This window comes from Coregonus lavaretus (assembly GCF_964263955.1).
Source record: "Coregonus lavaretus genome assembly, chromosome: 24".
Lineage (NCBI taxonomy): Eukaryota > Metazoa > Chordata > Actinopteri > Salmoniformes > Salmonidae > Coregonus > Coregonus lavaretus.
Window position 1 is genome coordinate 15,926,450 of NC_140011.1, and position 248,754 is coordinate 16,175,203.

Below are 248,754 nucleotides of genomic sequence, written 5' to 3' on the forward strand. Positions count from 1 at the left end.
GTGGTGGTAAATAGCCGGCTACGGAAAATATAAATGAAAACTCTCTTGGTAGATAGTGTGGTCTACAGCTTATCATGAGGTACTCTACCTCAGGCGAGCAATACCACGAGACTACCTTAATATTAGGCATCGCGCACCAGCTGTTATTGACAAATAGACACACATCCCCACCCCTCGTCTTACCGGACGTAGCTGTTCTGTCTTGCCGATGCACAGAAAACCCAGCCAACTGTATATTATCTGTGTCGTCATTCAGCCACGACTTGGTGAAACATAAGATATTACAGTTTTTAATGTCCTGTTGGTAGGATAGTCTCGAACGGAGCTCATCCTGTTTATACTCCAGTGATTGCACATTGGCCAATATAATGGATGGTAGAGGCGGGATACACACTCGCCAACTAATTCTCACAAGTCACCCTAATCTCTGCCTCCTGTATTTCCTTCTTTCCTGACGGGGATTTGGGCCTTGTCTGGGAGCAACATTATATCCTTCGCGTCAGACTCATTAAACAAAAAATATTTGTCCAGTTCAAGGTGAGTAATCGCTGTTCTGATATCCAGAAGCTCTTTTCGGTCATAAGAGACGGTAGCATCAACATTATGTACAAAATAAGTTACAAACAATGCCTACTAACTTGTCAACAAGTTAACAAATGATATGTTGGAGTCACGTCTCCAACTCAACTAAAAATTAAAGTTAAGAATGGGATTAAACCAGTGGCTCAAATAGAACTATCCAATCAGTAGATACAGTACATATCTTTTAAATGTTGATTTTGGTTTGCCCTGTCAACAAAACACAATTCAATATTGCTTTTGTAATACAGTAAATAGCCTAAAGTTAAGGCTATCTTACAAATAATGTAACATTCAATCTTAAAATGAGTAACACATCCAAGGCCACATTGAGGTTACTGTAACTATACATTTCTTGAACTGTGCTTTTAAATGGTTGAAAGCACAGTGATAGATATTTTGTTTTTTTCCACTGTAATTTGGTTGCGCTTTTAGATGGTTGAAAGCATAGTGATAACACATTGGAAATTCAACAAACTTTTGGATGTATTTTTGAGTGGGTTGTAATCTCATTGATCAATGTCTCAACCAAATACTACTCAAATATCCACGTTGAAATGACATGAAGTGCCCAGTGGGAAGACTCTGGATTTAACTTCTAAGACTTTGGGTAGGGGGTCTACTAAGCTAACATATGGAATTGTTTTAAGATGGTCATACCATGGATCATTTTGAAATGTATATCAATAAAATATATTGAATTTGGCCTTCACTACTATAGCCCATAGAAACGCACTGAATAACACATTCCTAAATGGCAAAAAAGTCAGTAAAAAAAAAAGAATAATATGGAATAAGGTTTTGAAGTGTCTTGTCCTATATCTAGGAGATATACAGTGCATTCGGAAAGTATTCAGACCCCTTGACTTTTTCCACATTTTGTTACGTTACAGCCGTATTCTAAAATTGATTAAATTGTTTTTTTTTCACTCTCATCAATCTACACACAATACCCCACAATGACAAAGCAAAAACAGGTTTATAAATGTTTTACATAAGTATTCAGACCCTCTACTCAGTACTTTGTTGAAGCACCTTTGGCAGCGATTACATCCTCAGGTCTTCTTGGGTATGACGCTACAAGCTTGGCACACCTGTATTTGGAGAGTTTCTCCCATTCCTTTCTACAGATCCTCTCAAGCTCTGTCAGGTTGGATGGTGAGCCGCGCGGCACAACTATTTTCAGGTCTCGCCAGAGATGTTCGATTGGGTTCAAGTCTGGGCTCAGGCTGGGCCACTCAAGGACATTCAGAGACTTGTCCCGAAGCCACTCCTGTGTTGTCTTGGCTGAATGCTTAGGGTCATTGTCCTGTTGGAAGGTCAACCTTCGCCCCAGTCTGAAGTCCTGAGTGCTCTGGAGCAATTTTTCATCAAGGATCATTGCTCCGTTCATATTTCCCTCAATTCTGACTAGTCTCCCAGTCCCTGCCACTGAAAAACATCCCCACAGCATGATGCTGCCACCACCATGCTTCACCGTAGGGATGGTGCCAGGTTTCCTCCAGCCTTGACGCTTGGCATTCAGGCCAAAGAGTTCAATCTTGGTATCATCAGACCAGAGAATCTTGTTTCTCATGGTCTGACAGTCCTTTAGGTGCCTTTTTGCAAACTCCAAGCGGGCTGTCATGTGCATTTTACTGAGTAGTTGCTTCCGTATGGCCACTCTACTATAAAGACCTGATGGTTGTCCTTCTGGAAGGTTATCCAATCTCCACAGAGGAAGTCTGGAGTTCTGTCAGAGTGACCATCGGGTTCTTGGTGACCTCCCTGACCAAGGCCCTTCTCCCCCGATTGCTCAGTTTGGCCGGGCGGCCAGCTCTACGAAGAGTCTTGGTGGTTCCAAACTTCTTCCATTTAAGAACGATAGAGGCCAATGTGTTCTTGGGGACCTTCAATGCTGTAGACATTTTTTGGTACCCTTCCCCAGATCCGTGCCTCGACACAATCCTGTCTCGGAGCTCTACGGACAACTCCTTCGACCTCATGGCTTGGTTTTTGCTCTGACATGCACTGTCAACTGTGGGACCTTATATGGACAGGTGTGTGCCTTTCCAAATCATGTCCAGTCAATTGAATTTACCACAGGTGGACTCCAATCAAGTTGTAGAAACATCTCAAGGATGATCAATGGAAACAGGATGCACCTGAGCTCAATGTAGAGTCTCATAGCAAAGGGTCTGAATACCTATGTAAGGTGTTTCTGTTTTTAATTTTTAATACATTTGCTAAAAAATCTAAAAACCTGTTTTCACTTTGTCATTATGGGGTATTGTGTGTAAATTGATGAGGATTATTTATTTATTTATTCCATTTTGCTGTAAGTTAACAATGTGGAAAAAAGTCATTTTCAGAATGCACTGTAAGAAAGCTCAGGAAATTGTATGTTTTTTACACATATTTAACCCCTTATTTTTGTTGGCACAAAACTACCTCCATACTTCCATTCATCTGTATGGGTTACCTTCAGACGAGTGACACTTGTGGTAGTAACGCAATCGTGTTCGAGAGTCTCATCTTTCCATAGAATGGTGATATTAGTTGACAGGCCAAACTGTTCGGATGCTACAGACGTTTTCATGAGAAGAAACTGATTTTCGGGATGTCTGCTGGTCTGACGAACAGCACTGTAGCTCTTCCACTTTCCACCGGAGATGCGGAATGGCGACATAGGCAGATGCGGTAGATTGAGATGCAGCCTATGCAACAAAAAAAAAACGGAAGGATTTTGATTGGGATTTTGTTGAGAAGAACGCATTTCACTACCTCACCAACCTGACGTATGCCGATCTTAGTGGTAATAAACTAGTTGTTGCCAATACGAATCCATTCAACTCACTGAATAATGTCCTGCTCAATTTGGCCATGAATCAGATAGAAATGGTTGACGTACTCTGTCAAAGGAGAAAATAGCTAAATTCACCTGAATGACAACCCTTAGGCATGCAACTGTTCCAACATTGAATTAATTGGTTGGATTCAGAGCAATACCAATAAATGTATTAACATAGATAGGACAACATGTGTTGGTTCAAAGGAAAGGTTGTCAGATGTGCATTTGCTGGCATGTTAGCATTTGGACATGTTATGTCAATGGCAATTTTAACAATTGCATTTGTCATAGTAAAGAAAACTAAGAAAGAAATACAGAGGATATTAAATGTTTTAAAGGGTAACACTTTATTTGGATATAGTCCCCTGCAGATGGTATAGATGTTCAACTAGCTATCAACAAACTGTTCAGCTAAGAAAAATGCAAGACAATGATGGAAGACTGAACACAGCGGTTTAAAAAAACGTAATATTCAATATCTATAAGTTAGACTAAATATTAGCACTTCACATATTGGTGGGTATTAACCTTCAATCTGGATAACAACACAAATCAAATCATAAGGCTAGAGAAATGTATCTACAAATATTACGAAAACAAGCAACACCCAAACATGACGGAGAGTAAACAAGGAGAACCAATCTCCAAAAGAAAACGCGACTCCTTGACGGACACAGATTATTTATGCTTTTCACCACCGGGAATGGTAAGGGTGGAAACCTATCTGTTAAAATCGATAAATGACAAACTGGGCATTCTTAAATTAGTCAGTAAAGATATAAAGGAGTTGAAGGCCTCGAGATGAGTGACGAAAAAGCTGCGACAATGGAGAAAGAAACAAACAAGCTAAAAGGGACAGTCAATAAGATTGAAACTGACGTTAATGAACTGAAAAAGGATAACATCTTTCTGAGAGAAGCCTTACTTACATTTACATTTTAGTCATTTAGCAGATGCTCTTATCCAGAGCGACTTACAGTTAGTGAGTGCATACATTTTTTCATACTGGCCCCCCGTGGGAATCGAACCCACAACCCTGGCGTTGCAAACGCCATGCTCTACCAACTGAGCTACACAGGGCCCTGTACTTGACATACAGAGTATATCTATGAGAGAAAATCTGAAAGTGTGGTGAAGGAATTCTTTCTTACAGAGCTTCAGATCCCACGCGAAGCTGTCGACAAAATCCAAGTCAAACGTGTACACCATTTCGGACAGAGATATGAGCGCCTAATCATTGCCAAATGTGCTTTCTTTAAAGATAAAATAATGGTTAAAAGCCTGGGTAAAAGACATACTGGCACGAAAATAGGCATGAATGATCAGTTCCCGAAGGAAATTGCAGAATGGCGCAAAGTTATGTACCCAATTTTCAAGGAGAATAGGTTAAAAAGGAAACGTGTAGCTCTCGTTGTCGATAAACTGTATATTGATAACCAAATGTTCCGAGACGACAAAGACTACACCATGGCTATTCTAAATATTACAAAGTTCCCATAGAGGAGTCGAATAATGGAACACCTAATACCAGCCACGGTAGGAATTGTAATAACAATTTTTTTTATAGAAAAGCAATACAATACAACAATTGTTAAAGAAATAAACTACGACTACACTATACCATTCTAGATAGCGAATGTTGGAAAATAATAAGGATTAGTATTTTATAAATTGATAAGATCATATTAGAAGAAAGGATAATTTGCTAAATAATACATCTTCAAATATAAGGAACTGGAACACAAAAGTACTCAATCAACATGGTAGAGATAAAAACACAGCAAACTGAGGACATAGAAGGCACAGTATGTGGGTATGTGCGGATGTATTGTGATGGAACGTGGGGTGAGTGTTTTTGTGTTTGGAAAAGTATGGAGTTAAGTGAGTGAAAAAGGAAAACAGTTGCAAATCCCATAGCCCATGTCTGTTTGTGAGCAGGGGTTGTGAGAGAGAGCTTTCAATTTTGTGCAGATATGGGATATACATTTTAAAATAAATTATAAATATAGTTTATTTATTGTCCTATCATGATGGAATGGTCCCCAACCCTATATCCTAGACACCCACCTGAGCGACCCATACACTAAGGAGAAGTCCTTATCTGTTTTATGGGCCTACTGTAAGAAAGATGAATGTGGTCAGAGATCTACTAAAACAGCACCCCCCCCTCCCCCCCTCAAGATTCTGAGCCTGCCTGGCAGGATTGGTCCTTCAAAGCCAAAGCCCCCTGATGGGAGAGCATAATATACAAGGACATTCTCAAAGCTGCTAATGAGAATCTTGACGACCTTGTACCTAGCCGGTGGGGATTCCGGTGGGATGCCCACACCCAGGTAGTCGCAGTGCTGGCAACACTAGCTGCAGTAACCCATGTGGAGGGGGTCAAACTCGGACAATCAGAAAGGGGGCATATTATTGTGGCCCTGGTGGCACAAAACAATCAAAGGTCTGACTGTAGAGAGATGCTTGGGAAAATGGTCACAACGGGGGACCAGCATGTGTGTGTTTCAGGGGAAGGGGATGTATCTGATCTCCATCACCTAGGACTTGACAATGGTTAATCAAATTTTTGCTTAATTTTGCATGCCTTCTCAAACAGCTGCAACTGTATGTGCATTCGTAAATCAAGTCATTTCTTGAGTTGGGCTCAGGGATGCAACAACTGTTGAGCATCTGAGTTTATGGTTGTTTTTGGGGGAAGTGTGTGTGTGTGTGTGTGTGTGTGTGTGTGTGTGTGTGTGTGTGTGTGTGTGTGTGTGTGTATGTATCCCACATCTGTTGCTAGGGAGTAATGATATTAGGGACAATATAGGATCAATCACAATAATTGTTTGCTAAAATAATAATTGCTTGCAGAAAATGTAATTTTTGTAATGGCAATCCTAGTTAGAGGTAACAATTCTTTGCATGAACTGCCTACATTATTACGAATATTATTTGTTAATTATGGAAATTAAGATACGCAGGATTTTTAAAAATATATATACAGTACCAGTCAGAAGTTTTGACACACCTACTCATTCAAGGGTTTTTCTTTATTTTTACTATTTTCTACATTGTAGAATAATAGTGAAGACATCAAAACAATGAAATAACACATATGGAATCATGTAGTAACCAAAAAAGTGTTAAACAAATCAAAATATATTTTAAATTTGAGATTCTTCAAAGTAGCCACCCTTTGCCTTGATGACAGCTTTGCACACTCTTGACATTCTCTAAACCAGCATCATGAGGTAGTCACCTGGAATGCATTTCAATTAACAGGTGTGCCTTCTTAAAAGTTAATTTGTGGAATTTCTTTCCTTCTTAATGCGTTTGAGCCAATCAGTTGTGTTGTGACAAGGTAGGGGGGGTATACAGAAGATAGCCCTATTTGGTAAAAGACCAAGTCCATATTATGGCAAGAACAGCTCAAATAAGCAAAGAGAAACGACATTCCATCATTACTGACATGAAGGTCAGTCAATCCGGAACCTACCCACAACCTCTCCGATCATTTTCATGATGTCCATCCGGTTTGCTTCTATACAGTGGGGAGAACAAGTATTTGATAGAGACGGAATCTAAAACAAAAATCCAGAAAATCACATTGTATGATTTTTAAGTAATTCATTTTCATTTTATTGCATGACATAAGTATTTGATACATCAGAAAAGCAGAACTTAATATTTGGTACAGAAACCTGTTTGCAATTACAGAGATCATACGTTTCCTGTAGGTCTTGACCAGGTTTGCACACACTGCAGCAGGGATTTTGGCCCACTCCTCCATACAGACCTTCTCCAGATCCTTCAGGTTTCGGGGCTGTCGCTGGGCATTTCGGACTTTCAGCTCCCTCCAAAGATTTTCTATTGGGTTCAGGTCTGGAGACTGGCTAGGCCACTCCAGGACCTTGAGATGCTTCTTACGGAGCCACTCCTTAGTTGCCCTGGCTGTGTGTTTCAGGTCATTGTCATGCTGGAAGACCCAGCCACGACCCATCTTCAATGCTCTTACTGAGGGAAGGAGGTTGTTGGCTAAGATCTCGTGATACATGGCCCCATCCATCCTCCCCTCAATACGGTGCAGTCGTCCTGTCCCCTTTGCAGAAAAGCATCCCCAAAGAATGATGTTTCCACCTCCATGCTTCACGGTTGGTTGGGATGGTGTTCTTGGGGTTGTACTCATCCTTCTTCTTCCTCCAAACACGGCGAGTGGAGTTTAGACCAAAAAGCTCTATTTTTGTCTCATCAGACCACATGACCTTCTCCCATTCCTCCTCTGGATCATCCAGATGGTCATTGGCAAACTTCAGATGGGCCTGGACATGCGCTGGCTTGAGCAGGGGACCTTGCGTGCGCTGCAGGATTTTAATCCATGACGGCGTAGTGTGTTACTAATGGTTTTCTTTGAGACTGTGGTCCCAGCTCTCTTCAGGTCATTGACCAGGTCCTGCTGTGTAGTTCTGGGCTGATCCCTCACCTTCCTCATGATCATTGATGCCCCACGAGGTGAGATCTTGCATGGAGCCCCAGACCAAGGGTGATTGACCGTCATCTTGAACTTCTTCCATTTTCTAATAATTGCACCAACAGTTGTTGCCTTCTCACCAAGCTGCTTGCCTATTGTCCTGTAGCCCATCCCAGCCTTGTGCAGGTCTACAATTGTATCCCTGATGTCCTTACACAGCTCTCTGGTCTTGGCCATTGTGGAGAGGTTGGAGTCTGTTTGATTCAGTGTGTGGACAGGTGTCTTTTATACAGGTAACGAGTTCAAACAGGTGCAGTTAATATAGGTAATGAGTGGAGAACAGGAGGGCTTCTTAAAGAAAAACTAACAGGTCTGTGAGAGCCGGAATTCTTACTGGTTGGTAGGTGATCAAATACTTATGTCATGCAATAAAATGCAAATTAATTACTTAAAAATCGTACAATGTGATTTTCTGGATTTTTGTTTTAGTGTACATATGATAAAAATTACAGACCACTACATATTTTGTAAGTAGGAAAACCTGCAAAATCTGCAGTGTATCAAATACTTCTTCTCCCCACTGTATGCCATATCTTTCTAACTGTGCTCTTTTACAAAAGCTCTCAACCTATAACCTATATACTTATTATGGACACAGTATGCTTTACATTAGTTATTTTGTTGTTATTAGTTGTTGTTAGTTGTTATTAGTCCCATCCTTCAACTCCATCCATCTATCGCTTAACACCATCCATATTGGATTTCTATTTGCCATATATTTTTCAACTGTACTGTGATGTTTTACAAAAGTTCTGAACCCTTCTATTGTGATTGTTTCTACAGATTGTTAATTGAAAATAAAGATAGATTGTATCCCCCATATAAATAACATTCTATTGGTAGCAAGAATTTCATATAATCATTTAAATTGAAAAATCTGGCGTCGTTTTGCGCATCAGTTCATAAACACTATGCCATGGAATCGGTACGTCAAAAATCTCTTCCCAACTATTTTGCAATCTATATGGGACGGCTGTCAATCCTTTAGTCCTTAAATGAAACTGGTATACTTTTTAAAGGGAAAAAGGCCATTCTTGAACATTGGGTGAGACAATCTTACTAATTTGCTAGAGAACCAGTTCGGATTTAAGTATAACTTTTGTATGACTGAAGCTTTTAGTGATAGGTCATTCTCTTTGGCACCAAAAGTTTAAAAAGTGTTGATAGGGGACAGAATGCGATCGAACCATCACATAATTGGCATATATATTACTCTTACAGAATTTACATGTGGGTGAGGATATTGGAAATTGTATCAAAGCCTATTGGATGATAACTTGTTTTTAACTAGGACAGAAGAATTTACAACTTACTTTTTCCGACATAACATAGGTACAGCAGATCCCCTTATTGTATGGGACACTTATAAATGTGCCTTTAGAGGCCATGCAATTCAGTACTCATCTCCCAAAAAAAATATCCATATTAACAAAGGAAATGGAAGGACTAACAGTACAGATAGATAGCAATAAAAACTGTACCATAGATGCTCAGAATAACAAAATAACAAAAAGAAATGGAGGAACTTAGTCAAGAAAGATCAAGTGTAATATATTATAAAAATAAAGTGAACTGGATGGAATATGGGGAAAAATTCACCAAATTATTTTTTAATCTTCAACATAGAAATGCTACCAATTTTTTTTTACTGAAACTTGTTACAAATGACGGAGTCACCCATGATTCACAAAACAATATTTCGAAAGAGGAAGTAAAGTACTTTAAGCATATGTTTTCTTTTCACTCTCCTCCATCTCCACTAACCGAAGCTAATTGTATGAATTTTTTTTCTATTAATACATAAAATTAACAGCTGTACAGAAAGACTCATGTGAAGACCAAATTACAGAGGAGGAACTTGTTGATGCAATTAAAGCCTTTAAGTCCGGGAAAACTCCAGGGCTGGATGGCATACCAGTGGAGGTATACCAAACCTTTTTTGATATTTACATTTACATTTTAGTCATTTAGCAGACGCTCTTATCCAGAGCGACTTACAGTTAGTGAATACATATTTTTTTTTTATACTGGCCCCCGTGGGAATCGAACCCACAACCCTGGCGTTGCAAACGCCATGCTCTGTCAACTGAGCTACATCCCTGCCGGCCATTCCCTCCCCTACCCTGGACGACGCTGGGCCAATTGTGCGCCGCCCATGAGTCTCCCGGTCGCGGCCGGCTGCGACAGAGCCTGGATTCGAACCAGGATCTCTAGTGGCACAGTTAGCACTGCGATGCAGGGCCTTAGACCACTGCGCCACTCAGGAGACGAGAGAGAGATATACTCAGAGGACCGTTATTAGCATGTTTTAACCACTCCTATATAAATGGTACATTATCAGACACTCAACAAGAAGGTCTGATTTCATTATTACTGAAACAGGATCCAAGTGGTAAATATAAAGATCCAGTCCATTCAAAAAATTGGAGGCCTCTTACATTTCAGTGTTGTGATGCAAAACTTCAAGCAAAATGCATAGTGCATAGAATTAAAAAGGTATTTTCTGATATTATTCATCCTAATCAGACAGGTTTTTAACATGGATGAAACATTGGAGATAATGTAAATACTGGAAGCAATAGAACACTATGGAAAATCTGGAAAACCAGGCCTGGTACTCATAGCTGACTTTGAAAAGGCTTTTCATAAAGTACGACTGGAGTTTATATATAAATGCCTGGAATATTTCGATTTTGGAGAATCTCTTGTAAAATGGGTTAAAGTTAGGTATAGTAACCTTAGGTGTAAAATAGTAAATAATGGCTACTTCTCTGAAAGTTTTAAACTGTCAAGAAGAGTAAAACAAGGTTGTCCACTATTGACATATGAAATGTTAGCTGTTAAAATCAGATCCAACAATAATATCAAGGGGTTAGGAATCCAGGGCTTAAAAACAAAGCTGTCATTGTACGCTGATGATTCATGTTCTCTTTTAAATCCACAATTTGGATCCCTCCACAGCCTCATAGAGGATCTAGATACTTTTTCTAACCTCTCTGGATAACCACCAAATTAGGATAAGTGTACTATATTATGTATTGGATAACAGAAAAATACATATTTTACATTACCGTGTAGTTTACCAATAAAATGGTCTGACAGTGATGTGGACATACTCTGTATACATACCCCGAAAGAAAGAAATGATCTCACTCCAATAAATGTTAATAGAAAGTTAGCAAAAATAGATAAGATCTTGCTACCATGGAAAGGAAAATACCTGTCTATTTGTGGAAAACCACTCTGATTAAGTCTTTGGTCATATCCCAGTTTACCTATTTGCTTGTGGTCTTGCCTACACCTAGTGACCTGTTTTTTATATTATTATATGAGCAAAAAAGATTCCATTTTATTTGGAATGGCAAGCCAGACAAAATCAAAAGGGCCTATTTATATGATGAATATGTGACACGTACTGAGTATATGAAGAGGCAGGACGCAGACGCAGGAATTAACAAAGTCAAGGTTTACTTAACAATAAACAAGAGAAATAACAAAGATAGAGTAAACGACACGAAGCTTAACAATCACACACAACATCATCCAGAACAGTCCAGGGCTAAATAGGGGTGGTGATGAGATGATGAGGTGCAGGTGCGCTGGAGGTGATTAGGGTGCGTTGGATTTCCATTCCGGTGTTGCCGAGGTGGTGCGCTCAGACCGGTGGCTCAGTAGACCGGCAAATCAGAGCACCGGAGGGGAGCAACGGGAGGGGACGTGACAGAATAAGAATTCGGAGGGCAAAAATGATTAAATATTAAAGCATTAGACCTCTCACTAAAGGCGTCAGTCACACAAAAGTTATTCTTAAATCCGAACTGGTTCTCTAGCAAATTAGTAAGAATGTCTCACCCCAATGGCCTTTTTCCCTTTATTCAGATTATAACCTCTCACTTTCTGTTATTTGAAAATTAAAGCATCTCCAAAATATCGCTATTTTTAAAACAACCCATAGAAAGTTGGTTGCAGTTTCAGTTTAATCCACCCGAAAAGACAGAACAAATAATACAACAAAATTGTGGTTAAACTCAAATATATAAATGGATAAAAAAAACATTTTCCAAAAAAATAAAGTATACTCTTTGTAAATTATATAATAAATAGGACTGGTGGAGTTGTCACACATGCAGCTAACACAAATATATGGAAATGTCTGCTGTACCCAAAATTACAACCATCTAATTGCAGCATTACCGCAAAAATGGAAGAGGCAAGTGGAAAGGGGAAAAAGTAAGGAACTTGTCTGTCGGCCCTGCATTAAAGACCAACATTTGTTAAATAAAATTGTGATAAACACAAAAATATACCAGTTGGCCATACAGATTGCAAAATAGTTGGGAAGAGATTTTCGATGAACCGATTCCATGGCACGTGGTTTATGAACTGATACGGGAAACGACGCCGGTTTCAAAACGTATAATTGTTCAATTTAAATTATTATACAAAATTCTTGCAACCAATAGAATGTTATATATATGTGGGATACAACCTTCCCAGCTCTTCAGATTATGCTGCGAAGAGACAGAGTCATTAGATCATATATTTTGGTACTGCCCATATGTAGCTTGTTTTTGGTCACAGGTCCAGGTATGGCTGAAGAATTGCAACATTGGTTGAGAAAGGACAGGACTAAAAACAAACAAAATATAACTATTGTAAAATAGATTGTGTCCGTAAAATGTATATAGTATGTATAAGCTGGAAGTAGAAGCCTAAGTGTTATTGTTCATTAGTGTATTCCAATTAGGGGAGGGTTAGAGGAAAATAATAAAGGAAAAATATATTTAAAAAGATATGCATATATGTATGTATGTACAGTTGAAGTTGGAAGTTTACATACACTAAGTTTGGAGTCATTAAAACTCGTTTTTCAACCACTCCACAAATGTCTTGTTAAGAAACTATAGTTTTGGCAAGTCGGTTAGGACATCTACTTTGTGCATGACACAAGTAATTTTTCAAACAATTTGTTACAGACAGATTATTTCACTTATAATTCACTGTATCACAATTCCAGTGGGTCAGAAGTTTACATACACTAAGTTGACTGTGCCTTTAAACAGCTTGGAAAATTCCAAAAAATGATGTCATGGCTTTAGAAGCTTCTGATAAGCTAATTGACATCATTTGAGTCAATTGAAGGTGTACCTGTGGATGTATTTCAAGGCCTACCTTCAAACTCAGTGCCTCTGCTTGACATCATGGGAAAATCTAAAGAAATCAGCCAAGACCTCAGAAAAAAAATGGTAGACCTCCACAAGTCTGGTTCATCCTTGGGAGCAATTTCCAAACACCTGAAGGTACCACATTCATCTGTACAAACAATAGTACGCAAGTATAAACACCATGGGACCATGCAGCCGTCATACCGCTCAGGAAGGAGACGCGTTCTGTCTCCTAGAGATGAACGTACTTTGGTGAGAAAAGTGCAAATCAATCCCAGAACAACAGCAAATGAACTTGTGAAGATGCTGGAGGAAACAGGTACAAAAGTATCTATATCCACAGTAAAACGATGGCATAATCATGCTGTGGGGTGCTTTGCTGCAGGAGGGACTGGTGCACTTCACAAAATAGATGGCATTATGAGGAAGAAAAATTATGTGGAAATATTGAAGCAACATCTCAAGACATCAGTCAGGAAGTTAAATCTTGGTTGCAAATGGGTCTTCCAAATGGACAATGACCCCAAGCCTACTTCCAAAGTTGTGGCAAAATGGCTTAAGGACAACAAAGTCAAGGTATTGGAGTGGCCATCACAAATCCCTGACCTCAATCCTATAGAAAATTTGTGGGCAGAACTGAAAAAGCATGTGCGAGCTAGGAGGCCTACAAACCTGACTCAGTTACACCAGCTCTGTCAGGAGGAATGGGCCAAAATTCACCCAACTTATTGTGGGAAGCTTGTGGAAGGCTACCCGAACCGTTTGACCCAAGTTAAAAAATTTAAAGGCAATGCTACCAAATACTAATTGAGTGTATGTAAACTTCTGACCCACTGGGAATGTGATGAAATAAATAAAAGCTGAAATAAAAAATTCACTCTACTATTATTCTGACATTTCACATTCTTAAAATAAAGTGGTGATCCTAACTGACCTAAGACAGGGAATTTTTACTAGGATTAAATGTCAGGAATTGTGAAAAACTGAGTTTAAATGGATTTGTCTAAGGTGTATGTAAACTTCCGACTTCAACTGTATGTATGTATATACAGTGGGGAGAACAAGTATTTGATACACTGCCGATTTTGCAGGTTTTCCTACTTACAAAGCATGTAGAGGTCTGTAATTTTTACCATAGGTACACTTCAACTGTGAGAGACGGAATCTAAAACAAAAATCCAGAAAATCACATTGTATGATTTTTAAGTAATGAAGTTGCATTTTATTGCATGACATAAGTATTTGATCACCTACCAACCTGATAGGATGTTTTTATGGTATAATGATGTCATGTCATAGTGTTGAGGACAGAGGAAGAGTTAAGAGATGAGTGGTTTGGGGCCATGAAGTCTACATTCCATTATGTCAAGGTAGATTAGTGATGTTTAGGATAGCATGAGTGATGTTTAGGATACTGACTTGGGGTAAAAATTGATGAACATCAAAGACAGGGAGTGCCCATGGAGACTTGCCAGATGTATGTGAAAGGAATGAGAACCAAAGGCTATATAAGATAGAGAGTCTTCTTTGTCTAGTTAGTTCAACTGATGAAGGGCAAAACCATGTCTGTTTATTAGATGAACCCACGAGCTCGTGATTCAATAAATACTTGGTATGAAATCTCCACAGAATGTCTAAGTAAATTCTTGCATCCTTGATTCTTTGATACCTGAGAAACTCATCATAACACAACCAGTAAGAATTCCGGCTCTCACAGACCTGTTAGTTTTTCTTTAAGAAGCCCTCCTGTTCTCCACTCATTACCTGTATTAACTGCACCTGTTTGAACTCGTTACCTGTATAAAAGACACCTGTCCACACACTCCACTTGCCGTGTTTGGAGGAAGAAGAAGGATGAGTACAACCCCAAGAACACCATCCCAACCGTGAAGCATGGAGGTGGAAACATCATTATTTGGGGATGCTTTTCAGCAAAGGGGACAGGACGACTGCACCGTATTGAGGGGAGGATGGATGGGGCCATGTATCGCGAGATCTTGGCCAACAACCTCCTTCCCTCAGTAAGAGCATTGAAGATGGGTCGTGGCTGGGTCTTCCAGCATGACAACGACCCGAAACACACAGCCAGGGCAACTAAGGAGTGGCTCCGTAAGAAGCATCTCAAGGTCCTGGAGTGGCCTAGCCAGTCTCCAGACCTGAACCCAATAGAAAATCTTTGGAGGGAGCTGAAAGTCCGTATTGCCCAGCAACAGCCCCGAAACCTGAAGGATCTGGAGAAGGTCTGTATGGAGGAGTGGGCCAAAATCCCTGCTGCAGTGTGTGCAAACCTGGTCAAGACCTACAGGAAACGTATGATCTCTGTAATTGCAAACAAAGGTTTCTGTACCAAATATTAAGTTCTGCTTTTCTGATGTATCAAATACTTATGTCATGCAATAAAATTCAAATTAATTACTTAAAAATCATACAATGTGATTTTCTGGATTTTTGTTTTAGATTCCGTCTCTCACAGTTGAAGTGTACCTGTGATAAGAATTACAGACCTCTACATGATTTGTAAGTAGGAAAACCTGCAAAATCGGCAGTGTATCAGAGGGGGAAAAAAGTATTTAGTCAGCCACCAATTGTGCAAGTTCTCCCACTTAAAAAGATTAGAGAGGCCTGTAATCTTCATCATAGGTACACGTCAACTATGACAGACAAATAGAGATTTTTTTTCTCCAGAAAATCACATTGTAGGATTTTTAATGAATTTATTTGCAAATTATGGTGGAAAATAAGTATTTGGTCACCTACAAACAAGCATGATTTCTGGCTCTCACAGACCTGTAACTTCTTCTTTAAGAGGCTCCTCTGTCCTCCACTCGTTACCTGTATTAATGGCACCTGTTTGAACTTGTTATCAGTATAAAAGACACCTGTCCACAACCTCAAACAGTCACACTCCAAACTCCACTATGGCCAAGACCAAAGAGCTGTCAAAGGACACCAGAAACAAAATTGTAGACCTGCACCAGGCTGGGAAGACTGAATCTGCAATAGGTAAGCAGCTTGGTTTGAAGAAATCAACTGTGGGAGCAATTATTAGGAAATGGAAGACATACAAGACCACTGATAATCTCCTTCGATCTGGGGCTCCACGCAAGATCTCACCCCGTGGGGTCAAAATGATCACAAGAACGGTGAGCAAAAATCCCAGAACCACACGGGGGGACCTAGTGAATGACCTGCAGAGAGCTGGGACCAAAGTAACAAAGCCTACCATCAGTAACAGACTACGCCGCCAGGGACTCAAATCCTGCAGTGCCAGACGTGTCCCCCTGCTTAAGCCAGTACATGTCCAGGCCCGTCTGAAGTTTGCTAGAGTGCATTTGGATGATCCAGAAGAGGATTGGGAGAATGTCATATGGTCAGATGAAACCAAAATAGAACTTTTTGGTAAAAACTCAACTCGTCGTGTTTGGAGGACAAAGAATGCTGAGTTGCATCCAAAGAACACCATATCTACTGTGAAGCATGGGGGTGGAAGCATCATGCTTTGGGGCTGTTTTTTCTGCAAAGGGACCAGGACGACTGATCCGTGTAAAGGAAAGAATGAATGGGGCCATGTATCGTGAGATTTTGAGTGAAAACCTTCCATCAACAAGGGCATTGAAGATGAAACGTGGCTGGGTCTTTCAGCATGACAATGATCCCAAACACACCGCCCGGGCAACGAAGGAGTGGCTTCGTAAGAAGCATTTCAAGGTCCTGGAGTGGCCTAGCCAGTCTCCAGATCTCAACCCCATAGAAAATCTTTGGAGGGAGTTGAAAGTCCGTGTTGCCCAGCGACAGCCCCAAAACATCACTGCTCTAGAGGAGATCTGCATGGAGGAATGGGCCAAAATACCAGCAACAGTGTGTGAAAACCTTGTGAAGACTTACAGAAAACGTTTGACCTGTGTCATTGCCAACAAAGGGTATATAACAAACTATTGACAAACTTTTGTTATTTACCAAATACTTATTTTCCACCATAATTAGCAAATCAATTAATAAAAAATCCTACAATGTGATTTTCTGGATTTTTTTTCCTCATTTTGTCTGTCATAGTTGAAATTACAGGCCTCTCTCATCTTTTTAAGTGGGAGAACTTGCACAATTGGTGGCTGACTAAATACTTTTTTCCCCCACTGTATATATATATATATACACACACACTACCATTCAAAATTTTGGGGTCACTTAGAAATGTCCTTGTTTTTGAAAGAAAAGCAATTTTCTTGTCCATTAAAATAACATCAAATTGATCAGAAATACAGTGTAGACATTGTTAATGTTGTAAATGGCTATTGTAGCTGGAAACGGCACATTTTTTATGGAATATCTACATAGGCGTACAGAGGCCCATTATCAGCAACCATCAGTCCTGTGTTCCAATGGCACGTTGTGTTTGCTAATCCAAGTTTATCATTTTAAAAGGCTAATTGATCATTAGAAAACCTGTTTGCAATTATGTTAGCACAGCTGAAAACTGTTGTGCTGATTAAAGCAGCAATAAAACTGGCCTTCTTGAGACTAGTTGAGTATCTGGAGCATCAGCAATTGTGGGTTCGATTACAGGCTCAAAATGGCCATAAACAAATATCTTTCTTCTGAAACTCGTCAGTCTATTCTTGTTCGGAGAAATGAAGGCTATTCCATGCGTGAAATTGCTAAGAAACATAAGATCTCGTACAACGCTGTGTACTACTCCCTTCACAGAACAGCGCAAACTGGCTCTAACCAGAATAGAAAGAGGAGTGGGAGACCCCGGTGCACAACTGAGCAAGAGGACAAATACATACTAGTTTGAGAAACAGACGCCTCACATGTCCTCAACTGGCAGCTTCATTAAGCGTCAACAGTGAAGAGGCGACTCCGGGATGCTGACCTTCTAGGCAGAGTTGCAAAGAAAAAGCCATATCTCAGACTGGCCAATAAAAAGAAAAGATGGGCAAAAGAACACAGACACTGGACAGAGGAAGATTGGAAAAAAGTGTTATGGACAGACGAATCGAAATTTGAAGTGTTCGGATCACAAAGAAGAACATTTGTGAGACGCAGACCAAATGAAAAGATGCTGGAGGAGTGCTTGATGCCATCTGTCAAGCATGGTGGAGGCAATGTGATGGTCTGGGGGTGCTTTGGTGGTGGATCTTGAAGAAGGAAGGCTATCACTCCATTTTGCAACGCCATGCCATACCCTGTGGACGGCGCTTGATTGGAGCCAATTTCCTCCTACAACAGGACAATGACCCAAAGCACAGCTCCAAAGTATGCAATAACTATTTAGGGAAGCAGTCAGCTGGTATTCTGTCTATAATGGAGTGGCCAGCACAGTAACCGGATCTCAATCCTATTGAGATGTTGTGGGAGCAGCTTGACCGTATGGTATGGAAGAAGTGCCCATCAAGCCAATCCAACTTGTGGGAGGTGCTTCAGGAAACAAATTGACAACTAGAATGCCTAGAAGGTCTGCAAGGCTGTAATTGCTGCAAATGGAGGATTCTTTGACGAAAGCAAAGTTTGAAGGACACAATTATTATTTATATTAAAAATCATTATTTCTAACCTTGTCAATGACTACATTTCCTATGCATTTTTATTCAAACTTTTCTAAGTGACCCCAAACTTTGGAACGGTAGTGTATATATATATATATATATATATTTATATGGGGGATTGGAAATTATGCAGACATTACATTGATGGAAGGTACAATCTGCAATATTAAAGCTGATCTACCCCCTAAGAAGTATAAACAAAACTATATTTTTAAAAAAACTGTTCAGCTAACTATCCACTAACCCTAGCCCAACCCTAAATTTAACTTAAAACAAAAGCAAGCGGTTGCATATCAACAGTTGCAGATGACAGTTTGAGCATTTATAGACCATCTTAAGGGGACTATCCAAGTAAGTGGGTCAGAACTAAGCTTAGTTCATTGACTAACACAATCAGGGTAGTTCTACCATATACATTACAACGGAACTTTCCAAGGATAAAAAGACCAGGCATGCCTTTTTAGTGTATCGCTACTTAATCTTAATATCACAATGATACAAATAATAATGCATATTCAGATTGTTCATGATCATTTCATTAAATCAATAATGAAAAGAAACAGACTTTTATCATGCCTTTTTATTTTCAGTGTTATGCAACTTTAGAAGTATAAATATCTGTTTTAATATACATCTATGACATCCATAGAGATTTCCTTGGGCGAAATACAAAAACTCAAACATCTTTATTGTACAGATCCTAAAAGACAAACCATAGTAATCAAGTTAATCTAATACTAGTTTCACACATATAAAGGAAAAAAGGAAACTCCAAAAACAAGCAGGACAATGTGGGACCCGACGGATGTTGAAACAGAGACATATTGACCACCACACAGACAGTCTTTAACAACACAACTGGGTGGCTGGGTAGGTGATGAAGTCACAGACACTACCAACACAAACATATTTCCTGTGACGTAGCACATACATTTGGCAAATCATTAACACAATATACAAAATATACATCCATGTAGTATTTGTAAACAAACACTGAATGTGCTATTTTTAAAGGATTTAAACATCAATCATCAGAAAAAAAGCATGGGGACAAATAGACGCTCCATCATTCACAGAAAGTGTTTTTCGATTAATTTCCGTCTGTATCCACCCACTGAGCACAGATATCAGTTCAACGTCTTGTTTTGATTTATATTTGGTTGAGTTGTCATCTAACGTGAAAAAAAAAAAAATATGTCACCATGTCATTGGATTTCGGTTAAAAGTTAGGTGAAAAAAATATGAAATTCCCATACATTGATGACTTTTTTCAAATCCAATCAGTTTTCCATGTTGATTCAATGTCATCACATTGAATCTTTTTGGTTGAAATGACGTGAAAACAATGTTGATTCAACCAGCTTTTGCACAGTGGGAAGAGCCTGTTTGATAGGGAACAACATTGTCATCTCAATCATTCTTTCCCAATTCTCCAACAACTACTGCAACTAGAAGGGGACAGGTGTCTAATATTATTATTTTCCCTCCCCAAACGTTTGACAATACATTTACAATAACTAAATGAGAATAGTAAAACTTCAGATTCTTATTTAAAAAATCTATTCTATCAATCTCATTTGTTATTTGTCTACAATGTGCATTCTTGGGTACAGATGACCATTTATGTAAATACATAGTGTCCTGTTTAGATAGTGTTTTTGTTTGCCTCCCTAAGATACAGTAGATTGTTTATTGTTATGACATAGCCTACATTATAGAGTAAATATTGTACAGCATATTTAGAAATCTACTTTGTGTTGGATATTTACGGTATGCAATCAAAAGCCCTGGCAGCTAAACTACAGGACATCCTGTCAGTGTAAAAGAAGTCCACTGTTTTTTGATACACAAAGCCAGTATAATCACCAACTGTCTAGAATAATGACTTATGTATATGAACTAAGATTTGTTTAATGGTGCATTTTGTTCTTACAAAATCTGTAATTTCAACCCTACTGTTAGCTAGACATTTAACTGGATATAGTTTTCATCTGGCTGATCTGGTACATAAATCAGGAGATTAATGAAAATGACAGAAACAATACAAGGCTAGAACACAACTTCAGAACTTTAACTGAAATCTAATCTCTTGCAACCCTGACATTCCCAATATTTTCTAGACGTTTACTTGAATTTTAGCCCTTTTTAATTTACCATACCCAAAAATGCATTTCACATTGTATGAACGTCTAGCCGCACAAATATAAACAAAACTGGAAAACAACACCGAATAGATGCAGACTACTCCTTAAAAACGGACTTTCAGAAATCTCTTCCTAGTGGCAAACATACTTAGAATTGTTGGTTCATTCCATCAACTCCATGGAGCTTGCATTCTACACTGTCATAATAACATACATATTTTCTCAGTGAAATATTCAAATTTATTGGGCTCAGTGAAATATTCCAGTTTATTACAATTCTACATACATCATTATGGCAATATCGAGATTGAACGCATTCTTGGGAACCACTTTCCACTCACAGTTTTTTTATTTATTTTTATTTTCAACACTACATGTTTGAGGAAAAGCACAATTGCCCATTTATGCTTTATTTCTTTTCAAGTAAAATTCAGAACATATCAGAAGTGTTAAAACTACTATGTTAGAGAGAGGATGTCTTTTGGATAGGTATAGATAGACATTACGTTAGCTTATTCTAGACCATAGAATTATCAAGCAGAACATGATTCTGAAATGACATATCACTGAGTATACAAACATGACATTGCAAAATATATACATATAAAAAACAAACACTTATATTTACTTAAACCCATGTACCCAATTTTTACAGTTAGTTTTGTCATAATTATTTACAAGATATTGCATAAAAATCAAAGGTTAATAAATGTAGAGATGTATGTGAAAGGAATGTGAATTACAACATAACCTGCTAAGAACAGCAAGTGTTTTTTATTCCCCTTAACCCTAAGGCCCCTTCAACTAAATATGATTCCAGAACCGTAAGATGATTCCATATTAAATAGTTATAGGTGAGAAGAACAGAACATAGTGCGTTTCTTCTGTGCACCGCTACCGAAAACCAAAAAAGCACACTTCCCCTCTAGGTAATAAAAATAAAGGAAAAGCGACATAAGATAAAGTATCTAAACAAACTTTTGGTGATATTTGACTTCTGTATGACGAGTGCCAGTGAATGATCTGCATCAATGTCACACCTCTTAAATGGTTGATTCGATGATGTGCCATGACTACTGTGTTTTCAACTCACACAGCTCTTTGAGTGGGAGTGAAATGGACATAGTTCAGTCTACACGCATCGAAAGTCTGTTACCTTCAATGTCAGGTGCTCTAAACCCAGAACTCTAAACCCAGTGCAATTCAATTCAACCTTGGAAAAGGCTACTCCATACTGCCCCCTGACATGTTGATTGCACATTGCACTCTGCTGTCGATTAAAAATAAAAACTCCAAACAATCTCAGGATACAAATTACACTTTTTTTACACACAGCAGAGAACCACAAATGAGCAGCAAATCAGTCCAAAAACGTTAGACATTTATGGTATCGACCAAGCATTTGCATTCACCACCACATACACTCAGAATAACACACACAAATCTCTCTCACGCAATATAAACACTGAAGTAACAGCTTCCCCGGTTCTCAAAAAAATAAGGCATGACGACACTACTAACAAAAACAAAAATGTCTTATTTCAGATATATCGCAAAAGCAAAGGTGGCTGCCGTCATATTTTTTTAATCCCGCATTAACTTTCTGTTTGCGGGGCCACGTGGCAACTCCTTGGTTTGCTTGTGTCGAGCCGAGTCTTTGTCTGAACCTGTGCCATCTTTTCCTGCAGCAGCCACTCTTGAAGTCTCTCTCTTGGTGTTTTTCTGTGCAGACGCTACCTCTTGAGCAGATTCCCCTTTCTTCTTGTCAGCCTGTTCTTTTCGGCTGGTGGCTACCTGTTTGTCAGAGTTAGTGACCCTGGGTTCAGCTGTGCTGTGTTTGGCCTGGGGGGTGCTGTTGCTGGGGGTGGTGGCTGCTGGCCCTGTGGCATCCACCCCACCCAGGCCCCTATGAGAGTCCAACCTAAGGCCTTCTGACCTGGGGGCCTCTACCCTCGGCTTCCCCTGGTCCTCCCTGGAGGTCTGGACCACAGCCTCCTGTCCAGTACTGCCGCTGGCCCTGCTTGAGAGAGCTCCACCGTTGGGTAGGTGTGCTTCTCTTCTCACTGCTGGGGCTAGCAGCACTGGTACAGGGGTGGACTGGGAGGGAGCACTGGCCCAGGTCGGAGGCTCTTTCTGGCTTTGTCGGGTTGCAGCAAAGACAGGTGCTGGCTCTTTCATGACAGGGGTTGCGGTTGGGGCAAGGGTTTTGTGAGGGGGTGATTTCTGTTTTGAGTCTATGATTTGTCTGACAACTGTTGAAGTAGTGATTTCCTTTTGTTTTGAGTTGATTGAGGTTGAGATATAGGTTTTCTGAGGGGGTGATTTCTGTTTTGAGTCCAGGTTATCTTTGATGAATTGGGCTGGGGTTGGGGCAAAGGTGTGGGGTTCTGGTTCTTTCTGTTTCTTTTTTGGGTCAGCAGAGGTTTGTCTGACAACTGGAGTTGGGGCAGGAGTTTGTGACAAAGATTCCTTTAGTTTGGAGTCTGAACTTTCTTTGACATGGCTTTGGACTGAGGTTTTGTGTAGGGGTTCTTTCTGCTTTGAGTCTGGGATTTCTTTGACCATTGAGACTGGGGTTTTCTGAGATGACTCTCGCAGTTTTGAATCCAGGCTTACTTTGACGACTGGGGCTGTGGCAGGAGTTTTCGCTTCATACCTCCCCCTCTCCTCCTCTGTCTTCCCAACAGTTTGTGAAGCAAGTGGTGAGTCAGATCTTGGCTTAGTTTTGGGATTGAAAATCATTTGTTTTGTTGAAGCGGGACTTGGTGGTGACTGTTTCACTGTCCGCACAGGACTTGTCTCTTTGATATTTACATCAACAGTTTGCTTTTTAGAGACTGGTATTTCTGCCTCAAGAGCCCCTTTGACCCAAGCCTTCTCAGCAGATCGATTTGTTAAAGATGACTGCTCTCGCTCTCCAGTCTTTGCATTGCTACCCTTCATCTTTGGTGAAGTGGGATCTTCTCTACTTTGCTTTGCTACACTACTAATCGCTACATGACTGCTAATGGTACAAGCATATTTTCTTTGATCACACGTCTGTGTTGCTTCTGTTTTAGCAGTTGCATTGTCCAAAATGTATTTAGACAAGCCACATTTTACATCCACTTTAGGACTTGTCTCTCTGACTTCGGTCATTTTATCTCTTCCTGCGTTTGCAGTTTTGAGCTCCTCAACAGCAGCGGCAGGTTCATTGGCATTGTTTGGAACTGGCCTGTTGCTTTGAACCTTGTCCGGATTTTGGGTTTTCTCCGTGCTGTGCCGTCTTTGAGACGCTTGACCACTGGTTAGGTTCATACCTCCAAGACTAGAGATTGGCGCAAGGATGGACGTTTGTGTTGTGGTCTCTGTCGAGGGACTGCTGTATACCATCTGCTGCTTTGACAGGTATGGAGTCTGCTCTAAAATATATTGTACAAATGTAGTGATACTACCTGTATTCTCAGCTGGTCCTTGTTTCTCAATGCTCTGCAGGTAACTAGGCCCTGTCTGACAATCTGAACTTTGCCTCACTGGTACAGCTACATTAGAGGCAGTTGTTTGAACCTCCACCTTTGAGGCAGGTACAGATGCTGTAGTCTTTTTGGGACTCCCTAGCTTTGCGGCGATAACTGTATTGGATGTCTTGGAGATGTCCATGTTGATTTGCTGTGCGGGAGCTGAGGTCTCTTGAGGTGGCTCCACCTCCTCCTCCTGGTCTTCATTGCTGACCTCCCGTATGGAGGGCGTCTTCCCACAGTGGGAGAAGTGGGCGCTGTGGCGGGATGTCCTATGATCGTGAGCTATCATACTGGACCTGCTCTCTTGTTTCCCACCAAAGTCAGAGACCTCTGCCTTGGAGGGAGCCGTTGGGGGTTCACTGTGACTAGGTCTGTTGTGTGGCTTCTCACCTCTGCTACTGCATTTAAGCCCAGTGTTGGAAATACTAGCCTCTTCTTTGGCGGGAACTGGACTGCTGAGGACCACAACAGCTCCAGGGCTTAGTATACTGGTGGGGGGGCTCTTCTGCTTGTCAGAGGGTTTGAGCAAGGGAATCAACACCTGCCGCTCAACTGGGCTTTGCAGCCACGTGGGCATCCCTATTGAGCCGCCATCACTGTCGGCCATCTTGGAGAGGCAGGTGTCTGTTTTAGACACCCTTGGCCCGGAGAGCAGGCCAATGTCCAGGGTGCCCTCCAGGGGTTTGAGGGAGGAGACCAGACGCCCCTCCAGCTTGTACTCCGAGGAGGTCTTCCTGAGGGAGCCTTCATTGGAGGAGATGAGCTGGAGTTTCTCCACAGCGCTTCCCTCCCCCCTCCCAGAGAACATCTTTGGGTTCAGGCCCTCAGGGCTGGAGTGGACGCTGCCCATGGTACCTTTGATGTGGTCTAGAGCCAGCGCTGAGTCCAGCTGGAGACTCTTGGACCGGATGGAGCCAAAATGGAGGCTTTCATGAATGCCGGGAGAGAGTCGACACATGCCATCTTCTCGCTCCTCGAACGACTGCCTCTTCCGGGCAAATTCCATGTTGGGGGCCTTGAAGTCAAGCCTGTCTGGCTTACCGCCATCTTTGCTCTGCCTGGACAGCTGCCACTCAGCCTTCTGGGGGCTCCAGTCAGGATGGACAGAGCACAGAGGCGAGTCAGCGCTATTGCCCCCTAGTGGTTCGGGGGTGCCCTCACAGGCACGCGTGTTCAGCTTCTTATACAGGACATCTTTTAGGGTGGAGCCGGCAGCTTTGCCTTCCAGTGAGACTGTCTCTGAGCCTTGGCTTCTGCCCTGGCTTCTTCCTCCTTCTGCACCAGATGCATCAGACTCCTGTAGAGCGTCCTGCTTCTGCAGGGATTCTCGCCTCTCTGACCAGTCCTGTTTCTTTATCACCCCCTTGGCTTTCAGTTTCTCCTTGTCCAGCTCCTCCATAGACTCCTGCCGACCCATCTTGCGACCAGCGGGTCTCTTGAGGCAGCCCTGCTCAGCCGGCCGGACCCGGGTGATGGCCGGAGGCTCGCAGGGCGTCTCCTCCACACTCTGCAGGGTGTGGTGGTCCATGTCTCCAGGCCGCACCTCCTCTCCCAGGGCCTCTTCCTGGGTCACCTCCAGGCTGTGCTTCCTGGAACACAGGTGCTTCTTGTCGCCCGTGTAGGAGGGTGACAGCTTCTCCTCTGACTGCACCCGCTGGAGGAGCGGAGAGCGGGGCGGTTCCGCGCTCTTGGGCCGTACCATGTGGCGGACAATGGTGGGGGGTGAGTGCATCTTGACTGGGAAGGCCTGGGTGGTCTTGGAGATCCCCATGGACCCATGGCTGAGTAAAGGAGAGGGTGAGCCAGGCGGGGAGGTGGGCTGGGGGGTCGGGGATGGGGTGCGGGCCAGCGGGGAGAGGGGAATGCTGCCGGCGGATTTGCGACGGCCCTGTCGGAGCCTCTGGCCAGTCAGTTTGGGGCCCAGGCCGTGGAGGGTGCAGGGACGGATGTGGCCGGAGCCTGCGGGGGAGTTTGGAGCGCTGGAGCTCGGGGAGCTACTCTGAGAGGAGTTGCCACCTGGAAACACAGAGGGAAGGACGTTATTCAACTAGTAATATTTTATAGTGGTAAATATTGTACATTGATCTTAATTTAAGAAACATTGATTGTTTTACTGATAAACACTGATCAATTCTAAAATGTATTTTATTGTGTACATTTAATTTATTCCATAAAATTTGAATGATTGACAGTCTATTTCACCTGACTGGTTGAAGTCAGGGGTGGGTCGGAAGGCTGCGGTGGGGGAGCGGGGGGACAGGCTGTGGGTAGGGGACCCTGGGAGACTCTCCCCAGAGGACAGGGAGCGGTTGAGAGAGGAGAAACTACGGCTGGTCTGCAGCAGAGGGGAGGGCTGCATGGCAAAACGCCTGAACACAGACCGCCGCCTGGAGAGAGAGAGGAGAGAAGGCAAGGTCAGTCTACCAGTATGAGGCCCAGACACTCACTATATTATATTTGTGGTCTAGACTCTGGAGAGTCTAATCTAAGAAAACAATCCTTAAAATTGTGTTATAACTATATGCATTCTGGCAAAGAGCAGAAATATAGAAGAGAGAAGACACCAAATCAGTCCACCACTATAGGGCCAAGAAAGAATGTTCCATAGATAATGTAAATTTTGTTCAAGGTAGAAAATAGATAATGTGTAGTGTTGTTGTGACATCTATGATCATTGTTCTTAAATGGTGGTATTACAATGTATATGTTCTTGAGTAACCAATAAAACCATTCAGTCAATCAAAAATGAAAGCCACAGTGAGATCTTTGTAATGAAAAACTTGACTGACAGTAGTGATGAGTTACCATTGTCTAGTAGTGACAGAGGGAGTTTTAGCACTGTTGTAAGGAGCCACAGCTACACCCTGTGGTTATTCTGTATATGACAAAACCTGAACACTTGCTGTACAAGTTTACTCGTGACCTCTACAGAGCACACTGTACAGAGACCTAGATCTAGTTAATTAGTTCATATTTAATAATGAAATGGTTTCTCATATAGAAAACAACAAAACCAAACATGAAATTCTTGCCTTTCTTGTGTCTTCTCCTTCTTGGGCTTCTTGGTGCGTCGGATCATCTTGCTCCTGCAGTTGTTCCTCCTGGCAGGCCCTGTTTTGATGGAGGTGTTCTCAAATGGAGTGGTGGAGATTGCCACCTTACTTCCACTCTGGAAAGGAAGCAGATACACAGATACATAAGATAAACTGGCCCAAAATGAATTAGCTCCATTGTGAGAGTATTACGTTAGAAACAGGGTTGGAAATAAAAATAGTGGGCTGGACTACTGTAAATTAAATTACTGGTAGATAAACAGTGAGATATGAACTCCATCATGAGAATATCAAGTTACAAACTAGAAATACCCTTAACATATACCTTATGCTTATACGATTACGTCATTACCCTTTGTGGACAATTGTTACTAGCAGTTACAGTATATCTGATGAAAGCTTTATAGCCAATGGTTCTCTGACCTTGAGCAGCAGTTCCACCACCTCGGTGTGGACCAGGCCGTGGACCGGCTCGCCATTCACATGAGTGATGAGGTCACCAGCTTTCAGCCCAGCCTTGTGGGCCGGACCCAGTTCCTCCACATTCTAAACAACACACAGAAACACACTGTTAGCTACTGTATCTATCATCACTCAATAATGAGACCTTATTGCAGTACAAAAACAAAACATTGTTTCTCAGGTTTAATTGAATCCAGCCACTAGATGTATTATTCAATAACGTAGATGAAAGTGACCATCAACAGAAATGTACTTTATTACCGGTACTTCATTAGCTATTTGACTGTGTTTGTTCTTACCAAGACCGTGTGGTAGACAGTGTAGACATCACGGTCGCAGGCGTACACCGGGATAGCCCGCATCGTAAAGCCAAACTTCTTCCCCGAGCTGTGGATGATGATTGGCTGCCGAGGGCAGATGACGCAGAGGGAGGAGTCTCGGCTGGGGGAAGAGTCACGAGAGGAGGGGTCCGAGGAGAGGGAGTAGGGGGATATGGGGCTGGCCAGAGGGGACACCCCGAAGATATCTGGAACAATAAGACGGAAAAATAAATATCAGTATTTTAAATGATTTAAAACGGCTGTAAATATCACAAAGCAGGCGTGCGTTTAAGGTATCTGCAAGAATGAGAAAGACATTTCTAATGATATCTGTAACCATATGAGAGGCACATTAATGAAGGACATTTTACTACGGGAAATAATGTGGTCATTGAGATACAATCAAGGGACTAATCTGGGAATCTGCCAGATAGTGTTAAAGCAAAATAAGTGCTGCCATATACGTTTTTGAATAGCACACCATCCATTTTTATCCTAATTTTGTAGAGTGAATTCTCTAATTCTTCAAACCAAAATAGGTTCATTTAAAGGTGAAAACACAGACACACACATACAAAGACCGCTACTATCATTTCTATTGACCTGTCTTCCTGTAGCTCTCCCCTCAGTAGCCAGCTGTTCCTATAAAGCCTGGGAGCCAGGAATCACTGTGAGACCTAAGGGATTTACCCACCTCCCAGCAGTGGAGAGGCCTCTCTCTCAGCTCACCACCCCAGTTAGAGGCTCCTCTTCTGGGCTACTGCGCTCACAGCCACTTCATAAACTGGAGCCTCATCCCAGCAGGAGCCGTGCCAATTTCACACAGATCTTTCATCTCGGCATCTTTAATGTCTTTCACACTCCTCTCTTGAAATCCATCGCTCTAATTCTAATTCTGTTCTAGCTCTTACTTCTCATCCTGTCCTCCTCTAAATCGAAATGCTAGAGATCACAGGGGTAGTGTGTGTGTGTGTATCCTCTCACCTCCAGGGATCATGAGGGAGAGGGCACTTGCTGAGACAGACTTGGGGACTTTGGCAACACCACCATGCTTATCCCCATGTCCATCAGGCTGCAGGACGCCATGCTTCCCTCCCAGGTCCATGGGAGTCTTGGAGGAGGAGTCAGGGCTGTCTACGCCCTCACCCCTGGAAGGAAGCAGGTCCAGGTGCTCCGAGAAACTACCTACTGACCAAAGAAGAACAGGTACAATTATGTCAGAAATGTTCCATATATCTTTTGTTACAGTCAAGCACATTAAAAACATTGAACACAGTGCCATGTGATACCCATATCATTACTTTTTTGCTCTTGAATATCAGTTGAACCACAGTCTTAAACACCCAACATGATGCCTATATCTAGCATTATCCCTATATCTTCTATCAGCTCTAACCAGTGCTCCAGGCCCAGGCCTCCATACCAGAGAGAGTAGCCCCGCTGTGGGTGCTCCCGGGGGTGGTTGCGTCAACCTCGTCCTCTCCGATGGAGAAGGCCACCTTGCTGGGGTCCCCCAGGACCATGGACTCCTCAACTCTGTCCTCTGCCTCGGCCGAGATAGCGAACTTGGGGAGAAGGCGGGGGGGGCGAAGGCCCATGCTAGTGCTCTCTGTGTCCGAGGATCGGGACAGGGAGTGCCTGGGGGGAGAAAATGGAATTGGGTAAATATCAACCACCCTCAGAAAAAGAACATTAAAAACATACTAGCTTACTGTATTATAATTATTGTACTGACGAATTGGGTTAATATAAGACGGTTATGCATTGCCATCTTTGTCTTAAGGTATTCTGAGACCCTTGCAAGTGTAATGGTGGGGGAACTGAATTAATAGTGTACCAAAGATGTGTGAAAACAATAGATGGTCATTAACCAGAGTTTTAGTGTAACAGAAGGGATGTTGTGGAACGTACATTTCAGTGAACTCTGGGGTCCAGCTCAGAGAGTCTACAGTCAGAGGGCTCTCATTCTTCTTCTCCTCCGTCTCACCCTTCTCCTCCAGCTGGCCACGGGACAGGTCCAAGCTGCTGTACACCTACACACCACACAGATAGACAGAGAGACAGACACAGACAAACTGTTAGATACCTGAACACCATGCAGGGACAGACAGGCAGACAGAGACGTTACAGACTGTCCTCATAGAGGACAAGACTACTGTACACCTAAACACATCACTATCATCAATATATCCATTCATAGTATGATTAGGTAAAAGTTGGGACAGACCTTGATACTATAGAAAACAGGCAGTGATTCCAAAATAGTGGCAGCAGCCACTGGTTAGCCACTGGTTAGACTACAAAACTGGTGGGTAACAAAAACTCATAAGGGTCGTGGTGGATCACAGAAAAAACCCATTCTCCCGCCTTCGAAGGCACATTGTTTTCAGAGGCAGAGCATACTGCAATGCAGCACAACAATGCACATGTGTTTGCATTGTCTTCTACGTTCTCCCAAAATAGATATGATTTGCAGCAGAACATTACATGCTGTAGGGGGTTGAGGGAAAGATGCATAGCATGTTTTATGGACCAAACAAAGCAGTCTGTTCCATATGAAATCTTACATGTTGAGTTAATTGAATTGAATTAAAGTATCTGACAGGTAACACATTCAACATTCAGTTGATGCTTTCTATTTCCTGTTCAGTCATATGGTCTATCGCATTAGATGTTCTTTTATTTATTTCTTGAAGGTGGATTTACTTTTTGCCTGAGAAATATGGATTGGTAAAGAGTTCCATTCAGCTATGGCTCTATATAAAACTGTAGATTTTAGGCGAATTTACCTGTCTGTTTTGGTGGTTATGCGTGTTGCTAGTATGTACTAACTGGTCTGAAAAAATCAGAAGACTGGATAGTAATTTGTTTTCAACGTGAAGCCATGAGAGATTCTGATGCATTTGGATAATATTCATACAGATAGAGCAATGAAGAGCTAATCTGGCAGCCCTGATTAGCTCTTAATTGATCCACAATTGGCTTTCTATCATAAGGAGTGATATGGAAGTGTGTAAGCAGTAATGCCTTGAGTGAAGGCTTTGTAACTTATCTAGAGAGTGAGAGAGACCGCAAAATAGAGTGAGAGAAAGAGAGAGAAATATACAGAGAGAGAAAAAGAAAAAAAGAGAAAGAAAGAACACACCTTGGAGAATCTGTGAGAGCAGGAGGAGAACTGTTGTAGCTCCACGTTGAAGTCTTCATCATTCGTATCCTCCTCTTCCTCCGTCTCCAGGTGATGGTACCTATCTGATCGAGCTGTGGGGAAAAAACATTAATTACTATCCTACCTAACTTTCACTTTCGAAGTAGCTGTATTCTATAGTATAGATTACTGTACATTTTAAGAGCAGGAAGTAGACTAGACTCACTGTCGAAGTAGCTGGTGTCGTCCTCTGACTCCAGCTGAGGGATGAACTCAGCCTTCTGTCTGAGCAGACTGTCCCAGTCCAGAGTGTGGAAGAACTGGTGGTGCTTCACCTCATAAGCACCGCCTAAGGATGAATGGACATACACATTATGAACAGACACATACAGTGAGGGAAAAAAGTATTTGATCCCCTGCTGATTTTGTACGTTTGCCCACTGACAAAGAAATGATCAGTCTATAATTTTAATGGTAGGTTTATTTGAACAGTGAGAGACAGAATAACAACAAAAAAATCCAGAAAAACGCATGTAAAAAATGTTATACATTTATTTGCATTTTAATGAGGGAAATAAGTATTTGACCCCCTCTCAATATCAAGGAATTGTCCGTAAAGCTCCGAGACAGGATTGTGTCGAGGCACAGATCTGGGGAAGGGTACCAAAACATTTCTGCAGCATTGAAGGTCCCCAAAAACATTCTTAAAATGGAAGAAGTTTGGAACCACCAAGACTCTTCCTAGAGCTGGCCGCCTGGCCAAACTGAGCAATCGGGGGAGAAGGGCCTTGGTCAGGGAGGTCACCAAGAACCCGATGGTCACTCTGACAGCACTACAGAGTTCCTCTGTGGAGATGGGAGAACCTTGCAGAAGGACAACCATCTCTGCAGCACTCCACCAATCAGGCCTTTAAGGAGCGGCCAGACAGAAGCCACTCCTCAGTAAAAGGCACATGACAGCATGCTTGGAGTTTGCCAAAAGGCACCTAAAGACTCTCAGACCATGAAAAACAATTTTCTCTGGTCTGACGAAAACAAGATTGAACGCTTTGGCCTGAATGCCAAGCGTCATGTCTGGAGGAAACCTGGCACCATCCCTACGGTGAAGCATGGTGGTGGCAGCGTCATGCTGTGGGGATGTTTTTCAGTGGCAGGGAAAGGGAAACTAGTCAGGATCGAGGGAAAGATGAACGGAGCAATGTACAGAGAGATCCTAGATGAAAACCTGCTCAGGACCTCAGACTGAGGCGAAGGTTCACTTTCCAACAGGACAACAAACCTAAGCACATAGCCAAGATAATGCAGGAGTGGCTTCGGGACAAGTCTCTGAATGTCCTTGAGTGGCCCAGCCAGAGCCAGGACTTGAATCCGATCGAACATCTCTGGAGAGACCTGAAAATAGCTGTGCAGCAAAGCTCCCCATCCAACCTGACAGAGCTTGAGAGGTTTGCAGAGAAGAATGGGATAAACTCCCCAAATATCATTTTCATATTCATTTTAGTCATTTAGCAGACACTCTTATCCAGAGCGAATTACAGTAGTGAGTGCATACATTTCATAAATTTCTTTCTACGTTCTGGCCCCCCGTGGGAATCGAATCCACAACCCTGGCGTTGCAAGCGCCATGCTCTACCAACTGAGCCACACGGGACCAGGTGTGCCACGCTTGTAGCGTCATATCCAAGAAGACTTGAGGCTGTAATCGCTGCCAAAGGTGCTTCAACAAAGTACTGAGTAAAGGATCCGAATACTTATGTAAATGTTATATTTCATCCCCCCCCCCCCCCATAAATGTCTAAAAACCTGTTTTTGCTTTGTCATTATGGGGTATTGTGTGTAGATTGATGAGGGATGTTTAAAAAAAATCAATTTTAGAATAAGGTTGTAACGTAACAAAATGTGGAAAAAAGTCAAGGAGTCTGAATACTTTCCAAATGCACTGTACACACACGCATACACATGCAGACTCACAGAGATGGACACAGATATCTTGCACACATAGGCCTACTGCAAGCACCCGCATACAAAAACACACACACATCCACTTCGTCCAAGACAAAGGTTGACATTGGACAGCAGTGCCACTGCCCCCACACAAAAGGAAGAAGTGCAGACGCTAACGTTTGATCCTCTCTTTTTCATTGGCCAGCACCCAAAAGTGATATCACCGGCCATTAATTATGCCTTGCAATTTCCTGGCGGTGACCTTTGAGGAAGAGATGGAGGGCCGCCGCTGAATGGTTTGACCCCAACCGGTGGATTGGCTCTGATGAATACAGTCGTGCATAACCTGCTATGCAGGAGACAAAGGCTACATCCCAAATGGCACACTATTCCCTATATGGTGCACTACTTTTGACCAGAGCCCTATGGGATATATAGCAAATATGGTGCCATTTGAGACGCGCTGGGGAGCCCGTGGCTTCATCTCAGGTCAGGGACAATGTTTATGATTCGCAGACGCTGAAGATGAGTGACCTTGCCCGGGTCGACATTTGAGGCGGCCCGGGAGGAATTATTGTAATTGAGGAAAGGAAAAGGTGAGGCAGTGGGGTTTTGTGATAAACTGTTCCGCCCATTTGTTTGATCCCATTTGTCCCACCTTGTACCTTTAAATAATGGGCTGCGCTGAGAAGGCACCCAGAGAGTTATGACAATAACCCCTGTCTGTACCTGGACTGTTTTAACTGAGGGGAGAGAATGCTCCCTGGTAACACCTTCAACCTCTAATAATAGAAAACGTTTCCTTTCATGTGCCGAGTTTCAACAAACTAAACGTAGCCCACATAAATCCAATCTTTTGCCTGATTCACATAAATATGGGGCCGACCCGAACCGTACTTTGCTGGCTCTAATTTTTATTTTCACATTGACCTTTCCAGCACTTTTCCATCAACTATGGTGGATGTGAAACCAGACCAGCCCAGTACAGCTTGGCTTGGTTTGGTAGTGTGAAAAAGGTATTTGTATGTGGCATGTGTTGTGCACAACTTGTGCCTACCTGTGCCCATCCTCTCCAGAGGGTTCTGTCTGAGTAACAGGGTGATCAGTTCCTGGGAGTCGGCAGGGGGAGCGTCCTCTCCTTCCGGCCAGGTGATCTCATCTTGGAACCAACAACACACTCAGTTAGTACTTAGCAATATCCCATAGACAACACATACAGAGCTAGCTAGAAGTTAGCAACGATATCCCATACACAAAGCAAACAATTGACTAGCCGTTAGCAATATCCCATAGACAACACATATGGAGTTAGCTAGAAGTTATTAACAACATAATATGTATTATCCAGGTCTGAAAAAACAGAATCATTACAGTCCCTTTAGAAAGTATTCATACCCTTCAACTTATTCAAAGTGTTGCAGCCTGAATTCCAAATTGATTAAATAGATAATATTTCTCGCCCATCACACACCCCATAATTACTAAGTGATTTAATTTTTTAAAACATTTTTTAAAAATGTTTATTGAAAATGAAATACAGAAATATCTAAATGTATTCACACCCCTGAGTCAATATTTTGTAGAAGCACCTTTGGCAGCGATTACAGCTTTAAGTCGTCTTGGGTATGACTTTTCACATCTGGATTTGGGGATTTTCTCCCATTCTTCCTTCCTTCCTTGCAAATTTTCTCAAGCTCTGTTAAGTTAGATGGGGAGCGGTGGTGAACAGCAATCTTCAAGTCTTTCCCTGACCAAGGTTCTTCTTGCCCAGTTGCTCAGTTTGGTCGGATGCCAGCTCTAGGCAGAGTCTGGGTAGTTCCATATCTTTTCCATTTCCCAATGATGGAGACCACTGTGCTCTTGGAAACTTTCAACACTCCAGAAATTGTTTTATACTCTTCCCCAGATATACAGTACCAGTCATACGTTTGGACCTACCTACTCATTCAAGGGTTTTTCTTTATAGAGTTATTTCATAGTTTTGATGTCTTCACTATTATTCTACAATGTAGAAAATAGTACAAAATAAAGAAAAACCCTGGAATGAGTAGGTGTGTCCAAACTTTTGACTGGTACAGTATGACTCATCACAATTATACTTTGGAGATCTACGGCCAGTTCCTTGGACTTTATGGTATAGTTTCTGCTCTGACATGCACTGTCAACTGTGGGACCTTATATAGACAGGTGTGTTTCTTTCTAAATCACATCCAAACAATTGAATTGGCCACAGGTGGACTCCAATCAAGTTGTAGTGACATCTCAAGGATGATCAAAGGAAATGTGACTTTCTTTCTGAAGGCACTGTATGTGATGAAAAAATATCTGTGTCTTCATGTTTTGTGTGTGTATCTCCATGTGTCTGTGTGTTCATGTCTGTTTGACAAGTGTAGACTGTTCGCAAAAGTTGAAAAATAGCAGCATACGCCCACCAGTATAGACTGCGCCATGCCACGGATGTCTCTTTGGTGCCATGTCGCCCCCATTTTAATCAAATTTGGGATTGAGGCATGAATATGCATGGTGGCCCTCAGGCCTGAGCAGCGTGGCATTCAGCTCAGTGTTCAGAGCCCTTTAATTAACACTGGGTCCCTCTGGCCTGCCATGATGGAGAGCACACCAAATCTGTCATGGCACCACATTCATTAACATAGGATAGAGGGAACACCGAGGTCCTCCGTAAGCTATCATAAATCATAAAGTTATCAAAACTTGAAAAAATGTATGTCTCATGTCAAGCTGAATCCACACCCCCACACCATCTGTTCTGTGCATTACATGCCTCAATCCAAAATGAATCGGAAAGATTGGCACCATCTAATTCCATACTGAATAGTTAGATATTACCATTAAGGCCTGCAGATTTGTCTCCTACTTAGTCATGCATTGATGTCAATGTTAAGTGCAAATTCAACTTAATTGGAAGTTAGGATTCGCCCCATATGTCAAATCAAAAAGAGAGAAGTGAGTTAGACTGACCGCTGATGACCTGCCCGAACAGTTCTTCTGGTGTGTCTCCAAAGAAGGGTACGCAGCCGACCAGGAACTCATAGAGGATGATGCCCATAGCCCACCAGTCCACTGGCTTCCCATAGCCCTGTCTCAGGATCACCTCTGGAGCAATGTACTCTGGGGTCCCACACACCTGCACACACAGACAGAAGAAAACAGGTATAGACGCATCATACTAGTAGTATGTTTTGGCGAAAGGTTGAGGCTAGACATAGTCACATAGGAAAGATAATAACCTGAAAGCTGTTGGTATCCACAGTCTGAACACTTCGAACCTTGTTCAGACTGGATACCATAGTTGTCATGTTCTCTCTACTTTCTTGTTTTAATTACCAAAAGAAACAAATTAGCAAGAAAGATTGGCTTATACTGTAGGTAGAATGTCAATCTCCACTCACTGTACCTGTTTATCAGAGAACTCTCGGGCGTCCTTCTCTATGTGTCCCTCATACAGGTTAGTGGTCATGTTCATCAGGCCCACCTTGGACAGCCCAAAGTCTGTCAACTTGATGTGGCCCATGGAGGTCACCAGCAGACTGGGGAAGGGAGAGAACGAGAGAGAACCACAACATAGATGCCAATGGCAGAAGATAGCGTCCTGCATTGGTGGAGCTCGGAGCTCAAGAAATGTACTGTACCCTGTAATTACATCTGCAACCCTGTACATGTGACTGTACAACTCTCTAATCTAACCTACAAAATCTCGCTCAATTGGTACAATAATATAAATCACCCAAGTGACTGACTATTTTAAAAAGGTTAAGATCATCAGTCAAAATACACCAAATTCTTCCATGCTCAGGTCACTAACTCGCATAGCTAAAATAGTAATTTAAAGGCACTGGAAAGAGGAGCAGTCAACCTTTTTAGCAGAATGGCTCAAACTGTCAATGAACACTATCAAATTTGAAACAATTATTTCAAAAGTAAAAGAAAAGCTAAAGGAACATGAAAACAAATGGGCCAAGTTTGAAGTTGTCTTGGAGTGAATGAAAATGGGGGGAAATGTTATTTATAATATGTCATTAATACTAATCATTGGTATTGATACAAAATTATTTATACAAAATCAATAATATGTACATTTATACAAGTAATGTACATAATGAGAAATTACTGGCAATTCTCTTATGACTAACTTTACCATTTCATAATATTAATTACCTATTTATTTATTGTTCTTGAAATTTCGTTGCAGCCCTCCCATATACGCAACATTTATATTTGAATGTCTTGTTAGGATGAAATTGTGAAGTATAGTATAGAAAGTCAAAATAGGAGGAATAGGAGGAGAGTGAACAATGTTGTAATGTGTTTACATGTGGTGTTTTAGTTTGTTGTTGCTTGGTTAGTGTGGTATGTTGTAAAGAAATTATTAATTTTAAAAAAGAAAAAGAAAAGAAAAATGTAAATATCATCAGTCAGCACTAACAGATCTGAGACCAGGCTATATCTATCTACCTTCTCAGTGACATTAGCTGACTTTAATATAGAGATATTAGAGACTGACTTGTCTGGTTTGAGGTCCCTGTGGACGATGCCATAGTTGTGAAGGTACTCCAGAGCCAGGACAGTCTCAGCAAAGTACATCCTGGCCATGTCCACAGGCAGGGGGCCCATGTTCTTCAGCAGGTTGGCACAGTCACCTCCTAATGGCACACATAGACAGATAATTGGTTTATTGAGTTAATTCCGACATTGAAATATACTACAATGAAATAGATTCAACATATGTTTAATTATTAATGATTAATCCCAACCCCAAAAGTGCATTTGATAAATAATAGGGATGGATGTTAACATTAACCAGTATTTCTAGAGCAGTTTATCCCCCCTGGTGTCAGCTTTCTGTCTACCACAGTTTTGGGTCCGTAAAAAAAAAAAGAAAAGAAGAAGAAATGGCTACATACCTTCCACATACTCCATGACCATGCAGAGGTGTCGTCGCGTCTGGAAGGAGCAGTACATGGAGACCACAAAGGGGTTCTCAGCGAAGGTCAGGATGTCTCTCTCCACGAAGGCCTGCTGGATCTGGTTCCTCAGCATCAGGTTCTGTTTGTTGATCTTCTTCATGGCGAAACGCTGCTTGGTCTCCTTGTGGCGCACCAGATACACAGCCCTGTCAGAGAGAGATGGAGAGAGAGGAAACAATATGTCAGACACGTGGCAAAGGCTGAGTTAAATCAACCATACATTGCTCTGTCAGACAGAGAATGACACGGTTATTCATATACGTTGAAAAGATGGATTGAAATCACACATTCATAGTTCTGTAGGAGAGGGAACACATTATATGTATATACTTATTTGTGGTTTAGGAACAGAACATGACAGGGCCATGAATTGAAGATTGAAAATATGAGTAAATAAAGGTCCTTTGACTAAATCCAAATCACATATCCCATTCAAATCCTAAATGACAGCTGAAACAGATTTGGGTTCCATCATAACAATCCTGAATTATACCAGAGAAGATTCTCTCACCCGTAGGCTCCGTTGCTGATGAGTTTGGTCATCTCAAAGTCCATCTCGCAGGGCTTTCGTCGGGCTCGTAGGGCCGCGCTCAGACTCTGGGACTGGGAGGACGAGAGTAGAGAAACTTTATTCTACTGAAATACATCAAACCTGTGATTAAAAACTTGAATAAAATATACTGAATACTCACAGAGTCATCTGTCTCTGGCGTTTCAGCTATCCCACTGTCATAACTGGTCATCTGAGCAATTTCTGTAGGAGAGAGAAAGAACATTTCAGCATTTCATTCGACTTTGCAATTTCAGCATTTTCACCTTCAGACACCAAACAGTGACCTTTACATCCAGATGTCTTATATATACCCCAACATTTAGTCAAAGCCTATAGGGAGTTGACTTTACTTTTTATTAACACACTTTCTTTTTTGGCAGTTAAGAGTAGTCTGTTGACTTTGTCCACCTAATAAGCTGAGTCTGAGAAATCCTAAATGAGAGGAAATGAGGTGGAAACCAGAAGTGGCAGCAACACAAACACATGTCGGACATCCATTAAGAAAACCACAACTCCAGAACACTCAAGTGTGTGTGTGTGCGTTCGTGTTTTGTGTGTGCGTCTTGCATGTGTACCCACGTATGTACATGCACGTGTGGGTGCACCCCTTCCCATCAGCGATGTATGAACAACAGGAGGTAGCGAATCAGGAGGGGGTCGTTCAGTCGTCCCAACAGAGACCCTAAACCCATTTCCAATGCCACTTAACATCTGTCCCTGCCTAGAAGGCTGCTTCCAGCACTCCAGGATACTGGGTAAGAAAAATACACAGGATAGGCCCAGGGGAAATGAGTGGAGAGACATTGGCAAATGAGGACAGAGGTTAGTGAGCCAGTCTGTGCGTAGAACTGTTTCAGCTCTATAGGGAGACCATTCGTTTCTAATTAGTCAGAATGAACGTTGGGGTTTAAATTGAGAGAGTCATTAGGATGGCAGTCTGTTCGGTACAGGACACATGTTACTCTACATTACCTTTGTCTTAGACCTTCTCCATTGTTGTTCAATATTAGCCTTGCTAAAAATACTTACTGTAATGCTGATGCAATATTTTAGTCATTGGGGATACTGAAATGGTAGCTAGTACTTCTAGGGCGGCAGGTAGCTTAGTGGTTAAGAGCGTTGTGCCAGTAACCGAAAGGTCGCTGGTTCTAATCCCCGAACCGACTAGGTGAAAAATCTGTCGATGTGCCCTTGAGCAAGGCACTTAACCCTAATTGCTCCTGTAAGTCGCTCTGGATAAGAGCGTCTGCTAAATGACTAATTATTTATATTTATTATCTAGTACTAGTTCTTCTGTAGTAGTAATACTGTAGTAATACAAGTCATATTCTTTGAAAACTAAAAATGGATACAATTTTATGCTCCAGCAGTGCTTCCAAAACATTGAGACCACAATATCCACAACATAATTAAGATCTTTAATTTATCGTAGTATTTTCTCTCAGTACATTACAGAGGGAGTTTTACGAGGATTCCTCTCCTCCACTAAAACGGGATCAAACTGTAGGCTGTAGTGTTCTGATGAAGCTGGTTGGAGTTAAGTAGATTATGTGTCACGATCATATTCTTATCATATAATTATACTTATCATATTTTCATCAGGTCATCAATGTAGCGGTAACTTCGAGAACACAAAGCATGACAAGTGATTGTATGAACAATTCAATGGCTGCGTTACGATTCTCTACCTTTCTCCAGAAGTTGGCACTCGTTCAATCCCCCTCATACATTTAAAAGCATTGGATTGGTGCAAGCATGGCTGGAGGGAGTTTCCACCATATTCCTCAATCCATGAGGGGAAGTGCACACTTCGGGAGAAGGGTGAAGAACTTGAATGTACATCTTGATTACTTCCTTCATCAATGCAGCCCACCACTGGAATGAGTTCACAGCCCTTGCAGCTTTCATCAGTAAGCACTCTTTTAATTCTGAACGTGTGATGTTTGACCTGCACCTCCACTCATGTTGGTTTAGGCCAGGGCTCTCCAACCCTGTTCCTGGAGAGCTACCCTCCTGTAGGTTTTCACTCCAACCCAAGTAGTAATTAACCTGATTCAGCTTATCAACCATCTAATTATTAATCAGGTGCGCTAGATTAGCGTTGGAGTGAAAACCTACAGGACGGTAGCGCTCCAGGAACAGGGTTGGAGAGCCCTGGCTTAGGCACTGTCAACCTACCCCGTAAAAGGTCAAAAGTCAAACATGACGTACCTTCCAGTGGGTCCCGTGTGAGGCCCAGCTGGCTGATGATGTAGCGGGGGATGTCAGTCTTGATGCCCTGGCCTTCTTTGGCGTGACCCTCGGCAGCCTCCAACAGATGGTAGAACTCCTCTGGATCAAACTCCTGAGTAGAGGACAACACAAGGACACAGGTTTAACTACATCACTTCTGGAACTGGTGCTGTTGGCTTTTCTCTGGGTTGATGGTGATGTTATTGTGACAATGAGGACTAGCAGGAGCAAGATGAGGATGGGATTGCATCTATATAGCTTGTCACCACCAGAAAGAACTCATACTTAGTATTAGGGCTCAGAGTTTTGCCTAGTCACACCACATGGTCAGGAAGAAACCCTGTCCCTAGTAGGCATATCATTTATGTAATATGCGCCAGTGAGTGAAGTCATGGCCATGTGCTTGGTATCTAGCTAGCGACAATTAGGCGAGACATACCAGGCATTCCAGGAGGCGCGCCGGCCTGGCGATGACAATGAGGATCTTCTTTACCAGCTCTTTGATGAAGTTCACCTCCTGGCTCTCCGACCGGGATGTGGACTATAGATAAAGAGAACAGAACACACTCGCTCAACATTTCACACGGACCTGTGAGCTGCTCAGTGCTCGGGACTGTAAGCACCATTAAGGTATGAGGAGAGAGGACGTTGAGAAATACAGAACATCTATAAACAGGTTAGTATTAGTTAGATTAGTAATAGTGCTTCGAAAATGACTTTCAATACCAGAGAGGTAAGGGAGCACAGTAAAACAAATTATTTTGGTGAAAGAATTTGTTTGATTTTATCAAAGTCCTATGCAGTAATGTGTACCAACATTGTAATTACACTGTACTTATTAATAATAATATGCCATTTAGCAGACGCTTTTATCCAAAGCGACTTACAGTCATGTGTGCATACATTTTTAGGTACGGGGATCGAACCCACTACCCTGGCGTTACAAGCGCCATGCTCTACCAATTGAGCTACAGAGGACTTATGTAAAAGGTTGATGCCTTTTAAAGTGGGTCCGGAAGATGCTAAAGTTAACCAGTGATATCCCCCAATGCTAGCAGGTGGCACTATACTCTACACGACCCTTTATTGCTTCCTTTCCTCATCTCCTTTCCTTCATTATTCCGGATTTTGTATTCTAGAGTAGAGGACACAAGGAAAGGAAACCACTTTGCATTACATGTATTATTATTACACTATTGAGATGCACCCAAAGTGTCACCCACCTCCTGGAAGAGCCTCTCCAGCTTGTCGGTGAGCTCACAGAAGTAGCGTGAGGTGATATGGCCCAGGCGGCTCTTCTCCAGGCAGTCGCGGACCAGCTCGATGATCTGGTGGTGGGCGAACCCCAGCACACCGTCCGCCAGCGGCAACACGCTCTCCGGGGAGCAGGTCCGGATGATCTCCTGGATCCTCTCCTCCATCTGGGCTGTGGCCTGGAGAGACACAGAGGGGTGGAAAGGGTTAGAAGTAGAGAATGTGTAGAGAGAGGGTAAAAAGGTTCAAAGGTAGAAAGAAAACTAGTGTCAAAAGTGGTCAGGAGAGGGTAAGAATGCAAGAAGTGGGTGAAAAAGACCAACTCCTACTGACAGGTGTGTCACTGTGTGAACAATAAATCTTATGTACAGATGTACTCTCTTAATTTGACCAGTTTTATCGCAGCAAAAATAATCCTGGACCAATTGGGATTTGAACATTTAGTTCATTTACACTGTTCCGCCGATGTAATGTTGCTTGATCGGTGGTTAGGCTATTAGCTGGCTAAAATTACACGAAAAGTGCAATACTGTTAATATAACCATGTGTTGGAGCGGGTTTTTAGTGTATTTATCTATCTAAATCCTGGGGCGCAGGAAAATTCTCAGCGACAACAGCGTGATCAAATTAAGACATTAGCAAATTACCATTGTTAAAGCTAGAATCCTTAGATGCTACATCCATTTTTGGACTTATAAATTAATGACATATACCCATTGATTCTTGAATAATTTAATTTATGCCTCATGAGCTTAGTTCAACTGTCGTACCCCATTAGAACCCCAAATATAAGCTTGTTTCTCTCCAATGTTTGTAAACAAGGTAAATGTAAACAAACACTGTATAGCCTCAAAACATGGTTAAAACTATGCATTTGATATTATGGATACTCAGTCCTTGCATCCATAGCTCTGTCTATGAATTTGAGAGTGGTTAGATTTCTTCAGCCCCATCCCTTAGCTTTTTAGCGAAACTGGGGCGGGGAGTTCAATTTGTTATTGTTTCAACTAAGGATTCTAGCTTTAAAGCAATAAGACATTTTGATCTAATTCAGTTGGCTCCTCACCTTAGGAAAGCGTTCCTTGTAGACATGGTTCATCATAATAATCTCATGATCACAACAGGAAGGGGATCTTCCAGGGCTGCAAACACATATAAATACAAAGGTATGATCAGTAATTATATTACAACACATATCTTACAGCACAAATACATTTATATATTATGAATCAAATCTCATTTGAAAACTATTCACATAAAAGTATATAAAAGGAGCATACTTTTCAGCGACCGTTATCCCCAGCATCTATAAAGATGTGTGACCTTGCCGGGCCTTCGTACTTACCTGAGACTGCGCGAGCGGGGTCGCATGGGCGCGGTCCCCCTCCGTCGGTCATCCCCGGCGATGCTCTCGGTGCAGAAGTGCTTGGAGAGGAAGTGCAGCTCGTCCGGCGTGGGCTGGAAGGGCAGTTGGTGAAGCTTCTCCTGTGATGAACAGGACGACTGGAAATGAAATGAATATACATTGAACGAGAAAATAAAAAAATAAAAAGAAGAACGAGAGGCTTTGATTGATGTTGTTGCACGAGAGAATGACAGTTACCAGGAGAGTGTGTGTTTTTTCTGACTGTTGTTTTTAATTTGATTGGGGAAATGTTCATTACAGTAGCTATTCCCTTTTACAGTGTCTTGAAAACAAAGGACTGAAACTTATGGGTGCCAAAATGGTTGTGACGGTACATGAAAGCTAACAAATTATTGTGAACTTTTCCTTTTCTTCTCACCACATTGTTCTGAAATAAAATCCAAAAACGGAATCAACTTCAAGTAAGCTGCAAAGACCCTTAGCAAACAGATGTGTAAACACAGCCTGGACAAACATGGTTGCCAGTCAATCCTTCTCTATCGTAAATCCTCCAAAAGTATTCCTCACAAGCCACAAGTATTTATCAACTCTAATTGATCGTCCTCATAAAACATGGCCGTAAACAAACAGCCCATTACTTTGTGTGTGGAGGCGTGCTTACTTGGCTTGTGTACTTTGTCATGGGGCCTGTGTGTGTGTGTGTGTGTGTGTGTGTGTGTGTGTGTGTGGTCAGTCCTGCGTGTGAGTGTGACGCATGGGTGTCAGAGTTGACAATTTCCTGCCTGTGTGATTTGACTTTGTCAGTAAACAGATCAGAGGTGTGTGTGTGTATGTGCGTGTGTGTTTCTGTTTGTGTGTGCAAGAGTGCGTGTATGTGGGTGGCCTGGCTGTTGGCTTTGTGTCAGGGCCATGTTTCCTCCAAAACAAATCTGCTGGCCCTAAACACATTGCTGGTGGTATGAGTCAGCCTGTTCACTATGGCACCCCTCATCTATCTGACTTCCAATAGCCTACAGTACAGCACCGGTCACAGGAGAACAGACTAGAGGCAGTCTATCAAATTATCATTTCACATTGAAACATCTTTATTCAAATTAATTCTTACCTTTCCAGTGATTTGGTATCTGTATTTTTTGGGGGTGGGATTGAAACGGTTTTCCATCGGTATAGTGTATGTGAAGGGGTTTAGGTTTAACAACCTTTTTGGCATTGCTTTTTTAAAATCTAGCTAACACAATATATTTTGTTTTCATGTAATAACTGAGTTCATTCTTAAGTGTTTGTAGCAAAGTGAGTGGTAAGGTATGGTACGTACAGAGACAGTGGAGCTTGGTGTATTGGTGCCATAGCCAGAGGAGGGCAGAGATGCCAAAGACCAGCGTCGTCCATCAGTCCTGCTCAAACACACAGAGATAGAAGAGACAGACGTCACCATTAACTCAGAACCCATCCCTAAACCCATCCATTACTAATCAGTAATGAGAACTGTAGTTATTAACAATATATTACAATACCTATGAATGATATTCAAAACAAGAGTACTCAAAGATCCAGGATTGTACATAACAGATAACTGCCCTTATTTGATTGAGCTTATTATTAAAATGTACAAAGTAAAATCTGCAAAGGCCTAAACATCAACGGTTCTGGATTACCTTTTTTCTCTATGTGCAGTATTGATCAGTGGTATGTTATATGCGACCTTCACTTTCTGACAGACTAGGTAGAAAATATTCAGCTTTTCAATAGCCTACTGCAGCAGTGTCCTTGACCTCTGCTACCTGCCACCAACAACTAGTAATGAACTGTATTCTGTTGCACTAACCAATAACACTGAACATCAAATACAAATTCTCAAAGGAATAATACATGAGATTAGATGTAGGGACAGACAGAAACAAGTCAAAAGGGATTTTTCATGATTCAGGTATACTGGCTAGGTACAGCGCATTCGGAAAGTATTCAGACCCCTTGACTTTTTCCACATTTTCCTATTTTCCTACAGCCTTATTCTAAAAAGGATTAAATTGTGTTTTTTCCCCCTCATCAATCTATACACAATACCCCATAATGACAAAGCAAAAACTGGTTTTTAGACATTTTTGCAAATTTATAAAAAATAGAAAATGGAAATATGACATTTACATAAGTATTCATACCCTTTAATCAGTACTTTGTTGAAGCACCTTTGGCAGCGATTACAACCTCGAGTCTTCTTGGGTATGATGCTTGGGACACCTATATTTGGGGAGTTTCTCCCATTCTTCTCTGCAGACCCTCTCAAGCTCTGTCAGGTTGGATGGGAAGCGTTGCTGCACAGCTATCTTCAGGTTTCTCCAGAGATGTTAGTCCGGGCTCTGGCTGGGCCACTCAATGACATTCAGAGACTTGTTCCGAAGCCACTCCTGCGTTGTCATGGCTGTGTGCTTAGGGTCATTGTCCTGTTGGAAAGTGAACCTTTACCCCAGTCTGAGGTCCTGAGCGCTCTGGAGCAGGTTTTCATCAAGGATCTCTCTGTACTTTGCTCCGTCCATCTTTCCCTCGATCCTGACTAGTATCCCAGTCCCTGCCACTGAAAAACATTCCCACAGCATGATGCTGCCACCACCATGCTTCACCGTAGGGATGGTGCCAGGTTTCCTCCAGACGTGACACTTGGCATTCAGGCCAAAGAGTTCAATCTTGATTTCATCAGACCAGAGAATCTTGTTTCTCATGGTCAGAGTCCTTTAGGTGTATTTTGGCAAACTCCAAGCGGGCTGTCATGTGCCTTTTACTGAGAAGTGGCTTCCGTCTGGCCACTCTACCATAAAGGCCTGATTGGTGGAGTTCTGCAGAGATGGTTGTCCTTCTGGAAGTATCCCCCATCTCCACAGAGGAACTCGTGTTCTTAGTCACCTCCCTGACCAAGGCCCTTCTCCCCTGATTGCTCAGTTTGGCCAGGCGGCCAGCTCTAGGAAGAGTCTTGGTGGTTCCAAACTTCTTCCATTTAAGAATGATGGAGGCCACTGTGTTCTTGGGGACCTTCAATGCTGCAGAAATGTTTTGGTACCCTTCCCCAGATCTGTGCCTCGACACAATCCTGTCTCGGAGCTCTATGGACAATTCCTTCGACCTCGTGGCTTGGTTTTTGCTCTGACATGCAATGTCAACTGTGGGACCTTATATAGACCGGTGTGTGCCTTTCCAAATCATGTCCAATCAATTGAATTTACCACAGGTGGACTCCAATCAAGTTGTAGAAACATCTCAAGGATGATCAATGGAAACAAAATGCACCTGAGCTCAATTTCGAGTCTCATAATGCATTTGCAAACATTTCTAAAAACCTGTTCTCGCTTTGTCATTATGGAGTATTGTGTGTAGATTGATGAGAAAAAACAATTTATTCAATTTTAGAATAAGCCTGTAACGTAACAAAATGTGTAAAAATGGAAGGGGTCTGAATACTTTCCAAATGCACTGTAACAATGACTTTGTGTATTCATACACATTGCACGAACAGACACGTGTTACAATGACGTTGTGTTTTCATAGACATGATAACATGAAGTAGACGTAAGAAGAGGTATGCAGTAAAAATGGTGCTGGAATGGTTCGTTTTACGGGCTCCTGACCAATTTTTCTATTTTGTGTGTGTTTTTTGCCCTGATCTTAACTTTTTTGGTACATAATGTTTCCCCCATCATTTCCTATGACCGAAAAGAGCTTCTGGACATCAGAACAGCGATCACTAACCTCGATATAGATGAAGATTTATACTTCAACGAGTCGGCGGCGCAGGACCTACTACTCACCCCGAACCAGGCCTAATCCCGAGACTCGGAAGAGAAAGCGCAAGCGAGGCCGATGTGAGGGCACCCTGACGAAACTACGTCGGCGAGTAGATAAACCGCCTCCACCCTCCGTTCTATTGGCGAGTGTACAATCACTGGAGAACAAACTGGACGGGCTCCGTTCGAGACTATCCTATCAACGGGATCTGAAGAACTGTAATATCCTACGTTTCTCCGAGTCGTGCCTGAACAAGGACATGGATAATTTACATCTAGCTGTTTTTTCTATGCATCAGCAGGACAGAACGGCAGCTTTGGGTAAGCTCAAAGGGGTAGGTGTGTGTCTCTTTGTTAACAACAGCTGGTGCGCGATCGCTAATATTAAGGAAGTCTCAAGGTTCTGCTCGCCTGAGTTAGAATACCTCATGATAAGCTGTAGACCATACTATTTACCAAGAGAGGTTGTCTATATTTTTTGTAGGTATCCATTTACACCACAAACCAATGCTGACACTAAGACTGAACTTAACGAGCTGTACAGGGCCATAAGCAAACAAGAAAATGCTCATCCATCAGTCGCCGGCTTCATTAAAAGTGTATCAACGACGTTGCCCCCACAGTGACCGTATGTACATATCCCAACCAAAAGCCATGGTTTACAGGCAACATCCGCACTGAGCTACAGACTAGAGCTGCCGCTTTCAAAGAGCGGGACACTAATTCGGACGCTTATAAGAAATCCCGCTACGTCCTCAGCCCAGCCATCAAACGGGCAAAGCGTCAATACAGGACTACGATCTAATCTTACTACGCTGGCTCTGACGCTGCTCGGATGTGGCAGGGCTTGCAAACTATCACGGATTACAAAAGGAAACCCAGCCGCGAGCTGCCCAGTGACATGAGCCTACCAGACGAGCTCAATGCCTTCTATGCTCGCTTCGAGGCAAGCAACACTGAACTAAGCATTAGAGCACCAGCTGTTCTGGACAACTGTGTGATCACGCTCTCCGTAGCCGATGTGAGTAAGACCTTTAAACAGGTTAACATTCACAAGGCCGCATGCGCTGACCAGCTGGTAAGTGTCTTCACTGACATTTTCAACCTCTCCCTGACCCAGTCTGTAATACCTACATGTTTTAAGCAGACCATCATAGTCCCTGTGCCCAAGAGCAAGGTAATCTGTCTAAATGACTATCGCCCCCCGAAGCACTCAAATCTGTAGCCATGAAATGCTTTTAAAAGGCTGGTCATGGCTCACATCAACACCATCATCCCAGACACCCTGGACCCACTCCAATTCGTATACCGCCCCAACAGATCCACAGAAGATGCAATCTCTATTGCACTCCACACTGCCCTCTCCCACCTGGACAAGACAAACACGTGAGAATGCTGTTTATTGACTACAGCTCAGTGTTCAACACCCTAGTGCCCTCCAAGCTCATCACTGAGCTAAGGACCCTGGGACTGAACACCTCCCTCTGAAACTGGATCCTGGACTTCCTGACGGGCTGACCCCAGGTGGTGAGGGTAGGCAACAACACATTCACCATGCTGACCCTCAACACGGGGGCCCCTCAGGGGTGCATGCTTAGTCCCAGCTGATTGTGGACTACAGGAAACGGAGGGCCGAGCACGCCACCATTCACATGTCTGGAACCAACAGGACCCTGAAGAGCTTCAACCCCAAGCCATGAGCTGCTAAATAGTTTGTTAAATAGTTAACCAAATAGCTACCCAGACTATCTGCATTGACCCTTTTTGCACTAACTTTGTTTGACTCATCACATATGCTGCTGCTACTGTTTATTATCTATCCTGTTGCCTAGTCACTATTCCTAGTTATATGTACATCTATACCTAAATTACCTCGTATCCGCACACATCGACTCGGTACTGGTACCCCATGTATATAGCCAAGTTATCGTTACTCATTGTGTATTTATTATTACTTTTATTATTAGGTGTTATTACTTTTCTATTATTTCTCTATTTTCTTTCTCTCTATTGTTGGGAAGGGCAAACGGAGGACTAATATGACGTTACATGCCTGGTCTGTGGCAAAGACTGTGAATCATAACAATAAAGAAACATTATTAAATTAAATTGTGTTGAGTGAGGGTAGAACAGAACATTTTTCAGGCTATTTGGGAAAGACTGAACCCTTGAACCTGCATGTGATTTCTATCTCTGTATAGAGAGCCTGTCAGAACACAGTGAGATCCTGCCTTCGCTTCTCAAAATGTCTGCTTCAGACAATTTGATTTTGTTAAAAAAACTAAAAACAAAAACGTTTCTATCAAGATTCGTATTTCCTTTGTATCCCACATTTCTTATGCAATCTGTCAGATAATTACCAAGATAAAGCAAAATTACAACTGTGAGTTCAAGTATGAATTACTTTCTGGAAATTCTTAAACAAAACAATAAAGCCTGCCCATAAGTATTTTATTGCTGCTGGCATGCTAGTTGAGCGGAGGTACTGATAAAAAGCTAAATTGCATTTACTTTTACTGGCAATACTCCCATGTGAAAGAATATGTATTTCCTTATTACCTTCGTGCAAAGGAGAAGTGGGCTGAGGCACTAGGAGAGAAGTTTCTGGGGCTGTCTTGAGGACTCGTTCCTGTTGTTCAGAGAAAGAGCAGAGAAACAAGGGAAGATTAGAAGTAAAAAAAGAAAACATTTCATAAACCTGAGATAAAAGCATTTGAAATTCATGAAGTTAATAATAATAAGCCTACAGCGTAGAATCAAACCTACACCAAATTAGGAGTTTATCTAACCACTGTGTCACAATTCATTGATACGAAAAACCAAAGAAAGTGTATTAAAGCAGCATAGATAAATTACATTTCTTCTTCAATTTACTCTAAGCTATTGTACTTTATACTGCATTTTAGATTTTATTGTGTTTCCTTGTCTCTTTTAGCTGATGGAGCATAATCTAGTAAAACTGAAAGTCTCTCAAATGGGACTGATCTGCTTGAAGCAGTAATTACATCATATTAATAATCTTCTTCCATATTGGCTTTGATTCATCAGGAGACACAAACGAGAAATGCCACACAGAAAAAAAATTACAATTATTAATAAATAAATTATACATTATTATAAATAAATAAATAAATAAATAAAAATTACAATAAAAAGTTCACGTGCACTTGTCCCAACCAATGAATAATTCAAATTTTACCCCTCAGGTATCAGTCAAAACAAAAAGAGGTGTGAAATCACCAGTCTTTCAAAAAGGTCTTTGTAGACAGAGGAATATCTCAACAGACAAAGACAATTTATTTAAATAGCAGCTGGTTCTCAAGCGTTGTAAAGGCAGAACACACAAACTAGCTGAATATCAAACATCTGAAAGCTATAAGGCAGCAGCGTACAGTACTTTCAGCTCAAGGAGCTAGGGGAAGAATGTTGGACTTCTGATAGACAGTGATTTGCTTTACAAATGTGCTAGTTGTAAGGCACCACAAATGCATGACAGGTACTGTACTCTAGAAATACATGAAAGGTACACTACCTGCCTGGCACTAGCATGCTGATTAAAACAAATTATAAAAAAATGTATGGATTGAATGTGGAATACAGACCTGTGGGCTACATGTGTACAGGGACAATATAAGCTACTGTAAGAGTAGCCTATAGGCTAATACCATGTTCTAAATAGCAATGTAAACATAATGACGCTATACAAACAAAGACAGTCTGGGTGAAGACATCTGGCTATAAAATACACATTTCCTACCATCCATAAGGTGTTAGTTATATTCGGGGTCTTGGGGTTTCATTGCAGACCTTAATGTCCCATAGTGGAGCCTGAAGCATCCTCTACCAGGGCGGCTCTCCAAATGATCCCTCTATCCCTCCAACCCACCATCCATATGGACAGCATGCACTTATTACCCACAGCCGTACAGTTGTGGCTACTGCCTCAGGCTATTCAATACATCAAACTGCAGGGTTTACCCCAACGACAGCAATTAGGCCTTGTGTTCACTCACCGATAAGGTTAAGAACCAACCCTCGGTCCAACTTTAATTAGACATAATTAACTCTGTAGCCGAAGGGGGGAGTAAACAGTTAATTAACTAGGGGCAAAGATATCACCCCCTGTGACGAGTCTGACGATAGCGAAAGGGCTTTGCGGTACTGGGGTAACAATGGTGGTACTGGGGAACAGAGAGAGGCTAGTTAGATGGTGATGAATGTCACCTGTTTAATTGTTGTGTAATTTAATCACAGCAGATGAGTGTTGATAACTACTCACCAGAATGGGATAGAATACACCTGGGGAAAAGGAACACTTAACCCAATCCAGATGGAGGTCAAGTCCATTCTTTGAGATGAATCATGTTTAATCAAATTCTAATAGCAATGTAGACACAGGATAATACAGATGAATTTGATGTGTTTAGAGAAAATATACTGGGATTGCTTTGTTAAAACAGTAGCAGTAGTAATAGAGTATGCTGAGCAGACTTAATCTAAACCAAATACTGTTTTGAATTAATGTGAAAAGCATTCACTAATGATCCAGAATTCTTAATAGGAAAATAATAACCTTAGCTATTTTACTGAAGAAAAGAGCAGTGAACAATATGTAAAAGTTAAATGGGTACTATAGGCATACACTCAAGCTTTGCTTTCACCCTAATGCCAAAACAACTGTGACAACCACTGCAACTAACACCACAAACACCTACTGTAGTCCTAACATGAGAACTGGAAACAATGCTCTTACCAAATGTACACAACCAGTCAAAAGTTTAGACACACCTACTCATTCAAGGGTTTTTGTTTGTTTTTACTATTTTCTACATTGTAGAATAGCGAAGACATCAAAACTATGAAATAACACATATGGAATCATGTAGTAACCAAAAAAGTAGCCACCCTTTGCCTTGATGACAGCTTTGCACACTCTTGGCATTCTCTCAACCAGGTTCATGAGGTGGTCACATGGAAAGCATTTCAATGAACAGCTGTGCCTTCTTAAAAGTTAATTTGTGGAATTTCTTTCCTTCTTAATGCGTTTGAGCCAATCAGTTGTGTTGTGACAAGGTAGGGGGGGGTTTACAGAAGATAGCCCTATTTGGTAAAAGACCAAGTCCATATTATGGCAAGAACAGCTCAAATAAGCAAAGAGAAATGACAGTCCATCATTACTTTAAGACATGAAGGTCAGTCAATACGGAAAATGTCAAGAACTTTGAAAGTTTCTTCAATTGCAATCGCAAAAACCATCAAGCACTATGATGAAACTGCCTCTCATGAGGATCGCCACAGGAATGGAAGACCAAGAGTTACCTCTGCTGCAGAGGTTCATTAGAGTTACCAACCTCAGAAATTGCAGCCCAAATAAATGCTTCACAGAGTTCAAGTCACAGACACATCTCAACATCAACTTTTCAGAGGGGACTGTGTGAATCAGGCCTTCATGGTCGAATTGCTGCAAAGAAATCCCTACTAAAGGACACCAATAAGAAGAAGAGACCTGCTTGGGCCAAGAAACATGAGCAATGGACATTTTTTGTTCCAACCGCCGTGTCTTTGTGAGACGTGGTGTGGGTGAACGGATGATCTCTGCATGTGTAGTTCCCACTGTAAAGCATGGAGGTGGTGTTATGGTGTGGGGATGCTTTGCTGGTGACACTGTCTGTGATTTATTTAGAATTCAAGGCACACTTAACCAGCATGGCTACCACAGCATACTGCAGCGATACGCCATCCCATCTGGTTTGGGCTTAGTGGGACTATCATTTGTTTTTCAACAGGACAATGACCCAACACACCTCCAGGCTGTGAAAGGGTTATTTGACCAAGAAGGAGAGTGATCAGATGACCTGGCCTCCACAATCCCCCGACCTCAACCCAATTGAGATGGTTTGGGATGAGTCGGACGGCAGAGTGAAGGAAAAGCAGCCAACAAGTGCTCAGCATATGTGGGAACTCCTTCAAGATTGTTGGAAAAACATTCCAGGTGAAGCTGGTTGAGAGAATGCCAAGAGTGTGCAAAGCTGTCATCAAGGCAAAGGGTGGCTATTTGAAGAATCTCAAATATAAAATATATTTTGATTTGTAAAAAAAAAAAAAAATGTTTACTACATGATTCCATGTGTTATTTCATAGTTTTGATGTCTTCACTATTATTCTACAATGTAGAATATAGTAAAAATAAAGAAAAACCCTTGAATGAGTAGGTGTGTCCAAACTTTTGACTGGTACTGTACATGTACCTGCAATACGTCTGTGCCAGCCAGTGAAGTCCTCCCATAGTTCAGCACTGTCATTACGCCACTATTTCTCACAGTTCATCTTAAGGACTGAGCTCTCTAGCAAGGCAAGAAAGTCTGACTACGCAAACAGAGGGCCGTTATCAGTGTTTGGCCTGTCAGGAAATAAAAAACCCAGGCCGGAATAGATGAAGTCCACCCTCCCCTCTCCTCCCTGTGCTCCTGTGCATTTCCTTCCTGAGGCCCGCCACTTCATGATCCATTACAATCACTGCTGGTTCCAATGCCAGCGCTCCGATAGCACAGAGCGCTCACCCTTTTTAACCATGGCATCATAGACTTGTCTTAGGCTGTACCACGAAAAGCCTATCCTTTACTCTGCCTGCTTTTGCCTTTTGTCTTATGTGCAACCCAAGAGGGGGTACTTCAACTATAATGTGCTGATTTATTATTTTCACTACACTATCAGAACATTTTTAAGTATGATTCTGAAATAGTGCAGTTAGACTGCCTTCAGTTTACAGACCGGACCAAAGTAGCCTAGACTCACTCGCGTCTGGACACCAGGCTAGAACCAAAGTTTTACTAAAATGGTTTTAACATCAGACAGATGTGCTGTATTTCGCATAGTCTTACATTATTTTCAGATCCCACCCTCCTTTCAATCGGTTTCAATGAAAGCATTTGCCATTATAATAAAAATAATTGGCAATGATTTCTTGCAGAACCAGCTAGTTTGTCACTTTTGTTGTAGAAGAGAGGTTGCTAACGTTTCAGACAGTTGTGTGTTGTGGTAAAGGTCTACAGAGAGAGAGACAGAGGAGGATCTTGTGGGTGGCTATTAAATCCGAAACAGATTGCACTTCTGACAAGTGGCTTTTCCAGACTGCTTCTTCATTTACCCACAGACAATGGCCTTCATTCAGGGGTAGAACACTCTAGCCAACCAAAGCCTCTCTGGTCTCTTTGCAAGCACAACAACATTCATTCTGTCTTTTACTCATTCGGGCACTTCACTCACCCATCAAAACAAATGCTGTACTGTACAGTACAAAAATGATTCACACATGCACACGCCTTACCTGTATGCGATGAGAGGGGGGAGTGAGGTCGCGGAAGCACCGAAGACTGCCCACTTCCTATCAGGCTTTTTCTGTTGCTCGTCCTGCAGCTATGAAAACACAGACAATAAGAGGTTAGACAGCTAAACAGGTTAGAAAGAGGCAACAAAGCCGCTTTGTTAGCCAGCCAGTCAGTCAGAGTGCTTTATTGTCTAAGTAAACATCCCAGATGTAATCATAGCTACAGTACTTAAGATGCACTAGACATTTCACTGCACATACTGCACTAATACATCACTCACATCCACATAAATGACTTCCAGTGCACACTGTAAAATAAAAACATTGTGCAAAGACATGGAAACTCTTCAACACTTTTTCCTCCTTAGATTGATATAGGTTAGCACTTGGAGTATGATGAAGTTGCCCTAGATGCCATTTTCCCGCTAAGGGACGGCTAGGGCTGGAGCAGAATAAGGTGACCCTACATCTGTGGGGAACTTCTACATGGAGCTTTGCCAGTCCACATAACCCAATTCTAGAGGCCCAGATCTCTCCTATAGGTCAATGTGACCCACCAGAACTTGCAAATAAATTATATATATATATATATATATATATATATATATATATATATATATATATATATATATATATATATATATATATATATATATATATATATATATATATATATATATATTAGGGCTGTCAAATGATTAAAATTTTTAATCAAATTAATCAGAATTTTCAGTGGATTAATCATGATTAATCACTATTTGCAATTACACCTGAATCCTAACCATTTTTTTTCTGAAATGCATACCAAAAGATAAATAACAGGACACAGATACATAATTTTCATATTATGTCTGTTTATTAACACAGCCAAATAATGGTGTTTTAAATCAAGCTGAAACATACTACACACCATAATATTTGTCTTTGGCTGTGGCTCTTGACGGTGGCTTATAGAATGAGTCTTGAGACGCCACTTGCAAAACATCAAGGAAACCTGAGTCTTCTACAATGCTAATGGGTCTACAATCCTTTGCAATCCATTTTGCTATTGTGTTGGTCAAATTATCTGAGGTTGATTTTGTTAATTGCCTGCAAACATTCAGCGTGGTCTGGCGCAAACCACTTGCTGAATCTGACGGCCCAGCAAACGCATGTTTGGCGTTGACATGGTACTTCAAGCTTGAACAGCTCCGGTGAAATTGAAACTCCTTCTTACAAATCTTGCAAATAACCTTGTACTTGTTAACTGTACCATCATCATTCTTTTTATATTTGAATCCGTCAATAGGCCCACTTTGCTCACCTTGCTCCATCTCGCCTCTAGCTCCCAACCACTTTCCTGACCTGAATAATTTGTCACACTGCGCATGCGTGAAATGCGTTAAAAAAATTGACGTAATTAACAGCAAACAACTAATTAACGTCGTTAACGCGCTATTTTTGACAGCCCTAATATATATATATATATATATATATACACATACATATATATACATACATATCCTTTAAAAAAATAAATATATATTTCCCTTTATTACTTTCCAACACCACCACCCCTTCCCTAATTGGAGTAAACTAGTGAACAACAATGCTTAGGCCTCTACTTCCAGCTTATACATACTATATACATTTTATGGACACAGTCAGTTTTACAATAATTCTATTTTGTTTGTTTTTACTCCTGAACTTCCTCTACCCTCAACCTCTCCGATCATTTTCATGATGTCCATCCGGTTTGCTTCTATATGCCATATCTTTCTAACTGTGCTCTTTCACAAAAGCTCTCAACCTATAACCTATACACTTATTATGGACACAGTATGCTTACATTTGTTATCTTGTTGTTATTAGTCGTTGTTAGTTGTTATTAGTCCCATCCTTCAACTCCATCCATCTCTCTTAACCCCATCCATATTGGATTTCTATTTGCCTATAGGCCAATCTGCCTCAGAAGGTACCACCAGATATTATCCTATAGGCCAATGGCTGCGTTGACACACGCAGCCCAATTCTGATATTTTTTCCACTAATTGACCAATCACATATTTTGACCAATCACATCAGATCTTTTCACATCAGATCTTTTTCAGTGCTGATCTGATTGGTCAAAAGACCAATTAGTGAAAAACATATCATAATTGGGCTGCCTGTCTAAACGCTGCCCATATATCTCCTATAAGCCAATGTGACCCACCAGATCTCTCCTATAGGCCAATCTTGCCCCAGCAGGCCCCAACCAGCAGGATCCATTAAACATCATATAACCCCCCCCAGCAGTAGACGACGAGGCCGTCTCAGCAACATGAGTAACTGATTCATAATGAAAAAAGTCCTCATTAGCGCATCTAGTTAGTCGAGGATGGGCCTTGTCTGTGGATTATTAAACACTGCAGACCTGATTCTACACCCGGAGGAAGCTAAAAATACTGCACAGCTGGTAGTGAGCAAATTCAGTTAACAGTGACTTTCATGTAGAAAGAGGTAAGTGATGATTCTATTGGGGAAAGTACATTTGCATATTCAGTGAACACACAAAAGTGAAATAGGTCTAGTCAGGGCTGGCACAATTACCGTATACCTGTGTAACCGACGGTTATGGATGAAGACCGTCATGAAAATAACCATCATAACCTTAAAAAAAAGAACAACTGAAACGATCAGCTGACTGAAGCCCCATTTCCAGTGGCACTTTGAAGTCAACCCAGGTTGGGCTGGCCGTGGTGGGATAGCTCAAATTGCATTTCCACTGCCTACAGAAATTAGAAATGAAGTCATGTTGTTAGGTAGCCAATATGTGACTGCAGCTGGCTTTGCTAATGTTGCTAGCTAGCAAGATGTTGAAGAATTTAATTCACCCTCACCATGCTGTAACTAACATTACCCCATACTCCTGCCAGTGCCAGCAAGACTCAGAGCCATGTATTTATCTTGCTGAATTTAGCTATCTAAACGTTTTTTTTTTTTTCTTAGGGGGTAGATCAGCTTTAATATTGCAGATAGATTGTAACTTCCATCAATGTAATTGTCTGCATCACTTCCAATTGTCAGTTTGGCACCGATGTGGATGTGATGAGGAGTCAGGCGCAGGACACAGAGGTTTAGTCCAACAAACTTTACTATAGTAAAGTGAACAATAATCACTACACGACCTCGAAATACAGAGGCGAGAACAGTACGCAACATGCGTAAAACAAAACATGTAGAGCGCAAAACACGCAGCTCAAACGACACGCGGACAACAACACACAATATAACTAACACAAAACAGGGAACTTATAGGACACGTAATTAGGACACAAACAGACACAGGTGTACCAGACAGACCAAAGCAATCAACACACGAAACATACAACGGTGGCAGCTAGTATTCCGGGGACGGCGAACGCCGAAGCCTGCCCGAACCAGGAGGAGGAGCAGCCTCGGCCGAAACCGTGACAGTACCCCCCCCTTGACGCGCGGCTCCAGCCGTGCGCCGACCCCGGTCTCGGGGACGGCCAGGAGGACGCGGACCCGGGCGCGTGGGATGCCCACGGTGGAACTCTGTCAGGAGGGATGGGTCGAGGATGTCCCTCCTAGGCACCCAGCACCGTTCCTCCGGACCGTACCCCTCCCACTCCACGAGATACTGGAGACCACTCCTCCGGCGCCTCGAGTCCAATATAGTCCGGACCCTGTACGCCGGTGCCCCCTCGATGTCCAAAGGGGGTGGAGGGGTCTCTCCTATCTCCTCCTCTTGGAGTGGACCAGCTACCACCGGCCTGAGAAGAGACACATGGAACGAGGGGTTAATATTTTTGTACTCAATAGGCAGTTGTAATCTGTAACACACCTCGTTCAATCTTCTCAGGACTTTGAAGGGCCCCACAAACCGCCGACCCAGCTTCCGGCAGGGCAGGCGGAGGGGCAGGTTTCGAGTCGAGAGCCAGACTTGATCTCCCGGTGCGTACACCGGCCCCTCACTGCGGTGGCGATCGGCGCTCGCCTTGTGTTGACGGATGGCACGCTGCAGATGGACATGGGCAGCGTCCCACGTCTCCTCCGAGCGCCGAATCCACTCGTCCACCGCAGGGGCCTCGGTCTGGCTCTCGTGCCACGGTGCCAGGACCGGCTGATACCCTAAAATACACTGGAAAGGTGTTAATCCGGTGGAGGAGTGGCGGAGAGAGTTCTGGGCCATCTCTGCCCAGGGGATATACCTCGACCACTCCTCCGGCCGGTCCCGGCAATAGGACCTCAAAAACCTACCCACATCCTGGTTCACACGTTCAACCTGCCCATTGCTCTCTGGGTGGTACCCCGAGGTAAGGCTAACCGAGACCCCCAGGCGTTCCATGAACGCCCCCCAGACTCTGGAGGTGAACTGGGGACCTCGGTCGGACACAATATCCTCGGGGACCCCATAGTGCCGGAACACGTGGGTAAAGAGGGCCTCGGCGGTCTGTAGGGCAGTAGGGAGACCCGGCAGTGGGAGGAGACGACAGGCCTTAGAAAACCGATCCACAACGACCAAAATGGTGGTATTACCCTGGGAAGGGGGTAGATCGGTCACAAAATCCACCGAGAGGTGGGACCATGGTCGTTGTGGAACGGGCAGAGGATGTAACTTACCCCTGGGCAAATGTCTAGGTGCCTTACACTGGGCACACACCGAGCAGGAGGAGACATAAACCCTCACATCCCTGGCTAACGTTGGCCACCAGTATTTCACGCTAAGGCAGTGCACCGTCCGACCAATACCAGGATGTCCAGAGGAGGGTGATGTATGAGCCCAAGAAATAAGCCGATCACGAACCTCGAGCGGAACGTACGTCCGCCCCACAGGACACTCGGGGGGAGTAGGGTCGGTACGCAGCGCCCGCTCGATTTCCGTATCGACCTCCCATACTACCGGAGCCACCAGACAAGACTCCGGCAGTATGGAAGTAGGCTCAATGGACCTCTCCTCTGTGTCATACTGCCGGGACAGGGCGTCTGCCTTACCGTTCTGGGACCCAGGGATGTATGTGATCTTAAAAACAAACCGGGTCAGGAACATGTTCCACCTAGCCTGACGAGGGTTCAATCTCCTAGCTGCCCGGATGTACTCCAGGTTACGGTGATCAGTCAGAATGAGGAAAGGGTGTTGAGCCCCCTCAAGCCAATGCCTCCACACCTTTAGGGCCTGGACTACAGCTAACAGCTCCCTGTCCCCAACGTCATAATTGCGCTCCGCCGAGCTGAGCTTCTTAGAGTAGAACGCACAGGGGCGGAGCTTAGGTGGCGTGCCGGACCGTTGTGACAGGACTGCCCCAATACCGGTCTCGGACGCGTCCACCTCTACTTGGAAAGGCAAAGAGGGATCCGGATGCGCCAGCACCGGGGCCGAGACGAACAGGTTCTTCAGCTTGACAAATGCCCTGTCCGCCTCAGCTGACCACCGCAAGCGCACCGGACCCCCCTTTAGCAGGGACGTAATGGGAGCTGCAACCTGTCCAAAGCCCCGGATAAACCTCCGGTAGTAATTAGCAAAACCCAAGAACCGCTGCACCTCTTTTACGGTGGTTGGAGTTTGCCAATTACGCACAGCCGCTACCCGATCTACCTCTATCTCCACGCCAGACGCGGACAACCGATAACCCAAAAAGGAGACGGACTCCTGGAAGAACAGGCATTTCTCTGCCTTGACATACAAGTCATGCTCCAACAGTCGTCTCAATACTCGGCGCACCTGGGCTACATGCTCGGCTCGTGTAGAAGAATACACTAGAATGTCGTCAATGTACACCACTACACCCTGCCCATGCATGTCCCGGAAAATCTCGTCAACAAAGGATTGGAAGACTGAAGGAGCATTCATTAACCCGTATGGCATGACGAGATACTCGTAATGACCCGAGGTGGTGCTAAATGCTGTTTTCCATTCATCCCCCTCCCTAATGCGCACCAAATTGTACGCGCTCCTGAGATCCAACTTTGTGAAGAACCGCGCTCCGCGTAATGACTCCGTCATCGTCGCAATCAGTGGAAGTGGGTAACTGTATTTTACTGTGATCTGATTGAGACTACGGTAATCAATACACGGGCGCAATCCCCCGTCCTTCTTCTTCACAAAGAAGAAACTCGAGGAGACCGGAGAAGTAGAGGACCGTATGTATCCCTGTGCCAAGGACTCGGCTATGTAAGTCTCCATAGCCGCAGTTTCCTCTTGAGACAGGGGATACACATGACTCCTGGGAAGAGCTGCTCCGGTCTGGAGATTTATCGCACAGTCCCCCTGTCTATGAGGAGGTAGCCGTGCTGCCCTCGATTTGCTAAACGCTAGTGCTAAATCCTCATACTCGGGGGGAATGCGCAGTGCGGGCACTTGGTTCGGACTCTCTACCGAGGTCGCCCCTATGGAAACACCTAGACATCTCCCTACACACTGGGCAGACCACTCCATAAGAGCCCTCTGTTGCCACGCTATGGTAGGATCGTGAGTGCTTAACCAGGGAAGCCCCAACACCACTGGGTACGCAGGAGAGTCAATCAGATAGAACTGAATGATTTCCTCATGACCCCCCTGCGTCGTCATCGTCAGCGGTGCTGTGACATCCCTGATCAGACCCGACCCCAACGGCCGGCTGTCTAATGCGTGGACAGGGAATGGAACTTCTACCGGCCGAAGGGGAATTCCTAACCTAGCACAAAATGCCCGATCAATAAAGTTCCCAGCTGCGCCTGAATCTACTAGCGCCTTATGCTGGGAATGAGGTGCCACCTGTGGAAAACGCACAGGAATACTCATGTGACCAACAGAGAGCTCTGGGTAAGTGGGGCGCCTACTCACCTGAAATGACTCCCCAGTGCGTGACCTGTTGTCCCCTCTCTCAGAAGACCCTCCCCAGCACCTGGCCGCGGTGTGTCCTCCACGGCCACAGTTGGTGCAGGGGGTGGCCCTCCTCGGGTTCTCCCTCCTCCTCTCTCTAGCGCCAGCACCCCCGAGCTCCATAGGAATTGGCTCGGAGGTGCTGGAGGATGGAATGGACGACCCCCACTCGGGACGTCCGCGGGTGGCCAGCAGGGTGTCAAGCCGGATGGAGATGTCCACCAGCTGGTCGAAGCATAGGTTGGTGTCCCTGCAGGCCAGCTCACGACGAACGTCCTCTCGCAGGCTACACCGGTACTGGTCGATGAGGGCCCTCTCATTCCATCCTGCATCCGCAGCTAACGTCCGGAACTCCAGTGCGAACTCCTGTGCGCTCCTCTTCTCCTGTCGGAGGTAGAACAGACGCTCCCCCGCCGCCTTCCCTTCAGGTGGGTGATCGAAGACTGCCCGGAAGCGGCGGGAGACCTCAGCGTAGGTGATGGTAGCTGCGTCTATTCTCCTCCATTCGGCGTTGGCCCACTCCAACGCCTTTCCGGATAGACAGGAGATGAGGGCGGAGACGCTCTCGTATCCCGAGGGCGCTGGGTGTATAGTAGCCAGGTATAGTTCTACCTGCAGGAGGAACCCCTGACACCCGGCTGCAGAACCGTCATATGCCCTCGGGAGCGAGAGCCGAATACCACTGGGTTCCGGCGCTGAGAGAGGAGGACTGACCGGTGGTGATGGGATGGTGTATGAGGACGCGGGCACCTCTCCATTAGCCAACCGGTGCAGAGTGTTGGACACCTCGCCCAGAATGGCCTCCAGTTGCCGGATCATGGAGTCCTGCTGACTGAGCCGTTCTTCTAGCGACCAGGTTGTCGTCGCTGATCCTGCTGACTCCATAGAAGGTGTGTTGTTCTGTCAGTTTGGCACCGATGTGGATGTGATGAGGAGTCAGGCGCAGGACACAGAGGTTTAGTCCAACAAACTTTACTATAGTAAAGTGAACAATAATCACTACACGACCTCGAAATACAGAGGCGAGAACAGTACGCAACATGCGTAAAACAAAACATGTAGAGCGCAAAACACGCAGCTCAAACGACACGCGGACAACAACACACAATATAACTAACACAAAACAGGGAACTTATAGGACACGTAATTAGGACACAAACAGACACAGGTGTACCAGACAGACCAAAGCAATCAACACACGAAACATACAACGGTGGCAGCTAGTATTCCGGGGACGGCGAACGCCGAAGCCTGCCCGAACCAGGAGGAGGAGCAGCCTCGGCCGAAACCGTGACACCAATCCCCCATATGCTTTTGTTCTCACATATACAGTGGGGGAAAAAAGTATTTAGTCAGCCACCAATTGTGCAAGTTCTCCCACTTAAAAAGATGAGAGAGGCCTGTAATTTTCATCAGAGGTACACGTCAACTATGACAGACAAAATGAGAAAAAAAAATCCAGAAAATCACATTGTAGGATTTTTTATGAATTTTTTGCAAATAAGTATTTAGTCAATAACAAAAGATTCTCAATACTTTGTTATATACCCTTTGTTGGCAATGACACAGGTCAAACGTTTTCTGTAAGTCTTCACAAGGTTTTCACACACTGTTGCTGGTATTTTGGCCCATTCCTCCATGCAGATCTCCTCTAGAGCAGTGATGTTTTGGGGCTGTCGCTAGGGGCAACACGGACTTTCAACTCCCTACAAAGATTTTCTATGGGGTTGAGATCTGGAGACTGGCTAGGCCACTCCAGGACGTTGAAATGCTTCTTACGAAGCCACTCCTTCGTTGCCCGGGCAGTGTGTTTGGGATCATTGTCATGCTGAAAGACCCAGCCACGTTTCATCTTCAATGCCCTTGCTGATGGAAGGAGGTTTTCACTCAAAATCTCACGATACATGGCCCCATTCATTCTTTCCTTTACACGGATCAGTCGTCCTGGTCCCTTTGCAGAAAAACAGCCCCAAAGCATGATGTTTCCACCCCCATGCTTCACAGTAGGTATGGTGTTCTTTGGATGCAACTCAGCATTCTTTGTCCTCCAAACACGACGAGTTGAGTTTTTACCAAAAAGTTCTATTTTGGTTTCATCTGACCATATGACATTCTCCCAATCCTCTTCTGGATCATCCAAATGCACTCTAGCAAACTTCAGACGGGCCTGGACATGTACTGGCTTAAGCAGGGGGACACGTCTGGCACTGCAGGATTTGAGTCCCTGGCGGCGTAGTGTGTTACTGATGGTAGGCTTTGTTACTTTGGTCCCAGCTCTCTGCAGGTCATTCACTAGGTCCCCCCGTGTGGTTCTGTGATTTTTGCTCACCGTTCTTGTGATCATTTTGACCCCACGGGGTGAGATCTTGCGTGGAGCCCCAGATCGAGGGAGATTATCAGTGGTCTTGTATGTCTTCCATTTCCTAATAATTGCTCCCACAGTTGATTTCTTCAAACCAAGCTGCTTACCTATTGCAGATTCAGTCTTCCCAGCCTGGTGCAGGTCTACAATTTTGTTTCTGGTGTCCTTTGACAGCTCTTTGGTCTTGGCCATAGTGGAGTTTGGAGTGTGACTGTTTGAGGTTGTGGACAGGTGTCTTTTATACTGATAACAAGTTCAAACAGGTGCCATTAATACAGGTAACAAGTGGAGGACAGAGGAGCCTCTTAAAGAAGAAGTTACAGGTCTGTGAGAGCCAGAAATCATGCTTGTTTGTAGGTGACCAAATACTTATTTTCCACCATAATTTGCAAATAAATTCATAAAAAATCCTACAATGTGATTTTCTGGAGAAAAAAAATTCAATTTGTCTGTCATAGTTGACGTGTACCTATGATGAAAATTACAGGCCTCTCTCATCTTTTTAAGTGGGAGAACTTGCACAATTGGTGGCTGACTAAATACTTTTTTTCCCCACTGCTATGAAAAAGTATTTGCCCCCTTTCTAATTTTCCCCACTTTTGCATATTTGTGATACTGAATGTTATCAGATCTTCAACCAAAACCTAATATTAGATAAAGGGAACATAAGTGAACAAATAACACAACAATTACATATTTATTTCATAAACAAAGTTATGCAACACCCAATTCCCCTGTGTGAAAAAGTAATTGCCCCCTTACACTCAATAACTGGTTGTGCCACCTTTAGCTGCAATGACTCCAACCAAATGCTTCCTGTAGTTGTTGATCAGTCTCTCACGGTCTTCATGGTGCCGCTTGCTTGGTGGTGACCCTTGCTTAGTGGTGTTGCAGACTCTGGGGCCTTTCAGAACAGGTGTATATATACACTGAGATCATGTGACACTTCGATTGCACACAGGTGGACTTTATTTAACTAATTATGTGACTTCTGAAGGTAATTGGTTGCACCAGATCTTATTTAGGGGCTTCATAGCAAAGGGGGTGAATACATACATATGCACGCTGCACTTTTCCGTTATTTATTTTTTAGAATTTTCTGAAACAAGTTATTTTTTTTCATTTCACTTCACCAATTTGGACTATTTTGAGTATGTCCATTACATGAAATTCAAATAAAAATCCATTTAAAATTACAGGTTGTAACGCAACAAAATAGGAAAAACGCCAAGGGGGATGAATACTTTTGCAAGGCACTGTATTTTAGCACATATTTGACTTCCTGCTTTGCTCCTATGGGTACACTCGCAATGGCCGCTAGTCCACCAATTATGCCATCATTGACTTGAATGGGGACGCCCGTTCTAGTCATTCTATTTCTATGGTAGTCAGGAGCGGAGCGGAGGAGAGGAGAAAATGTGTATAAACACATACACACTACCGTTCAAAAGTTTGGGGTCGCTTAGAAATGTCCTTGTTTACGAAAGAACGAAAGAAAAGCAATTTTTTCCTCCATTAAACGAACATCAAATTAATCAGAAATACAGTGTAGACATTGTTAATGTTGTAAATGGCTATTGTAGCTGGAAAAGGCTGATTTTTAATGGAATATCTACATAGGTGTACAGAGGCCCATTATCAGCAACCATCAGCCCTGTGTTCCAATGGCACGTTGTGTTTACTAATCCAAGTTGATCATTTTAAAAGGCTAATTGATCATTAGAAAACCCTTTTGCAATTATGTTAGCACAGCTGAAAACTGTTGTGCTGATTAAAGAAGCAATAAAACTGGCCTTCTTGAGACTAGTTGAGTATCTGGAGGCAACAACTGTTGGCGCAATTATTAGAAAGGCTCCATGCAAGATCTCACCTCGTGGGGCATCAATGATCATGAGGAAGGTGAGGGATCAGCCCAGAACTACACGGCAGGACCTGGTCAATGACCTGAAGAGAGTTGGGACCACAGTCTCAAAGAAAACCATTAGTAACACACTACGCCGTCATGGATTAAAATCCTGCAGCGCACGCAAGGTCCCCCTGCTCAAGCCAGCGCATGTCCAGGCCCATCTGAAGTTTGCCAATGACCATCTGGATGATCCAGAGGAGGAATGGGAGTAGGTCATGTGGTCTGATGAGACAAAAATAGAGCTTTTTGGTCTAAACTCCACTCGCTGTGTTTGGAGGAAGAAGAAGGATGAGTACAACCCCAAGAACACCATCCCAACCGTGAAGCATGGAGGTGGAAACATCATTCTGTGGGGAAGCTTTTCTGCAAAGGGGACAGGACGACTGCACCGTATTGAGGGGAGGATGGATGGGGTCATGTATCGCGAGATCTTGGCCAACAACCTCCTTCCTTCAGTAAGAGCATTGAAGATGGGTCGTGGCTGGGTCTTCCAGCATGACAATGACCCGAAACACACAGCCAGGGCAACTAAGGAGTGGCTCCGTAAGAAGCATCTCAAGGTCCTGGAGTGGCCTAGCCAGTCTCCAGACCTGAACCCAATAGAAAATCTTTGGAGGGAGCTGAAAGTCCGTATTGCCCAGCGACAGCCCCGAAACCTGAAGGATCTGGAGAAGGTCTGTATGGAGGAGTGGGCCAAAATCCCTGCTGCAGTGTGTGCAAACCTGGTCAAGACCTACAGGAAACGTAAGATCTCTGTAATTGCAAACAAAGGTTTCTGTAACAAATATTAAGTTCTGCTTTTATGATGTATCAAATACTTATGTCATGCAATAAAATGCAAATTAATTACTTAAAAATCATACAATGTGATTTTCTGGATTTTTGTTTTAGATTCCGTCTCTCACAGTTGAAGTGAACCTATGATAAAAATTACAGACCTCTACATGCTTTGTAAGTAGGAAAACCTGCAAAATCAGCAGGGTATCAAATACTTGTTCTCCCCACTGTAGGTTATAGGTTGAGAGCTTTTATGAAATAGCATAGTTAGAAAGATATGGCATATAGAAGCAAACCGGATGGACATCATTAAAATTATCTGAGAGGTTGAGGGTAGAGGAAGTTCAGAGGGGTGGTGGGGTTGGAAAGTAATAAAGGGAAATATATTTTTTAAAGGATATATATATATATATATATATATATATATATATATATATATATATATATATATATGCGAGAAAGAAAAACATATGGGGGATTGGAAGTGGTGCAGACAATTACATTGATGGAAGTTACAATCTATCTGCAATATTAAAGCTGATCTACCCCCCCCAAAAAAATAAAAAAACATGTGCAAAAGGGTTGTCTAATGATCAATTAGCCTTTTTAAATGATAAACTTGGATTAGCAAACACAACGTGCCTTTGGAACACAGGACTGATGGTTGCTGATAATGGGCCTCTGTACGCCTATGTAGATATTCCATTAAAAATCTGCCTTTTCCAGCTACAATAGCTATTTACAACATTAACAATGTCTACACTGTATTTCTGATGAATTTGATGTTATTTTAATGGACAGAAAAATTGCTTTTATTTTGAAAACAAGGACATTTCTAAGTGACCCCAAACTTTTGAACGGTATTGTATACAGTATGTTTTTGTTCTTTTATTGCTGTTTTAACATTTATTACTGTTCCAGCCGTCAATTGGCTGGCCAATTACGGTCATCCAAAATTCCATGACCGTCACAGCCCTAGGTCTAGTTAAAAATAGTTGAAAAAGATAGACAGGTTTGCTTACTCAATGAAAACAAAGGCAGAAGTGAGCCAAACGCAAACATCTACTGTAGCCACTCCCTGAATCATTGGACAAATCAAACTGGCCTTCTGACTAATATGCCTATTGCTCACTGAAAAAACATTGAACAGCCAAAAATGTATCTTCAATTGCTTGACAGTAATCAATATAGGCCTACTATCATTTCATAAACAACTGTTAGTACATTGTCTTCAGACTGGCATACCGTCCTCTGCGTCGTTTCCACAATCTGTACGACTAATGGTTGCCAGCATCCTGCAGCCCAGTCAATGTAGGTCTTCAAACTATGCTCTCCTTAGTTCCAACAATAATGTTCATATTCTCCATTAAAACACATGGAAGCTTCTAACTCCTCTCTTATTACAGGTGTAACAGTAATACTAATAAAACATTGTACTTATATAGCAGTTTTGTAGATGTTAAAATCCCTTCACATACTGTACATCAATAAGACAAGTGAAAGCATGAGAAAAATAAATAAATCATATCCATAAAAACAACAAGTGTCCTTTAAAGAGCATCCTGGCTTGGTGACGGCCTCAGGAGGAAATGAAGGACAGACAGGTGCTGGGTACAGTAGCACCATAATGTCACACTAACTGCTGACAATCATATCCTCTTATTTAGCCGGGCTTAGCTTGTGAAGACATAACACTAGCCTCCAGTCTGACGAAGCACTCTGTAGCCTGCTGCTCCAGAGCAAGAATTGGGAAGCCTATTGTGTAATTTGTAATCGCAACATCTGACGACTTTGATTTTACTCACAGTCATTAATTCATGTTTTTATTGTGACTCATAAGGGTGGGGGTATTTTGAATCACAACAGGGGAGTTCAGTAACATACACAGGAAAAGGTTTGGAGAAACATGAGTCATGGAAATGTTTTAATCTCATGTCCAAATGTACGATGTTAGAATCTTCAGATACAATGTACTCTACATACACTGAGTAAACTGACCAAACATTAGGAACACTGTCATTCCTTAAAACATTGGACAATTCACTGCAAGGTCAGACCTCAATGAGACTGTGATTGCGTAGGCTCCTGCTCAGAAGAGAGCCATGTCATTTCACAGAGTATTAAGTTGACATTGAAGCACATTTCATACAGTGTATGTTACCATTACTAGACATCTTGTCTCTTTCGGTGTTTTAGGATAGGAGCTGAGGCTTTGATAGAGAGTGAGTGAGAGTATGGTGCAGTAGTGTGCCGCATCATGGCTAGAGGACAGTGTCGTTTCACAGACGAGCATATACAGTAGTATACTCGGTGTGTGTCTTTCCCCCCCCCCCCCCCCCACACACACACACACACACACACACACACACACACAACCACCCTGGCTGTCTGTCAGGTCTGTGGCGAGGCAGCTGCTACAGTTGACATTGCACCAAGGGGTGCTCCGATCTTAATGCTCTCTCAGTGAGGAGTCACTGCCATGTGAGAGGACTGCATTAGGTGTGCATCAGGCATTCACATTGTTCACCCCTTCTCCTTTGAACACTAGCCATTTTTCTGCTGTAGCATTTTCAACATAATGGCTCAATTCCAAATCGACCCTTAGCCCCTACACCTGACACTTTACATAGATCTGAAAGGCTTTGTAGAAATAAACACATCTCCATCTTGCACTCCGATAGACTAGGTGGAATTTTCCACATATTGAATACTCCTATCCAACCGTTTGAGATCTACAGAAGTGCCTAGTAGTCGATTTGGAATGCAGCCTATGAATATAAGTCTCTGTAAGAGACAGTAGGAAGCCTTGGTGCTGCTAGATGACAATGCAATTAGCACACAGTGTATTGACTCATCTAACTCTGAACAGATTCTATTCAGCCTCAAAACACAGCGAAATTGAGTGAAGAAAATGAAAAAGGTTTAGAATCTCATAATCATGGTTGTCATGGCTCCAGAGTACAGGTCTGACAAGAACAGAAACGTACAGTGCCTTGCAAAAGTATTCATCCCCCTTGGCGTTTTTCCTATTTTGTTGCATTACAACCTGTAATTTAAATGGATTTTTATTTGGATTTCATGTAATGTGCACGCTCAAGTTCTGTTTTTTTGTCTTCTTTCTTGTTTGTTTCACAATAAAAAATATTTTGCATCTTCAAAGTGGTAGGCATGTTGTGTAAATCAAATGATACAAACCCCCCAAAAATTCATTTTAATTCCAGGTTGTAAGGCAACAAAATAGGAAAAATGCCATGGGTGGTGAATACTTTCGAAAGCCACTGTAGCCCATCACACTTCTAGAAACTGGAAGACTTATTGGTAAAGAACACTCAGACTTCATTAGGTTACTAATATTAATAATAATAATAATAATAATAATAATAATAATAATAATAATAATAAAATGCCATTTTGCAGATGCTTTTGTCCAAAGCAACTTACAGTCATGCATGCATACATTTTATGTACGGGTGGTCCTGGGAATTGAACCCACTATCTGCCGTTGCAAGCACCATGCTCTACCAACTGAGGTTATATAAAGGATTAGATACTAATAGTAAATGTTCTATGTGAAGTGATTTTAATTTATACTGAACAAAAATATAAAGTGTTGTTGAGCTGAAATTAAAGATCCCAGAGAATTTGGCAGTACATCCATCCGGCCTCACAACCGCAGAGCACGTGTAACCACGCCAGTCCAGGACCTCCACATTCGGCTTCTTCACCAGCGGGATTGTCTGAGACCAGCCACCTGGACAGCTGATGAAACTGAAAAGTATTTGTCTGTAATAAAACCCTTTTGTGGGGAAAAACTAATTCTGATTCTTGCTCCCCAGTAGGTGGGCCAGTCTCCTGAGTGGGTGGGCCAATGCCCTCCCAGGCCCACCCAGTCATGTGAAATCAATAGATTAGGGCCTAATGAATTTATTTCAATTTACTGATTTCCTTATATGAACTGTAACTCAGTAAAATCGTTGAAATTGTTGCATGCTGCGTTTATATTTTTCAGTATACATCTCAAAATGCTGTTACAGAGGCGCTAATGTGAGTAAGTCAACTCCAGCTTGTTTGAATATGTGAATATCCCACATCATATTCCCAGCATCTTGCACATGACGGGATCATTGTATCGCCTTCCATCTTATCATAGGGGTGCTTTTGGTGGAATTTGCATTTACTGTAAGTGAATCAATAGCCATATGTTATAAATCAGCAGAATACATTTATTTGTGGGTTTAGAGAACTCACTAAACTGTCTTCCAATACATCATCCATAGGAGTAGGCTGTTTGTTTTAATTGGACACAGGCCTCCATAGTACTACATGCATTTTTATCCGATTATACCAAAGGACAATAGGATTTCAGAGACACGGTACAATTATTGGATCGCTTTCACAGAGCGAACAGTGTGACATTGTCATGGAGGACAGAGCGGTCGTCCTCTAACGAACAAGCCAATTCATCTCTCAGTGTTTGTTCATGTGCATCGGAGGCTGGCTGGTTAATAACAATAATGAAATGGAGCTGTCTTGTACAGCTGTCTTCAACTGTGGAATGAATAGGAATTATGAAAAAAGTGCTGCCTCACAAGCTATGATTTGAGGTGGTCAAACAGTTGTCATTAAGTCCGCATATTTAGAGATTAGACTATATAAGGGGGCCATACATGCTTATGACAAGTCTTACAATCCATCATAACCACATGTTCAGACTTAGCAAGTGGTAGAGCATTAATAACTATATGGAATTGTTTGAGAGAGAAGATTAATATATGATGTCACATATTATGTCTACGTATATAAAACAGTGAAATTAGTTGGCGTTACCCCCATCTCAAACTCACTAAGGGATTTTCACCAAAGGAAACTCCTGGTTCGTCATGTTTGATCTGGAAGCACCTCCCTGCCTGCCAAACGACTATAAGCACCTTTGGATAACAAGAGATTTTCTAATTGGTGGACCGGACCATTGTGAAATGTCAATCGGGGGAGCCTAGACCAAGGCCAAAGACCCATCAGAAGAAAACAAAAACCAATGCCTATCTTAGCTCTTTCTTGGTGGGGACAGAGCTAACTGCTGTCATCAGGGTCGTATTTATTAAGGCACAACGTAGCAAACATTTTTCAACAGAAAACGAAAACAAGCGTTTATTGGACAAATTCAGGTAAATCCTCCCTATTTCGGTACGTTCTTCCAATTGGTACCAAATGAATAGCACCCAGGATGTGGCTCCCAGCCATGAAACATTCATCATGATAGCCAGCTGAATAATATCCGGTTCCCATGTGCTCAGTCAAAGAGGATCAGGTTTAACCCAGTCTATTTATACCAGGAGAGTGCCACACTTCTGCCCAGTGGACACACCCACTCACACACGCACACACACCAAAAGCATTTTAATTACACTTCTGCAAAATCTACTCCCAAAGTCCCCCACTCTATGTCCCCATTCTCAAAGAGACAGTTTACCCCACAAATCAATCACAGTAGTCTGTTTAACTGGAGTGGCAGTTTGCAAACCCCACAAATCACAAAGCATACCACCACCCAATTGACACAAAACAATAAGCTAGCTAGCTAGATCATGTTGTCGTTGCCTAGCTAGCTAGCTTATTGTTTTGTGTCAATTGGGTGGTGGTATGCTTTGCCATTACACAGTACAGGCTAGGCTCCATTAGAGATATTGTGCCACTCTTGGGAGTACAAATGGACATTGACAAACACTTCTCGAATGTTGAAAACCAACACACATTTTAGAATGACAGCCTTCAGTGTTATTTTCCTTTGACAAGGTATACAGCTCAGAATGACAGATTTGGAAGGGGGAGAGAAAAAGAAAGAAACATGATTGTCTAATGATGCTTTAAACTGGAGATAAAGGAGCCCTGGGCAAAGATGATACAGAGTAAGTAGGCCAGTGCTGCCTGTAAGCTGTGTGCTGCAGATGTATGAGATACCTGGAACAGCTCCATGCCTAGCTAGGTTTGCAAGTCTCAGCGATATGCGAAACCCGTTGTAGCCTCATTCACTGCCATTGTTGTTCTCCATGTGAAATCGGCACTTCGCGAGCTAGCCAGCCATTGGTCTCTTTCTCAATGGAATTGAGCGTTTTTATTAAACAAACCACAGTTTGTTGTTGCGTGAAAAAGGTAATGTCAGGTTTAGGTGCTGTGACAACATGTGACACGTTTCAGAAAGCTAGGAGTATGTTGCACGTCACTACTTCAAAGGAGAGGCATTTGAACTTATTTTTTCTCGGCAGAAATGCCTTCTGGAACATGTGAACGTTCATGTGCCTTAATAACAAACTTGTATTCCATCTGTAAATACGGATACAATTGTTAAATTACGAGCCTAGTTGGTTTAGCCACGGAAAAGGACAAGACCCTTCCCACTAGCCATGATTGGCTGAGATAATGGAAGGGCTGGATATGCCAGGAGATGAGTTTGAATTGGTCTGCCATGTAGCATGCTTCTGTCTATAACCTGAACTGCTCAGTATGCGTTGACATTCCTTTCTACCGCAGCGTTTTTGAAAGATATAACATTAGCCATCGAGAACTACAACAGTTTTCCTACTTTTTCTTTTTTACCCAATAAATTACTGGGAGGTTATACATATGGAGTGTGCGACTCTCTTTGTTTTTATAGCTTACAGTTTATTCACCGTTAGTCAGCACCTCTACACTAAATAATTTTCTCTGGGTGTGCGCCAGCTCATGCTTTTTATTAGGCTACTTTTCTCAATAACATTGATGCCCTAAATTTAGCAGGCGCTATCGACAGATAATTTGAAAAAAGTTGTGATGGGCTACTTTCTGCACACGCCACAGTCTGTGTGAACCGGAGTGACTTGACACAACGCTGGACAAACAAGTACCTACAAACAAAACAGAGTTAAATGGTCTGCCAGTCTGCCGTGAAGCATTCATCCATGTATACAGATATGAGTCTAGCTACATTTTCAGATATAAGTTTCTAATTTTGTCAGAAATTAGTTTTCATTGCAAGTTAAAGCGTACAGTTAGCTAGCGAACGTTAGCTTGCTGGCTCGCTAGCTAACTACGTAAATGATCTGTGTAGTAATATTATTGGAATCAGAAATCCATTTGCATTTATAGTTATAGCCTAATGTTAGCTAGCTAACATTGAACCTAGTTGGTTAGCTTTAGCTACCTGCAGATTCATACTACAGCTATGACAATGTTTGTATTGGTAGTAGTATGAGTTGGGATTATGCCGGTTCATTGTTTAGCTAGTTAGCTAGCTACATGTCTGAACAAAAGACTCCACTTCGCCAGATGATTACATGACCCATCAAGTTAGCTAGGTGTGTCTGGGGGTGGTTATAGAATTTCTTTCACATGACCCATCAATTTAGACAAGTGTGTCTGCGTCAGCATCATCTAATAATTATAAAATATTTATAACATTTTTATCTGGACACTTTCTGTTTTTGATATTGCAAGTAACCATTTCACTGTAACGTTTACACCTTCTGTATCCTGTGCATCTGACAAATAAACAAACATTGTATTTGATATAGTATGTGTTTACCAGAGACGGTAATGTGAATAACAACACAACCTGCACCAAAGTCAGATTAGGATATAGGCCAAGGACTAGATAGTGTATTTTTACCTGGAGTTTTTCCTTATTGTAGGCTACTACTTTTAATACTTTTAGTCTTGAAATCTTTGGTTGTTTACTACACTACTCTGTTTAGCACATGGCCTCACATGTGAATCCTTAAAGAGATGGTTGGGGCTAAGGCTTAAGAGGGTGTGAACAATGCTGAATGCGTGTAGAAAAAGAAGAGCTCTCCAGAAGGTGTACCAAAACATTCAAGGGCCATTTTCTCAAAAGTGGGGTTACAAGTTTATCAACTTTCAAAGCAGAATTACTTTCCATTGTTCCTCAACTGCAGTGTATGATATACCATTTTCTAGCTCTGAGTCTCTACTTTAATCCAATGTAAAAAAACACCATTTCAAATTTTGCTACATAGGACCGAATCCAGGTGGTGGGTCACATATTTAGTCTTCTTTGAGAGAGGCCACAAAGGAATACTGCTGAGAGAAAAATAGTGTGGAAATCTCTCTGAATTTGTCCTGAATGTTGTCGTGCTGTTTGTGCATTCTATTACATGAATTTCCTGCGTTCACTTGCATTTAGTTCAGCAAGGCTTTAAAATTCCTTCCTTTAGTTTAGAACACTGCTTTGCTTTCCAATCCGAGAATATCCAAAGTTGCTCTTATTTTGACCCATGTCAACAACAAGAAGTCATTATTTTTCTTTTTTTCTTTGCTTCCTTGTCAAGAGCTGTCAGGTGAGCTGACATCAGCCCAATATACAACAACAGACAGGCACACAGAAAGAAAGAGCAAGATGGAAACAGACAGGCAAAGAGAGCGGGGGAGAGAGATGTGCTCTCCCTTCCCAGCTAAAGTATTTGTCACTAATGGACTATGGAGCATCAGATGATACTTTTTGGTTGCGTACACATATTTTTCAGATGTTATCGCAGGTGCAGCGAAATGCTTATGTTTCTAGCTTCAACAATGCAGTTATACCTAACCATACACACTCATCCCCCAAAATAAATAGAAATAAACTAAGAAATATTAGAACGAGCAATGTCACATATATATGTATATAATGGTGTGAAATAGACAGTATATGACTAGAAAAGGTGTGTACAGCAGTAGTTATATAGGATGAGCCTTAACTAGAATACAGTATATACACTATATATACAAAAGTATGTGGACACCTCTTCAAATATATACAGTTAAAAATATATATATATGCAGTGGGGAGAACAAGTATTTGATACACCGCCGATTATGCAGGTTTTCCTACTTACAAAGCATGTAGAGGTCTGTAATTTTTTATCATAGGTACACTTCAACTGTGAGAGACGGAATCTAAAACAAAAATCCAGAAAATCACATTGTATGATTTTTAAGTAATTAATTTGCATTTTATTGCATGACATAAGTATTTGATCAACCAACCAGTAAGAATTCCGGCTCTCACAGACCCGTTCGTTTTTCTTTAAGAAGCCCTCCTGTTCTCCACTCATTACCTGTATTAACTGCACCTGTTTGAACTCGTTACCTGTATAAAAGACACCTGTCCACACACTCAATCAAACAGATTCCAACCTCTCCACAATGGCCAAGACCAGAGAGCTGTGTAAGGACATCAGGGATATAATTGTAGACCTGCACAAGGCTGGGATGGGCTACAGGACAATAGGCAAGCAGCTTGGTGAGAAGGCAACAACTGTTGGCACAATTATTAGAAAATGGAAGAATTTCAAGATGACGGTCAATCACCCTCGGTCTGGGGCTCCATGCAAGATCTCACCTCGTGGGGCATCAATGATCATGAGGAAGGTGAGGGATCAGCCCAGAACTACACGGCAGGACCTGGTCAATGACCTGAAGAGAGCTGGGACCACAGTCTCAAAGAAAACCATTAGTAACACACTACGCCGTCATGGATTAAAATCCTGCAGCGCACGCAAGGTCCCCCCTGCTCAAGCCAGCGCATGTCCAGGCCCGTCTGAAGTTTGCCAATGACCATCTGGATGATCCAGAGGAGGAATGGGAGAAGGTCATGTGGTCTGATGAGACAAAAATAGAGCTTTTTGATCTAAACTCCACTCGCCGTGTTTGGAGGAAGAAGAAGGATGAGTACAACCCCAAGAACACCATCCCAACCGTGAAGCATGGAGGTGGAAACATCATTCTTTGGGGATGCTTTTCTGCAAAGGGGACAGGACGACTGCACCGTATTGAGGGGAGGATGGATGGGGCCATGTATCGCGAGATCTTGGCCAACAACCTCCTTCCCTTAGTAAGAGCATTGAAGATGGGTCGTGGCTGGGTCTTCCAGCATGACAACGACCCGAAACACACAGCCAGGGCAACTAAGGAGTGGCTCCGTAAGAAGCATCTCAAGGTCCTGGAGTGGCCTAGCCAGTCTCCAGACCTGAACCCAATAGAAAATCTTTGGAGGGAGCTGAAAGACCGTATTGCCCAGCGACAGCCCCGAAACCTGAAGGATCTGGAGAAGGTCTGTATGGAGGAGTAGGCCAAAATCCCTGCTGCAGTATGTGCAAACCTGGTCAAGACCTACAGGAAACGTATGATCTCTGTAATTGCAAACAAAGGTTTCCGTACCAAATATTAAGTTCTGCTTTTCTGATGTATCAAATACTTATGTCATGCAATAAAATGCAAATTAATTACTTAAAAATCATACAATGTGATTTTCTGGATTACAGACCTCTACATGCTTTGTAAGTAGGAAAACCTGCAAAATCGTGAGTGTATCAAATACTTGTTCTCCCAACTGTGTGTGTATGTATATATATATATATGTATATATATATATATATATATATATATATATATATATATATATATATATATTTAAATGAGTGGATTCGGCCATTTCAGCCACACCCGTTTCTGACAGGTGTATAAAATTTCAGCCACCTTTCCAACAAGTCAGTTTATAAAATTTCTGCCTTGTTAGAGCTGCGCCGGTCAACTGTACGTGCTCTTCTTGTGAAGTGGAAACGTCTAGGAGCAACAACGGCTCAGCCGCGAAGTGGTAGGCCACACAAGCTCACAGAACGGGACCGCCGAGTGCTGAAGCGCGGTAGCAACACTCACTACCGAGTTCCAAACTGCCTCTGGAAGAAAAGTCAGCACAAGAACTGTTCGTCGGGAGCTTCATGAAATGGGTTTCCATGGCCGAGCATCCACACACAAGCCTAAGATCACCATGCGCAATGCCAAGCATCGGCTTGAGTGGTGTAAAGCTCGCCGCACTTCGGACTCTGAAGCAGTGAAAATGCGTTCTCTGGAGTGATATATCACGCTTCACCATTTGGCAGTCCGAAGGACAAATCTGGGTTTGGCGGACGCCAGGAGAACGCTACCTGCCCCAATGCATAGTGCCAACTGTAAAGTTTGGTGGAGGAATAATGGTCTGGGGCTGTTTTTCATGGTTCAGGCTCCTTAATGGTGAGGTCCCGCAGCAATGTTCCAACATCTAGTGGAAAGCCTTCCCAGAAGAGGCTATTATAGCAGCAAAGGGGGGATCAACTCCATATTAATGCCCATGATTTTGGAATGAGATGTTCTACGAGCAGGTGTCCAAATACTTTTGGTGATGTAGTGTACATTTGAAGAAGGTAAAAGATTATGTAAACTTTATTAAAGTGACCATTGTTCAATGACTATGTTCAGGTCCTCTGTAGCTCAATTGGTAGAGCATGCCGCTTGTAACGCCAGGGTAGTGGGTTCGATCCCCGGGACCACCCATACGTAAAAATGTATGCACACATGACTAAGTCGCTTTTGATAAAAGCGTCTGCTAAATGGCATATTAATATTATTTAATTATTAATTAATACACAGTTCCTTCAGAAAGTATTCACACCCCTTGACTTTTTCCACATTGAGTTGTGTTACAAGGTGGGATTAAAGACACAGCGGTTGGAACCAAAAATCTAAAATTTGGACTAAGACCAAAGGATAGATTTTCACCGGTCTAATGTCCATTGCTCGTGTTTCTTGGACCAAGCAAGTCTCTTCTTCTTATTGGTGTCCTTTAGTAGTGGTTTCTTTGCAGCAATTCGATCATGAAGGCCTGATTCACACATTCTCCTCTGAACAGTTCCCACGGGGGGCCAGTATGAAAAATAAAATTACAATTAAAATTGTATGCACTCACTAACTAAGTCGCTCTGGATAAGAGCGTCTGCTAAATGACTAAAATGTAAAATGTAAACAGTTGATGTTGAGATGTGTCTGTTACTTGAACTCTGTGAAGCATTTATTTGGGCTGCAATCTGAGGTGCAGTTAACTCTAATGAACTTATCCTCTGCAGCAGAGGTAACTCTGGGTTTTCATGAGAGCCAGTTTCATCATAGCACTTGATGTTTTTTGCGACTGCACTTGAAGAAACTTTCAAAGTTCTTGACATTTTCAGGATTGACTGACCTTCATGTCTTAAAGTAATGATGGACTGTCGTTTCTCTTTGATTATTTGAGCTGTTCTTGCCATAATATGGTATTTTACCAAATAGGGCTATCATCTGTATACCCCCCTACCTTGTCACAACACAAATGATTGGCTCAAACGCATTAAGAAGGAAAGAAATTCCACAAATTAACTTTTAACAAGGCACACCTGTTAATTGAAATGCATTCCAGGTGACTACCTCATGAAGTTGGTTGAGAGAATGCCAAGAGTGTGCAAAGCTGTCATCAAGGCAAAGGGTGGCTACTTTGAAGAATCTCAAAATATAAAATATTTTGATTTGTTTAAAAAATGTTGGTTACTACATGATTCCATATGTGTAATTTCATAGTTTTGATGACTTCACTATTATTCTACAATGTAGAAAATAGTAAAAAATAAAGAAAAACCCTTGAATGAGTAGGTGTTTCCAAACTTTTGACTGGTACTGTAAGTATTTAACCCCCTGTGGCAATACATGTTAGAATCACTTTTGGCAGCGAATACAGCTGTGAGTCTTTCTGGGTAAGTCTCTAAGAGCTTTGCACACCTGGATTGTACAATATTTGCACATTATTCTTAAAAAAATTATTCAAGTGCTGTCAAGCTCAAAATCACATTATCAAATAAAATAAAATCAAAATTGTCACATGCGCCGAATACAACAGGTGTAGTGAAATGCTTACTTACAAGTTGGTTGTTAATCATTGCTAGACAGTCATTTTCCAGTTTAGCCATAGATCTTCAAGCCGATTTAAGTCAAAACGGTAACTAGGCCACTCAGAAACATTCAATGTCGTCTTGTTAAGCAACTCCAGTGTATATTTGGCCTTGTGATTAAGGTTATTGCCCTGCTGAAAGGTGAATTTGTCTCCCAGTGTCTGTTGGACAGCAGACTGAACCAGGTTGTCCTCTAGGATTTTGCCTGTGCTTACAGTAGCTCTATCCTGCTTCTTTTTATCCTAAAAAACTCCCTAGTCCTTGCCGATGACAAGCATACCCATAACATGATGCAGCCACCACCATGCTTGAAAATATTTAGAGTGGTACTCAGTAATGTGTTTTGTGGATTACCCCAAACATAAGACCTTGTATTCAGGACATAAATATACTTTCTTTGCCACATTTTACTTTAGAGCCTTATTGCAAACAGGATGGAGTCTCATTCCATTCACAGGAAGATTCAGTAGCTAGCATGCTGGCTAGTTAGTGGTGTGTCTCCTCTGCTCACCGGAGATGATTGGGGCTAAAACCAGCACCATGGCCGCTGGGGTGGCCGGAGCCCTGTTCATTGGATACTGCGTTTATTTAGACAGAATAAAGGAATCCCTGTCACATACAGTAGTGGCCAAAAATATTGGAACCCTTGCACTTTTTTCAAATAATGCACCATTTCTTACAGAAAACTGTTGAAGGAAAAAAATATTTTGGTATCCACATACTGTGTAAGAAAGAAAAGGCTGACTTCAATTTGCCAAAACACACCTGAAGATGCAAAAATCCTTCTGGGAGGATGTCCTGTGGACAGATGAGACCAAATTAGAGCTTTTTGGTAAAGCACACTTCAAAAAGCACCCAGGAATGGTTCAAGACAAAACACTGGACTGTTCTGAAGTGGCCAGCAATGAGTCCAGATCTAAATCCCATTGAAAACTTGTGGAGAGATCTGAAAACAGCATTTGGGAGAAGGCACACTTCAAATCTAGGAGAACTGGAGCAGTTTGCACAAGAGGAGTGGGCCAAACTGCCAGTACAGAGGTGCGGGAAGCACATCGATGGCTATAGGAAGCGCGTGATTGCAGTTATTTTGACCAATGGCTGTACTACCAAATATTAAGTCTAGGGTGTCAATTTTGTCAATGCCATTTCTGTAGATTTTCTGATTTAAATTGATATATTAAGTTGAGAATAAAAAACAAAGGTTCTGTAATATTAACAGTGAAATAATGAATTGTGGAGACCAAATACTTGTGAGTTACTTGAAAAAAAGTGTAAGAGTGCCAATATTTTTGGCCACGACTGTACGTCTACTGTCTGAGCCATTGAATTGCCTCTGATTGCCTTACAGAGGGAATAGCTGGTCCGTTTGTACACATCCATGTTCCCAGTCATCTTGCCGTGGTTAGTGCTTTTAGCTTGGTGCAAATGCTGCCATCTATCCACCATTTTTGGTTTGGATTAGTTATAATCGTCACAGCGGGAACAACATCCTCTATGCACTTCCTCTAGTGTCTACGTCAATACTATTTTCAGAGTCAACCCGGGAACATTTCCCATTACGCGTGATCAAAACATTCTTGAAGAATAGATTCCGATTGGTCAGACCAACGTTGAACAGTCTTTACCACAGGTACTTTCTGTTAAGTTTCTGCCTATAGGAGGGGGGAGGAGCAAAATGGAGGCGAGATCTGATTTGCCGAAGGGAGGGCAGGGGAGGACCTTGTAGCCGCCCTGGAATGGGGAGAAGCAATGTTCAAGAGTGTTGATAGAACTTTGGTAGTGTTTTCCTAATATTTCCTTCAATAAAGTTCTTAGCCACAATAAATGCGGCCTCAGGATATGCGGTTTCCAGTTTGCACAAAGTCCAGTGTAGTTGAGAGCCATCGCGGTGTCAACTTGGGTGGGAATATACACGGCCGTGACGATGATCGAATAAAATTATCTAGGGAGGGAATGCGGTTGGCATTTGATGGGGAGGTGTTCCAGATCGGGAGAACAAAAGGACTTGAGTTCCTGTACGTTACCACAATTTGGGTCATTGGGAATACTGCTTTCACAGAAATGTTTGTTGAAATTCTTAAGATTATTACTTAACAAATATATTCCCATATTGCATGTCCTTTTCACCTCAAAGATCCTATTTTTAAAATGCTCATCAAATCAAATCAAAGTTTATTGGTCGCTTACACAGATTTGCAGATGTTATCGCAGGTGCAGCGAAATGCTTGTGTTTCTAGCTACAACAGTGCTATAATACCTAGCAAAGAATCATATTTTTGTATTAGAAATAGTGGATAATGCCACAACACAAATACCCAGCACGGCACTTATTCAGATGGCTCAGTGGTTCATCACAGATAAAAAATATAACAAAACAGAGACAATTTGTTTTCATAATAACATGTGGAGTTAGAGAACAATGTCATTTCTATATGGTACACTACTATTTGCATTACAAAATTGTAAATAAACCCATTCAAGTTCTTCCCAGTTCAGGACATGACCAGAGCTCTGTGCACTGTTCTGTGGTCTCCTTACATGGGGCAACATCCCTCCCATCTGTTCTCCACCGAAAAAGCTCTGATACCCACATAATCAAATCACTTATCACTGATATAAATATGCCTATGCACTCACAGCACTAACCAGCAATCCCTCTAGTTCAGTCAACTTTGACCCTGTCCATTTAGGCTACAATCCACTACAGGTGCATCAAAGAAAGACCAAAGCAAAGCTGCAGCTGGCTCAAAACAAAGCAGCACGCCTTGCCCTTAACGGCACAGAACAAACATTAACAACATGCAAGATAGTACTTCATGGTTGAGGAGAAATGTACTACTTCTCTTCACTTTTTAAGAAACATTTGTGTTAAAAAATGCCTAGTTGCATACACTTCAAACAGACATACATACCCCACCCAACATGCCACTATGGGTTTCTTCACGGTACCCAAACCAAAAACAGATTTAATGCGACACTCAGTTATGTATAGAGCCATGTCTTTGTGGAATGCTCTGCCAGCTTACTCAGGCAGAAAGCAAGTTTAGCTTTAAAAAAAAAACATTGTATCACAGCGCCTGTCCTCTTTCTAAAGATCTAATTTAACTGTACTGTATATAAGAATATAAATATGTACAGTATATACTGTATGAATAGAGTGTAAATAAGATTTTTGTTGTCTCTTGGTGTTTTTCCAATACACACTCATTTGTCAAGATAATCCATCCACCTGAAAAGTGTGGCATATGAAGAAGCTGATTAAACAGCATGATCATTACACAGGTGCACCTTTTGCTGTGGACAATAAAAGGCCACTCTAAAATGTGCAGTTTTGTCACACAACACAATGCCACAGATGTCTCAAGTTGAGGAAGCGTGCAATTGGCATGCTGACTGCAGGAATGTCCACTAGAGCTGTTGCTAGAGAATTTAATGTTCATATTTCTACCATAAGTCGCCTCCAACGTTATTTTAGAGAATTTGGCAGTACGTCCAACCGGCCTCACAACCACTGAACACGTGTATGGCGTCGTGTGGGCGAGCAGTTTGCTGATGTCAACGTTGCGAACAGTGCCCCATGGTGGTGGTGGGGTTATGGTGTGGGTAGGCATAAGCTACAAACAATGAACACAATTGCATTTTATCGATGGCAATTTGAATGCACAGAGATACTGTGACGAGATCCTGAGGCCCATTGTCGTGCCATTCATCCGCCGCCATCACCTCAAGTTTCAACATAATGCACGGCCCCATGTCGCAAGAATCTGTACACAATTCCTGGAAGCTGAAAATGTCCCAGTTCTTCCATGGCCTACATACTCACCAGACATGTCACCCATTGAGCATGTATGGGATGCTCTGGATCGCCGTGTACGACAGCGTGTTCCAGTTCCCGCCAATATCCAGCAACTTTGCACAGCCATTGAAGAGGAGTGGGACAACATTCCACTGGCCACAATCAACAACCTGATCAACTATATGCAAAGGAGATGTGTCGTGCTGCATGAGGCAAATGGTGTTCACACCAGATACTGATTGGTTTTCTGATCCATGCCCCTACCTTTTTTTTAAGGTATCTGTGACCAACAGATGCAGAACTGTATTCCCAGTTATGTGAAATCCATAGATTACTGCCTAATGAAAGTATTTGAATTGACTGATTTCCATATATGAATTGTAACTCAGTAAAATATTTTAAATTGATGCAAGTTGCGTTTATATTTTTGTTGAGTATATAACTCTTATTTTATCTTGTATTTTGAAATTAACGTAATACCTTGTTGTTGTTCTTGTCTATAACTGTTCTGTACTTTGTCATGTTTTATGTGGAACCCAGGAAGTGTAGATGCTGCATGTGCAGTAGCCAATGGGGATCCTTATAAACTAAACAGCCTCTTATCTCAATTTGTTTCAGTTACTCCCATAAATCAATGTTTTTAAACTGAAAACCCCCCCTGGTGATTTTCTGATGAAAGGACTAGATTACACAGTACAGTACAGCATGTCCTGAAAATGCAGAGTAGTGAGGACATCCATTTGATATGAAGCTGTTCTTTAGTATAAAATAGGTCAGTCCGTGGATTATAAATTATATGAGTTTAAGAGGGACTGGACCAAATGCACCAGTTTACACAAACAACTGGCATGTGAGGAAGAGCGCGATGTAACTCAGAAACCTCTGGACGATGCAGTGCTACAGAGATAAGAATGTACAATGAAAGGTCATTGTATGAAGCTCAAACTCCACCAACAATCTTTAAAGACACACCTACAGTATTCATGGGAAGAGTTTGAAAAACTATTATATTGTGGCTTATGTTCTAATGAGGTACCAGATGAGAGGTACCAGATATTTACATTTAGATTTTAGTCATTTAGCAGATGCTCTTATCCAGAGCGACTTACAGTTAGTGAGTGCATAAATTTTTTTCATACTGGCCCCCTGTGGGAATCAACGCCATGCTCTACCAACTGAGCTACACGGGACTATGACATTTCAGATAATATTCCTAAAAGTCTACACTCCCTTGTTACATCTTAAGGAGACAGGGTAATCATACTGTGTAATCATACTCCTTTATATAGAGTGCATAGCCCACGAGATACTGCCTTGAAAGCAATCAAACATTCACCCGGCGTTAAAGTGCCACAAGGCTCAATCACACACAATAGGTAAGCAGCAACACCCAACTTATTGTCCCGGGTTAACGTCAGCATAAAACATCTCAGATGCCCCCAACAAGGCAACAACACATTCGCTACTAGTCACTCACTGGTCTGTCCAATTCAAAAGGTAGAAGAAGGAATAGGCTTGCTCTTCTACCCATCTCTGAATTCTTCAAACAACTCTGGTCGCAGGGTCCCAAGTAGCCTACATATCACAGATAGAAGAACCAAACCTACACTCACTGAACAAAACACACAGTGTTTGTCATCAAGGTTACCTTTTGGATCGTCTGAGCCTGGCCCTGCTGAGAAAGTGCGGCATGGTAAAGTTGGAGAGAACCGTCCACAGACTGGAGTCTGACATTGTGCCAAAGTCATGCCAGCCTCTTCCAGGAAGCGGGATGTGAACTGGGGGTCTCAAAAGACCAGGCGATGAGAAGCGCCGGGTGTCATGGACATGGGGGTGGGGGGTGACCCGTCCCCTACAACAACAGTCCCGGCGACAAGCGCCCCTACTCGAACAGCCCCCCTCCTCCTCCTCCTCCAAGGCTCCAAACTTACTCTGCTGCTCGGGCACATCTGCAGCCAGCTGCGGCATACACACACACACTGGCAGAGTGGACACTGCAGCGTCCTTTAAGTGCTGCCCCAAAAATCTAAATCAAAAAAGAAAAAGTACTCCAGGGAACACTTTGATTCAGGTCAGGTTATAAGCCTCTATGACCAGGATATGACACCTTATAACAGCTGACTTTTGCTTTTCCTGTGTTTGTATCCGTACCCCATACATTCCCTCACCCTGCTCTCTCTCTCTCTCCCAGCTCAACATACTCCATATCATGTAACAGGCGGCATCTACCACTCCGCGTCCCGAGCAGGGGGTGGGGGTTTGAGTCAGAGCAGTGCTGCGTCATCAGCAGACATTGCGGTACATTCACAGCTTTCGCAATCTGGCTCCCCTCCAAAATGCCTCACGGGCTGGCCGATCTTAAGCAGGTCCTGTTCGAAATGGAAATGCTGAGCTTTTCCACGGGTGTCCTCTATTAAGACAGCCAGGCTTCCCCCCTCTCTCCCATAGTTCCTCCTTCCTTCAGTCTGTTCTTAAGCAGGCAGTGAGACAGAGGCTGACTCACTTCACGACAGACAATCTCATCTTAACTCCTGCCACCCTTTGATCCCCTTGTCTCATGCTCTCTGGACTATCTTAAAGGAAGATAACAGACCAAATACAGGGGAATATAGGTAAACAAATAGGTCAGATAAGACATGCACTCACACAGACTCGCACACATAGACACACACAGTCTTGGCAGTTGGCTGAGATCAGCTTGCACGTTTGTTTGTGAAAAGGGGGGCTGGGCAGGCAATTGGGTAGGAGTGAGAGGCATGCAGCCACACACTCCACAGCAGATAGCATGGCGGGGAGTCAACAGTGATCTCAGCCAGGTTCATGTTACACTGTGTGTGCTCCACCTGAGGAGCCTTGGGAGATACACAACACTCCCTGAGGGGAAACAGTGATACCCATTGACACCCAGTCAGGGAAACAGAATGGGATCCAATCACAGGACACAGGCATTGATTGCCCACTGATGCAGTGCTCCAAACAGTAGCCAAAGGCCAACGTCCAGCCAGTTTGTCCTGGAACCATGTGACCTGGCCAGGAAGTACTCCTGGCCCTATCTATAAATAGTCTAGCTATAGATAGCATTTTGTGTGCATTGCACGGAGACTTGCTATCGTTCGATCATACAATCAGGTTCAATCAAAATGACCAGACCAAGAAAAACTGGGCTCTGGTCAGATCATGTGCTTTGTAAAAACTCAGGGGCCCTAGCCAATAAGTCATAAGCATTGCTGATAACAAGGTCACATGCTCTGTAAAACCCCAGGGTTCCTTATCAGGACCTGTGATAGAACACCTTCCTAAAATGTGAAGCAGTGATGCTGACGTCGGGTAGTCATGCAGGCCTTCCAGCCCCCCTCAGAGCTCGGTGTCCCGGTAGAGCGATGTGACAGGCCCAGCCCAGCACTAATTATGGCCCTGCTCTGCTTCTGTGCTCCAGATAAAAGAGGGTGATTTCAAAGGCACAACCACCGTTACCGGTAAATTAGTTCAGTTATTAGATAGAGATAGTCAGAAGATCAATTTGAGGTCAAACTTTATTGGAAGCGCATTTAAATGTCTATAGAGGTACCCTTTAAAACTGGTGGTTTATTGATTTTAAAACATTTATGTTTCTGCGGTCCATCAGACATCGACAGATATTCTGTTGGTTATACAATCTAATATAAACAAAATGTGAATAAATATATTTTAATTATAAATAAACTATATGGGAAAGCTGCTACATTCTGATTGGTGTTGACCTCAAACTACAGTTTACTACAAAACTGACTCAATAAAATGTGCAATCCATTTAAAATGATACATTTGAATATGCACATAAAATAAACATGTGTCAGTACATTAGAGTTTGCCTTTGCTGGACTAAAAGGAAGGGAAGTGTTCTGGTTTGGTTTGATGTCCTAATTCTCTTGCCCATGACTTACAGTAAACCCAGTAATGGGTTTCAAATATTTTGGTGGAAATTATACATTCTGCGCAGCACAGCAATTAGCCGAGTCGAGTAATCTCCCCTAATTCATTAATCCTGATTAAAGTTCACCATGTTCTCTGGAATCACTGTGAAACATTATTGTCCTGATGGCTGATATTACACATGGGGTAATTCTGACTGACACCAGATACTTGACTTCAAAGACTTTATTCTGAAGCTGGATTAGCTGATGGATACCCAGCCTGCCCTTGCTGGTTAGCCTAGCGAGTAATTATATATTTTTCTCATTGACTGGTTAGCATTAGCTAGCTACTATAGCTACTGTGATTTGTCTTTTGTTTCTTAACGGGTAGACATGACCTGACTACCAAAACTGTTGAAAACTTGTTGTAGCTAGTAAAAAAAATTCTAACAGGGCAATACTGTAGAATAAATGTACAAAGTCAAAATGAAAAAGAACTAGCTAGCAGTAGCAGCTAACACTAAGCTAGCTCTGACAAGAATTGCTCATGTCTGAGGTGTTCACTAGTCAGTGTGTAGACCTTCCCGTTGGTTACTCACAGTGTGACACTAACAACAGTAACCAGGAGACAACACAAGGCATACTTAAAATACACATTAAAGTTCAGGTCGTCAACTACGGAGTGAAATTTCATACAAACAAATATATGTCAACATTTTACAAAACACATATAGGAGGAAAGAGTAGCATCAAATATGTGATGTTTTTGGAGATTAGCCACTTTCCTATTAAATTCTCAATTAAGATATTTTCTAGTTTCAACTATGAACAGTATGCTACTACTGTACGGCATAAAATGTTGCAATCTTTGTGGAAGTGAATCACTTTAATGTTAGGCTACTGCTCTTCTCAATGGAAACATAAGAGTGTAGCTAGCAGCACAAGATGTGGTCAGAGGTGACACGAGGGGGCGTTGTGCTACTTATTGATAAACAACTAAAGGACTTTGTCTTTCATACTGTCTGTATATTCACAGTTGAAAACATGTCTGGCGTAAACATATACACTGCCAATGTTTTTATAGAAAGTATAGCACACTCTATAAAGAATATTCATGACCATAAAATGGTATTAACGACGACATTAGTCCACTCCAAACATCACCAACAGTAACCACAACAGCATTTACACTACAATGGTCGTTATCAATAAAACATGAGCATGAAACCGATGCATACATGTGAATAAATAGATAAATATGAATAATTTCCAGAATTTAGCATGGATACTGCCTCTACCGTTTTCTCTTGAACTTGACTAATTCCAATCATTTATAGCCTATCAATCACACAAGAAAACCAACATGTTTTCCAGAAAGGATGAACTGCTTTTCCTTTTTGTTACAACCAAAGAACTTGGTGTAGGAGGGGAGAAGACTAGGGATTATGTAAACATTAACAAACCAAAATGGCTAATACAACAAAAGTAGGGTTCAGGCTCAATGACCCAGTTGAATATGCAAAACCAGATGAACCTACTCCAGGAACAAAAGGCTGATTCACGGCAGCTCGCCATGCGACACATCAAGAGACAGTGAAGAGGACAGTGTGACCTGCTATCTCCGACATAATTAGTGTGCTGCGCGGAGAGGAGAGAAGAGGACTTAGGGAGAGAGAAGTGATGGCAAACACTCAGGGAGACAGCCATACCCCCCCCTCCTCCTCCTCCTCCTCTGTCACTCGTCCAGATGATACAGACTCCATTTGAAGTCTTGACATGCATCAGCCACAGTAGCAAGAAGCACAGGCCTATTTGACCAGTACAGTAGGTTCCATCAAAATCAATTTTGCTATTGGCCAACATGGACGGTCGCACACCAATATTTTTTTTTTTTTTTGGGGGGGGGGGGGGGGGGGGTTGCTGGGAGGTTGTGGGGAAAGGGTGGGAGAGTGTTGCACAAGTCTTGATCTAAGGTTTCAGTTGGCTCCAAGGTTGAAACAACTTTACTTGCTTGGATGTCTGGAAGGTCGAGGTCATATTGTTGACGGTTAAAACAAGAGGTATGGAGCAAACAACAGGAATGGAAAAAAGGTACGCAACATTGTGACCTAAAATCACTGTATGACCCTATTCTTTCAAGTGCATTTTAAAATAAATAAATCAAGCATGGGGATTCTGACCATTCCCCACTTTGAAGAATTGCAAATACCACAAATCCTACTTTGCACTTGAAAGAGAAGCCTCAAAACCAGACTATAGAAAAAGAGTAGGGGGAAGGAGGTGACACTAAGAACATTATATAAGCACTCTATCCTCCTCTTCCATCAAAGCTGCACCAAAGGAAACCGATTTCAGAGAGAAAAAAACCACCTTTCTGTTATGACAAACGGATGATTGCATGGAATATCGACTCAAACCTTTCACAGTCCAGCATGGATTTTCCTCAACCCACAAATACAAAATGAACATGATGGTCGAAGCTTGTGACGCTTACCTCCAAAAATGAAAAGCGTGCAACGGGCTGAGAGGGCTGCAAGGACTTGTGGGTGTCGGGCTCAAGCTTCGGGGAGTGAGGCTGGAAGTTAAAAGTAAGTTTTGTAAATAGTGACTCCTTTCGCACGGAATGTTTGCACAGAACGGACAATGGCAACTTTCACATAGAAGCCCTGTGAAGTGATTTGGGCTGATGTATGCAGACACATACCCTGATCTGCTAGCTAGCCGACATACAGTTGAAGTCGGAAATGTACATACACCTTAGCCAAATACATTTAAACTCAGTTTTTCACAATTCCTGACATTTAATCCTAGTACAAAATTCCCTGTTTTAGGTCAGTTAGGATCACCACTTTATTTTAAGAATGTGAAATGTCAGAATAATAGTAGAGAGAATGATTTATTTCAGCTTTTATTTCTTTCATCACATTCACAGTGGGTCAGAAGTTTACATACACTCAATTAGTATTTGGTAGCTTTGCCTTTAAATTGTTTAACTTGGGTCAAACGTTTCAGGTAGCCTTCAACAAGCTCCCCACAATAAGTTGGGTGAATTTTGGCCCATTCCTCCTGACAGAGCTGGTGTAACTGAGTCAGGTTTGTAGGCCTCCTTGCTCGCACACGCTTTTTCAGTTCTGCCCACAAATGTTCTATAGGATTGAGGTCAGGGCTTTGTGATGGCAACTCCAATACCTTGACTTTGTTGTCCTTAAGCCATTTTGCCACAACTTTGGAAGTATGCTTGGGGTCATTGTCCATTTGGAAGACCCATTTGCGACCAAGCTTTAACTTCCTGACAATGTTCTTGAGATGTTGCTTCAATATATAATTTTCCTTCCTCATGATGCTATCTATTTTGTGAAGTGCACCAGCCCCTCCTGCAGCAAAGCACCCCCACAGCATGATGCTGCCACCCCCGTTCTTCACGGTTGGGATGGTGTTCTTCGGCTTGCAAGGAACCCCCTTTTTCTTCCAAACATAACGATGGTCATTATGGCAGTTCTATTTTTGTTTCATCAGACCAGAGGACATTTCTCCAAAAAGTACAATCTTTGTCCCCATGTGCAGTTGCAAACCGTAGTCTGGCTTTTTTATGGCGGTTTTGGAGCAGTGGCTTCTTCCTTGCTGAGTGGCCTTTCAAGTTATGTCGATATAGGACTTGTTTTACTGTGGATATAGATACTTTTGTACCTGTTTCCTCCAGCATCTTCACAAGGTCCTTTGCTGTTGTTCTGGGATTGATTTGCACTTTTCGCACCAAAGTATGTTCATCTCAAGGAGACAGAACGCGTCTCCTTCCTGAGCGATATGACGGCTGCGTGGTCCCATGGTGTTTATACTTGTGTACTATTGTTTGTACAGATGAACATGGTACCTTCAGGCATTTGGAAATTGCTCCCAAGGATGAACCAGACTTGTGGAGGTCTACAACTTTTTTTTCTGAGGTCTTGGCTGATTTCTTTAGATTTTCCCATGATGTCAAGCAAAGAGGCACTGAGTTTGAAGGTTGGCCTTGAAATACATCCACAGGTACACCTCCAATTGACTCAAATGATGTCAATTAGCCTATCAGAAGCTTCTAAAGCCATTACATCATTTTCTGGAATTTTCCAAGCTGTTTAAAGGCACAGTCAACTTAGTGTATGTTAACTTCTGACCCACTGGAATTGTGATACAGTGAATTATAAGTGAAATAACCTGTCTGTAAACAATTGTTGGAAAAATGTCTTGTGTCATGCACAAAGTAGATGTCCTAACTGACTTGCCAAAACTATAGTTTGTTAACAAGAAATGTGTGGAGTGGTTCAAAAACTAGTTTTAATGACTCCAACCTAAGTGTATGTAAACGTCTGACTTCAACTGTACATTAACCACAGAGCAGCAGCAGCACAGCTTTGAAATGAAACTAAATTGTGTATTGGAAATAGGTTACCAAGGCACTTGTCTGTTCACGCAACACAGGTTTAGCATCTTTGAGGATTAGAGACTTTGTTTGGTCCTTGAGGCTTGCTAGGCTTAAGCGATTATCATAAAAAGCATCCAAACTATGCACACACACACACACAGAGGTGGAGAGTGAAACCTGAAACAGGCGCACAATGCAACCAAATCCTACTTGAAATCTGAAGGATTACCCAAGGCTATGAGAAGACAATCATGTAACCTAGGCCTACTACTTCTCTATAGTAACTTCACTGGCAAGGAAAGAAAGCTCCCTTCTTAAAGATGTCTTTTAGCCCTCCAAACCATTGCGGGTTTACTTTCCAAGTACAAAAACAGTCAGACTTTTGCCTGCTATCATTGCACATAGTTGACTAAATCAAAATGTATTAGCAAATAAAATAACAGCACAGTGTATCTCAACAGTATCAGTAGTCCATGATTAAACACTAGTATTGTTCCATAGAGCTACAGAATTGACCACATTGACCTTCCTGTCAGTAACGACACTGAACTGGATCTAAATTAGATGCGTAGGCTACGTATGTGCCGACTTAGCAATACCTGCACTTGCGCTTGCAAAAGCCTCGGAGGACGCAAACAACATGTGCCTTGGTGACCTGAGAGAACCCAATCGACTACCTTCGCAAGTCATTACACATAGAACTAATCTGTGTGATGTGCAACAGGAACACAACAGGGCCATAACAGAGCGTTTGTTGTTTGGGTATCTGGCCAAGCAGATTACAGTTACTGGTAGCAGGCAAGATCTGGTATCCAAAATAAACACAAGGCCTTGGGTATAACGCCACTCCACTGCCCATCAACTTATTGATCACGCCTCACAAAAGCCTGCCATTTAATCATCACACTGTATTGTGTGTACGTGTGTGTGTGTGTTTCATCACAACCAGAGGTTGTGTGGCAGTCCTCTGCTTGACACACACAGCAACATACACACACGTACACACACTGTCCCTGCCACTATATCACTACAGAGGATTTTACATTACACATCCTACTGTGTATACCGCTACAGTGCTGCTGCTGTATGTGGCAATGCTGCATCATGCTAAACGCTCCACAATGCTACTAGCTAGAGAGAAAAGAACAACAGGAGGTGCAGCAGCAGAGACCAATGAAGCTGTCTGCTGCAGTGTGGAGCAGTGGTGTGGTCACCACCACAAGAAGAAGATAGGGAAAATACTCACTCCAACGTCAGTCCCGGAATCCTCAGCCTCTCCCGCTGGGCTTTCATGGCTGAACTGTGCTCGCTTGCTCTATTGTGCACATGCTATATTCACACCGCTCAGCCTCAGCCACATAGCCACCCCCCCTTATCCTCTACCCTACACTGAGCTGACAAAGAGCCAGAGCCAGCCAGCCACCACCATAGAGGAATGGGGCTAGCCTAACCCTCTCCTCCGACAAAAAAAAAAAAGAGGGGGAGAAGGGGAAAGAAGAGGGGCAACGACAACACTGCAGCTTGTTTCAGGTCCTTCCACCACGTTCCACCTTGAGGCTGTCAGAGGAGATCGTCAGCCTGAGGTGGGAGAGAGGGAGGGAGGGTACGGACGCAGGACAATAACCCCTTTTCCCCTCACACACACACACTCACTACCCACTCCACTTTGCAAACACACACACTCGGGCTCCCTCATTCGCGTCTCCTCCTCCCCCCTTCTCCACTGACTGGTGATTCACTACAGCTACAGCAGAACTCAGAATATATTCATCCTCTATAATGTCTATCCCTCTTCTCATCCTATATACTGTATATCCCTCTTCTCATCCTATATGCTGTCTATCCTTTCCATCAGGTCATCATGACTGGTCCTGACACCACAGGGTGCCCTCTCAGCACACAATGTCACTGCAGGGCTGCATTCATTTCCATATCTCCTCCATTCAAAACCATCACATGAAATGCACTCAGAGTGATGTGCACCCTACATGCATCATTTCAAACTGTTGATTTCCAATTGATATTCAGAATAAAGCAATGGATGAGAAGCAGTCATTCTGGGGGAGCCCAAGTGCATACCTCAGAGAGGTAATAAGGAGGAAGATCCCCCTACCAACCCCCTCCCGCCACCCCTGCAGTGCTTTAGTACACCCCTGGGGCAAGTGCTTATTCACCGATAACACACCCTGATGTGTATCATCCGCTACTTACTGTTGTACAATATGTATTGTGAAACAATCATGATGTACTGTATGTAACATATTTACAATAACTACATTATTGATAGTCTGTCATGATGATGATATACTGGAGGATCATTCAGAAAACACCCCCAGGGAGAGATTATCAGTCACATCAAAATACACTTCATATTGTGCATATAGGCCGTCAAGATGTCTGTGGTCTCAAACATTTCTCTGGAAGCACATTTTTATAGAAAGAAGAGAAAGACAGAGAGAAAGCGCCAGCCAACAGTGCAGTCAACTGTTTTCAGGACTCCTTCCAAACAGCCTATCACAGAGTGCACAGCACACCAGACAGAAAATGCACTAATGCCGCACTTCAGCAAACCTATTAACGGTTTATTACCGGGAGCCATGTTCTAGGAACTAAGCACTATTGCAGATGGCAGAGAGCATAGCATCAGCTTCAGCTCAAGCAGTAGCACAGGCAGGCGGGCAGGCAGTAGGTTAACTGGTGGCGTGATAACAGGAACCAGCTATGTACCTCTAACTCCTGCAGGACACGAGCAGGCAAGCCTCACACACTACATGACCAAAAGTATGTGGACACCTGCTCATCGAACATCTCATTCCAAAATCATGGCCATTAATATGGAGTTGGTCCCCCCCTTTGCTGCTATATCAGCCTCCACTCTTCTGGGAAGGCTTCCCACTAGATGTTGGAACATTTCTGCGGGGACTTGTGTCCATTCAGCCACAAGAGCATTAGTGAGGTCATTAGTGAGGTGTTGGTGAGGTGTTCGATGGGGTTGAGGTCAGGGCTCTGTGCAGGCCAGTTAAGTTCTTCCCCACCGATCTTGACAAAGCATTTCTATAAGGACCTCGCTTTGTGCTCAGGGAATTGTCATGCTGAAACAGGATAGAGCCTTCCCAAACTGTTGCCACAAAGTTGGAAGCACAGAATCATCTAGAATGTCATTGTATGCTGTAGCGTTAAGATTTCCCTTCACTGGAACTAAGGGGCCTAGCCAGAACCATGAAAAACAGCCCCAGACCATTATTCCTCCTCTTCCAAACTTTATAGTTGGCACTATGCATTCGGGCAAGTAGCGTTCTCCTGGCATCCGCCAAACTCAGAGTCTAATGGCAGCGAGCTTTACACTACTCCAGCCAACGCTTGGCATTGCTCATGGTGATCTTAGGCTTGTGTGCGGCTGCTCGGCCATGGAATCCCATTTCATGAAGCTCCCGACGAACAGTTATTGTGCCGACGTTGCTTCCAGAGGCAGTTTGGAACTCGGTAGTGAGTGTTGCAACCGAGGACAGACGAGTGTTAAACAAATCAAATAATATTTTATATTTGAGATTCTTCAAATAACCACCCTTTGCCTTGATGACAGCTTTGCACACTCTGTAGAATGTAGAAAATAGTACAAATAAAGAAAAAACATTGAATGAGTAGGTGTCCCCAAACTTTTGACTGGTACTGTGTATATACACTACTGTTCAAAAGTTTAGGGTCACTTAGAAATGTCCTTGTTTTCCATGAAAACATACATGAAATGAGTTTGAATAGGAAATATAGCAAAATGCATAGGAAATGTAGTCATTGACAAGGTTAGAATTAATGATTTTTAATATAAATAATAATTGTGTCCTTCAAACTTTGCTTTCGTCAAATAATCCTCCATTTGCAGCAATTACAGCCTTGCAGACCTTTGGCATTCTAGTTGTCAATGTGTTGAGGTAATCTGAAGAGATTTCACCCCATGCTTCATGAAGCACCTCCCCCAAGTTGGAATGCGTCACATCTGGATTAAACCTGGCACCATCCCTACGGTGAAGCATGGTGCTGGCAGCATCATGCTGTGAGGATGTTTTTCAGCGGCAGGGACTGTGAGACTAGTCAGGATCGAGGGAAAGATGAACGGGGCAAAGTACAGAGAGATCCTTGATGAAATCCTGCTCTAGAACGCTCACAACCTCAGACTGGGGTGAAGGTTCACCTTCCAACAGGACAACGACCCTAAGCACACAGCCAAGACAATGCAGGAGTGGCTTCGGGACAAGTCTCTGAATGTCCTTAAGTGGCCCAGCCAGAGCCCGGACTTGAACCCGATCGAACATCTATGGAGAGACCTAAAAATAGCTGTCCAACCTGACAGAGCTTGAGAGGATCTGCAGAGACGAATGGGAGAAACTCCCCAAATACAGGTGTGTCAAGCTTGTAGCGTCATACCCAAGAAGACTCTAGGCTGTAATCGCTGCCAAAGGTGCTTTTTACTTTGTCATTATGGGGTATTGTGTGTAGCTTGATGAGGGGAAAAACAATTTAATTCATTTTAGAATAAGGCCGTAACGTAACAAAATGTGGAAAATGTCAAGGGGTCTGAATACTTTCCGAATGCACTGTATGTCTCACCCACTGTAATGTATATATATAAGCACCCTTGGACATATCTAAGCACATTGTTAAGAAACCTTGTTTTTCAAGAAACCTTGAATACCCAATCTCACCAATACTTTTTTATTTAGTCAAACTCTAATGAACATGAGTCTTTGTTATTGTCAAACTGTCATCTGACTGTCCTGTTGAGTTGATTAACTTTGCTTTTGCTGGGTGTTCATTCTCGGCTGTGTTCTGGCCCCCACAGATACACTGTCAACACAGCCGACGACTGGAGACAAACATTAATCATATCGGACATGTCATAAATGACCAACACGATTCCCAACGAGACCTATTGAAATATTATTTGACAATGCCGGAATATGCATCAATAAGGCATTACTCCGATTACAATCTCTCATGTTTAACCAACTGAGAAAGAGTACAGTGAAAATTATCTTCCCCCTCAGAATGTCTGTGTTGCTGTACCCTACTTTCTCTCCATTGTACCTTTTACAAATAGGTGTAGCTGGCCTATATTTGCGGTACAGAACAAATACAGGAAATGGCTGCCTATGAATACAAAGAATGGAAGAGGAGGTTAGAGGGGGCTATAGTTGACCCAAGCGATTGTGAAGTAGCCAGTTGTCAAATGATACTGTTGAAGTGTTTTCCGAAACTCTAGACCCAGAAGCAAACCAGGGCCAATTGCCATAAAATTATACAGCTCACTACTCTCTGTGGGCTTAACCTCAACTTGAAATCCAAGCACATCCCAAATAAGAAGTGATACATTGATGTCCCTGTTAGGATTCAACCCTATAAATCTAAACCACCGCAGCAAGTAAGCGTTGTGAGCTTGGATAGTGCTCCAATTGCACCGCATCTGCATTAGGAGCATTGAGATGTGCTGAGTGTCTCAGTTTCCAACACTTACGTGTGATCTATTTCTAGCCATTTAATTGTGCCACGCACAAGCCTGTAAGTCATTAAGGTAGCCCTATAAATAGAAGGCAATAAACACTAAACGTAGATGACTGGAAATCAAACCTATCTGCCCTATTTTGAGTGTACACACACAACAAATTGTCTTGAACTGCCGTTCTTCACTTTTCATTGTAAAAGCTGTAGATTTAATCCTAGCTTTGTTTGGGAACGTCAACAAGACCATCTTGTTCAGTACCTACATTTTATTACCCAACAAATGCCATCTATTCCATAAATGGGCCAACACTGACATTCTTCAAAACAACATTCAGGAAAAAGAGGGTAATATGTGAGCCCAATGATGTCACAATGCCATCATCATTGATACCAGAGCCACTAGAGGCCCTTCGGGTCCAAAGACAGTTCTCACTAGCTAACACAGCCACAGTCATAAACCCTGCCTATTTCTACAATTTATCTTCTTAAAATCCGATTTTAAGCCTAACCCTAACCTTAACCACACTGCAAACCTTATGCCTAACCCTAACCTTAAATGATGACCACATTTTTTACAATATAGTCAATTTTGACTTTGTGGCTGTGCATCTAGCCTAGTTGGAAACTCCAAAGACACCGCGTTCGCCTTCGAAGGTGGTCCCCTGCCATGCACCTATCTATTAGTGCAGGGGTTTCCCAATCCTTTTTGGCCCGCAAACCCATTTACTGTAGACATTTTTAAAAATGTGTAACCCGTCCCCACCATGTAAAAAAAGTGTTGTACTCAACGGCCAATGTTTACTGTCTGATTTAGTGCCTGGTCTTGTCCACTCGGTTCTAAATGAGGCTTTTGGGCATTGTAGAGGGAAACAGAAGATAAATACATGTTCCTGAAAGCCTTATCTTTCAGTGATGGGGTCATAGTATTTTGTAGCTTAAACAGTTCAAAAGATATAACCACATTTGTAGGAAGAAAACAAGAACTGCTTTGTTTATTACAACCTCATCTAGTGGCTACCGGAGGTTACTGACGTAACCCCGGTTCTATGAACCAAGCACGAGCAACCCCATTTTCAAATCAGGCGACCCCACATGGGGTCGCGACCCCTAGTTTGGGAAATGCTGTATTAGTGGGTAATCTCTTTGTGTCTCCCTTCTGCTGCACTGGCAGGTAGAACAGCATGGTGTCAGAGTCAAATCCTTCCCCCATCATAAAGCATGCCACACATGCCCATCAGAATAGGCATGAAATACATGGGAGATTGAAGAGGACCAAACCTGTTGGACCGTGACATTCTCACATGAAACAAATAGCTGGGTGATTCCTTTGTGTTTTCAAATCACACTTTATATTGAGGATTTTCCTGCATTCATAACCAGATTAGGTACTGTTGGTGCAAATACAGTTGACACCATTCACCTATAATCCTAGTGCTCCTGCTGTTACTTTGCCCTAGCCTGCAGACAGACGTAGCACCTGACTTAATCCAATCTGGATGCCTTTCAGGGCCAGTTTCCAGGTAGAAGTTGCCCTCAGGCACATATCTAGGATGAGCTTATACTGCTTAACTCCTTACCTTAACATTAGAGGGAGGGAACACAAAATTGATCTGAAGGTCAGCCTCTAAGGGGCAGGTTCATCCTCCTCTATATACCGGGTGGTAAACAGCAGTGTTAAGGCTGGCAACCTGCCACTCTAGCATAAGGTCACAGTCTTTTCAGTAATTCATTAAACATGTGCCATCCAAGGCACATGCATTACCACAACAGACACCATAAACCCTAGTGATTATAACCCTATAGTATCTATATACCCTGTAGTATAGTATCGATTAACCTTATAGGGGAGATCACATCAGTCATTTCTTCACATTCTGTCCATGATTTCCTTCACATTTCTTCAGATGATTTCTTCAACAATTAAGTGGTTTGGCGGTCAGTGATAAGCATGTGTCTTATTTTATTTGGATCAATTCACTAGGGGCAATGGAGGGCAGGATAGATATTACAGACACTAGTACTGAAACCACATTTTGCACTGGTTGGTTAGGTTACAAATATTGCACCTTAAAATGCAATTTTGTTCTCGCCCGATGAGGTTAGCTTAGGCAGCTATTTAAATTCCAAACAAATGGTTTGCTTCTAATTGAGACTATTATTCAATGAATTTACAGCTTCTTTGCTGATATATTTTTATTTCTCAGCAAATAGGAGCATGAGAATGAAAAATGTAACTATGGACTCAAAAGATGGCGACATGCACTCCTTGATCCGTCAGCCATTGTTGAAAGTACACAATTCCTTTGCTTAGCTCTATGGATAACACACCTACAGTAAGTAGCCTGCAAGAGCTACGCAAACACATCATGCAATATGCATCTGAGGAGGTACAAAATGCCAATTGTTTACACATGTGGTTGTGTACTATGCATGAATACTGTATGTTTAATATAAGAAACAGATTGACTCACAAACTTCCTCTTCTTGGAAGACTCAGCTCCTTCTAAAAAGAAAAAAATAAGAAAAAAGATAATTAGGCAATTAAACAGTGACAATTAAACAGTGACACAGAATCTTTGTTAAACAGCATGACATAAAGCCTGAAGAAAACATGCTTAAAACGTTAAATGGACGTTAAAATAAGGTCATATATTGATATTCATCAGACAGTGCTGACTGTCTGACTAGCCTGTCCAGGGACAATGGATGACCTTTGTTTTAATTAGCTACATAGCTGCTGTATCCCCGCCACTTTTAAATGGATGTGCATTATTTGTCATTGTCAATTAAATAACAAATAAATAAAAGAGATGACTTGCGCACGCACTTGCATGCTCGCACACACACACACACACACCCACTGTTTGGTCCGAGAGTCCATTTATCCACTCCCAAAGCATGACTTCACTTTCTTGGCTGACCCAGTTTGAGTCCCTCAAGATAAAAAGCACTGAGTCACACAGTTAATAATTAACCAATTCAAAGCAATTCACACTCTCAAAGGCCATATGTAAATCACAGAATAATTGTGCTTCAAAAGGCAGGGCTCTAGACTAACTTTTTCCACTAGTGCTACCAACTTTTTGAGTTGATGGCACCAGCACATGATTTGGTCACATCAACTTTTCGCAGCTGACAATGACCTAACCTGTGTCCTATAATGTACCTGCATTCCATACAGAACCAGGCTAATAATGACTAGCAATCTTTTAAATTAGCATGCCCTTGACATTCAGGTAAATTTGCCAGTGCCAACTGAAAGCTACTAGCCCAAATAAAAATAACTGGCCTTGAAAAGCGGATGACGCGCACATAATTTAAATGTTATCTTTAAATTGCGGGCTGAGCAAGTAGCCTATAGCTTATAATAGTGATGAGGGAAAACATCGATACATGTCTTATTTTTGACGATATGTCATATCGTATAGTTTTGACAGTATCACAATATTATTTTTGCACTCGTTTGCTGTACCTGCATCAGAACTCCAGTATTTGTGCTTCATAGCTTGTTCTCCATCTTCTTTTTAAATAGAGAGACAATTTGTTTTCAGCACTTATTTCCATGACTGATCAAAAATCGTTTTCTGATCAAAACTTGTTTCTCATGGCTCTCTTGTTCCTCTGCAGCAGACATGGTGAGCAATATGTTTGGAACATTGAATTGCAATAAAATTACAGTTTCAAATCGCAATACATATCGTATCGGCACTTAAGTATCGTGATAATATCGTATCGTGAGGTCCCTAGCTTATAATGAGCTACCCTCCATACACAAATAATGTAATTTTAACTTTACATCGATCGTTTGGAGGGAAAAAATATAACCTCAAAAAGGGTGTTATTGTTAGCGATTTTGAACAGTCACTACAGTTGTAAGGCCCTATGAAACCAGTTTTAATCTTTTGGCAAATTCAGTTTTCCAGGTTTTATTTATCCCAGTTTTCCTAGTAGTGGTGTTTCTGTCATGTACAATGTACAGTGTAGCCTACAACTGATGGCAGAGTTTGCAAAACAAATGCCCCACGATACAAATCATCATGATATCATTCTGCTAGGTAGGCCTACTTTGCAGTCACCATTTAATTGCAATGGTTTTTGGGGAAAGCCTTTAGAAATGTTCATTCAAACAACACATGATGACTGAATTGCGTATCGCAAATAATAAACCAAGACTTCGGACCAAACTTTTTGAATCCCTGGTCTGCATACCCATTGCTGTTTGAATACATCTTAATTGAAAAAAAAAAATAACTTGTACCCTAGCAATGAATATGTTTTTGTTTGCTGTACTGCCAAGTCAAAGGGTCGCAAATGCGACTGTTTTGGTTGCAGTTTTGAGCCCTATTAGAGGAAAAATGTCTAATTGCTTGACCATTACAAGCATAGACAATAAAGCTTTTCTCAGGAAAACAATTACACAAGCTACAGTATGCTCCCCCGGGGTTTGTATTGTAACATCAACAACAATACTTTCATTGATTGCACATTGGAGTGGATTAGGCCCATTGATCCGTGCCAGCTTTGTATTCACTGTACCCGTCAATGAATGTGAAAAATGTCTAATAAGCATTTGTGTAAATATTTTTCCTGATTGTTTTTCTTCCATCAATTGAGATGGATCTCAATATGTTTAAATACAGGCTGTTGAATTCAGAGATATCATATCATATATTGGTCAAAGTGGCTCTATTCACGTCAGTATATCATAAAAGTAATGTGTTCATCATTATACACAGATTAAATACTGCACCTTTAAAAGCAGGCCTCTATTGTGTACATCACGTGTTGAAAATGCATTAAAAGTGAATAAAAGAGAGTTTCCCAATAATGCACATCTACAGTAGCTCTGTAGTCTGCACTTGGGGAAAATGCAATAGTATTAATATACCAGCAGAGGGGAGCATTTACAATAAAGAAGTACAGTCATTTCCTGATGTATTCACTGGCTGTCTGGGGACTGCTGCTGTGAATGTGTGTACTGACTAAACCACAGCCTGCAGCTACACAGAGCTTGTGAACAGAATATATTTGAATTGGGGCTGTGGAACTGCACTGAAGTGTACATAAAGGACGTTTGCACATTTGAACACATCTCAAATGCACTTATGTGGTGTCAACTCGTTTGGAATTTCCATTCAATTGCATTCAGATTCCGTGGAGAAACAAGAATTCCACTACCACACACAGAAATTACAGGACTAACACCCACACAATTCCACTTGTAAGATACCTAAAATAACTATGGATGAACAAATGCATAAACAGCACAGTAAGGGTGAGGTCGCTTTGTCTAAGAAATGAGACAGCAGTGTTTAAATAGTGAGGTGTTTAAAGGGTCTTCTAGTCAGTAGAAAATTAACTAAGCCCCTCTCCCCGTGGCCATCAATTAGAGCCTGCTGGCTCCCGTGCATCCAGGGCAGCATTTCATTGGCTAACGTGAACGCGGTTCATACTAAGTACCAGAAGGGAATGAGTTAAAGCTAATATGAATTCTAACCAATGACAGCATAGCAAATCATCGTGGGTGTCTACTGTCTGGTCTAGCTGGTTCAAATGGCACACACAGCTATGAAAAATCCTGGTAAAACCTGTGGAGATTACCTTTAAGATTAAAACGTGTCCAGGGGCAGTTCCCGGGGACTGCCGGCAGAGTACAGAAGAAATATCAGCCCATGGAGAGAAGCACAAGATTGAACTTAACTTTCTAGAATATTCTCTGTTAAAACTATCAACGTTTCTTTTTATTGTGGCAATTGTGCGAATCAACGCAATACTAGCCACTTTCAATGCAACATACTGAAACAAAATGACCTATTCAAAATATTTTGTTGTAGGCAGAACGCATCGGAGTAGGATTCTATTGTGCACGACTCAGCCGTACTCTACACAGACGGTGCGGCATAACCAATCAGAGCTGCAGTAGGTCTATATGCAAATCGACTATTGCCATATATGGATCTGTGCCATTTACTGGACTGTGTTTACAGCTGTGGTCGAGAGTAGATGCGCTTGTTTTGAGACCAAAGCAAGAGCTGCATGTAGCCATGTGTGCACATTTTGTTCATATCCTTTGCAAGTTAATGACTTATTAGCCCAGCTATAGATAATTTGCAGTCAGCAATGGGGGAGTGATTGCTTCCTACAAGAGCACAAAACGTGTACATTTCTAGACATCTTTGAAAAGTGAGTCAGGTAAAGAGCTTTTTTTTTTGTCTTAAAGGGAGAGTGTTTTATTTTGAGACAGGCTTGAATAAGCTAAATTGCCAATAGGCGGAGAGTAGCATAATTTGTCAGATTCTCTGTAATAATGGTATGGGAATAATAATGCATTTTATTTTGTAAAGTGGTCTTTATGCGTCAAACAACAAAAATATTTTTCAGTCACCTTGTCTGAAGGACAAGTGGATAAACAGGTTAATGTCAAGCCCTGCATGTTGTTTTCAAATGTCTCATGGAATGTAGGCCTACATTGAACATCACACATAGGCTGCTACTGTAGGCTGAATGATAGAACAGCTATGTCCATGTTAAAATGGTATGGGATGCATTTTCTGCATTATATTTGATGGTACGCCATTCTGGTAGGCCTACATTATGATCAAATAGCCACAGTAACCTACTTGGCCACTTAAAACTGTACAGCCTCAGTGTTCACAGTAAAGGCACGCTGGAAGTTGCACAGAATTTTCACAACGTTCAAATTTGCGCTCAGCAGACCTGAAATTTGCTCAGTGCCCCCAAAAAATAGAGGGAACATTGGTCATGACTATATCCCTCACAGTGGGTAAGAAGTTGATCCACTGACAAACACCTCTACTGTGTGAGAAACCCTATACACAACCCAGTGAGCTAGTCTTCCCCATATGGTGGGAAGACACATCAAAGTGCATGGAACCACTGTGACATGGTATTCATGAAACCGAGCACAAACGGAGAGTGGTGGTGGTGGATGAAAGTGGCTAAGTAGAGGAGAGAGGAGGAGACAATGTGCACAAGATAGCGCACCTCGTCTGAGTTTGACATGCCTCTGAATTCACAGACAACGACACTGAACAACAGTCAGACAAACTTCCACGTTCAGAAAAACGAGAAACATCCTCCATTGGGAATAAAAACTGTATCTGATACTAGACAATAGCAGTAGACAACATTCAAAGTGAACCCTCAAGAATGAGTACCGAAAAACAGTCGATATTCTCCATAGAGAAGGCTTACTTTATCGGAAAATGCTAGACGGCAACAGTGAGAAACATTCAAAGTGAACCCTCAATGTTACACATGATTGAGTCCACTATTGATACAAGTGTAGAAAAATCTAAGGGCAAAAGACCGATGTAATCCTTGGTTTACGCATTAATTGTCTGATAAATTACAGGAAATAAATGTTGCTTGGGCTAAGGCTAGATGGACTGATTCTACATCTGATTGGTAGTCCTTCAGATATTTGAGAAATGCTAGATTATGGAGACGCAATTTATACAGCGCATTTGGAAAGTATTCAGACTCCTTGACTTTTTCACATTTTGTTACGTTACAGCCTAATTCTAAAATTGATTAAATCAATTCAATCAATCTACACACAACACCCCATAATGACAAAGCAAAAACAGGTTTATTACAAATTTATTAAAAATAAAAAACTGAAATACCTAATTTACATAAGTATTCAGACCCTTTACTCAGTACTTTGTTGAAGCACCTTTGGCAGCGATTACAGCCTCAAGTCTTATTGGGTATGACGCTACAAGCTTGGCACACCTGTATTTGGGGAGTTTCTCCCATTCTTCTCTGCAGATCCTCTCAAGCTCTGTCAGGTTGGATGGGGAGCGTCGCAGCACAGGTATTGCAGGTCTCTCCAGAGATGTTCGATCGGGTTCAATTCCGGTCTCTGGTTGGGCCACTCAAGGACATTCAGAGACTTGTCCCGAAGCCACCCCTGCGTTGACTTGGCTGTGTGCTTAGGGTCGTTTTCCTCTTGGAAGGTGAACCTTCACCCCAGTCTGAGGTCCTGAGCGCTTAGGAGCAGGTTTTCATCAAGGATCTCCCTGTACTTTGCTCCGTTCATCTTTCCTTTGATCCTGACTAGTCTCCCAGTCCCTGCCACTGAAAAACATCCCCACAGCATGATGCTGCAACCACCATGCTTCACCGTACGGATGGTGCCAGGTTTCCTCCAGACGTGACGCTTGGCCTTCAGGCCAAAGAGTTTAATTAGACCAGAGAATCTTGTTTCTCATGGTCTGAGAGTCTTTAGGTGCATTTTGGCAAACTCCAAGCGGGCTTTCATGTGCCTTTTACTAAGGAGTGGCTTCCGTCTGGCCACTCTACCATAAAGGCCTGATTGGTGGAGTGCCGCAGAGATGGTTGTCCTTCTGGAAGGTTCTTCCATCTCCACAGAGGAACTCTGGAGCTCTGTCATTGTGACCATCAGGTTCTTGGTCACCTCCCTGACCAAGGCACCTCCCCCGATTGCTCAGTTTGGCCGGATGGCCAGCTCTACGAAGAGTCTTGGTGGTTCCAAACTTTTTCCATTTAAGAATGATGGCGGCCACTGTGTTCTTAGGGACCTTTAATGATGCAGAAATTTTTTGGTACACTTCCCCAGATCTGTGTAGACACAATCCTGTCCCGGAGCTCTACAGACAATTCCTTCGAGCTCATGGCTTGGTTTTTGCTCAAACATGCACTGTCAACTGTGGGACCTTATATAGACAGGTGTGCCTTTCCAAATCACGTCCAATCAATTGAATTTACCACAGGTGGACTCCAATCAAGTTGTAGAAACATCTCAAGGATGAGCAATGGAAACAGGATGCATCTGAGCTCAATTTTGAGTCTCATAGCAAAGGGTCTGAATGCTTATGTAAATAAGGTATCTGTTTTTAATAAATTTGCAAAAATGTCTAAAAGCCTGATTTCGCTTTGCCATTATGGGGTATTGTGTGTAGATTGATTAGGATTTGTATTTATTTAATCCATTTTAGAATAAGGCTGTAACGTAACAAAATTTGGAAAAAGGGAAGCGGTCTGAATACTTTCTGAATGCACTTTTGATCGGCAGGTAAGGTCTCGAGCGGCAAAATGTTCTTTACCATTCGGCCATCAGATTTGCCAACAATGCTCCTTATAAAACACATCACTGCATGCTATACTCCTCTGTAAACTGGCCACCTCTGTATACCCGACACAAGTCCCACTGGTTGATGCTTATTTATAAAACCCTCTTAAGCCTCACTCCGCCCTATCTGAGATACAGTAGAAGTCGGAAGTTTACATACACCTTAGCCAAACACATTTAAACTCAGTTTTTCACAATTCCTGACATTTAGTCCTGGTAAAAATTCCCTGTCTTAAGTCAGTTAGGGGATCACCACTTTATTTTAAGAATGTGAAATGTCAGAATAATAGTAGAGAGAATGATTTATTTCTGCTTGTATTTATTTCATCACATTCCCAGTGAGTCAGAAGTTTACATGCACTCAATGAGTATTTGGTAGCATTGCCTTTAAATTGTTTAACTTCGGTCAAACGTTTCGGGTAGACTTCCACAAGCTTCCCACAATAAGTTGGGTGAATTTTGGCCCATTCCTCCTGACAGAGCTGGTGTAACTGAGTCATGTTTGTAGGCCTCCTTGCTCGCACACGCTTTTTCAGTTCTGCCCACAAATGTTCTATAGGATTGAGGTGAGGGCTTTGTGATGGCCCCCTCCAATACCTTTGTTGTCCTTAAGCCATTTTGCCACAACTTTGGAAGTATGCTTGGGGTCATTGTCCATTTGGAAGACCCATTTGCGATCAAGCTTTAACTTCCTGACTGACGTCTTGAGATGTTGCTTCAATATATCCACATAATTTTCCTTCCTCATGAGGCCATCTATTTTGTGAAGTGCACCAGTCCCTCCTGCAGCAAAGCACCCCCACAGCATGATGCTGACACCCCCGTGCTTAACGGTTAGGATGGTGTTCTCCGGCTTGCAAGTCCCCCTTTTTTCTCCAAACATAACGATGGTCATTATGGCCAAACATTTCTATTTTTGTTTCATCAGACATTTCTCCAAAAAGTATGATCTTTGTCACAATGTGCAGTTGCAAACCGTCGTCTGGCTTATGCAAATGTAACTTTGCAAATGTAACTTTAAGAAAAACATTAAGAAATGTAGCTGGCTACATTCTTTCTATGATAACCATTAGAAATATGATGGCCATGCATCGCTTTTGCAAAAAAACACTTGACTTTCAATATAAAACGAGACCCCTGTTGGCTGGGCTCCCTGCCTGTGCCATTAAACCCCTACAACTTATCCAGAATGCAGTCTGTCTGGTGTTCAACCTTCCCAAGTTCTCTCATGTCACCCCGCTCCTCCGTACACTCCACTGGCTTCCAGTTGAAGCTCGCATCTACTACAAAACCATGGTGCTTGCCTATGGAGCTGTGAGGGGAACGGCATCACCTTACCTTCAGGCTCTGATCAGACCCTACACCCAAACAAGGGCACTACGTTCATCCACCTCTGGCCTGCTAGCCCCCCTACCTCTACGGAAGCACAGTTCCCGCTCAGCCCAGTCAAAGCTATTCGCTGCTCTGGCACCCCAATGGTGGAACAAGCTCCCCCACGACGCCAGGACAGCAGAGTCACTGACCACCTTCCGGAGACACTTGAAACCCTACCTCTTCAAGGAATACCTGGAATAGTATAACAGTAACCCTTCTACCTGGCCATATATACTGTTGACTGAATGCATGAAAGCTCTTTTCAGTTCACAGTTGTTTAAATTCATCTTGCTTCTTCCATCTTTCACTCTGAAAAAATAACACACTTTAAAAGAGGATGTTGTGTGGCAATAAGAGCTTTTGTGATTATTCAGTATCAATTGTGCAACACCTTCCACCTTCTATGGGCACAATCTGCAGAAAAGTCAGCATATCACATTCGTACAGTGAGTCTACCTGATAAACTGTGTATTGTGTAGGAGCTGTAATACACTGAACAAAAACAAACACGAAAAGTGTTGATCCCATGTTTCAAGAGCTGAAATAAAAGATCCCAAACCTTTTCTATTCGCACAAAAAGGCATATCAAGAAGCTGATTAAACAGCATGATCATTACACAGGTGAACATTGTGCTGGGGACAATAAAAGGCCAGTGCAGTTCTGTCACACAACACAATGCCACAGATGTGCGTGCAATTGGCATGCTGACTGCAGGAATGTCCACCAGAGCTGTTGCCAGATAATATAATGTTGATTTCTCTACCACAAGCCGCCTCCAACGTCGTTTTAGAGAACTTGGCAGTACGGCCAACCGGCCTCACAACCGCAGACCACGTGTATGGCGTCATGTGGGTGAGTGGTTTTCTGATGTCAACGTTGTGAACAGAGTGCCCCATGGTGGCGGTGGGGTTATGGTATGGGCAGGCATAAGCTACGGACAACGAACACAATAGCATTTTATTGATGGCAATTTGAATGCACAAAAATATTGTGACCAGATCCTGAGGTCCATTGTGAGGCCCATTTGTTTAAGGTGTCTGTGACCAACAGACGCATATCTGTATTCCCAGTCATGTGAAATCCATAGATTAAGGCCTAATGAATTTATTATAATTGACTGATTTCCTCATATGAACTGTAACTCAGTAAAATCAATGAAATTGTTGCATGTTGCATTTATATTTTTGTTCAGTATACTTGTGCCAATATGCTTACTAAAAATAAACAAGCTGTGAAGAGAGAAGAAAGTTGTGCTACCGTGTCTCATTGAGCATTAAGACCTATTACTTTCTCTGTAATGGACTACACTCAGTGGCGAACCGTCACTATTGGACCTAGGCTTGCAGTGGGGGACTTCAGTGGGAGACTGCACAAATGTTACCAGCAACAACAACCACACTGCTTACACAACCTATGGTAGCCTAACGCCATCACACTATCACCAAAAGTGACAACAGTGCCACATCAAAGGATGTGAGTTTTACACTCTTGTGATGCTGAAAGGACAGCGACCGTTATACCTGCGCACTCCATGTAGGAGAGCGTAATTTTTGTTAAACACATCCGCCGATAGAAAAACAGCAGTCACACAGCATGGTGTTAAATGTCCAATGTAGCCGTTTTTATCTCAATATCAAATCATTTCTAACAATTAAGTACATTATTGTGATTGTGTTCAATTAAAATGGTCAAAAATAAACAAATTGCGTCTTAGCAAAGAGCAATTTCTCAAGCAGGATATTTTTTTTTTTTTTTTTTGGGGGGGAATGGATCAGCTTAATATTGCAGATAGATTGTATCTTCTATCAATGTAATTGTCTGTATCACTTCCAATCCCCCATGTTTTTTTTTTTTTTACATATATATACTCCCCTTTACTACTTTTCAACCCCACCATCCTTTCCCTACTTGGAGTAAATTAGTGAACAACAATGCCCAGGCCTCTACTTCCGGTCTATACTTACTATCTACACCTTATGGACAGAGTTAATTTTACAAGAATTCTATTTTATATATATATATATATATATATATATATATATATATATATATATAATATATTATTATTTTTTGCTCCTGAACTTCTTCTACTCTCAACCTCTCCGATCATTTTCATGATGTCCCTCCGGTTTGCTTCTATATGCCATATCTTTCTAACTGTGCTCTTTCCCAAAAGCTCCCAAGATACAACCTATATACTTATTATGGACACAGTATGCTTACATTATTAGCTACCTTTGTTATTATTTGTTGTTATTTGTTATTAGTCACATCCTTCAACTCTATTCAATACCTCCCATCTATCTCTTAACACCATCCATATAGGATTTCTATTTGCCATATATTTTTCAACCGTACTGTGATGTTTTACAAAAGTTCTGAACCTTTCTATTCTCATTGCTTCTACAGATTGTGAATTAAAAATAAACATTTTTGCTAAAAGTATTATTATATTATTGATTGATTGACTATGACTTTTCAGATCACCCAGTAATGCTATCTGCAAGGTTAGCTCCAGGTAAATATTGCAATCCTTTAGCCATTCCTGGACCTGTGTCCAAAAACAAGCTACAAATGGACAGAACCAAAACAAAATGATCTAATGATTCTGTCTCTTCACAGCAAAATCTGAAGAGCTGGGAAGATTGTATCCCCCATATAAATAACATTCTATTGGTAGCAAGAATTTTATATAATAATTTAAATTGAAAGATTCTAATTTTTGAATCCGGTGTCGTTTTGCGTGTCAGTTCATAAACACTATGCCATGGGATCGGTACGTCAAAGATCTCTTCCCAACTATTTTGCAATCTATATGGGACAGCTGTCAATCCTTTGGTCCTTAAGTGAAACTGATATACTTTTTTATTTATCACAGTTTTCCTTAACCAATTATGTTCTTTAATGCAAGGCCAACAGACAAGTTCCTTACTTTCTCCCCCTTCCACTTTCCTCTTCCACTTTTGCGGTAAGGCTGCAATTATTTTGTAATTCTGGGTAGAACAGACATTTCCATATGTTTTTGTTAGCTGCATGTGCGACATAACTCCACCAGTCCTACCGATGATATCATTTACAAAGATTATACCTTTTTTAAACATTCTGTCAAAAAATAAAAGGTTTTTTGTCAATTAGTATATTTGAATTTAACCACAATATTTGTTGCATTATTTGTTCTGTCGTTTCTGGAGGATTAAATTGAAATTGCAACCAACTTTCTATGGCTTGTTTTAGAAATAGTGATATTTGGGAGATTATTTCCTTTTCAAATAACTGAAAGTGAGAGGTTGTAATCTGAATAAAGGGAAAAAGGCCTTTCTTGAACATTTGGTGAGACAATCTTATTAATTTGCTTGAGAACCAGTTCGGATTTAAGTATAACTTTTGTATGACTGAAGCTTTTAGTGATAGGTCTAATGCTTTAATATTTAATAATTTCTGTCCTCCGAATTCATATTCATTATATAAATATGCCCTTTTAATTTTGTCTGGCTTGCCGTTCCAAATAAAATTGAATATTTTTTTCTCATATAATTTAAAAAACTGTTCGCTAGGCGTAGGCAAGACCATAAGCAAATAGGTAAACTGGGATAATAAAGAGTTAAATCAGGGTGATTTTTCCACAAATTGACAGGTATTTTCCTTTCCATGGTAGTAAGATCTTATCTATTTTTGCTAACTTTCTATTAAAATGTATTGAAGTGAGATCATTTATTTCCTTTGGGATATGTATTCCGAGTATATCCACATCACCATCAACCATTTTATTGGTTAACTACATGGTAATGTAAAAATTGTATTTTTTAGTGATCCAATACGTAATATAGTACATTTGTCATAATTTGGTTGTAATCCAGAGAGGTTAGAAAATGTATCTAGATCCTCTATGAGGCTGTGGAGGGATTCTAGTTGTGGATTTAAAATAAAACATGAATCATCAGCGTACAATGACACCTTTGTTTTTAAGCCCTGTATTTCTAATCCTCTGATATAATAATAATAATAATAATAATAATAATAATAATAATAATAATAATAATAATAAGACATACCCCTCCCACTCTTCACAACAACTTTGTCAATATGACTTCACCAAGCAGGATTTTTACTAGGGCTGTCTGGGAGTGGTCATCACAGACACCAACAAGTGCCTGACTATTAGCTAAACAATATTTTTATTTTATATTACCCCCATCTCCGATAAGCTAGCCCGGAAAGGGCTAAGAATAGCCCATATTAATATATGTAGCCTTAGAAATAAGGTTAAATTAAATCAATAACTTGCTAACATCGGATAACATTCATATACTGGCCATCTCTGAAACTCACTTAGATAATTCCTTTGATGATATAGCAGTAGCAATATAAAGATATAACATCTATAGAAAAGACAGGAATGCCTATGGGGGAGGTGTTGCTGTATATGTTGAGAGACATATTCCTGTAAAGCTTAGAGAGGATCTCATGTTAAATGTTGTTGAAGTATTGTGGTTGCAAGTTCACCTGCCTCATCTATAGACTCTCCTATTGGGGTGCTGCTATAGGCCACCAAGTGCTAAGAGACCATATTTGGATAATATGTGTGCAATGCTTGAAAGTGAGTGTGATGTTAATAGAGAGGTCTATTTTCTGGGTGACCTAAACATTGACTGGTTAGCAACTAGCTGTCCTCTCAAGAGGAAACTTCTAACTGTGACTAATGCCTTTAATATGACCCAAGTTATCACTCAACCAACTAGAGTGCCTACCAAGTATTGGATCTGTGACATCCACTTGTATTGATCATATCTTCACTAATACTGCAGAGCTTTGCTCCAAAGCAATATCAGTTCCCATTGGCTGTAGTGACCATAACATTGTGGCAATAATAAGGAAAGCCAAAGTGCCAAAGAGTCGGCCTGAAGTAGTTTACATGCGATCATACAAAACGTTCTCTCAGGTCTCTTTTGTTGAAGATGTAAAAAATGTATGTTGGTCTGATGTGTATGAGGAAGTGAATCCAGATGCAGCACTGGAAGTATTTGTATATTTATTCACACCAATTGTTGACAAGCATGCACCTGTTAAGAAATTAACTGTGAGAACTGTTAGAGTCCCCTGGACTGATGATGAATATAAAAAAAAATTACGGTTCGAAGAAATGATGCAAAAGAGGTGGAAAACAAGTCAGGTTTGAGAAATGTTGTGACTAAACTTAACAAAAATAAGAAACCATATTACCAAACCAAGATAAATGACTTCCAACACAATAGAAAAAGGCTTTGGAGTACCTTAACTAATATCATGGGCAGAAAACCAAATTCATCTCTATCGTTCATTGAAGTTGATGGGTCATTTATAACAAAACCTTTCAATATTGCCAATCATTTCAATGACTATTTCACTAGTAAAGTGGAAAAACTCAGAAGTGAAATTGAACAGTGAATCATAACATTTTTGTATAAAATATCTAATAATGCTGTTTTGAATTTGGTCAATTTAGTGTGAGAGGTGGAAAAACAATTGTTATGCATCAATAATGATAAGCCACCAGGTATAGACAACCTTGATGGGAAACTCTTGAGAATGGTAGCAGACTGTATTGCCACCCCTATTTGGTATGCCTTCACCAACGCTTAAAAGAGTGTGTGTGTCCACAGGCGTGGAAGGAAGCTAAAGTAATTCCAATGCCTAAAAATAGTAAAGCACCCTTTCCTGGCTCTAACAGCCGCCCAATCAGTTTGCTGCCTGTTCTTAGTAAACTGATGGAGAGAATTGTATTTGACCAAATACAATGCTATTTTTCATAGAACAAGTTCACTGACTTTCAGCATGCATATAGAGAAGGGCACACAACTTGTATTGCACTGAATCAGATTAGATTATTGGTTAAAATAAATGGATAATAAGATGATAGTTGGAGATGTATCATTAGATTTCAGTGCAGCCTTTGATGTTATTGATCATACATTGTTATTGAAGAAACTCACTTGCTATGGCTTTACATCACCTGCCATCACATGGTTGGAGAGTAATGTATCCAATAGAACCCAGAGAGTGTTCTTCAATGGAAGCGTCTCTAACATTAGATATGTACAGTCGTGGTCAAAAGTTTTGAGAATGCCCTGCCACAAAAGGACCAGCTGACATCATGTCAGTGATTCTCTCGTTAACACAGGTGAGAGTGTTGATGAGGACAAGGCTGGAGATCACGCTGTCATGCTGATTGAGTTAGAATAACAGACTGGAAGCTTTAAAAGGAGGGGTGGTGCTTGAAATCATTGTTCTTCCTCTGTTAACCATGGTTACCTGCAAGGAAACATGTGCCGTCATCATTGCTTTGCACAAAATAGGCTTCACAGGCAAGGATATTGCTGCTAGTAAGATTGCACCTAAATCAACCATTTATCGGATCATCAAGAACTTCAAGGAGAGAGGTTCAATTGTTGTGAAGAAGGCGTCAGGGCGCCCAAGAAAGTCCAGCAAGCGCCAGGACCGTCTCCTAAAGTTGATTCAGCTGCGGGATCGGGGCACCACCAGTGCAGAGCTTGCTCAGGAATGGCAGCAGGCAGGTGTGAGTGCATCTGCACGCACAGTGAGGCGAAGATTTTTGGAGGATGGCCTGGTGTCAAGAAGGGCAGCAAAGAAGCCACTTCTCTCCAGGTAAAACATCAGGGACAGACTGATATTCTGCAAAAGGTACAGGGATTGGACTGCTGAGGACTGGGGTAAAGTCATTTTCTCTGATGAATCCCCTTTCCGATTGTTTGGGGCATCCGGAAAACAGCTTGTCTGGAGAAGACAAGGTGAGCGCTATCATCAGTCCTGTGTCATGCCAACAGTAAAGCATCCTGAGACCATTCATGTGTGGGGTTGCTTCTCAGCCAAGGGAATGGGCTCACTCACAATTTTGCCTAAGAACACAGCCATGAATAAAGAATGGTACCAACACATCCTCCAAGAGCAACTTCTCCCAACCATCCAAGAACAGTTTGGTGACGACCAGTGCCTTTTCCAGCATGATGGAGCACCTTCCCATAAGGCAAAAGTGATAACTAAGTGGCTCGGGGAACAAAACATCGACATTTTGGGTCCATGGCCAGGAAACTCCCCAGACCTTAATCCCATTGAGAACTTGTGGTCGATCCTCAAGAGGCGGGTGGACAACAAAAACCCACAAATTCTGACAAACTCCAAGCATTGATTATGCAAGAATGGGCTGCCATCAGTCAGGATGTGGCCCAGAAGTTAACTGACAGCATGCCAGGGCCAATACTTGTGTCATTCTCAAAACTTTTGACCACGACTGTACAATGCGGTGTCCCGCAAGGCAGTTACCTTGGACTGTTACTCTTCTTTATTTTTACAAATTATTTGCCACTGGTTTTACACAAAGCTAGAATGACTATGTATGTGGATGATTCCACACTCTACATGTCAGCACAGATGGTTAATTATCATGGTGAAGTCATATTGACAAAGTTGTTGTGAAGATTGGGAGGGGTATGTCTTATAATAATATTAATAATAATAATAATAATATGCCATTTAGCAGACGCTTTTATCCAAAGCGACTTACAGTCATGTGCGCATACATTTTGACGTATGGGTGGTCCCGGGGATCGAACCCACTACCCTGGCGTTACAAGCGCCATGCTCTACCGATTGAGCTACAGAGGACCACATATAAGAAGATGTTCTGTGTTATTGACCCAAAGAATGACCTGTACTAGTTGTTCCATCTTGATTCTGTCCGGTAATATGGTCAAGTGCAGTAACAAAAGACCTAGCAAAGCTGCAGCTGGCTCAAAACAGAGCAGCACGCCTTGCCCTTAATAGAACTATCAACAACAACATGCATGCCAGTCTTTCCTGGTTGAGGGTTGACGTGAGATTAACTGCTTCTCTTCTAGTTATGATAAATATTACTGTGATGAAAATTCCATATTGTCTGCATAATCAAATAACATTCAGCTCAGACACACATACATACCCCACAAGCATAGCCGTGGGAAGTAGGGGTGCAGAGGGTGCTGCAGCACCGCCTAAAAAAAATCAAATAAAAAAATTAAATGAATACAAATAAAATAAACACTGAAAATACAATTATTTTCACAAAAGTAGTGCACTGGGCCTTTACTAGTCCTGTATTAGCGGACCGATATAGCCAATTGTTTATTTGCATCTCAACTAAGATGAGGTATCAAACTGTCTGTTCAAGCTCAGCACTTAATGTAATCTCCAATTGAAAATAACTTAAAGTAGAAATGACACTACATTTTAATTCATCAGCTCTTCCCACCAGGGTCTACGATGAGGACCGCTTCGCTGGGTGAACTGGAGAATAGATCAGCCACCCCCATGTGAAGACCTGCGCAATGACTTTCCATGTGGCAAGCTTGCTGATGTCTGGGTGCTGAGAACTGGAATGAACGGACACAGGTCCACAGAAGGTTTGCTGTTGCCAGGATTGTTGGCCACTGATCTTCTGATTGTTGGAGGAACTCTACATTTCTGAAGCGCTAGGGAGAAAGCGAGACAGTAGTGGGGCCTTGAAGGGAACAGCCAAGTCTTGTAAGGACTGCGTTGGGTCCACCTGACGGGCCTGTACATACTGGCTGTAGGGGTATAAGTAGGTGAGCTATGTCCTAACCGAACAGCATCAGAGGTTGGGCGTGGTCCACAGTTGGGGAAGGCAGGTTGCGGAGGTGGTCGTGTTGCCTTTGGAGAGCTGTGACTGGAGAGAAGTGTTCGGAAAGGCCTAAGTTGTTGGCGTGAATGTCTGATGTACTCTGTATTTCTTGGAGGGTTCGAACAGAGGGGAAACATCAAAAGGTAACTGAGGCACCTTGTTGTACAACATCTTGGCAAACAGTTTTGAGGGTGAGAGTCTCAGACTCAGTAGTGAGGTTGAGACGTTGCACAACCTGTGGCAAGACGCAGGGGAGTTTAGGATGGTGGCTAGCTCACACTGGACGAGTTGGCAGGGCTGACCGTACTTATCCTGTAGGGCTTTTAAGTCAGCAGTATAAAGTCTGAGGTCATGCATGTAGACCTTAGCGAGCTGGAATGCACTTGGAAGTTTCAGGTGTCCAAGAAGCACTTAATACTTTTACCGCTAATTCAGGTGTATGTGATTGTTATTCAAGTTGTCCAGGGCCATTTTGAGGATGGCAAAGTCACTATCTTTGCCACTCTCGAAATGGGACAACTGCTTTGTGATGCCATATGATGAGGCAATCAGCAGTTCCGTGCCAGGTTGTGGAGCAGGTGCAGGACAGGGTGCAACCTGGTCCGGAAGCAGGGTATGGTGCTGCTGGATTGGGATATGGCACGCCTAAACCCGGAGGGAAGTAGTGTTCTCCTGGAACGGGGTCACCCGGAGGGAAGTAGGGTGCTACTGGAAGCGGGTATGGTGGTGATCCACCATACCCGCTTCCAGTGCTTCTGGTGGTGGAGCTGATGCAGAACCACGGGAGCTGGGTATGGAAGCACGGAGGCTGGAGCTGGATGCGGAACCACAAGAGCTGGAGCAGGGTGCGGAACCACAAGAGCTGGAGCAGGGTGCGGAACCACCGGAGCTGGAGCAGGGTGCGGAACCACCGGAGCTGGAGCAGGGTGCGGAACCACCGGAGCTGGAGCAGGGTGCGGAACCACCGGAGCTGGAGCAGGGTGCGGAACCACCGGAGCTGGAGCAGGGTGCGGAACCACAGGAGCTGGAGCAGGGTGCGGAACCACAGGAGCTGGAGCAGGGTGCGGAACCACGGAAGCTGGGTATGGAAGCACGGATGCTGGAGCTGGATGCGGAACCACTACAGCTGGAGCAGTGTGTGGAACCACCGAAGCTGGAGCAGGGTCCTGAAACTTAACTTCTTGTTGAAAATTAATCTTGAAAATGGCGAAGCTAACAAATTAGCATCAACACCTTCTTCGGTAACACCTGCTATCCCAGCTGCCGTGGCACACTAGTCTACAACAAAAACTAGCTAGCTTAGACCGTGGGAAAACTAGTGCTCGCTATTGCACAGTGACCTGTCGGCCTTCGAGAAGGCAGAAGTTTCCATACATTTTTGTAAAAATGGTTCCACCCATTACAAGTCAAAATGTGATTGGTTGATTCCACTGTCTCTCCAAAATTCTGCTCTAATACAGAATGGCAGATGCCTTCTATCGAGCTTCTGAGGGCCTAGCCAGACAAATTAAAAAGACATAGCTAACTAAAAGACAAAGTCAACCGGTTCCTTTAAAAATTGCAGTTCAAAGAAGAAGAAAAAGATGTATCCTCAGTTTTAACCCTTTCCAACACAAACTGAAGAGATTAAATAAGAATGTCATTGAACAGAAGAATATAAATCAGAATATCATGGAAATATTATTGAAAAGATTAAATTAAAACATTTAAACAATTATATTTTCAACAATTATTTTATCAATCCTGGGCCTTCTCTGAAGGCATAGAAGGCGTTGACGGTTCCCCATTGACTACACTGTACCACGTTCAGGGTTGCTTCTTAAGAATGTCATGGTCATAACTTTATTAAAACTGCTTCTAGCTCAAGAAAGAAGCGTTTTGATGACAAACATGTTCATATGTGTTCATATTGCCATTTTCAGCTGCCATACAGTAAAACTAATGATATGATATAGCCATTCTAGTCAAAGTAAAAAGTAAAACAGATGAGTTCATGTTTGACTGACAGTCCACAGACCTTAGCAGTTAGTGCAAAAAGTGGTTGCCAATAGGTGGTTTATAGGAGGATGCTCTGATGTATGAGGCTAGTTGGTATTGACAGAAGACTTCAGAGAGACCGGAGGCACTGAGTAGACAAAAGCTTTTATCAACAAACTCCCTCCTAAAACTGTCAGAACCGTGCCACAAAACGATCTCATTAAAGTACATCCGAGTGCTGTATGGAAAAATCCATTCTCCCTCCAGTCATGCCTGGATATGACAGTAGATAGGAGAATAGTAATGCGGTTGACAATTGATTGTAATGCGGATGACTACTCCGCTCCACAGGGCCCGATGTCACTGGATGACCGTTGGCGGGAACCTCTTCAACTGCGAGACGTGACATCAAAGCAGGCGGTGCCTCTTTAAAGACCTTCTTGGGATGCTTTATTAATAATTCCCTTTGATTTCGGTTTCTCGTTTGTCTCAAGCTCAAAAGTGCACTTGCTTGGCCATGGTAAACTGCTGACTTGCAGGATACTAAGAGGGGAAAACCCCAGTTCCTTATGCTGCATTCATAACCAAGTGGGAAGGTGGTAATGACCAGTTGTGAAGTCATAAATACCAGTTGGATGCATTCACGTGCTTTGAACCCGTTTACAAATGATGATTGGCTAATTGCCAACAAGCTGTGTCAACCATAAAACTAAAAGTACAGCTATTGTGCTTGTAAACAAATGATAGTGTTAAAAAAACATGAATATATTGCGTTTTATAAATAACGTTTTGTTGTTACACTTAACTGCCAGAAATGTTGTTATCATTTTGTCATTTATTTTGTAGGTGACGTCAGAGGTCAGACTGTTGGACAAGTCGGAGCTCAGGGATGATAGACAAGTTTTCTACTAGTAATTGCAAGTTGGAGGGGAGTTCAAGTGGATTTCGATCACAGCATAATGCATTATACACAAGGAGATATGTCTTGAGAGACCGAGGTAGTGACATGTTGTCAATCCAAACATATTAACTATGCTATGACAGCCTGTGTGTCTCACAATCTGTACCAGTGTGCCAAGTATTTCACATCAAAACTGAGATAAACACAGCACAACACTAAAATATATAAAAATAAAAAGGGGGAAAAAGAACCCAAAGGGGGGGGGGGGGGGTTGAAAACGGGACATTTTGGGGGTACAGACGAGACAGCTGACATCAAAGCGATCTGCATGAGTTCCCAGGAGTACCGTAGAGTGTGGATACATTTCTCGGTTTGAGTGTTTAAGGCTTTTTCTTTTTTTACTCTCGGCTGTCAGTCCCACAATTACTCAATATGAGCAATGCAGTTACATCCACCCACACATAATTAATGCCATGAAAAAATATAGAACGATTCAAAGGCTTTCTGTGTGGATGTCGAACATAACCTGAAGTTTGATTGATGGGTCTGCTCCCAAACAGCCTGTCAGGGCTCTCTTTGGTTGGGATGAGTAAACACTGGGAGTATAAAACCGGTGATTCCAGCGTCTAATATTTCCAAACAAGAATAAAGCCATCATTTTCAAAAGGAAATGTGACATACTATTCCTGTAAAAAAAAAAATCCCACCATTTTTAATACATATCAGAAATTGCTCATTGATCTGAGCGAGATGAGATGGGCTCCCAATTTTAAAGATTCTCCTTCTCAGACTTAAATGAAGGAATAATGAGAGTATCTTACAAATTAAGGAATACATTTTTGGAAATGATTTATTATAAGAGTTTAAAGTGTCAAAAGGATATTAACACTTTCAGGTAAACTCATCTTTTTGAAAACAAAGACTGCAGGAACAAAGACAAAATTACCAGAGGTATACTTCAAATGACTTGCGTGATAAAAAGGCTAAGATTGCATACGAAGCAGAGATGGTTTGGTGAAAAACCTTTCCTAAGCCCTGAAGACTCGTGTTAGCTCCCAGAACCAATGCCTAGGCTTTAGCTCAGAGGAATACAACAGTCTCTCACAAGCATGCAGATGACCTGGGTTCGATACACGGTCCATTATACATACAGTGCAATCGGAAAGTATTCGGACCCCTTTACTTTTTCCACATTTTGTTAAGTTACAGACTTATTCTAAAATTGACTAAATTGTTTTTTGCCTCAAATCTACACACAATACCCCATAATGACAAAGCAAAAACTTTTTGCAAATGTATAAAAAATGTATATTTTCCACCATAATTTGCAAATAAATTCATTAAAAATCCTACAATGTGATTTTCTGGATTTTTTTCTCTCATTTTGTCTGTCATAGTTGACGTGTACCTATGATGAAAATTACAGGCCTCTCTCATCTTTTTAAGTGGGAGAACTTGCACAATTGGTGGCTGACTAAATACTTTTTTCCCCCACTGTACACACCTGTTCTGAAAGGTCCAAGAGTCTGCAACACCACTAAGCAAGGGGCACCACCAAGAAAGAGGCACCATGAAGACCAAGGAGCCCTCCAAACAGGTCAGGGACAAAGTTGTGGAGAAGTACAGATCAGGGTTGGATTATAAAAAAATTATCTGAAACTTTGAACATCCCACGGAGCACCATTAAATCCATTATTAAAAAATGGAAAGAATATGGCACCACAACAAACCTGCCAAGAGAGGGCCGCCCACCAAAACTCACGGACCAGGCAAGGATGGCATTAATCAGAGAGGCAACAAAGAGACCAAAGATAACCTGAAGGAGCTGCAAAGCTCCACAGCGGAGATTGGAGTATCTGTCCATAGGACCACTTTAAGCCGTACACTCCACAGAGCTGGGCTTTACGGAAGAGTGGGCAGAAAAAAGCCATTGCTTAAAGAAAAAAAATAAGCAAACACGTTTGGTGTTCACCAAAAGGCATGTGGGAGACTCCCCAAACATATGGAAGTAGGTACTCTGGTCATATCAGACTAAAATTGAGCTTTTTGGCCAACAAGGAAAACGCTATGTCTGGCGCAAACCCAACACCTCATCACCCCGAGAACACCACCCCCACAGTGAAGCATGGTGGTGGCAGCATCATGCTGTGGGGATGTTTTTCCATCGGCAGGGACTGGGAAACTGGTCAGAATTGAAGGAATGATGGATGGCGCTAAATACAGGGAAATTCTTGAGGGAAACCTGTTTCAGTCTTCCAAAGATTTGAGACTGGGACGGAGGTTCACCTTCCAGCAGGACAATGACCCTAAGCATACTGCTAAAGCAACACTCAAGTGGTTTAAGGGGAAACATTTAAATGTCTTGGAATGGCCTAGTCAAAGCCCAGACCTCAATCCAATTGAGAATCTGTGGTATGACTTAAAGATTGCTGTACAACAGCGGAACCCATCCAACTTGAAGGAGCTGGTGCAGTTTTGCCTTGAAGAATGGGCAAAAATCCCAGTGGCTAGATGTGCCAAGCTTATAGAGACATACCCCAAGAGACTTGCAGCTGTAATTGCTGCAAAAAGTGGCTGGGGGGGGTGAATAGTTATGCACGCTCAAATTTTATTTTTGTGTTATTTCTTGTTTGTTTCACAATAAAAAATATTTTGCATCTTCAAAGTGGTAGGCATGTTATGTAAATCAAATTATACAAACCCCCCCAAAATCCATTTGGATAGCTTCCGTTTTACGTGCTACTCCTGACCAATTCTGCTTTTTAGTGTGTTTGTGCTCTGATCTTTACTTTTTTTCTACATATTGTTTCCGCCATCATTTCCTATGCCGAAAAGAGCTTCTGGACATCAGAACAGCAATCACTAACCTCGATTTGGATGAAGATTTGTGACTTGTTTCAGGAAACTAGGCGTATGTCGCAGGTCACTACTTCACAGGAGAGCCATTTGAACGTAAATTTTTTGTTTGTTAATGAAAATGCGTTCTTTGCCAGAAATGCCTTATGGAACATGTGAACTTTCATGTGCCTTAATAACAAACTTGTATGTTGTCTGTAAATACGAATACAATTGTTAAATTACGAGCCTAGTTGGTTTAGCCACAGAAAAAGACAGCAACCTTCCCGCTAGCCATGATTGGCTGGATAATGAGTGGGCTGGACATGCTGAGAGATGAGTTCGGATTGGTCTGCCATATAGCATGATTTCTGTCTACTTGAGCTGGTCAGTATGTGTAGGTGATCCTGTCTAACGCGGCTGTAAAATTGTTTTATTGCTTAGTAGAACTGCATAAGTGTTGCTCTCCACTTTCTGGAGGACCGAGTTTTAAAATCAGTGGAATTAGAGTTTGATAGCTAAGGAGATGTAGAAAACACCTGTCTCCGGATTACATCTTCAAAGTAAGGGAAACCATGGCATCCATGACAGGGAGAAGCGTCCAACCATGATGCATACGGGTAAGATAGTCTAGCTAGCTACAATTTCAGATATTACACGTTACTAATTTTGATAGAAAGTCGTTTTCATTTCAAGTGTACTGTTAGATAGCTAGCTAACGTTAGCTGGCTGGCTCGCTATCTAACATTACGTGTATGATCTTATTATTCGTATCTCAGAGCCATTTGCTTTGCTAGTTATAGCCTAATGTTAGCTAGCTAACATTGAACCTAGTTGGTTAGCTACCTGCCGATTCATGCAGGGTAGTTACGTCATGAGTTGGGATTATGGTTCATTGTTTAGCTAGCTATATGTCTTAAATGACTCCACTATGCAAGTATCCATTTCAATAGAATGTCACTGCGACAACTGTTGATAGACGTAGCTGGTAAATTCGCTCTGACTATCTACTCCAATTTCAGACCATGGGTAAGACAGTCTAGCTAGCTACATTTTCAGATATTACACCTTTCTAATTTTGACAAAGTCGTTTTCATTCCAAGTTAAAGTGTAATGTAAGCTAGCTAGCGTTAGCTGGCTGGCTCGCTATTAGCTGGCTACTCCCGATTTCAGAGCACTCTCGTCTGAGTGTACCAGAGCGCAGAATAACTGACAAATTTATGAATGCTCAACACCCGTTGAATATGGCCGGTGTCAGTAAACATTGGCAAAAGAAGCGTAAATAAATTGTTACCAGCAGCACAGTTTCAGTCACCAACACTCTGGATAACATAAAAACAGCCTAACCAGCTCTGCTAGGGTGAATAAAATGGTCAGAGTGAGCTGTTCTCTCATTTCTGTCTGGAAGTAGCTAGCCAACGTTAGCCAGTTAGCTTGGGTGCTTGACTGCTGTTGTTAGGACAGAACACTCGGATCAACCCTACTCCTCGGGCCAGAGCGTCCAGTGTGCGCTCCAAGAGCGAAACGCTCTGAATTTACGAATGGACAATTTGACAATGCTCTGAGTTTACAGGCGGGGCTATAGCTTAAGAGGGTGTGAATGATGCTGAATGGGTGTAGACAAAGAAGAGCTCTCCAGGGTGTGTACCAAAACATTCAAAGGCCATTTTCTCAAAAGTGAGGTTACAAATGTATTAACTTTCAAAGCAGAATTACTTTCCCATTGTTCCTCAACTGTAGTGTATGATGTACCATTTTCTAGCGCTGAGTCTCTACTTTTATCCAATGTAAAAAACACAATTTCAAATGTTGCTACATAAGACCGAATCGAGCCGGTCGGTCACATTTCTACTTCAACGGGTCGGCGGCGCAGGAAATACTGCTCACCCTGGACCAGGCCCTAATCCCGGAGAGTTAGAAAAGGAAGAGACGGAGTAAGAGGCGACGTGTGGGCACCCTGACGAAATCACGTCGTCAAGTAAATAAACCTCTTCTACCCTCTGTTCTATTGGCGAACGTACAATCACTGGAGAACAAACTGGCCATGTTGCAAACAGAATGGATGATATGGAGTGGAGTTTTTGACACAGGCTTCTTTCTTTTCACTTTGTCAATCAGGCCAGTAATATAGAGTAAATGCAATGTTGTTGATCCCTTTATATTTTCAAGTATTGTTTTGGCAGCCTCATGTTATGGGCATGTTTGTCACCGGCAGGGACTGAGGAGTTTGTTAGGCCCAAAATAAATATGAAAGGAGCAAAGCCCAGGTAAAAAGTTAGAGGAAAACCAACCTGTCTTCTGAAAACCTAACCCTGGGATAGGGCTTTATATTTTTATGCAAAAGACACACCAGAATGGCTTTCCAAGAGGTATTGATTGTTCCTGAGTGGTCTAGTCTTAATCCTGACTTAAATCTGCTTAAAAATTAGAGACAAGGTTTAAATAACGCTGAACATCAATGATCTTCAATCAAATTTACTGAGACATTTTGACAAAAACAATGGATAGGCAGTATGTTGGCCTAAGAGTTGTGCAAATTTGGTAAAACCTTAATGAAATGGCTGCCAAAGGTGCTTCCACCAAGTATTAACCCAGGGCGGCGGAGACTTACCCAACTATGATATTTCATATTTTATTTTCTTAATTTTGAATTTCTCTATAAACGTTGTTTCGCTTTGAAAATGTGGAGGAGTTTGTGTAGATCTGTAGGAAAAACGATATAGTTTAATCCCATTTTAGATTACATTTTAAGGTAGCAAAATGTGAAATAAAGTTCAAAGGGGTGTAGACTTTCTATAGGCACTGTATGTGAGAATGCTGTTCATTGACTACAGCTCAGCGTTCAACACCATATTGCCCTCCAAGCTCATCACTAAGCTAAGGACTCTGGGACTGAACACATCCCTCTGCAACTGGATCCTGGAATTCCTGACGGGCCGCCCCCAGGTGGTGAGGGTAGGCAACAACACATCCGCCACAATGACCCTCAACACAAGGGCCCCTCAGGAGTGCGTGCTTAGTCCCCTCCTGTACTCCCTGTTCACCCACAGCTGCGTGGCCGTGCACGACTTCAACACCATCATTAAGTTTGCCGACGACATGACGGTGGTAGGCCTGATCACAGACGATGATGAGACAGCCTATAGGGAGGAGGTCAGAGACTTGTGGTGCCAGGACAACAACCTCCCCCTTAACGTCAGCAAGACAAAGCAGCTGATCGTGGACTACAGGAAACGGAGAGTGGAGCGGGTCGAGAGCTTCAAGATCCTCAGTGTCCGCATCACTAAGGATCTATCATGGTCCACACACACCAACGCAGTTGTGAAGAGGGCACTACAATGCCTCTTCCCCCTCAGGAGGATGAAAATATTTGGCATGGTCCCTCAGATCCTCAAAAAGTTATACAGCTGCTCTATTGAGAGCGACTTGACTAGCTGCAACACTGCTTGGTATGGCAACTGTTTGGCATCTTATCGCAAGTCGCTTCAGAGGGTAGTACATCACTGGGGCCGAGCTCCCTGCCATCCAGGACCTCTATACCAGGCGGTGTCACAGGAAGGCCCTATAAATTGTCAAAGACTCCAGCCACCCAAGTCATAGACTGTTCTCTGCTACCGCACGGCAAGCAGTATCGATCCACCAAGACTGGAACCAACAGGACCCTGAACAGCTTCAACCTCCAAGCCATAAGACTGCTAAATAGTTAAATTGTAAATCAAATAGCTAGCTGGACTATCTGCAATGACCCTTTTTGCACTAACTTTTTTGACTCATCACATACGCTGCTGCTACTGTTTATTAACTATCCTGTTGCCTAGTCACTTTATTCCTAGTTCTATGTACATATCTACCCCAATTACCTCGTACCCCTTCCTCATTGTGTATTTATTATAACGTATTACTTTCTATTATTTCTCCATTACCTTTCTCTATGCATTGTTGGGAAGGGCCCGTAAGTAAGCATTTCACTGTCTAGATCTGTTGTTTACGAAGCATGTGCCGAATAAAACTTAATTTGAAGTAGCTAATTTCTTTACTTGAGAAATACTGCACCAAAGACCTTAGTTAGATGTAAAATTGCATGACTAAAACCACCTCAGCAAAAAGGTCAAAATTAATTACAGATTTCTTGCGTTTTCTTAGATTCATTATGACTATTTTGAGGACATGATACTGGCTTTGTTCCTATGGTGTCTCATGGGGGAGAAACATCAGTAACTGCCACATCAAACCACACCCCCAAGAGTAAAATCAAAATGTTCTTAATGAGCAACAGAGAAACGCATGCGGAATCAGTGAGTTCAGTCGCTCTTTAAAGATGCAATATGTAACTTTTTGGGTGACCCAACCAAATTCACATAGAAATGTGAGTTATAGATCTGTAATTCTCATTGAAAGCAAGTCTAAGAAGCAGTCGTTCTGTTCTATGTGTGGTATTTCTATGCTTCCCGTTCTTAAGTTTCAGTTTAGCATCTTTTACTTTTGGTTTTGTACACCAGCTTCAAACAGCTGAAAATACAATATTTTTGTTTATGGAAAATATATTTCACATCGGTTTAGGTAGTACAACAATTCTCTAAACAATGACTGGTTGTTTTGTCACAAACTGAAAATAGGCTAACTACTGTATTAGAATTTCAGCATCCAGGAACTGGCAGAGTGATTTCTGCATTTTGCCCCTTTAACGCTAGAACCATACCCGTTACTGATAGGTGTATAAAATCGAGCACACAGCCATGCAATCCCCATAAACATTGGCAGTAGAATGGCCTTACTGAAGAGCTCAGTGACTTCCAACGTGTCACTGTCATAGGATGCCACCTTTCCAGTAAGTCAGTTCTTCAAATTTCTGCCCTGCTAGAGCTGCCCCGGTCAACTGTAAGTGCTGTTACTGCAAAGTGGAAACGTCTAGGAGCAAAAATGGCTCAGCCGCGAAGCGGTAGGCCACATGCTCACAGAACTGGTCTGCCGGGTGCTGAAGCGCGTAAAAATCGTCTGTCCTCGGTTGCAACACTCACTACCGAGTTCCAAACGGCCTCTGGAAGCAACGTCAGCACAATAACTGTTCATCGAGAGCTTCATGAAATGGGTTTCCATGGCCGAGCAGCCGCACACAAGCCTAAGATCCCCTTGCCAAGCGTCGGCTGGAGTGATGAATCACGCTTCACCATCTGGCAGTCCAACGGAAGAATTTGGGTTTGGCGGATGCCAGGAGAACGCTACCTGCCCGAATGCATAGTGCCAACTGTAAAGTTTGGTGGAGGAGGAATAATGGTCTAGGGCTGTTTTTATGGTTTGGGCTTCGCCCCTTAGTTCCAGTGAAGGGAAATCTTAACGCTACAGCATACAATGACATTCTAGACAGTTCTGTGGAAATAGTTTGGAGAAGGCCCTTTCCTGTTTCAGCATGACAATGCCCCTGTGCACAAAGCAAGGTCCATACAGAAATGGTTTGTCGAGATCGGTAAGGAAGAACTTAACTGGACTGCACAGTGCCCGGACCTCAACACCATCGAACACCTTTGGGATGAATTGGAACGCCGACTGCAAGCCAGGCCTAATCGCCCAACATCAGTGCCCGACCTCACTAATGCTCGTGGCTGATTGGAAGCAAGTCCCCGCAGCAATGTTCCAACATCTAGTGGAATGCCTTCCCAGAAGAGTGGAGGCTGTTATAGCAGCAAAGAGGGGACCAACTCCATATTAATGCCAATGATTTTGGAATGAGATGTACGACGAGCAGGTGTCCACATACTTTTTGGTCATGTAGTGTAAATGTCGATATGACAGTAGTAAAAAATAGTCAATTATTGTCAGCTCGTGCTTACATAGTGTGCGTCTTCACACAATTCCGATTCAGAAAACATTAATGTCCTCGGGGAGGCAATTCATTTTGCAGCAGTCATAAAACATATCACATATAAAAAATAAATAGCAAAGGATATTTACAAGCAAATAGGCAGGGTAAGGGCAGTTTCGTAGTGCAAGTGCTAAGTGCAATTAGTCCAACATTTTGTTAAATTGCAGAATTGCATTCAGAATAAAAGTGTACTTGGCCCTATTTTGTTTAACCTTAGGTAGTCTGTACCTGCGGCCAAAGGGAAGGAGCTGGAAATCGGAGTGGAGTGGGTGGGAAGAGTCAACTGCTATTTTACTTGCCTTCTGGAGGGCTCTGCCCAGGAAGAGAGATGACAGTTCTTGCTGTTGCTACAAGTCCTGAGTATCTCACCCAACCTATCTTTCTGTGCAACCTTGACATTCCCAAACCAGCAGGTCAAGCAGTAGGACAGAATGCTCTCAACTAATGATTTATAAAAGAAAACCATGATGGTTAGATAAACATTAAAAAAGTGCAGTTTCTGCAGGAAATCCAATCTGTTGCACTTTCTTAAAAATAGCGTCAGTACACTAATCCCAGGACAGCTTGTTGTCAATGACTAGCCCAAGGTATTTGTACTCCTCCACTATTTTGATGGGCTCACCTTTTATCAGTGATGGTGTGTGCATGGTAGTGTTCCTTCGAAAGTCAAATCACCATGTCGTCCTTTGTTTTTGATGCATTTAATTTTAGATGGGATGACTCACACCAGACACTAAAATCATTCAGAGCCGGTCCGTGCTCCGTCTCATCCCCTTCGAGGAAACTGACCAAAGCAGTGTCATTAGCAGTGTCGTCAGCAATGGCATCAGCTGGAGCATGTCCATGTCATATAAACAAACGAAAGCTGGTGAGTGCATTTCTGATGTTTTTTGATTGAGATGTCGGGCCTGATGACATTTTGTGCTGATAATCAACCCATAGCATTGTAACCGGCTTGTTCTTTCCCAATGGTGCCGTCCCCTCCTCTTTCCTCTCTCACAATTTCATTTGAGGGTGGTGCGGGCACCTGCACAGTGCGCACCGTTCAGGCTTTTTTGGGCTAAGGCCTCAGAGGTGTAGGTTCAGGCTGAGGCTCAGAATCAGAAGAATAATCATCAGAGATGTCATGATTCATTTCTTCCTCACCATCAGAGTTGTTTTCATAGATTTTTTTAGCAATGCTAACGCAGCCTATGCATCCATTCGTCTTGGTTTTCTTGCCATTGTAAATTACGCATGCTCTCACTGTGTACTCCAAGTATGCTAGAGTAGACTGATAAGACTGATTGGATTTGGTGGACTGATATAAGGTACATACCATTGAGATTATAATTAGAATAGATCATTCACAATTGGTGATAAAATAATTATGCGTAGTTCGCTTCCCCTCATTCATCAACTCACCCATTTTCCCCCATCATACTTTTCTTCATGTATTCCATCTGTTGTTATATGTGTGAAATTAGTTTCAGTATGGTTTCAGTTCAGTTTCTAGGCAATTATCAGGGTGATTATCAACTGGGCACGACACCTTCAACTGTTGGGAGGAGGTGGAGAGCAGGCACTACTGTCTGGAGAAGGAGGGGCAACGGGTGAAAACCATTACAAAAATGACATGCCCTACTAAAACTGATTATAACTCCAGTTCTGTTTGTGATATTAAGATTCTAACCAAGAGTGTGTTATATAGACTTATGTAGGAAAAGTCAAGGACAGAGGGGGCATGACTTTAAAAATGGCAGAGAATTTTTTTAATTCATGAGCAGTCCAAATGACTGCTTTAATGGTTCTAGTGTAAAGACTTCTGCCCAGTCCAAAAACACCAGCAGTGTCCTCGGCTCCACTCAAAGGAAAGCAAGTGGACTGTCTCCCCTGAGACTCTGACATCCAGTAACTTCATCAAGTCATTTCTAAGGAACCTGTTAGAGACAGTAATGGACAAGGCCTGGATCTATCACTGTCGCTTTAGTTGCTTAGGTTATCCTTTTGAGTGGAGCCGAGGACAATGCTAGTGTTATTGGACTGGGAAAAAGTCTTAAGAAATAGTTTTTCAAGCTTGTATCCGTAGTTTGAACACATCTGGTGAAATGTATGTTATTATTAAAACCACATTCAAAGTGTTGAAGTGTGAAAAGGTAGAGGTAGATCTATTCCTGTCCTGAGAAATGAAACCTATCACACTGGACACCGGTGGAGCAGCCAATTGATACATTTATGACAGACCACATCCTCCTTATCAGGTGAAGTGCTGGAGATATCAACAAACAGATTAGTTAATTATCTCACAGTAATTTTGAGATTTGCCATCGAGATTGGCCGTCTCTGTCTCTCCATAGATAACGCAGTAATCAACCACAGGTTTTCAATGGGGTTCAAGTCCGGAGACAGAGATGGCCATTGCAAAATGTAGATTTTGTAGTCAATTAACCATTTATTTGTGGATTTTGATGTGTGCTTGGGGTTATTGTCTTGCTGGGAGATCCACTTGCGGCCAAATTTCAGGCTCCTGGCAGAGGCAACCAGGTTTTTGACTAACATGTCCTGTTACTGGGTGAAATTCATGATGCCGTTAATCATGAACTTTACCCAGTAACAGGACATGTTAGTCAAAAACCTGGTTGCCCCTGCCAGGAGCCCCAGGACAAGTGGAAGCAAAACAGCCCCATAACATCAAAGATCCACCACCATATTTTACAATTGGTATTAGGTTATTTTCTGCATGTGCATCTGGTGTGCATGGCCAAAAAGCTATATTTTTTATCTCATCCAACAAATGTAGACGCCTGGACTTTGCTAAACGACATTGGCTCTTGGATTGGAACCAGTGCTATGAAAATATAGCTCTTTGGCCATGCACACCAGTGGTGGGTTTTTGTCAAAAGAAAGATGCACATGCAGAAAATAACCTAATACCAACTGTAACATATGGTGGTGGATCTTTGATGTTATGGGGCTGTTTTGCTTCCACTGGTCCTGGTCAGAAATGTTGAAATATTTATACGTCACTGCATGTTTACTTGTCTACATCATTGATCAGGTTTCCTGAAATAGCTTGTGTGCGTGCATGCATGCACGTGTATACAGTAAAAAAGTATGCCCTGTGTGGAGTAGAACAATTGAATGACAAGCACACATTCATCCAGCCTATCAATGTCCTTTATACATATAACTGCCTATTGAGTTTACTAGTCTAGTGTGAGGCTGTGACATTGAGCCATTTCCACATAAGTGTGTCATAGTGCTGAACTTGGATGGGTCTGTAACGGCATGTGTTCTGGAGGAAATGTGATCAGTTTACTCCATTGAATTCTAGATTCTGCAGTTCTAAAGGTCAAAGGCTATTGTCTCGCACAGAGCGTAGGCGATTAAGAGCAATTGGGATGGAATACTCCTTAAAGACTAAGTCTACAGTAATTGTTAGCAATTCCAGAGCATTTTTAGAGCTTAGTAAAAGGCAAAAGTGTCAAAGTGACCTCATATTAAAAATAAACTCAAATACCTACGTGCCAAGAATAGTTTTAGGTAAGTTTGAATTTATACAGTAGGAAAGGCTGTAAGAATATATTTCTGGACTTTTAGGTTATGGGAAAGGATGAGGAATATGTCTGTGTGGACTTTGAGGTTTTGCAAAAAAGCCACCCTACATTTCAGTCATTGTTTCCCTGTAACCAAATCCCCTAGTGAATGCACCATATACACTACCGGTCCAAGGTTTTAGAACACCTACTCATTCAAGGGTTTTTCTTTATTTTTACTATTTTCTGTGGTCCTCTGTAGCTCAGCTGGTAGAGCACGGCGCTTGTAACGCCAGGGAAGTGGGTTCGATCCCCGGGACCACCCATACACAAAAATGTATGCACGCATGACTGTAAGTCGCTTTGGATAAAAGCGTCTGCTAAGTGGCATATTATTATTATTATTATTATTATTCTACATTGTAGAATAATAGTGAAGACATCAAAACTATGAAATAACACATATGGAATCACATAGTAACCAAAAAAGTGTTAAACAAATCAAAATATATTTTATATTTGAGATTCTTCAAATAGCCACACTTTGCCTTGATGAAAGCTTTGCACACTCTTGGCATTATCTCAACCAGCTTCACCTGGAATGCTTTTCCAACCGCCTTGAAGGAGTTCCCACATATGCTGAGCACTTGTTGGCTGCTTTTCCTTCACTCTGCCGTCTGACTGATCCCAAACCATCTCAATTTGGTTGAGGTCGGGGGATTGTGGAGGCCAAGTCATCTGATGCAACACTCCATCACTCTCCTTCTTGGTCAAATAACCCTTACACAGCCTGGAGGTGTGTTGGGTCATTGTCCTGTTGAAAAACAAATGATAGTCCCACTATGCCCAACCCAGATGGAATGGCATATCGCTGCAGAATGCTTTGGTAGCCACGCTGGTTAAGTGTGCCTTGAATTCTAAATAAATCACAGACAGTGTCACCACCAAAGCACCTCCTCCATGCTTCACGGTGGGAAATACACATGCGGAGATCATCCGTTCACCCACACGGCGTCTCACAAAGACACGGCAGTTGGAACCAAAAATCTCCAATTTGGAATCCAAACCAAAAGGACACATTTCCACCGGTCTAATGTCTATTGCTCGTGTTTCTTGGCCCAAGCAAGGCTCTTCTTCTTATTGGTGTCCTTAATGTAGTGGTTTCTTTGCAGCAATTCAACCATGAAGGCCTGATTCACGCAGTCTCCTCTGAACAGTTGATGTTGAGATGTGTCTATTACTTGAACTCTGTGAAGCATTTATTTGGGCTGCAATTTCTGAGACTGGTAACTCTAATGAACTTATCCTCTGCAGCAGAGGTAACTCTGGGTCTTCCATTCCTGTGGCGGTCTTCATGAGAGCCAGTTTCACCATAGCGCTTGATGGTTTTTGCGACTGCACTTAAAGAAACTTTCAAAATTCTTGAAATGTTCCGCATTGACTGATGATGGACTGTCGTTTCTCTTTGCTTATTTGAGCTGTTCTTGCCCAAATATGGACTTGGTCAAATTATTGGCTCAAATGCATTAACTTTTAAGAAGGCACACCTGTTAATTGAAATGCATTCCAGGTGACTACCTCATGAAGCTGGTTAAGAGAATGCCTAGAGTGTGCAAAGCTGTCATCAAAGCAAAGGGTGGCTATTTGAAGAATCTCAAATATAAAATATATTTTGATTTGTTTAACACTTTTTTGGTTACTACATGTTTCCATATGTGTTATTTCATAGTTTTGATGTCGTCACTATTATTCTACAATGTAGAAAATATTAAAAATAAAGAAAAATCCTTGAATGAGTAGGTTTTCTAAAACCTTTGACCGGTAGTGTACATTGTCCAGAAAAAGTGCCCATATTTAGATAGTGTCTTAGCCCTCTGTGCCAAGGTATTCCTTTATCCTGGTCTCTTTAACTTTGCCCTAAGAAGCTCTGCAGTCAGACCACGAAGTGACTAATAACAGTAGCACCTTCTTGCATATAAAAACCATTTGGTGGTAAGAGTGCTGGACCGTAATTGGAACGGCAAGGACTGTGATGGGACACACACAAACACAGACACTCACATACTTTTTTAGTTGTATTGTTTGTATATCGTTGTATTTTAAATGTGTGACTGTCCTTGTGTATCAGTGTTTTGTTACTTGTCATGTTTTGTGTTTTTTGTGGACCGAGGAAGGGTAGCTGCTGCTTCTGCAAAAGTGAGGATCCAAATAAACAAATAGATTAAAAATATAAATAGCAAGTTGAGGAGTTGTGTATTGGCTTTAGAATTACAGTTGTAGGAACAGGCAGGGGTATTGAACTCTTACCCTATGAGGTCCGGAGCCTGCTGGTTTTCTGTTCTACCTGATAATTAATTACACCCACCTGGTGTCCCTGGTCTAAATACGTGCCTGATTAGAGGGGAACAATTTAAAAAAGCAGTGGAACTGGCTTTAAGGTCCAGAGTTGAGTTTTACGTTTCTAGAGGTTTAGCTGTAGTAGTTTGTTTCATTTAGCTCAGTTTTAACATGTACAGTATGCTTACAAGGTGCAATATACAGAAATCGCACTGCCATTTCCTGCTTGCTAAAATTCTAATAGTTAGCCTAATTTCAATTTATGTGACAAAACAAGCAATGTAAAGAATCATTGTACCATCTAAACCGCTGTGAAATATATTTTCAATAACCAAAAATATTGTATTTTCAGCTAGTGTACAAAACCGAAAGTAAAAGACGCAAAAAATAAACGTAATAATGCATAGAAATAGCACACATAGAACTGATCTACCGCTTCTTAGACTTGCTTTCAATGAGAATGACAAATCTATAACTCAAATTTCTATGTGAATTAGGTCTGGTCTCCCAAAAAGTTAGATAATGCATCTTTAAGGGTGTTTTCACATATAGTCATCTTTAAAAGAACCAATCTCAGTCCCTTGAAAGCGAACTCTGGGGTAAAAAAAAGTCATTTGTATTCACACTGCCCTTGCCTTTGAATGAGGACTCAACTCTTTTGCCAGTTCACTTCACCTATTTTGTGGTCCGAGTCCCCTTTGCATTCACATTGCTATGTTTAGAAAGGAACCAAGGTCTTTTTCCAACATTCACTCAATGCACTCTGGGTTTTTACAGTGCAGGACAAGCCATTGAGTGTCCAATCAAATCCCAACTGATAGTACAGTGGGGAAAAAGGTATTTAGTCAGCCACCAATTGTGCAAGTTCTCCCACTTAAAAAGATGAGAGGCCTGTAATTTTCATCATATGTACACGTCAACTATGACAGACAAATTGAGATTATTTTTTTTCAGAAAATCACATTGTAGGATTTTTAATGAATTTATTTGCAAATTATGGTGGAAAATAAGTATTTGGTCACCTACAAACAAGCAAGATTTCTGGCTCTCACAGACCTGTAACTTCTTTAAGAGGCTCCTCTGTCCTCCACTCGTTACCTGTATTAATGGCACCTGTTTGAACTTGTTATCAGTATAAAAGACACCTGTCCACAACCTCAAACAGTCACACTCCAAACTCCACTATGGCCAAGACCAAAGAGCTGTCAAAGGACACCAGAAACAAATTTGTAGACCTGCACCAGGCTGGGAAGACTGAATCTGCAATAGGTAAGCAGCTTGGTTTGAAGAAATCAACTGTGGGAGCAATTATTAGGAAATGGAAGACATACAAGACCACTGATAATCTCCTTCGATCTGGGGCTCCACGCAAGATCTCACCCCGTGGGGTCAAAATGATCACAAGAACGGTGAGCAAAAATCCCAGAACCACACGGGGGGACCTAGTGAATGACCTGCAGAGAGCTGGGACCAAAGTAACAAAGCCTACCATCAGTAACACACTACGCCGCCAGGGACTCAAATCCTGCAGTGCCAGACGTGTCCCCCTGCTTAAGCCAGTACATGTCCAGGCCCGTCTGAAGTTTGCTAGAGTGCATTTGGATGATCCAGAAGAGGATTGGGAGAATGTCATATGGTCAGATGAAACCAAAATATAACATTTTGGTAAAAACTCGTCCTGTTTGGAGGACAAAGAATGCTGAGTTGCATCCAAAGAACACCATACCTACTGTGAAGCATGGGGGTGGAAACATCATGCTTTGGGGCTGTTTTTCTGCAAAGGGAACAGGACGACTGATCCGTGTAAAAGGAAAGAATGAATGGGGCCATGTATCGTGAGATTTTGAGTGAAAACCTCCTTCCATCAGCAAGGGCATTGAAGATGAAACGTGGCTGGGTCTTTCAGCATGACAATGATCCCAAACACACCGCCCGGGTAACGAGGGAGTGGCTTCGTAAGAAGCATTTCAAGGTCCTGGAGTGGCCTAGCCAGTCTCCAGATCTAAACCCCATAGAAAATCTTTGGAGGGAGTTGAAAGTCCGTGTTGCCCAGCGACAGCCCCAAAACATCACTGCATGGAGGATTGGGCCAAAATGCCAGCAACAGTGTGTGAAAACCTTGTGAAGACTTACAGAAAACGTTTGACCTGTGTCATTGCCAACAAAGGGTATATAACAAAGTATTGAGAAACTTTTGTTATTGACCAAATACTTATTTTCCACCATAATTTGCAAATAAATTCATTAAAAATCCTACAATGTGATTTTCTGGATTTTTTTTTCTCCTTTTTTCTGTCATAGTTGACGTGTACCTATGATGAAAATTACAGGCCTCTCATCTTTTTAAGTGGGAGAACTTGCACAATTGGTGGCTGACTAAATACTATTTTTCCCCACTGTACTTACCGATGAATACACACAGGTCGGAATATTCTGGCTACTCCTGTTCAGTAAAGTGCTAGAGCAGCCCAAGGCAACACATTTTAGTTGCTATGATGCGCAATACTAAATCTATAGTATAACAGAACTACTGGTAACACTTGCCATTTCTGGCCATTGAGCAATCTACTGGTCAAAGTGCAATATTTAAATATGCAATTAAATCAGGAATTACATGAGAACGGATGTTTGCAGTCTACACAAACTGCAATCTCATTGAGGAAGAGAAAAATGGGTCTGATTTCACCTTTAAAAAATATGTCATGGCCACTTAACATTATGCAAATGTACTATTATAATCAAGATAATGATTTTTCAGAATTGCGAAAAATTTACAATGGCATAAAAGAAATAAACAAAAATATAGCTACGAGCAGCAATGAACGGGGTTCACACGATGACAGAAAGGACACAAGATCAGTTGGATAACAAAGAAAGCACTATCATGTAGGAACTATCTTCCTTTATGTGCAAAGCATCACCATGTGAAAGCATTACCATGTTTATCTCTCAATACCCCAAGGATGACACAAGTGAAGTTTAGTCAAGTGCTACAGGTTGGTTGGCATTGAATACAGCAGGTAATCATTCTTAAAGTCATTACTTAATGTGTTAATATTTCTAACTATATAGTGGTCCCACTCACACAGAACTCCCCTATGCCTTTTTGACCTCTTTCTCCGCTCTCTCGCCAGATGAAATCCTGCGACTAGTGAGGTCTGGACACCCCACAACCTGCCCGCTCGACTCAATCACTTCACTTCCCTCATTAGCTCCTCCCTGACCAATGGCTGCATCCCCTCTGACTTCTAAATGGCCAGAGTCACTCCCCTCCTCAAGAAACCAACACTCGACCCCTCTGACGTCAAAAACTACAGACCGGTAGCCCTTCTTTCTTTTCTTTCCAAAACACTTGAGTATGCGGTCTCTGACCAACTCTCTCAGAACTATCTTCTTGACCCTAACCAGTAAGGCTTCCAGATGGGTAACTCAACCAAGACTGCTCTCCTGTGTGTCACGGAGGCTCTCCACACTGCCAAAGCTGGCTCTCTCCTCTGTTCTCATCCTCCTAGATCTATCCACTGCCTTCCACAACGTGAACCATCATATCCTGCCTCTCCACCCTCTCAGTGCTAGACGTCTCAGGCTCTGCACACTCTTGGATTGCATCCTACCTGGCAGGCCACTCCTACGTGGTATGAACAGCCTGCCAGGTAGCCACATACTCTCACTACTGGCACTCTCACTACTGGTGTCCCCCAGGGCTTGGTTCTAGGCCCCCTCCTCTTCTCTCTATACACCAAGTCTCCGTCATATCCTCATATGGTCTCTCCTAACATTAATATGCGGATGACACTCATCTACTTTTCTCCTTCCCCCATTCTGACACCCAGGTGGCGACGCGTATCTCTGCGTGCCTGGCCGATATCTCAGCTTGGATGTCGGCCCACCACGTCAAGCTCAACAAGACGGAGCTGCTCGTCCTCCCGGGGAAGGCCTGGCCGCTCCAAAACCTCTCCATCACGGTTGACAAATTCCACGGTGACCCCCTCCGAGAGTACAAAGAACCTTGGCGTGACCCTGGAAAACACCCTGTCGTTCTCTGTGACTCGCTCCTGCAGGTTCATGCTCTACAACATCCATAGAGTATGACCCTACCTTACACAGGAAGCGGTACAGGTCTTAATCCAGGCACTTGTCATCTCCCATCTGGACTATTGTGACTCGCTGTTGGCTGGGCTCCCCGCTTGTGCCATCAAACCCTTGCAACTTATCCAGAACGCTGCAGCCCACCTGGTGTTCAACCTTCCCAAGTTCTCCCATGTCACCCCGCTTCTCCGCACACTCCACTGGCTTCCAGTTGAAGCTCGCAGCCACTACAAGACCATGGTACTTGCCTACTGAGCAGCAAGAGGAATTTCCCCTCCTTACCTTCAGGCTATGATCAAACCCTACATCCCAACCCAAGTACTCTGTTCTGCCACCTCTGGTCTCTTGGCCCTCCCACCCCTATGGGAGGGCAGCTCCTGCTCAGCCCAGCCAAAGCTCTTCTCTGTCCCGGCACCCAAATGGTGGAGCAAGCTTCCCCCTGAAGCGAAGACAGCAGAGTAGAGGTCTTCAAGGATCTACCCGAACCCGATTACCCGAGATCCGACTGGGTCGGATCCCACATTTCAATGCAGCAACTAATCATTCTCAAATGCATTAGAGGCTAATTAATTGAGTCTATTCCCAAATATAGAGTCAATCTGATTTACGGTGCATAAGAGTATTTTTTTCATTAGCAAATGTGCTATTGTGCCTCTATAGGTACAATGTGGCCATATTCGAATGCAGCAACTATTCTTTCTCAAAACCATTAAAAGACTGATGTAGTAATAAAATAAGTCTAAATTAAAATATGGAGTGAATCTGACGTATGGTTAATGGAGGAGAAGATGACTGCAGTTGATTCTGAGCATTGGCGTTTCATATGCAAAGAATTAGTTGTTAATGAGTTCATTCTTTTTTGAGATATCAATACAAAATTCAGTGTGGTTCATCTTAGGGATGTCCATGATAGCGATGACAAGTTTCAAGTTTAAAGACCACTGTGAAGTGGTTTAAATTGACACAGAAAATCTGATTTTTGATTTGTCATTAAGACATAATGTACTTTTTACTACATACAGTGAGGGAAAAAAGTATTTGATCCCCTGTTGATTTCTTACGTTTGCCCACTGACAAAGACATGATCAGTCTATAATTTTAATGGTAGGTTTATTTGAACAGTGAGAGACAGAATAACAACAAAAAAATCCAGAAAAACGCATGTCAAAAATGTTATAAATTGATTTGCATTTTAATGAGGGAAATAAGTATTTGACCCCTGTGCAAAACATGACTTAGTACTTGGTGGAAAAACCCTTGTTGGCAATCATAGAGGTCAGACGTTTCTTGTAGTTGGCCACCAGGTTTGCACACATCTCAGGAGGGATTTTGTTCCACTCCTCTTTGCAGATCTTCTCCAAGTCATTAAGGTTTCGAGGCTGACGTTTGTCAACTCGAACCTTCAGCTCCCTCCACAGATTTTCTATGGGATTAAGGTCTGGAGACTGGCTAGGCCACTCCAGTACCTTAATGTGCATCTTCTTGAGCCACTCCTTTGTTGCCTTGGCCGTGTGTTTTGGGTCATTGTCATGCTGGAATACCCATCCACGACCCATTTTCAATGCCCTGGCTGAGGGAAGGAGGTTCTCACCCAAGATTTGACGGTACATGGCCCCGTACATCGTCCCTTTTATGCGGTGAAGTTGTCCTGTCCCCTTAGCAGAAAAACACCCCCAAAGCATAATGTTTCCACCTCCATGTTTGACGGTGGGGATGGTGTTCTTGGGGTCATAGGCAGCATTCCTCCTCCTCCAAACACGGCGAGTTGAGTTGATGCCAAAGAGCTCGATTTTGGTCTCATCTGACCACAACACTTTCACCCAGTTCTCCTCTGAATCATTCAGATGTTCATTGGCAAACTTCAGACGGGCCTGTATATGTGCTTTCTTGAGCAGGGGGACCTTGCGGGCGCTGCAGGATATCAGTCCTTCACGGCGTAGTGTGTTACCAATTGTTTTCTTGGTGACTATGGTCCCAGCTGCCTTGAGATCATTGACAAGATCCTCCCGTGTAGTTCTCGGCGGATTCCTCACCGGTCTCATGATCATTGCAACTCCACGAGGTGAGATCTTGCATGGAGCCCCAGGTCGAGGGAGATTGACAGGTCTTTTGTGTATAATCAAAATAATCGCACCAACTGTTGTCACTTTCTCACCAAGCTGCTTGGTGATGGTCTTGTAGCCCATTCCAGCCTTGTGTAGGTCTACAATCTTGTCCCTGACATCCTTGAAGAGCTCTTTGGTCTTGGCCATTGTGGAGAGTTTGGAATCTGATTGATTGATTCTGTGGACAGGTGTCTTTTATACAGGTAACAAACTGAGATTAGGAGCACTCCCTTTAAGAGTGTGCTCCTAATCTCAGCTCGTTACCTGTATAAAAGACACCTGGGAGCCAGAAATCTTTCTGATTGAGAGGGGGTGAAATACTTATTTCCCTCATTAAAATGCAAATCAATTTATAACATTTTTGACATGCGTTTTTCTGGATTTTTTGTTGTTGTTATTCTGTCTCTCTCTGTTCAAATAAACCTACCATTAAAATTATAGACTGATCATTTCTTTGTCAGTGGGCAAACGTACAAAATCAGCAGGGGATCAAATACTTTTTTCCCCCTCACTGTACATTTTCCCTGAACCCAAAAGTACTAGTTACATTTAGAATGCTTAGCAGGAGAGAAACATTTTCCAATACACACACTTATCAAGAGAACATCCCTGGTCATCCCTACTGCCTATGATCTGGTGGACTCACTAAACACAAATGCTTTGTTTGTAAATTATGTCTGAGTGTTGGAGTGTGCCGTCTGGTTTGCTTAATATAAGGAATGTGAAATGATTTATACTTTTAGTTTTGATACTTAAGAATATTTAAAACCAAATACCTTCAGACTTTTACTCAAGTAGTATTTTACTGGGTGACTTTCACTTCAGTCATTTTCAAGGCATCTTTACATTTACTCAAGTATGACAATTGGGTACTTTTTCCACCACTGATGAGTGCAAAGACCATATTTGGAGTGAATCTGACTTTTAGTCCATGAGAATATATTGTTTTGCTAATTTTATGCATTAGCATTAAAAGTGGAAAAAATGTGAATTGTTGATACAGTGCCTTGCAAAAGTATTCATCCCCCTTGGCGTTTTTCCTATTTTGTTGCATTACAGCCTGTAATTTAAATTGATTTTTATTTGGATTTCATGTAATGGACATAAACAAAATAGTCCAAATTGGTGAAGTGAAAAAAATAACTTGTTTCAAAAATCCTAAAGAAAATAAATAATGGAAAAGTGGTGCGTGCATATGTATTCACCCCCTTTGCTATGAAGCCCATAAATAGGATCTGGTGCAACCAATTACCTTCAGAAGTCACATAATTAGTTAAATAAAGTCGACCTGTGTTCAATCTAAGTGTCACATGATCTGTCACACGATCTCAGTATATACACCTGTTCTGAAAGGCCCAAGAGTCTGCAACACCACTAAGCAAGGGGCACCACCAAGCAAGCGGCACCATGAAGACCAAGGAGCTCTCCAAACAGGTCAGGGACAAAGTTGTGGGGAAGTACAGATCAGGGTTGGGTTATAAAAAAATATCTGAAACTTTGAACATCCCACGGAGCACCATTAAATCCATTATTTAAAAAATTGAATGAATATGGCACCACAACAAACCTGCCAAGAGAGGGCCGCCCACCAAAACTCACGGACTAGGCAAGGAGGGCATTAATCAGAGAGGCAACAAATAGACCAAAGATAAACCTGAAGGAGCTGCAAAGCTCCACAGCGGAGATTGGAGTATCTGTCCATAGGACCACTTTAAGCCGTACACTCCACAGAGCTGGGCTTTACAGAAGAGTGGCCAGAAAAAAGCCATTGCATAAAGAAAAAAATAAGCAAACACGTTTGGTGTTCGCCAAAAGGCATGTGGGAAACTTCCCAAACATATGGAGAAGGTACTCTGGTCAGATGAGACTAAAATTGAGCTTTTTGGCCATCAAGGAAAACGCTATGTCTGGCGCAAACCCAACACCTCTCATCACCCCGAGAACACCATCCCCACAGTGAAGCATGGTGGTGACAGCATCATGCTGTGGGGATGTTTTTCCATCGGCAGGGACTGGGAAACTGGTCAGAATTGAAGGAATGATGGATGGCGCTAAATACAGGGAAATTCTTGAGGGAAACCTGTTTCAGTCTTCCAAAGATTTGAGACTGGGACGGAGGTTCACCTTCCAGCAGGACAATGACCCTAAGCATACTGCTAAAGCAACACTCAAGTGGTTTAAGGGGAAACATTTAAATGTCTTAGAATGGCCTAGTCAAAGCCCAGACCTCAATCCAATTGAGAATCTGTGGTATGACTTAAAGATTGCTGTACAACAGCGGAACCCATCCAACTTGAAGGTGCTGGTGCAGTTTTGCCTTGAAGAATGGGCAAAAATCCCAGTGGCTAGATGTGTCAAGCTTATAGAGACATACCCCAAGAGACTTGCAGCTGTAAAATATTTTGCATCTTCAAAGTGGTAGGCATGTTGTGTAAATCAAATGATACAACCCCCCCCCCAAAAAAATCTATTTTAATTCCAGGTTGTAAGGCAACAAAATAGGAAAAATGCCAAGGGGGGTGAATACTTTCGCAAGCCACTATAGTTTCATTATTTTAAATATCAATGCCTTAACATGGTTCATCGTGGTAATGGCTTTGATGACCCCAAGAAGGGACAAGTTGATAGGCCATAGTGGAGTGGATTTACAAAGGATTTAAAATCTACACGTAAAATCTGAATTCCTGATTTATCAATAACTCAGCCATCTCTTAACCAACCCCATAGCTTTTCTCAAACTAAGTTAAGAGATGTACCATGGGCCTACATACTGAATAGTATTATTATATTATTGATTGATTGACTATGACTTTTCAGATCACCCAGTAGTGCTATCTGCAGGGTCAGCTCCATGCAAATATTGCAATCCTTCAGCCATTCCTGGACCTGTGTCCAGAAACAAGCTACAAATGGACAGTACCAAAACAAATGATCTAATGATTCTGTCTCTTCACAGCCAAATCTGCAGAGCTGGGAAGATTGTATCCCCCATTCACATAACATTCTATTGGTAGCAAGAATTGTATATAATAATTTAAATTGAAAAATTATAAGTTTTGAATCCGGCGTCATTTTGCGTATCAGTTCATGAACACTATGCCATGGAATCGGTACGTCAAAAATCTCTTCCCAACTATTTTGCCATCTATATGGGATGGCTGTCAATCTTTTAGTCCTTAAATGAAACTGGTAAACTTTTTTATTTATCACAGTTTTCTTTAACCAATGTTGTTCTTTAATGCAAGGCCGACAGACAAGTTCATTACTTTTTCCTCCTTCCACTTTCCTCTTCCATTTTTGCGGTAATGCTGCAATTATTTGGTTGTAATTTTGGGTAGAGCAGACATTTCCATATGTTTTTGTTAGCTGCATGTGCGACATAACTCCACCATTCCTACCGATAATATAATTTACGAAGATAATGTTTTTTATCAATTAGTTTGAGTTTAACCACAATATTTGTTGCAATATTTGTTCTGTCTTTTCTGGAGGATTAAATTGAAATTGCAACCAACTTTCTATGGCTTGTTTTAGAAATAGTGATATTTGGGAGATTATTTCCTTTTCAAATATCTGAAAGTGAGGGGTTGTAATCTGAATAAAGGGAAAAAGTGCCTTCTTGAACACTGGGTGAGACAATCTTACTAGTTTGCTAGAGAACCAGTTCAGATTTAAGTATAATTTTTGTATGACTGAAGCTTTTAGTGATAGGTCTAATGCTTTAATATTTAATAATTTATGTCCTCCTAATTCATATTCATTATATAAATAGGCCCGTTTAATTTTGTCTGGCTTGCCGTTCCAAATAAAATTGTGTATTTTTTCTCATATAATTAAAAAAAAAACTGTTCGCTAGGCGTAGGCAAGACCATAAGCAAACTGGGATAATACTAAAGAGTTAAATTGACAGGTATTTACCTTTCCATGGTAGCAAGATCTTATCTATTTTTGCTAACTATCTATTACTTTTTTTTGGAGTGAGATCATTTATTTCATTTGGGATATGTATTCCAAGTATATCCACATCACCATCAGACCATTCTATTGGTAAACTACATGGTAATGTTATTTTGACTTATTGTTCATGAGAATACGTTTTTCAAAAAAGGAACCAATCTATGATTGAGTTATTTGACAATTTTCTTATAATAAAAATACAGAGAATAAAAATAGCTTCGCTGTGAAACCCTAATAAACAACATAATGCATTCGGTAGCATGCAAAAAATTATGACCTTCAATCGAAAAAGCAATTACATGAGAGAACATCTCATCAGAAATGCCCGGTCCCCATTCGTTCTTATTAAGCATACATGTGAAAACAGAGCTAAATGAAAGATGCAAATACAGCGGAAACCTCTAGAGACTCACACACCATGCCTGGTCCTACAGATGTAATTATAAAGCAAATACACAACAACTCAACTGCCTATTTATTTCAATTACAGTCCAGCACTCTCCACCAAATGGTTTAAATATGCAACAAGGTACTACTGTTTTTATTATTCACTTTGTAGTCTGACTGCAGAGATTCGTAGGGCAAAGAGAGAGACCAAGGGACAGAGGAAAACCTTAGTACAGAGGGCTAAGACACTATCTAAATTTGGCCACCTTTTGTGGACAATGTATGTAGGGCATTCACTCTGGGATTTGGTTAGAGGAAAACAATGACTGAAATGTAGGGTGGCATTCCTCATAATTTCCCATAACCTAAAAGTACAGAAATATATTCTTAAAGCCTTTCCTACTGTACAAATTCAAACTAGCCTAAAACTATTCTTGGCACACAGGTATTTGAGTCTATTTTTTATTTGAGAGCACTTTTGCTATGCTCTAAAAATGATCTGAAATTGCAAACAATTATTGTAGACTGTATTACATCCCAATTGCTTTTAATCGCCAGCACTCTGTGCGAGACAATAGCCTTGACCTTGAAAACTGCAGTTATCCAGACTTCAATGGAATAAATTGATCACATTCTCTCCAGAACACGTGCCGTTGCAGACCCATCCAAGTTTAGCATTATGACACTTATGTGGAAATGGCTCAATGTCACAGCCTGACACTAGACTAGCAAACTCAACAGGCAGTTAATGTATACAGGACATTGATAGGCTGGATGAATAGCATGTGTGCTTGTCATTCAAGTGTTCTACTCCTCACAGGGCATTATTTTTTAATGCATGCATGCATGCGCCCGCCCGCCCACACACACACGCGCTACTCCAAGACACCTGATCAATAATGTAGACATGTCTTGAAGTGTAAATATTTGACATTTATGATATCCATCATAAATAACTGATGAATGTGTAGTTTCTCACTGACAGTAGGGCATAAGTACACACTTTGTAAGTCTCACTGACAGTAGGGTTTACACTAAGTGAACACTGTTGTGGATGTCTGTCTGTTGGGTCAGGTCCAAGGACAGAAATAGACAAGTGCATAGAGGAAGTTAAACTACTTTACATACCATGTGCAGCCCTTAAACATTTACATAAACCCAAAGGGAGGTAAAATGTTGTTGGTGAAATGTTGGTGACTGATATTTCGCATCTGAAGAAGAGTATGGTCTAACGTGTGCGTTCCACCAACCTGCAGTTCACTTAATCTGGTGTGCGTTTTCTTATCCTCAGAAGAATTAAGAAACATTGACCCAATGGGAGGGGATTCTGTTGAGATGTTGACACAATCAAACCAAGTCATTTCCTGGAGCCACCTTAATTATTCATTCCAAACTCTTTGTCTCAATATATTTTGCCATATCAGTCAATTGACACACAAAAGAAAGTAAAGACAACATTGAACTGTGGCATATTCAGTACTGTATACACAGATATGAGTCATCATTTTACTGATCGCTTTTTACTTCAAAGTCCCACTTACTGTATACTGTACATACACAAATCAGCATTTATATAGCACAAGGCCACGCACTTCTCATTTACCAAAATGTAAACATTATCTAGTCTCAGTGAAATGATGTCACCACTTATTCCTTCCTGCTCCAAGGATCTGAGTCAGAGAGCCAGTCTCATTCACTTGCCTGACAAACTAACTTCCCTGTTGCCATTTGAACCACAACACTGGTGCTCTATAGAGCTTCCTCCCTCCACCACAGAGGTCTTTCTGTTTGGCTTAGCTGACGTCTATCAAGGATCTCTAAGAGCATTGGGCGTAATGTCTCCTGTGTGAAACAATGAACAAGGATGGAGGTAGCGTGTCCTTTAAAGTTTAAACAAAGAGCTAGCGGGAGATAAGCGGCTACTGTGAGGACAATTACAGCTTTGGGAGCGCCTGATAAACGCACGTGGCAATTACACTACATTTTAATGGCTAATATAGAGAAAGTCATTAAGACTATATAAAAATAAAAAAATTGAATGAAATGTTGAAATGTCAGCATTTCTGCAGTTTGATTTTCCTAAGTGAATAAACACTGGGGAAACACCATATTTTAAATTGTGAAACATACAAACAATAATTTGGTTATCTACGTTTTGTCCACAGCTTTTATTGATAATTTAAAACAAAAGCACAGGGGGAAAATGAATGTCATTCTTTATAGTGAAATTAATGTCGGAGCATAAAAGCTACTTTACTGCTTTGATTCATCTGTGGAGTGCAGACCAATTAAAAATAATGGCACATAAAATGACTCACTGGGAATTTGGCATGTAGAAAAAACAAATCTGGTTCTCCCATCCTAGTCAACAGTTCACAGTCCTTTTGGATTCCCTTTTACCCTGGAACTCTCATTTGGAATCACTGAGCTATTCACCAAGTATTGATCTGTGATAAAGGAGTTTTGCTGTTGTGTACAAAACAAAGTAAATCTACAGTTAGAATTTTTTTTAAATGTATGCTTGCGTATGGTGACTGTACCAAACTAAAGCTTAAATCTCAGAATAAAGTTTTCCAACAGTGGGTATGAACAAAATGTGAGAGAGATGGTGCATTTCTAATTGCAATGTTCTTCACCCCCCCCCCCCATTATGGCACTGTGTGTCCATTCAAATCTCTCTGTTATGGGATAAGTGCAATCATGCGTTCCTAAAGTACACACACTGGACGAGGGCAGCCCTGCACACATCCAATACTTTTATCAAGGCTTCCGTCCACGAAGCACACGCTTCGATATCTGTTCCATTATCATATAGAAGTCAATAAGAGGCTGGTTGACAGTGCTTCAGCCTCCCCGATCAATCAGCCTCCCCATATGGAAAATATATAATTTAACAAGATTCTTATATGTTCTACCTGGAGCTTAAGTAATATATATGGCAGCAAGTACACTTACAAGGTTCATAGAAGATTCTTGTAATATCTGACTTGGGTGGGTAACATTTAGACATAACAGAAATGTTGCATGTATTGTATAAAAAGCAAACAAGAGACATGTAAGCTAAGCCTTCTAAGGTCTCATACATGGGACATACACATTTCAAAGCAATTGGCATACCACTGTCGGAAGTCATTGACGCACACAATGTCACACTTATTGAAGAAAGTAGCAAAGTCTGCCACGAGGAGGAGCAGGAAGAGGAATGGGGAAAGCAAGAAGGGGAGAGATGGAGGAGGAGGAGGAGGAACAGGAAGAGGAAAGCAGGAGGGGGGGAGGATGAAGAGGAGGAATGACTGATCGCAGCAGAGAATCTATTTAGTTAGTGGAGATCTCTCAACAATCATTCTCATGATAGCACATTGGTAGTAGTCAGTGACAAATATCAAAGCTAAGCAGGGCTTGGTTAAAACCCTGGATGGGAGACCAAAAGATAAGTAGATAAATCCAGTAGGAGGTGCTGCCCAGCCTTAACCATGGAAACTCATACCTGAAAATGTATATACAAATATAGTATTTTTCAAATAGTAATTGTCATGTTTTTTTTAAATATGTTGACCTATAAGGAAAGCATTTCCATGTAGGAAATTCACCACAATCATGTATTCAATTGTGTGTCATATCAGGCATATAAGTTAACACATATACAAATACATCACTGACATATAGGATATTTATATATTTTTTACAAATAATATTTTATGCCATACAAGATTCTTATGTGATTTTCTTGATTATTTTCCATACGGCTCTATAGCTAGGAACATACAGCGTCAGCAGCCCAGGCAGGTTATACCACTAATGTCATGCAGCAGACATAAAATCATAGGCAATGGAGAAATCAAAATGATTCAGAAGAAATCACATTTGTTTCTGTCCAATGTTCTTACAATGTGTATAGAGATATACGCTAATCAAGACAGAAGTTTGAGAATACATAAACTGGAAGAGTGGATATGCTGTGGTAAAGTGACGTAGTCAATCATGATGTAAATCAATGTTCCGCTGTAGAACATTTACCTCAGAACAGAATCATCTTTAACAACGCGAGACTACAAACACAGCTCTGTGAATAGGTAAGCAGCTCCCACACACCCACACACCCACACACACACACACCCCATACTGCCAAGTGCAGTCCGGGATCTTAAGCACTTACAAATTCGTAACATAATGTACGAATTGGAATTCATAACGCAAAATTAAATATACACACATTTTTATTTTTTTAGCAGGATGTAACATATCATGCGAAATGGATAACGTAGTAAATAATTGTGCACAATTTTCGAGGACCGGTTTCAGTTAGTGAGCACTACTTTCAAAACAACTGTCTGAAATTATACAAAAGCTCTGGAGCATCACTATCACAAAATATAGGAAACTCCTAACTGTGCTCTGCTGTACAGAAGCAACAAACCCTGTCAGAGCAATGCCCCACATACAAACACACTACCACTGCACCTCTTCTCCACACACACATATCAGTTTCCATTCCCCTACCTGTAGCCCTCGTCTCCTCAGAATGCTCGACTCGTCCATGCTACAGAGCTCCGGTTTGTCATGCCTCCCTACCAGCGCATAGCCATGCGGACTGACTGACTGGCTGGCTGCCTTTAGCTGTCTCTCTCTCGGTCTCTCTCTCCCGTTTCCTCCTTCCCTCACGCTAACTCTGATCTTAGCAGCTGCTAAACACTAACATCAGAACTTATCTGATTGGAGGGGGGCAGTCAGCTGACACCTCCCTCTCTTGTTCCTCTTCCCGCCCCTCTGGAACTTCAGGACAGTGTGCGTGTGTGAGAGAGACAGAGAGAAGCAGTATGTGAGTGAATATAAATAAGTGTGTGGGGGAGAGAGGGAGTGTGTGAATGTGAGTGAGTCAGTACGTGAGAGAGGGAGAAAGAGATAAGGGAAGAGAGAGAGAGGCAGTTCTAATTCAGCATTGGGACTGAGGGGCGACTGGGTGCCCTAGCTGTGCCTGGGTCATTTCCCCCGAGCGGAGTGGCCACGCTTTTGTGGTGCCCTAGGTGAGCATGAAACCCATTACAGGATATCCTGGCCCGAATTGTTCTCCTCCTCTCTATTCAAACAATAGAGTTGGCATCCTGTGTCATTATTCCTCCAGTTTCCCTCCCCCCCCCCTCTAGAGGGCAAAATATGACAGACAGACAGACAGAGCGAGCGAGCGAGCTGCCCCAGGACTCCGTCCCTCATAGTGATATAATACTGCAGGTGGCTATTGTGGGGCTTTCCTTTCCGACAAACAACAGTGCTTATTATTACCGTGCTGCTATCAAAAACAACTCCACTGCTTCAGTCAACTCCTCTACAACCAGTTGTATGCAGCACATACTGTAAGTGCATATCCACTGTCAATTTCCAGTGATTTCATGCATTTCCGTCTTTTCTTTCCTGGCTGTCTCTGTTACAAGTTCTATAAACTCCTAGGCACTCAGCAAGTAACCGACCGATCATCTTCTCCAATGCTATACCTCGCCGCTGTCGCAACACCACAGTCGCCCCGCTCTGAATTATTAGCATTTAGATCAATACGTTGGTTTACGATTGCCATCATGCCAATTCCATCCGGCAATTTCACAGTCAGTTTCAGTCCTGTGCGGTTTTGTTTTGCTTCTCCACCCCTCGCTCATTTCCATTTGCTGTGACTCTACTCTGTGAATATTAAGTACCACCCCATACATTCTCCCAGTCTTCAACCAAGCTCAAATTATTTATGTTATTGAGCATGGACGAGTGACGGCTAGTTGGCTACATATGGCTGAGGAGAGAGAAAAAAAACAGAGTGTGAAAGGTCAGACAGGTGAACGCCATGTAGACTTTCCCCTTCTCAAACCGTCTGTTGAACAAAGCAGTGTTTCACTGAAGCTGGATGGCCAGTCATTTGTGCTGTCCCTGAGAATTGAAAAGGGCAGCCAGCGCTGGAGTAATAGGACCTGTTTTTGTATTCATTCATAAACCGTTCAAACCTCCACAGAAGGTGGATTCAAATGCAATTGTCTGGAAATTACTTCATTGACAAAAACGCAAAAGGCTACTGCGGAAGCGACAACTCACTTCCCGGCCACTCAGAGGACCCATTTAATAAATCAGCCAGAGTAGAGCCCTATGGGGAGCGGTGAGAACGGGGGCATTGTGTGGGGATGATAGCCACTGCCACTGGTTCTGGCTCTGGGAGGAAGGGGCCCTTGGCCACAGGCTGACCTCTACAGGAAGTCCTGGGGTGTTTCTGTGTCTCATTTCCTCCCGGCAGGTGGGCAGCTAAGCCAGTTTCCTTGAGCTGCGAGGAGGCAAGAACGTAGGAAAGTGGAGTAGTGAGAGGAGAGGGGTTTTGGTGAGAGTTAGCCCTTAGAGCCTGCAGTGAGAGCTGATTGAATGACCCAAGGCCCCTGCTACTCCTCTGCCCTGCCTGGGCTTAGATCGCTAAGCTAAGGCAGGTGGAAGAGGGCCATGGCCTGTGTGGAGAAAGAGAGCGAGGAGTATATCGAGAGTGGGAGAAAAAGAGGGGAAGAAAGAGGGCGAGGGGAGAAAGAGAGACCCTAACACAGATCCTTTACAGTGAAAGCTTAGCCATACATTATATCTGTGTATACATCCAGTCCTTTGGAGTAAATCCCTCAGTGGGAAAGAAAAGCAGACTTTATAACCTTAAAGAACCAATCCCTCACAATGGAGTCCAATACCACCTGGGGGCGGCCCGTCAGGAAGTACAGGATCCTCTACAACGGGATCCTGGACTTCCTGACGGGCCGCCCCCAGGTGGTCAGGGTAGGAAGCAACATCTGCCATGCTGATCCTCAACACAGGGGCCCCTCTGGGGTGCGTGTTTAGTCCCCTCCTGTACTCCCTGTTCACCCATGACTGTGTGGCCAAGCACAACTCCAACACCATCATTAAGTTTGCTGACGACGCAATGGTGGTAGGCCTGATCACCGACAACGATGAGACAGACTACAGGGAGGAGGTCAGAGACCTGGAAGTGTGGTGCCAGGACAACAACCTCTCCCTCAGCGTGATCAAGACATAGGAGATGATCGTGGACTACAGGAAAAGGAGGGCCAAGCACGCCCCCATTCTCATCGACGGGGCTGTGGTGGAGCAGGTTGAGAGCTTCAAGTTCCTTGGCGTCCACATCCCCAAACTATCATGGTCCAAACACACCAAGACAGCCGTGAAGAGGGCACGACAACGCCTATTCCCCCACAGGAGACTGAAAATATTTGGCATGGGTCCTCAAATCCTCAAAAAGTTATACAGCTGCACCTGAGAGCATCCTGACTGGTTGCGTCACCGCCTGGTATGGCCTCCGACCGCAAGGCGCTACAGAAAGTAGTGCGTACGGCCCAGTACATCACTGGGGCCAAGCTTCCTGCCATCCAGGACCTCTATACCAGGCGGTGTCAGAGGAAGGCCCTAAAAATTGCCAAAGACTCCAGCCACCCTAGTCATAGACTGTTCTCTCTGCTACCGCACGGCAAGAGGTACCAGAACACCAAGTCTAGGTCCAAAAGGCTTCTTAACAGCTTCCACCCCCAAGCCATAAGACTGCTGAACAGCTAATCAAATGGCTACCCGGACTATTTGCATTGACCCCCCCTCCACCTTTTTTTACGCTGCTGCTACTCGCTGTTTATTATCTATGCATAGTCAGTTTACCCCTACCTACATGTACAAATATTACATCAATTACCTCGACTAACCTGTACCCCCACACATTGACTCTGTACCGTTACCCCCTGTATATAGCCTCGTTATTGTTATTTTATTGTTGCTCTTTTTTAAAAACTTTAGTTTATTTAGTAAATATTTTTCTTAACTCATATTTTTCTTCAACTGCATTGTTGGTTAAGGGCTTGGCTTCTAAGTAAGCATTTCACGGTAAGGTGTACACCTGATGTACAGTGAGGGGAAAAAAATGAGATCCCTTGCTGATTTTGTACGTTTGCCCACTGACAAATACATGATCAGTCTATAATTTTAATGGTAGGTTTATTCGAACAGTGAGAGACAGAATAACAACAAAAAAATCCAAAAAAACGCATGTCAAAAATGTTATAAATTGATTTGCATTTTAATGAGGGAAATAAGTATTTGACCCCTCTGCAAAACATGACTTAGTACTTGGTGGCAAAACCCTTGTTGGCAATCACAGAGGTCAGACGTTTCTTGTAGTTGGCCACCAAGTTTGCACACATCTCAGGAGGGATTTTGTTCCACTCCTCTTTGCAGATCTTCTCCAAGTCATTAAGGTTTCGAGGCTGACGTTTGGCAACTCGAACCTTCAGCTCCCTCCACAGATTTTCTATGGGATTAAGGTCTGGAGACTGGCTAGGCCACTCCAGTACCTTAATGTGCTTCTTCTTGAGCCACTCCTTTGTTGCCTTGGCCGTGTGTTTTGGGTCATTGTCATGCTGGAATACCCATCCACGACCCATTTTCAATGCTCTGGCTGAGGGAAGGAGGTTCTCACCCAAGATTTGACGGTACCTGGCGCCGTCCATCGTCCCTTTAGCAGAAAAACACCCCCAAAGCATAATGTTTCCACCTCCATGTTTGACGGTGGGGATGGTGTTCTTGGGGTCATAGGCAGCATTCCTTCTCCTCCAAACACGGCGAGTTTAGTTGATGCCAAAGAGCTCGATTTTGGTCTCATCTGAACACTTTCACCCAGTTCTCCTCTGAATCATTCAGATGTTCATTGGCAAATTTCAGACGGGCCTGTATATGTGCTTTCTTGAGCAGGGGGACCTTGCGGGCGCTGCAGGATTTCAGTTCTTCACGGCGTAGTGTGTTACCAATTGTTTTCTTGGTGACTATGGTCCCAGCTGCCTTGAGATCATTGACAAGATCCTCCCGTGTAGTTCTGGGCTGATTCCTCACCGTTCTCATGATCATTGCAACTCCACAAGGTGAGATGTTGCATGGAGCCCAAGGCCGAGGGAGATTGACAGTTATTTTGTGTTTCTTCCATTTGCGAATAATCGCACCAACTGTTGTCACCTTCTCACCAAGATGCTTGGCGATGGTCTTGTAGCCCATTCCAGCCTTGTGTAGGTCTACAATCTTGTCCCTGACATCCTTGGAGAGCTCTTTGGTCTTGGCCATGGTGGAGAGTTTGGAATCTGATTGATTGATTGCTTCTGTGGACAGATGTCTTTTATACAGGTAACAAGCTGAGATTAGGAGCACTCCCTTTAAGAGTGTGCTCCTAATCTCAGATCGTTACCTGAATAAAAGACACCTGGGAGCCAGAAATCTTTCTGATTGAGAAGGGGTCAAATACTTATTTCCCTTAAAATGCAAATCAATTTATAACATTTTTGACATGCGTTTTTCTGGATTTTTTTGTTGTTATTCTGTCTCTCACTGTTCAAATAAACCTACCATTAAAATTATAGACTGATCATTTCTTTGTCAGTGGGCAAACGTACAAAATCAGCAGGGGATCAAACACTTTTTTCCCCTCACTGTATTCGGCGCATGTGACAAATACAATTTGATTCGATTGGAATATGAAAGATCCAAGAAAGTGAAATGCACTTGCACTCATCTACAGTAGAGGTTGCTTTGCAGGTGCATCTCAGATGTTCACGAAATGATTGTTAAGATGAAATGAAACTCCCACACTGTGCTTGGAAAGCATTGTTTGTTTATTGTGATTGCATTTAGGAGTTTTTCGTTTTTGTTAAACAATACAAAACGACACATCACACAAACATCAACCCTGCCCAGACCCACATGCTCACACCCCCATCTCCTGCATCATTCTCTGCCACATGGCCTCAAACAGCACCATTTTGTCCATTGCACATGCACTTTCAACATTTAGAAAATTAAACCATTTGACCTTGCCATTGTGTTAATGGCGAAGGATTGGTTGATTTCCAGTTTTTAAGTATATATTTTTTTAAAGATGATTGACAAGAAAAGTATTGTCCAACCCATTGGGTATCTCACTGCACCCTCATACGCCAGGTCTTAAAATGTGCAGACAGATGGATTAAAAGCAAATTGTAATACCTCTGACAGCCAACTTTCTAACTCCGCCCATAACTTTTGAACTTCATAACATTCCCAGACGGCATGGATTATCTAGTCATTGTTAGTTTTACACTTAGCACATGACTCTGCCGTTGTGGTGTAGTATTTGTGCATTTTGTCTCTTGTATAGAATGTATTATACACATTAGAATATATGGATTAAGCGTACATTTTCTTTAAATGTAATTTTGTTAGTTATGTTCCAACATTACCTCCATCTTGTGCCAATTTCAGTTATTTTTAAGTCATGTTTACAATAGTTTATATTTTTTTCTACGAGATTGTCAGTTGGATAGGCTCTTTGCAAGGTTTTGTATAGCTTACCTATCATATGAATATCATTTTCTGACTCAAATAGGATTCTCTCAAGATTGCGCTGAAGTCTAAAAGATTTCAAAATCAAACGTTTGCATGTATTTGAAAATATCTACATTGGTAAATCCAACATTTCTTTTTAAATGCTGTCATGGAAATAAATGTATTTTCTATAACCAAGTAATTTACAGTTTCTATGCCTTTAGTTTTCCATGTGGACCAATTTATCAGTGAATTCTGAAAATCTATCCAAGGATTATTCCATAGGGTTGTTTTTAGGGAGTGATATGGGTTCATGTCATTATAGTGTTCTTAACTATGAAGTTGTTAATGTTCTTAGCTTTATCCTTTGAAAATAGACACATTAAAAGATTCTGAGGATGAGCGTCTTCAATATGTACCCATTGTTCCTCTTTAGTGTATTTAACTATATGTCGAAAGTAAAAGCCTTGGGCGGCAAGTTGATACAATAGGTTAAAACCACCCTCAGACTAAGAAAGTTATTTTTTGTTCTATGAGTTTATTTTGCCCATATATGGCCGAGTACGCTTTCTTAAAGAATGTCTTTGTGGGGTTATTGGTATTACCGAGATAAAGTATAAAAACTTTGGGAGCCATGCCATTCTGAAGAGGTTTATTCTACCTGTTAGATTTATGGCAAGATTGTTCCATTTAATTAGGTCTGCTTTCATATTGTTGAGTAATCCGTTAACTCATATCAAATCTTATTTGTCACATGTGCCGAATACAACAGGTGTAGACCTTAAAGTGAAATGCTTATCTTTAAATATTTGTTTTTTGATGTCACTTATTAAGCATCCTAAGTTTTTTATATTTTTTGTAGTACACTTAAACGATTGCTGTAGATCATGAGCTATTATTTTTATTTTTCCTATTGCCATTACCGAGATTTCAGACTGTTCTGAAAATATTTTTAGCAGGGGGGGGGGGGGGGGGGGGGGGGGGCATTGGGTTTTCAATATTGGTCAGGTATATCAGGAGTTCATCTGCAAATAAGTTTAGTTTATATTAATGTTTACCAATACTGATACCTGTTACGTTTGGGTCCTGACTAATTATTTCTGCAAGCGGTTCAATTGCCAGTGCAAACAGGAGGGGGGGAGAGAGGACATTCCTGACTTGTGCCCCTTTCTTTAGGACATTTATATCATATTTGTATAAAATTTATTATTTCCTGCTGTCCTGCTGTTGTTTAATTTGTATTTATATAGATTTTCAATTAAGCTTTTAAAATTGTCATTAAATCGCATTGTTGTTTCTAATTAACACAACTGTATCTTTTAAGATTATAACTGCTTTGGCATGTATTAGTTTTGTGAGGGCTGTGAGATGTTTACCAGGTTTATTTCTGCATTTATTTGCATTTCGGTCTTTTGACCTTCAGAGTATTGAAAGGCCAAGGCGTAAGCTTAATAAACATGTTTCTTCTCATTTTAACATGTGGTGCACAAACATATTCACACAAAGCGCCTCAAGGTTGCAATAAATCAGACATCCTTGTTCTGTATTACACATTCTGGCTAAAAGCACATAGGTTGGTGTCAGAAGTGGAAACCAGGAGGCCTACGTTATTGTTCTTTGATAAATGTATGCCCATATGAAACGACTGTCAGTTTGAGTCCGCCAGGGAATCCTCCAGGAGTCACCTACAGACTGTGTTCCCAGTCTTTTCATTTCCCATTCTTTCACAAAGGGAAACATGTCACATTGTGGCTTAATATTATATTAGAATCCCTAAACAGAGAAATATTATGCCCAGTAGATCGGTTTGACAGGAATATGATATCTCAACTGCAGCCACTTCATCATGAGTGACAGTTTTCATTTACATCGCACCTCTGTGCATGTGTGTACACACAGTAACATGTCGAATGATTGTAATATATCTAAGATGACGGGATATGTGACATTATTGGCTTGATACAACCTTGGAAGGTGATCTTGAGAATAGGACTAAAAAGGACATGGGAGGATATACAGTTGAAGTCGGAAGTTTAAATGTATTTGGCTAAGGTGTATGTAAACTCCGTTTTTCCACAATTCCTGACATTTAATCCTAGTAAAAATTCCCTGTCTTAGGTCAGTTAGGATCAACACTTTATTTTAAGAATGTGAAATGTCACAATAATAGTAGAGAGAATGATTTATTTCAGCTTTTATTTCTTTCATCACATTCCCAGTGGGTCAGAAGTTTACATACACTCAATTAGTATTTGGAAGCATTGCCTTTAAATTGTTTAACTTGGGTCAAACGTTTCGTGTAGCCTTCCACAAGCTTCCCACAAATACATTTTGGCCCATTCCTCCTGACAGAGCTGGTGTAACTGAGTCAGGTTTGTGGGCCTCCTTGCTCGCACACGCTTTTTCAGTTCTGCCCACAAATGTTCTATAGGATTGAGGTCAGGGCTTTGTGATGGCCACTCCAATACCTTGACTTTGTTGTCCTTAAGCCATTTTGCCACAACTTTGGAAGTATGCTTGGGGTCATTGTCCATTTGGAAGACACATTTGCGACCAAGCTTTAACTTCCTGACTGACGTCTTGAGATGTTGCTTCAATATATCCACATCATTTTCCTTCCTCATGATGCCATCTATTTTGTGAAGTGCACCAGTCCCTCCTGCAGCAAAGCACCCCCACAGCATGATGCTGCCACCCCCGTGCTTCACGGTTGGGATGGTGTTCTTCGGCTTGCAAGACTTCCCCTTTTTCCTCCAAACATAACGATGGTCATTATGGCCAAACAGTTCTATTTTTGTTTCATCAGACCAGAGGACATTTCTCCAAAAAGTACAACATTATTTCCCATGCGCAGTTGCAAACCGTAGTCTTGCTTTTTTATGGTGGTTTTGGAGCAGTGGCTTCTTCCTTGCTGAGCGGCTTTTCAAGTTATGTCAATATAGGACTCGTTTTACTGTGGATATAGATACTTTTGTACCTGTTTCCTCCAGCATCTTCACAAGGTCATTTGCTGTTGTTCTGGGATTTATTTGCACTTTTCACACCAAAATACGTTCATCTCTAGGAGACAGAACGCATCTCCTTCCTGAGCGGTATGACGGCTGCGTGGTCCCATGGTGTTTATACTTGCATACTATTGTTTGTACAGATGAACGTGGTACCTTCAGGTGTTTGGAAATTGCTCAAGGATGAACCAGACTTGTGAAGGTCTTGGCTGATTTATTTTGATTTGTCCATGATGTCAAGCAAAGAGGCACGGAGTTTGAAGGTAGGCCTTGAAATACATCCACGAGTACACCTCCAATTGACTCAAATGATGTCAAATAGCCTATCAGAAGCTTCTAAAGCCATGACATCATTTTCTGGAATTTTCCAAGCTGTTTAAAAGGCACAGTCAACTTAGTGTATGTAAACTTCTGACCCACTGGTCAGTGAATTATAAGTGAAATAATCTGTCTGTAAAAAATTGTTGGAAAGATTACTTGTGTCATGCACAAAGTAGATGTCCTAACCAACTTGCCAAAACTATAGTATGTTAACAAGAAATGTGTGGAGTGGTTGAAAAACTAGTTTTAATGACTCCAACCTAAGTGTATGTAGACTTCCGACGTCAACTGTATATGTATACAATCATTCAAAAACATACAGTAGCTGTGCTCGACTTGAATATGAGCATGGTTCATAGTATAGTGCTTACTTTTACTGTAGAAAATGAATTATAAAAACATGCTAATACTGTTTCTTCACATTGGCATTATTCCTCGCTTTCTGGCTAAAAGTAAGTACGGTTGGTGTCAGAAGTGGGATCCAGTATAATGGAAAACATGTAGACAAATACTGTAAACAAAGCACACCTTGGACTCTCCTGTGTCCAATATGCCTAACCCCAGCTCTGACATCACCTCTGCAGACCCAATGCAGCAGAAACGTGAGAAACGCTATCTCCAAAGGACATCAGTGACTACAATAATGAAGGGGAATTCAAGTCCACAAAGCCACAACATCAGGATTATGACAATCTTACAATCAGGCCAGGACAAACCTATTGATTTCCTGTCAAACTTAATCATGGTCAAAAGAGATGTGCCATGTGAAAATGGAAAAAAACCCGCACACCCGGGGGGCATGACAGAAAAGCGTGAAGGAGGAGAAAAGAGAGAAAGCAATAACAGACAACCTGCAAGGCAGGGAGCAAGGCATGGTTGATAGAGGGAGATAAGTCGTAGCGCTGGCACTGGGGGGTGGAAGGTGATGAGGATGGGCCAGACTTTGAGAGGAGGGGCCATATTTCTAGAGTAGCTTGAAGAACATGACAGACATAGGCTGCGTTTAGACAGGCAGGCCAACTCTGATATTATTTTCACTAATTGGTATTTTGACCAATCAGTTCAGCTATGAAAAAGATCTGATGTAAAAAGATCTGATGGGATTGGTCAAAAATTATATACAGTGGGGAGAACAAGTATTTGATACACTGCCGATTTTGCAGGTTTTCCTATTTACAAAGCATGTAGAGGTCTGTAATTTTTATCATAGGTACACTTCAACTGTGAGAGACGGAATCTAAAACAAAAAACCAGAAAATCACATTGTATGAATTTTAAGTAATTAATTTGCATTTTATTGCATGACATAAGTATTTGATCACCTACCAACCAGTACGAATTCCGGGTCTCTAAGAACCTGTTAGTTTTTCTTTAAGAAGCCCTCCTGTTCTCCACTCATTACCTGTATTAACTGCACCTGTTTTAACTCGTTACCTGTATAAAAGACACCTGTCCACACACTCAATCAAACAGACTCCAACCTCTCCACGATGTCCAAGACCAGAGAGCTGTGTAAGGACATCAGAGATAAAATTGTAGACTGGGATGGGCTACAGGACAATAGGCAAGCAGCTTGGTGAGAAGGCAACAACTGTTGGCGCAATTATTAGAAAATGGAAGAAGTTCAAGATGACGGTTAATCACCCTCGGTCTGGGGCTCCATGCAAGATCTTACCTCGTGGGGCATCAATGATCATGAGGAAGGTGAGGGATCAACCCAAAACTACACGGCAGGACCTGGTCAATGACCTGAAGAGAGCTGGGACCACAGTCTCAAAGAAAACCATTAGTAACACACTACGCCGTCATGGATTAAAATCCTGCAGCGCACGCAAGGTCCCCCTGCTCAAGCCAGCGCATGTCCAGGCCCGTCTGAAGTTTGCCAATGACCATCTGGATGATCCAGAGGAGGAATGGGAGAAGTTCATGAGGTCTGATGAGACAAAAATAGAGCTTTTTGGTCTCAACTCCACTTGCCGTGTTTGCAGGAAGAAGAAGGATGAGTACAACCCCAAGAACACCATCCCAACCGTGAAGCATGGAGGTGTAAACATCATTCTTTGGGGATGCTTTTCTGCAAATGGGACAGGACGACTGCACTGTATTGAGGGGAGGATGGATGGGGTCATGTATCGCGAGATCTTGGCCAACATTGAAGATGAGTCGTGGCTGGGTCTTCCAGCATGACAACGACCCGAAACACACAGCCAGGGCAACTAAGGAGTAAGAAGCATCTCAAGGTCCTGGAGTGGCCTAGCCAGTCTCCAGACCTGAACCCAATAGAAAATATTTGGAGGGAGCTGAAAGTCCGTATTGCCCAGCGACAGCCCCGAAACCTGAAGGATCTGGAGAAGGTTTGTATGTAAGAGTGGGCCAAAATCCCTGCTGCAGTGTGTGCAAACCTGGTCAAGACCTACAGGAAACGTATGATCTCTATAATTGCAAACAAAGGTTTCTGTACCAAATATTAAGTTCTGCTTTTCTGATGTATCAAATACTTATGTCATGCAATAAAATGCAAATTAATTACTTAAAAATCATACAATGTGATTTTCACAGTTGAAGTGTACCTATGATAAAAATTACAGACCTCTACATGCTTTGTAAGTAGGAAAACCTGCAAAATCGGCAGTGTATCAAATACTTGTTCTCCCCACTGTATCAGAATTGGCTGCCTGTCTAAACGCAGCCTTTCAGTCTATCTGACGTCCCCAGACAACAATGAAGAAGGAAGATAATCTATTGAAAGCCAATACCACGCACCACTAATTATTCAACTAGTGAATACCAAGGAACCACTGTGGATATAAGGCGTACAATTATTGAGTTAATTGCCATATTTCGAGGTAAGCTCGGGAATATCTTACAGAACTGATGCAAAATCCAGCTCCTGGTAGGAAATCTGCCTTTTAATGAATAACAACCAGAACCCACTGGGAAACAGGTGCTTGAATACAAACAGAGGACAGCTTGAGGAATTGCCTTCCAACATCATTGCTGTACAATAATAATACTGAGAGTAGGGATAATTCATGTTAATTATTCATCATTATCACACATTTCAATAATCTCCCAAACTGAATCAAAACACAGGCCAAATCAACCTCCCAAAACACTAAAGTTACGCCAAGAGCATATCTCAATCTGCTCACGTTTATTGTCTCATACACCAAAATGCTACCAGACACCTTGCTGAACTTCTCAAGTTAGAACTTAGCACTTCGAACACCAATGACCCTTTCGAGAATCCCGCCATGTCGTAATGAATAAATAATTCTAATGATTTGTATTCTCCTCAGAATATTTATATTTTAGCATGAGATCCATGGGCCAAAGCCTTATATAGAGATAGATTAGATACATATACGGCTTGGACATGGGCAGCCCTAACAGGATCTGCCAATAGAACGGAATTGGATTATGAGAAGGACGTTGTGTTTTCATATATAAAAATTGTGTAACAAAATAGTCCCTGGGGCTAGACAGCCCGATGCTGCAGTGACATTTTAATTTCATGGAACAAAGCCATCTCAACTTTAGCAAGACTACTGCGGGTCACATGGTGTCAGCGATTGTGATAGCTAACAGATACATCCTGCTGTCATGGGGACACACATGGTTTAGGTTCATCCTGGACGATGACATAAACTCATCCAAATGAACTGAGAGGAATGACCTAGTGTGTTCAGTCAGTGCAGCATGATCTGTATCAGTTACTTTTCGTACCAGATGAGTGAGTTTGGATATCTGTCATTCAAGTCCCCAAAACTCAGGATGCCTGCCATCTGGGAATGCACATTCTAATCTACCTCTACTGATCCAGGTAAATCCTTGAGCACACATTTTATATCCTCAAAATAGACTAGAAACTGTTATGTTTGTCTCTCTCAATATACTGTAGACTGTTTTCCCAAGGTCAAATATGTACCACAACTCTAGAGATGGTGTTCCCCTGAAAATGTTTAATACACCACTATCCACTCCAAAATATGCTATTAGGATGTGGTCATGCATCAGCGATTCGACGTATGTCCACACCCGAGCAGCATTGAATTTCTTCATCGATGCTAGGTAGACACGGAGGCATGCAAACAGACCGATAAGGATAAACATTACCATCCGTCGTGCCGTAGACTGATACCAAGCTACACCCAAATCAGACAACACACACAAATACTCTCACACACACACATACAAAGATGCCCACGTAAACATGCGCATACACAAATACTCTCTCACATGCACGCACAAACCCACAGAAAATGAGCAACCCACGTGAGACAATAGATGAAAATGTGGCGCCTATCTCGGCCCAGTGTAATGACTTTGTGCTGCATTGACCCTGTCCCCTGCAATCATTAATTTCAAATCAGCCCTCGCTACATGGGGTCTAGGCTCCGGTTTACAGGGTCTGAGGAGAATCTAATCAGACGTGGCAGTCTCCAGAGAGGCTCTCCACCCACCGCCCCACACTCACTCACCTCAGAGGCCTGACCTTATGGGGACTTTCTGGAGACCAGACATTATGGGGACCTGATAATACAGGGTTCAGACTTTCTGGGGACAAGACAATATGAGGACCTGAGAACATGGGGATCCGACTGTATGGGGACTATGGGAACCAACACTAACCCACCTGATCGACTGATGATTAAGCCGTTGAGTCCCCGGTAACCAGGATTGGAAAACACTATTATGAGGGCCAAACATTCCGATCTGAAATGATGGGGACCCTACTCTGATCTTATGGATTCAATGTCTTTGGGTAAAGTCCTGTTGAACTTTTACTCCATATCCTATTTTCTGTCATTGATTATTGGAGATTGTGTTTGGGGCAAGGTAAGGCATGTGCAAAGGATGTTTATATGTCCCTGTGTCAAATACTTTATCTCATCATATGTTGACATGAACAGCAGTGGGAAGAAAAGATCCTCCCAAAGATAAGGGGTATCCTGTGAGTATGATCATGAATATAAATACAAATACAAATATAGGGAAACGTGAAAAGCTCAAATACTATATGAATACTATTTCAATTCATTTACATTGAGTCTTGTTTTTCTTTGATGTGTCCACAATATACTGTACATTGAAGAAGCACATTGATTCTCATTCACAAATACCACTGTGTTAACCCTCAGACAATGTGGGTCAAACTCAAAACAGCACACAGGCGCCCTCCAGTGTAGAGAAACATTCAGCACGTTTAATATTTGCTTGGATTCCATCTGCTGTCTGTAATGCTGTACTGTAAATTGCTTGACTTACAGAAACATCCCCACAGAACAGATAGGATTCGCTCAATCAAGCCTTCTCTGAATCTCCACGTCCAGATGACAGCAAATCTGATTACATGATTTGGGATTTGTAAAAAATAATAATTAAGGCTCTATTCTGAAACACATTGGTTTTAACAGCAAATAATTAGTGAAAACTGTATTCCAAATGTCTGGTTTTCTCCCTTGTTTATGCACCTTGGTTGGAAAGCAAGATAGAGACAGTACACATTTTCATTTGTCCAGGTAATAAACACGAAAGGATAAAAACTCTGGACTGGAATGAGTGACTCATAGATGGACATAATTGGCTTAGCTTCAACTTTCAATGACATTTCACTCGTTTGAAATGGGATGAGAATGACATCATTTCCCCATTAAAAGGAAAACTGGGCTAGCTATTGCTTTTGTTATCTGAAGCGGGACATGAGAGATAGGTGATGTTTGACTTAAGGCTCTTTGATGCTCAAGGTCAAAGAGTCACTGACATCATTTCACACTGAGGGATTAGACTATCTCTGCTACAATCAAGACCTAATTCGGATCTCCTTAAAAACCACTTCACAGAATCATCTTATTTTTCTATTTTTCAGAAATCATCATTAAATTGCGTATTGATTGTGGATAATCAAGGGCCTGAACACTAAAGCTCTGACAAAATATGAATCACTACTACTATACGTTGAGATAAGGGTAAAATACATATTGTTTGCTATCTTTACTGATTGACGTTCCTTTGTGTATTCACTGTACTGTCATGAGGAATGGCTTGCTATGCAAAGAAATATGGCAAAAATAAATAGAAACTTCTGATAAATATGCCAATCAAATATCTGATTAACAATATCCTGGTCTCGACATCAAAGCAGGGGGGTACAAATAATGTGGTAATGTAATCATGGGAGGTCAATAACAGGATGTACTACTCACCAGACTAGAGGTGAGAGAGGGGGCTGACTTCCCCAAGGTGGTGGAGTGCATCCGCACCAGGTTGGAGTTCTCTGAGGGGGTCTGCCATGCCTGCTGGGGGGACGCATAGGGCAGCAGGTACTTTCCTATTGGACAAGACACAATGGTAGTTACATTATAGAGAGCAGATACTTTCCTGTACAAGACAGACAACAGTAGTTAAACTAGGGGCGGCAGGTAGCCTGGCGGGTAGGAGCGTTGGGCCAGTAACCGAAAGATTGATGGATCGAATCCCCGAGCTGACAAGGTAAAAATCTGTCATTCTGCCCCTGAGCAAGGCAGTTAACCCACTGTTCCCCGGGCGCCGATGACGTGGATGTCAATTAAGGCAGCCCCCCGCACCCCTCTGATTCAGAGGGGTTGGGTTAAATGCGGAAGACACATTTCAGTTGAATGCATTCAGTTGTACAACTGACTAGGTTTCCCCCGTAATATCATACTGTATATTATGAGAAAGGTACAAATTAAAAGACAAAAGAAAGTTATTGATATTGTGCTTTATCTTTATTTTAAATATTGACTGATTGACTGATTTTATTTTGGGTGTAAAAAAGACTAGGAGCCATTCACACCATTTGCCCAGATGAATGGATAGAAATGCAAAGTCACAGAATTTAGTGCTTCACAGAATTTTACTAATCCTGTCCTCCTCCTCTCCTTAGAGAAACAGAGCTGAAGCCCCTAAGACGGTGTGGGCTCACATGGGGTAAAAGAGGCAGCAGTGAAAGTCAATACACTTATAAGCTCAGAGACGCTACAGTACATGGCATGTTGATGAGACATTTCCTACATTGAATCCTAAGATTAACAAGCTCTGAACAAATAAATATCTTCAGGGCAAATATTCATCCTTTCTTTCCCCAAGAGTTGTCTCCGAGTAAAAGGCGCTGCATGATCATTCTGACGTCTGCATTGGGCGTGCAGCATTTACGGTGATATGGCCTCTGCAGAAGTCAGGGCATTCATACACTGCTCAAAAAAATAAAGGGAACACTAAAATAACACATCCTAGATCTGAATGAATGAAATAATCTTATTAAATACTTTTTTCTTTACATAGTTGAATGTGCTGACAACAAAATCACACAAAAATTATCAATGGAAATCAATTATATCAACCCATGGAGGTCTGGATTTGGAGTCACCCTCAAAATTAAAGTGGAAAACCACACTACAGGCTGATCCAACTTTGATGTAATGTCCTTAAAACAAGTCAAAATGAGGCTCAGTAGTGTGTGTGGCCTCCACGTGCCTGTATGACCTCCCTACAATGCCTGGGCATGCTCCTGATGAGATGGCGGATGGTCTCCTGAGGGATCTCCTCCCAGACCTGGACTAAAGCATCTGCCAACTCCTGGACAGTCTGTGGTGCAACGTGGCGTTGGTGGATGGAGCGAGACATGATGTCCCAGATGTGCTCAATTGGATTCAGGTCTGGGGAACGGGCGGGCCAGTCCATAGCATCAATGCCTTCCTCTTGCAGGAACTGCTGACACACTCCAGCCACATGAGGTCTAGCATTGTCTTGCATTAGGAGGAACCCAGGGTCAACCGCACCAGCATATGGTCTCACAAGGGGTCTGAGGATCTCATCTCGGTACCTAATGGCAGTCAGGCTACCTCTGGCGAGCACATGGAGGGCTGTGCGGCCCCCCAAAGAAATGCCACCCCACACCATGACTGACCCACCGCCAAACCGGTCATGCTGGAGGATGTTGCAGGCAGCAGAACGTTCTCCACGGCGTCTCCAGACTCTGTCACGTCTTTCACATGTGCTCAGTGTGAACCTGCTTTCATCTGTGAAGAGCACAGGGCGCCAGTGGCGAATTTGCCAATCTTGGTGTTCTCTGGCAAATGCCAAACGTCCTGGACGGTGTTGGGCTGTAAGCACAACCCCCACCTGTGGACGTCGGGCATTCATACCACCCTCATGGAGTCTGTTTCTGACCGTTTGAGCAGACACATGCACATTTGTGGCCTGCTGGAGGTCATTTTGCAGGGCTCTGGCAGTGCTCCTCCTGCTCCTCCTTGCACAAAGGCGGAGGTAGCAGTCCTGCTGCTGGGTTGTTGCCCTCCTACGGCCTCCTCCACGTCTCCTGATGTACTGGCCTGTCTCCTGGTAGCGCCTCCATGCTCTGGACACTACGCTGACAGACACAGCAAACCTTCTTGCCACAGCTCGCATTGATGTGCCATCCTGGATGAGCTGCACTACCTGAGCCACTTGTGTGGGTTGTAGACTCCGTCTCATGCTACCACTAGAGTGAAAGCACCGCCAGCATTCAAAAGTGACCAAAACATCAGCCAGGAAGCATAGGAACTGAGAAGTGGTCTGTGGTCACCACCTGCAAAACCAGTCCTTTATTGGGGGTGTCTTGCTAATTGCCTATAATTTCCACCTGTTGTCTATTCCATTTGCACAACAGCATGTGAAATGTATTGTCAATCAGTGTTGCTTCCTAAGTGGACAGTTTGATTTCACAGAAGTGTGATTGACTTGGAGTTACATTGTGTTGTTTAAGTGTTCCCTTTATTTTTTTGAGCAGTGTACTTCCTGCGCATCACCGAGCAGTGCAGAGCTGTTGTGAAGGAAGTTGTCAAGGAAGTCAGTTTGTGTTTATACAGGACCTCCCGCCCTCACCTACCATCAAACAATCAATGTCAATGTGGAGTTATATGGAGTCCTCCGCATTGTTACAACATTTGAGAGGAGCACAGCACTGCGGTAGAGAGCTCAATTTGGCCTCTGCGTGCCTCCGGAGGATCTGCAATTGTGTCACACCATCCATATGGCGCCGCCGACCACATTTTCAGATCAAGCATAAATTGGCTCTAACAGTCGCTAGATAGCAGTAGGTGCTACGATTACTATCAACATTCAACCACATTTTATTCAGTTATGGAATCGGATATGCAGTTTAGAGCCCCACAGTGGAGGTGTCATAATATCCATAAAACCTAGCGGTCAAACAGGGAACTGATTCCAATAGTTTTTCCACCATTCATTTTTCCCATAGGGAATTTTAGAAACACATAAAATAAGGGCTGTGTTTCGTGTAGGATTACCCTGGCGTGACATTTTGATAACCATGTAAATCTCTCTCAGACGAGGTGATTTTTATGAATATATTGGCTATATTTACTCTCGAAAATGCTCGAGAGTATGCAAGACTACAAATCCCTGCAATCTTATGCACGTCACCTTTGCTAACAGGTAGTGTCAATTTAAAACTTGCACAACAAAAGTTCACAGAAATGTCAATTTCAAGAAATGTAGCCAATTTGTTCATAACTAAATTTAGCTAAGGCCGGAAAAAGTTGAATTACTGTTTAAAGGATGCCCCGCATTACTCTTCTCCACACCACAAAAAAATTAAAATAATATCACATGCATTATTTTTTGGCCAATATATGCGGCACTTTGTTTATAATGCAGTCCGCTCCCCCTTGAGGCTTTCCCAAGTTGATGCGCAAGATACCAAACAGCCTCAGATCATATTCGAGCCTCGGATTGGACAGTGAAACACACGCTCGCACCTGCAGGCGACGTGCTAATGTTTCATTTTTCTCTCATGGCTGAAGCCAGCACAAATTCCTACTATTTATGTGTCCAGGTTAAACATGGGACGTCCCTCATTATAAACAAACAGTAGGTTAAATTCGTGGTTAATGCATCATTTTCAGATCTATTAGAAGCGATTAATAGACGAAAACAACAATGTCATTGAACCAATTGACTGGCCAGAGATCAGGGCATTCATCAGCAAAGACGCAGTGCAAGCTGATAGTATTTTGTGCAAGCTGATAGTATTTTGGACAACCAAATTGAAGTCAAAATGATTCATGAAATCGAAGTGTGTCAGCTGTATGGTGATTTGCGATTCATAACTTACATTTTACCGATACTACCAGTAGTAGTAGGCCAACCGATAACACCAAGACGGAATGCATTTGAAGTGATGATGCGCTACCGAAAACAGCTAGCATGTCCAGCGAAGTACATCGCCAGTGGCACGCACACACTTCGTGCAGATCAGCAGATCCACAATGATGTGATCGACTGTCTTCCAAGGTGGGGGCTTTTCGTGGCAGCCAGACGAGACAATCGAAGGAGGATGCGGTGAGCAAAGTTAATGGGCTCGAATTTAGTCACGCTTGCTCTATATAGATTGATGCTTCTAATTGTGCATGTTATAAACAACATTTTTTACTTTTGAGGATGATAGGCTATACTCCATGGCTGGAGTTATGTATTTTTTCCAATGCTACATTAATTTGGCAGACCTAACTTGATTGACCCTCTTTCTACAAGGCCTACTAGTCTATGAGAGGCCTAATCATTTTTATATGAATATTTTGTTAACGCCTATAAGCTATAGAGATACATTCAGGTAATTAACTCATTATTATACATCAATATTTTAATTTGATTACAATTATTTATTGTCAATCATTCTTGAATTAGATTTTTGTTTTAAATAGTCTATTCTATTACCCTATACATCACATTAAATTACAAGATTGGATTGCACATTTTCCAGTGTTAGATTCATTTCACCTAATTCGAATGATTGCCCTTTATTAACAATAGCATATTCTTCATAGAAAGGGTAGTCTATGATAGGCCTTTATATTTGTATTTTCTTAATTTGTTAAAGCCTTGTTAGGCTATACAATTAAGTAGATTAATGAACTGATAATACATTCATACATTACTTTTTTTCCCCAATAACTTTTGAATATAATATAATATTGCATTCTATTATACATCCTATGTGAATAATGTTCATTAATGTTAATTTGTGTATTAATAATAATGATAATAATAATCAGGCTGAAATGTAATATTTATCCTATTTTTCATGTCCATATAGCCTGGACATACGTTACCCGATTATCAAAAGCACTCTGGTATATGGACCCCTATCTAGAGAAGTTCAAAGAGAGACGCTTAGCCATACCAGACAGATTCCTGCAATTACCACAAGGCCTTGGATCCTAGAGCAGATCCCAGGAAACACGACACAAGGCACCAAAACTAAGTCAAGATCAGCTTCGGGATCATTGCAGTCAGCTCTCTCTCTCAATATCCCAGCCCTGGGCACACCGGAATCACTTCACAGGTATCTTTATGAATGTATTGTGTCATTTCTCTATATCAATTAAGTTTGTGGCACACTACTACTCCTTGTAGATTCATGTCAAACATACTGTGTCTGATATTGTAAAATGTCACCATTTATTCAGGAAATTTAAAACGTTTATTTTCAAAAGTAAGGGTAAGCTTTATGTTTTAAACCTCTCAAGTAAAACTGCCTGTATTCCTTGTTCATATTAGATCTCAGAGAAGATGTGGTGCGTCTAAGAGTCCATAGCAGCTTATGCATCCCACTTGGAGAAGGTGAATCAAGCAATGACCAGACATCACCAACACCCCACTCCCCTACGTACACCAGAGTCTGATGTTTTATGCTACACTGTGAGAGCATCATGCGGACCGGTCAGACCCCAGTACAGCACTCTGTTACAAGCTATGGAGAACGTGCCACAATACCACCCCCTCTTTCTACTGAACTTTGCTCCTGAAGATATATTCCAGAGAAGGAAATGGATTGACAACTTGAAACTTCCATTGACTTTCACTTTGTACATGTATGCCTGTGGTAACTACCTAGGCACTCCGACATTCATATGGAAGGTATCCTCACATAGCAATGGTGTTCATGAGTCCAGGCAAGCTTCTGTCATCTCCACACTGAGAAAATAAATACCAACATACCACACTAGTGCAATGCAAAAAGCATTCCTGAACAAATACGCACATGCTGCCAAAGTCAACAGCTACTTCCTGAGAGAAATGTATCGGTTTCTGACACATTACAAGAGTTCAGCAAACAATGATGAACAGGGCCTACTTGATGAGAGAGTATCCTTGATCCTCCTTGATGGTGATGACCCAGACCTGATCATGGATTTAAGGAAGCTGAATGGCAAACCACAATCCTCATTCCAGCCCTTTTGGGATGAAGTACAGAAGTATTTTAACGAATACACAGCTCAGGTCAACGATCGCAGACATGGGGAGTACTTGTACTTACCTTTTGCTATATCAGTTGAGGACTTGCGTGACACAGTGGAAAAGAGGCTTCCACCAGAAACTAAAATCCCATCTGCTCTCCAGTACACAGGAAGGTTTGACCTCAAGTTCATGGTCCAGTCTCGGGTGATAAGAAAGGGACAAGACTAAGTTTGTTGCAGTACAGTGGGACTGCATTAAACAGTTTGCCTGCATGTGGCAGAAGGACTGTGAAATGTTATGTGTGGATGATAAGGGAATCATCCCGGTCGGAGAACCTGGCCAGCCTATGGGGACCTGTAACAGAGGCAGACATCCAAACATTGCTCCTGTGAGTGGGCCAGTTCTAGCAGCTGCCGGCCATGATTACCACATCAGTGGACTTGTACCATCTGTCATGTTGATCCCAGACATCCCAGCATCTCCATCTAGTCCATTTTATGATGGGAAAGTTCATGTCACTGTCAAGGACAAGGTTTTCCAGCCATCCTGCCCCCTTCGACACACAGTTGAAAATCTCAGCATTCTCAGAGGAGAGAACTACAGTGAAGATGTCTCTCTCATCAAGTCAATCTTGATCATTCAATCTGATGGTGGGCCAGACCACAGAACCACACATGCCCCTGTTCAAGCATGCCACACACTCCTGTTTGTTCAACTGGATCTTGACATGCTTATCGCCTGTAGAACAGCACCAGGTGACAGCTGGACCAACCCTGCCGAGAGTGTTAATTCCCTTCTAAACTTGGGGCTTCAGGGAACAGCCCAGGCTAGGGAGAAGATCAAAGAATCAAATGAGAAGCGTGTGAAGAAGTGTAGCATAATGACAAGCCTACGTTAAACAGCCACCAAACAACCAGAACTGAAAGAGGCTTTGGAAAAGAGTATGCATCCTGTTGCAGCTCTTGTGAGTGGCCGGTTTGAGCGCCTGAAGTGGAAAGGTACACACGTAGAAGTACATCAGCCCGCAACACAGGAAGAAATTGCCAATATTGCACAGCAATTCAACATCATTGATACAGAAGTTGACATAATGCATGTCCTCTGCAGAAAAGGCCTTGACAAGGAACAGTACAAGCAATTCCAGGACATACATTTCAAGATGTCACAATACATGGTACAGATCAAGAAATGTGAGGGAGAAGATCCATGCTGGTACTGCTTAATGAATCCTCCATGCTTGCCAGAAGAACAATTTAAGAAATGAAGGTTTGTGCCTGATCCAACATTGACAGCAGACAGACGTGAGTACCAGAAATGTGATGATCTGTACAGCTTGGACACCACTGACAAGGATAGGCCTTCTCTGACACCAAATATATAAAATGTAAAGAGGAGTGCTGCCATGGTCAGTGCAAAGGTGAGAGCGACCATCAATTGTGTTTAATGTGAGAAACGAAGGTGCTTGTATGGGACTCATTTTATTGTCAACAACATTTGCATAGAAGATGCAATCTCTTCATTTATAAAAGTGTGCACTGTCTCTTTAAGACCCATGATGTCGTTCATTAACACAGTCAGTTTGAGGCTAGAGCAAAGACTATATTGATTGGGAGAGACCGGAGGCGGGGAGACGAAGTGAATGAATAACGTTTTTGGTGACAAACAGCTTTGAAATCAGCAATATTTTGCATTAAGGTTAGCATATTATCACAAACAAGGTACTAGGGTAGTAAATTGATATTAGCTTCAGCTGTAAGCTAGCAAGGAAAGTTAGCCTACAAAGCTGGAAGCTACCGGTATCTTCTTGCTTTGTAAAGTGTTCTAGCCTGTAAAGGACATTGTTTTGTGAACAGTAATTAAAATGTTCAACATTTCTACATGACATGTTGCATTAATCAAGTGTGAACTTCTGTGCAGCATGAGTGGTGATGCAGCCCAGACTCCCAGTTAGTTCAGTGGTTCCTCAGGACAGGCTAGAGCTAGCAATAAGTAAGTGGAGCAGGCACGATGCTCTTACTATAAGGGGACATCGGCTGCGCTGATAAGCAGACTTGATCCTCTCTCAAATCAGTAGACAACCTGAGACACATTTGACAGAAGTACCGAAAGTAAGAAAAATCCTAGTGCCGAACCGTTTATGTTCTAGTATCGAAAAAGTACAGACGGTGGTATACCGTTCATGCATATATATATGCTTGTGTTTCTGTGCGTGTGTGTGTGTGTGTGTGTGTGTGTGTGTGTGCGTGCTGTATGTGCACCTGCACGGCCAAGCCCTGTGGTTATTACCTGTGAGAGCGCTCCCTAGGCTCCCCCTGCGGAGGTTCTTGCCGTCCTCACTGAGCGGTCTCTTGAACTTGAACTTGAGGGTGAGGCCCGAGCCGTGGATGACCTCAGGGTTACTGGACTTCCGGAAGGGCATGGACGGAGGGTACAGGATGTTATCCAACTGCAGGAGAGGTGGAAAGATGGTGGTTAGGTTAGGTCAATGGCTCCCAAAATGTGGCTCAAGAACCACACTGGTGGGTTATGGCCAATTCATATTGAAAAAAAGAGTCACAGGAACTTGGTAGTTTGGAAGCCACTGGGGTTAGGTGAACGGTGGTGGGGCTGAAGGTGGATATTGGTAAAAATTTTCCTTGGTTTTGTATCACTCAAGCCTGATTAAAGATCACTTGTGCGAGCAGCAAACAGTAAATGGACCATACAGTATCTGTTAAGGTGCTGAATTATCATGCAAGCCCACCACACAGTGATGGTAAAGATTATGACTAACAACATCACAAATAGCCCTCCAGTGAGAGTACAATGTGAGTACAGTAGCTGCACTGTAAAAAAAACTCTGCATGATCAAATCCTTGTGTACACAAACACTGTAATATGTGTTGCATTGCAAACTTAGGAAAATGTTGCATCATCCTTGTAAAACCTATTAATGAGCAAATGTGTGGCAAAAAGTTTAATAGCTCAGACACCGGTAGGATTGTCAAATGTTTGCCTGCCGACAGTACTTATAATCTCTGAAAAGAGTGTCGGCAGTCGGTCTCTTTTGTGTTCTCTTTTGCCATCTCCCGAGTGGCGCAGTGCTAGCTGTGCCACTAGAGATCCTGGTTCGAATCCAGGCTCTGTCGTAGCCGGCCGCGACCGGGAGACCCATGAGGCGGCGCACAATTGGCCAAGCGTCGTCCAGGGTAGGGGAGGGAATGGCCGGCAGGGATGTAGCGCAGTTGGTAGAGCATGGCGTTTGCAACGCCAGGGTTGTGGGTTCGATTCCCACGGGGGGCCAGTATGAAAAATAAAAAATAAATAATGTATAAGAGCGTCTGCTAAATGACTAAAATGTAATGTAAAATGTGTTCACACAGCAAAGACCTTGAAGTCGTCAGCCACTGCCTTGTTAAAATCCTCTAAACCAGAAGGTGGCAATAGTGTTGTTTGGCAATGCATGTCTGTGTGTGTTGCTTAGTTTATGGTCTGGATTCTAATGTTAGCTAGCTGCGCTAATGTTGCTATTTTGTAGAACACCCAGAAAATAGAGAAAATAGAGAGCAACGGAGGGAGGCAAATGAAAAAGTAAGATAGGCTAAGTGTGCACATTTGATGTTGACATTGTTATGTGTCCTTTTTCACACTAGTTAATTTGCTAAAGTTCCAACCAGAGTTTGATTATTTGTTACAGTGTGGTTACAATGAAGAATGTAAAAGAATGAAATCAAACTAAAAAATAATGAAATCAGATACATGTCACGAGCTTGTCATTTTCCCAACTCACCTATAGAGTTCGTATTTCATCAACACTTGAGTACAAGCGTATTAAGGCTATAATATCATTCAGATTAATTATTATTGTATTTGATTATAATGACATAGGGTAAAGTAAAATTCACACATAGCACCCTCTTGAACTGACCCATATTTTTCAACATTCTAGAACATTGACTTTGTCAATTTGTTTAATTAGAACGCATGTGAAATCTATTAAAAACACAGATTTTTGGAGGGTCTGCATTTTGAAAATGCAGACTTTTGAAAGCTAACACGACCCCAGTACTCAACACCACTACGCCATACTAAACACCATTACTGAACACCACTATGCCATACTGAACAAGACTACTGCAGCAACAGCAGGCATGACTTGTGGGTTTTTAACCAGACTCGTTGTGATAAAAAGGCAGATAAGACTTAACACCGTTGGACTTTAACCAACCATATACAACCATAGTCAAATCAAATGAGGTCATGATTGGGCTTGGGCCAGACATTTTCGAGAAGTGCTGCTTCAGAGTACAGCTAAATTCAATAAAAACAAATTCAGTCATAAAACAACCAGAACTAATTCGGGAGGTGTATGATTAAAAGTCTGACTAGACTGGATGAACTCCTATTTATATAATAATAAACATTGTTCCTTGAGACAGATGAGGACTGACGATAGCCAGGAGATCCATATCCCTTGAAATAATTCCCCCACATACTCATGTCTTTGAATAATTAATTTACTTTCTAAAGAATCTGTCATATTACATATTTTCCAATAAATTATCTAGAATGTGCGTTTGGTTGCACTAAGAAGACCCAAGAGAATAGTCGTAACCCAATCAAGGATCAGCCAACCTATTTGTGGGCCTAGGTGTTCAAGGGAAATCAACAGAGATGAATTACAGTGATGTTACAGGGTGCTGTAATTTAGAAGGAAAGACAGATTATAACTCAGTCTCAGCACTGCAGTGCCCTCTGTAAGCACGCTCAACATTTTTTACTATCACTGGTAAACTCAGTCACCCTCCAGGTTATGACAACTGTCAACAGTCTGCCTTCGTCAGTAATATCAGACAAATCTGTTATTGAGGGACAGCCTGAATGACCCCATGTACTATAGGGTGTTGGTTCAAAGTAACCCTAAACTATGGTCTAGGGTGAAATATTTCCAAGCTCAGGCTGACCCTCAAAAACTAGCGGTTGGTCTGTATATCAGCCTAAAAGAGGAACCAGGGCCAAACGGCTACAAATCCAGAAAGGAAAGTAGTCAGGGTAACGCTAACCATCTGTACATGTCATAAAAGTCATGTCATACAGCAGTTGTGTTAAGGTGACACAGAATGTAGTTAGTTACATCTATACAAAATATTGTAAAGTCAACAGGTAATGGAACTGTATAGTAATGCTGACAATCAAATGGATGAGTAAACGTGTTATTTACAGGGGGTTTCATATGTGGACAACTACAAATACCTAGGTGTCTGGTTAGACCGTAAACTCTCCTTCCAGACTCACATTAATCATCTCCAATCCAAAGTTAAATCTAGCATCGGCTTCCTATTTCGCAACAAAGCCTCCTTACATTTTACATTTACATTTTAGTCATTTAGCAGACGCTGTTCATACTGGCCCCCCGTGGGAATCGAACCCACAACCCTGGCGTTGCAAACGCCATGCTCTACCAACTGAGCTACACGGGTCCTTCACTCATGCTGCTAAACATGCCCTCGTAAAACTGACTATCCTACTGATCCTTGACTTCGGCGATGTCATTTACAAAATACAGTGGGGGAAGAAAGTATTTAGTCAGCCACCAATTGTGCAAGTTCTCCCACTTAAAAAGATGAGAGAGGCCTGTAATTTTCATCATAGGTACACATCAACTATGACAGACAAAATGAGAAATAAAAATCCAGAAAATCACATTGTAGGATTTTTAATGAATTTATTTGCAAATTATGGTGGAAAATAAGTATATGGTCAATAACAAAAGTTTCTCAATACTTTGTTATATACCCTTTGTTGGCAATGACACAGGTCAAACATTTTCTGTAAGTCTTCACAAGGTTTTCACACACTGTTGCTGGTATTTTGTCCCATTCCTCCATGCAGATCTCCTCTAGAGCAGTGATGTTTTGGGGCTGTCGCTGGGCAACACAGACTTTCAATTCCCTCCAAAGATTTTCTATGGGGCTGAGATCTGGAGACTAGCTAGGCCACTCCAGGACCTTGAAATGCTTCTTACGAAGCCACTCCTTCATTGCCCAGGCGGTGTGTTTGGGATCATTGTCATGCTGAAAGACCCAGCCACGTTTCATCTTCAATGCCCTTGCTGATGGAAGGAGGTTTTCACTCAAAATCTCACGATACATGGCCCCATTCATTCTTTCCTTTACACGGATCAGTCGTCCTGGTTCCTTTGCAGAAAAACAGCCCCAAAGCATGATGTTTCCACCCCCATGCTTCACAGTAGGTATGGTGTTCTTTGGATGCAACTCAGCATTCTTTGTCCTCCAAACACGACGAGTTGAGTTTTTACCAAAAAGTTATATTTTGGTTTCATCTGACCATATGACATTCTCCCAATCCTCTTCTGGATCATCCAAATGCACTCTAGCAAACTTCAGACGGGCCTGGACATGTACTGGCTTAAGCAGGGGGACTGCAGGATTTGAGTCCATGGCGGCGTAGTGTGTTACTGATGGTAGGCTTTGTTACTTTGGTCCCAGCTCTCTGCAGGTCATTCACTAGGTCCCCCCGTGTGGTTCTGGGATTTTTTTCTCACCGTTCTTGTGATCATTTTGACCCCACGGGGTGAGATCTTGCGTGGAGCCCCAGATCGAGGGAGATTATCAGTGGTCTTGTATGTCTTCCATTTCCTAATAATTGCTCCCACAGTTGATTTCTTCAAACCAAGCTGCTTACCTATTGCAGATTCAGTCTTCCCAGCCTGGTGCAGGTCTACCATTTTGTTTCTGGTGTCCTTTGACAGCTCTTTGGTCTTGGCCATAGTGGAGTTTGGAGTGTGACTGTTTGAGGTTGTGGACAGGTGTCTTTTATACTGATAACAAGTTCAAACAGGTGCCATTAATACAGGTAACGAGTGGAGGACAGAGGAGCCTCTTAAAGAAGAAGTTACAGGTCTGTGAGAGCCAGAAATCTTGCTTGTTTGTAGGTGACCAAATACTTATTTTCCACCATAATTTGCAAATAAATTCATTAAAAATCCTACAATGTGATTTTCTGGAGAAAAAAATTCTCAATTTGTCTGTCATAGTTGACGTGTACCTATGATGAAAATTACAGGCCTCTCTCATCTTTTTAAGTGGGAGAACTTGCACAATTGGTGGCTGACTAAATACTTTTTTTCCCCACTGTAGCTTCCAACACTCTACTCAGCAAATTGGATGTAGTCTATCACAGTGCCATCCGTTTTGTCACCAAAGCCCCATATACTACCCACCATTGTGACCTGTACGCTCTCGTTGGCTGACCCTCACTACATATTTGTCGCCAAACCCTCTGGCTCCAGGTCATCTATAAATCACTTCTAGGCAAATCCCCGCCTTATCTTAGCTCATTGGTCACCATAGCAACACCCACCCGTAGTATGCGTTCCAGCAGGTATATCTCACTGGTCATCCCCAAAGCCAACACCTCCTTTGGTCACCATTCCTTCCAGTTCTCTGCTGCAAATGACTGGAACGAACTGCAAAAATCTCTTAAGCTGGAGACACTCATCTCCCTCACTATGTTTAAGCATCAGTTGTCAGAGCAGCTTACCGATCACTGCACCTGTACACAGCCCATCTGTAATTAGCCCACCCAACTACCTCATCCCCATAATGTTATTTATTTTGCTCATTTGCACCCCAGTATCTCTATTTGCACATCATCTTCTGCACATCTATCACTCCAGTGTTAATACCAAATTATAAATTGTAATTATTTTGCACTATGGCCCATTTATTGCCCTACCTCCATAACTTACTACATTTGCACACACTGTATATAGATTTTCTAATGTGTTATTGACTGTACGTTTTGTTTATTCCATATGTAACTCTGTGTTGTTGTTGTTTTTACCGCACTGCTTTGCTTTATCTTGGCCAGGTCGCAGTTGTAAATGAGAACTTGTTCTCAACTGGCTTACCTGGTTAAATAAAGGTGAAATAAAAATAAATAAAAATACTTAAAAGATACAAAACGGTGGTCAACTGCTACAGGAAGTCAACATTGTTCATTTGTTTTTGAATTTACAAAAAAATATATATATATATATGTCATCCCTTGTAAGTCAAAACTCCCAAAGCAAAGTGGGATTTGGACACATGCTGAAGGGTTGGCGTCTGTACGACCCTTGACCTGCCATTGCTTTCCTTCTGCGCCCGAGTGCGCTGTTCGAGCAATGCATCACCCAACATCCCTCAAGATTCTCCTCCCCCATCCACACTCAGTGGACAGTACCAACAGTCTTCTGTTGCCACAGCAAAAAGCAGAAAGACACAGCTCCTTTCATGAGCAAGAGGTGTGACTGGTGGTTGGTGAGCTTGTGACTGGTGGTTGGTGAGCTGCTTGAGGAAGAGGCCAGCTCAGTTTACTAATTCTGTAGATGAGGTCACTGGAACTTTGTAGCCTATATGGCCAGAAGGGAATTGTCTGACTATATGACAGTGGGTGGATTGAATGAGGTCATTTCTATGTAAAAGGACTCATGAGCACCAACATGTGAAGCTCATTTGGGTGTCAAATGAAAACTAAGAGTCTATATTGTTGAGAAATGAAGGCATGCATACATCCAGTTGAAGTCAGAAGTTTACATACACTTAGGTTGGAGTCATTAAAACTTGTTTTTCAACCACTACACACATTTCTTGTTAAAAAAATATAGTTTTGGCAAGTCGGTTAGGACATCTACATTTTTCCAACAATTGTTTACAGACAGATTATTTCACTTATAATTCACTATCACACAATTCCAGTGGGTCAGAAGTTTACATACACTAAGTTGACTGTGCCTTTAAACAGCTTGGAAAATTCCAGAAAATGATGTCATTGCTTTAGAAGCTTCTGATAGGCTAATTGACATCATTTGAGTCAATCGGAGGTGTACCTGTGGATGTATTTCAAGGCCTACCTTCAAACTCAGTGCCTCTATGCTTGACATCATGGGAAAATCTAAAGAAATCAGCCAAGACCTCAGAAAAAGAATTGTAGACCTCCACAAGTCTAATTCATCCTTGGGAGCAATTTCCAAATGCCTGAAGGTACCACGTTCATCTGTACAAACAATAGTATTCAAGTATAAACACCATGGGACCACGCAGCCGTCATACCGCTCAGGAAGGAGACGCGTTCTGTCTCCTAGAGATGAACATACTTTGATGCGAAAAGTGCAAAATAGCTCGATTTTGGTCTCATCTGACCACAACACTTTCACCCAGTTCTCCTCTGAATCATTCAGATGTTCATTGGCAAAGTTCAGATGGCCCTGTATATGTGCTTTCTTGAGCAGGGGGACCTTGTGGGCGCTGCAGGATTTCAGTCCTTCACGGCGTAGTGTGTTACCAATTGTTTTCTTGGTGACTATGGTCCCAGCTGCCTTGAGATCATTGACAAGATCCTCCCGTGTAGTTCTGGGCTGATTCCTCACCGTTCTCATGATCATTGCAACTCCATGAGGTGAGATCTTGCATGGAGCCCCAGGCCGAGGGAGATTTACAGTCTTTTGTGTTTCTTCCATTTGCGAATAATCGCACCAACTGTTGTCACCTTCTCAACAAGCTGCTTGGCAATGGTCTTGTAGCCCATTCCAGCCTTGTGTAGGTCTACAATCTTGTCCCTGACATCCTTGGAGAGCTCTTTGGTCTTGGCCATGGTGGAGAGTTTGGAATCTGATTGATTGATTGCTTCTGTGGACAGGTGTCTTTTATACAGGTAACAAGCTGAGATTATTAGGAGCACTCCCTTTAAGAGTGTGCTCCTAATCTCAGCTCGTTACCTGTATAAAAGACACCTGGGAGCCAGAAATCTTTCTGATTGAGAGGGGGTCAAATACTTATTTCCCTCATTAAAATGCAAATCAATTTATAAAATTTTTGACATGCGTTTTTCTGGATTTTTCTGTTGTTATTCTGTCTCTCACTGTTCAAATAAACCTACCATTAAAATTATAGACTGATCATTTCTTTGTCAGTGGGCAAACGTACAAAATCAGCAGGGAATCAAATACTTTTTTCCCCTCACTGTATGTTTTTATTTTCTATAAATTTGCAAAATTTTCTATATAATTAGTGTGTAGATTGATGAGGGAAAAAACTATGTAATCAACTTTAGAATAAGGCTATAACGTAACAAAATGTGGAAAAAGTCAAGGGGTCTGAATACTTTCCGAATGCACTGTATATTAAACTGTATTTTTGTCATGTAATACTGTGTGGAAAAGAGCCATGTATGTGAAATGTATTTAGCAAAATACACTGTATATACAGAAGTACGTGGACACCCCTTCAAATTAGTGGCTTCGGCCATTTCAGCCACACCCGTTGCTGACAGGTGTATAAAATCAAGCACACAGCCATGCTATCTCCATAGCCAAACACTGGCAATAGCATGGCCTTACTAAAGAGCTCAGTGACACAACGTGGAACCGTCATAGGACGCCACCTTTCCAACAAGTCAGTTCGTCAAATGTCTGCCCTGCTAGATCTGCTCCAGTCAACTGTAAGTAATGTTATTGTGAAGTGGAAACGTCTAGGAGCATCAATGGCTCAGTCGCAGAAGTGGTAGGCCACACAAGCTCACAGAACGGGACCACTGAGTACTGAGGAACGTAAAAAATCGTCTGTCCTCGGTTGCATCACTCACTACAGAGCTCCAAACTGCCTCTGGAAGCAACGTCAGCACAATAGCTGTTCGTCGGGAGCTCAATAAAATGGGTTTCCATCGCGGAGCAGCCGCACACAAGCATAAGATCACAACGTCAAGAGTCGGCTGGAGTGGTGTAAAGCTCGCTGCCATTGGACTCTGGAGCAGTGGAAACTCGTTCTCTGGAGTGATGAATCACACTTCACTATCTGGCAGTCCAACAGAGAAATCTGGGTTTGTCGGATGCCAGGAGAACGCTACCTGCCCCAATGCATAGTGCCAACTATAAAGTTTGGTGGAGGATGAATAATGGTCTGGGGCGGTTTCTCATGGTTTGGGCTAGGCCCCTTAGTTCCAGTGAAGGGACATTTTAACACTACAGCATACAATGACATTCGAGACGATTCTGTTCTTCCAACTTTGTGGCAACAGTTTGGGGAAGGCCCTTTCCTGTTTCAGAATGACAATGCCCCTGTGCACAAAGCGAGGTCCATACAAAAATGTTTTGTCGAGATCGGTGTGGAAGAACTTGACTGGCCTGCACAGAGCCCTGACCTCAACCCCATCGAACACGTTTGGGATTAATTGGAACACCGAATGCGAGCCAGGCCTAATCGCCCAACATCAGTGCCCGACCTCACTAATGCTCTTGTGGCTGAATGGAAGCAAGTGGAAAGCCTTCCCAGAAGAGTGGAGGCTGTTATAGCAGCAAAGGTGGGGGGGGATCAACTCCATTTTAATGCCCATGATTGTGGAATGAGATGTTCGACGAGCCGGTGTCAACATATGTTTTGGGGGGGGAATCATAGTAGCCACAAACCACAGTTGGGTTCACAAGTTTGGACAGTACAGTAAAGAAAAGTAGAGCACACTAGAGTTGAGTACACTATAACGTACTGAACTCTGCTGTACTCTACTGTGCTGTGCTGCACAGTACTTCGATTTCCAAACTTGTGAAACATAGACGTCTATGATTTGGTTCAGATTTGGTCCGGTCCAACCAACTTTGCATCAGTAAATTTGTTTTTGTACAATTTTCTGTGTAAATTGTTAAAAGTAGTCCTTGTGCATAGAGTTGCATGGTTTATTAAACTTTGAAATCAAATGGATTTTATTTCACATACATTTTAAGTGAGAAATCGGAGTCTCCATTTCCGTGCATTTGCCCATGACACATTCAGTCAACTACCTCTCTGATGAGATAAAGGGTCATGAAAAAGCCGATACAGCATATTGGTGAGTTGCTGAAGAAAGAAGCACCATCTGATAGAGTACATATTCATCCATTAACACTAAATGCGGCGAGACAAACCAACAACCACCTGCAAAACAAATGGAGGTTCAGGTGTAACAAAACACTAAGTCGTCTGCTGCTGCTGCTTCATTTGCATAAAACATTACGGACCTCGCAGTTGTCAAATCAAGACTTGAAGAGTGATTGCTGATAAACTAGACTGTTGAAAGCCCTCGCATTAAAATGACTTGTCTCAAACTGAGAAAGTTATCAAGAGCAGAGAAAGAGAGAGGGAGAGAGTAAGAAAGGGGGAGAGAGTGAGAAAGAAAAACGGGGAGAGACAGATGGAGTCCATAAAAAGAAAAAATGATTTGAACAACTTGGATGAGACATACAGGCATACATTAAGTACAGAAAGGGTTGTCTGAGCGCAGTGTTAAGTCATCTTTCCTTGGCATGAGAGGAAACGTTAAAAGGGGATCAGAGAGTAGCAGTGCAGTACAAGGCAGAACAAACACAGTGGAGCCAGCCGGCCCGGTACTTCCAACACTGACCTTGACCTGACCATCTCAGCCTACAGAGAGACCACATGCACAACACTCAGAGGCAACTTATCTCCTCAGACGGGTGTCCTTGTGTTTGCCGTTCAGTATTTATTATAACCCCCCTCCCTCTCTCTCTCCAACTACGGATCTAGGAGCACAGAGACTGAACACACAGATGAGAGATCTAAAAGGGCAAACACAGAAACAGAAGTAAAAGCAGAGATGAGGAATATTTAAAAAGGCAAAAGCAGGAACAGTCTGTGCAGCTACCATATCCTCAAAGTCCCACTCCCCCACTTATCAGCTGTGACTGTCTGCATTAAACATTTGCTCAGCTTGCCTCTCCATAGCACTGACCACTGAACAGAAATGAGAGGCTTGCTATAGCCCATCTAGAGAGAGGCAATGCCGTTCAACTCAAACACATCACTGACAAGCAGATTAAAACAATATCTGAACAAGGCACCTACATTATTGATGGCAGCCCTTTTTTCGCATTAAGTGTTGGCGAAGTCACTTCAGAATTCATCAGGCACTCCGATGATGTCATCTATCTAGGCTACTGTAGGTTCTACACAACACAACCAATCTGACTGCGAGATTTGGCATCATGCATTTTCACATACAAGATTGAAAGATTCATTGGTTAGAGAGCGGACAAGGAAAGATCACGTCATGGCCATAGCAGCAAATCCACAACAGTGGGTTGTCATGGTCAAGCTCATTCGAAACAAGTGGACATACAAACACACTCCTTTGAAGTATAACCTATTGTACATCATATGGTAATTTTTAGCAAGGCACTTTTATCCAAGCGACTAACAGTAACCACATTCAATAGGCCTACAGTATGTGGCCTATGCAGGAGTCAAACCGACCACAACCCTGGTGTTACCAGCATGCTCAAACCCACCTTGCCATTGGAACCACATACTATAGCCTTTCATACAATTCTATCAGACTTAGATTTTACAAGCGATCAAAATGAAGCGGTCTTCCTCATGTGCATAATAACACATTGAATTATGAACAAGGGAAGAGAACAAAGCTGACTATGACATTTCACTGCTGTCCAGCAGAATCTGTACTAAAGTTCACGACAGCCAGTGAGTAGTTTCAGCCACTGGGTGTATTTCACTCTCTCAGACACATGGCTCTCATCTACACAATTGCTTTGAACCAAGAGGACATATTTTCTATAGCCAGGGCATCCTCCCTTTAAGATTGACAACACCAAGTGGGGTAATATGGACAGAATACCCCTCAAACCCCAGCCCAACTCTGCTAGAAGAATACTCCCAAAAATCTAGGCAAAAGGGCACAAACGGTTGGCTGAAGAGAAACCTTTCCTCCAATTCAGCAGTTTTCCACCCAGTAACCCACCTCAGAAATAGCCTTGTAAATGTTGACACCCTAGACTTCATATTTGGTAGCACATACTCAGGAGGTGGCCAACTACAAGAAACGTCTGACCTCTGTGATTGCCAACAAGGATTTTGCCACCAAGTACTAAATCATGTTTTGTAGAGGGGTCAAATACTTATTTCCCTCATTTAAAATGCAAATCAATTTATAACATTTTTGACATGCGTTTTTCTGGATTTTTTTGTTGTTATTCTGTCTCTCACTGTTCAAATAAACCTACCATTAAAATTATAGACTGATCATTTCTTTGTCATTTACATTTTTACATTTTAGTCATTTAGCAGACGCTCTTATCCAGAGCGACTTACAGGAGCATTTAGGGTTAAGTGCCTTGCTTAAGGGCACATCGACAGATTTTTCACCTAGTCGGCTCGGGGATTAGAACCAGTGACCTTTCGGTTACTGGCACAACGCTCTTACCCACTAAGCTACCTGATTTTGTACGTTTGTCAGTGGGCAAACGTACAAAATCAACAGGGGATCAAATACTTTTTTCCCTCACTGTAGAAAGAGGAGTGGGAGGCCCCTGTGCACAACTGAGCAAGAGGACAAATACATTAGTGTCTAGTTTGAGAAACAGACGCCTCACAGGTCCTCAACTGGCAGCTTCATTAAATAGTACCCGCAAAACACCAGTCTCAACAGTGAAGAGGCGACTCTGGGATGCTGACCTTCTAGGCAGAGTTGCAAAGAAAAACTCATATCTCAGACTGGCCAATAAAAATAAAAGATGAAGATGGGCAGTCTGAGATATGGCTTTTTCATTGCATTGCTGTGTGCTCGATTTTAAAGATACACCTGTCAGCAACGGGTGTGGCTGAAATAGCCAAATCCAATAATTTGAAGGGGTGTCCACACACTTTTGTATATATAGTGTATGTGTACAATACAATGTAATTTTATGTGATTTCATTTGAAGTGAGTGCTATGGGGCAATAGCCATTTACAGTGAGCGCCGAAGGTATTGGGACTGTGACACATTTGTTGTTTTGGCTCTGTACTCCAATATTTTGGATTTGCAATGATACAATGACTATGAGGTTAAAGCGCAGACTGTCAGCTTTAATTTGCTTGCATACATACATACACACTACATGACCAAAAGTATGTAGACACCTGCTCGTCGTACATCTCATTCCAAAATCATGGTTATTAATATTGAGTTGGTCCCCCCCTTTGCTGCTATAACAGCCTCCACTCTTCTGGGAAGGCTTTCCACTAGATGTTGGAACATTGCTGTGGGGACTTGCTACCATTCAGCCACAAGCCTTAGTGAGGTCGGGCACTAACGTTGCGTGATTAGGCCTGGCTCACAGTCGGCGTTCCAATTCATCCCGAAGGTGTTCGATGGAGTTGAGTTCAGGGCTCTGTGCAGGCCAGTCAAGTTCTTCAACACCGATCTCGACAAACCATTTCTGTATGGACCTCACTTTGTGAACGGGGGCATTGTCATGCTGAAACAGGAAAGGGCCTTCCCCAAACTGTTGCCACAAAGTTGGAAGCACAGAATTGTCTAGAATGTCATTGTATGCTGTAGCGTTAAGATTTCCCTTCACTGGTACTAAGGGGCCTAGCCCAAACCATGAAAAACAGCCCCAGACCATTACTCCTCCTCCACCAAACATTACAGTTGGCACTATGCATTGGGGCAGGTAGCGTTCTCCTGGCATCTGCCAAACCCAGATTTGTCCGTTGGACTGCCAGAGGGTGAAGCGTGATTCATCACTCCAGAGAACGCATTTTCCACTGCTCCAGAGTCCAATGGCGGTGAGCTTTACACCACTCCAGCTTACGCTTTGCATTGCGCATGGTGATCTTAGGCTTGTTTGCGGCTGCTCTGCCATGGAAACCCATTTCTTGAAGCTCCCGACGAACAGTTATTGTGCTGACGTTGCTTCCAGAGGTAGTTTGGAACTCTGTAGTGAGTGTTGCAACTGAGGACAGACTATTTATGCACTTCAGCACTCGCGGTCCCGTTCTTTGAGCTTGTGTGGCCTACCACTTCGCAGCTGAGCCGTTGTTGCTCCTAGACCTTTCCACTTCACAATAACAGCACTTAAAGTTGATCGGGGCAGCTCTAGCAGGGCAGAAACTTTACAAACTGACTTGTTGCATGGAGCCCCAGGCCGAGGGATATTTACAGTCTTTTGTGTTTCTTCCATTTGCGAATAATCGCACCAACTGTTGTCACCTTCTCACCAAGCTGCTTGGCGATGGTCTTGTAGCCCATTCCAGCCTTGTGTAGGTCTACAATCTTGTCCCTGACATCCTTGGAGAGCTCTTTGGTAGCCAAGCATGGACAATCTCAAGAGACCTTAATGTTATCAAGAAGTTCAAGGCCCATGCCACTCTAGCCAACCTCCCTGGACATGGCCGCAAGAGAAAACTTGATGGAATATTGCAGCAAAGGATTGTTCGAATGGTGGATAAAAATCCTCGATCAACTGCCACACAGATTCAAACTGACCTTCAGACACAAGGTACGACAGTTTCAACTCGCTCCATCCGTCGCCAACTCAATAAAACAGGGTTATATGGTAGGAGACCCAGGAGGACCCCACTGCTGAGAGAGAGACATAAGAAAGCCCGACTGCAATTTGCCAAAACACACCTGAACATGCCAAAATACTTCTGGGAGAAAGTCCTGTGGACAGATGAGACCAAATTAGAGCTTTTTGGTAAAGCACACTATCTCTATGTTTACAGAAAACAAAATTAAGCCTTCAAAAAAAAAAAACACATTCCCTACAGTCAAACATGGAGGTTCAGTGATGTTTTGGGATTGCTTTGCTGCATCTGGCACTGAACGTGTGCATGGCATCATGAAATCAGGAGAATACGAAGGCATTTTGGAGCGCAATGTCAGACTCAGTGTCAGAAAGCGGTGTCTCCGTCGAAGGTCATGGGTCTTCCAGCAGGACAATGACCCCAAACACACTTCAAAAAGCACCCAGGAATGGTATAAGACAAAACGCTGGACTATTCTGAAGTGGCCAGCAAGGAGTCCATCTCGAAATCCCATTGAAAACTTGTGGAGAGATAGGAAAACAGCAGTTGGGAGAAAGCACTCTTCAAATCTGGGAGAACTAGACAAGTTTGCACAAGAGAAGTGGGCCAAACTGCCAGCACAGAGGCGCAGGAAGCTTATCGATGGCTATAGGAAGCGCTTGATTGTAGTTATTTGTAGTTATGTGCTACCAAATATTAAGTCTAGGGTGTCAATTTTGTCGATTTCTGTTTATTTTCTGACTTAAAATCGATATATTAAGTTCTTAATAAAAAACAAAGGTTCTGTAATATTAACAGTGAAATAAAGAACTGTGGAGACCAAACAACTTATTTTTAGGGAAACTTATGAGTTACTTGAAAAAAGTGCAAGGGTGCCAATATTTTTGGCCACTGTGGTCTGCGGTTTTGAGGCAGGTTGGACGTACTGACAAATTCTCTAAAACAACGTTAGCGGCGGATTATGGTAGAGAAATTAACATTAAATAAATAATACCTTTGAAGACTTTCTGGTAGACGTTTTCTAAGACCCCTTTTCTATGGGTTTAACAAGAAATCAGAGCAATTGCTTATTCCTAATTTTTTGGATGGAAAATGTATATATATATATATATATATATATATATATATATATATATATGCCTTAATTTCTCAAAAATATAGACTGTTCGCTTTCATTTGACACCCAATTTGATATGCTCCTATCACTTGGAAGTGCTATAGATTGGAGAAGAGATGTGTGTTGGATGGAAAGATGTGTGTAGGCCTGCACAGCTCATTAGAATCACAAAAGGAAAATCCACAATAACGTGATTGGTGTACAAATAAGAATAAACATGAAGCCCATTTCTCTAACACAAGGGAAATCATGCATACATACAGGGATATTGAGCAGCAGCAAACAAGCTGTTCTGATCTAGAACGAACCCAGAATTCCTGATCAGCCCACAGACATGAAAAAACATGACTGTATAAACACCTGGAAATTGTTTCAGTACTAGTGTTCAAAGGAGGACATTTTCACATGGCATAGTGGTAGAGTAAGTAACATTCCAGGGACCTGGGCTTGTGCAAGGACCACAAGTTGACAAACACTGTACTAGTCTGTTATTGAAATCCAAAAGGTTCGTTCCACCTCAAAAACCACAAGAAAGAGGATTGACACCCGCCATCTCAGATTGTTCTGAAATCGTTTCTGTAGTTAGTAACAGACACTATTAGCATTCCTGAAACATTATTTTGTTTAAATATAATTTGATCTCGGAAAAACATAGAGAACTGATACTGTATACTGGATGTTGGGTGGGATTGGCATGGGGTGTGAGGGGTCCATTGGTGGCTTTTGACAATTTTTTGGGGATTCCCATGTCTTACTCATTGGTAGGAAGAAATTTGGTCCAAATCGGATGTTGGGTACTATATTTATTGAATATTACCTGAATCCTATACATTAAAATGACAATTTTGGGCACAATCAATGCTTAATTTCTCAGAGATAAAATAAAATGTCAACACAATAAATGTTTCAGGAATGCCAGTGTTACCCGTTTCTAACTACAGAAACAATTCCTGAACAATCTGAGAAGGTGGGTGTCATGGCTTGCAAATGACATGGAACAACGCAAAAGGTTAAAAAAAAACACATCCTTTTCTCAATCATCCCACCAGGATGTTTGAAAGGTATTGCTACGTTTTAGGACACTGAAATAATCTGCTCTATAAATTGCAGAGAGGCCCAGGAGCAACAGTTGTATTACTGTGGATAAAACGCTGAGTTGTGTGTGAACAACTGCAACAATGTTTTCCAAGTTAGCCCATATTTCATCGAATCAAAACATCCGTCTCCAAATAAGAACGGTTTTATTTACCAGGACTCCTTCCTTCCTGTCCTTATACACCAAACATACATAACTGTAGCCATATCTGGCTGGACCACCAGGCGCGGATTTCATGAGGTAAGTGTAGACAGAGACAGACAGTACTGCTAAGATGCAGCTGGACTGATATAAACACAGGGTTCAATTCAAGTTCGCAGCATTTCATTTTTCATGCAGTAGGCTTTTTTCCAATGGCCCAAAAAACTCTCAGGATGATTTTGGGGTAGTGTAAAAACCTGCAACTACCAGTTAAGACTCCACTCACAGATAGATGGTACTCATTTTCAGAATAAGAAGCACGTATGTGTGTGTTGTCCGTAAACAAAGAAGTACATAAACCCAGCTATGGCGTGTGTTCCACACTGCCTAACGCAAACACAGCCTGAGGAGGAGATGTCACAGATAAGCCACTCTTCCCAGAAGCCCCTTAATGGCATGACATAGCTAAAGTTACAGGTCAGAGATTAGAGGTTAGGGGTCAGGGGTCTGGCCGTGTCACTGGGCCATGTCCCCAATGGTGGTAACCTGACATGGCTTTAAAGGGGTAATGGGGCATTGACGTGTTGAATTAGCTCTGCATAGGAGTCGCCCTTAAATACAGATCTAGTATCAGATTACCCTACTCCCAATATTAGCCTTTGAGATTAGGCAGGTGAATAATATAACTAACCCTGAATCAGGGGTTAGGGGCAACTTCCACCTTCACAATCAAAATCTGTCTATCAAATGTACAGTATTTAATAATACATTGAAATGGAATTGTCTCCATATTGCTTGAACCTATCAAGTCATTTCAGATCTACAGGAGTACCTTAGCCACAGGGTCGGGCTAGGGGTCGATTTGGAATTCAACAGTAGTTTCGTAGAGCCAATCCAGTTTCTCCAGAGAAAAAGCTTGGGTAACGCCTGGGGTATGTTCACAACAACTAAACAGCTGTGTGGATGTCTAAGATAAGAGATTGATGATAGGTAAATTGTGACTCAGATAAGTGTTTGAAACGTTGCAGATCCTGAACACGCCCACTGGTTAGATCAGCAAGGTTAAACCCTACACCAATTAAGCTGATCAGAACCAGTGAAGACAAAGAAGAACATCAAGACGAAGCAGCCGTTTTACAAATGGGATGCACTGTTGAGCACTACATCCCGAGGGGTTCGTGCTGATTGTACAGAGATTGTGACAGCCGGTTAAATGGCGTCGAAGAGAGAATGAGGGTGAGCTTGAGTCGGTTAAACATGGCGGAAAAAAGGGAGATGATTTGTTAAAGAAGAATGGTAGAAAGTATAAGCAGAGTGAGCTGTACGCCAGATCGAAGACAGGAGGAGAAATGGAAGTGAATGAGGGCTTGGTAGGTATCGGAGTTGGTAGGTGTGGTGAAGTTCTCGGAGTCTGTGACAGTAGGAGTGACGTTTTGGGAAAGAGTGGACCCTTGCCTTTTGGCTGATCCATTTGTGGTTTCAGGGTGGGTGAAATCAGAGTTGGGTGCTGTGGAATCGGTGAGGGTAACCAGATGTGGTCTTGTGATAATTGTTTGTGTTTCTGCTGGTCAAAGGGAGCAGGCGCTCTGGGTTAAATGAATCGGAACAAGAGAGATTAATTGTTTTGCTCTCAAGGGTGCCATTGAGAGGAGTGATTACTGGGGTAAATGTGAAAGTTGACCAACTGAAGGGGAAGATTCCCGGTGATTGCGACGCAGACAGGGTGGCGTGAGTGGTGAAACAGAAGAGTCGTTGTCTGTCCTTTTGAGTTTTGATGTTGAGTCTTTGCCCGTCAAAGTGATATTAGGATATACAGTTGAAGTCGGAAGTTTACATACACTTAGGTTGGAGTCATTAAAACTTGTTTTTCAACCACTCCACAAATGTCTTGTCAACAAACTATAGTTTTGGCAAATCGGTTTGGACATCTACTTTGTACATGACACAAGTCTTTTTACAGACAGATTATTTCACTTATAATTCACTGTATCACAATTCCAGTGGGTCAGAAGTTTACATACACTAAGTTGACTGTGCCTTTAAACAGCTTGGAAAATTCCAGAAAATGATTTTTAGAAGCTTCTGATAGGCTAATTGACATCATTTGAGTCAATTGGAGGTGTACCTGTGGATGTATTTCAAGGCCTACCTTCAAACTCAGTGCCTCTTTGCTTGACATCATGGGAAAATCAAAAGAAATCCAAAAGAAAATTGTAGACCTCCACAAGTCTGGTTAATCCTTGGGAGCAATTTCCAAACCCCTGAAGGTACCACGTTCATCTGTACAAACAATAGTACGCAAGTATAAACACCATGGGACCACACAGCCGTCATACCGCTCAGGAAGGAGACGTGTTCTGTCTCCTAGAGATGAACATACTTTGGTGCGAAAAGTGCAAATCAATCCCAGAACAACAGCAAAGGACCTTGTGAAGATGATGGAGGAAACAGGTACAAAAGTATCTATATCCAGAGTAAAATGAGTCATATCGACATAACCTGAAAGGCCGCTCAGCAAGGAAGAAGCCACTGCTCCAAAACCGCCATAAAAAAGCCAGACTACGGTTTGCATCTGCACATGGGGACAAAGATCATACTTTTTTGAGAAATGTCCTCTGGTCTGATGAAACAAAAATAGAACTGTTTGGCCATAATGACCATCGTTATGTTTGGAGGAAAACAGGGGTTGCTTGCAAGCCGAAGAACACCATCCCAACCGTGAAGCATGGGGGTGGCAGCATCATGCTGTGCGGGTGCTTTTCTGCAGGAGGGGCTGGTGCACTTCACAAAATAGATGGCGTCATGAGGAAGGAAAATTATGTGGATATATTGAAGCAACATCTCAAGACATCAGTCAGGAAGTTAAAGCTTGGACGCAAATGGGTCTTCCAAATGGACAATAACCCCAAGCATACTTCCAAAGTTGTGGCAAAATGGCTTAAGGACAACAAAGTCAAGGTATTGGAGTGGCCATCACAAAGCCCTGACCTCAATCCTATAGAAAATGTGTGGGCAGAACTGAAAAAGCATGTGTACGCAAGGAGGCCTACAAACCTGACTCAGTTACACCAGCTCTGTCAGGAGGAATGGGCCAAAATTCACCCAACTTATTGTGGGAAGCTTGTGGAAGGCTACGCGAAAAGTTTGACCCAAGTTAAACTATTTAAAGGCAATGCTACCAAATACTAATTGAGTATATGTAAACTTCTGACCCACTGGGAATGTGATGAAAGAAATAAAAGCTGAAATAAATAATTCTCTCTACTGTTATTCTGACATTTCACATTCTTAAAATAAAGTGGTGATCCTAATTGACCTAAGACCGGGAATTTTTACTAGGATTAAATGTCAGGAATTGTGAAAAACTGAGTTTAAATGGATTTGGCTAAGGTGTATGTAAACTTCCGACTTCAACTGTATAAGTTATCCCATACGAGCTTTGGTGCCGAATACATTACGTTGCTACAGATGTCAAGCTTATGGGCATGTGGCAGCAGAATGTAGGAGGGAGGTGTGAGAAGTGTACAGAAGGGCATGAGACAAAGGAATGTGTTGCATTGGGGAAAGTAGTGGTATGTGTTAATTGTAGGGGTGCCCATGGGGCTGGGGATCAGAAATATCCAGTGCGAGTGAGGCAGGTTGAGGTTTCCAGGGTTAGAGTAGTGCAGAAGTTGTCGTATGCTGAGGCAGTGAAGAAAGTAGAGGAAGATGGGTCAAGGGGGAGGGATCCTGAGAGGAGTGGTGTGAATAGTAGAGCTGTACCAGTACAGAGGGATAGGCTAACAAGTGAAATATGTTTCAGTAAGATTGGATTTTTAGCATTTAAAGCAATGGTTATCAACTGTACTGCAGGGATGAAATGTAAGTCGCAGAAAATTGAGGTTGTGGTGGCAGCTGCAAAGAGGTATTTTGGTGTGCGAGACTTGATGTCAGAAGAGTAGTCTTCTCGACAAAGCCTGGATATATACAGTACCAGTCAAAAGTTCAGATACCTACTCAATCCAGGGTTTTTATTTATTTGTACTATTTTCTACATTGTAGAATAGTGAAGAAGTCAAAACTATGAAATAACACATATGGAATCATGTAGTAACCAAAAAAGGGTTAAACAAATTTGAGATTTGAGATTCTTCAAAGTAGCCAGTCTTTGTCTTGATGAAAGCTTTGCACACTCTTGGCATTCTCTCAACCAGCTTCATGAGGTAGTCACCTGGAATGCATTTTAATTAACAGGTGTGCCTTGTTAAAAGTTAATTTGTTGAATTTCTTTCCTTCTTAATGCGTTTGAGCCAATCAGTTGTGTTGTGACAAGGCAGGGGTGGTATACAGAAGATAGCCCTATTTGGTAAAAGACCAAGTCCATATTATGGCAAGAACAGCTCAAATAAGCAAAGAGAAATGACAGTCCATCATTACTTTAAGACATGAAGGTCAGTCAATCAGGAAAATTTCAAGAAGTTTGAAAGTTCCACTTGACACCTCCAGGCTGTGTCAAGTGCAGTCGCAAAAACCATCCAGTGATATGATGAAACAGGCTCTCATGAGGACCGCCACAGGAAATGAAGACCCAGAGTTACCTCTGCTGCAGAGGATAAGTTCATTCGTTACCAACCTCAGAAATCACAACCCAAATAAATGCTTCACAGAGTTCAAGTAACAGACATATCAACATCAACTGTTCAGAGGAGACTGTGTGAGTCAGGCCTTCATGGTCGAATTGCTGCAAAGAAACCACTACTAAAGGACACCAATAATAAGAAGAGACTTGCTTGGGCCAAGAAACACGAGCAATGGACATTAGACCGGTGATAATCTGTCGTTTGGTCTGATGAGTCCAAATTTGAGATTTTTGGTTCTAACCGCCATATCTTTGAGACGCAGAGTAGGTGAACAGATGTTCTCCACACGTGTGGTTCTCACTGTGAAGCATGGAGGAGGAGGTGTGATGGTGCTTTGCTGGTGACACTGTATGTGATTTATTTAGAATTCAAGGCACACTTAACTAGCATGGCTACCACAGCATTCTGCAGCAATATGCCATCCCATCTGTTTTGCGCTTAGTGGGACTATCATTTGTTTTTCAACAGGAAAACTACCCAACACACCTCCAGGCAGTGTAAGGGCTATTTGACCAAGAAGGAGAGTGATGGAGTGCTGCATCAGATGACCTGGCCTCCACAATCACCCGACCTCAACCCAATTGAGATGGTTTGGGATGGGTTGGACCGCAGAGTGAAGGAAAAGCAGCCAACAAGTGCTCAGCATATGTAGGAACTCCTTCAAGACTGTTGGAAAAGCATTCCAGGTGAAGCTGGTTGAGAGAATGCCAAGAGTGTGCAAAGCTGTCATCAAGGCAAAGGGTGGCTACTTTGAAGAATATAAAATATATTTGGATTTGTTTAACACTTTTTTGGTTACTACGTGATTCCATGTGTGTTATTTCATAGTGTTGATGTCTTCATTATTATTCTACAATGTAGAAAATATAAAAAACTAGGAAAAACCCTTGAATGAGTAGGTGTCCAAACGTTTGACTGGTACTGTGTATATATATATATATATATATATATATATATATATATATATATATATATATATATATATATATATATATATATATATATATATATATATATATCCAAAACATTACTCTGAATAAAGTAACTTCATTTGTTATTTCTCACAAGCAGTGCACATCCGCAACAAGGCATGATGGTTGTCACCTTTGCGAGGGCGCGCACACACGCCTGGCATTCAAGCCACTCCACCCAAAACCATTGCAATTACTACTACGCGTTTAATGGGTAAATTACACGTGTGCACTCTTTACCATTTCGTCGTCTCCTTCCCCATATTCTTTATTCCCTGGTTCCACCGTCTCGTCGTCTGCCACACTCTTTTCTTCTTCCTTCCCTTCTGTTTTTAGAGTGACGAAGTCTGAAGTATGTTGGTTGTTGAAATAATCGTCATCTTGGTGCACTTCTTCTAAACAGATGTCCATACCTTCTCCCTCAGACAAGGTTTCTGAGCCTGAAGAGGACTGGCTTCTGCTGTCGCTTCCAAAAACATGGAAGTGTTGCTCCTCCATAACGTTATACTCTGCAAACACCCACCACGCCAGTTTCGGTCTATCAATATAAGTCACCGCGTATTATTGGTTAAAATGTTTACCTGCACACCTTTTAAGTCATATTGAGGTTTGAATGCAGCGTGTTGCACAGACACAGTTGAAAAGTTCCATTCAGTGGAAGTTCCAAGGCTACGACACGGACACAGCCGTCTCATCCTTGGCTGCGTGCAATGCTGTTTGTAGCAAAAAGCGCCTGGAGTTGGGTTCATTTCATAACTCTGCCGACCAAAACGGGAATTGATCCGCTGTGCGCCGACAATCTTGTAATAGGAATTCTAAAATTCTAACAGACAGACTGAAATCCACCAGTGGCGTGTATTCATGGTTGCCCCCCAAAAAATACCAATAAAAAAACATACAATAATGTATCTTTCGTCTCTCTGTGTTTCATAATTTTCCTTCAATTCGCAAGAGGCTTAATGTTTCTCACAGGAGAAAGCATCCGAGCGAAACAGCGCCCCTCTGTCTCTCTACGTGTAGGCCATCTATCTGATTCTGTCTGGTCCAAACAAGTATGACATTGTTGCCACCCGTAGCATTGAAGGCAAGCGAAGCAGCGAGCATTTGGCCTCCCTTGATTTAAAAAAAGTATACAAAATTAGGCAATCAGCGTTGAGCTAAACTGTGAATGGTCCTGGACCAACCCCAAAAAAGGGAAGCCAGCTTGCATTTTGGCCTCACTCCTATCAAATCCCATTGAGAGCATACATAATTGACTAAAAAACTTAAATTGTTGCATCTCGTTGTCCTACCTTTTCTTGCAAGCTAGCTAAAATTGGACTTTCCTAAATTAGCCATGGATGGAGACATGGATTTGGACTTGTGGTTTTACATAATTATCCTGTACTGGCCAATGATTATAAAGGCGATTCTGATCCAACCAGTTCAATATGTAGCTAGATGTAGAAGGCTGATGTTAACTTGCTAACGCTGCCCATGAATGGAAGTTTGGCTAGCAAGCAAGCAATTTAGTCAGGTAGCCTAGGACAACAAAAAAATGTAAGCATGTACTGTATGACAGAAAGAGAGGTGGATGGCATTGACATTTCTCTACAAGTAGGGTGAGTCGACATGTTTTTCTACTTGCACAAATAGCACACACACACATAAATCAGAAATCAGAACCATGGACAGCCACATCATACTAAGTTTACATTGATTGAACTAAATTGTTTTTGGTATCTTTTAGTTGTCACTGTATTAGACTAAGCAGAGGTAATTTGATGATGTTGAAGTTGAAATGGTGCTGGAATAGTGGAGGCAGCTCCTGTTTTCTTTGCAACTTGCGGTAACTCTCTGTGGTCCTAAATCAATAGTTGTTTAGTGGTCCGTAAATGTCGGAAACATTAACTTGCTTGCCCATGTTGTAGGTCATGTAACTGTCTGTTACTGTACATGCAATATGCTTTGTGGACTTCAAAGGACAGAGGTTGCTATCCGGTTTTGTGATAAAACAAAGGTGTGGTTGAATTTATTCTGCCACTGTGTCTTTTTATTGTCTCGGCCTTTAGGCCTATAGGCTATATCACTGTCGCAAGGTATATGAATTAACAGGTTATAGCGCAAACAACGCAATTGTCACAACACATACAGTGGGGGGAAAAAGTATTTAGTCAGCCACCAATTGTGCAAGTTCTCCCACTTAAAAAGATGACAGAGGCCTGTAATTTTCATCATAGGTACACGTCAACTATGACAGACAAATTGAGAAAACAAAATCAAGAAAATCACATTGTAGGATTTTTAATGAATTAATTTGCAAATTATGGTGGAAAATAAGTATTTGGTCACCTACAAACAAGCAAGATTTCTGGCTCTCACAGACCTGTAACTTCTTCTTTAAGAGGCTCCTCTGTCCTCCACTCGTTACCTGTATTAATGGCACCTGTTTGAACTTGTTATCAGTATAAAAGACAGCTGTCCACAACCTCAAACAGTCACACTCCAAACTCCACTATGGCCAAGACCAAAGAGCTGTCAAAGGACACCAGAAACAAAATTGTAGACCTGCACCAGGCTGGGAAGACTGAATCTGCAATAGGTAAGCAGCTTGGTTTGAAGAAATCAACTGTGGGAGCAATTATTAGGAAATGGAAGACATACAAGACCACTGATAATCTCCCTCGATCTGGGGCTCCACGCAAGATCTCACCCCGTGGGGTCAAAATGATCACAAGAACGGTGAGCAAAAATCCCAGAACCACACGGGGGGACCTAGTGAATGACCTGCAGAGAGCTGGGACCAAAGTAACAAAGCCTACCATCAGTAACACACTACGCCGCCAGGGACTCAAATCCTGCAGTGCCAGACGTGTCCCCCTGCTTAAGCCAGTACATGTCCAGGCCCGTCTGAAGTTTGCTAGAGTGCATTTGGATGATCCAGAAGAGGATTGGGAGAATGTCATATGGTCAGATTAAACCAAAATAGAACTTTTTGGTAAAAACTCAACTCGTCGTGTTTGGAGGACAAAGAATGCTGAGTTGCATCCAAAGAACACCATTCCTACTGTGAAGCATGGGGGTGGAAACATTATGCTTTGGGGCTGTTTTTCTGCAAAGGGACCAGGACGACTGAGCCGTGTAAAGGAAAGAATGAATGGGGCCATGTATCGTGAGATTTTGAGTGAAAACCTCCTTCCATCAGCAAGGGCATTGAAGATGAAACGTGGCTGGGTCTTTCAGCATGACAATGATCCCAAACACACCACCCGGGCAACGAAGGAGTGGCTTCGTTAAGAAGCATTTCAAGGTCCTGGAGTGGCCTAGCCAGTCTCCAGATCTCAACCCCATAGAAAATCTTTGGAGGGAGTTGAAAGTCTGTGTTGCCCAGCGACAGCCCCAAAACATCACTGCTCTAGAGGAGATCTGCATGGAGGAATGGGCCAAAATACCAGCAACAGTGTGTGAAAACCTTGTGAAGACTTACAGAAAACGTTTGACCTGTGTCATTGCCAACAAAGGGTATATAACAAAGTATTGAGAAACTTTTGTTGTTATTGACCAAATACTTATTTTCCACCATAATTTGCAAATAAATTCATTAAAAATCCTACAATGTGATTTTCTGGATTTTTTTCTTCTCATTTTGTCTGTCATAGTTGACGTGTACCTATGATGAAAATTACAGGCCTCTCTCATCTTTTTAAGGGGGGGGGGGGGGGGGGGGGGGGGGGGGGGGGGGGGGGGGGGGGGGGGGGGGGGGCTTGACTTTTACCCACGCACCGCTACTGACATCCACACTCATCATATTACATTGGTCCCATGTGTGTAACACTAAATACGATGACATAGATTTGTGTGAGCTTTACTCCTGTTGACACCCAGAATTTTCCACAAAGCCACATTTTAGCATGGAACCTTTCTTGCATAGTGGTGCTTTTCCATCTTGACCCCCACACCAGGGTGTCGCCAGTGTTTTATGTTAACATAAGCTCTAGTGTTATTGTTTTTTTACATCAGAAGTGTGACACTAAAGCTGCATTTCCCAAACTGGAGGTCCCGACCTGATTTGAAAATGGGGTTGCGAGAGAAACTTTCTTCCTACAAATGTGGCTCGATCTTTTGAACGGTTTAAGCTACAAAACATTATGGCCCCATCACTGAAAGACAAGACTCTACAATGCCCACAAGCCGTGCAGGACTCATTAGAACATAATGGATAAGACCAGGCACTATATCAGACTGGGGGGAAAACAACATCTTTAATGAGTATGTTCTTTTCTACACAGAAGATCATAAAAAATTATTGCCTGATGATCTTCTGAACTTCGAAAACCTTTCTGATGCATTTCAGTCACTTCCAACCATACTTCCTTCAGATTTAAATACTGTCAAAAGTACTGTCTGACTGATTTGTAATAGATTGTCATAGCTCCATTGAAAATAGTAAACATTGCCCTTTGATTACATAACTTTCTTTTTACATGGTGGGGTCGCAAATGTTTTTTATATCAAAATTGGGTCACGGGCCAAAAAGGTTTGGGAACCCCTGCACTGAAGACTTGTGACTAGCAGAATCACCAACCTCTGCATCATTCAAGACTGTTGCTTTGTGAGAAGGTGTTAGAGTTTAAGTTAGCCATTGGTCTGTAAATGCAAGCTGAAAAGTACCCAGGGCCTTGCCTTGGATCCAAGTCAGAGTAGGTCCGCTGGAGCCATGGCCCCACGAGACACAGGTGCCAGTCCGCTTAGATGGAAACAGAAAAGTCTGAGCCTTTTGTGTAAAACACTGGGGTAATTCTAGTAAAGAAAAACCAAGGCTTTCTGAAGCCTTTGAGGCTTAGTCGTGAGTGTTAACAGCCTAGAATCAGCTACCGTTACAGGTTTGCACCTACACATGCTTATTTTTTTGTTCAAAATTTTTTTTGCTGTAAAAAACTGAATCTATGGCAATATTTAGGATGCTTAAGACAGAAACTTATACTACTGTACACTCTTATATATATATATATATATACAGTGGGGAGAACAAGTATTTGATACACTGCCGATTTTGCAGGTTTTCCTACTTACAAAGCATGTAGAGGTCTGTAATTTTTATCATAGGCACACATCAACTGTGAGAGACGGAATCTAAAATCAAAAATCCAGAAAATCACATTGTATTATTTTTAAGTAATTCATATGCATTTTAATGCATGACATAAGTATTTGATACATCAGAAAAGCAGAACTTAATATTTGGTACAGAAACCTTTGTTTGCAATTACAGAGATCATACTATTCCTGTAGGTCTTGACCAGGTTTGCACACACGGCAGCAGGGATTTTGGCCCACTCCTCCATACAGACCTTCTCCAGATTTCGGGGCTGTCGCTGGGCAATACGGACTGTCAGCTCCCTCCAAAGATTTTCTATTGGGTTCAGGTCTGGAGACTGGCTAGGCCACTCCAGGACCTTGAGATGCTTCTTACGGAGCCACTCCTTAGTTGCCCTGGCTGTGTGTTTCAGGTCGTTGTCATGCTGGAAGACCCAGCTACAACCCATCTTCAATGCTCTTACTGAGGGAAGGAGGTTGTTGGCCAAGATCTCGCGATACATGGCCCCATCCATCCTCCACTCAATACGGTGCAGTCGTCCTGTCCCCTTTGCAGAAAAGCATCCCCAAAGAATGATGTTTCCACCTCCATGCTTCACGGTTGGGATGGTGTTCTTGGGGTTGTACTCATCCTTCTTCTTCCTCCAAACACGGCGAGTGGAGTTTAGACCAAAAAGCTATATTTTTGTCTTATCAGACCACATGACCTTCTCCCATTCCTCCTCTGGATCATCCAGATGGTCATTGGCAAACTTCAGACGGGGCTGGACATGCGCTGGCTTGAGCAGGGGGTCTTGCGTGCACTGCAGGATTTTAATTCATGACGGCGTAGTGTGTTACTAATGAGACTGTGGTCCCAGCTCTCTTCAGGTCATTGACCAGGTCCTGCCGTGTAGTTCTGGACTGATCCCTCACCTTCCTCATGATCATTGATGCCCCACGAGGTGAGATCTTGCATGGAGCCCCAGACCGAGGTTGATTGACCATCATCTTGAACTTCTTCTATTTTCTAATAATTGCGCCAACAGTTGTTGCCTTCTCACCAAGCTGCTTGCCTATTGTCCTGTAGCCCATCCCAGCCTTGTGCAGGTCTACAATCTTTACACAGCTCTCTGGTCTTGGCCATTGTGGAGAGGTTGGAGTCTGTTTGATTGAGTGTGTGGACAGGTGTCTTTTATACAGGTAACGAGTTCAAACAGGTGCAGTTAATACAGGTAATGAGTGGAGAACAGGAGGGCTTCTTAAAGAAAAACTAACAGGTCTGTGAGAGCCGGAATTCTTACTGGTTGGTAGGTGATCAAATACTTATGTCATGCAATAAAATGCAAATTAATTACTTAAAAATCATACAATGTGATTTTCTGGATTTTTGTTTTAGATTCCGTCTCTCACAGTTGAAGTGTACCTATGATAAATATTACAGACCTCTACATGCTTTGTAAGTAGGAAAACCTGCAAAATCGGCAGTGTATCAAATACTTGTTCTCCCCACTGTGTGTGTGTGTATATATATATATACATATATATAAGGTTCCATATAGAACCAAAAAGGGTTATATCGCTTGCTTCAAATATGAAACACCTAAAAGTTCTGTATAGAACCCTTAAAAGGGTTCTTCTTCACTGAACTAAAATTGGTTCCATATAGAACCCTGTATGGTGCCATTTATGAATAATGGCTATTACTAATAAATAGTCATGCTTTTAGCTAAGAATATAATGGGATAAACCATTAAATAATGAAGAAAATAATACCAGCATAGTTTTGAGATTTTATTGTCATTATATGCAAAGATAGTTTGGAAATATACACTGCTGGCCAGGGAAGCACCTCTTTGTTTGAATGATGGCTCATGTCAATCTCGGTACCAACTCTGGCTGACTTCTTTATGGAACAGTACAGTATGGGTTGTTGCCCGGCTGGTTCCTAAGAAGAAGAAAAAAGGAGCAAAAACATGAGTTAATCTTCAGAAATAAGCATGAGTTTATCTGCCAAAGTGAAGACAAAATGCTATGCAGACATACAGTAAAATTATTATGATGTAAAATAACTTACAAGCAGTTGTTAACAGCAGCAGCCAAAATATAAATAAAGTTGGGTTACTGCCTGACTGAGCAAAACATAGTGTGTTAAAAGTAATGTAAGGATTAACTAGGCTATTGACTCACCAATACTTATTATACAAAATGTATTATAAATAATTTAGATACATACCTCCTCTTAGTCAGCCCACTGCCCATCACATGCATTCAACAGAGGTCAGCAACAGTCTTCCAATGGCTCCACACTGAAATACTGAAATAAAAGTACCAATTAGTAAATTGCCAATGCCAGGCTCGGTCCGTAGCTCTATTTAGCATATTCCATAATAAAATGTATGTTTATTTGTAAGAGTTAGAGAGGTGGCTAGCTTGTAAAGTGGTTAAAGACAGGAACAAGGCTACTATCTGGCTAGCTAGCTAGCTTACAAATGGTGCTCATTTTCAATTACAACTATCTATCCAGCATATAGTTTATTATAAGACTGGCTTCATATATTTGTATTAAATAATCAACTTTTTTTACCTTAATAAATTGATAAAGAACCCCTTTTTTTATCTAAGAGTGTATGCTTTTATTAAACACATTATTTCCTCTTGCATCTAGCTAGCATTTAGTTTGCAACAGCAGGTTTGTATGAACCTTGCTGTTTGCCACTCCAACCTCAGCAACAATGTTGCAAAAGACGAATTCGATCTCCCCTTGTCATAGAGAGTTAGCGGTGTTATAGGTCAGCTAGCCATTTTTCGGATCAGATGAAATCATGCAGCAGCATCATTAATATGGGGATAAATGGCAATGCAAAACAGCTGAAACAAATGAAAAGGGAGCTAGTTAGTCATTTTAGAGTTTGATTTGACTGGGTTAAGTTTTGTTAGGGGTTGTTTGCTAAAATCCACATTACACTCTGGGGTAGGGATCAAACCCTCAAGGTTCTTTGCCTTCACTGGGAATATATATAGAGCTTTTTTTAGGAAAGGGTTATTTAATCTTGTCCAAAGAACTAAAAGGTTATATTTAGAACCTCAAATAACCATTTTTCTAAGAGAGTATACTAAATAAAACATTGTTTAAACAACAATGTGCAGAAAGTGTGGTGTCACATAAAACTATTTTCAAAATAATATACCTTCGCCAAGACTTGACCCCATTCCCTGTCATCTGTGAGTGTTCTATGGTCCCGACTCTACCTGCGGAGCTACTGTTCAGGTGATGCTATATGAACAAATCCTAACTACATTGTAGGCCTAAGTACGGTGTCCAGTAGAGGTCGGTGTTTGAAAGCAATTTGTAATCGAAGAAAGTACCGGAACCAGTGGGATCTCGCATTTTGAAACACACGGTTTGGAAAAAAAACTTGATAAAACGAAGCTACTGACGTCATTGATCACGTGATAATGTTACTTTGAAACGAGCATTCCTCATCGGTATATTGTGTCAGACCAGTAGTGCTTTGAAAACTGCATCGGAGCTCCGGTATCAATCGTTCCATCACTAGGTAAATCCTCAGTAGAAATGTGCCTACTATGGCCTTGGTCAAGAGGTCTCACCTTTATGCTAAGAGACTGGGACAAAGTGCACTTTCAATGGGTTGCTACTTCCAACTCCACCCCAGCTATTCCTACTGAATCACTACATTGGTGGCAGGCAGTAGTGGGATAACCCCCCAGTCTCTCAGGCCTGTGTTGGACGTGCTTTTTGTTTAGTTTAATATTGATAAACAACTGAAAAACAGGTCTTATTCATTTGAGGAAGTGAGTAAAATGTGATGTCCAGGGCTTGTTTCTGCAATAATGATTTGCAATCGTTACAGAAGATGGATGCAACTAGCTCCAGAGCCTCTTGAATTGCTTAAACATACTGTAATATTGCCTGTTTAAGCCGGGGGGTGGGAGTGGTCTACTAAGCTACATGGAATTGTTTTAAGAAGGTCATACTAAGAATCATTTTGATATTTGAGTTGGAATTTTAAGACCCATTGAAGTATTTTTAAAAAATTTAAAAAAATATTTGGCCTTAATGCTACAGCATTAGCCTATACAAGTGCATTGAATGACAGATTCACTACATGGAACAACAGATAGTCCCCCAAAAAAATCTAAAGGAAGTTTGTTCTGTAGTGTCTGTCCTATATCTGAGAGATATTAGAAAGATCAGGAAACATTATTTAATTTTTTACATGTATTTAACCCCTTATTTCTGTCACTAAACAGTCTCCATATATATATACTGTACTTCCATTAATTTTGTCAACCGGGGAACCTTCAGACGAGTCTTGAGAGGCCTGTGGGCGTCCTAGAGCAAAACAACCGACATGTACGTGTTCGCGAGAGTCTCACCTTTCCACAGAGGGGAGTTGGCAGGCCTTTGCTTTAGAATGAGATGATTTAGTATTGGGAGTTTGGTGGTTTGTGTGATATTTTCATAAACAAAACAGGTAGGATAGGACAGATACCTTTTTCTAGAAACAGTTCTAAGGCTAATGACTACACCCTTAACCCCCTAAGGTCGATGTCTGCGCCCCTGCGGAAAATTAATTAGCATAATCAAAATATCCCCATAAATCAAAACTAGACATTGAACTGACGTCTGTGCCCATTGGGTAGACTCTTATCATGTGGAAGTACACAGAGCCTAATACCATTTTCTAATACCATTAGTTTCCACGCTAATTATTTCTGCAGGCACTTACACTGCTGAGGCAAAGATCCTGCAATGGCTTGTTGTAATGTACCCCTTTTGGTGCTTAGCAATGATCATAACAACTCAATGATATCATTTAGATTTTACACTTAAAATCCATGTAGTTGTATTTTTTTAAAGCCATAGTATCATTCACAGCATGTATTATGATCATGTTATTTTTTCCATTTACCTGTGATCCCCCCCCTTTCTGAGGAAGTGAAGGGAGAAATGTATTTATCTGTCATATTGAATATGGTGCAATGCTCTTTGGTCTGCTTGTTGACATTTGTGCTATCATGTTGTCCACTAGGGGGTAGTGTCAACCAAGAGAACGATGCAAAATACAGTATGAGTGATAGGGACCAGTTCTGATGGGTGTCAAACTCAATTCCTGGAGGTCCTAGTGTCGGTGGGTTTCGCTCCTCCCTTGTACATGATTGATCAATTAAGGTAATTGATTAGTTAGGATTAGGAACTCCCCTCACCTGGTTGATAGATCTTAATTGGACACGAATTTAAAGAAAATAACAAAAAACAGCAGACACATGGCCCTCCAGGAATTGAGTTTGGCAGAGATCTATCCCTTAGAGCACAATACTTTTGGGTTGAAAAGACGGTCCAGGGGCGGAGCTAGCATGATGGAGTGAACGGCTGTGTGTGAGAGGCTCCTGCAACTTTTTTGCAAAAAAATCTAACCTAAATTACTTTATGGCACTAGTTACAACAAACGTTTCTTTCTAATACAATATTGTAACTTTCTATGTGAAAATGCCGAGTAATAAGCGACCAAAGGACAATAAATCCACATCGGAGGCCTACTCCCCACCAAACAACGAGACAGACATGGCGGAAGGCACAGGTAACAACGTGACACTTACAGAACTTACCCGGGCTTTGGGAAAACTACGTGTTGCTATAGCGGAGGATCTTAAGGCTACTATTGCTGAACTGGACACTAAAATAGAGAGCACCATTCGAACGGTCGCTTCGCAGGGCCAGAATATTGTGGACCTTGAGAAAGCTTCTGAATTCAACGCTGGTAGGATCGACGAGTTAGAGAAGCTATGCACCTCATTGCAGGATAGTGTACAGAGGCTTTCTGTGAAAGTGGTCGACCTGGAGGGCAGATCCAGGCGTCATAACCTTCGCGTTGTGGGTCTGGCAGAAGGGGTGGAGGCGGGCTCTCGCCCCACCGACTTCTTCGCCAAGCTACTGAAGGAAGCAATGGGACCGGATGTTTTGGCTTCAGATCCCTTACTGGACCGTGCACATCGCGCCCTTGTCCCAGTGCCTGGACCGGGCCAGCGTCCTCGCCCAGTGATCATCTGTTGTCACAGTTTCAAGACCAAGGATCTTATCCTGCGCGAGGCTCGAATGAGGGGCAACCTGTTACATAAAGGGCACCCCTTTCGTGTCTATGAGGACTATGCGCCTGATGTGGCAAAGCACCGCGCTGGCTACAGAGATGTCATGACCAAACTCTACAAACTCCATCTTCGCCCAGCCTTGCTCTTCCCTGCAAGACTAAGAATTACCCCGCCTTCTGGGGAGAAGATTTGGCTCTCCTTGGTTTTGGACGCAGAGAAGTTTATCCGGGAATATACGCCAATCCCCCGTACAGGTTAGAGTGCCTTGTCATTGTGTGTTAGGGTCTGCTCATGGACCCGAATCCATACTGTACCATAACGGGTGAAACCGTATTAAACGGTCTCAGCAAGGGCTACCGAACATGTAATACGCCGAGCTGACCAATGGAGGGTGGTCAGAGCTCTCATTTAACGTTAATTTCACTTTCATTCCAACTGGGTTTTGAGCGATGACTGTTTGGGAGGCCTTCCAGGTCGGATCATTGACACTTTCGGATGGATATACTTATATTCCCCCATTTTTTTGTTTTGTTTCGTTATTTATTTTTCAATTCTTACATTATTGCTATTACCATACCATGTATTTATTGCTTTCAGGGGTCTGGGGGTGATGGTTGGGAAGGGGCAGACGCAGACACCTGGATAGCAAGTTGATGCTTTGTGCTGTTCTGCCTTTGTCATAGCCTGGCCCGCTCTCACGATCTGATTCCCACCAGCCCTCCGTGGTGCTTGTGTCTGTGTAGGTGTGCGTACATATAATAATTATTTTGTACTTTATTATTATTTTCTCTTAGCATTTTAGTATTATGTGTATATTTTAAATTAGTATAGATTATTATTCTGGGGTATGAATGTTTGTGTATGTAGATGTGTGTGTATGGATGTATGTGTGTGTATGTATCTGTATATATTTAAGAATATTTATTTTATATGTATATATTTCTGTATGCGTATGTATACATGTGTGTGTGTGTGTGTGGGGGGGGGGGGGGGGTGCACGTGTGTGTATAGGTGTGTGTGTGCGTATATATATTATTATTATTATTATTATATTTTTACTTTATTTATATTTTTTGATTATAAATTTTTTTGATTGGGGGGTACGTTCAATTTATCAAAATCCTTGTTCCCATCTCCTAACCCACAATATGTAACTGTACTGCTGTCTATGTCGGTTACTGATGGTTTATGTTTAGACCGGCATTGCTTAGCAATAGAAGATTGTGATGATACATCATGCTTATCTCAGGGATTGACCCAAGATGAACCTTAAGTGCGCAATATGTTTAAGTTGCAACTTATTCTGTTTAGGTTTATTAGATGCTAATTGAACACTTTAAGCGCGGGAGCCTCCTCAGTTCATATGTTAGTAGAAGTTCTAGGATAGTGAGAGGTGAACGTATAGTTGGGATTTTATTTTTGTTTTACCTCTTGTTCGAGGTCGCGCCGTGCTTTTTTGGCATCGGCCAGACAATGTGTTTGTTATTTTTATTTTCATTTTTTTTTTGTCCTATTTGTGTATGCCTGTTAAATGTGGGTTGGGGGGGGGGGGGGGTAAATGATGGGGAAAGTAGGGGAACAGGGTGGAGAGTAAAGGTGCTTGCGGGGGGGGGGGGGGGGAGGGGTGGGTTGGATACTGCTCGGGTGTAGGTGCTACATATGCTGATCGTGTTGGTTTGGTGCGCTTTCTTAACTTTTTTGTGAGTTACATGTTATGCAGGCCACCATAGGAACTACAAATGAGAGGAGGGCGGGGCTTACATTCACTTTCCTGGAATGTCAAGGGTTTAAAATTAAACAAACCAATTAAGAGAGGCAAGGTCCTAGCCCACTTGAAAGCACTTTCGTCTGATATTATATTTTTGCAAGAAACCCATCTGAAAAACAATTCTCATAACAGACTTAAATGTAAGTGGGTGGGGCAAGTGTATCACTCTAACTTCTCTGCCAAAACGAGAGGCACAGCGATTCTGGTACGGAAAGGAATTCCCTTTCTACATAAAACCACTATTGTGGATAAAGAGGGTCGTAATGTGATCGTAATAGGAGAGATCCACTCTACTAAATATCTATGGGCCAAACATTGATAACCCCTCTTTTTTCAAAAGAGTCCTTGCCCTGATTCCAGATATCTCCCATACTAATCTGATCATTGGAGGGGACCTTAACTGTGTACTAGACCAATATTTGGATAGATCCTCTACCCGGCGAACCCCTACCTCCTATTCAAGCGAATTCTTGAATACCTACATAAAAAATGCAAACATTTGATATATGGAGGATCTCTAACCCTACGGGTAGGGAATACTCCTTTTACTCTCATGTTCACAATGTATATACTCGAATTGACTACTTTCTGGTTGATGCTAAACTACTCCCCTATACCTGTAATGTGAGATATCATGATATTATAATCTCTGACCACAGTCCACTCACCTTCTCCCTGAGATTGGGTGACATCGTACCAAACGAGAGGGTCTGGAGGTTGAATCCTCAGCTCCTCACAGAACCAACATTCTGTGAACATCTTAAAGACCAAATTACATTTTCCTTTGATACCAACGACAACACAGAGACTTCCCCAGCATTATTGTGGGAAACGCTGAAGGCGTATTTGAGAGGCTGTATCGTCTCCTTTCAGACTGCCAGGAGTAGGCAAAACAGAAGAAAATTGGTAGAACTGGAGGGACAAATTCACTTACTGGATAGGGAGAATGCTAGACATCCATCTATGGAGAAACATAAAAAAATTATGTCTTTAAAATTTAAATACAATCAGATCCTCTCGGCTAAAATTGCTAAATCTTTTCTCTATGCCAAGCAAAAATATTTTGAGTTTGGTGACAAACCACACAAATTACTCGCCAGACAACTTCGAAAAAATGTGAGTGACTGTCACGATCGTCGGAGGAAGTGGACCAATGCGCAGCGTGATAAGTGAACATACTTTATTTTAGATTCACCACACGAACAAAACAACAAACGATACGAAACGTGAAGTCCTTGGTTACAATACAAACCATACGGAACAAGATCCCACAACACACTGTGGAAAACAGGCTGCCTAAGTATGGGTCCCAATCAGAGACAACAAGCAACAGCTGATACACGTTGCCTCTGATTGAGAACCACACCGGCCAACATAGAAACAAATGAACTAGATAATAACCCTAGCACACAAAACACATGTAAACAACACACCCTGGCTCAACATAACAGAGTCCCAGAGCCAGGGCGTGACAGTACCCCCCCCCCAAAGGCGCGGACTGCGACCGCGCCAAACATAAACCGAACAGGGGAGGGCCGGGTGGGCATTCCTCCTCGGAGGCGGTTCCGGCTCCGGGCTTGACCCCCACCCTCCAACAAACCCCCCAAAGCGCCCCTGGTCCGGTCTGGCCCTGCTGGCCGGAGCTGGACTGAACACTGGTGGAGCGGATTGCTCTAGCTCCGGAGTGGAGCAGCTGACCGGTGCCTTTGGCTTGGTGCAGAGAGCAGGGACGGGCCGAACCGGGCTGACGAAGCGCACCAATGGCTTGGTGCGGGGAGCAGGAACAGGCCGGACCGGGCTGACGACGCGCACCATTGGCTTGGTGCGGGGAGCAGGAACAGGCCGGACCGGGCTGACGACGCGCACCATTGGCTTGGTGCAGGGAGCAGGAACAGGCCGGACCGGGCTGACGACGCGCACCATTGGCTTGGTGCGGGGAGCAGGGACGGGCCGAACCGGGCTGACGAAGCGCACCACTGGCTTGGTGCGGGGAGCAGGAACATGCCGGACCGGGCTGGCGACGCGCACCACAGGCTCGGTGCGAGGGACAGGAACAAGCCGGACCGTACTGGGGACACACACCACTGGCCCTACGCGGGGATCAGGAACGGACCGGACCGGCAACACACCCCAGTACCTCTCGCCGTGCCTCTACATTCTCCTTCCCCCTGGTGACCAGTGACTCCCGTAACCTGTCGGCCTCCTTTGCCAACCCGCTGAACCACTCTATCCCGGCATCCTGCTGCCCCATCGTCCACGGCGTGAGCCCCCCCTCTGTTCTGGCCATCTCTCCTCCCCGTGGGCCAGGCCTCCATGGCTCTCGCCAGACTCTCGCTCCTCTGCTCCCAAGTCCAGCCTCTCTCCTCCTCCCGCGGCTTGACCCAGTCGAGGTTGATATCCTTTAGAGCCCTCTCTGGCGTTGGCTCCTGGACACGCTGCTTGGTCCAGTTATGGTGGGATCTTCTGTCACGATCGTCGGAGGAAGTGGACCAATGCGCAGCGTGATAAGTGAACATACTTTATTTTAGATTCACCACACGAACAAAACAACAAACGATACGAAACGTGAAGTCCTTGGTTACAATACAAACCATACGGAACAAGATCCCACATCACACTGTGGAAAACAGGCTGCCTAAGTATGGTTCCCAATCAGAGACAACAAGCAACAGCTGATACACGTTGCCTCTGATTGAGAACCACACCAGCCAACATAGAAACAAATGAACTAGATAATAACCCTAGCACACAAAACACATGGAAACAACACACCCTGGCTCAACATAACAGAGTCCCAGAGCCAGGGCGTGACAGTGACCGAATGATTCACAAAGTTAAATCTGCATCTGGGGAATTACTCTCCTCCCCCAAAGACATCAATGACAGATTCCGTCAGTTTTATGAGACTCTATATACATCTAAAGCGGATCCTAACCCCTTAATTATGCAAAACTTTTTGGAGGACTGTAATCTTCCTGCCCTGAACCAGGAAGACTCTAACTTCCTGAATAAGGAAATATCTCTTGAAGAAATTAGAGAAACAATTAAATCTCTAAAGAGTGGCAAGACCCCGGGCCCAGATGGATACCCTGGTGAATTCTATAAAACATTCAGCAACATGCTCTCTCCCTACCTGCACAAAATGTTGGTTCGGGCCAATGAGGATGGTGCTCTCCCATCTACTTTGGATGAGGCGTTTATTACAGTTATACATAAGAAGGGTAAAGATCCGGAAGAGGTAGGGTCATACAGACCAATATCCCTCCTTAATACAGACCAAAAGATTTTAGCAAAACCTCTGGCTAACAGGCTTAGCACTTTAATTGGCAAACTCATTATTCAATCTCAGGCACCTCTTCAACATTATGTATTCTCAGAGGTTACCTAACGTGGACCTTACCGTTATACAGTGGGGAGAACAAGTATTTGATACACTGCCGATTTTTCAGGTTTTCCTACTTACAAAGCATGTAGAGGTCTGTAATTTTTATCATAGGTACACTTCAAAAATCCAGAAAATCACATTGTATGATTTTTAAGTAATTAATTTGAATTTTATTGCATGACATAAGTATTTGATACATCAGAAAAGCAGAACTTAATATTTGGTACAGAAACCTTTGTTTGCAATTACAGAGATCATACATTTCCTGTAGGTCTTGACCAGGTTTGCACACACTGCAGCAGGGATTTTGGCCCACAGACCTTCTCCAGATCCTTCAGGTTTCGGGGCTGTCGCTGGGCAATACGGACTTTCAGCTCCCTCCAAAGATTTTCTATTGGGTTCAGGTCTGGAGACTGGCTAGGCCACTCCAGGACCTTGAGATGCTTCTTACGGAGCCACTCCTTAGTTGCCCTGGCTGTGTGTTTCGGGTCGTTGTCATGCTGGAAGACCCAGCCACGACCCATCTTCAATGCTCTTACTGAGGGAAGGAGGCTGTTGGCCAAGATCTCGCGATACATGGCCCCATCCATCCTCCCCTCAATACGGTGCAGTTATCCTGTCCCCTTTGCAGAAAAGCATCCCCAAAGAATGATGTTTCCACCTCCATAATTCACGGTTGGGATGGTGTTCTTGGGGTTGTACTCATCCTTCTTCTTCCTCCAAACATTGCGAGTGGAGTTTAGACCAAAAAGCTCTATTTTTGTCTCATCAGACCACATGACCTTCTCCCATTCCTCCTCTGGATCATCCAGATGGTCATTGGCAAACTTCAGACGGGCCTGGACATGCGCTGGCTTGAGCAGGGGGACCTTGCGTGCGCTGCAGGATTTTAATCCATGACGGCGTAGTGTGTTACTAATGGTTTTCATTGAGACTGTGGTCCCAGCTCTCTTCAGGTCATTGACCAGGTCCTGCCGTGTAGTTCTGTCCTGATCCCTCACCTACCTCATGATCATTGATGCCCCACGAGGTGAGATCTTGCACGGAGCCCCAGACCGAGGGGGATTGACCGTCATCTTGAACTTCTTCCATTTTCTAATAATTGCACCAACAGTTGTTGCCTTCTCACCAAGCTGCTTGCCTATTGTCCTGTAGCCCATCCCAGCCTTGTGCAGGTCTACAATTTTATCCCTGATGTCCTTACACAGCTCTCTGGTCTTGGCCATTGTGGAGAGGTTGGAGTCTGTTTGATTGAGTGTGTGGACAGGTGTTTTTTATACAGGTAACAAGTTTAAACAGGTGCAGTTAATAGAATTCTTACTGGTTGGTGGGTGATCAAATACTTATGTCATGCAATAAAATGCAAATGAATTACTTAAAATTCATACAATGTGATTTTCTGGATTTTTGATTTTAGATTCCGTCTCTCACAGTTGAAGTGTACCTATGATAAAAATTACAGACCTCTACATGCTTTGTAAGTATGAAAATCTGCAAAATCGGCAGTGTATCAAATACTTGTTCTCCCCACTGTATCGCTTGACGCCGAAAAGGCCTTTGACCAAGTTGAGTGGCCCTATCTATTCAAGGTCCTACAGAAATTTAATATTGGAGATGGGTTCATAAATTGGATCCAGCTTTTATATAGGAACCCCTGTGCGAGAATACTCACTAACCAATCACTGTCGCCCCGATTTAACCTTTACAGAGGGACAAGGCAGGGTTGTGCGCTGTCGCCTATACTCTTCGCCCTAATTATTGAACCTCTCGCTCAAGCGATCAGATCTCATTCAGCAATACACGGCTATAATATTAAAGATACTCTAAATAAGATTTCCCTATACGCAGATGATATTCTCCTCTATGTAACAGAACCCCAAGCTAGTATTCCAGCTATTCTTGAGGTGATTAATTTGTTTGGTACCTTCTCGGGATACAGAATAAATTGGAACAAGAGTGAATTAATGCCCATACGGTTACAAAACACCTCTTCCAGTTAAGTTATCTTCAGAAAAATGTATCTACCTTGGAATTGTAGTTACCAAACAATACTCCTTACTATTTAAAGAGAATTTCCCCTCTCTGATGCAAAATCTCAAGGCAAACATACAATTTTGGAGAACTCTCCCAATTTCTCTGCTCGGAAGAATTAATGCCATTAAAATGGTCTTCCTCCCACAACTGCTCTACCTATACCAGAACATCCCAGTATTCATACCTAAATCCTTTCATAAACAACTGGACTCTATTATTAATCCTTTCATCTGGGATTATAAAACACACAGGATAGGTAAAAAAAAAAAACACCTATGTAAATCCAAGATGGAAGGAGGATTGTCTCTCCCAAATTTTATATTTTACTATTAGGCCACTAACCTCCGCGCTGTTACGTTTTTGCTGGATGACGCACCCCTGCCAGAGTGTCACCCCTTCTCTATTGGTGCTGTGATTTTGTCACCTGTCAATCTGGAGATGTCACTTTACCGTAACAATCCTATTATACATTGCACAGTCCGAATCTGGAAGCAAATTAAAGTCCACTTTGAGTTTAGACCAATATCATTCATGCTCCCTGTTGCCAGGAATCCCTCCTTTGCCCCCTCTAACCTTGATAACACCTTTGAGCGATGGGGAGAGTTGGGGATAAGTACCATAGGGGATTTATATATTGGAGGGACCTTTGCTTCCTTTGAATCGCTGAGGGAAACTTATAACCTTCCCAGAAGTAACTTTTTCAGATACCTACAAATTAGAGAAAATGTTAGAAAACACCTCCCAACATTTGGGAATGCTAAACCTTCCATGTTTGACGGATGCATAAAAATATGCCCCACCTCAGACAAACTGATATCTCGTCTATATGATGCTTTTCAATCTGTTAGCGCACCCTCTACTGATGCCATTAAGGCAAAATGGGAGGAAGAACTAGGGACTGACATTTCGGTGGCAGACTGGGAGGATAGCTTGGAGTATATCCACACCTGCTCCATTAACTCCAGACATCGTCTCATACAATTTAAGGTATTACACAGATTACACTATTCCAAAAAGGGGGGTATAAGTGGGGGGGTTACATCTACCCTTTTTCTTTCTACCTGTCCCTGCTCTGTATGTCTTGTTTTGTAATATTTGTTTTGTGCCCAGAACTCTGGGTCTTGTTGTTCATGTCTGTTCTCTTATGTTTAGATAAGAACTGTACTCGTGTCTTTCATACCTATACACCATTCTTGTGTGTGTTCAATAAAAAATATTTGAACAGAAAAGACGGTCCAAAAACAATGAAATTATGTCTTTCAGACAATTTTGCTCACTTGGGTAAATGCAGTGCATTCGGATAGTATTCAGACCCCTTCCCTTTTTCCACATTTTGTTACATTACAGCCTTATTCTAAAATGGATATATATCTAAAATAAATGGATATATTCTAAAATGGATATATATCCTCATCAATCTACACACAATACCCCATAATGACAAAGCAAAAACAGGGTTGTATAATTTTTTTGCAAATGTATTAAAAATAAAAAACAGAAATACCTTATTTACATAAGTATTCAGACCCTTTGCTATGAGACTCGAAATTGAGCTCAGGTGCATCCTGTTTCCATTGATCATCCTTGAGATGTTTTTTTATTTGCAAACATCTCTAAAAACCTATTTTTGTCATGTCATTATGGGTTATTATGTGTAGATTGATGAGGGGGAAAAAAACTATTTAATCCATTTTAGAATAAGGCTGTAACGTAACAAAATGTGGAAAAAGTCAAGCGGTCTGAATACTTTCCAAATGCACTTTATTAACTTATTTCACAGTTTTGTCTCAGTTCTCTTCTATGTAAACCCATATATGAACAACTTTTTTATTTTTTCTAATTTTCTTTCCAAAATCCGACACAATAATTAGAGTTTAGTACATTTGCTAAATAAACTGTAAGATTGAAAAATATTGGATGCTATTCAGGCCTCTTTTTAGTTGTTTTAATAGCCTTTGAGTTATGAGTGTTGCTTTTACAGTAATCTCCTAAAGATGATCAGTAAATCCTCATATGCATAACATAAGTCCTCACATTTTATTCATTTTTTCTCTTTCCTCATTGGCCAGGGAAGCAAATGTATTTTGGAATCTTATTGTCTTACCATGTTCCCTCCATTTTGAATCACACATTGGTTTTACAGTTTAATCATACTCTCTCCACCATTGAAAAAAATGCAATTACTAACTAACTATAGTCATTAGGAAGATTTCATAAGTTCCATCACAGGTTCCATCATCAATAAGATATGTGAAGATTAACATTATCTCTTAAAAGGCCTCCTGTAGCTCAGTTGGTAGAGCATGGCACTAGCAACGCCAGGGTTGTGGGTTCGATTCCCACGGGGGGCCAGTATGAATAATGTATGCACTCACTAACTAACTCTGGATAAGAGCGTCTACTAAATGACTAAAATTTAAAAAATTTAAAAGCATTGGCATTATGGTGTACACTTCAAAGTGAGCTGTCATAACTATTCAGAAGCTTTTGATATCCTGTACTCAAGAAAGACAAGCAGTTTCTAAAAGAAACAACACAATTATCTTGCTACTGGATCTTTTAATCACCCACACATGACACTGATCTCCAGGTTGATAAGTGCAGTACATGGGTGGGGAATTTAACAAACACACACACTTTGCTAATTTAGCAGAAATCAGTTTAGAAATGAGTTTAGTTTCAATGAGTAACTCAGCGAAGGTCCTCTCTTCTGGTATACAGTATTATTACTTGCTGGTCAGGGACCGGCATTTTTAGATAGGGGTTCAAAATGAACCCTAGACATTTTCATATGCCACTCAGTGATGTAGTGGTAAAAAAATAGGTGGGTAAACTCTGATCGCCGGTCACGGTGAAAAAAGTAACTCTTCCTATACTTTCAATGCATTTTTCTGCAAAAGGTGGGTAAACTGTTCGGCAAAAAAAAAGTGGGTAAACTGTGTTTACTTGCATTTACCCTCCACTACACCACTGTGAGACGTGCCTCTAAATTCAACAATCCAGATCCAACCTGAATTATAACCCAAAATGAGTACATTTACATTATTTAAATCAGTGCTTTCGGGGCAACTTCTGCCACCAACTGACTATGAACATTAGATACAGTAACAAAAGTACAAAAAAAAATATTTGCTGTACAATGACTTACTTCTTTACTTCTCCCCTGTTAGCAAATGCAGCAGTATTTGAGTTTACAATTAAGAGAGTATAAAACACTGTACAGGGAAATACCTGATGTGTGAAAGTTTTGGTTTTCTCAGAACCTTATCAGTTTGTGATCTCCTCTTATATGAAACCTCAGTTTAGTTAGAAGATGACTTACTAATGGAAAGAATGATATGAAAGTAATAACATATCTCCCCTTCTCAACAGACTGAAATCAAGTTTGGGACAAATAGCTGGTCCTACCAAGCAACGACCATCGGTAGGGCATGCTCATGTTTTAGCTTCAAAATACCAAACAAATCAGCCAAAGAATGGCCACACATGAAAACTTGTTCAATCGATTAAACAAAATCAAACATGCATTCTCACAGCACAAGAAACAGATCTATAGTAACAATATCTTAAAGGACACAAAAAGGGAACACCCATGAAGTACAGTGAGTGTCTACAAACAACATAGAAGGCAGGTCGGTATCTATTAACCTCGTCTCCGGTCTCAATTGCTGAGAGATAACCAGCTGGATGACATTTGGTCTCTATTGGTTGGTATTGTAAGTAAGTGAACAATATATAACAGTTGAATAGGTCAACTTCCCTATTTTGGCCTATTTGTGTGTATAGTGTTCATGTTCGGTAGATGACTTTCTGAAACATGCTGACTGAGGTCATGAGTTCCAGTAGGGGTCTCTTCATGCTAATTGAAGCCCGTGAAGTGTGAATGTGCCTCTTCCTGTGTGTGCTGACTGTAACGACAGTTCAGCCTGGAAGAACAGACAGTATACAGTAGCCTACAGTAGGCCAGTGGAGGCTGGTGGGAGGAGCTATAGGAAGACTGGTTCATTGTAATGGCTGGAATGGATTAAATGGAACAGAGTCAAAAGTGGTTTCGATATGTTTGATACCATGCTATTCCATTCCAGCCATTACAATGACCCCTTCCACCTATAGCTCTTCTCACCAGCCGCCACTGCAGTAGGCATATGGGTGTGTGTGTGTGTGTGTGTGTGTTTCATGTTTCAAGTTTTATTAGTCCTATGTAAGGGATGCACATGGTAATCGGCCCTCTGTTTCCTGTAGTCCACAATCAGCTCCTTTGTCTTGCTGACATTGAGGTAGAGGTTGTTGTCTTGGCACCACATTGCCAGGTCACTGACCTCCTCCCTATAGGCTGTCTCATCGTCTTCGGTGATTTGGCCTACCACCGTCGTTTCATCAGCAAACTTAATGATGGCGTTGGAGTCGTGCGCGGCCACACAGTCGTGGGTGAACAGGGAGTTCAGGAGGGGACTAAGCACGCACCCCTGAGGGGCCCCCGTGTTGAGGGTCAGCGTGGCAGATGTGTTGTTGCCTACCCTCACCACCTGGGGGTGGCCCGTCAGGAACTCAAGGATCCAGTTGCAGAGGGAGGTGTCCAGACGCAGGGCTCTGAGCTTGGTGTCGAGCTTGGAGGGAACAACAGTGTTGAATGCTGAACTGTAGTCAAAGAACAGTACTCTCACATAGGGGTTCCTCTTGTCTTGATGTGTTACGTTAGCCTCGGAGAGCGAAAGCACCTGGTCGTCCGGAGCAGTGAGAGTCTTCCTGGATGGCTCGGTATTGTCTGCCTCAAAGCGAGCATAAAATGTGTTAAGCTAGTCTGGGAGGGAGGCGTCGGTGGGAACCACACTGCTGGATTTGCCTTTGTAGTCTTAGATAGTGTTTTGCCACATGCGTCGCGAGACTGAGTTTTCGAACATCAATTCAAGTTTGCATCTTGAATGGATTTCCGCAGCTCGTACCTGCTTGCCTTGTATGCGTCGCACGCCGCAGAATCATCTGGGTTTTTTTCTGCTGCAGTACGGGTTTTAAGCATGGTACAGATATCTCCATTCATCCAGGAATTGTGGTTGGGTTATATCCGGATTGTTATTGTGGGTACAACATCATCAACACATTTCCTAATGAGCAGAAAAAACAAGGAACATTTGGCCAAGTGGGGACATTTCGCCGGTTCCCACAAGGAAAAAGGCAATTTTAGGGTTAGGGTTACAATTAGGGTTAGGGTTAGACTTAGGGTTTGGGGTTAAGGTTGGTTAGGGTTAGGTTAAGCGTTAGGGTTAGGGGAAATAGGATTTTGAATGGGAATCAATTGTTTGGTCCCGACAAGGATAGTAAAACAAACGTGTGTGTGTAAATACAGTGGGGGAAAAAAGTATTTAGTCAGCCACCAATTGTGCAAGTTCTCCCACTTAAAAAGATGAGAGGCCTGTAATTTTCATCATAGGTACACGTCAACTATGACAGACAAATTGAGAAAAAAAATCCAGAAAATCACATTGTAGGATTGTTAATGAATTTATTTGCAAAATATGGTGGAAAATAAGTATTTGGTCACCTACAAACAAGCAAGATTTCTGGCCCTCACAGACCTGTAACTTCTTCTTTAAGAGGCTCCTCTGTCCTCCACTCGTTACCTGTATTAATGGCACCTGTTTGAACTTGTTTTCAGTATAAAAGACACCTGTCCACAACCTCAAACAGTCACACTCCAAACTCCACTATGGCCAAGACCAAAGAGCTGTCAAAGGACACCAGAAACAAAATTGTAGACCTGCACCAGGCTGGGAAGACTGAATCTGCAATAGGTAAGCAGCTTGGTTTGAAGAAATCAACTGTGGGAGCAATTATTAGGAAATGGAAGACATACAAGACCACTGATAATCTCCCTCGATCTGGGGCTCCACGCAAGATCTCACCCCATGGGGTCAAAATGATCACAAGAACGGTGAGCAAAAATCCCAGAACCACACGGGGGGACCTAGTGAATGACCTGCAGAGAGCTGGGACCAAAGTAACAAAGCCTACCATCAGTAACGCACTACGCCGCCAGGGACTCAAATCCTGCAGTGCATGACGTGTCCCCCTGCTTAAGCCAGTACATGTCCAGGCCCGTCTGAAGTTTGCTAGAGTGCATTTGGATGATCCAGAAGAGGATTGGGAGAATGTCATATGGTCAGATGAAACCAAAATATAACTTTTTGGTAAAAACTCAACTCGTCGTGTTTGGAGGACAAAGAATGCTGAGTTGCATCCAAAGAACACCATACCTACTGTGAAGCATGGGGGTGGAAACATGCTTTGGGGCTGTTTTTCTGCAAAGGGACCAGGACGACTGATCCGTGTAAAGGAAAGAATGAATGGGGCCATGTATCGTGAGATTTTGAGTGAAAACCTCCTTCCATCAGCAAGGGCATTGAAGATGAAACGTGGCTGGGACTTTCAGCATGACAATGATCCCAAACACACCGCCCGGGCAACGAAGGAGTGGCTTCGTAAGAAGCATTTCAAGGTCCTGGAGTGGCCTAGCCAGTCTCCAGATCTCAACCCCATAGAAAATCTTTGGAGGGAGTTGAAAGTCCGTGTTGCCCAGCGACAGCCCCAAAACATCACTGCTCTAGAGGAGATTTGCATGGAGGAATGGGCCAAAATACCAGCAACAGTGTGTGAAAACCTTGTGAAGACTTACAGAAAACGTTTGACCTGTGTCATTGCCAACAAAGGGTATATAACAAAGTATTGAGAAACTTTTGTTATTGACCAAATACTTATTTTCCACCATAATTTGCAAATAAATTCATAAAAAATCCTACAATGTGATTTTCTAGATTTTTTTTCTCATTTTGTCTGTCATAGTTGACGTGTTCCTATGATGAAAATTACAGGCCTCTCTCATCTTTTTAAGTGGGAGAACTTGCACAATTGGTGGCTGACTAAATACTTTTTTCCCCCACTGTATATATACAGTGTGTGTGTGTGTGTGTGTGTGTGTGTGTGTGTGTGTGTGTGTCAATTTGTCAACAATTAAAACACTGTACGACAATGATCTTGAAAATCCTGAAAAGGGCTGGTTGAAGAGTCAGTTGAGTCTGTGTTTCATAGGAAGATGCTCTTTCCTGTGTGCCCTCGCCACTTACACAATTTGCAATTGAATTTTACCATTTGTTGGGGCACAGAAGGATAGTTTTACCACGCACAGCAGGCACATGCACAGAGAGGGCTTTAGGGTTGCCTGAGCACCTGCCCTTTTGCCCACCTTTGAGAAAAGTGCCCTTTCAGATTGGTAGCATTATTAATACAATAGCACAAGCAGAATCTACCGGCGCCTAGTGGGAGTATGACTAGTGGCACACTGGCTACTTTATGGTCGTCTCTCAAGTCCGGGACAGGGAAGAGTTCAATTCGACTGTTTTTAAGTAGGCATGTAACGTATATGTTGCAGCAGACCAATCACAGGTAAAGAGTTAAATTGTTACAAAAGCATAGCTAACCGTTAGCTAGCTAACTAGTTAGCTGATTTACATCATCTACATTCGCAATGATCAGCTGATAGCCCTCCCCTATATTCCCTCTCTGTGAGCAGTAAGCTAGCTAGGTAGCTTCAATGCAATACATTCTGGGAGTCCGTTGGGACATTAGGCTGACGTTGGGACTCCCGCATTAGCCCAATGTCCCAAAAGACTCCCAGAATGAGTTGTGTCGAAGCTATAGGCTAGGTAGCTTGCTTAGAGTGGGATATTTTTTGTAGAAAAGAAAGGACTATGCAAAAAAATATATATATGTTGAAATCTGGCTAAGTGAGCAGTAGAGAATTATGACTGTAAGCAATTTGAGTTTTTTTTTCTTCACTTTGAGCACCTGCCCCTGCAAAGGTCTGTGCAAAGATGTGACGCACAGTGCTGTGTTATTACCAAAAACAGTGGGTATTTGTTGTTTTTCAGAGAATTGCGAATACAGTTCCTTGAAAGCAGAGAGAGAACTCGTTAGAAATCCTGAAATAGCTGAAGTTTGGGGTATTATGCATTTCTTTGTCTGAGTCACACTCTGTTCATACCAGTAATTTGTTCTGAATAGAGAAGAGTAGTCAACTCATCCAGTTAGATTCTGTGCTTCGAAAACACTTTAGTATAACAGGTGCACCATACTGTATAATGGGTAAGACTATTGTAAGAATGTGGGAAAGGCAGAAAATACAAAGCTTCAACAAGCATAGATTGAATGAGGATAAATATGATTCAGGATATAAAGCTGTTATGAGGATTGGTATAGTGTTGGTGTACAGCTGTCTTTTATTGGTTGGTTGATTATTTATTTATTGCATGTCATTCAAAGGACTTCTTAACAATGCATTACTTTCTTAATATTTCTTAAATGATTTTATTGTAAAATGTCCTCATCTATCTGGAACAAATGTAAGATAATTTTTAAAATAAAAAAAATAACTCAATCGTAATATATTTCCTTTCTGTCGTTGGAAAAACAAAGAAAGACATTCTGTAAAAATGAAATATTTGTGATAATAGACATGCTTTCTCTTTCTCTGTGGGCTTGCGTGTGTGGGTGGTGAGCACACATGAATGGCTAGCTGCTGTTCATGAAGCCACTTTAAAACCTCACAGAACTTCTTGGCTGTCAGACACAAAACCAGGAAGAGACATCAAATATGGCTATGAATTGGAGCTCTATTCTATGAGACACAAAGGACCAACAATGCATTTTCTGCACAAACCTCTGCCCTATTTCATCTTTGGTAAGTACTTTTCTTATAATTAATTCTGTAAAAGCCTAAAGATTACATCTAAGAAATCTACATTTCCACCATATGGTGTATCCCAACCTCCATTGCCCTATTTACTGTATGTCAATGAGGTTGTTGTAATTGACGTCCTTTTAAGTATTTTCTCATTCTATACTCCTCCACTCAGTATATCTAATTTTGAGTAACCAGGTGTCCCAGGAATGATGACGATCTTCAATTATGTGTTTTGACTAACTGCTGTCTCTATTTTTTAGGTGTTCTCTTTGAATATTTTACCACACTCTCTTCCCCAGGTATGTTTGAACTATTCTTAAATTATGGTTTCCAGACAAAATACTGTTTAAAACAAAACATAAATGCAAAGGCATGCATATATACAGTATATACTGTATATAGTGCATTTATATATATATATATATATATATAGATATATATATATATATATATATATATTTTTATATATATATATATATATATATATATATATATATATATATATATATATATATATATATATATATATATATATATATATATATATATATATATTATATATATATATTTCTATATATATATATATATATATATATATATATATATATATATATATATATATATATACACATACAGTTGAAGTCGGATGTTTACATACACCTTAGCCAACTACATTTAAACTCAGTTTTTCGCAATTCCTGACATTTAATCCTAGTAAAAATTCCCTGTCTTAGGTCAGTTAGGATCACCACTTTATTTTAAGAATGTGGAATGTCAGAATATTAGTAGAGAGAATAATTTATTTCAGCTTTTATTTAATTCATCACATTCCCAGTGGGTCAGAAGTGTACATACACTCAATTGGTATTTGGTAACATTGCCTTTAAATTGTTTAACTTGGGTCAAACGCGTCGGGTAGCCTTCTTCCACAAACTTCCCACAATAAGTTGGGTGAATTTTGGCCCATTCCTCCTGACAGAGCTGGTGTAACTGAGTCAGGTTTGTAGGCCTCCTTGCTCGCACACGGTTTTTCAGTTCTGTACACACATTTTCTATAGGATTGAGGGCTTTGTGATGGCCACTCCAATACCTTGACTTTGTTGTCCTTAAGCCATTTTGCCACAACTTTGGAAGTATGCTTGGGGTCATTGCCCATTTGGAAGACCCATTTGCGACCAAGCTTTAACTTCCTGACTGATGTCTTGAGATGTTGCTTCAATATATCCACATAATTTTCTTTCCTCATGATGCCATCTATTTTGTGAAGTGCACCAGCCCCTCCTGCAGCAAAGCACCCCCACAGCATGATGCTGCCACCCCCGTGCTTCACGGTTGAGATGGTGTTCTTCGGCTTGCAAGCATTCCCCTTTTTCCTCCAAACATAACAATGGTCATTATGGCCAAACAGTTCTATTTTTGTTTCATCAGACCAGAGCACATTTCTCCAAAAAGTACGATCTTTGTCCCCATGTGCAGTTGCAAACCGTAGTCTGGCTTTTTTATGGCGGTTTTGGAGCAGTGGCTTCTTCCTTGCTGAGCGGCCTTTCAGGTTATGTCGATATAGGACTCGTTTTACTGTGGATATAGATACTTTTGTACCCGTTTCCTCCAGCATCTTCACAAGGTCCTTTGCTGTTGTTCTGGGATTGATTTGCACTTTTCGCACCAAAGTACGTTCATCTCTAGGAGAAAGAACGCGTCTTCTTCCTGAGCGGTATGAAGGCTGCGTGGTCCCATGGTGTTTATACTTGCGTACTATTGTTTGTACAGATGAATGTGGTACCTTCAGGCGTTTGGAAATTGCTCCCAAGGATGAACCAGACTTGTGGAGGTCTACAATTTCTTTTCTCCCATGATGACAAGCAAAGAGGCACTGAGTTTGAACGTAGGCCTTGAAATACATCCACAGGTACACCTCCAATTGACTCAAATGATGTCAATTAGCCTATCAGAAGCTTCTAAAGCCATGACATTATTTTCTAGAATTTTCCAAGCTGTTTAAAGGCACAGTCAACTTAGTGTATGTAAACTTCTGACCCACTGGAATTGTGATACAGTGAATTATAAGTGAAATAATATGTCTGTAAACAATTGTTGGAAAAATTACTTGTCATGCACAAAGTAGATGTCCTAACCGACTTGGCAAAACTATAGGTTGTTAACAAGAAATTTGTGGAGTGGTTGAAAAACGAGTTAATGACTCCAACCTAAGTGTATGTAAACTTCCGACTTCAACTGTGTGTGTGTATATATATATATATATATATATATATATATATATATATATATATATATATATATATATATATATGATTATACTACCAGTCAAAAGTTTGGACACACCTACTCATTCAAAGGTTTTTCTTTATTTGTACTATTTTTTACATTGTAGAATAATAGTGAAGACATCAAAACTATGAAATAACACATATGGAAACATGTAGTAACCAAAAAAGTGTTAAACAAATCAAAATATATGTTATATTTGAGATTCTTCAAATAGCCACCCTTTGCCTTGATGACAGCTTTGCACACTCTTGGCATTCTCTCAACCAGCGTCATGAGGTAGTCACCTGGCATGCATTTCAATTAACAGGTGTGCCTTCTTAAAGTTAATTTGTATGTATGTATATATATATATATATATATATATATATATATATATATATATATGTGTGTATGTGTGTGTGTGTGTGTGTGTGTGTGTGTGTGTGTGTGTGTGTGTATATATACACTACCGTTCAAAAGTTTGGGGTCACTTAGAAATGTCCTTGTTTTCCATGAAAACATACATGAAATGAGTTTGAATAGGAAATATAGCAAAATGAATAGGAAATGTAGTCATTGACAAGGTTAGAAATAATCATTTTTAATATACATTTTTGTCAAAGAATCCTCCATTTGCAGTAATTACAGCCTTGCAGACCTTTGGCATTCTAGTTGTCAATTTCTTCAGGTAATCTGAAGAGATTTCACCCATGCTTCCTAAAGCACCTCACACAAGTTGGATTGGCTTGATGGGCACTTCTTACATACCATACGGTCAAGCTGCTCCCACAACAGCTCAATAGGGTTGAGATCCGGTGACTGTGCTGGCCACTCCATTATAGACAGAATACCAGCTGACTGCTTCCTCCCTAAATAGTTATTGCATAGTTTGGAGCTGTGCTTTGGGTCATTGTCCTGTTGTATGAGGAAATTGGCTCCAATCAAGTGCCATCCACAGGGTATGGCATGGCGTTGCAAAATGGAGTGATAGCCTTCCTTCTTCAAGATCCCTTTTACCCTGTACAAATCTCCCACTTTACCACCACCAAAGCACCCCCAGACCATCACATTGCCTCCACCATGCTTGACAGATGGCATCAAGCACTCCTCCAGCATCCTTTCATTTGGTCTGCATCTCACAAATGTTCTTCTTTGTGATCCGAATACCTCAAACTTCGATTTGTCTGTCCATAACACTTTTTACCAATCTTCATCTGTCCTGTGTCAGTGTTCTTTTGCCCATCTTAATCTTTTCTTTTTATTGGCCAGTCTGAGATATGGCTTTTTCTTTGCAACTCTGCCTAGAAGGTCAGCATCCCGGAGTCGCCTCTTCACAGTTGACATTGTTTGGTGGGTACTACTTAATGAAGCTACCAGTTGACGACCTGTGAGGCATCTGTTTCTCAAACTAGAAACTAATGTTTTTGTCCTCTTGCTCAGTTGTGCACCGAGGCCTCCCACTCCTCTTTCTATTCTGGTAGTTTCCGCTGTTCTGTGAAGGGAGTAGTACACAGCGTTGTACAAGATCTTTAGTTTCTTGGCAAGTTCTCGCATGGAATAGCCTTCATTTCTCAGAACAAGAATAGACTGACAAGTTTCATGAGAAAGTTATTTGTTTCTGGCCATTTTGAGCCTGTAATCAAACCCACAATTGCTGATGCTCCAGATACTCAACTAGTCTCAAGAAGGCCAGTTTTATTGCTTCTTTAATCAGCACGGCAATTTCCAGCTGTGCTAACATCATTGCAAAAGGGTTTTCTAATGATCAATTAGCCTTTTAAAATGATAAACTTGGATTAGCAAACACAACGTGCCGTTGGAACACAGGACTGATGGTTGCTGATAATGGGCCTCTGTACGCCTACAGTGAGGGAAAAAAGTATCTGATCCCCTGCTGATTTTGTACGTTTGCCCACTGACAAAGAAATTATCAGTCTATAATTTTAATGGTAGGTTTATTTGAACAGTGAGGGACAGAATAACAACAACAAAAAATCCAGAAAAATGCATGGCAAAAATATTATAAATTCATTTGCATTTTAATGAGGGAAATAAGTATTTGACCCCCTCTCAATCAGAAAGATTTCTGGCTCCCAGGTGTCTTTTATACAGGTAACGAGCTGAGATTAGGTGCACACTCTTAAAGGGAGTGCTCCTAATCTCAGCTTGTTACCTGTATAAAATACACCTGTCCACAGAAGCAATCAATCAATCAGATTCCAAACTCTCCACCATGGCCAAGACCAAAGAGCTCTCCAAGGATGTCAGGGATAAGATTGTAGACCTACACAAGGCTGGAATGGGCTACAAGACCATCACCAAGCAGCTTGGTGAGAAGGTGACAACAGTTGGTGCGATTATTCGCAAATGGAAGAAACACAAAATAACTGTCAATCTCCCTCGGCCTGGGGCTCCATGCAAGATCTCACCTCGTGGAGTTGCAATGATCATGAGAACGGTGAGGAATCAGCCCAGAACTACACGAGAGGATCTTGTCAATGATCTCAAGGCAGCTGGGACCATAGTCACCAAGAAAACAATTGGTAACACACTATGCCTTCAAGGACTGAAATCCTGCAGCGCCCGCAAAGTCCCCCTGCTCAAGAAAGCACATATACAGGCCCGTCTGAAGTTTGCCAATGAACATCTGAATGATTCAGAGGAGAACTGGGTGAAAGTGTTGTGGTCAGATGAGACCAAAATCGAGCTCTTTGGCATCAACTCAACTCGTCGTGTTTGGAGGAGGAGGAATGCTGCCTATGACCCCAAGAACACCATCCCCACCGTCAAACGTGGAGGTGGAAACATTATGCTTTGGGGGTGTTTTTCTGCTAAGGGGACAGGACAACTTCACCACATCAAAGGGACGATGGACGGGGCCATGTACCGTCAAATCTTGGGTGAGAACCTCCTTCCCTCAGCCAGGGCATTGAAAATGGGTCGTGGATGGGTATTCCAGCATGACAATGACCCAAAACACACGGCCAAGGCAACAAAGGAGTGGCTCAAGAAGAAGCACATTAAGGTCCTGGAGTGGCCTAGCCAGTCTCCAGACCTTAATCCCATAGAAAATCTGTGGAGGGAGCTGAAGGTTCGAGTTGCCAAACGTCAGCCTCGAAACCTTAATCACTTGGAGAAGATCTGCTAAGAGGAGTGGGACAAAATCCCTTCTGAGATGTGTGCAAACCTGGTGGCCAACTACAAGAAACGTCTGACCTCTGTGATTGCCAACAAGGGTTTTGCCACCAAGTACTAAGACATGTTTTGCAGAGGGGTCGAATACTTATTTCCCTCATTAAAATGCAAATCAATTCATAACATTTTTGACATGCGTTTTTCTGGATTTTTTTTATTGTTATTCTGTCTCTCACTGTTCAAATAAACCTACCATTAAAATTATAGACTGATCATTTCTTTGTCAGTGGGCAAACGTACAAAATCAGCAGGGGATCAAATACTTTTTTCCCTCACTGTGTGTAGATATTCCAAAAAAATTGTTTTTCTTTCGAAAACAAGTCCATTTCTAAGTGACCCCAAACTTTTGTATTCAGACCCTTTGCTATGAGACTCGAAATTTAGCTCAGGTGCATCCTGTTTCCATTGATCATCCTTGAGATGGAGTCTACCTGTGGTAAATTCAATTGATTGGACATGATTTTGAAAGGTACACACCTGTCTTAATAAGGTCCCACAGTTGACAGTGCATGTCAGAGCAAAAACCAAGCCATGAGGTTGAAGGAATTGTCCGTAGAGCTCCGAGACAGGATTGTGTCGAGGCACAGATCTGAGGAAGGGTACCAAAAAATTTCTCAGCATTGAAGGTCCCCAAGAACACAGTGGCCTCCATCATTCTTACATGGAAGAAGTTTGGAACCACCAAGACTCTTCCTAGAGCTGACCGCCAGGCCAAACTGAGCAATCGGGGGAGAAGGGCCTTGGTCAGGGAGGTGACCAAGAACCCGATGGTCACTCTGACAGAGCTCCAGAGTTCCTCTGTGGAGATGGGAGAACCTTCCAGAAGGACAACCATCTTTGCAGCACGTTTTTCATACTGGCCCCCCGTGGGAACCGAACCCACATCCCTGGCGTTGCAAGCGCCATGCTCTACCAACTGAGCTACAGGATGGCTATCAGGCCTTTATGGTAGAGTGGCCAGACAGAAGCCACTCCTCAGTAAAAAGCACCTGACAGCCCGCATGGAGTTTGCCAAAAGGCACCTAAAGGACTCGCAGACCATGAGAAACAAAATTGAACTCCTTGGCCTGAATGCCAAGTGTCACATCTGGAGGAAACTTGGCACCATCCCTACGGTGAAGCATGTGGTGGCAGCATCATGCTGTGGGGATGTTTTTCAGCAGCAGGGACTGGGAGACTAGTCAGGATCGAGGAAAAGATGAACGGAGCAAAGTACAGAGAGATCCTTGATGAAAACCTGCTCCAGAGTGCTCAGGACCTCAGACTGGGGTGAAGGTTCACTTTCCAACAGGACAACGACCCTAAGCACATAGCCAAGACAACACAGGAGTGGCTTCGGGACAAGTCTCTGAATGTCCTTGAGTGGCCCAGCCAGAGCCCGGACTTGAACCCGATCTAACATCTCTGGAGAGACCTGAAAATAGCTGTGCAGCAACGCTCCCCATCCAACCTGACAGAGCTTGGGAGGATCTGCAGAGAAGAATGGGAGAAACTCCCCAAATACAGGTGTGCCAAGCTTGTAGCGTCATACCAAAGAAGACTCGAGGCTGTAATCGCTGCCAAAGGTCCTTCAACGAAGTACTGAGTAAAAGGTCTGAATATTTATGTAAATGTGGTATTTCCATTTTATATTTTTAATAAATTAGGAAACATTTCTATAAACCTATTTTTGCTTTGTCATTATTGTGTGTAGATTGATGAGGGACAAAAACAATTTAATCAATTTTAGAATAAGGCTGTAACCTAACAAAATGTGGAAAAAGTCAACGGGTCTGAATACTTTCCGAAGGCACTGTTATTATCTGTTATTTGTTCTACGGTCTATTTATGGTGTCACATCATGAAATGGTTTGATACATGATGTATTGATAATACTGTACATTTCAGTGACCTGTAGGTGCAAGAATATCTCTTCACGTTATGGACACTGTGTCACATCCCAAGGTAATGACAGAACAATTCCAACTACTAAGATTTTGTTCAGATGCATTTGAGAGGGTTGATAAGTCTTTGTTGTGACAATCTAGTTGCTCTTTTGAACCTTTCTTTTCAGACGGAGTCCGTGAATTAGTTTGCTTTGTACCTCTGGGCTTAAGTATGATTGCCTGGGAATGTGTGTGGACACCTAGAAAACACACTGTCTACCAAACACACAGATACACACTCATTATAGAACAGTAAGTTGTATCAACAGAATGAAATATAACACAGTAATTTAATGTATCTCTGTGGTTGTATTATATCATTTGATTGTTTGCGTTTAGGGTGCACTGTAGACTAGGCAGAATAGCAAAAAATATACATAATTAATTGAAATAAAATACTAAATTCTATTCAATTTGATATTCTTCACAGGAAAAACTCTTGCAAAATGTATGCAAACATATCAGGGACATCTCAGACTATTAGTCTGTCCAAAAAGCTTAACATGACGGCTCATGTGTTTGACGAGAGTGATCCGAAGAGCTGTACAAAGTCCTTTTTCAGAGGTTCACCTAAAAAATTGGGTATGTTTATGTTAATCATCAATGCATTTATTCACTTCCATTATGTGATAGAAGGATAGCCTATGGGATTACAGCAAGCATAATATGTGACCAGTCCAATTTGTATATTGTTGAATACAAAATATAGTATGACAATGATACGTTATCACATGTTGTCCTAACATTGCAGTTCGATGCGGCCCCCCATCTAATGTACACTTCAATCGCCATTCAAGACAGCTGGATATCCAGGCCTCCTGGAGGAAGGAGGAGAACAAATATATTGCGCTGTACTCTGTGAGATACAAGAACCTGACGAGCGAGTCATGGAAAGAGGTGGGCTTTAAAAGTCAGATCTGAAGGGTACTGTCTGCCTGCAGCTCATATAGAGACACAGGTAACTGCCAAAATAAAGGAAACACTTGAGTAAATGAGCAGGTACTTCCACACAGTTGTGGTTCCTGAGTTGATTAGGCAATTAACATCCCATCATGCTTAGAGTCATGTATAAAAATATCCCAGTTGCCCATTATTATGGCTACCATGGCTAGAAGAATATATCTCAGTGACTTTGAAAGGGGGTCTCAAAGGACCATAGGTGGTTTAAAGGATGTGTGTGTGTGTGTCTGATTTTGGTTTTACTACCCTTGTGGGGACCAGAAGTCCTCACAAGGATAATAAAACAAGGACAATTCGGACAAGCGGGGACATTTCGCCGGTCCCCACAAGGAAAAAGGCTATTTTAGGCTTAGGGGTTAGGTTTAGGGTTACAATTAGGGTTACAGTTAGGGTTATAATTAGGGTTAGGGGTAATGGTTAGAATTAGGGTTAAGAGTTAAGGTTAGGGATAGGATTAGAGTTAGGGTTAAGTTAAGGTTAGGAAAAATAGGATTTTGGGAATCAATTGTTTGGTCCCCACAAGGATAGTAAAACATACAAACGTGTGTGTGTGTGTGTGTGTCTCAGTCACCAGATCGAAACCCAATTGAACCCTTATGGGCACTTGAGACAGCATTTTCCACCACCATCAACAAAACACCAAATTATGGAATTTCTCGTGGTGGTGTTTCCTTTAATTTGGCAGTTACAAATAGATTATAGACTTGAAACAAACTGGCATGAATAGTGAAACTCTTGGGGCCGGTTCCCCGGTCACAAAATAAGACTAGTCCCGAACACAGATTAAGCCTAGTCATTGGAGAATCTCCATTGAAAGTTATTTTCAGTCCAGGATTAGGCCTAATCTTTTTTTGATTAATATGTTGTTGTTGTTTTTTTACCCCTCTTTTTCTCCCCAATTTCGTGGTATCCAATTGGTAGTTACAGTCTTTGTCCCATCGCTGCAACCCCCGTACGGACACGGGAGAGGCGAAGATCGAGAGTCGTGTGTCATCCGAAACACAACCCAACCGAGCCGCACTGCTTCTTGACACAGTGCCTGCTTAACCCGGAAGCCAGCCGCACCAACCTGGCGACCGAGTCAGCGTGCACTGCGTCCGGCCCGCCACAGGGGTCGCTAGTGCGCGATGGGACAAGGACATCTCTGCCGGCCAAACCCTCCCTACCCTGGACGACGCTGGGCCAATTGTGCGCCGCCCCATGGGTCTCCCGGTCGCGGCCGGCAGCGACAGAGCCTGGACTCGAACCAGGATCTCTAGTGGCACAGCTAGCACTGCGATGCAGTGCCTTAGACCACTGTGCCACTCAGGAGGCCGGATTAGGCCTAATCTGTGTCCGGGAAATCAAACCTAGTTGTCCAAGACTGGAGAATATACAACTTTAGACCGTTTTTCTTTCTCAAGGTATACTGACCTAACCTCTCATTTGTGTTCTCTATAGCCACCAGTGCAATCCAAGGATAACAATAGGTGCACTCTGGGTAATCTTAACTCCTCACTGTCCTATGCAGTGCAGATACAGTGTGTGGCCAATTACAAATGTACCCAGTGCCCCTGGAGCAAGTCTTTCACTGTCCCACCTGGTGAGTTTACCTTTTACCTAAAGCGACAATCTAGAAATCTTCTCAATGGTCTTACCAAAATAGTCAATCAATTCTCTATTCTACTGATCTACTAACGTTCAACATCAAATAAGCAAAATGTGTCCATTTTATTTAATATTTTTTAGAACTTAATGATAAGCCTGTCATTGAGATGGTAGAAGATTTTCCACAAACCAAAGGAAGTAGATTAGTGATCATAAAATGGAAGGTAACTTCACCTTACAAAAATACAATGTCAAAATACTACGTTTGTTAGTTAACCTGCATGATTTATAAACATAATATCTACAACAGATGTAGGTATAAAGTAATACAATAGTTTATTGCACTACACTATATGTAATATATATTGTATGAAGCTATGGTTAGGCCTGTAACCTTGCTCCTAAAATGTTCGTTCCAGTTTGCAGCCAGTGAGTTAGTGGAGGGCTACAGTGTGACTGTGGGGAAGGCCTCCGGAGAGGACCCCATTGAGACCTTCAACACCAGCAGGTCCCTACTCAGACTGGCCCTGTCTCACTCAGCCTACCACCTCACCATCACAGCCCTCAACAGGGCTGGGACCTCACCTACAGCACAAAGGACTATACCTCCACTGGACGACAAAGGTAGAAATAGCTATCTACCGTTAACCTCCAATATCGGGATCATACACTCTGGCCATGTTAGGATTTATTAACTATTTTTGCCTGAGCAGTAATATTAGTTCAGTTCAGTTTTTGCATCAGAAATGAATTACTAGTTGCTCTCCTGCTTAACAGTACACTGTTAAAATGAAGTGTTTTGTAACACTAAAACTAGTGGCAGCTGATCTGCCCCCAACGTTAAGACGAAACCTTAACATTGCTGGAGTTTTGAAACACGTGGTTGTAAGGGGTTTTGAGACAGATTTAAGGTGTACTGAAACATTCATCCTAAGGTGTTCTGAAACATGACATGGTGTGTTGTTACACCACGTAATCAAGCGTTGTGCAACACCTTGCAAGAGACTAACCCGTAAAAGGTTAAAAACACTATTATGGTGTTTCAAGTTCTTTTTAGTGCATAATTAGAACCCTTCTCTTTTGCTGTCATTTCCTCTCTCCAAAGCTCCTAAAAACTATTATGGTGTTTTGAATCCTGTCTAGTGCAGAATTAGATCCCTTCTGGATTTTCCAAATACTGTAAATGGGAGTCTTGTTGAGTGAATTCCTTTTCTGTTTCCTTCTTCAATGTAATAACATTTTGTACTCATGTTGTCATTGACACATACTTTCTTGGATTGTTTTGGAGAGTTTTACCTGAATGTTTGGTGTGTTCTTTCCTGTCTGAGTTTCGTGAAGGACCTGAATACAGGGGCAGCGCCCACAAACTTGCCTGTTTTTATAGTTGACCATAGAGTTTGCTAGAGGGCACACCTGACATGAATGCCCTCTCTCCACCTCCATGTCCCAGACTGGGGAAATTCTAAACAGTACGGCAGCACAGTGTTTGAAGTTCACATTTGGCCTTTAATAATCTAAACATTTGTCTTCTGATATGGGGGCCGAAGTTCCTCACGGTAAGTGGGTGAGTGGGTAAAATTCCAAATAAATTTGGCATCTTACTGAATTCAGAATTTAGATTTGAGTGGATTTAACATGGAATGTTTTGACTTAAGTCCATGTTTTATTGAGTCCATGTTAAGTCTACTTATCTCAAGTCTGAATCGGGCCCAATGTGCTGAATGTAACAAGGGTGGTGTTAATACATTTGCGTTTACATCATTAAGCTGTTATGTATGTGTTATGATTATGACCAAAGGTGTCTGACTTTATAGTAAGTACAGCGTCATATGATACAAGGCATTTATGCATGTGTTATAAATGACCAAATGGGTCTGACTTTAAATTAAGTACAGCGTCATGCGATATAGTCTTTATGGATGTGTTATGAATGACAAAAGGTGTCTCACTTCAAACTAAGTATTACAGGACACTACATAAAGTGTCAATAAATAGGTTATTAACGTTCTGCTGATTTATGAAGGTTACTGTAGGGTGTGAGAGGTATTTAAATGGGTTGATGAACCTGAAAAGCTTGTGTGTGTGTGTGTGTGTGTGTGTGTGTGTGTGTGTGTGTGTGTGTGTGTGTGTGTGTGTGTGTGTGTGTGTGTGTGTGTGCGCGCACGTGCCAGAACCAAGATGAAATAGTCCAACCTGAGTCTACCGCACCAGGTATTCCTCTTCTGTTCCCATGCTGGAAACCAGGGCTTGATTATAACATGTTTCAATGGTGCCAACATTTTGTGGCTGATCTTTCAGTGGGGGAGTGGGTAAATGTGTCAAAGACCTGACTGGGCCCAGCACCACGCAGTATGGCTTGTTTTTGTTGTGTTTGTGTACTGAGAAACATGTAACTTGGTTTCAGAAGAAGGACACATTCAATGTATTTAGTTTGGGGGCTTTCATCAAGGTAAGTGTTTCTTGGTGTAATGTAATCCCCAGGCTATTGCACACACAGCACCTACAGTTGAAGTCAGAAGTTTACATACAATTAGGTTGGAGTCATTAAAACTCGTTTTTCAACCACTCCACAAATTTCTTGTTAACAAACTATAGTTTTGGCAAGTCGGTTAGGACATCTACTTTGTGCATGACACAAGTCATTTTTCCAACAATTGTTTACAGACAGATTATTTCACTTATAATTCACTGTATCACAATTCCAGTGGGTCAGAAGTTTACATACACTAAGTTGACTGTGCCTTTAAACAGCTTGGAAAATTCCAGAAAATGATGTCATGGCTTTAGAAGCTTCTGATAGGCTAATTGACATCATTTGAGTCAATTGGAGGTGTACCTGTGGATGTATTTCAAGGCCTACCTTCAAACTCAGTGCCTCTTTGCTTGACATCATGGGAAAATCAAAAGAAATCAGTCAAGACCTCAGAAGAAAATGGTAGACCTCCACAAGTCTGGTTCATCCTTGGAAGCAATTTCCAAACACCTGAAGGTACCACATTCATCTGTACAAACAATAGTATGCAAGTATAAACACCATGGGACCACGCAGCCGTCATACCGCTCAGGAAGGAGACGCGTTCTGTCTCCTAGAGATGAATGTACTTTGGTGCGAAAAGTGCAAATCAATCCCAGAACAACAGCAAAGGACCTTGTGAAGATGCTGGAGGAAACAGGTACAAAAGCATCTATATCCACAGTAAAACGTGTCATATATCGACATAACCTGAAAGGCCGCTCAGCAAGGAAGAAGCCACCGCTCCAAAACCGCCATAAAAAAGCCAGACTACGGTTTGCAACTGCACATGGGGACAAAGATCGTACTTTTTGGAGAAATGTCCTCTGGTCTGATGAAACAAAAATAGAACTGTTTGGCCATAATGACCATTGTTACGTTTGGAGGAAAAAGGGGGTCACTTGCAAGCCGAAGAACACCAGCCCAACCGTGAAGCACGGGGGTGGCAGCATCATGCTGTGGGGGTGCTTTGCTGCAGGGGGGACTGGTGCACTTCACAAAATAGATGGCATCATGAGGAAGGAAAATTATGTGGATATATTGAAGCAACATCTCAAGACATCAGTCAGGAAGTTAAAGCTTGGTCGCAAATGGGTCTTCCAAATGGACAATGACCCCAAGCATACTTCCAAAGTTGTGGCAAAATGGCTTAAGGACAACAAAGTCAAGGTATTGGAGTGGACATCACAAAACCCTGACCTCAATCCTATAGAACATTTGTGGGCAGAACTGAAAAAGCGTGTGCGAGCAAGGAGGCCTACAAACCTGACTCTGTTACACCAGCTCTGTCAGGAGGAATGGGCCAAAATTCACCCAACTTATTGTGGGAAGCTTGTGGAAGGCTACCCGAAAACGTTTGACCCAAGTTAAACAATTTAAAGGCAATGCTACCAAATATTAACCCACTGGGAATGTGATGAAAGAAATAAAAGCTGAAATAAATCATTCTCTCTACTATTATTCTGACATTTCACATTCTTAAAATAAAGTGGTGATCCTAACTGACCTAAGACAGGGCATTTTTACAAGGATTAAATGTCAGGAATTGTGAAAAACTGAGTAAATGTATTTGGCTAAGGTGTATGTAAACTTCCGACTTCAACTGTATAAGCCTGGGATATCAACCATTCAAATTTGGCCTTAGTGGGAGTGACCATAGAATTCTACTTAAAACATTCAAAAATGTATAATTATGGCTAAACCCTGCCCTTTCCCACAATTAATCTTCTTAAAATGTGATTTTAAACCTAACCCTAACTAATGAAGGCAATTTTTGATGCGTTGGTCCACCAGACCTTCCGTACATTTGGGGTGGAAGTGTCTGGGAACAAGATTTGGTGTAATGTGACTAACATGACATCACTTTAGAACGTATGCCATCCTTCAGCACAACATGTCACCCTTTATAAAGCACATGTTTATATCATATTCGACATAGTGGGTTATGTCACATATGGCATTGGTGATTGTCACACAGTCATGCCACATTTATGAACCCATTATAAAGCATGACATACGGTTATAGGTGCTTTGTAACACATTTATGTAGTGCTTATGAAGGCATTATGAAGGCTTTATGAAGCCTTTACTAGCTGAACGTCATTTAAAGCGGGACCAAAATGGTCAATTAATATATTGTCTGAAAATCATCTTCAATCAATATTTACACTATAAACCATTGGCATTTCAAAACCATTTGATTGTATGAGAGACACACAGTCTGCCATTTGTGTTTTGATGCTGCCTTTTACATGCACTGAAACACCAACAATGGTTTTCACAAGACTCTCTTATAAAAAAGAAGAGTCTAAGCCCTGTCTAAACCAGGGGAGGTTCTACTAAGCTATATGGAATTGTTTTAAGAAGGTCATACCAAGGATCATTTTGATTTAGAATTTTAAAACCTCTTGATGTATCCCCCCCTCAATTTTTTTATAAAATATTTTATTTGGCGTTATTGCTATTAGCCCATACAAACACATTGAATAACAGATTCACTATGTGGAACAACAGAAGTGTCTGTCCTATATATGAGAGATATAAGAAAGATCAGGAAACATACACATATATATATATCTATATATTTTTTAAACATGTATTTAACCCCTTATTTTTGGCACTAAACAGTCTCCACATATACACTACCGTTCAAAAGTTTGGGGTCTCTTAGAAATGTCCTTGTTTTCGAAAGAAAAGCAAAAAAATTTGTCCATTAAAATAACATCAAATTGATCAGAAATACAGTGTAGACATTGTTAATGTTGTAAATGGCTATTGTAGCTGGAAACGGCTGATTTTTTATGGAATATCTACATAGGCGTAGAGAGGCCCATTATCAACAACCATCAGTTCTGTGTTCCAATGGCATCTTGTGTTTTTTATTTATTTTTGTTATATATATTTATTTTTTGGGGGGGGGGGGGGGGTGTAGATCATCTTAATATTGCAGATAGATTGTAACTTCCATCAATGTAATTGTCTGCATCACTTCCAATCCCCCATGTTTTTATATATATATATACCATATTTCAGACGCTACAGACGATTTTGTGAGAAGACCGATTTTCAGGATGTCCCATGGTCTGACATACACTGCTCTAGCTCTGTCACCTTTCATCACAGATGCGGAAGTGCGACATTGGCAGATGCGGTGGATTGAGACGCATCCAATGCAAAAAAACAGATACTGTAGCTCTAGCTTAAACTGAAAGATTTGTATGGGGATATTTGTATTATGCTAATTAGATATCGACTCTAGGGGGTTAAAAACACCAATATTCAGATTGAAGAACCACTTTTGTAATTTTAGAATACTTACATTCTGTTTTGAAATACATTCAGAGTATTGTAACACTTACATTGAGTTTACATTCAAACACCCCCCAAACACCATATCTCAGCTTAGGTGCACCACTTTTCATGGTTTCACTACACAATGATGGGGTTTTGAGTCTTTCTATTTTAACAGTGTATGAAATCAGTCTGTTGAAGTGGGACATCTCATAGATATCTCAGATGCAGGAGAAAGGGCCTTGACGTGTTGTTTGGTTTGTCTCTACAGTCTTATATGGGAAGCTGAATGTGACATTCAATGGCAACACGTCCTTCACTGTCTCCTGGGTGGATGACCTGATCAAAACCTACTCCTGCTTCTCAGTGGAGTGGTGGAGGAGAGGAGAGAAAGCTGCCTACAAGTCCTTCTATGAGGATGAGAACAACTATGAAGTCATACAATTGAATGGTAGGGTACATACCTCTCTCCTGTGTTAACATGAAAACAACAGAGGATTCACATATTCAGATACAGCATATTATCATAACCAGAACTACACATTGCATATGTTTAACAGATATAAGCTGCCTACCACAAATCCAGTTTGTCCTGATGAAAGATGTTTCTCTTGTTGTTGTATAAACTATAGAGCCATTAGAGCAGTATAAGAGGTACACCTTCACTCTGCACACGAGGCCAGACAAAGAGCCCTGCAACCTGAAGTTCATCAACAACAGCGAGAGCACCTACGGGAGCGTCCAGGCCTTCTTCACTGAAGGATGTGAGTCTAAAATTAAACTGATATTAAGGCCACACTTCCATTAAAATCAAATCAAATTGTATTTGTCACACGCACCGAATACAACAGGTGTAGACCTTACAGTGAAATGCTTACTTACAAGCCCTTAAGCAACAATGCAATTTTAAGAAAGAATACCAAAACAAAAATACCACAAAAACATTAAATAAAAAAATAAGCTCTCAACCTGCTCCACTACAGCACTGTCGATGAGAATGGGGGCGTGCTCGGTCCTCTTCTTTTTCCTGTAGTCCACAATCATCTCATTTGTCTTGATCACGTTGAGGGAGAGGTTGTTGTCCTGGCACCACACGGCCAGGACCCTGACCTCCTCCCTATAGGCTGTCTCATCGTTGTATGTGATCAGGCCTACCACTGTTGTGTCATCGGCAAACTTAATGATGGTGTTGGAGTCGTGCCTGGTCATGCAGTCATGGGTGAACAGAGAGTATAGGAGGGGACTGAGCACGCACCCCTGAGGGGCCCCCGTGTTGAGGATCAGTGTGGCAGATGTGTTGTTACCTACCCTTACCACCGTGGGGCGGCCCGTCAGGAAGTCCAGGATCCAGTTGCAGAGGGAGGTGTTTAGTCCCAGGGTCCTTAGCTTAGTGATGAGCTTTGAGGGCACTAAGGTGTTGAACGCTGAGCTGTAGTCAATGAATAGCATTCTCACATAGGTGCAATAGAGATTGCATCATCTGTGGATCTGTTGGGGCGGTATGCAAATTGGAGTGGGTCTAGGGTTTCTGGGATAATGGTGTTGATGTGAGCCATGACCAGCCTTTCAAAGCACTTCATGGCTACAGATGTGAGTGCTACGGATCGGTAGTCATTTAGGCAGGTTACCTTTGTGTTCTTGGGCACAGGGACTATGGTGGTCTGCTTGAAACATGTTGGCACTTAACATCTCCTTGGGGTTGTACTAGATTAAACCAGTACTAGAGTAGAACACAAGGGGCATCTCATCATCACACAAACACATACCATAAGCGAAGACACAGGGAGCCACTTCATATACTTACTTACAAGCTGGTTACAGTATAAGTACATGACACCTTAGCACCTGTATGTCTAAATCAATCAACCAACAAACCAATTAATCATAAATGCATTGTGATCAGATTCAGTGTCTTTTCCTCTCAGCCCCTATCAGTGCCCCAGGGAACATCAGCACCAATGTTAGCCAGAGTTCCGTGGTGCTGAAGTGGACGGCTGTCCCTGAGGAGGACAACAGAGGTTTCCTGCTGGGCTACGTCCTCCACTACACAGATAGGCTGCAGGATGGGACAGATGCTGAAACAAGTAAGATTGATTGATGTATTGTTTATTTAGATGTTTACAAACAGGTGCCAAGTTGATGTTGGCCTAAGAGACGTGCAGTGAGTGATTATTCATACAGTAGAATGTGCATAAAGTACAGTGTGAGCAACTTCTGCTTTTTACATGTCTCACATAGAATGTTTTATAGTTTGTGACTAATATCCTATAAATATGTACAGTTCTTTTTTTAAAATAAGTTAAGCCTTCTTGCACACTATCAGATATTCTTACCGCCACGTCTAGTTCCCAAAAGGCTAGAGTTTTAAACGAGAATCGTTGTTTAAGTAGTAACTTCCTTAAAATGATTGTGTGGTGTTACTACTTCTTATTCTGATGCGTCACTGACTTTTTAAACTATTGGTGTTCTCGCTGTAACAGACATCACTGTGGATGCTGCTTCAACCAGCTATGAGTTGGTAGACCTAAAGAACAGTACTGTGTACCGGGTCCAGTTGTCTGCCTTCACTAGTGCAGGAATGGGAGTGAGAAGCTCAGCTGCATACTTTGAAACCAAACCAGGTTTGCTTGTTGATCTATCACCAATGGTTATATTGCAATGAAAATCTCTGATTTCCCACATTTTGAATGCCAGACCAATACTGTCTTCTTTCCCTTCCCAGCATCCCTGACTGTGAGCAGTGTGATAGCAGGGGCCATTGTTGGAGTAACTTTACTATTACTTGTGGTTTATCTCGGCTCTCAGTTGTTAAAAAGGTACAGTCATCATGTTTTTAGGCAAAGGTGCATTTATATCTATTAGTTTTGCTTTGTTCTTAACTGTTGTCCAGTGAAATTCAAGTGATGGAAACCTTGAATGAATTCCATGGCAACATGTATTTTCAGAGCAAAGAAACTACTTTGGCCGAGTATCCCCAATCCAGGTAACAGCAATGCCATCCAGAAAATAGATGGGGTCTGCGATCTGGTAAGAACATTGTATAATGATGCAGGAGAGTTTCATAACATTTTTATAGCATGTCTCAGATCATGCCCTGTTGCTGTTGGTTTTCTTCCGCCTCCGGGACAATAAAGATTGAGTGATTGATTCTCATAGGAACTCCTGGAGCTCATCAACCGACAGAAGGAAGAGGAGGGGGACTCCAACAGTCTACACGTTGTCGACGGAAGAGAAGAAATGTCTCCCGTTAGCAACCTCCATAGCAATGCTGACTCATGTCTGCACTTCAACACAGACTACGAGGAGAGCCAAGGGCCTTCTCTGTCAACCATAGCCACAGACAGTAGAGCTCAAGATCCCACTTCTGACACCATTACATCTATTCCCACAGACATTAGACAGACAGACCCTGTCCTCATCAGTACGGTTGCCCACCAGTGCCAACCGTTGGCCTTTCTGAGTGATTACACCACCATGGAACTCTTCCAACAGGCTATGCCACAGTGTGTTCCAGACACTACGTCATCATCATTGTCATCATTGGAACCCCAGGGTCAGTCAAGCCAGTCAGAGGACACATACTGAGCCAGGGTTAGACTCAGACCAGAGTTAGATTACATCCACCAGACCCAAGGCAGCACCAGTCCAACTCAGAACACTGAGGTGTATACCACGGGTCATTGAGAATGTTTACTGTAGATTCTAGAATCTGCTTTTCTCACTGAGATGCTGTGCAACCATTCTAGGCCTTTCTCTATGTAACAGAGTCATCGGCTGCCATCAGTGTCTCACTGTTGACTAGCATACTCTTAGGTGTTTGAGTGGTTCTGGACCGGTTCCGACTGACATTTTGGTGTACCAAGCGCTCTGTGAACGCCGCAGGGTCCCGTGCCTTATAATGCCGAAAAGCCCCATCTGTCTGCCGTCCCATTTCCACTCTCTAAGCAGAGCTGACTTGAAGTGTCACGTTTCAGACCCGACATTTGCATAGGCAGTGACGTGTCACATTTCTGGCCTATCCAAACAATGAATTGATTATCTCTTCCTCTGAGCCCAGCTTGGGAGACAGCAAATGAACAGTGACAGTCTAACGATACCATCCCTTGTGGTTTCATCTCACTGTGATATTCTCAGAAACCATTTTATTTTATTCTCTGTTTACGTAAACTGGCATAGTGAACCTGTCCAACATCAGAAACATAGGCATACAGGTAACTGCCGGAACAGCTTCAAAGTTCCTTGGCATGGATTCTAGAAGTGTCTGGAACTCTATTGGAGGAATGCAACACCATTCGTCCACGAAAACGCTGGTGGTGGAAAATGCTGTCTCAGACGCCGGTGCTGATACTCCCATAAGTGTTTAATTGTGTTGAGATCTGGTGACACACACCCTTTAAACCCCCTATGCTCCCTTGAGACACCTCTTTCAAAGTCACTTCTTCTAGCCATGGTAGCCAAAATAATAGCCAACTGGGCATTTTATACATGACCCGAAGCATGATAGGATGTTCATTGCTTAATTAAGTCAGGAACCACACCTGCGAGGAAGCACCTGCTTTCAATAAACTTTGAATCTCTCATTTACTCAAGTGTTTCCTTTATTTTGGCAGTTACCTGTAGATACACTATATATACAAAAGTATTTGGACAACCCTTCAAATTAGTGGTTTCGGCCATTTCAGCAACACCCTTTGCATAAAATCGAGCAGACAGCCATGCAATCTCCATAGACAAACATTGGCAGTAGTCTGGCCTTACTGAAGAACTCTGTGACTTTCAACGTGGCACCGTCATAAGATGCCACCTTTCCAACAAGTCCGTTTGTCAAATATCTGCCCTGCTAGAGATGCCCCGGTCAACTTTAAGTGCTGTTATTGTGAAGTGGAAACGTCTAGGAGCAATAACGGCTCAGCCGCGAAGTGGTAGGCCACACAAGCTCACAGAATGGGGCCTCCCGAGTGGCGCAGCGGTCTAAGGCACTGCATCGCAGTGCTTGAGGCGTCACTACAGACCCGGGTTTGATCCCAGGCTGTGGCACAGCCGGCCATGACTGGGAGACCCATGAGGCGGCGCACAATTGGCCCTGTGTCGTCCGGGTTATGGGAGGATTTGGCTGGCCAGGATTTCCTTGTGATCTGCCCGAATGCATAGTGCCAACTGTAAAGTTTAGTGGAGGAGGAATAATGGTCTGGGGCTGTTTTTCATGGTTCGGGCTAGGCCCCTTAGTTCCAGTGAAGGGAAATCTTAACGCTACAGCATACAATGACATTCTAGATGATTCTGTGCTTCCAACTTTGTGGCAACAGTTTGGGTAGGCCCTTTCCAGTTTCAGCATGACAATGCCCCCGTGCACAAAGCTAGGTCCATACAGAATTGGTTTGTCGAGATCGGTGTGAAAGAACTTGACTGGCCTGCACAGAGCCCTGACCTCAACCCCATTGAACACCTTTGGGATGAATTGGAATGCCGACTGCAAGCCAGGCCTAATCACCCAACATCAGTGCCCGACCTCACTAATGCTCTTGTGGCTATATGGAAGCAAGTCCCCACAGCAATGTTCCAACAACTAGTGGAAAGCCTTCCCAGAAGAGTGAAGGCTGTTATAGCAGCAAAGGGTTGGACTAACTCCATATTAATGCCCATGATTTTGGAAAGAGATATTCAACGAACAGGTGTCCACATACTTTTGGTCATGTAGTGTATGTTTGGGGCAAATCCAATACAACACATTACTGAGTACCTCTCTTCATATTTTCAGGCATAGTGGTGGCTGCATCATGTTATGTGTATGCTTGTAATAGTTAAGGACTGGGGAGTTTTTCAGGATAAAAAAGAAACGGAATGGAGCTAAGCACAGGTCAAATCCTAGAGGAAAACCTGGTTCAGTCTGCTTTCCACCAGACACTGGGAGACAAATTAACCTTTCAGCAGGACAATAACCTAAAACACCAAAATAACCAAAAGGCCAAATCCACACTGGAGTTGCTTACCAAGAACACAGTAAATGTTCCTGAGTGGCTGAGTTACCGTTTTGACTTAAATCTATTTGAGAATCTATGGCAAGACCTGAAATGGTTGTCTAGCAATGATCAACAATGAATTTGACAGAGGTTAAAGAATTTTGACAATAATAAATGGGCAAATATTGTACAATCCAGGTGTGCAAAGCTCTTAGAAAGTTACCCAGAAAGACTCACAGCTGTAATCGCTGCCAGGTGGTTCTACAAAGTATTGACTCAGGGGTGTGAATACTTATGTTTATGAGATATTTCTGTATTTCATTTTATTTGCTAAAATTTCAAAAACATGTTTTCACTTTGTCATTATGGGGTATTGTGTGTAGATGGGTGAGAAAATGTTTGAATTCAGGCTATAACGCAACAAAATGTGGAATAAGTCAAGGGGTATGAATTAGGGGTGTAACGATCCATCTACTACATCGATGTATCGATTTATATTCCTATGATCCAACTACATCGATCTGTGCTCGGCGTGTTGGCCTTTTGGACAACATATATCAATCTAACATCGTTTTAAAATGTAATAAATCGATTGTATCGATACTAGGAAATAACCCATTGGATTTAAGCACGTCAGACTTTATATGGATGTTTTTTCTTAGCACTTTTAATGATAAAGGCTTTAAACATTACTCGATTCAGTCTGCCTATCCGTGACGTCATCGCCCCGCGCCAGCAGCAGCGCAAAGGCGCAAAGACAACAAAACATAGCATGGCGGACGACAGAGGAGAAGCCGACGAGCGAGAAATTATCAAGCCACCATTGCGGTCCTTACAAGAAACAGGAATCTAGGAAACTTCACCTGCACTGTCCAGTATCCAGGTATTTATTTCAGTCACACTGGTTGAATTTTTGGCTAAAAGGTTACTGAATCGATTTCAAGTCACTGAATCGTTTCGGATCGTATCGTTCTAAATGAACCAATATCGTCCTTGAATCGTATCGACAACCACGAATCGTGATACAAATCGAATCGTTGTTAAAACGAATCGTTACACCCCTAGTATGAATACTTTCTGAAGGCACTGTATGAATTGATTTATCCAGGGAAGTCATATTGAGATTGACATCTCTTTTTCAAATGCACCCTGGCCAAGAAAAGCAGCAACAAAAAAAAAGCACATACATTTCAGTCATTTAGCAGACGCTCTTATCCAGAGCGATTTACAGTTAGTGAATGCATACATTTTCATACTGGCCCCCGTGGGAATCGAACCCACAACCCTGGCGTTGCAAGCACCATGCTCTACCATCTGAGCTACTTGGGGCCATACACACTGTAAATTGTCATGTACAAACTGTGCAATTGTTTGTCATAAAAATAGTATAGAAAGAGAAGGAGTCATGATTTTAAAAAACTGTCCTGTGCCAGCAGTGCTTCTATTGTGATTAAAATCCTCAATTGTAATAATTATAATTATAGCCCCGTGTAGCTCAGTTGGTAGAGCATGGCGTTTGCAGCGCCAGGGTTGTGGGTTCGATTCCCACGGGGGGCCAGTATGAAAATGCACTAACTGTAAGTCGCTCTGGATAAGAGCGTCTGCTAAATGACTAAAATGTAAAAATGTAATAAAATTGTCAAGTTTCAAGTAATTTTGCCAACAGTTACAGGATGATGGGGCAGCATTGCTAAAAGCACTCTTGGCTAAAAGGGACTCAAATTGCCACTTTCATCATGAGTTTCAAAATAATTGTTTGTGATACAAATGTTAAAAGCATTTCAAACATCCTTCCTCCCAATGAAGTTTCTATGTGAGAATTGCCAGAACAATCTGAGATACCAAAAATATTTTCCACTCCTATGGTGTGGAATTTCCCTTTTGCCAAACTCAGACCTAGACCTTTAGCTTGCCTCACCTCAAACTACTGATTTGAACATTCGATTCTATTTCACACCACATACTTTTTCTTGGTATTTCATACTTCAATGTAACACTAAAGATTACAAACAGATATTGCAGGAAAGAATAGGTGAGGCCCAAAATCTATCTAAGCTATGCGCAACACTGTTTACTCTACACACACATTATACAAAACAACACTTGCAGTGGAAAGTCCCCCATGGTTAAAAAACGTGTCAAAAGTATATGTGCTGTGAAGAACCCCAAGTAAGCTGTCTGCAGATTGTTATCAATTCTAGAGTTTCACAGAGAGTTGCTCTTTAGCGCTGTCAGTGAGAAGTAGGTCAGTGTTCCGAGACAGGCTTGGGGACGTGCAGATATTATGCAACTTATTACAGTGATGATAAGCAGAAAACAAAACGCTGAAGAATACGGTAAAGGACTACAATATGACACAAATACAGTGAACTGCACTTACGATTAGGGCTGGATGTGGAAGTCAGTAACTATACCACAATACCACCTATACTATACCGTCTTCTCACCTTCATAGGTATGGGCTTGCACTCCATCTTCTCTTTATCTCTGCTGCTCTTCATCCTGGTGGACATCTGCCTCCTTTCCATGCTACCATCCCTTGCTTTCTCCCTCTTTTTGTATTTCTTTCCTCTGTAAACGGACAACACAACCATTAATAACCACCAGATTTATGTAGTCCTAGAAGAAAGTATTTTCTGTGCAAATTTCCCAGAGACCACCACAATGCATGGTTGAAGTTCCACACGTGTACCTCAAGTTAAGATTTACACCCTATGGGCTTGGTTGTGGTGGTGTTTGGTGTTGTTGAGTGTTATGTTGAATGGTCCTGTTGTACTACATTGTTTTACTGTACCTCTTTGGTGAGGGAGATCTGGCTTTCCTTCTGGGACTCCTGGAGCGATCCCTGCTTTTCCTTCTGTGGCCCTGAAAATAATTCACACCAACATTTCATATAAATAACTGGGAGTTTTTGTCAATATTGAGAGCTCTCAGACAAGCCTACTGATTTCGTAATTGTGTGTACATAATTTCAGTCCCCATTTTATATAGTGTTTTAGCTGAACAATTTAGCTGGCCTATTTTTATTCCATCAGTCTTGCCACACCCCAATTTAAGATCTGTGTATAACTATAAATACATTAGCAAGGATTCATGCCAGCAAAGCCACTACACAACACTAAACAATACATTAATTTCACTATAACGGTGACAAACGGTGCCCACAAACTGTTAGGGCCTACATAAAGCTGTCCCAACAGCAGTCCCAACACCTTACCACTGCTACACCTGGCTATCAGCGGAGCCTTGTCCGGCAGCAAAACAGTTAATTCAGCCTCATTTACAGCCTTTAAAAAAACCTAGCTGATATGGCTGACTTGCTTAAACACCTATCTTGTGTCTACTAGTTGTTTTAAAAAACATAGCTTGTATTCCCTTCTCTCCATTTGATAGACTATGAATATGACTTTGGGCTAAGCTTTCATCGTTTTACGCATGGCTTTTTCCCAATCAATCAATGAATGTAACGGAGTTCCATCTTTGAAAGTTGTTTGAATAGCCTAAAAACGTAAGGTAGGTAGGGGACTAATAATAAGAGAGAACAAGTTTAAGCTTACTAAGAAATACATTATCCCTGCGGCTGGGATAGGGTACTAGGGGGTAACCCCCCCCCCCCCCCGCTGTAATTCACATTAAGACCACAAGATGTCACCTAAATATTTTTCCAACACTTTCCCTGGCTGCCGCTGCTCTTGCTCAACAAAATATGTCCTCTATGTCATCACAACTTTTTGAGATATTTCATCAAAACGATTTTGTGTTAAGTTGATCAAATTTTTTTTTTATTTGGAAAAAGTTGTAGATGTATTCCAATGAAGTTAGAACTATAATTGTTTTTTAAATATACAAGTAGGAAAGCCTTAAGATAAATAATCCACTTGTTTAGAGAGAAAAATGTAGATAAATTTTTTTGTAAAGTAGTAATATGTTGGATCAAATCAAATCAATCAAATAATGTCACATGCGCCGAATACAACAGGTGTAGACCTTACCGTGAAATGCTTATTTACAAGCCCTTAACCAACAATGCAGTGCTTGAGGCGTCACTACAGCCCCGGGTTCGATCTCAGGCTTGTAAATCGTCCGGGTTAGGGGAGGGTTTGGCCGGCCGGGATTCTCTTGTCCCATCGCACTCTAGCTACTCCTTGTGGCGGGCCGGGCGCCTGCAAGCTGACATTGGTCGCCAGCTGGACAGTGTTTCCTCCGACATATTGGTGTGGCTGGCTTCCGGATTAAGCGAGCAATGTGTCAAGAAGCAGTGCGGCTTGGCAGGGTCGTGTTTCGGAGGACGCATGGCTCTCGACCTTTGCCTCTCCTGAGTCCGTACGGGAGTTGCAGCGATGGGACAAGACTGTAACTACCAATTGGATATCACGAAATTGGGGAGAAAAAAAATAATATATATATATATGCAATGCCTTCGGAAAGTACTCAGACCCCTTGACTTTTTCCACATTGTTACATTACAGCCTTATTCTAAAATGGATTAAATAAATACAAATCCTCAGCAATCTACACACAATACCCCATAATGGCAAAGTGAAAACAGGTTTTTAGACAAAAATAGAAATACCTTATTTACATAACTATTCAGACCCTTTGTTATGAGACTCGAAATTGAGCTCAGGTGCATCCTGTTTCCATTGATCATCCTTGAGATGTTTCTACAACTTTATTGGAGTCCACCTGTAGTAAATTCAATTGATTGGACATGATTTGGAAAGGCACACACCTGTCTATATAAGATCCCACAGTTGACAGTGCATGTCAGAGCAAAAACCAAGCCATGAGGTTGGAGGAATTGTCCGTAGAGCTCCGAGACAGGATTGTGTCGAAGCACAGATCTGGGGAAGGGTACCAAAAAATTTCTGTAGCATTGAAGGTCCCCAAGAATACAGTGGCCTCCATTATTCTAAAAAGAAAGAAGTTTAGAAACACCAAGACTCTTCCTAGAGCTGGGGAGAAGGGCCTTGGTCAGGGAGGCGACCAAGAACCTGATGGTCACTCTGACAGAGCTCTAGAGTTCCTCTTTGGAGATGGGAGAACCTTCCAGAAGGACATCCATCTCTGCAGCACTCAACCAATTAGGCCTTTATGGTAGATTGGCCAGATAGAAGCCACTTCTCAGTAAAAGGCACATGACAGCCCGATTTGGAGTATGCCAAAAGGCACCTAAAGACTCTCGAACCATGATAAACAAGATTCTCTGGTCTGTTGAAACCAAGATTGAACTCTTTGGCACATCTGGAGGAAACCTGGCACCATCCCTACGGTGTTTTTCAGCGACAGGGACTGGGAGACTAGTCAGGATTGAGGAAAAGATTAACAAAGCAAAGTACAGAGAGATCCTTGATGAAAACCTGCTCCAGAGTGCTAAGGACCTCAGACTGGGGTGAAGGTTCACCTTCCAACAGGACAACAACCCTTAGCACACAGCCAAGACAATGCAGGAGTGGCTTCGGGACAAGTCTCAATCTCCTTGAGTGTCCCAGCCAGAGCCCGGACTTGAACCCGATCGAACATCTCTGGAGAGACCTGAAAATAGCTGTGCAGCAACGCTTCCCATCCAACCTGACAGAGCTTGAGAGGATCTGCAGAGAAGAATGGGAGAAACTCCCCAAATACAGGTGTGCCAAGCTTGTAGCGTCATACCCAAGAAGTTTCGATGCTGTAATCGCTG

The 248,754-nt window shown here is 42.2% G+C and overlaps 2 protein-coding genes across 2 annotated transcripts; one reads left to right on the top strand and one right to left on the bottom strand.

The window, feature by feature from the left end:
- Positions 1 to 19,252: 19,252 nt before the first annotated feature.
- LOC311099590 (microtubule-associated serine/threonine-protein kinase 1-like) lies at positions 19,253 to 194,784 on the bottom strand (the record flags this gene model as incomplete). The annotated part of the gene is made up of 29 exons (XM_084140284.1): positions 19,253 to 26,293; positions 26,480 to 26,664; positions 27,310 to 27,446; positions 27,754 to 27,876; positions 28,092 to 28,318; positions 29,097 to 29,297; positions 29,536 to 29,750; positions 30,024 to 30,145; positions 31,258 to 31,370; positions 31,484 to 31,606; positions 34,259 to 34,360; positions 36,181 to 36,346; positions 36,617 to 36,749; positions 37,724 to 37,862; positions 38,124 to 38,332; positions 38,698 to 38,789; positions 38,879 to 38,940; positions 40,951 to 41,083; positions 41,411 to 41,512; positions 42,195 to 42,404; positions 43,292 to 43,367; positions 43,571 to 43,728; positions 44,907 to 44,985; positions 49,924 to 49,993; positions 54,692 to 54,780; positions 99,406 to 99,437; positions 163,947 to 164,071; positions 172,291 to 172,450; positions 194,527 to 194,784. 29 exons carry the CDS (start codon positions 194,782 to 194,784, stop codon positions 22,362 to 22,364), a joined length of 7,773 nt encoding a protein of 2,590 aa, XP_083996410.1. The 3' UTR covers positions 19,253 to 22,361.
- A 34,483-nt stretch (positions 194,785 to 229,267) lies between these two features.
- Positions 229,268 to 241,758, top strand: LOC311099420 (interleukin-31 receptor subunit alpha-like; the record flags this gene model as incomplete). Its single annotated transcript, XM_084140113.1, is given in 12 exon segments — positions 229,268 to 229,346; positions 229,516 to 229,661; positions 231,165 to 231,306; positions 231,738 to 231,935; positions 237,368 to 237,565; positions 237,747 to 237,878; positions 239,040 to 239,198; positions 239,595 to 239,773; positions 239,777 to 239,781; positions 239,784 to 239,930; positions 240,060 to 240,141; positions 240,271 to 241,758. Coding segments are annotated over 12 exon segments (1,896 nt in total). The 3' UTR covers positions 240,700 to 241,758.
- Between the last annotated feature and the right edge of the window lie 6,996 nt (positions 241,759 to 248,754).